Genomic DNA, 229,614 nt, shown 5'->3' with positions numbered 1-229,614 from the left:
CAGTTCAGTGTACTGCCGTGTTCAAGGACCATCAGTCACTGAAAAATGGGGATCTGGTTTGTGAGTAAGCCCACTTAAGACTGAATGTCCCTCCCCTCCCCCTTGAAAATCTTGGAATTTCTGAGGACCTCTGACAAGTGATAAGTGTTGTAATAATCTGTAACATGAAAAGTGGCCCTCTTGGCAATTTCAGTCTTAAAACGTTGAGTACTGATTGGAGATTTTTTTTTTTTTTGTCTCGGGTTGGGGGGGGGGAATCCACAACAGCTCTTTAGGTCTCCCCTTCCTGCTGAGTTTGGGTCTGGGCTAAGATGTGATGGAGGGAAGGAAAGATCCCACAGGCTGTGGGACTCAGTGAGTGTGCAATCAGATGGTTAATAGGTGGTTCTCAAAACTGATGGAGTCGAAAGCACCTTGAGCATGCCCTTGTCTGTGGGGTGTTTTTTTGTGAAGGTACTTTTTGCCTTTACTCCTCATCCCATCCGTGTGAAAGAAAACTCTCCCACTCGTTAGTGACCTACAGTCAGCCTAGAGTAACAAGGCTAAACAGAGTAGACAGTTGAGCCCCACTCACACTGTGATGCAAAACCTGCCTTGAGTTCCATAAGCAATTATGACCACCTGCAGAGGCAAGGAATGAGCAGTATGGATATGGGGTCAACCAAAGGAGGCACCAACCTATGGGAACCTACCGCCTGGCATGGTGCAGTGGCACAGTGCTGCCAGCAGGGGGAGAACTTGATCTGGGGAAGGGGGCGTCTGGCTTCTGCTGAAAGGCTAACGCAGAAGAGTTTCCACCTGTTGGTGCTGGAAACCCAGGTCTGTGCTTAAGTTAAGGCATTTTTTCTGCTAGAGCCCATGGTCTTTTACCAGCTTCCAGGCCTCACTATACCAAGATGGTTTAGCTCATGAAAGAGCCATGTTTCTCAGCAAAGCAGCCAGGGCTTCGTCTCTCCCTAGATGAGTGAATTTGACCTTTTGAAGGTTTTGGTTAGTTCCTCAGGCTTGCTGTCTCAGGCATAGACCTTTCCTGTCACTTCTGGTAAGGGTTCTTCACCTGAGTCTTTGGCTGGGAAAGCAGAGAGTAAGCTACAGCCTTTGAACCTTCTCCTTCCCATACTCTGAGCCTGAACAGTATTTTCCATACACAGGCCTCTTAGGGCCAGGCAAGAGTAAGGCCCTTTATGCTGATGAGTTAATCTTTACAACAAATCTAACAGGATTACTCTCATTTTACCAGTGAGAGTAAGGATGTCATGTAGCTAAGTAACTTGCCAAAAAGCAAGCATAGTGAAGATCCAAAACCAAATCTATTGCCAAAATTAAAGGAAGCTAATCTAGGGATTGCTGGAGCTTAAAACAGAATCCAGTGATAAGGGGAAGAAAAATCCAGGCCCTGCCCCAAAATAGCTGGAAGATCACTGAAGTCAGTTCAAATATGGATAATCACAGGCACCCCCTTTGAGGCCTGTATGAAAAGCAAGTGTGGATGGGGAAATCCAAGTGCTTTGAATACCTCGAAGGCTTTTGGAGTTAGGCTAACATTCACCAAGTGCTCACAGTCATCCCTCATTATCCACAGGGAACTGGTTTAAGAATTCCCCAACTCAGAGTCCACAGATGTTCCAAGTCCTTGATAGAAAATAGCATAATATTTGCATATAACCTACACACATTTTACAATGTGCCTTAAGTAATCTGTAGATACAATGTAACACCAGGTAAATTTGCCCATGAGTGGCCAATAAGTTTTGCTCTTTGTAGCTTTCCCCAAGTGTTTCCAGTTTACTCCTTCTTGATTGAATTCAAGGATGTGAAACCCACAAAGGACCAACTGTATCTTGTGCTAGGTGGGAATTTGCACTGTCTTCAAAGGTCCTTTTAGTGAAATAATGCATATAAAATGCTTAGCAGTGTCTGCAATATCAAAAGTACTCAATGAATGGTAACTACTATCATTAGACCGAGAAACACCTGCCAAAGGACAGGCACTAGGCTTTGGTGGGGTATGAATCAGGGATTATAGCCCTTATTGTGTTGAGCCTGCACCTCCCTCATCGAACCACCAGAGGGCAGCAGCAGGCAACTCTTCTACACAAAGCCCCTTGCAATCCTTCTGTCCTCCACCAGAGGGCGATCCATGAGCGCCATTGGATTCAGGCCAGAACGGTTGCAGGTTCCCTCCCTCCCCCCGCTCCCCCGACCAGGTCCCTTGACTTCACCCTAGGGCCCAGCCTTCCAGGACCCTAAGCAACCCAGATGAGTCAGGCTGGAACCAAGTTAATAAATACAATTCAGAATTTATTAAAAATCAGGGCTCCCCGCTGTGTTCTCCTGGCACTAAGTAAATAAATAACCAGAGGGGACACAGCTGGGGAAAGGATAAGAGAAATCCGATCTCAAGATTCTTTTAACTACCCACTCAGTTTCCCAACTCCCCCTCCCCCCTATGGCTCTTGGGACATAGCACCAGCAGGCACCTCGGTCCCGGGAAGAGTGTAGCCGGCACCAAGGCGTGTCTGCCCTGTCCAGGAGACAGGTCCGGGGCTTGCTGGTTTCCAAGCCCTTGATGACCCTAAGACCTGCTCTTCCCAGAGGTCAGGGCTGAAGCACCAATAGGAGGCACCTGAGGGTGGTGGGGAAGGAGGGAAGGGGGATCGGCGTACCGGGGGGATCGGTGTACCAGAGCCTCGGCAGCAGAAGCAGCTGTAAGGGGGTCCGGCCCCCTCTCCAGGCTCAGCCGTGCCTGATGGAGGTCACTGCCCTCCCCCTTTCTCCTGCCGCTTGGTCCGCTCTCAGCTGAGGATTTTTCGGGGCAATTCAACAGAGGCACGGATGAAGACCGCATCATCCCGCACATAGTTTCGCTTTCGGATATCCTGGTGGGAGATGAACTTGGGGTAACCAAAGCCCAGAGCACTCTCATCCAGGGAGCCCCGCCAAGTGCCTGGTTTTTGGAAATTCTTCCAGTTTGGGTCAGGGTGAAAGGTCTCAGTGACATGCTGTGGCTTCGCCAGCCCAGGGTCACTCTGATCCAGTAGGGAGAAGGTCACACGGCGGGCGAAGGGCCACTCGAGGAGATTGTCAAAGGCACCCGGCAGCACGCGAATGTAGAGTGAGAGGTGGGTGCCCTCGCCACTGCCATTGCCGTTGAGGAATGCAGACACCTGCAGCTTGTAGCCATACTTGTGCGTGTAGAAGGCGGGGCTGAAGCACTCGAGGTTGGGCTTGGCTTTGGCCTCCTGGAGCCGGCGCCCGTAACTGCCAATCTTCCAGATGAGCACGCCGTCACTGCCCACCGACAGCTCCTCCAGCTCTCTTCGCAGCTCCTGCAGCTCCTGCCGCTGCCGGCTCACCAGGGCACACATCATGGCCAGATGCGGCTTCACGCTCTCCTCCACGTGCCGTGCCATCGCCAGCTTAGGGCACTGTCGGCAAAGCCCCAGGCCATGGGGGAAAAATAGGAGAGTGAGTAGGGGTGAGTTCAGGGGAGAGGGGAGGAGGGGTACAGGGTAGTGGGCACCGAGCCCTGAATGGGGAAGACAAGGCACTAATAAGGCTGGAGCCGGCCAGCAGAGGAAGGACTGGGCCTTCCGGGCAGCACAGCAGGGGCCACTCAGGGCCTACGTCTGAGGTCTCAAACACAAGAAGGGAGCTGAGGGGAAGGGAAAAAGGCATCTCACCCTGTGCTTGCAGCCGGAGTCTTTGAACGGGCACAGCACCAGGGCAGTGTTACAGCTGTCCTTCAGATGGCCTGGCAGGTCCTCCCGAGCCACGGTGCCCACGCCACACTGGTTGGGGCACGGCACAGGCAGCCTTGGGCACTGGTACTGGTGACTCTACGGCCGCAGAGGCAGAGCGGAGCAGTCAGCGGCCCGACTCCCTGCTCCTGGCCCCGCGGCCCCCTCCGGGGCTCAGGAAGGGCCTCACCTGGATGGTGTCGAAGACGAACTCCTTGGTGCAGTAGGTGCAAGGCTGGGTGCGCTTGGGGCACTCGGAGGTGGCATGCTGGGCCAGCAGCCGCCGCATCATGCGGGCACCACACTTGTTCTCACAGTACACGCTCTCTTGCGGGCACACACCCTCGTGGCTCTGCGGAAGCGCGGGGGTTGGGTGGGGCGCTGAGCCTTCAGGGCTCCTCGGACCCCCGGGTGCCCCGCCCCCTCCCCGAGGCCCCACCCACCTCGAAGGCCTCCCCGCTGAAGTCGCAGCCGCAGAACTCGCACTTGAGCCGCCGCTTGGGGCAGTCGTGCTGCAGGTGCGCAGGCAGGTCGCGGCGGCTCAGCTTGGCGGGGCAGCGGTTGGGGCAGGGCACCACGTTGAAGCTGCAGGTATTCAGGTGGCCCTGGTGGGAGGGGTTGAGTTAGTGCCTGCCGGGGTAGGGGGTTGGGGGTTGTCCTGCCACCCGGGGCAGAGGCTCACCTGTAGGTGCCGAAGGGGGCCATTCCAGCGGCAGCCCTCCTCGCTATGGATGCAGCGGATGGACAGGCCCAATACCTGCACCTCCAGTTCTGGGTCCGGGTAGATCTGGGGTCACGAGGAGCAGTGATCAGGGACAGCGCCTGCGACAGTCCCCAGTTCCCGCCCCATCCACCCCCCCATAGGCTTGCTGGCTTCCTCAGAGCCAGGAATAACCTCCCTCCTGCTAAACTCTCCTCGAGCCCAGGCATACAGAGCGCAGCTGGTGGCATCTGCTCCAGCCTCAGATTCTGGGTTCCTCAATTCCCTGATGCAGGGCGCTCCCTTTGGGGTGACAGCCAATCAGCCTGCCCAGCCCCTGGCAGCCCCCACACTGTCCACTTCCTTCCCCCTAGTAGAGGGGTCCTGGCCCTCAGCCACAGGTCTGGCCAGCCACCCAAAGGGGAGGGGAACACTTCTGGTGGGCACAGAGAAGCTCTGTGCACCCCCACAGGCTGGGCATTGTGCCTGTCCTCCAGGGCAAACATGGGCCTCATTTGCAAACTGGCCTGGAAGAAGGAACAGGCCACCTTTGTGGGGGCGCACAGCACTGGGTTGACATTGGCCCTGAGCCCACTGGCTGCAGCGGCAGCTCCAGCCTCCACCAAGGGCAGCAAGAGCCTGTACCTGGCACAGTGGACTCACCTTGGCATAGTCCAGAGGAAGCTGGTCCTCCGGGCACTTGAAGACTCCTTCACTGTGAAAGGGGAGGGGACAGGGTCACAGAGCTGGAGGGGAAACCCCGGGCCACCCTCCCCACCCCAGCCAGAACACCCTCTGTGTCACCAGATGGGTTCCCAGGCAGCCTCACCTGAGAAGGCAAGTAGAGGCCTGAGGGTACCCACTTCTCTAGGACCCCGGGAAGAGCCCTGCTCCTGTCCGGGGGCGGAGGGATCTGGGCCTGGCAGAGGCAGAGGCAGCTGCCTCAGGCAGCATTTGGCCAACAGGTGGCAGCTGGCAACCCTCCCCCCAGGACAGCAGCTGGGCTGGGAAAGGAACAGGCTGCCCAGCCACCCAGTCCCCCAGGTTGATGCTCACTGGCTGGGCTGGAAGCTCACAGGGGAGGGTGAGATGGGCTGAGATTAAGTGCCAGGGCTGTCCAGTCCCCATGAGGGTGCCCAGCCAACAACCCAGGGCAAAGGTCAGCTTGGGGCCACCTGACCCCACCTCCGGAGCCTCCTAGGTGGGTGTGTCTTCTAAAGCAAAGAGGAGGAGGAGGATGCCCCAAGGTCCTGTGTTACACTCCCACTCCGTTCTCACCACCTGCCCGAGAAGGGGCTCAGAGTCCCCATTTGGCAGATAAAAGAACTGGGGCTCCCAGGTGAACAGGATACGCCTGCCTGATTCCACAGCTCAGTTTCTACTACCTCTTACACAGAGAGAGGCTAGTCCCAGAAAAACTGGCCAGACAAGCACAGCCAAGACTCTATTCACTCCACAGCGGGCATCCAAAGCCTGCTGACCCTGTCCCCTGCCCTCGGGTCCTTCACCAACCCCACACCAGGTTGCCAGCACTCCAGGAACCTGTGGCATGCCTCCTCCTGCCACATGGCCTTGCTGACCCCAGCCAGGACCAGTCACTGCTGCCTGGCGCAGCCTAGGCAGGGCAAAGGCTCACCCAGCAGGACTGAAGGCCCTCAGGCCTGGCATTTCTGGCAAGTCTGAGTCAGGTAGGTGGGAGGCAGGCCAGGACGAAAGGTGGAAGCAGAGGCCACACATGGCGCCTCTGTCCAGGATGGCACTTTGCAGGCCACAGGCAGTCCCCTGCTCCCTGTGGTCAAGGGATTTCTGGCACCCATCTCCTCCCCCTGATCCCACGACTACTACTGGCCGTGCTGCCAATGCCCAGATGAATACATGCCCAGGCACTGAGGAGGTGTGCCCATGCCCATGGGGCAACCAGCCTTCCTGGACCAACCTGAGTAATAGCCCTGGCAAGAGCAGGGGACAAGGGGTGGGCCTGGCGGGGGGGGGGGGGGGGGTCTGCTTGGCTGCTTCAGGAATGTGCTGACTTCGTGGTTCTGGAGTCAGGGAGGGGGGCTGAGGCAAGTCCCCAGGCTTCAGGCAGATTAGCCTGGGCAGCTTGGGGCCCAGCCAGAACAAAGGTTCCCCCAGGACGGCGGACACCCTAGCTGTTAGGGTGGGCGGGGCAGCGCCCTTCCCACCATCCCTTCCCTCCCCGGGCTTCAGAGTGAGCCGCGGGGTTGGGGGGAGGCCGGGGCCGAGCGCTCCAGGCTGTGCAGTAGAGGCCCAAGCCCAGGGGAGAAGACAGGATGGGGGGAGGGGGCTGGGGGAGAGGAAGAGGGGATTTCCGGGAGGGGGAGGGGCAGAAGCCGCGGAGAGGGGCAGAAGGGAGGGAAACAAGCCTGACAGCCCCTTCCCTCGATCCTCCCCCGAGGCAGGCAGGGTGGGTCAGCTGAGGAGTGGGGGGAGGCTCAGCTGGCCTCATCTGGAAACCAGAGGGCCGGGGAAGGGCACGGGAGAAGACAATGGGGCTGTGTGTCGGTAGGAGAGCGTGTGTACACGGACGGGAGGAGGGAGGAGGGGAGGGAAAAGGAGGAGGGGGGCCGCACCGCGGCTCGAGCAGGAGCATATGTGAGGGCAGGACCGGTCCAGGCAGCGGGGAACAACAAAACAAAGGGGCCTGCGGAGATCGCAGGGCTAGCGGCCGCGGAGGACGGAGGCAGGGAGCCTTTCAGGCACGAGCCCCGGAGGTGCTCTCGCAGCCTGGGCCCCGCGAACCCTCAGCATACAGCCTCCTTACACAAGGCAGCGGCTGGCCCAACTTCCCCGGGGCTCTCGGCGGACGACCCCAAGAGCCGGGGCTCCCTCTTCCGGCCTCCCCACGCCCTGGACAGTGCAGTTCCCAGCGCGGGCTGGAGACTCTGGACAGCTCAGGGCGCCCAGAACTCGATGAGGGCCCAAGAGCCGAGGGACTGATGAGCAGGGGCGGGAGACGGCGGGGTGCGGGGCCCTCCCTAACGATCTAGACCACCCGCGGTACCCAAGACCCCCAGAGGCGGGGACGGGCACCCGACAACGGGCTCCTGCTTCACTGAAGATCGGGGCGTCACAGTCCTCCCCCTATCGTTCGAGCACAAACCGCCCGCGCTGACACCCCCCTCCCAGTTAGGTAGTTGTGCGCCTGTAGGTAGTTGTGCGACCCGTGGACAAGTCGCAGTTTTCCTTTGAATCTGTGAAATGGGAGAACAATAGCTGCCGTTTTGGAAACATCGGAAAGATGAGAAGGGCTTAGATGGGTGAAAACTCCGGAAGCTTAAGGCTCCGCGAGGGACAGAGGGTTTAGTCCTCCTCTTCCCAGACGGACTCAAAGTTCAAGGCCGAGGCCGCTCTGGCTCTCAGGTGAGGGGGAAGGGCCGGCCGCAGGTCAGGAAGGGCGTCCTTTCCCACCTCCACCCCGCGGGAAGGCACGGGATTCGTCCCACCCGGCGCGTGGCACTCGGGACCCGACGGATTCGTGCGTGGGGGGTGGTCCTCCCTCGGGGTGTGACGTCACCGCAACCCGTGACGTCACGGCGGGCACCCCTGAGATCACCGGGCCGCGGCACAGACAAAGAGCCGGCGTGCTCCCGGCCCCGGCCCTCCCGGGGCAGCGTCTCCCGTCCCTGTCGGCCGGCCGTCCCCGCTCCCCGCGCCCCGGGCCGCACCTGAGGAACTCCTGCAGGCAGGTGTCGCAGAAGCGGTGGCCACAGGTAGAAACCTGCACGGGCTCGCGCATGGGCTTCCCGCACAGCGGGCAGAGCAGCCGCCGCTTGGGCTTCTCCAGGAACTTGTAGTCGAAGCCGGGCATGGCGGGCGGGCACGGGCGAGCGGGGCCGGGTGCGCGAAGGCCCCACAGCCCGTGCCTCGCTCCGGCCGCGCTCCCGGCTCCGGGCGGCGCCGACTGGCGGCCGGGGCCCGCTCGCAGCCCCTGAGCCCGCCCGCCGGAAGAGGGGGCGGGGCCGCGCCCGCGCGGTCCTAGCGCCCGCTCTGCCGCTCTCCCCACCCACCCGGCCGGCCGGCGGCTTCGGGGTCGGTGCTCTGCCAGACTCGCCACCGCCGAGGAGCAGGGGTTCCCCCTTCCCCTCGGGAAGAAAAACCGAGGCCCCGCTTCTCTCCAGGGCTGGGGAGGTCGGAAGGAGCTCGGACGCTGGATGGGGCGGAGGGCCTCGGGGAACTGGCCGGGCCGCGCCACAAAGATTCGCTTCTCCGGAGTCAACAGCTCGGTTTCGGGGGCCACGTGTCGTCCAGGGGCCCGGGACTCCAGCCTCCAGGTGCTAGGCAGCTGAAGCATAGCAACCAGATCCGGGGAGTCCAGCTAGGCAGGGAGGCCGGGCTGGGCCCCGGGCCAGAGGAACCTCGGCCCCGAGGAACCTCGGCCCCAGCCTCAGGCTGCGCCCACATTCCTCCCTGGACCGCGGCTCTGCTGCCCAGATCAAGCCTAGCCCAGCCCAGCCCTGGGGTGGCCGCCCCCACCCCTGAAGAGACCACACTCTAGGAAGGCAGCTTTTTTTTTTTTTTTTTTTAATTGGCGCTACCTCCCAGTCATCTGGGAAACTAGTCTGGTCCAGCCAGCTACCCCTTCTCCCAACCTGCTTTGGGGGAATGGCATGGAGTGACAGGCCACCTTCTGAGTGTACTGCAGCCCATGCACTCCCGCAGGGGAAGGGAGGCACTCAAAAATTATGTAACCCCCTGCCTCTGGATATAGGAGTGGGGGCAGGAGGCAGCATTCCTGGGACCTCCCTGCCCAGGGCTATGCAGGGGCTAGGTCGCTGGAATGGCCAGTCCAGGCAGGCCCCAGCTTGCCCTACTCCAAAGCACCGCGCTGCTCTCCCAGCAGACACCAGGGACTTATTTTCTAACTAGGGGGAAGGGGCAGGATCTGGGTGGAGCCACACAGCCACCTCCAGCCTTTTTCTGTAGAGGCTCGGGAGACCACCTTGCTTCCAAAAGTTACTCTGGCCTCCAACTTTAGCCAGGCTGAACCCTGGGGATATTAACTTAAGATAAGAAGGGGTGGAGAGGGGAAACTAGGATGTTGGGGGAATTGGGTGGATTGAGTTTTACGTATCTTGTTGTCCAGTTGCTAAGTCGCGTCCCAATTCTTTGTGACCCCATGGACTGTAGGAGCTTGCCAGGCTCCTCTGTCCAGGGGATTTTCCTGGCAAGAATACTGGAGTGGGTTGCTATTTCCTACTCCAGGAGACCTCCCCGACCCAGGGATCGAATCGAGCCACCAGGGAAGCCCATATCCAGAGCCAAAAGCAGAGCAGGGGTTTTACTGGCCCTTATACCCCATTGATGATACAATCCATTGTGGCTCCTGCACTTTTCAAGACCATTCACAGGAGAAGCAATATCAGGGTAGCACAGCAGTGTATCCAGGTGTGTCAAGGGGGAACTGGCTCATCCGTGACCGCTGGGGAGTACAAAAGAGAAATCCCTGCAGCCTCCCAGAGAGCGGTGCCTCCAGCAAGCCTCAGCTCCCGCCACTCTCTCCCACACAGGGCCCTTGACTCTGGACCCTGCCAGGCCCAGAAACAGAGGTTCAAACGGAAACTGGACTCGAGGGCTGGAGGAGAAAGAATGCGTCTGATCCCCAGGGAGCAAAGGGGGCAGCCCTTCAGTGAGGTCCAAGAAGTGCCTACCCATGCCCACCCTGGGAGCTCACTTTGGCCCTGAAGCTTCTGCTTTCATTTATCTGGGAGCTGAAGATGCTTTTAGCAATTTGGGGTGTGACTGCTGGGGATGCGAGTATGGGCAGGAGCCAGCTGGGTTAACCCTTGTGTGGGTGAAGGTGAAGTTATAACTCACGGCGGATAGCCAGGAGAGTGTTGCCATGGCAACAGGACACAGAGGTCACCGTGTAGGGGTGCGTCTCATCCAGCTGCACCGGCCTAGGGAGTGCAGCGTCCTCATCTCTCCTTCCCAGGCGACCTCGGGCCCCTTTGCCCCAGGAGTACACTTCACCTTCTGCCAAAGAGAATCCCAAGGAAAGCAATGGGACAAAGACAGAGTTTAGCAAGCAGCTAGCCTCCTAGATTGCCCTACCGGCCCCCACATGGGGTTGCTGAGTTCAGCAGCCCTGAGCATAACCCCCCACTGCCCAAGGGTCTGCCCACACCTTCATCTGTCCCCATAATGTCCATTGATCACCTGCCCCAATGGCGACAGTGAAGGCATCCCCACAGGCCACCATCGCTATCTTGATGCCCTGGAGGCCCTGGACTTGACAGGGTGCCCGGCTGACCCGGCGAGCATTGGTACCCAACTGCCCATGCTGATTGCTGCCGAAAGTGTAGCAGTCACCAGAGGCTGTAGGGGAAGAGAGAGGTAAGGAAGAAAAGGGCCCAAGGAAGCCAAGATAGTCCGCCTTTGGCCTCCTGTGTCCAGGTCCTGCTTACCAGTTACAGCAGCTGAATGAGCAGTGCCCAAGTCCACACTCAGCAGGGGCTCCCGGTCCAGGGGTGCAGAACCTAATGGAGTGAAGTTCAGGGCCTCCTCCACTTGCTGGTGTGGGGCAGGCTCCTCCCCTAGGGAGAGGTGGTCCAGGCCCAGCTTGTTGAACCTGAGGACAGAGCCAGGAGCCAGTTCAACTGACACACTTTATTTAATATAGACTGTCCTCCCCCTCACCTATCTGGGCAGGAGCTGGTGCACCAGGGCACAGGCCCCTCTCTGGGTTGAACTCATAGCAGGTTGGGTTGATCAGGTCCCACCCTGGATTGAACTCAAGCCCTCCTCACTTCTAATCCTTGGTGGGAGGTAGGCAGTGACAGATGGAACCCTGGCAGCTAAGGAGGGGTGGGGGACGTGGGGGGAGGCTAGCCATCGTAATGTACCTAATTACCTGCTGCTCCTGCTTACCTGTTGCTCCCACAGGCCAGGGCTCGGCCAGGCACCGTGAGGATCATGGAGGAGTCAATGCCACATATAGCCCTCTGGGCTTCCTGTCCTGGGGGCATGGGTACCTGCTGGGGGCAGCTGTGGGACTCCCTGGTGCCTAGTCCCAGCCGACCTATAGGGAGAAACCAGGACTGGGCTTGTCTGAGCTTTAGGATTGATGATAAAGAGGACCCATGGAGAGGAGGTGACAGCATGAATGAAGGCTGTTCCCCAGACTGAAATGCCTATCCTTGGCCCCTCTGTGGGTCAAAATCCTATTCCTCCTTTAAGGCCCTCTTCAGATGCCAAATCTGTCTTCTCCAAGTGGAGCCTCTTGCCATTCCTTGGGTTCCCACACCTCTGGACTTTTGGGGGAGCCCTGCAGCTGTCTATCCTCTATCATGCTGGAGATATATCCTTTATGATTCCTCCTCCACTTAGACGGAGTCCCCTAGGAGGACAGGGACCTCATCTGTCTCTAGTTTCAATGCCCAGCCTGATGTCTGACCCAGAGAGGACCACAACAAATGTGGCTGGAGAAATGAACTCTTTCTCATGACATCATGAGCACTCAAAGGAATCGACATCTTATTCGTCTTGTCCAGCACTCCAGACAAGGTGGGCGCATAGTGGGTGCACAATGAAGGTTTGTAGAGTGAACAAATGAATCGGAGAGAAAAGAAGGGCAAGAGAACAGGCCATGGATAGAAGATGGCTATGAAGGGGGTTCATGGCTATGAAACCACGGCTGAGGGGTTCCAAAGGCTGGAACAGAGTGAAAGCTTACCACCATCTCCACGGCCCCAAGCAAATAGTTCTCGCTCAGTGGACAAGGCCAGCACATGAGAGGCCCCACAAGCCACCTGCACCATTTCATAGCCCAGCAGGGCCTCCACGATGGTGGGCTAGAGAGAGAGAGAGGAAGCAAAGGCAGACTGGGCAAGGGGCCTGGTTAGCCACCAGGCCTCGGCATTTCCTGTAAGGATGAAGTTGGAAGTTGCAGGTTCTCATGAGGTGGCTGTTTCTTTAACTACCCCCCACATGTACTGCACCCACTGGGGAAGCCTGGTCTTTCTGTACTTCCCCAGACGTTGCCCAGAACAGGTGCAGCCTGGAAGCTACTGGGACCGTGGTTGCTGGGGATTCCCCTGCCCCCAACCTGGGCGTCAGCTCTCAGATGTGGGCTCCTTGCCATCTCCCCACTTCCTCCTCCCCAGGGTGCAGGCAGAACCCACCTGGCTGATGTCATTGAGGCCGCCATGGCCTAGGCACCCGTTGCTACCACTGCCAAAGGTCATGATGATGCCTCGGTCTGGGGAAGGGGGCAGTGAGGAAAGGGAAAGGAGACAGTTTAAGCTGTTCTTCCAGACAGACCAATGCAACCTTGGATTAGAGGAATGAGAAAAAGTTAGTTGGCAGCTAGGGCTGGAAGAACTGGGTGAGGGGAATCAAGGACAGGGTTCTTTCTTCCCCAAGTGTGTGACTCTGGACAAGTGACAGCTTCTGAGCCTTAGTTTCCAGATCTGTCAAATGGGAATCTAACTGCCTTGCCAGGTCCGCTAGGAAGGTTAAGAGAGATCTGTAAGTAAAGCACCTCCTGCAAGATAAAAGCGTGATTAGCAAATGACAGGCAATTGATGGAAATTGCTCTGGGGGGCTTCGTAAAGCCTAGTCCCCACAGGGGAGGGCTCTGACCAGCTCACCAGTCAGGCAGGCGGTGAAGAGGTCCCCGCAGGCCACATGCTTGATAGTCACACCCGACTGACCCTCCAGGAAACGGGAGACGAACTGGGGCTGTTGCTGCTCCACCGCCCCCGGCAGGAGGGCGCCACCTCCTGCGCCGAGGGGCGGGGCCTGCGAGGGGACGGGGGAGGGCGAGGGCGGGGCCTGAGCGCTCAGCTCGGGACCCCGCGCCCCTTCGGTTCTGACCTACCCCTGTCGGCTGCTCACCTCCCAAAGGATGAGGCGCCCGGAGCGAGTGACGCCGGCCTTCTGCGTGCGCCCGGCTGCCACTTGGACCACCTCCGTGTTGAGCATGGGCAGCCGGAGTGGCGCGCTGAGCCCGCCGCCCCACGTGTACACCGACGACAGCGGTGGCGGGATGGCTGGCCGTGCAGGTCCCCGGGGGACGCCTGCGGGGACAGCTCATCAGGCCCGTTACATAGGTGCGAACGCAGCAGGGACGCCGGCGGGCGCCCCGCCCGCCCGACTTACCTCTGCACCGGGCGCTGGTGGTCCTGCTTCCTGTACTGCCCGGGGTCATGGGTGGCCCAGTGGCCAAGGGCTTTTCTGCCCTGTGGGACAGATCCGGTGGGCATTAGGACAAGGACCCTCCCTGACGATCCCAGACTAAGGCAGAGAGGACTGGCCCAGAGCACCCCTCTGCCCCAGACCTCCCCTGGGTGCCCCCCAACCCTTGCTTCCCAGGGCCCCCTCCCGCGCCCCTCGCGGCACCGGCCTCCGCATGCGGACACTGCCCAGGTCCGTGTGCAGGTTGAGGAGCGCCCGGATGCAGAGGGGCTGCGCCATGATGTGGCTGAGCGGCGGCCGCTGGGCGGGCTCCAGGCTGAGCAGACTCAGAACCAGCTGGCGCAGCTCCGGGCTGTACCGGTCAGAGATGGGCGCGAAGGTACCGCTCATGATCTTCAGTACCAGCGCTGGCAGGTTCTGTGAAGGCAAGGGAGCCTCAGCCAGGCTCTTAAATCAGCAGCACCCCCAGCTCCAGCCCCTAGCCTGGTGGGGTGGTCACAGCCCTGCACTCACTTGGAAGCCTTGGGTGTGGTAAGGGGACTCCTAGGAGGATAGGGGAACCAAACCCGGCTTTCAAGAACCTCTGATGGGGAGCTGCAGCCCTGTCCACTGGCTGCCTGTTGGGGAAAACTCAAGTCCTGCCCTTAGGAGATTCCCTAATCTGATGGGAGAGTCCTACCCCCAGGAGTCTCCAGTTTAAGGAAGGACACACGCCCTACCCTCAGGAACCCACAGTGTGAGGGGAGGTACAGCCCAGGCCTGGGGTAGTCTACCAGCCTGGAGAGAGAGACATAATGGTGCTTGGGGCCACGGACTTCAGGAGACAGAGGGAGGGATTTCCCAGCTGTTCCCCTTCAGGGGACTTACTCACCGCAGCCTCGAAGGCCCTCTTGAGGCTGGCCAGCTCATAGAGGACACAGCCCAGGGCCCAGATGTCACTCTTCTGGTTGTAGGGCTTGCCCTCACACAGTTCAGGGGAAATGTAGCAGGGAGTACCCACCACCTGCAGGAGGGGAGCTGCTATTACAGCTGGGGTGGGAGGACCAAGGATCCAGCCCCAAAGACCACTTAGAGACAGCGTCCCTCCAAAGCAGGCCAAAGTGTTTCCTCCTGCGGGACCACCCAGCCAGGGACCCAGGGGCCAAGATCTTGGGGATGCAGGGATGGAGACAGAGATGCCAAGTAGATCTGGCCCCCCAAAACCCCCAGCACCCTTGAGGGTCCCTCTGCACCAGGCACCGTGTAGGCCTTGCTCTTGCTGCTAAGGATCTTGGAGATGCCAAAGTCGCCGATCTTGACGACCATGCGGTGTTTATCGAGAAGGATGTTTTGGGTTTTAAGGTCCCGGTGCAGGATGAGGTGGCTGTGGACGTGATGCAGTGCCAGCAGGATCTGCACAAAAAAGTGCAGGATGGTCTCCTCCTCCAGCAGGGAGTTACAGCGCTTCTGGATGAACTCGGCCAGGGTGCCGCCTGCAGCCACAGGGAACTCATCAAGACCCAGGCTTCTCTGTGCTTGAGTCTTTCCTTTTATGAAACTAAAGGCTCAGACAGGGCAAAGAAGGTCTGCCGGTGTCACACCCCTGGGGTCAGAACTCTATATACCTCGGACCCTCAGCCAAGCCCACTCCAGAGAGGGAAGCGGGGTTGTCCCAGTGGCGAGAGGCCCTCAGGCCAATGCAAGAAGGCTGTCCCACCTGGTGCGTACTCCATGGCGATCATGAGGGCCTTGTCCTCCAGGAAGTTCTCGTAGTACTCAATGACGTTGGGATGGTTGAGCAGCTTGAGCACCTGGCATTCGTTCTGGGCTGCCTGCCGCTCCTCCTTGGTCATCTGCTCCACGGGGATCTGCTTGATGATCACCAGCTTCTGGTCAGCTTTGCGCAAGCACAGATGAACAATCCTGAGGACACGGAGTACAGGAGTAGGGACTGAGTCTCCAGCCACATATCAAGCAGGTCAGGCTGGCGACGGGATGTTTCTTAGGATGGGGGAATCAGCACCTACACTAAGAAGTCATCTAAGTAAGTGCACAGAACACGAGTGAGGAGTAGGGAGAACAGACCACAAACTGTGCGAGACCTTTGGCAAGTCTTTTAACTTATCTGGGACTCGATTTCACCATAGTCTCAATGAGGTAAAGTTAGTCTTGGTCTCAGTAAGTCCCCACAGACTCTGGAGTTAACTGCCTGGGTTCAAATCTTGGCTCCTCCTCTTACAAGTTATCTGGTCTTAAATTATGTGACATCAGGTTCTGGAAAAAATAGGGTCGATCTCACAAGGTAGTTGAGAGGGTCAAGTAAGAAAATGCAAGTTCTGCACTTAGCACACCGCCTGGCACATCAAAAATACTCAGTGAGCAGGAGCCATTCATTATATTATTTTCCCCCAACTCTGTAGTCAGTGTTCATAAAAGCAGGGTTTTGTTCTTTCTCCTTCACCACTATAGCCCCAGTGCATAGCCTACTGCACACCCCAGCACTTAGTAAGAGCTCTACAAGTATCTGCTGAATCAAGGATTGTCTAAGTATCAAATGTCTATCCCCAGCTCAGACATCTCTGAGCCTCAGACTTACATATTCAACTATCTGTTTTGTATCTCTACCTGAATGGCCCACAAGCATTCTAAAATGTAACAAATACAAAACTCTTGATCCCTGACCTCAAAACCTTTCCTTCCTCAGTTCCTCCTGTCTCAATAAATGGTAACACCATCCACTAGTTATTAAAGTCAGACACCCGAAAATCATGCCAGAATTTTTCTTGCATTTCACAGTAACATATCTGTAAATGCTGTTTCTACTACCTCCAAAATATTGTGAACTCATCCATTTTTCTCTGTCTTCTGCTATAATCCTTGACCAAATCATCATTTCTTGCCTAAAATACTACACTAGACTTCAAATGGTCCTTTTCACTGTTGTCACCTCAAATCTAAATTCCACTAGCAGAGTCAGTGACATTGTAAAAATGCAAATCAAATCAAGACCATTCCTTTGCTTAAATCTCTTTTCCTTGACACCCTAAGTAAATAAATTCAACTTCTTTACTTCTGCCTACAAGGCCATAGGGGCTTCCCAGGTGGCTCAGCAGTAAAGAATCTGCCTGCAACTCAGGAGATGCAGGAGTTAGCTTCGGGGGTTGGATCCCTGGGTCTGGAAGATCCCCTGAAGGAGGGCATGGCAACCTACTCCAGTATTCTTGCCTGGAGAATCCATGAACAGAGGAGCCTGGAGGGCCACAGTCAATGGGGTCGCCAGGGTGGAACACAACTAAAGTGACTTAGCATGCACGCGCACACACACAAGGCCATAATCTGGTTCCCGCCCTCTGTGACAATCACATTTTATTCCATTATTTACCTTGCCCATTACATTCCAATGACATTAGTCTTCTCAGTTCCTTGAATACTCTGAATTCTTTCCCACGTGAGGACGTTAGCAAAAGCTGTTTCCTTCGCCTGAGAAGCTTTGCTTTTTTCACTACGTATCGATCCTCATTCCTCAAGTTTTGATTTTCAATTTCACCTCTCAGAGAACTTTTCCTTAACCATCCCAAATGAACACTCCCTCGTGTTGTGCTCTATTCTCACAGTTTGTTAATCACTGCTTTAACAATGTTCTGTTTATAGGATATTTTTCCGGTAGCATGTAAGCTCCAAGAGGGACAAGACCACGCCTGTTTGGGTCTTTACTATATACCCAGCACCAAAAGCCTGCCGAGTATAGCAGCCGCTCAGCATTTGTTGAATGAATGAGTCAGGATAAAAGAACAAACTCTGCGGGGGCCGCGAAGGCCGGCCGGGGGCGTGACCTCCTTGGAGGCGGAGTTTCCCAACCAGGACTAGAACCGGAAGCCGGGAGGGGCTTCCCGGAGTGGGCACTCACGCCTCGGGGCGGGGCTACACGGGCTGCGATTTTGAGGTCAGAATTAGGGGGCTGATTTTCCCTCTCCCCAAGCACTTTCCTCCCCCAGAGCCCTGGCTCACCCGAAGGCACCTCTGCCCACCACTCGGATCCGCTCGTACTTCTCCATCTCATTTCTCAGAGTCACAATTCCGGAACCCCCAAACCCAAAGGCAGCGCGTGCGCGGACCCGCCCTCTCTAGAACCACGCCCACTGCCATTCAAGATAATTACGGGGCGGAGCTAGTGGAGCTAGGTGTCAGTTCAGCCTGTTATTTGTCTCTGCTCATTTGGGCACTTCCTGCAGTCCGGATCCGCAGTTGGCCTTCTAGGGTCCAAAGAATAGGGCGATATGCCATTTCTTGGCACGCCCCGCAAAGGTCAGCACTGTACCAGCCACTGCCTACACACGTGGCCGCATCCTGCCCTTGCAGTTCTTCCTTAGACCGGAGGGTTTCCCCGCGCAGGCCAAGAGAGGGTGGGAAGAAAGGACGGATCTCTTTCTGCCCCAGTCTTTGCCCACTGCTGCTGCTGCTGCTAAGTCGCTTCAGTCTTGTCCGACTCTGTGCGACCCCATAGACGGCAGCCCACCAGGCTCCCCCGTCCCTGGGATTCTCCAGGCAAGAACATTGGAGTGGGTTGCCATTTCCTTCTCCGATGCCTGAAAGTGAAAAGTGAAAGTGAAGTCGCTCAGCCATGTCCAACTCAGCGACCCCATGGACTGCAGCCTACAAGGCTCCTCCGTCCATGTGATTTTCCAGGCAAGAGTACTGGAGTGGGGTACAATTGCCTTCTCCGCTTTGCCCACTAATCACTCTGTTTTCGAAGTACAGGGCAGATTCTCATTAGCACGCAAACGATCAACTACCAAAACTGAACCGAGTCAGCGCTCTCGGTCTGTGGGCAGGGTGCAAGGCTAGTTTCGTGTTTGCCAAGGGAGGGCCCCGGGAAACCCTGAGCTGTATAAGTTGATTCACCTAGGGAGGACGCAAGACGGTTTCCGGACTGTCCCGACTGGTGAGCTCTGCGTTCGTCAACACTCTCAATTTCCCAGAGCACACATACAACACTTGCCGCTGCAGCAGAGTAATCTGACTTCAACACTCAACTAGAGAGGACCTCCTTGGGAGAAGATGGGAGGGAAGTGGACTGCTACCTGAAAGAATCGGGGAGAGGGAGAAAGATAGTCGTTCGGCTGATAGGAGTTCAAGGGTTCTGCCCAGAGGTAGGGGGCTGGTTAGTACAATTGTTTAAGGTCTTGATCAGAAGTGTGTTCAATTTCAGGTCTCTCCATGGCGCCTCCAGCTCTTCACGAGCTCCATAGCTCCATAAACCTCAGTTAAGGAAGCAGGAAGGATGGTGATGAGCTAAGGGACAGCGTCCCTATTTCTGAGTAGGCGAGTAATGTGAGAAAAGGGGTGTTTATCTTCAGCTCCTACTCTGCTCCTTGAAAGGGTGCCCAAACTTATCCACGCGGGATGACCACTAGAAGGGCCCCTCATGACGCAGCCCCCTCCCCCCCACCCCGAAATCCCCGTCTGGCTCAGGCCGGTGTGGCTGGCGGACAAAGCTGCCCTGAGAGCAAAGGGGAGCGCAAGGGGGAAAACCGCTCAGCCGGGACACTCCATGCTCTCACCTAGAAACCGATCAGGCCTGGGTTGACCAAGGAGCCCCAGAGGGCTTAATGTGTAACCTTGGAGTCAGCAGGGGAAACAGAGCAAACAACCAAACCTCTTGGCGCCTCAAGGCTTCTGATATTTCTTCCCACTCACAGCACCTCCGCCCCCTCCGCCCCACCCCCAGCTCTCCACCGCCCTTCTGTTTGCGGAGTCTGGCTAACTCTCCACCCAAAACAATCACCTCTTTTCTTTGGCGGTGGGAGGGGATCCCGCGCCATGGTGAGGATAGGCTGACACCTTGTGGTCACGAGCTGCATCTGCACCAGTCCACTGGGCTGCAGAGTCACTCTAGCGGCCTGGGCAAATCGGCCGTCTTCCCCGCCCCAGCCTCTAGGGAGCGGGGAGAAGGGAGCGGGGAGAAGCGAGCTGGGACTGTCAGGGAGGACTGTGAGTGCCGCGCGGCCCCAGGAGCCCAAGAGCCGGCTGGGAGGAGGGGTCCTGACGGGTCAGTCGACAGTTTCTAGGCACCGACTCGGTGCGGGACGAGGTAGAGGCAGGTAAACGTGTACGTCTTGGGCCCCAAGAACCTAGTGATCCAGTGGAACAAGGTCCGGGCGGAGATCACCGTCCGAAGCTGGGTACCGGCTGGTCCCTGGGACCAGGGATTAGGAACGTGGATTGTGATGGGTCTCGCTCCGCTCCGCTCTGCCCACCAAAGAGTTGAAGGCGGAAAGTTCTCCCAGGAAGTGCCCAGGCTGGAGAGCCGAACGCCTGGGGAAAGGGTGGCTGCGGGTTAAAAAGGCCAAGGGAGCGAAGTGGGACTCCGTCGGCCGTCGGGAGGCGCCAGCGAGGGGTGGCTCGGCGGCGGCGCCCCCAGGACAGCTCCTTTTGACCGAAGTCCGCGGGAGCCTGGCGGGCCCGGGGGGCCGGGGGGAAATGGGGCTATTGCCCTCTGCGCCGCAGAGGCGCCGGAGGGGCGGGGACAGGCGGGTGGGGCGGGGCGGGGCGGGGGCGCGGGCGGCTCGGGGCGGGGGCAGAGGCCGGCGGGGAGGGGACGGGAGGAGCGAAGGGGCCTACAGGGCTCTGCCGAAACCGTCAGTGTGAAGTCGGCGGCTGGCAGGACAGGGATCCAGGGTGGACTGGTTCGCGAGGGAGCCCCGTTCCCAAACAGCCGGAGGAGGCCACCTAGAGGGCGGACAGAGGCAGGGAGGGCCAGCATGCCCCCAGTGCTGGTCCCCGCCCTGCCGCTTCTCCTGGGCGCCACGCTGACCTTCCGGGCGGTCCGGCACGCGCTCTGCCGCCTGCCCCTGCCAGCGCACGTGCGGGCCGACCCCCTGCGGACCTGGCGCTGGCACAACCTGCTCGTCTCCTTCGCGCATTCCATTGTGTCAGGGATCTGGGCGCTGCTGTGGTGAGTGGAGGACTGGGGGAGTGAAGGTGGCTGGGGATTCCTCTTTCCATCACTCACCGGCGGGCTATGGCCCAGGCAGTCTCACCTGATTCTCGGCTTGGAATGCTGTCTAACCAGGAGCGGCGGCAGCCCCAGGCGGCGGGGGGTGGGGGGTGGGGGTGGGGGTGGAATGGGTGTTCTCACCTGGGAAACGGGACACACCTGGGTTTCAGCCAAGCCCCTCCTCGCTCTCCTGTCAGCCAATAGTGCACTGGCTACGGTAATGGATTTGTGGGACCTTTGGGATACTGAAATGATGAGAGCTTGCCTTCTTCCCTCTTTCAGTATATGGCAGACTCCTGAGATGCTGGTGGAAATTGAGAAAGCATGGTCGCTTTCTGGCTACCTGCTTGTTTGCTTCTCCGCAGGTAGATCTTGCCGGAAGGCATTAAATGGGTGGGGAGACAGGGATAAACTTCTAATTCGGTACCCTTTACAACCTCACCCCCATCCCTCCGCTAGGGTATTTCATCCACGACACAGTGGATATCGTGATTAGCCATCAGTCAAGAGCTTCTTGGGAATACCTCGTCCACCATGTCATGGTAAGTGAAAAGCTGGGGATGTGGTATAGGCCTGGTGCCTATACCTGAAAGTACCTGAACCTGGAAGGTAAAGACCATCTTTTCTAAACCCCATCCCCACCGTGCCCCACATGCTACAGTGCTGAGGGCTAGCAGAATGAGCCCTTGGTTCACTAAAGCCAGCAATCATGGCCTTCCAGCCAGAGTGTGGGCAGAGATCAAGATTTACTCCTGTTGAATCCACTGTAAACTTTGTTTCAGAGTGAAGCTATTAAAGGATTTCTTATCCCTTCTTCTGATACCCTGGATATTCCCACTAACTTCCAAGAAAACCGTGCTATCCAGGCCCTAACCCATTCTCTCCCTTGCCTTGTAGGCTATGGGTGCCTTCTTTTCAGGCATCTTTTGGAGCAGATTTGTTGGTGGGGGTGTCCTAACGCTGCTGGTGGAGGTCAGCAACATCTTCCTCACAATACGCATGATGATGAAGATCAATAATGCTCAGCATCTCCTCCTCTATCGGGTCAACAAATACATCAACTTGGTCATGTACTTCCTCTTCCGCCTGGCCCCTCAGGCCTACCTCACCCATCTCTTCCTGGGTTATGCTGGCCAGAGGACCCTGGGAACCTTCCTGCTGGCCATCCTGCTCATGCTGGATGTCATGATCCTCGTCTACTTTTCCCGCCTCCTACGCTCCGACTTCTGTCCCCAGCGCGTCCCCAGCCACCAACACAAAGACAAGTTCTTGACTGAGTGAAAAAGCAGTTAGGGATTTGTGGCAAGGACAGCAAAAACCAAGAACAGCTTCACAGGAATGGAGAAGAGGCTTAGCCCCTTGCCTGAGATGTTCTGTGGGGGCCAGCCTCTCCACCAAGCCTGCTCCTACTATTTAAAACAATAATGAAAGAATGCCTCTGAAGTCCTTGTCCTTTCTTGGGCAAGGGGTGAGGGAAGCAGGCTGGATGCAGTAGATGGGTATGGGGAAAGGTGCTACTGCAAAACCAGCCAAGCCACACAGCCCTGACATGGATGCCAACGGAACCTCCGGATACTGGTCTCATACCAAGCCTCTTCCAGACAAAGGCAGGCATTCTTGTAAAGCTTCCTGCTTGGCCTTTTACCTCCAGGATGGAGGTCAAGTTGTAGTTATCCTAGGACAACCAACTGTAATCTGGGTCATAAACCTCTGCTGCAAGTATGGTGAAGTGATATGGCTGAGTGTTCCAACAGGGTAGGTAGACCAAGAGTCTTACCCAACCCAGCCTGGTTACTTAAGCGTGCACGTACCACAGTATGGCCCCTCACCCAAAAATCAACATAAAGACAAGAAGCATATATATAGTGAAAACTTTTATATTTGAAATTAGCCAGCTGGACTCAGTTTAGATGATCCCAATCTGAAAAACAAAAGGGTACTTTGTTACTGGGAGCGGAAGTGTGAAGATTAAGGAGGAACGTCACAGTATTTTTAAAAGACAGAGGTGCAGTCAGTCAGTTAAGACTAATGACTTAAGTCAGGCTTTGGTCACTAACAGACACATCATTTGCACCCAGGAAGGGAGAGTGTTAAGGAGTTTGTAGCAAAGGAAGCTTACTTTGTTGGCAACATCCAAAGCATCGTAGTCAGGAGCCAGTCGAACATATGCCTTCTTCTCTCCATCAGGCCTAGGGTGGTGAAGGAAGCCTTAATCCTTGCTGCCCTTCACTGCCCCTATACCCTCTCTTCCACCCAGACTTCTGGTGCATCAGTGGTTCCTTTGTTCGTGTCATTTTTTTTCCCCTCACAAATAGTGATTTTTTTTCTCTTATCATTTGCACAGAGGGAGTCAGGGAAGCCACTAAGCCACAAACCACAGGTATTCTGACATTAACTGTACCTTACTCTAGGGCCTGCTTTTGCCTAGAGATAGGGATCAGGAAAATGAGCACTAACCCCTAAGTCCTAGAGACAGGGCAGCTGACGTTCTGGGAAGCCTACTTCAGACCCCAAAAGCAGCATCAAAAAAAAAAAAACAGCTGAACTGTTTTTCCCTGTTACTGAAAACTGGCTGATAAGTCATCAATTCTTGAGAGCAACTTTTTATTTATAGCTTAAAGTTACAATAGCCCCTCAGGACACAGCTTTCCCTCTGAAATCTGGAGAAGCAAAGCTCTGTTTGCCTGGGTATACTGTCCTCTTTTGAAGATAGAGATCAGGTCTCAACCTCTCATTGCACTAAATTCTAGGTCCAAATGGGGGTAAAAGTCCTTTTCTCTGTGGACACAATCCATTCTCCAGCCTTTTTCATGCCATTCAGTGACAGAGGCCCTGGCCCCCTCCCCATCCCACAGGGCCCCACTCACCTACCTGATCAGAGTATTGACCTTGGCCACGTCAATGTCATAGAGCTTCTTCACAGCCTGTTTGATTTGGTGTTTGTTGGCCTTGACATCCACAATGAACACCAGTGTGTTGTTGTCTTCTATTTTCTTCATGGCTGACTCGGTGGTGAGGGGGAATTTGATGATAGCATAGTGGTCAAGTCTGGGAGAAAGGTAAAATGGGGTCACCTGGCGTGGGTCCAGTAAAAGGATGGGCCCTTTTTTGGAGCCCAAGGCTCAAAGGGCCTGGGTGCATCAGACGACAATAGCAATCATTCCTGTCAGACTTTGGTCGCTGCACAGTGTCATCACATGCACCCTGAAACGTGGGGGCCTGGAGCCCTGGCTTAGTGACATTTCAAGGGCTTTCACCCTTTTAAGAGATTAAACAATCTTCATTCTTTACCTGACTTCAACATTCCTGAGGAGCAAATTTCTAAAAGAAACTTGAGACTTAAGACGTTAGAAAAGCAAACCCAAGAGCAAAGTTAAGACTGTGGAATCTTGAAATCCAGGCTAGAGTGCCAAAGAATGTTGGTGCTTCACTACGAGGCTGAACTGACTGTTTTTTCCTGTTTCGGTTACTGAAAACTGGCTGATAAGTCATCAATTCTTGAGAGCAACTTTTTATTTATAGCTTAAAGTTACAATAGCCCCTCAGGACACAGCTTTCCCTCTGAAATCTGGAGAAGCAAAGCTCTGTTTGCCTGGGTATACTGTCTTCTTCTGAAGATAGAGATCAGGTCTCAACCTCTCATTGCACTAAATTCTAGGTCCAAATGGGGGTAAAAGTCCTTTTCTCTGTGGACACAATCCACTCTCCAGCCTTTTTCGTAGGAAGCAATGGTTAAATTACCTTTGGTGGTAACCAGTACCATGGCTCTGCTCTCAACTGTGCTCCCTAAGGTCAGTCATCACCACTGGTGTGGCACCAAAACACTCGCAAACCCTAACCTTTTGCCCACTCCCCCTAACCATTCCTTCAGTGTAAACATTTGGGAAAGTAAATGAAAAGAAGCTGCTATGTACTGCTGCAGGCCTTCACTGTCCAATACAGATCCTAAACCTGGAACTCATACTCCCCAGAAAGTAAACCACATATGAAACAATCTAACAGTTGACTAACTTTGACAATGACTCTGGGTTGTTTTAAATATAGCGTTAATCTCATCCTCCCGTTAAGACAAGCACACGAGGTACCAACATGATTTTGAGAACCCATACTCTAGGTTTGGTAAATTACCCAATTACCAATGGAGGATACCCAAACATCTTTTCACGACAAGGGGCAGTACTGACTTGTTTCTCCTAGGGGCGCTCTTCCGAGGATATTTGGGCTGCCTCCTGAGCCGCAGCGTTTTGGGCCGCCGGAAGGTGGGTGACGTCCGGATCTTCTTTTTCTTGTGGCTGTGGACACCTTTCAACACTGCTTTCTTGGCCTTCAAAGCTTTTGCTTTGGCTTCAGCTTTAGGAGGGGCAGGGGCTGAGAAAAGGAAAGAAAACGAAGGTGAAGGATTTAGAAATCACTTCCGGCCTCAAGACCGGTAGTGGGCGTCCCAGGCCACACGTGCATCAGTGGTTCCTTTGAAGACATCACAAGTCTCAGGAGATTAAAATTTTTTCCATCATATGCACGACTCTAGGACGAACTTGGGATAAGATGAGGAAGAAACTAGCAATGAACGTACAGTTGGCACTTGCTAGAATGGGAACTAGTAATTTTATACATACCATCGCACAGCTACCCATTTAACGTGGGGTCAAACAGTAGAGTATTGATTCCTTACAGGTATAGGAAACATGGAGCTTCCCAGAGCCGAGACCCGGCTGTCTGTGGCAGGCGGTACAGGCCAGGCTTGCCTCCCCAACCCCCTTCACTAGAGCCCAAACCATGCGGCGAGGCGTACGCGCTCCTTAGCATTGCCGAAACGCGAGAAGCTGCTCCGGAGCAGACACCGCAAGGGTTAGCCCAGCTATCGTCCTCCCAGTTCATTCACTCTGCGGGGACCCTCGGCCAGTCAGCTGTTGATCCCCAGCCCCAGCACACACCTTCCTTCTTTGCCTTCGGCGCCATCTTCATGAAAAGGGTTTCCGAGACTTGTTACCACGGGCTTATAGCGCCAACTCTCACCGAAGACTCGCGATACTTTCTACTTAAAGCTGATTGGACAATCTGCAGCGCTGCGCCCGCCGGGAATGGTAGTTAGATTTTTATTTCCTCGCGAGAGAGATTAAGCTACTGACACCCCGCCGCTTGTCAGACCTTAAAGCTTCTTGGGGGTTGTAGTCTTTTGGAGACACGCGTTTGTTTTCAGTGGTATAACCTGCGGCTGCGCGGATCTGAGCGCTTCGCATCTTGAGCAACTTTAGGGAGGAGGATTGTGTGCTTGTGTGCCTGAAGCGATTAAGTCGCTTCAGTCGTGTCCGACTCTTGGCGACCCCATGGACTGTAGCCCGTCAGGCTCCTCTGTTCACGGGATTCTCCAACCCATTTTCTGGAATGGGTTGCCATGCCCTCCTCCAGGAGATCTTCCCGACCCAAGGATCTTACGTTTGCCTGCATTGTCAGGCGGGTTCTTTACCACTAGCACCACCGAGGATGAAGGATTGCAATTCCACTGCAAACTGGAATTAATACTGTAGTTAGATAGACTCAGAGTGAAGCAAAATTCTACAATGTTAGAGCAAGATTTGTCCAGTCCAACTTTGTCAGACAACATCTGTGGAAATTGAGGTCGAGAGAGGGGAGAGGATTTATTTATAACAGGGTGATTTGTTGTTCGAGTCAGGCAGAAGCAAAGTGTCAGAGGAAGTGGTCCCCTCTTTACCTGTGACAGTCTTTATGCGTCTTCCCGGGAATCTTTTCGAAGAGACTCTACCAATATTCCAAACAGCGCTCAGATTTCTCCAGGATACGCTTGTTCTTGGGAATGATTTCATTCACAGTCCCCTCCCCTTAAATAGTTTTCCTTTCCTTGCTTATCTTTGCATCCCCGAATTCAGTTCCTGACACATGGCAAGGTTTAGTAAACGCTCAGGTTTTAGCTTCTTTGAGGGACTGCTTACCCGCCGCATCACATCGCCTTTATGCCCTCCCCCACCTCCCTCGGAATCAGAGATTCCCTTTGAGGGTGAGATTTACCTTGCGCTAACCCCTCTTATGAGTCTGAGTGAACTCCTGGAGTTGGTGATGGACAGGGGGGCCTGGCGTGCTGGGATTCATGGGGTCGCAAAGAGTCGGACACGACTAAGCGACTGTACTGAACCCCTCTTCTAGCCTGCAGAATGCAAAAAGGGAAAGTCCTGGGGGAGTGGGGGTAGATTACATTGGGATCGGAGCGAAGGAGGCCCGTGCCAAAGGAGAGTCCCCCCCTCCCCCCACAAAGGAGGAAATTCTCGGTCCCCTAGACCTCCTTTATCCTCCATCAAGGGAGGCAGCTTGATCTTCGGCCCCTCAGGCCTCCAATCTACACGGCAGCCTTGGAGGAATAGGCACCAGATTCGGACACCTCTCTCCTCAGTGGGTACCTCGTTCCTACCCTGGCATCGACACCTCCCAGGGCAGAAGGGCGAGCGGGAGCAGACCCTATGAGTCATGTCCTGGGCCTGCAGTTGACGAGGGAAGCGCCGCCTCTCCTAGGGCCCCTTCTCTCCCCCTTTCCCCTCCCGCTGGTTCCTGGCGCAGGCAGATGCTGCGCAGCGATCGCCGATTCCCCTTCACCAGTTCGCCGGGGTAAGGGTCGCCTTGGAGGCTCCTCCCCGCACAGGAGATGCTGGGGAGAGACTTGGGGAATCCCGCTCTCGGCAGGTTGCAACCTGGGTGAGGGCGCACCCGGAGCCCTGGCAAGTCAGTCTGGCAGGGAAGCCTGACCTGGGGCAGCACTCGGGGAAGAGAAGAGGGGGAGGCCGGGGCGGGCAGCGAGGCCGGGAGTTGCCGGGAGAGGGGCGGGGGGCGGCCCTTTTCCAGGAATTTCCGGGGATCAAGTTACAGCGTTGGCGGAGGGAGAGCCGAGTGGGACGCCAGGCCCTGCGGCGGACTGGGCCCCTCGCCCCCTTCTGCAGCAGTCCCCCGGCCGCACGGTGGGGTCCCTGCACACACTGACCCCGTGTGGCGGGGCCGCTCAGCGCCCCCCGGCTGCTCTGTTATGGTAGGGCCGCCTCAACCCCGAGTTGTCGTCGGGTCTCCAAGGCCTCGAGTTATCGTAGGAACTATCCGACCCCGAGTTATTGTAGGGTCTGCGCGGACTCGGGTCCCCCCAGACGGGACTCCTCGCCCTCACTTGGAGGCCGAGGGATCTCCCAGGCCCCGAGTCGTCCTAGGGACGCCCCGGGCCCGGGTGATTGTGGGTTCGCCCCGGCCCCCGGTGATTGTCTCATCCCCGTGGCCAGCGGTGGTCGTAGCGTCCCGGAGGCCACGGGCTCCCGTAGGCTCTCCGTGGCCCAGAGTTATAGTCGGGACCCCTCGGTCGCGGGTGATTGTCGGGTCTCCACGGGCCCGGGTCGCCGGGGCGCATCAGGCCTCCGCGCCTTCTCAGGGCGCCCCGCAAGTACGCAGGCAAGATGAACATTCTGGCGCCGGTGCGGAGGGACCGCGTCCTGACGAAGCTGCCCCAGGTAGGCGCCAGGGCCACGTCGGGCTTCGGGCGGCGGTGGGTGTGGGCCGGGAGAAGGCGGCACCGGACCGGGCTTAGGCCCAACCCTGCCGCCCAGCTAGGCCAGCTGCTTCTGGGTGGTCCGTTCCCCACCCCCACCCTCCCGCCCCGCCCGGGGCTGCACATGTATGTGTGGCGGGCTGAGGGCCAGGAATGGGTGAGTCCCATTCTCTTCCACTCCACCCAGTGCCTGAGGAAGGAGGCCGCTTTGCACGTGCACAAAGACTTCCAGCCCCGCGTCACCTGCGCCTGCCAGGAGCACAGGACAGGCACCGTGGGGTGAGTTAGAGACACCCGGAAGGAAGAAACGGAGTCCCAGGAAACCTGCTGTCAAAGCAAGGGTGCAAAGCCAAGAGCTGCAGGCTCCATTTCGGTCCCTGCCAGCCACACTGTTGTTCCCCTTAGCGTGCCCCTGTGCTCCCCTTCCTTCCAGCTGGGTTGTGGGAAGTCCTAAGAGATGGGGTGGGGTAGGAAGGTGGCAGTTTAATTCCTGACACAGGGAAGGGATCCAACTTAAGGCTGTGGTCACCGGCCTAGCTTCCCACACTCCATCTATTTGACCTCCATGACAGTGAGCTGTCCTAGAGGGATAAGTCCCATTGTGGGTTAAAAAAAAAAAAGATAATACTGTTAACAGTTGCCACCATTAATTGAGCATGTACTGTGTGCCAGACAGTGTGTTGCATATAACTATTGTCTGTTATTAAATGGAAAATACCAGTTTTAAGTTGTATCCTGGGGAGGGAGGGAGAGATGTTGGAATGTATGTGTGTGTGTGTTGACTGGGAGGGGGTTCTTGGGTTGTTGTTTAGTCGCTTGGTGGTGTCCAACTCTTTGTGACCCCATGGTTCCTCTGTCCCTGGGATTTCCCAGGCAAGAACACTGGAGTGGGCTGCCATATCCTTCTCCAGAGGATCTTCTCTACCCAGGGATCGAACCTGGGTCTCCTGCTTGGCAGGCAGATTCTTTGCCACTGAGCCACTTGACCAGTCCAGAATATAGGACATTTATTTCATTTTAACTTTCACAACAACCCAATAAAATGTGTGTTAAATCCCCACTTAACAGATGTTGAAACTGAGGCTCAGAGAAGCTAAGAAACTTGTCCTGAGTCACACAGCTAGTAAGTGAGAGCTGGGATGCAAAATCAGTCTCTCTGACACTGAAGCAGAAACACTCCTCCCTAGCACATCTGTTCAGGCCTGGTGTCTATGGTAACCTCAGCCCAGGAGCAGCTCCCTTTGTGGACCTGCCCAGGAGCACTGGGACTCCTCTGAGTGAAGGAGCTAGAGCTCACTCTTTCCACCCACTCTTGTGTCCAGCAGATTTAAGATCTCCAAGGTCATTGTGGTGGGTGACCTGTCAGTGGGGAAGACTTGTCTCATTAATAGGTAAGAGGGTGCTGGAGCTGAAGGGGGTGGGCCCAAGCCTAGCCAGGCGGATTGGGCTCAGGACCAGAGCATCTGGTGCCCCCTCAGGTTCTGCAAAGACACCTTTGATAAGAACTACAAGGCCACCATTGGAGTGGACTTTGAGATGGAACGATTTGAGGTGTTGGGTGTCCCGTTCAGTCTGCAGCTGTGAGTTCTTTCCCCACTCCTTCCCGCCCTTGCTTCTCCCAGCGCCTGTTCCCCACCTCAGCCCCCAGCACCACCCTGCCTGGCACATACCTGTGTTCTTCCCACCTTCCTCCCAGCTGGGACACCGCTGGACAGGAGAGGTTCAAGTGCATTGCATCAACCTACTACCGAGGAGCTCAAGGTAAGCACCAGGGTGAAGTGAGGTAGGTGGGTACACCTGGCCTCTAGCCTAGGGCTGGAGGGATTGTGGAAATGAGCCAGTAGCATCTTCCCCAACAACCTGCAGCCGTTTTCTGCCACTCTTCCAGCCATCATCATTGTCTTCAACCTGAATGATGTGGCCTCCTTGGAGCATACCAAGTAAGTAAGCATGCTGAACTATAATGGGGGCTCTGAGAAGAGAAGGTTCAAAAAGAGGCGGGTCAGGAGTATGGAAGGGAAGGAGAAGAGTGCATCCAGGACCAAAGGGAGCGTCATTGGGCATAGAAGTGGGGGGAACCTATCTGGCTCCCTCATCCCTTGCTGTCCACTGTCTATGGCAGGCAGTGGCTAGCTGATGCGCTCAAGGAGAATGACCCTTCCAGTGTGCTTCTCTTCCTCGTGGGTTCCAAGAAGGACCTGAGTGTGAGTGTGCCAGTGGTGGGGGGAGGACTTCCCACCTTGACGAGGGAAACCCCACGCCCAGTGTCTGACTCTGACTTTCCCTCAGACTCCTGCTCAGTATCTACTGATGGAGAAAGATGCACTCAAGGTGGCCCAAGAGATGAAGGCCGAGTATTGGGCAGTCTCATCTCTCACTGGTGAGTCAGAGGCACCTGGCCTTCTGCTCTGGCCTTCCTGCCTGCCTTGCCTCTCACTCCTACACCTCCAGCTGTGCCCATTGGCCTGGAACCACCCCTGAGCTCCTATCTGCTCCCTGTGTCAGGTGAAAATGTCCGAGAGTTCTTCTTTCGTGTGGCGGCGCTGACCTTTGAGGTCAACGTGCTGGCTGAGCTGGAGAAATCGGGATCCCGGCGCATAGGGGATGTTGTCCGTGAGTGCCCACCTGGACGGGGGTGGCAGAGAGCACAGGGACTCTCCATCCTTGCCTCACTTATTTCTCACCCTTCTTCAGGCATCAACAGTGATGACAGCAACCTCTACCTAACTGCCAGCAAGAAGAAGCCCACGTGTTGCCCATGATGGGTAGGGGACTGTCCAGAGACTGCCTGCCCTGGGGCACTGTGCCACCTTGACTCCCCCAGAACTCAACCCCAGGACATTTGCACTGACTGTTTTTCCAGACCAAAGAGCTGCCTCTCGGTGGCAGTATCCCTGGAGAGGTACTTGGGACCATGCTAGTCAGTTCCTGCCCCCAGGCATTGTGTCAAAACCCGGATGCCCCTCTCTCTCCAAGGTGGCCAGTGCAGGGAGGTAAGAGGGCCCTGCTGCTCTTACTCAGCTGCTGGGCCCTCTAGGTTTCAGGATGCTTAATGGTCCTAGTCTCACACTATGCCTTATGTATTAAAATTTCTGTTATTAGCAGGTTAGGATCTGGAGTCCTTTGTGGGGGATCAGGGATGTGGAATGGGCAAGGCTATATGGTCATCTTAGGACTGGAGCCTTCTGCTGTGATTCTGGCCATTCTTGGCCCCTGGGCAGGGCTGAGGCAGGCTAGGAACTCAGGGACCACACGTAGAGGGATGCACCTGGCCCTCGCTGGATGACATCTGAGTGACCTTTGAGATCTTTAAGAGCCCTTTTCCTTTGGTCCTTTCCCCCCAAATGTCTCCTGCTACTTGGTGCTTCTATGTAAGTGTACCATTGGATAATATTTTTTTTCACCTTCTTCCTGCCTTTTAAAAAATACTTATCTAAGAAGTATTTTTTTAGAGTATGGAACACAGTGAGAAGTGAGTTTTGGGTGCTTTGTTGAGTTGACCAGAAGGCCCAGGAAGGTAGAGGCAGGGCTCTTACTTAGGAGATGTACTGATAACATCTATTTTAGTGATATAAACATAAAATTATGAGCAGCACATTTTTATATTTTAAAACAGTTAAAAACTAAACTGGATTAAAAATAAGACATTTTTCCCACTTAAAAAAAAAAAAGATGTGCTCTAAGCAGGAGGATCTGCGTTTGAAACCTTGCTGTATATCTTGGGACACTCAGACAAGTCACTTCTGCTCTGTGCCTTAGTTTCATCTCTGTTGTTATTATTTTCTTTTGTGGGGAATGTGTGCTGAGCAGTTTATGGGACCTCAGTTCCCTGACCAGAGATTGAACCCAGGCCACGGCAGTGAAAGACTGGAATCCTAACTAGGCAACCAGGAAACTCCCAGTTGCCTGCTCTGTAAAGGAGGAGCACGTTCATCATTCATTTCATGTTTGAAATAAGATAAAGCACTAATACATACATGCATGGGGGCATGCTAAGTCGCTTCAGTCGTGTCTGAGGCTTAGCGACCCCATGGACTGTAGCCTGCCAGCTTCCTCTGTCCATAGGATTCTCCAAGCAAGAAGACTGGAGTGGATTGCCATGCTCTCCTCCAGGGGATCTTCCCAACCCAGGGACGGGTTCTTTACCACTTGAGCCACCTGGGACGCCCCAATACATACATAAGAAGAGCTTAAAAACCTTAACTATTATAATAGTTTGGGTGAAGAGTGACCAAGAACCTGGCTCCCCATTGACATCTGACCCAGAGCCAGAGATTGGCTGGAAGTGTCTCAGATATTTGGGCACGAAAGGAAGGACACCTGTGGCTTGGTGTCATCATCCTAAGAGGCCAAGACAGGAACATCAATCCTAGTTCCCAGTAAGCAACCCCTCTGTCCTTTGCTACGGTTCTTACCTGCTATGCTATTCTGGAAGAGCTGGCATTTCTGCACACTCGCCCTTCCGCTTCCCCGCTCCTCCGACTCCATGTTGACATCTATATTGGGCAGTATTGTCACTGGGACAGGGAGCCGCATAGAAGTAGGAGTGGGTGCTTGGGGTGGCGGCCATCGCGGGGCTGGGATCACGTCTTCTTTCGCTGAGCTCCCGTGGAGGGGGCCTGCTGGGGGAGAGAAAGAGCGAGCCCGGCCTCCCGCCAGGGAAGGAGAGACCTTGAAATCCTGGATGGAGGATTGGAGATTGGTGGGAGTAGCTCCCCGGGCGGCCGCGCACGGACCCGAGTGTAGAGTGGGGGCGGGGCTAAGGGCTGCGGCTGGGTTCGGAAGAATTGGGAGGGGCCGGGAGGTTGAGAGAATGGCTGGGGCGGGGCTAAGAACGGGGTTGGGGCGGGGCTAGGTTCTGGGGGTAGGACTAAGCCGGGAGCAGATCTGGAGAGGAACTAGGGATGGGACTGAGGGCAGGGCCTGAGCGGCCGAGCTAAAGTTTAGGCCTGAGATACGGGGGAGGTGCTAAGGTTAAAGTGGAACAAAGAGGGAGGGGCCCGGAAGGAGCTAGGAGGCCCCGGATGAAGAGCGCCGCAGAAGCTCAGACTTGGGCTAAGACAACGCAGCCTAGAGCAGAGGGAGAGGGGAGACTGGGCAAGCATGAGGCGGAGTTAAGGGCTGGACTGGGGCGAAGCTGAGATTGGGGTTTACAGTGACCTCGGCCAAGCTGAGGTTCAGGGTTGGACTTCTGCGTGGAAGAGTCTTGTAGAGACGAAGAACTAGACTGAGAGATATGTGGGTCAGGACGACACTGAGGATTGAAAGGTGGACTAAGGAAAAAACTGAGGACGATACCAGCTCTTGGGACGAGAGCAGCACCGGTAAAGAGGGGGCGTGGCAGATTAGGGGAGGGCTTCCAGCTGGGGGGCGTGGCACGGGGGACTGGCCTGAGAACCCAAAGAGGGGGTGGAACCTGAGAGCCCGACGAAGGAGGCGGGGCCAAAGGCTGACTGGGGCGGAGTTAGGGCCTGGGGGCGGGCTCACTCTAGCCTTGGATCAATGATTGAGCAATAGGGACAGGAGAGCTGGAGAACCGCTTGTGGGTTGGACTGGGGTCGTCTGGTTGGAGCCAGAACTACGACCTCTGGTTGCAGGGGTGGAAGGCATTGCTGTGCCTCAGCCGCTAAGCAGGAAGTGAGGGGTTTGGCTGGAACCCATGGTCCAGTCACTGGGATTGGGGCCGGCGGTTCCATTGACTTTAGGGCAGGAAAAAATCTGGAAATTCCACTAGTGACATCACAATCGCCTCCAGAGGTGGGCGGGGCCAGGGCGGCATTTCCAAGGAAACCGGAGCTGCCCTGCCTAGCTCCCTCCTCTTCCCTCCTTCCCTTCCTTGGTTTTTCCCTCCCTTCCTTCCTCCTTCCCCTCTCCCTACCTCCCTCCCCCGTTCAGCTGCTCGGGCGCCCGATCTGGAACTCTAATCCCTGTGCCGCAAGGGCAGGGGGAGCTCCTCAGCTCGCAAGACTGGGAGGACTGTACAAATGAGCATCACCTGTGAGTTTTGAGTTAGGTCCCTGTACCTCGGTTAATGTCCTACTGAGAAAGAGACCTCAAGCTTCCCTCTTCCTTTTAAGCTCTCTCTCATTCAATGTCACTCATTCATTATGGGGTCTCCCCTATGGCCACCTCAATCACTTCTGCTGCAGGAGCTCCAGATTGTCTTCCTCAGATCTGAGAAGAGTTATTAAATCCCTCCCCTTGGCATTAGAGTTATGACCGTCAAGGCTTCTTGTGGATATGCTGGGGCGGGGTCGGGGTGGAGCGGGGCGGGGGGGCGGGGCGCGGTTAGTCAGTGGACCCTGCATATAAGCCTCTTCCATAGTAACTGAAGAGAGCGAGCAGAGTTTGGAATCTTGGTCCAGCTCAGGTCACTCTGGCCTGACCTTTAGGGTCCAGGCTGGATGAAGGAGGCTGTGGAGTCAGGATTGAGTAAAACCAGAGGGTGAGGAATTGGCTGTGTTAGAGGTGAAAAGCAGCTGTAGTGGGAAGTGATAGCTGGCAGGACAGGTTTTGGATAGGAACCACAAGTAGACAGGCATACTTGTGGTAGAAAGAGCATAGACTATGGAGCCAAGAAAATTGGATTTGAATCCTACCTCTGTCATCTATTAACTAGTTTCTTTGGACAAGTTACTTATTGTAAGTCTCTGTGTCCCCATCCATAAAATGTGCTTTGGTGAGGATTTAGAATCAATGGCATATTTTAAAAGCCCAGCACAGTGCCTGACCCTGGGAAAATGCTCATCCAAGGTCGATTTTCTTTCCCCAGAAAAGTCCCCAGATTTGAACTCTGGACAGAATCTCCAATGCCACAGCTTCTTGTGGCACCAATAGGGCTTTATTTTCTTCTATTCATGTGTTCATTCAGTCAACCAACTGGGGGACCAGTTATGTCATGATGAAGAGTTTGCACCTCATCCTGAAGGTAGTCGAACGCTATTAAAGAGGAGGAACATGGTGAACCAGTTTGGCTGCATTGTGAGGAGTGGATGTAGGGAGTGAGACAGAAGTTAGGGAGGCCAGGTGGGAGGCTACTCCAGCTGTCTGTGTCAGAGAAAATTGATAGGTTTGAATCAGAATTAGATGTGGGGACAAGTAGGCATGGCAAGACTTGGTCATTGAGTTGGTGAGAAGTGAGGCAAAGGATGATCCCTAGATTTCTAGCTGAGGTGTCTGTTGCTCTCTGAAATGTAAGTTACAAGAGACAGTGTTTTATGAAGGGTAGGGAGAAGATGGTGGGTTCATATGACATGTGCTGGTCTGATGTTTTGAGAATGTCTGAGAGGACATAGGCTATGTGCTCAGGAAAGCAGTATGCATTGGAGATCAAGATTTATGTCATTTTATTAGTGGATGTTGAAACTGTGGAAATGGATAACATTATCCAAGACAAGGCTGTAGAGTCTTCTGAGAAGGAGGCCGGCAAAAGAACCCTGGGCATCACCAATTTAAGGAGTACAGGCCAGCAAAGAAGTTAGGAAAGAATTAAAAGCTAGGAAGGAAGAAAGAAATGAGAGAGGTGTGTCATGAAAGCCAAAGAAGAGTCTGCAGAAGAAAGAGGTTGATTGATCAACAGGGTCAGTGAGATGAGGCAAAAAGAACGTCACTGGGTTTGGCTATGAGATCACTGGTGGCCTTTGCCTGGACTATTCTGATAGAAGGGCAGGGATGGCTGCCATGCTGTAGGTGGCTGGAGAAGACAAAGGTCAAGATTTAGCTCACTGAAGGTAGGGACTGGGCCTTCTTTGCTGGTGCCTAGTGAAGCTGTCCAATACATCTGTTAAATAAGGGAGTGAATAAACTTGGGTTGAAAAGGAAGAAGGGTGGCTATGCAGTGACATAAGGAGAAAGAGGGTTCACAGAATGTTTGGCTTGAAAATGTTCATAGCCTGTAAGAAAAAAAAACAAACATGAAAGAGGCAGAAGGTGAGAATTCTGTCTGGGACCTGGAGTCCAGGCGCTTGGGCAAGGAGGGAGGGACACTTCCCCGGGCTAGAAGTCGATGGGGGTGGGAACAGCCACAGATGAAGCCCACGAAATGATGCGTTGAGAGGAACAGTAGCGGGGTACACATGTCCAGGGAAGCATTCGGAGTTTCATTCATTTGAGTACTTCCTGTGCCATGGGAAACAGTTGGAGCTGACCAGGGAACTATAGAAGGGTGACCAAGTGCCACTGAAGGCCCAGCTGAAGTCCCAGAGCAGCCATCTCCTTTCCTTAAGCAGGACTCAGTCTGGTACCCTCAAAGGACCAAGCTAACTGTAGGAAGGAAAAGGAAGTGCAGACTTTACTCTGCAGTTGCTGATGGAGCTGCTGTCGTGCAGGAGTTTCTTTGGGGACATCCTGGGACAATCCCTTCCCCGAAACTGTCCCTTCTTACCTAGACTCTGGCTCACTCCTGTCCTTCCCTCCAGATCCTACTGTTATGCTTCTTTCAAGAAGCCCCACGCCCCCATTTCAGTGGGTGTCTTTGCTCCCACAGAACTTCCTCCCCACCCTGCCCTATCAGGGCCTGCCTCACACCACTGTCAGGTACTGTTACACAGACTGTGTCTCCTTTCCTCATCCCCTCCCCCAGCCCCTGTTGAGAGCAGGGACTATTGTCTTTTAATCTCTGCATCTCCTGGGGGCTGTCCCTGGAGCTTCTCAGGAGCTGTTTTCTGAGTGAATGGCGTGGGGAGGGGCTGCTGCTACCTCTGTGTACTCTCTCAGATATAAACAGGTTGCCCAGCTGGGGGAGAGGACACCTGCTGGCTAGTGTGGCGTCCAGCACAGATGCTTCTACTTTATCCTCTGAAGGTGGGTCCTCCTTCAAAGGGGGGGGCGCGGGGTGTGTGGAAATCTCTGGCCCCGGGGTCCCCCCACCCCCCACCTGGTGGTAGGCAGGAGGGAGGGAGGTGTTTGGTTCTGAAAGGGTCACCGAGCTGCCCTACACCAGCCCCTTCCCGGGCCCCGCAGAAAGCGTCACCCCTTCCTGGAGGCTGCAGTCACCCCTTTCCTTTGTATAGCCCTTTATGGTGCACAAGAATCTTTGACATATGTGAACTGAGTCCTCTTAACAACCCTGCAAAAGAGGTATTACCTTCATTCCCATTTTGTGAGTAAGGAAATGAAGGCTCAGAGAAGTAAAGTAACTTGCCCCTAGGTCACCCAACTCAACCTGGACTCAGGCCTGACTACAAATTCAGGGCAGTTCCACTCTGCTGCCCTTTGCTGCAGTTCAGCAGTGCTGGAGAAACCCTGAGGCAGTGGTGATGGTGTTCCAAGGTCCTGCCTCCCATGCAGGACTCATTCCCCTGCCGTTGGAGAAGGCGCATGGGAGGAAAGGAAGCACAAAGGGAGGCCACTAAGTGGATCAGGGTGTATGGGGGACCCAGGGCCCCCACAGCCTGGTGGGGGGAAGGGAAGGGACGTGGAAGGTGGGGAAGGCTCAGACCAAGCTTCTGTCACACCCCTCAAGTCCTTTAAGGTCACCTGGAGTAACTTTAAGGCCAGCCTGAGTTAACTGCTGGCTGGAGGCCAGTATGAAGTCTTGCCCCAGTTCCATCCCATGTAGGGACTGGATAAAGGCACAGTCCTTCTGGCCTGTTCTGAGGGAGTCAGCCAGCCACAGCACCCCAAGCCAGGCAGCCCTGGAACTCACGAGTACCAGGAGCCGAGGTTCAGGGGGAACCTGCAGGAAGGTGCCCTGTCCCTTCGTGGGCTTATGTTGTAGATGGTGGCCCAAGGGGAACGCCGCTGGGGCCTTAGGCAGGGTCAGAGGTGAGGCGGTGGGAGTGAAGGCTGGGCAAGACCAGTGTGCATACAGGCTTGATGCATCCTAGCAAAAGAGGTAGGCATCTTTCCCTGGGGGCCTCCGCTAATTCCAGTCATCTCTTGGCAGCTTCTCCCCTGTGCCACCTACAAGGGTGCGTTGTTCAAGTTTGTGGCTCTAAGGACTGGGGAGAGAATGGATGGGGAATGGGAACTTGATAAGGAGGGAACAGGGAAAGAGTCAAGATTGAGTCTGGGAAAGGGGAAACAAGTGAGGGTGAGACAGGCATTGGAGGGAGAAGAGGCTTAGAGAAGAGTGGAGTAGAGACAGAAGCCCAGGGGTATGACGCTGGGGTGGGAGGGGGCGGTGGTGACCCTCAACCCGGCCTGCTCTAGCGGGCCCTGGGGCTGGAGTGGCTTCAAAGGCTGGGAGGGGTGGGACACCGGGCCTGTGTGGAACCAAAGATGCTGCTGGCTCCCCTCGGCCCTCCCCTCCCCGAGTTACTCTGTGCATGGGGTCAGCTGACAACTCTGAGCACTGGGTGAGGGGCAGGTGGGAGTCAGTGGAGGGCCCTGGGAAGGTGGGGCTCCCATAGAAGGCAGGGGAGGGGAAGAGGTGTTACCAGACAGCATGGGGCTGGTGGGGACCTTGGTGAGACACTGTCCTGGAAGTCTGCGAGGCACAGGCAGATTCACAGGCAATGGGCTGGGGAGAGGAGAGGCTGAGACCTAGGTGCTGTTGGGCTGAGCTACTGCTACCAAGCAGTAAGGACAGCTGTGTGTGCGTGTGTGGGTGGATGGCCCTGGCAGTCCAGTAGGGTTAGGACTCAGTGCTTTCAATGCTGGAGCCCTTGGGTTCAATCCCTCGTCAGGGGAACTAAGATCCCACAAGCTGCAAAGTGAGGCCAAAAACAAAACAACTGTGGGGGAGGGAGGGTGGTGGCACTGGGTGAGCCCGATGAAACCTTTAGACTGAGCTGTGAGCGGGGAGATCCAGGTGTGCTGCCATGGGCGCCGTGTGACCCAGGCTCTTATCCCCTCAGGTGAATTTAAGAGCACTGACAGGTGCTGCTGGAAACACAAGAAGTGTGCCGGGCACATCATCCGCCCCTTCTCCTCCGACTGTGTCCACCACGACGTACACCTGCACTCTCTCAGCCACTGTGACTGTGACTCGAGGTAAGGCCTCCTCCTCGGGAGACCCACAGCCCAGGAGAGACTCTTGGGCAGACCCAGGCCCAAAATGTCCACTGTGGCTCCCCACGTCAGCTCTGCCCTCCCGGCCCCAGCTTTGTAAGCCCGGCTCTGCTCCAGGGGCTGTGGGGTGGTCTTCCGGCAGCCTGGGCTGGGCATAGTGGAAGCCGCTGTCCCTTAGGCTTCTCGCTCTGGGCCCCTGGGGAGGCATGGAGGCATGGGAGCCAGGCTGAGTCCCTTGTGTGGCAGGCTGAAGGACTGCTCAGAGAAGACGAATAGCAGCTCTGGAGATGTGGGCCCAACCTGCTCCCGAGACGTGGACTCAACCTGTTTCGACATCATCCAGTCCCCATGCTTTGAGCTCATCCCAGAGGAAGAGTGTGTGGAGCGGTTCTGGTATGGCTGGTGAGTTCTGGCAGGTGGAAAGGGGGCACTGGCCCCCACATTCTGTCAGTCACCTTGCCCTGCCCTCCTCAATCATCTTTGCCTGCCCCCCTCCCTCGCAGGTGCAAGAGCTACAGGCCTGTCTCCGTGGCAGTGATCCACCACCCCATCCACCATGAGTGTGGGGCAGATGACCTAAACCAAGAAGAGGAGGAGGAGGAGGAGGAGGAGGAGGAAAGCAAGGCTCCCATCCCAACCCAGGTGGGACCCACCCCCACTGACACCCCCACTGACACAGGCGTGAGCATGATCACGGGTGCCCCTGACTCAGCAGCTCCCATCACCATCTGGCGTTCTGAAAGCCCCTCTGGGAAGTCCCAGGGCAACAGGGTGATCAAGAAGATAAAGAAAAAAAAAGAGAAAGACAAGGAGGAGGAGACGGACGAAAAGGAAAAAGCAAAGGTGAAGAAAAAAGTCAAGAAGGGCAAGTTGACGAAGAAGAAAAGCCCAGTTAAATCAGAATCACCTCCAGACTTAAGCCGATCATTAAGCCCAAGAGAGTTGGCCAGGATGTCAGAGTCCAGCCCAGACAGCCGGCAGGATCTGGAGAGTGAGGACAGTTACAATGACCCTGGGCGGGAGGAACCCTCCAGCGAGGATATTGTGGAGTCTTCATCACCCAGGAAGAAAGAGAAGAACGGGGTCCAGGTCAAGAAGCCCGGCTTGAAGACCTCACCAGTCAAGAAGATCAACAAGAGGAGATCTCCCCCAGCATCAAACCCCAATCTCAGTTGAGGCGACCAGGGTGAAGAATAAATGCGATCAAGCCTGTAGCTGACCCCCTGCTTCTCTCTCCCTCCAACCTGGCTACTTGTGGGGGCAGGGGGCGGGCTCTGGGCATGGCTGGAGCCAAAGGGCTAAGGGGCTGCGGGAGTTTCTGAAGGGTGGTCCGTCTTTCAAGAGGTCCAGAGAAGGTAGGTGGGTTGGCAGGGAAGGGGCAGAGCCTGTTTTCTCTGTAACATCCTAGGTCCAGGCACAAGTGGGTGGGAAGGCGACTTCCTGTCGACCAGGAGACAGGTCTGTGTGAAATTGACCTGGTGACAGGCAGTACTGTGTGCAGTGATACCCCTAATAAATTGAACCTTTTAACCCACTCTGTGCCACTGTGCCTGGCCTTTCCCTACTCTTAAGTGGCCCTGGGGAAGGTGCTGGTGGCATCGAAGGGAACACAATCTTCCCTTGTGCAGCTGGTTGGCCCTGCTCTCGCTCAGCCCTTCCAAACGGGCCCACCCCCACTTCCGTAAGAGATTTATGTCTTTAGTTTTTGGCTGCACTGGCTCTTCGGTGCTGTGCTCAGGCTTCTCTGGTTGCGGAGCATGGGCTCAGTGGGATCTTCCTGGGCCAGGGATCGAGCCCGTGTCCCCCGCATCAGCAGGCATCAGGCAAGTCCCCCTTCTAGAAACCTTTTATACTGAAGGGAAAGGAACTGAATTCCTGTCAGAAGGCAAGCCCCTCTCCCCAACTTCTACCAAGAAACAAGCCAAAGGGATCTTGAATGAAGATGTCAGGTGGGAAGCCCACCATGTATGGGCAGCAGTCCTCAGAGAAAAGGGAGGGGAAAGCCTTGCTTTCCCAGGGCTGTGAGACAAAAAGTGAAGGAACACAGGAAGATCAATTCAGAACTAAAGAGGCAGTGGGCTAAACGAAGGGACCCTCGCCAGGGCTGTGTGGGCAGGACCAGGTGAGTGTAGGGGCCTGTCCTGGGGTGGCTCATGTAGAGGTCAGATCTCAAGGCCCAGTCAGCTATAAGTGGGGAGAGGCGCAGGGCTCAAGTGGAGAAACCCATATTGACTTTTGGCCTTTCCCTGGCATGGCAGAGAAGACCAGAAGGTAGTAGACGGGGTGCCCCTGTGTGAGCAGCAAGAGCTGTGCAAACATTCAGATGAGGTCCGGACTGACCCATCACACCTTTTATCTCAGTCCTCACAGCTGCCGTGCTGGGGCAGGTATCCTCCTCTCTGTTACAGACAAGAAAGCTTGCTCAAGGTCACAGCGCTGTGACCCTAGGCGGTCTGACGCAGAAGCCACCTGCTCCTCTGTGAGTCGCCGCCTCTCTGAAGGCGTGGGGTCAGGGGAGCCTGCAGAGCTCCTAACATGGCTTTGAAAGCTCCCCATCAAGAGCCGGAGACTTGGGAGAGAAAGGCTTTGTCAGGTGCTCTGTAGAAACACTGTTTATTCAAATGACAGGCAGGAAGCGGCGGCAGCAAGGGGTGAGGGCAGCCAGGTGGGGGCCGGGCAGGTCAGCAATGCTCCCCTACATCCCTCGTCATCCTGCTTTGACGGCCACCCTGCTGTTGGCACCAGGGTGGAAGTACTCGCTCTCCTGTCCCAAACTGAATAAATAGCATCCCTCTCCCCATGAGCGCGGGGGAGACTCGCGTGCTGAACTTGGCCCCTCCGCAGCCCAGAGTCAGGGGAGGGCAGAAGCTCAAAATGGCTTGTAGGGAGCAGAGTACAAAACTCTACTCTCACCTTCTTCTTCTTCCTCCCTGCCACACGCTGCTCCCAGCCTGGTCCCAGGGCAGGCGGTCAGTGAGGGCCTGGAGGGGAGGATTGTTGCCTAGCGCACACTGAGCTCAAGTTCACAAGGCCATCCAGCCTGTCGCCCATCCAGGCTGACCACCAAAGAGAACGTCAATTCACGCCACTTTATGGACAGAAAAGGAGGGGCAGGGAGTGAGGCAGTGGGCATCCAGGTCTCTCCCAGCCTCAGAGGTAACCAGAGTCCTAGGAGCAGGCGCCCTACCGGTCCATCTCGTCCAGGAGTGGGGTGGCATCGCCAGCAATAGACATGGGGGTGCTTTCGATCATAGGGCTGGGGGAGGGCCGGGGGGTCAGCCGCTGCTTCTGTTTCCGCCGCTCCGCCTCCTTCTCCTGCAGCCACTGTTCTGCCATCTTGCCCCAGTCGATGGCTGCATGGCTGTTGGACCTGGAGGGAGAGCCAGGGTGTGTGATACAAGGACTTGACCTGGCCTGTGGCTCGCCAGAAGAAAGGCCACCCCGCAGTCCCTGGGAGCCTCCATTCTCGCAGAGATGGATCTCACACCTATGGGCAGCAGTGTTTTTCTGGCTCCTCCCAGAGCCCAGTCCTCCAGGGGACACCACCTGGCTTACGGCTGTCAGGAGATCCAGAGCACCCACCTCGACTAACGGCCTGTCTACTGTCCGTGTACTCACTTTGGCTGCTGCTGCCGTTGCCGGGAGCTGGAGGAGGGCTGGGGCTGGGCCTGGGCAGACTGTGGGGTGGTGCTGGCCTGCAGCTGGTGGTACTGTGGCGTGGTGATGGGTTGGCTGGGCGTTGTGTAGGAGTAGCTGGGGGTCATTAGTGGTGTGGCCACTGGCTGCTGGGCTGGTGTTGGGAATACCTGGAGAAGGGTGACAGTTGAGTTTAGGCTGGGCTTTGTGCTTATTTGCTCTTCTGGTAAATTCTGGGCAAGCTGAAAATCTGGGCTCTACACAAAGCCTTCCAGCTGACCCTCTCCTGAGCAGGGTGTGATTCTGAGCAGCGGAGGCAGGCCAACAGCAGGGCCCACCACTTGACCACTCAAGTCTAGAGGCTTGAGGGTTCGGGTTCCAAAGATCCCAAAAGACTCCATGGAATGGTCAGAACTTCTCTTACTCCCCTTCCCTTGAGTCGGCCCGAGAACAAGGAACATCTATTGGAGACAGCTCCTAATGCTGTGGCAGGTCCACCTGCTGTGGAGGCCCTCGTGGTGGGCCCTGCTGAGCCCAGTCTACAGACACAGGCTGGTGAAGGATGACCGTCCCCTTTCACCCTTCCCCACCTTCTGCAGGGCTTCTCCTCCCCAGGCCACGTACGTGGTAAGCGCTGCTGCCCCCTCCGCTGCCGCCGTAGCCATACTGGCTGGAGGCCCACTGCGCTGGGGTGGCATTAGGGTTCTGGCCCTGGCCTGTCACAGCAGCAATGGCGTTGAACATCTGCGAGGTCATGTTCTGGGGCAGGGCGTTCACAGCCCGCGTCAGATCTGTAAGCACGAGAAGTGGAGATGGGCACGTTAGGGGACAGCCCTTCCAGCTCCAACCCCCTCACCCCAGGCCTGGCGTGAGCTCCTTACCTGCAAGGTTGATGTTGGCTGGGGTGGCATTGATAGAAGCAGGTGTTCGGGTCCTGCTGCTGCTACTGGGGGTGATGCCTACAGGAAATGGCCCGAGTGAGAAGTCTCTCCAGAAACCTCCTTCCAGTTTTACAACTTAGGGAGCTGGGAGAGGTACTGAGGTGGGTGGAAAGAAGGGCAGCTGGGGGAATTCCTTGGCAGTCCAGTGGTTGGAACTCTGCCTTTTCACTGCTGAGAGCCTGGGTTTAATCTCTGATCAGGGAACTAAGATACCATAGCTGCACAGTGTAGCCAAATAAATACAGAAGTTTAAAAAAAAAGAGAGGGGGAAAGCTGTATAGGCAAAGAGGATGGAGGGCCTTCCTGATGTTAGGAGGAGGGACCTGGACTACAGCGGCAGCCTAGGCCTCACCTTCTGCCACAGTTAGTGTCTGTCTCCACTCAGCGCTCAGCTGTCCCTCAACTACACTCTGGAAGTCACAGAGAGCAGCGCTCACCTGGCACAGGATCCTGATAGTGGTCCTTAAACCATCTGAAAAGGCCGTTCACAGTGGGAAAGACTTGGCCCCGGTACCGGAATCCTTCTGGAGTCACAGTTACGTATTCTATCCTGGGATTTTGGAAGGAAATATGCATCAGACCCCACTTGTGGCCAGCTGCGAGTGGGTGGCCAGAGCAGATCTCCACCATGTGAAGTAGCCACACTGGGTGCTAGGGGGAGGAGAAATAAAAGAGCCAGTCCCTGGCCCTGGAAAAGGAGGCTGCACTCTGGCGAGGTGAGGAGGCACAGAGAAGCCCAGACAAGGCCTGGAGTCAGCAGCCCCAGGTGTGCTCTCTACAGGCTGCCAGAAGGCTCGCTGGGGGCCGGGTCACCACCCGGGGCTGCCATGTGATGGCACCGCACAGCCGGCGAGGAGGGTACAGACATCAGTGTTGGGGTGGGCGGGCCTCCCCGGGCAGCAAAGCACAGTGCTCCATGAGGCAAATCCGAAATGCCTCTTGAAGGTGGCTGGTCTGTCCTCATTTAACACTTTGCCAGAGCAGAGAGTAGGTAAGAGGCTCTGGGTTCAGATCCAGTTCCAGTTCCGGCTCTGCCAACTCACCACCTATATGGTTTTGTAACAAGTTACTTTTGTACCAAGTTACTGAAGTGAATCTCAGCCTCATTTGTGAAGAGAGGATAACACTTAAATCTATAGTGTTTAACCTATGAGCAATAAACAAGACAGAGTGTGTAAGGCACTCATCACAATACTGAAAATGGACTGTGTTCAATAAAGCACAGCTGTCAATAGCCAATGCTAAGTATGTCAATGTCCTCACTCAGATGAAGATGAAACCTGCTTCTTGCACCATAAGGAATCTGTGCCCCCTTTCCATGGGAAGCTATCACATGGCCTCTGGCCCTGGTTAAAGTCCTCTGTTCAACGGCTCTTCATGGAACAGTTTCCAACCCCCATGTGGCCCTGGCTGCCATCTTCCAGAAGCACGCTGGTGAATCAGAAACAAGCACGATATTCCAGAAGTGCCCACGATGCTGCAGGGTCCAGAGCTGCTTGTCCTCTGAGCACCTCCTAATGGAGCCCACTCTGGGCACCATGTGCACGCGCATGGTCCAGGACCCAGAGCAGAGAGGCACAGACTGAGGCCAAGATGGCTGCAGGACGCAGGAGTGCAGAAGGCAAGTCTGGCCATCAGTCTGGGTAACAGATACAACAGAGGAGGTTGAGGGAGACAGGACTCGGTCTGCCAGTGTGAGTGCTGGAGGGACGCAGATACCGGAATACCGAGGGAGGCCAGCTTGGCTGTCACACACAGAAGGGAGTAGAGCAGGCTGGTGACTGGAAGAAGAGATGCTCTCCAGACCTACCCCACCTTCAGCACATGCTCACCACAGTAGCAGGGAGCCACTGCTAAGGCTAAAGGCCCTGGTGAGGGTGAAGTGGAGGACAGAGCAGCGTGCTGGCCCCCATCTCTGCCAGTCAGGTGGAGAGAGTGTCTAGTGGTTTCCATCACTCCCTGGGAGGCAGAAGAGGTGAAGGGACCTCCTTTTTCACCCAATTGATTAAAGTGCCTTTCTTATCAGTCTTTGCCTTTTGCCTCTAAATCATCACCCTCTGTCCCCACCTCCAACCTCCACCTCCACTCGAAACAGGTAAGAGGGGAAAGGCAGTCAAGCGGAACCAGAGAGAGTACTGTTCGGGGCCTGCGAGCCTATCTGTGGACCCCAGCGGCAGCACCTTCTCAGCACCAGTGCTCACCTGGGTTTACCCCGGGGCTGGTATCCCAGTAGGAACTTGCCGGGCAGTTCCTTGCAGGCACAGATGAAATAGGGAATGAAGGTGGGCTTCTCCTTCTTAGTTTTGATGAGCAGCTCCTCTAATTTCTGGGGGTAGAATGAGGGGGAGAGGTTGGGATAGCAACATGCTTGGTACACAATGTCTGGCCTCACACACCATGTACACCTCCTTCACCAGCGCAGCATCCCCTACACTGAAGGGAAACCAGACATCCTTAAGTGACTGGGAGGGGTCATCCCTCGCAGGGCCCTGGGCTCACCTTACGGTCCCCACCGCTGCAGTCCTGATAATACTTGTGGTTTAGAAGGTCCCGGGCAAAGGATGCCATAGGCTGAACATAGCGGGCAACAATCTCATCCAAGTCTTCAAACTCCTGTGGGAAGAAGGTGAAGGCCCATTCTGAACTGTCACATTCTGAACTGAGATCCAGCCTTTCAAGTCCACTTGGAAGAGAACCCACGGAGGGGAGGAATTCCCCCAGCCCTCCTGCTGTAGCCTCATTCTGCTGCAAAGTCCCTTCAACTTACCCATCTGTGTGAGTTGGGTCTAATGTTACTAGTTTACAAGACACAAAATCCCTTACATTTTAAAAATTTATTTGGCTGCATTGGGTCTTTATGATTGAGGCACGAGTGTGCCTGCTCAGTAGCTGCTGTGGGCAGGTTTAGTTGCTCTGAGGCATGCAGGATCTTAATTCTTCAACCAGGGATTGAAATCACACCCCTGCATTGTAAGCCAGATTCTTAACCGCTGGACCACCAGTGAAGTGAAGCGAAAGTCTCTCAGTCGTGTTTGACTCTCTGACCACATGGACTATACAGTCCATGGAGTTCTCCAGGCAGAATACTGGAGTGGGTAGTTGTTCCCTTCTCCAGGGGATCTTCCCAACCCAGGTCTCCAGCATTGCAGGCAGATTTTTTACCTGCTGAGCCACCAGCGAAGTCCACAAAAGCCTTTAAATCATAACTTTAGTTCTCCCCTAGTGCTTGGGAACAGTAAGGGCCTTCATAAAATCTCTCTCCACTGAACCGAGAAATCTGGCCTGTGTCTGCTTGAGGACACAGCACTCACATGTGCATTTTCTCCTCTGCCTCCAGTGGTTCTCTAGTCTATTTTAGAATTCGGAGGACAGAAAAAGAAACACGACATACATAAAACTGCTGCCAAATTACTCATCTCATAAGGGCCCTGCGTTTTGCTGTCCTGAGTGGCTAGGACACATACCATGCACACAGGTGACTACCATGGAAGGGGCTCGCCTCTGGAAGCAGGATGGGGATGCCAGAGTGTGCAGGGGCTGCCTCTCACCTCACTGTTGATCCACAGGGTGGCTCCCAGGCTGAAGGCATTTTCCTTGCCTTCTTCCCGCACATCCACGTGCTGGTAGATGCCGTCGCTGACCTTCCAGGTCACTGTCAGGTGATTCTCGCCCTTGCTGCTCGGTCGGATGATCACGTCACCCTGGTCCATGGTTTCCATCATTTTTTCTGCTTGCTTAAAATTTATATTATGGAAGGATGGGTGTGCAATCACTCGCTTGATATACGCTGAAGAGGGCAGGAAAGAATCATTGGTCAGCTGACGGGATGGGGAGCCAGCCCAATGAGACAAGCCATGGCTAAATTTCTGATCCACTACTAAATTCGGAGACTTTCACCCTCTCTGGGCCTGGACTCTCGGATGTGACGGATGTGTTAACCTGGGCTCCTCGCGTGCTGGGAGAATGAAACTTTAGGAGTCCCAGTGCATTAGCAAAGAAAATGTGACCCAAGAAGACCCCAGCGCCCAGCTCGGCCTATGTCTCCCTTTCCTGCTGCCTCCGGGCCTTAGCCCCTCAGAGCTGAGCACTCAGTCCCACGGGGAGGCCGAGCAGTCAGCACATGCGTCCTGAGCAGGGAGGGCTGCCAGGACTCGGGGCGCAAAGGCATGGTTGGGAGCACTCACTGGTCCGCTGCTGCTTCCGCTTCATGTCCTCCTCCTGCTTGTGGTCTGCTGCTTCGGCATCGAAGTCATAGTAGGTGTCCTTGGGCAGCTTCCACTCGTTGCTCCTGTCCATGAGGTCCGAGGTGCGGCAGGTCAGGTCCGCACTGAACTTCTCGATGTCGATCTTCATGATGCGGCAGTGGACGGTCATCCCCACCTGGACCCACAGGGCGTGTGAGCCGGGAGGGGCGGAGACAGCCTAGCCCAACGCCCGCTCCACACGTGAGGTGGCAGTGGACAGTCATCCCCACCTGGACCCACAGGGCGTGTGAGCCGGGAGGGGCGGAGACGGGCTAGCCCGACGCCCACTCCACATGTGAGGACAGCAGAGTCCAGGCAGAAAGGTGGACACACTGTCCACAGCCAGCCGGCTACTGAGCGTCAGGAGAGCAGCAGTTCCGGGCTGAGTTTGGTCTGCAGACTACTTGTGCCAAGTATTGATGCCTCCTGCTCTAGGCAGAAACACCAACTGGAGTCTCCTGGGATCTGTCACTGGCACTATTCTCTTTCCCCATAAAGTTGCCCAATTACTGTTCCTAGGGTGTGAGCCAAGTCTGGGTGCCCTTTTTGGAGGAAAAGCAAAGTAACAGTTTTTCTGTACCTTCCCCCTGATTTGAGCCCTTCTGTTTAAACAGTGACAAAACCCAGTCAATTTGCACAGCTCTCCTGGAAACTGTCCTAGCTCCATTTACAGGTATACCTCAGAGACATTCCAAGTTCAATTCCAGACCACCACAATAAAGCAAACATCATAATAAAGTGAGTCACTAGAATTTTTTAGTTTCCTAGAACAGATAAGAGTTATGGACACACTATAGTCTATTAAATGTGCAACACTTTTTTTTTTTAACGCTGTTATGTTTTTTAAAAATATCTTAATTAAAATTTCTTTTATTGATTAAAAAAAGGCAAACCATCACCTGAGCCTTTAGTGAGTCCAAATCTTTTTGCAACACTAACATCAAAGATTACTGATCACAGATCAGCCTGACAAATATAATTAAAAAGTGTGAAATATTGTGAAAACTGGCACAAATAAATGTAACACAGAGACGTGAAGTGATCAAATACTGTTGGAAAAAAATGGTACTAACATATTTGCTCAATGCAGGGTTACTACCAACTTTAAATTTGTTTTAAAAAAAAAAAATTACAGTATCTGTGACGGGCAATAAAACGAGGGATGCCTGCGTTAGGAATGTCTTTCCCCAGCCTTCCTAAGTCCATGGTTCTCAGGGGTTCACAACACTTAGAATCAGAGATTTGGCAGATCTGGTACCACTAGCAGATGTCACTAACAGGATGATCCTGGAAAAGGCACTCAAACTTCTCTGAAACCCTTTTCCACTGGACTAGCAGATTTGAGACAACATATATAAATGTCAAGGGCTGGAATCCAGTGTGTGCATAATAAATGGCAGCTCTGACAAGAGAAACTAGAACAGAAAGGGAGCTCAGCCTTTCTGCTTCACAGCATGGAATGCCAGGCCTTGCTTCCTGCCTGCCAGACTAAACCATGGCTTCCCACGGAGGAAGGGCTGGAAACTTGATGAAATCTCACAAAGGCAGTGAACAAAAACTGTTCCTCATTTGGGTAGATGCTTCTCACCCTGACTTCACTCAACTGGTTATAAATCCTCCTGAAATGTTCCCCACCAGGAGCCCCTGGGAACAGAACCTAACTCCTGGTGGGCACAGCCCAAAGCCAGCCTGATTTGGGCCGCTAGAAACTGCGCCAGATGCCTTAGTCCTGTCATTCACCTACCTTCACTCGTTCCTCTGGCCGCTTTACCACTTTGTCACTGAGGAATTTGGTGGGGATGAAGCCAGTGACACCATTGTCTAGCCGTGTTTTGACACCGATGGCCTGGCCTGGGCATGAACCGCTGTCAAAGTGGTTCCAGACCTAAAGATGGCATCAGGAGAAGAGCTTGATCATTAAGATTCTGGAGACCACACGGTCAGGAAAAAGCTGGCAGGAATGCTGTAGTTCATCTTACCACTGGCACTGGCATCACCATGTGAGAACATGAGGACTCAGCCACCCAGCAACACAGAATTTGAATATCCCCTAGGTTCCCTGATGCATAACTCATGTTTGGCACCACTGGCCAGCAGATCAATCTTTTATGTTAAGTTACTGTAAACGTCCCTCCAGCTTCAACTGAAACCCCTCCCTCTCACTCTGTCCTGACCTTGTGAGCTTAAGAAATATCTGTTTGTCACCTCAGATAACGCATTTCAGTGAACCAGCACATCATGGCTCTTTTACATCCTTGACAAATCTCACCAGTTTCTTTTACTGGGTAAAGTTGAGAAACGGTCTGTTTTACTATCTGCCTAAGTAACATGTGGAGATACAGAAAAAGCTTCAGGATGGCTTTTATGAGTTCTAACCATGAAAAAAGCAGATGTCATCGAGAAGACTGTGGGAAAAACTAAGATGTGTGTGGAGGATGAAAACACTGAAGGGAGTCTACAGATACCTTCTAACTAGCACAGGGACACCGTGCCCATCCTGTATGTAAGAAACGCATATATTTCCTCATGTCTGTAACTGGTGGAGCAAGACCCTCAGAGAATGGGAAACAAGGATTAAGGGCTGAGTGAAAGCAGAATAAGAGCACATTGATCATTTCTGACTAGCAGCACATGGAGGGACTTAAGTTAGGCCTGTGTCTGTTCCAGATCTCTTCCCCTTTTTGTGTATTGCCATGGTAAAGTGTCACCTAAACCACTCCCATTCTCGACGCCTTTCTAGAGCACTGAGATCACGCAATCACAAACATCCAGGGACCATAACAACACTGTAGCACATACCTCACTTAGTTCCGGGAAATTGTCTTGCTGACAGAAAGGGCACTGCCATAGCCCCGTCTCATCGTTGCGGATTGCCTGGTCATAACTTTCGCCCTGTGGACGCCTATGGGCGATGCCGGTGACGTTGCAAATAATGAGCTTTCCTGCAGGAAGGGGAAAGGAGGAGAAGGAAGGGAAGAGAACGGGGGCAGGCTGAGAGAACTGGAGAGGTGACTCCTCCCCACCAACTGTTTAGTGACAGAACATCTATCCTAGAGCATCTCCCCTGATTTACTTCACACCCTCGAAAAGGGAGATCTTCCCTTCATTTGATGACAGGAAAATGAAGCCACAAGACTGACTCCATGAACACCTCACAAAAGCAGGTTAAAAAGCACAATTTGACCTTGCAACTCGAATTTGACTTCCAGCTTAGGACTCTATAATCTTCTTAAAAGCTTCCCTGGTTTTTCCCACTCATAGTACAAACTGGCCTTATTCTGTTGGAATTATAGTCTGACTTGAACATACACAGTAAACACTATCCCATCAATCCCTTTTTATCCTCCTCCAACTAAAGAAAACAGACCCAGGATTTACCAATGTAGAAGGTCTCTGGTGTCTCTTTGGTTAACATATTGAAGATTTCCTCTGTGTTGGGAGAGCGGTAGGCTGTCCGGAGGTCCTTATACCGACAGCTCAGTTCCGCTCGGATGTCGTACAGCGTGATGTGTTTGTCACCATAGCCCTGGGGAAGAAGCCCCCATTAAGAGTCTTGCAACTGCTCCCCAACCTGAGCCACCAGGGATTTCAACGAAAGGAGTAGCCAGTTGGCTCCTGTCAGGGTTTCTTTTCTTTCCCCCAACATGTACTAAATCAGCTTTTCAAACTATTTCTTAGCCATGGAACACCGATATACAATAAAAATGCTTCATGGGGACCTCCCTGGTGGTCCAGGGGTTAAGAATGTGCCTGCCAACATTGGGGACACAGGTTCGATTCCTGGTCTGGGAACATCCCACATGCTGCAGGGCAACTAAGCCCTTGTACCACGACTACTGAGCCTGGAGGCCCTAGAGCCTGCGCTCCGCAACAAAAGAAGCCACCACAGTGAGAAGCCTGTGCACCAGCACTAGAGTGGCCCCCACTCGCCACAACTCGTCCCAACTCAAGAAAGCCTGAGCCCAGCAATGAAGACCCAAAGTGCAGCCAAAAAAACCCCTCATGGAATCACAATGTGTGGAACAAATGCAAAACCGCACAGCTGGAAAGGAGGAAAGATGTCCCAGAAAGAAACTACTACCCCTCACTCCCAGCTCCCCCAAAACATGCCCACACCATGACTACTGCAGTCTCTGAGACGCCCTTGGCTCCTTAATAAGCAGACTGAAAACTTCCTTGAGTACACCCAGTACTGCGTGGGGAGGGAGAGGGTCAAGTCTCTTACACTAATGGTACTGGGGCTTCTCTGAGGATGTGCTTCCTGAGTCTCTTCTCATCTAGGCCAGGCCTTCCACTCTGTCACCCACCTGCCTCTCCAGTTCTTCTGCAAAGGCATCAAGGTCTAGGTCCTTGAGTCGCTCTGGGTTTTCCAAGATTTCTTCAAGGGCTCCCGCAGGGTTGGCATCCTCAGCTGATTCATCATATTCCAGAGCATCCACCGCCATCTTCCTGGCCCACTCATAAGTCTCAGGGTGAACTCGGGAACCATCAAGGACTTCAATATATGAGTCAGTGCTAAAGGACAGGCAGAAGAGGAGCAGGATATATAACAAAAAGCTTCTAGTAACAACCCAGATGTCCACCAATGGGGAACTGGTTAAATAAATTAGGGCACCTCCATACAATGGAATACTATACATCCATTACAAAGAATGAGGCAGATCTGTGTGTGCTGACATGAAAGATGGCCACGATATATTGATAACGTGAAAAATGCACTGCAAAACACTATGAACCGTATGATCCCATTTTTGTAGTAAATGGGTAGTTAGTAAATGCATAGCAAAAATAAAATTTAGAAAAGTTGTAGTATACATCAACTTGTTATGGCAGTTATCTCTGGGGGGTGGGATTATGGGGGACTTCCACTTTCTGCTTAATATTTCTGTATGTTATTGAATTTTATATGATGAAATTATATATAAAAGTATTATAAATAAAACAAGAAGGGGGAAGAAGACCTTTGAGAATTTGCTGACAGCTACTTTCCCCCATAAAGCCTTCCCAGGCTGGTCTTGCCCGTGCACTCACATGGACCTATGTTATTCGTGGAGTGTTACAGCAAAGCTGGGTGGAAAATGAAGTTTTAGAACTTGAAGCCTATTTCCCCACTGATTTCCATTACTGAATGAGGAGCTATGTGCCCGTGGAAAAGATCCTCCAAAGACTGAGTTGATAACTTCTGGAGAGGAAGAGGTCAATAGTGAAGTCCAAAGTCCAGGTGAATAGAGAACTTTCTCTCAATAACATTATCTCAGAACATACCAAATCTCTCTCCCCCTTTCTTATCTCCTCAGACCCCCACACTCCTCTTCCAATGCCCCAACTATTCCCACCCTTATTGAGCCACAAAAAATCACAACAACAGAACAAGTTTGTGTTTACCGAACCAAGTCTTATGTTTTCTGTCCTCAATTGATAAGCTAAGTTGGTTCTTTTGATGTTTCCCTCACAGAAAAGCTTCACATAATTGAACTGATCTTTTCCATAGGTCAGAGGCTCTTGACTAAATAAAGACTCTTGGCTTTAAAACGTTTCCTAATTTAAATAGCCTGTGGCCCTTTGACAGCCCTAATCCCCAAACCCCCAAAGCAAAGCCCAAGAGAACTCCTCTTGGCCCACCCAGGCAGAGGGTATCACCTGTCCCCCAGGGAGGCAGTGTCAATCTTAAGGAAGCCAGCGCAATTCATGAAGACTTTGGGACCCATGTGGCACATGGTGACCAGCTGAGTCCGGCTCTCGAGCCTGGTGTTGTTCTGTTTCAGAATCTGGAAGAGAAGCCTGGAGTGAGCAGGAGCAGAAGATAGGTCCCACCTCCTGGCCTGTTTCCAGGTCTCGGGAAACCTTCCACAATGGGAAGCTGTCCCAGCACCCCAATAGCTAACTGAACACTGAGCTCAACATACTGCTACTAAAAAAATCATTTTAAAGAACTACGGTGTGCCGAGCAAAGACAATGCACAGCTAAGGCACAGCTTCAAAGTTGATGTAAAATATGCACTCAAGTACCCATCCCACATTAAGAAAAAAATTACCACAAATACTCTTGAAGGTTGCTACATGCCCCTCTCTGTATTGAAATCCTTTCTTTCCTCTGGGGGAAAAAATCCCCACTACCCTGAGGTCGTGTCTAGCATACTCTCGCCTTCCTCTAAATCATGGCTTAGGCTATCTTTTCCACGAGCCACCAGAATGCGGTAGTGACGACCAGGACTGTGGCCACCTAGGCTGAAGTCTGGCCCTGACTCTCACTAGCTGGATGACTCTAGGTGAGCGCCTTTACCCCTCTGACCTTGCCCTTTTTGTCAAACCATGCTGGGAAAGTAAACATGCAATGAAATAAGAACTTTCCTTTTTTTCCTGATTCAACCCAATCCTACCTTCAGGAGATGGGTCCCTTTTCGAGGTCCTAGGCCACAGACATACTGAATCAAGGCCTGGCTGTAGGGGTGGGCAATGGCACGGTTGACATCAACTCCAACCTCATTGACTCGGTTGATGAATTCACAGTACAGGGCGCTGAGCAGCTCTTCTTTCACCACATGCTCCTGCCAACACACAGTAGGCAGGGATAAGGTTACTGTGCCACTCTGCCCACCTGGGCCTACTTGTCAAACCCTACTCACCTGCAACGGGTGAAACTTGAGGCACAGGATGTCTTCATCCGAGCTGCACACCTGGGCAAACTCAATCAGAGGGTCCTGGATGCGTCGGGCCAGGGAGACGGCCTGTCTCAGCACAGGAGGGTAATCCCGGAACTCTGCCTAAGGTCAGATGAGGGTCAGCAGGGCCACAAAGTCCCCTTGGCTCTAACAGTCAGAGGAAATCCAAATCGCCTGGCTTGATGTCATGTTCTCTTCTCTAGGACCATTTTTCCTGGGACCAATTTAATCTCTGGGGCTCCCAAGCTGAACTATGACTGGCATGATGGGATATTTTCTGCACAGGTAAGAGAAAAGGTACAATCCTGCGCCCCTGACAATCTTTGCCTCCTTATCTCCCTGGGGATAGCTCTTGCCTGTGTGAGGCCTAAGCGTGGGCTCCTGCCTTACCTCTGATTTCTTGCTGTTCATATAGAGGATGGCCAACTCGTTGTCAATCAGCTCCACCCCAATAGAGGACAGCTGCTGACCCTGGTCCAGCTCATGCACGATGCGCTTCACATCCTCAATCAACATCTGGGCATCCCTGGAGGAAGGAGGGGTGGTGTTCAGGGATATTTCTGGATAGTTTCTCAGGGATGAACCATCTCAGGGCTGGGAGAAGGGAGGAGAGAGCTTTGAAGACAAAGGGGTACAATATTCCACGGATACCCTCTCAAAGTAGGGGTATCATGTGTTATCAAGGATCTTCACAGGCACAGAGCAGATTCAACAATAAAGGATGAGTGGCTTTAGCCAGGCCTGGCCCCATCACCTGGTGCCCCACCCTACCTGTTCTCTCCTGCAACTGTCACCACGTGAGGCTTTTTGTTCAAAAGGAATTTCTTCAGAGTTTCAATGTCTTGAGCCTGAGTGAAAGAAAATTGGAGCTAAATGGCTCTGAGGACAGGGGAGATCTCTAACGCTTTTCTCTCCGTATAAGTAGCTTGAGACCTTACAAGACCAGAGAACGATGATGTGTCATGCGTCGTCTAACTGGAACACACAACAACGTGACTAGGAGCTCTAGTCGGAAATTAAACATCTGTTAATCTTTCCTACGATTACTGTGTATCTGGCTTACACGTGAGCTGTGGTTAACGTACTCAGGTCTTTCTTTGAACACGAACCACTGCCTGGCAGTCAAGACTTCTGATCTCCACTTTAAGTTTTTTTTTCTTTTTTAAAAGAGTTGTTTGCTGAAAATTATGTTTTAGAATGGAACTCTTGTCAATAAAATGGAAAGATAGTGTTATGTTAAAGAAAAAATCAGAAGGATACACACGAGATGGATTTAAATTTTTCCTTCCATGGAAGAAACACAAATGCTGAAAGCAGGGAAAAGGTTGGCTTAATGCCTCAGTGGCTTTCAGCTCCTGGAACAAGCTGACCTAGATGCGGTTAAGAACAGAGGCAGTAATGGCAGCTCCCAGAAGCACAAGGCCTAGGAACTGGCTTCAAGTCAAGAAGCAAATTCTGTTCCAGATCTTGAGTGCCATCTACTGCCTATGAAAGTGAGACTTATCCCAGGACGTAAGAGGTTAGTGAACAGGTCAGAGACCTTGCATAGGATATTGCTTAGACCATGACTGCATATGTCCAGTGAATAAGATGTGTTGAAGATGTCCACTTGATAACCAGTCCCAGCCACTTGCCTTCTTCTCTCGCTCTTCCTCTCTCCATGCAGTTCGCCGCTTGGTAAAATGAGGCAGCCGGAGGAAGTCTGTCACTTCTCCTTCACCATTGACCAAGGCGCAGAACACAGGGTGATCTCTGCCAGCCCGACAGAAAAAGAACCATGTGATAATCAGGACTATAAGAATATGAGTAAGAGAAGAACAAGGTTAGGGAGACAGGTAAGGGGTGATGCCAGGCATGCAGGAACAGGAAGTTACCTGGCAGAGGAGAAAGCAATGCCTAGGACCCGGATGCCCTTCCCTTGGTTCTCATCCATAAAGTCGTCGTCTTCTTCTACTTGTTGATCTGGCCGGTAGGGCGCCACCCTCAACCAGTTGTAGAGCTTTCGACTACAGGCCTGGGGAGGAGACACACCAGTCACTATGGCTGTCAGGCTCGCCAAGTGTGTTACAGAAACAGGGGCAGACACATATTTGCAAAGATCTTATTTATATGTGCACGTTTCTAGCCCTTGGCAGGCTTACACCCTGAAGGCACACCTTGTTCTTAACAATAGGAGAGTACAGAGGCCAGTTACGTATAGGAAGAATGTGTATGGGGTGGGGGAGGGAAGGAAGAGGCTCTTCAAAGGGAGGTCTTAGAGTGACCCATGACCTTGTGTGCACTCCCTCTCAGGGAGTTTCCATTAGCTACAGGACAGCTATTAGGGGGTGCCTTCGTTTTCACCTCTAGCCTGGGGAAATTACAGGACTGAAGATTGTGCTACTGGCCTGGCGTGCTGCAGTCCATGGGGTCGCAAAGAGTTGGACACGACTCAGTGACTGAGCTGAACTGAAAGGTCGAGTCCCCGTCCTCACCTTTATGACGTATTCTTTGGCTTCGGCCAGCAGCTTGTTCTTGAGCTCTTTGGCCATCTGCACATACAGGAATTGCTGGAGAGCTCGCTCGATGGCCAGGGTGCGCTGCCGGTTCCACTCCTGCACCTGATGGCTGAACTCATCTCGGTAGTAAAATTGTTTGATTTCTTCAAAATACGTCTGGTCACTGCCATAGCTGAGGGGATATAACACTGCTATCAGGGACAGAGAAGAGGTGGTGCCTGAATGCCCAGACACACTGAGTGAGCCAGAGACAATGGTTTGCTCAGTTCTGAAGGCGTGGTTCACATTCCTGAGGGACCCCTCCCTCCAACAGACTCCTGACTAGGCTTTCCCAAAATAACCCCAGGCCAGAGCTCTGCTTACCCTTCCACTCCCTTCATATCGATGCTGATATCAATGGTGAGCAGCCCTTCATCTTCAGCCAGGCAGATCTTGAGGAACTGGTCATCTCTCAGTTCCTTAACAGGCTTGTTCTTTAAGTACTTGAAGGAGTAGGCATAGTGGGCCTCATCCACATCCTGTGTAACAAGAGGGAACCATCAGTTGACAGAAAGACTGGGCTGGACCCTGGGAAGGGCCTGCCTCTGCACTCAGGCAGACAGCTCAGCTAAGCGTGAAGGCAAGAAACTCAGTTCAAACAGAGCTGGACCGTAAGCTGGATCAAAGCCCTTCAGCTGGCTTACCTTTCTTCCTTTCTTAGTGGGGCTTATATTGAGCTTGGCCCTCTCCTGGAAAGTCTGTCTCAGCACCTGCCGGACGAGGGGCTCTCTGGCAATCTGCAGGGCTACCATGTAGCGGGCACCTTCCAGCACGGCTTCCGGGGTAGGGAACTGGCTGCAGGGAAAATGGAGGCGCTGCAGGATGAGGACACCTTTGCCTGTAGGTTCCTCCTCTCACCAGCCAGCTACTGCAAGCCCACCTGCAAACATAATCCTTCGCCAGCTCCAAGGGCTCTGCTGGAAACTGCTCTGTCTCATGCCGCTGGTAGCTGTCCCGGAGGTTTTCCCCAAATTGCTCAGGAGTAAGCCCAAACTTTTTGGCCAGGCCATCTAAAGCAAATCAGGAGAGATAAAGGTAAGCCAACAGCAGGACTGAATAACTTCTTGGTTTTCAGTCTAAAACTGCAAATTCTGGGCAGTAAATTTAAGAAGGATCACCAATGAGCAGGAACAGGATGCCTCACAATGAACAATGAAAATGCTGGCTTTAAACAGAAGCAGAAGAAATAGTAATTTTCTGTGGAAGTTATAGTTTAGCAAAAGAATTTCCCAAAGTTAGGATGAACTCTGATCATGTGTTTCCCACTCCTTCAGGAATTACAGGGAAACCTGGACCATTCCTGTGGCATGGGTTTGGGTCATGGGAGCAAGTGTTAGAAGCGGACTGGTGATTCACTCAGCTGTCCTTTAAGTCCTCATCCTACCTGCCAGTGACTATCAGGGAACTTATACAATTAGCTTTTACCTAGCCCGGCACTCTGGCAGATGGTGTACATGTCTCGGCGAGAAGCCTGCTTGAGCTCTGGCCCTCTCTGCTCTTCATCTTCTGCCTCCTCACCATCACCTGGGGAGAAAACATGAGTTAATCTTCTGGCTTCCAGTTACTTCCAAGGATCTGACACACGTGGAGAGAAGCTCCGAAGTGTAAGCAGTCAGAGGCATCCTTGGGAAGGCCATGGCCACCAAGCCTCCGGGCTTTCTTCTCCAGCACTCACCTTCCTCATCTCCCTCTTCCCTTACACGCTTTAGCTTCTTGCGGCTGGCCTTGGCGGCATTCTGCATCTTAGGGATGTCACGACCATAATAGAGCAGGAAATGATTGTAGACATCTTTCAGTTCATCCATTGACTGAACATCCTTGAGCCTGGAGGGAAGGGAGATAAGACTTCAATTTTGTCATGGAGGAAGGCTATACCCCGGGTTTGCTACAAGAGGTACAATCCCAACTAGGATGGATGCCTGTGTTCTCCAATTTATCAGGGATACACAATGGCCCTAAACCATGACTTAATTGCAATCAAGGTACTTTCAAGAAGAAATATGTCAAATAATTGGTCGTTGTTACAAACGGCAACAAAAAGAAAGAGACAGATGAGGAAGCATGTCTCCAGTTCAGAGTCCTTGAGACAGTCTTTGTTCTTCCTTCCCAGGTTCACGCCACTAGCCATTAACATCACCTGCTGCTCTCCCACAACCCTCTCTAATTCCAGGCTCACCAAGCCACTTTCTGGCTGTAGTTTGGCTTCCCATGTGGCTTTTCATACAGGTAACATAAATAAGCAAACATGACTATCTGATTCTCTTAAACTTTTATACCAATATGGGTAAGTAACAGGAATTTGCCTGTCAAAAAGAGCACTTCTGGTGTGTTAAGTTGGCTTTCTAAGGGATAGGTGCTCTGCTGCGAATTTTACAAGATTATGCTTCTCTGGAGGGTGGGTGGGTGGGTGGGGCGGGCGAGGGGTGTACCTGCCTTTGGCGTGAGGGCTCCCTCTAAAGGAATAAAACCCGCATACGCTACCTCTCCATGTCCGTGGTGTCCAGAGCCCGGATGCCATCAGCAAGGGGCTTGTCAGGATCAGCAGAGATTTGCTCGTACTGATAAGCCTGCATCTTCTCAAACAGCCGTGTTAGGTTCTCCTTACGAATCCTCAGCTGGGTCCACTAGGACAAGGCAGGGCAGGGGTAAGGGCTGGTATTTAGCTTTGGAGACCCAAGGCCAGGCAGTTCCTTACCAAGAGTCCTTGGGGGAAGCCTGACAGGCTTGGGGGTTTGGGACATCACCTGGTACGTGCAGGAAAACTTGGGCCCCAGTAGCAGTAGTACCTAGTGCAGCCCTCAGCTCTGAGGAACACGGATCCCTATGTTACCTTTTCATCCCACTGCCACACCCTCCACAGGTCGTTGATATGCAACTCAGGCTCCACATACTCCTTCCGGTAGAAAGCAATGAAAGGCACCTGGGGGGGCAAAGAAATGGGCAGTCAGCCAGAGAGGAAAGATCTGCAAGGAACCCCTCTGCTAGAGGGATAAATAGCTCCATGAAATTCAGCACTGGGAACCCTGGCCCATCCAGAGCACATGCCTGTCCCGCCACGGGGGAACATAATGCTGCAGAAGGGGTAGTGGTTTCTTTCGATCACTTGAGTCCTCACATACTTGGTCAAGGGACCACTGCTGAGGACAGGACGTGGTAGGGGCGGTCCCCACCTAACCTAGGTGGCCAACTTTTCCCTCACCCCTAGTTGATGTTCTAACCACTGCACCACTACAGCCTGAAGTGCTACCTCAAAATGCTGATTTCGCATGAAGCCCAGGGCCTCTTTAATCTTCTGAATTGTGCTGGGCCCTTTTCGACTGAAGCTGCTGGTTGGCTGCCCTCGGTCTAGGTAATCACAGCTTTCCTACAGTTGGAAGGAAAAAGAAAGAGCAACAACACCTTTACTTGCTTTGTCTCGCCATACAACACTGCTTCTTGTCACAGGATGACCTTCTCAGAGTAAGCCTAGAAAAATCTCTTCATACACTCGTACACACATGCTGTTCTGTGGGAGGTCCACAGACATTGGGGGCAAGGGAGAAGCAGCTACTCATCCTGATGAGGTGACTTCTGGTTTGTGTCAAAACACAGGCTCTTTTTTTAGGGGGGTACCTGCAGAGAAATGGTTGGTGTGGCAAAGGCATTCCTGTAGATCCAGTCCGCCTCTTCTTCCAGTTCATCATCTTCAGCCCCCTTGACGGGGATGGAACGGAGCTGCAGGGGATAACACAGGAGCATGAGACTGATTTTATCTTGTATCTCATGCAGCAAAAACACTCTTCTTCTGGACAAAAATATATGCTCCAGAGGCACATGTTTTCAGTACCCGGAAAAGTATTGTCTGGCAAGAAGTAGGCATGTCGTATATTTGCTAAAGAGAGAGCCATTTCAAGAACCCTAAGACACATCAGAGTCTATGTTGAGCTAGACTTCCTGTACCCCTGGTCAGATTGGGGTTCAAAGCCAAGTTCCTATATATCATTTTTGGTTTTTTTTTGGCTGCGCCACCCTGACTAGGGATTGAACCCGTGGTCCCTGCAGCAGAAGTGTGGAGTCTTCGCCACTGGACTGCCAGGGAAGTCCGCCTATAAACTACTGTTAGATTGATCTCTGCTATAACCCTTGTACCAAGGTGGCTCAGGGCAGTTGATGTTCAGCAGAAGGACAGAGGCTGGTGCTTCCTTACCTGGAACCTCTCAGGCAAGTCAGTGGCTCGGATTTCATTGTCCTGATCGGTGAGGTGGCTGCTTTCCAGCTCACTGGGCTCATACATCTCGAAGATGCTCCTGCGGCTCACACGTTTCTTGGTGGTCTTCTTGGGGCGCACTCGGATCTCACCCTCAGCCTCATCGTCCTCATACTCATACTCTTCCTCCAGCTCTTCGTCGTACTCATTGTATTTCTCAAATTCATCGTAGTCAAAGTCCACACCAAAAATCTCCTGGGCTTCCTGCAGAGCCCTGCAGGTGAGAGCGAAAGGCAGTTGGCCCAGGTTCCGGTGAGAGGAAACAGATGCGGCCCCTGCAGAGATCTTTTACCTGCCCCGAGGGAACTACAAAGGCTGAGGGAAATCTAAACAAAAAAAAGCACATTCACCGTGGAATAAAGGCTTAGCTGGTGGCTATTTCTGGGGAAACTCATTTACTGAGATGAAAACCCATCTCTGGCACATGTCCGTGACCAGGATCAAAAAGTAACAGGACAGATGGGTTCATATCATGTTCAGTGGATCCACCCTTCGCTAAGATGTATTCTCTCAGAGCAAAGAATTTCTCGACATAATTACACTTAGAAGACTGATACACAAACAAGTGAACACAGAGCTGCAGGTATTAGAGAAAGGCTAGGTCTTTGCTGACATGTGCCTCCCCTTCATCCCACCCCGGCACTAGGACGCAGAGAGAGCTTTTAAGGCTTCGAGGAGCAGTCTGACATCACTGCCTGGCGAAGATTATCAGAGGCAGGAGGCAAAGTGGCTGAGAGCTGACTGTTCTAACTTTGGCCAAGGCCTCTGACTTCTTCCTTCCTGCCTGGGTCCACTCAGATGCCCTTATGACCACCTTGCCCCAGACTCCACTCACGCATCAGTGTATCCAGGAAGCTTTTTCCGCCACTTAGGTTTTTTCAGAGGTTGTCCATCATCGTCCACGATAAAGTCATCAATGTCTAGGTAGGGAAGGGAGGGATTAGTGCCCAGAGGCAGGACTGAATGGCTTTAGTTCCTACTATATGAGTGGCCAGTGAAGAGAAGAGAGCCTTTGGAAAGGAACTCCTTTCTGTCAAATGCTGGAGGCCAGTAGCTGAAAAATGATTTCCCATCCCATTCCTCGGGGCAGGAAATCCCAAACCCCTGCCCCAAACGGGCTTCCCTGCCTGATGCTACGTACCTGACTCTTCATCATCTTCCTCCTCCTCTTCTGGAGGAGCCATGTGGGCCTCCACGGCCTCCTGCCCTTCTTCCCCTTCCCCATCCTGAAAGATCTCCTCTGCGATAGCTTCTTTCTCATGTTCCTCCTTGCCATATTCCTCCTCCTCGTCGTCCTCATCATCTGAGACTTTTTTGACACGTCGGTATTTTTGCTAGGGGTGGAAAGCCTGCCTGGTCAGGGTCTGAGGGAACTGGCGTAACAATGACTGCTCTCCAATCTCACTTCTACTTTCCCACCACAGTTACACTGACGAGGGAGATGGGAAAGAGCACATCAAGTGATGCCCCAAGGCCCACTCCTGAAACTGACAGGCACCCAGAACTGGGCTCCACAGCACGATACTGAGCCACTTTCTCCTCGCTGAAGTTCCCCAGACGGTTCTGGATGTGCCTCCCACCACCCCCCAGAGCCACTGAACTTCGACGGCTTCTTCCTTCATCCTCAAGGACAGAGACAAAAAAGGCACTTACTCCTCTTTTGACTTTGACACCCAAATTCTCCTCAATGAGATCAAAATCATCATCCTCCAGGCGGTCATCAAAAGATGCTAGAGAAGACAGAATGTTGCTGGTTGTGACCGGGAGGCCCCTCCTCCACTGGCTTCCACCCCAGCCTCACCTGACCCGGGGAGGGGCTACTCACTGCGTTTTCTCTTCTTGTGGCTAACTTCATCTTCCGAATCTCCGGAGTCACTACCCTCATCCTCCTCCCCTTCCTCTTCATCGTCATCATCATTGATAAAGCCTTTCAGGTTTCCTTGTTCATCCTGATCATCCAGGTTCTCCTCCTCCTCCTCCTCATCTGGAACACATGCATGTTTGAGGCATGCAGTTTGGGAAACAGGCTGGCGCTGGGGCAGGACCACCTGCTTAAATGTTATTTCTTATCTGCTCTGAACCAAATGACCTGGATGCCATGTTAACTCTTCTGCCTCATCCAATACAAAGACGAAAAACATGACCACTGACTCAGAGCAGTAGCCTTTGAAAAGGAAACTCTTGTCTACATTCACTGTCTGTCTTTCGGTAAGATGAGCTTCCTAATTACTCTGGATGGTCAAAATCTTGACTAGAGGTTTTACAGCCACCAAAAACTTTGGTTTCTTCTCAGTTTATAAGCTCGGTAGCTATATTCCTTCTTTCATCTGAAAGGTTTTTGATAAAGCTTCCATTTTCCTTACTGTCTCTAAAGTTGTTTTCATGGTTCTATTCTGCTAATGATCCTAACGGTTGGGTTTGGACAGAAAAATTGGAAACTGGGTGCATAAACACCAACACTGCTAGGTCTCTAAAAGAGAAACATCCGCTATGTATTTCTTGGTTGACTGGCTGTCCCATCCCACTAATGTGAGCTCCACGATAGCCAGGTCTTTATTTTGTATTCCTAGTTCTAGGCACAATGCCTGGCATATAGCAGACAGATACTTAGTAAATATTTTCTACGAATGACCAGAAATTACTCAAGCTGGTACCTCTCATGTGTGATAACTTCTGTGCTCAGCCTGAGTCTCTCATCAGCAAGAATCCAACTATCCAAAGCTTAGCAATAGTGGGGAGAAGCCTGAGGCTAGGGCTTCCTCACCGTCATCCTCCTCTTCTACAAATTTCTTGTTGACCCGGGGCACCACCTCGCCGTCATCATTGTACTCTTCCTCGGACTCCTCGGCCTCGCTTTCCACAAAATCAGACATTGTTGCAGCTTCTCACGGCCTGCCTGAAGACGACTAGGGAAGACAGGGAGATGGGGATAAAAAACGAGAGAGAGGACTCTTAAACATTTCCACAGCCTTCAGCTGTGTGCCACTGCTCTGTCCAATCATTACCATCTGGGAGGAGAGAGTAAGAATAAGATGGCCCCATCTCTTCTCTTATCCACTCCTCTCACCACTGCCCCTCTCATGTGTACCTTTAAAAAGCAATTATGCTGGACATCTCTGTAAATACCACATGGCTTGTCCAAAGAGGTTTATCTCACTTACCATTTGGGGATAGAAATGGGCAGATAAAGAAAGAAATTAATGCAGGAGTAATTACATAGGTAGGGATACAGCAGTAGTGAGATTATATGACTCACTTGTAAGTCTGGCAAACAATAATTAAATCCCAACTTAATGATAGGAACTATAGCTGAGCTATTGGCAGAGTCAAAAAGAAAATCCTTTTCAACAGATTAAACATCATTTCATGAACCTGACTCCACTTGTGTGAGTACTGGTCGGGAGCATTTGGGTAGAAAAGGGGCCTCTGCAGAAACATTAGGACCACAACTACACTGTGAGCATTTACCTCCCGAGCAAAACAAACAAACCAAAAAACACTTTGAAAGAGACTTCCACGGCCTACAAATTAAATGCAACATGGTTAAATACAAACACTGCTGGGCTTAAGAGTAGAAATCAAATCCTGGTCCCAGCGTCTGCTAGGTCTTAAAGGTAAGCATATTACTGAATGTGCTTGAATATCAATGTCTTCATTTGAAAAAAGGCAACAGCACTACCTACCATGCAGGGTAGTTGCGAATATTACATGATAATAGGGGAAAGAGTCTAGCCTACTATTTTAAAAAATGTTAACTGAATCATAGGCCTAATTTCCAGTATTCTATAATTCAGTACCAACCAATCTCAACTTTGTCTTCTACCTCCCTGATGTTAGATGCATCCAAAACCTAGAAATGGCAGTGGAGAACCACAGAACCATGACATGGAGTTCCCTGGGCTTTAAAGTGCAGCATACATCACACAAATCAGAGCATAAAAATTCCATTCTGGAATCCTGAAGCTGGCTGCTCTTCCACTCAGCACCATTCCTCATGCTGTCCTGAATTATGGTCCACTGTCTATGTCCATTTTTTCCACTTAGACTACAAGCTTCTGGAAGTCAGAGACAATATCAATTAAAGGACTAAAAAAAAAAATCACAAAAACATAAACAGCAATATAAGAGGCATTACACTCCATTTTTTATTCTGTAGCGGATAAGCTGTATCCCACCAGGTGCTCTATACAGAACAGAAACTGCTAAGTTAAACAGATTACTAGTTCTTGTCTTCTCAGTTAAAGACGGGAGTGGGCCTGGAGAGGGCGGAGGGTGGCTAATGGCTATCTCAAGTGGTCTAAGCTCTAGAAGGAGCCTTAAGTGCTGTGACTCTAATTCTCCTAAAAATTACCCTTACTGATATCAACTGATACCATAACCAAGTAAAGATGAACTGAACTCAAGAAAACAAAACTGAAGGTACAAGTTCTGGTGGAAAGGGAGAATCAATGAGAAGGGTCTTACGTTCAATTTTAGACTGAAGTTTCAGATGCCATTCTTTTTAAACTGCCAAATGTCTACCAAGTACAAACACTCTGCTAGGAGCTGGGAATTTGAAGAGAAATAGCATTCAACATTCCCAAGAAGTTGACTTCTAGTAGAGGGCCAAAAAGGACCATAAAGGGACTTCCCTGGTGGTCCAGCGGTTAAGACTCTGCCTGCCAATGCAAGGGACACAAGTTCGAGCCCTGGTCCGGGAAGAGTCCACATGCTGCGGGGCAACTAAGTCTACATGCTGCAACTACTGAGCTTCTGCTCTACAACTACTAAAGCCCCCACGTCCTAGAGCCCCTGCTCTGTAACAAGAGAAGCTGCTGCAATGAGAAGCCCACACACCGCAACAGAGTGGCCCCCACGTGTGGCAATGAGAGAATGCTCATGCACAGTGACAAAGACCCAGCATAGCCAAAAATAAATAAACAAACGTAGGCCTTCCCTAATCTACTGCACACCTAACAAGTTCCAGACACTTAACCTATTTAGCCCAACATTGTCCTATGAGTTACAGCACATTTCTCTGTCCTTTCAACAGAGGAAAAAATATACTCAGAGATGAAGTCACTTGTTCAAGGTGATACAACTTTCAACGGTAAGACCTCAGAGTTGAGCTAAGGTCTGTCCGACTCCAAAGAAACAGTTGTTTCTATCATATCAGTAGCTCTCAAAGTGTGGTCCAGGGATCACCCTCTTTTCTTTCATGTGTAGAGTGAAGTCTTCCAGAGGTTATATGACATGTAGTATCACAATGGGCTGAATGCAGAAGCAGGTGTGAGAATCCACATCATTGTATTAAAGCAAACATTAAAAAGATTTGCCAATGAGACTTCCCTGGTTGTCCAGTGGTTAAGAATCTGCCTTGCAATGCAGGGGATGCAGGTTCAATTCCTGGTCTAGAAACTAAGATCCCACATGCTGCAGAGCAACTAAGCCCATGTGCCACAACTAACCCCTGAGGCATACAAGATGAATAAATAAATTTTTTAAAAAATTTGCCAAAAATGCAAAAACAACAAATAACAACCCAACCACCTCACAAACCCCCAAACAAACAAAAATAATGCTACTCTTCTTACTACATTTTGTTTTTAAGATTATACTTGTTTTCCATAAAGTGTTAGAATGTAGTAGGCTTATTTTCTCAGTTTTACTGGTAAACAACTGGCCCTTGAACATGGGTTTGAACTGCATGGGTTCACTTGTATGTGGATTCCCCCCCCTAGTAAATATAGTATCCATATTTTCATTGTACATATCTTAAAATTAAGTGTGGGAGAAAGTTTGTGTTCTGTTAGAGATCACAATATGTGGAATCAAAAGAATCCAGGTTTGAGTTTTGAGTCCATTCAAAATGTTTCAGCTTCCTGCCCTTGGGTGGAGGCATTCATCAATTCCTTTGTTTTTGAGGCAGAGATAGCAGTATGCACATTGTGTGTGTGGGGGGGTGTGTGCCAGCAACTCAGCTCCCTGTTGTCCCTGGGTCAACTATAGTTGACACATAATGCTGTATAAAGTTAGGTGCATAACGTGTTGATTTGATATACTTGTATATTGCAAACAGGCTTATTATTAGATTAAAATCAACTAACATTTATCTGTTAGTTTTAACTTCTAATCTGGGCAAACACCTATACATATAAATCTCATAAATATCCATAGATGTAACTCACATAAACAAAATATCTTTGTAATCTTATATTACCTTCAAGAGTATAGAGGTCTTGAGATCAAAAAGTATGGGAGCCCCCTATATTAAACCATGTTTAAGTCCCACAGGATGGTGATATTGGAAGCCTTGGTTAGATTGATGCCCCCGCGCCCCCACCAGATCTATTTCCTTAAGGTCATTATCCTGAGTACACCCAAAAGGTGAGAAGAGTATCTAAAACTTCTGCCAATTAAATGTGGTACTCTAATTTTAATATGGCTCCCCTCAGCCCTAAGCTGAGTCATTAAAAATAGATTTGGGTACAGCACCCCCACACACCGCTTGCTTTAATTAGGCTATCAGATCCACAAATTCAGTCTTCTAAGGCCTCAACATCTTCACACTAGATGCTGGCTCCTCCAGACCAGATGCCCTACAGCCTACTTAGCAGAGAGAAATAGTCAGTCTACCTAATGTAAGCAATGGCTTTATTCTGTTCTGGGGCAAGCTGGTGCTCTGTGCTGCGTGCAGCTTTCCTCCCATCCCTTAGGTTAGCAAGAAGTACATGCTGTGCTATATAGCTGGGAAAGGCCCCCAATCTAGCTCACTGCCAAGACTTCCAGTTAAAGAGGCTGTGCCAGAAGCAATCCTGATTTGCTGCAACCTGGGGGAGCAGGATGTGCCGAGGGCGCTGCAGCAGCACTGCAGGCTGAGGGTGGCCAGCAGCAACTACTCCAGGACAAAACCACCACCGATTAGTCTATGATTATCACTAATAAATGACATCTGAGAAGACTCTGAGGTTGTTTGGATTTTGTTTTTTGTACTTAGGCTCTTGAATTTTTCCCATATTCAGACTCTAAACTTAAACTCGCTACTGAAACAGATCCACAAGGGCAGTGGGGTAGTGAAAGGAGGTTTCTCCAGGCGAAAGCACAGCTGCAGTAGAAGATGTGGCTCAAAGGGAGAGGCTGTCGGTTACCATGACATTCTCTGGAAGAGGAATGGAGCTGGGATCAGATTGCCACAGGGGAGGCCCTCTGCAGTCCCTCCCTTTGAACATGATGGTGAGGGAGGCAATTAAAAGGAGACCAGAGCAAAAAGATGTCTGTTAATTCCCTCCACTGGCAGCTTCAATTAACATTTACAGTTTTGTTTTTTCAGGGTACAGCTCTGTGCTGGGACTTGGGTATAAAAACAAAAGTAAAATATGCTTTTGACCCGCGTGTTCACATTCACCTCACAAAAAACTTGTAAATGAAGTTATGACAAAGCATAATAAATGTTTTATGGCAGTTACATACGAGAATTATGAAAGCAATATGAAGACAGAGGTCGTCAGAGAACGCCTCACAAAAGGTGATGCCTGAGTTGAGAGGAGGTAAAAAGTCAGAAAAAAGCAGCATGAGCAAAAGGTTTGAGAGGGCCCAGTGGTCTGAAGAATAGCCCCAGAAGTCTGGTGTGGCGTTTACACTATAAGACACTCTGCATTTGATGAGCAGGAGCCTAGGACTATTCCAATGACGCTCACAAATGACTACCCAATTTGGAATCCAAAAACCTAAGAGCTTAATAGACAAAAGTATTCAGAATCCACTTAGGACAAGTTCTTTTATTAAATTTGGGATTCAGAACTATGTTATGAAAAATCTTAATCATTAGAATTTTATCTATAATCATTTTAACATGCACACCTTTATAAGAAATAACCCTCTTAGAATCTTTTCAATGCCACTATTGTTAATAATGGTTAAAACATAATAACTAATTTATTTTTTTCTTTCCATGTTTCCTTCGGAGATAAGGAAAAAAAGAAGAGAAAAGCAGAAACAACAATATGTAACCAGATTCAGAATCCCTGCAACAGTTACTGAATCCTCTGCAACATGGACAGGGGATTGGGAGCAGATAGTTCCTGTTCTAACACCTAGGAGTAGATCTGTCCTTAAAGTACAAGGGCAGACACAGTATGTAAATGAATGGGAGTGGCCTAATTTGGCCCATTTATTTTGGAGCCTTAGTTTGGTAATCCCTGATCTACAAGTATGGACGGTCTTTAAAGAAATGATGGCAAAGGTACCATGGGAGCCTGTAATAAAGGATTCTAACCTGATTTTGAGCAAGTGGCTTGAAAGACCTTAAGAGTAAGGTGGATTTTTTTTTTTTTTTTTTTAAGGAAAATGGAGTTAACTAAGTAAAGGAGCTGGCTTCTTTGGAGGTGGTTCAAGGAGCGGCATCGTTGGAGAAAAGAGCTCCAGCACAAGGCTCAGAATATGCTGAGGTGGGAACAGTGAGGGCTGGTTTGACTGGAGAGAATCCATGAGTCAGAGGTGAGGTCACAAGGATCTTCTGAAGGATTTTGGATTCTTAACTGAAAGGTGCTGGGACAGTCCTACAGGATTTTAAACCAAGAACTGACTTAGTAGTTTACTTGCTAATTCAGTAAGCACTAATATCTAATGAGTGCCTACTACACGCCAGGCACATACATGGCAAAATCTCTGCCCCTAGGATAACTATATTCTGGTCCAGGAGACAGACCACAAACAAAATAAAGCTGGCTATAAATGATAGGAAGGAAATAAACACTCTCCCCTCTGAGAGACTTAGTTTAGACTGAGACATGAAGCACGGGTAGGCAGCAGTATGCACAGCCAGAAGAAGGGGTTTCTGGCAGAAAAGGTGGGCAAGAACTTGGAATATAGCAGGCTATATCCCAAGGGCATGTGACCAAAGAATGGTGAAGGCAGAAGAATGTGAGAGGGAGAAGGGACCTGCTCGAGCTGGGCTGTGAAGGCTACAGAGAGCCACTGGAAAGGGAAATGACACGATCTGATCTGATCCTGCTATGGACTGGGAGAGGTTCTAGGTGGAAGCAGAGGAGACTGAAGATAGTATTGTGGGAGCTTGGGCAAAAGATGATGGTGGCTTGGAACAGGGAGGAAACGGAGGAGAGAGACTTGAAACACATTTTGAAGATAGAAGTGACAAGACTTAATGAAAGACCTAAGTCGTTAATTAGAAAGAGGTCGGGCTTTGGTACTCTCATCATGTACCACTCAGTAAGGTAGGGAAGACCAGGTTTGGAATGATGGGGGAAAAAAAAAAAGTTTCTTTTTCTTATGCCAGGTTTGAGATGTTTAAGAGACTTTCAGATGGAGCTGTTAAACAGGTATCTTGTGTGATTCTTAAACACAGAGGAGAGAAGGCAGGGCTAGAGATTAAACTTGGGAGAGGCCTGCTTTCAGATGGTACTTAAAGCCACAGGACTGGATCATCTGAAGGAAGCATGCAGAAAACCCAGCATCAAGCTCTGAAGGAAATTCAACTGCAAAATGTGACTGTACCACTTCCTGATGTGATTAGCTCCCAGATGAGATTTAAACCTCTTTAAATCATGGTAGCAATACCATGCTAATCTGATCTAGCAGCCACCCAAACCAACTAAATAAGCTTTCAAATGTTTCAGACTTCTACTGGCTGGAGGGCAAGTACTGTAAAAGAGCTCTAAATTCACAACTGATGGGGGAGCAATCATACTTTTGTAATCAATACACAGAAGACAAAAATCAGCAATTTTCAGATAAACAGTTGAACTTAAAAAAGTCAAACTGAACTTTTTTCCTCCAAAGAGATTAAATTCAAAATTCTTTACACTCTTCATGTTCATTAACAGCAGCAGTGTAACTTAATACTTCCTTGCTACTTCTGATATTACAGTGAATTTCTACAGAAGTATTTCTGGATAGATAACAGAAAAATAAGCATCAGTACTTGCAACAAACACGGGAAGTGAACTGCTTCGGCTGGTTCAAGGGAGTCCTTGAAGAGAAAGGCAGAAACTGGAAGAAAATAAACTTTTAACTTAATAGTCCAATCTGATATGTGTGGTAGGCGTTTGATGGATGGATAGATGTGTGTGCCTGTGTGTGTTAAGTTCCTTAGTCGTGTCTGACTCTGCGACGTCATGGCCTGTAGCCTGTCAGGCTCTTCTGTCCCTGGGATTTTCGGCAAGAATACTGGAGTGAGCTGCCATTTCCTCCTCCAGGGGGGTCTTCCTGACCCAGGGAACGAAACGCATCTCCTGTGCCTCCTGCAATGCTGGCGGATTCTTTACCAATGAGCCACAGGGAATGTAGCCATCTACAAAAAGTTCTAACTATATTATTCAACAACATGAAAAAAGGTGGAATTTGGCATCGCCCTCTAGCCTGATGACCGAGTTGCTCAAAGCTCCGTAGGTTTCACATCCCCGGGACAAACAATTCGATCACCTGATCCTGACTTAGAAGCCCCAGGTCCTTTCCATTCCCAACCCTATTGCGTGGCCCAGTTTTCAGAAGCTGCGAGAGAAGGACCGCATCCCAGGAAGTCTGTTGACACAACAGGCCACCCAACTCATGGGTTCCGGGTGGCACAGGGTTGGGTAGAACCTTGAGACTCTGAGCAACTACCCCACTTTCCTCTCCGTTCTCCCTTACAGAGTCGGGAAGGCCGGAGGCCCCTCTTCTTCCCCCATACGGCTCCCCAGTGCCTCGTCCCTTACGGGACCAGGCCCTAGGAGCCTGGCTCCCTACCTGACTCATTCGAGGGACACGCTTTCCGGTCTAAACTTTACCTGCCTGAGGCCCGCCGCTTCTCTGGTGCTCTAAGCCCCCACCGAGGAAAATGGAGTCGTGGAACCGAGACTGGGAAAGGATAGTACGGACCCACCGCACGACCCCTCCGCCGCCACCGCCGCCGCTGCTGCTGCGTCAACGTGCTACGTCACTTCCGGCGCCCTGTCACTGGGAGTAGGCGGGCCAGTCCGTACTCTCTTCTCCCACTCTGCTTTTTTGGGTTCGTCAAAGGAGGTGGTTATTTGGCCGAAGCGGTTCAGGAAGGCAGTTGTCACAGGGCTCCGGGAAACAACTAAGCGGGGCGGAAGCAACCAAGCCTAGCTTGTCCCTTAGGCCTCTCTAGCAAGGAACCATAAAGACCAGGCTAGGGCTTCTCCCTTTTCTCTTCTCTGTGGTTCCGCCCGCAGCTTCCGCTTCCGGGCAGGGGCGGAGTTTCTTCGGAGATTAGGGGCTCCGCGCTACAGCCAGGATGGCTGTGGTGTCGCTGCTGTTGTTCGGGGGCTTGTGGAGTGCTGTGGGATCGTCCAATCTGGCTGTCGTTACGTGCGGTTCTGTGGTGAAGCTGCTCAATACGCGCCACAACGTGCGACTGCACTCACACGACGTGCGCTACGGGTCAGGTACGGCCACCGGGGTTCGGGTGGGCTTGGAAGGCCTGGTAGGCTCCGGAGGGGGCGGGGCCTGGAGAAACTCTGAGGGGTGTGGTCTCGGAAGGTTAGGGGAACCCAGGGAGGTTCCTGAGGTCTGGAGGCCGAGTCCGAAAATTCAGTGGTCCTTAGGCATCTTAATCGTAATCCTAGTTTCTGTCTGGTGCGCTTCGTGCCAGTCATGTTACATAACTACTTTTAAAGACTACAACGTCACTACGGGGTATAGACTATTATTATCTTCACTGTACAGATGAGGAAACACTCAAATAAATCGCATGCTCAAGGCCTTGGCAGCTAGTGAATGACAGTGACGGGGTTCGATCCAAATCTGTCCAGGTTCAAAGCCTGCTTTCAGCTACTGCAGGCTGGCAGTACTCAGGGCAGGAGGGACAGACATGTAGAAAATTACAGTAAGTGCTGTTACATTGCTGACGTCTTCCAAGACCTCAGTCTTTAGAGACTATAACCCTCTGTTTAGCTCTTTTCCACCTTACACTTGCTCTTCAACTCTTGCTTTGGCCTCTTTTCACTCAAACCTTGCCGTTCCTGTAAAGAAAAACTAAAGGACTCAACTGGAATTGAGGAGGAAACTATTTAGAGGGCTTTTTAATGTATGAAATTAAAATGCTTAGCTTGTGGGTTCATCTGTAATCAGCAGTTTTTGTAGGTTCAGTCATTCAGTGTAGATTTAGTGAGCAACTACTATGTGCCTAAGGTGGTTCTAGATACAGGAAATACAGTAGTGTGACAGCACATTACAGGAAAACAAAAAGAAAGGAGAGAAAAAAGTTGAGCTAGTGAGATGTGAGAGGTGTGTAAGATGACTGCTAGATTTCTGTCTTTAACTGATGATGCTATTAGCTAAGAGAGGAAAGAGTTCTCTTAGATGGATATAGGTCTGTAGTTTGCAGATGGGTCTGTGGTTCATGATACCCAAAACCTGTCTGATCAGTTAGACTAGAAGAGGAACTGAATTGTCATTGTTGGGATGTCTTAATAATCTTTGATTATTAAGTGAATACCTACTATATGTAAGGTTTATTGTATTTTAATTTGATCTGGTTTCCTACTTTGGATCTACTAAATCGAGTCAGAATGTGGGTGGAGAGAGACCTGCCAGTAGGAATCTATAGGTTTAGAAAGCTCTTCACATGCTGCTGATGGGTAGCCAGATTTGAGAACCAGGTTCAAGTCTGGAGCTCAGAAGAGAAATTTGTGCTGAGCCTGAGGTAGAGAGTTAAGTACAACATCATTGTCTCAGTGGTGACTGAAGATGTGGGAAGAGTAAAGAAAATTTCCCAGGATGAACTGTGGTTTGCAATCTGGTGTCAATTTGAATCATTTGAAAAGCTCATTGAAGCACATGTAAACGCTTTTGTCCTGATCCCCAACCATTATTTAAGAATGTCTAAGGCCAGGGATGGAACTCTGGGTAATCCCTAAGTGTAAGAATGGGAGAGGAAGTGCAGGGTTGAACAGAATGTGAAAAAGTAAGAGGCAGAAAGTGAGGACTGCGATTTAGTGAAGCATAGCAGTGAGGACCCAGAGAACTGTTACGGCAGGAACCGGAATTAAGGAGGGAGAGTTGGTTTACCCTTAAAAAAAATGTACAAAATCATTGGGTTGAGTAGAAGAAACAAGAGAGAAAGTGGTAGTTTAGTCATAAACATTCACCCAGATAACTGTGGACTATGGTACAACACTGTGTGTTAAGTGGTAAACAGAAAGTGTCATTGAAAAGTTATTGTCTGACAGGGCTAGGGACTGAAGAGAAAGCTAGGAGGAACAGGCAAGAATGACTGAGGAGAGCATCTGGGAAATATGTAGTACCTTCAGAGAATTGAGTACTAAATGAGGCGTAGGGAAGAGAATGTCCCTGGAGTTTATATGAGTGGGCTATTTGGGAAAGCTTGACAGTAAATAAAGCTTTGTGGGAAGCCAAGTGGTCAAGTGGTTAAGAGCTGTAGAGTCGGGCCACCTAGGTTCAAACCCTGCACTGTCTCTTGGGATTGTGTAATCTTGGACATATTATTCATCTTTTTTAACACTCCAGTATAAAATGGGGGCAATGATAGTAAAACCTATCCCAGAGAATAGACGAGTGTATCAAATAAGAATATTCAAGTAAAAGGCTTGAGTTGGTATCTGACACCTAGTAAGTGCTCAAATATAGGTTAGCTAGTTAGCAATTATTATTTGTATATTTCCTCTTTTTTCAAGTCTATAGGTATATATTTAACCTTTTTAGAGGTAAGATAACCTTTTAACCTGCAAAATCACACCTTCTGTAATCATTATGAACCAAATTTAAATGGCTTAAGAATACTTTTGTAACGTGTTGATGCTTTACTTAAAGGAATTGATAACTGTAGATTGAGGGCAGGAGAGAAGGGAAGACACAGGATGAGATGGCTGGATGGCATCACTGACTCGATGGACGTGTGTCTGAGTGAACTCCGGGAGTTGGTGATGGACAGGGAGGCCTGGCGTGCTGCGATTCATGGGGTCTCAAGGAGTTGGACATGACTGAGCCACTGAACTGAACTGAACTGAACTGAACTGAATGGCTTGTTGGATTAAAGTTGACAGCAAAAACTGGTCTCATTTTCATTGTGAAATAGGATAAAAAAATTTCTTGGATTGTAATAAAAATTTTGGATTTTTTTTTTGACTGCAGGTAGTAGATTGTAATACATAGTGGACATTGAATAATGTTACAAACAATTAAAAATATGATGAGATAACTGACATATACTGGGGGATATCCAGGCTACTGTATACAGGTTAAACACTGCCTGTGCTTCAAGAAAACCACAAATGTTCATTTATTTAGTGCCCTTTGATGCAAATTTTTGGACTATTCTGATATGGTACACTCTTAAATATAGTTCATCATACAGTAACTAATACTATATAAATACATTGTGTTTCTCATACATGTTTTAATGTCATAGAAGAAAAAAATATTATGACACATAGGGTTTCCTTCCCATTCCTCCAAACCTTTTTAATGACACAGGGCACGTTATTAGCCAGAGGAAAGAGAGGAGTCAAGTTGAGCTCACTCTCTTTTCCTTTTTTTTTTTTTTCTTGTATATAAAAACCCTTTATTGATAAAGGTTAGAAGAGAAGAATCTGTAACTTAATTTTTTTAAAATGTAGTTATTTTTAATTGAAGGGTTATTGCTTTACAGTATTGTGCTGGTTTCTGCCGTACATCAACATGAATCAGTAATAAGTATACACATCCCCTCCCTCTTGAACCTGCCTCCTACCACCCACCACATCCCACTCCTTTAGGTTGACACAGAGCCCCAGTTTAAATTCCCCAAGTCACACAGCAAATTCCCACTGGCTATCCATTTTACATTGGTACATTTTCACATGCTACTCTCTCCATTCATCCCACCCTTTCCTTCCCTCCCTCCAGCCACCCCCCGCTGCCCCTGGCTCCGGGCCCATAAGTCTCTTGTCTATGTGTGTGTCTCCATTGCTGCCCTGCAAATAGGTCATCAGCACCATCTCTCTGGATTCCATATGTATGCGTCAGTACATGATGCTTGTTTTTCTGTTTCTGATTTTACTCTGTATAATAGGCTCTAGGTTCATCTCCTTCATTAGCACTGACTCAAATGTGTTCCTTTTTATGGCTGAGTAATATTTCATCGTGTATATGTACCACAGCTTCTTTATCCATTCATCTGTCAATGAACATCTAGGTTGCTTCCATGTCCTATCTATTGTAAATAGTGCTGCAATGAAAATTGTGGTACACGTGTCCATTTCAGTTACAGTTTTCTCAGGCTGTATGCCCAGTAGTGGGATTGTTGGGTCATGTGATAGTTTTATTCCTAGTTTTTTAAGAAATCTCCATACTGTCTTCCATAGTGGCTGTATCAATTTACATTCCCATCAACAGTGCAAGAGGGTTCCCTTTTCTCTGCATCCTCTCTGGCATATATTGTTTGTAGATTTTTTTGATGATGGCCATTCTGACTGGTCCTTTATATATACTTTTTTTTTTGACTATAGGTAGTGGGCAGCAGTCGGTGACAGGTGTAACCTCTGTGGATGACAGCAACAGTTACTGGAGGATACGAGGGAAGACAGCCACAGTGTGTGAGAGGGGAACTCCCATCAGATGCGGTCAGCCTATCCGGCTGACACACGTCAACACTGGCCGAAACCTCCATAGTCACCATTTCACCTCACCTCTTTCTGGAAACCAGGTGAGGTGGCGTTCTATGAGTCACTGCTGCTCAACAGAGCATTTACTCAGTTGAGTGGTTTGATATCTTGGTTCTTAGCCCTTTTTCTTCCAGGTATGAATCTCTTCTGTGCAGACCTGAAGAATTGCCTGTCAAGGAGAAGGAAATTGTTTCTGGTCAAAATAGAGATTACATCTAGATCAAGAGATGAGGCAGAAAGAGAGGCTAGGTATATGTTAGTGTATCATAAGTTGTCCTGGTGAATCTTGCAATAAAGAAACCCAATGTTTTCCAAACTTGCAATAAAAAGTATTATTATTTTCTAATGATGTCAACTAACCGCATTAGGAGAATGAATTAGGAATTGTGCTCCCCCCCCTTTTTTTTACAGCCTTGAACTTTTGAGTATGTGGCTCCCTTAATGAGTGCTTTCCTCTCACCTCCACTCTGGGTAGTTTTCCCTGTTAACATTTTTAACATTAGTATGGCAAATTTGTTACAGTTAATGAAACAGTGCTGATACATTGTTATCAGCTAAAGTCTATAGCTCCTTCTGATTTCCTTAGTTTTTACCTAATGCTCTTTTTCTGATCCAGGAGCCCATCCACAGTACATTTAGTTGTCTCCTTAGGCTACTCTTGGCTGCGACAGTTTCTTAGATCCTCCTTGTTTTTGTTGACCTTGACAGTTTTGAGAAGTGCCAATCAGGTATACGATAGGGTGCTCCTCTGTTGGAATTTGTCTGATCTTTTCTTATGATTAGACCAGATTTATAAAGGTTTTGGGGAGGTAGACCACAGAGGTAAAGTACCATTTTCATCTCCTCTCTCAAGGGTACGTAGTATCTTATGATTGCTGATATTGATGACCTGGCTGAAGTAGCGTTTTTCAGGTTTGTCTGGTAAAGTTATTCTTGTTATCTTTCACCTTTACATACTGTACTCTTCGGACAAAGAACTCTGACTCTTGTGTCACTGTGCAAAGCCCTTACTTGAGTGGGGAGTTACGCTTTTCCTCCTCTAGGGTGGGAGAGCTACATAATTTATTTGGAATTCTTCTGCATGGGAGATTTGTTTTTTCTGTATTTATTCAATCATTATTTACATCGATATGGACTTCTTGATATGGATTCCTGGATTTTTTTTTATATGTACTTTGAATTATTATCCAATACCGCTGTCTTTACTATGTTGCTCACATTCCAACTTTGGCTGTTGGGAGCTCTTTCAGTTGCCTCCTGTATCCATTTGACATGCTCCCATCATTGTGTTTATGTATGGCTGTGTTTGGCTTTGTTTGTGTATGGCTTCCTTACTTTATGGCACTAAATTATTATGGGCTTATCTTGTCTATTTCTTTCCCCAGTCCTAGATTCAGCTATTTCCCTTCGGAGTCCTGCTTCTGTTTATTGGAGAAGAGTATTCTTAGAAAACAAGATCTAGGCCTTGCATGAACTCACTGCTACTGGGGTTTTGTTTCTTTGAGACCCTCTCACCTGCCAAAGCAAAGAAATAACATGCCTGTATGTGTATATATACATGTCTATAAGTGGTCGTATATGTAATTGTCTGTATCTATAAGTTAAACATGAGTTCTTACTGATATCTCCAACTCTAATCCATTGCCACATAGATCATTTTAGCCTCCTCTCTGCTTATTTGTAAATTCCTACTCTTAACAGTGAGATACCTGGCTCCCAACACTGTCATCCATTTACTTACTTGTTCAGTTCCAGTATACAAGTATAGTGAGTGAAGTCGCTCAGTTGTGTCTGACTCTTTGCGACCCCATGGACTGTAGCCTACCAAGCTCCTCTGTCCATGGGATTTTCCAGGCAATAGTACTGGAGTGGATTGCCATTTCCTTCTCCAGGGGATCTTCCCGACGCAGGGATCGAACCCGGGTCTCCCGCATTGTAGACAGACACTTTACCGTCTGAACCACCAGGGAAGTCCACAAGTATGGTAGTAGGATTATTAATTACATGTAGTTTCTTACAAAATTTTATAGCTCTAAGTGTATTTTTGAGTTACATGTGTTTGGTAGTGATCGTTTTGTAATGTATAGAAATATTGAGTTAGTATGTTGTACACCTGGACGTAACATAGTGTTGTAGGTCAATTATACTTCAATTAAAAAAAATTATGTATTTCTGAAATATTAGCAACTTTTAAAATTGTTATAGAAACTCTGAATTTTTGACCTTATGGGGAATGGGATTAGAATACAAGTGGACAATAGAATTTGCTATACTTTGCTCAGCTAATATTTATTATTTAATTCTCCCAATTATTTTGTAAGGTATTATCATCATCACTTTATAGAGGAGAAAACGAAACCGCAAAGGAGTTACACAGAAAGGGACAAAGCTGACATTCAAGGTTTGCCTGTCTCCAGAGCCCATCCCATTTCTAACTTGTGTTTTTCATCAGGTCACTTAATGTCTAGTTAAGGGAATGAGGTAGGCATATTTAAAGTCAAGTGATAAGAGGTAAAGTGTTTTCAGACTATAATAGAAAATATAAGGCAAGTAGAGGATTATTTGCAAAGTAATTTATTTTTAAACAACACTGGAGAGCCTTTTATTTTTCACTCTTGGATAGCCTCATTTTCTTTCCATTGCCTCCTTCCCCTTTTCAAGCCTGTGTGTCAGCTATACTAATATTGCTACCTATCTGTGTCTTCCAGGAAGTGAGTGCGTTTGGTGAGGAAGGTGAAGGCGATTATCTGGATGACTGGACAGTGCTCTGTAATGGGCCCTACTGGGTGAGGGACAGTGAGGTGCGGTTCAAGCATTCTTCCACTGAGGTTCTGCTGTCTGTCACAGGAGAACAATATGGTCGACCCATCAGTGGGCAAAAAGAGGTGCATGGCATGGCCCAGCCAAGCCAAAACAACTACTGGAAGGCCATGGAAGGCATCTTCATGAAGCCCAGTGAGTTGCTGAAGGCAGAAGGCCACCACACAGAGCTCTGAGTCTGCAGGCTGTGAGCCTTTGTCACCTCTCAGTGTTCCGAGACGGCTGCTGCTCCTTCGCCCTTTGGACCGTGCCACGGGTTCCCTGGCCAGTGACCATGTCCCCACTGAGATGAAGATGCATCACAGGAAACTGGGGCTGTGTTTGGAAGCTTCAGCCCTTCACACTTGAGTGGGTGGTGCTCCCAGACTTGGGTCAGTTCTTTCTGAGTATAAGCCTTGTTGGTAAAGGAGCAGAAGCTTTTTATTGATATTAATAGGACAAAAACTGAAGGAGGCATCCCTCCTAGCTAGGAAATTTTTATTCCTCAGAAATTTGGCATCATGGATTATTAATGTGTGTGATTTTTCTTCCACTTTCTTTAAAACGATAAAAGAATTTCATTGTTAGTCACTGTGTTGTCATTTATTAGGTGTGCTATTTCATAATCTGATTAATCCTTGAGTCCTAAAAGTCATTGCTAAGTTTTGAGGTATGGGAACCTTTGATGTAGATCCTCGTTTTTAAAAAAAACTTTATTTTGTATTGGTGTATAGCCAGTTAACAATGTTGTGATAGTTTCAGGTGAACAGCGGAAGGATTCAGCCATGCATATACATGTGTGGTGTGGACCCTTTTGAGAGCCTTACCTGCATCCTACTTTTTCTGTCTTTACTTTCTCTTTTCCCTCAGCACCTCATTTTTATTAGATTTTAGACTATGGCTGCTGCTGCTAAGTCACTTCAGTCGTGTCCAACTCTGTGCGACCCCATAGACAGCAGCCCACCAGGCTCCCCCGTCCCTGGGATTCTCCAGGCAAGAACACTGGAGTGGGTTGCCAGTTCCTTCTCCAATGCAAGAAAGTGAAAAGTGAAAGTAAAGTTGCTAAGTTGTGTCTGACCCTGTGACCCCATGGACTGCAGCCTTCTCGGTTCCTCCATCCATGGGATTTTCCAGGCAAGAGTACTGGAGTGGGGTGCCATTGCCTTTTCTGGACTAACTATGGCTAAAGACCCTTAATAAATAGCCAGTAAAATGTTTTACTTTGGATATGTTACTGCACTTGAGCAAAAGGGGTGGAGGTAGAAAGTGGAACCAACATTTATTTACTCTTTGCTAAATACTAGGCACCATATTCGGAGAAGGCAATGGCACCCCACTCCAGTACTCCTGCTTGGAAAATCCCACGGATGGAGGAGCCTGGAAGGCTGCCGTCTATGGGGTCACGCAGAGTTGGACACAACTGAAGCGACTTAGCAGCATCAGCAGCAGCAGGCACCATATTATAGATCTCACCTCATTTAATCCTCACAAATACATTACCAGGTAGATGCCACAATTTTACCAATGCAGAACAGAATAGTTGAGTTATTGCCTGAATTCTTAAAGCTAGTAAGAAATTTGAATATAGGAATCCAGCTGTGTCTGCCATATGTTCTTTTTACTGCAGTACAACTGTACTTAGCTCTTGGGAGATAGCTATACTTTTTGGACAAATATAAATATCTCTCTTTGAAAAGGGGTTAGAAAGCTTTTGTTCTCTGTTCACCTCACTTATTTTCTCTGCTGGGTAGATCCAGGAGGTTTGCTCCTGTGTCCTTCAAGGATGTGAGTGATAAACAGAAGTGACTGCCATCTGCTGGAATTTCGTAACTTAGCAGGCCCTTTTTATTTTAAGAAACCTGGATTTTCTTCCTTAACTTGCTTTAGGGAGTTAATGTTGAACATTTGGGCATATCAAGTCTGTGCCAGATGTAGCCCATAACATTAAAAGGATTGATCCCTTTTACAAGGACTTGTCTCAGTAAGCTGAGGCCAGGAACTACTTGAGGAACTCCATCTCTGCCTTCTCTCTTTTTCCATTTTAGTTGCATTGCTTGCTTGAAATCTCTCCAAAAAGAAGTAGACAAATGACAAAATCAACATTTTCATGCTATTGAGATGGTTGGGAGTAGAGTGGTTAACAGTCTGGGGAGAAAGGAAATGATAGGAAACAGTTGAGTAAAGAGTAACTCTTCATAATATAAGAGTAGAGAGTTGTGTTGCAAGTACCTCTCAGTGGCTTGGTCAGTGTTTTTACTCAGTTGTTGGGCCCTTCCTAAAAGTCAGGAAAGAAAGACCATACCTTGGGGCTGCAGGTTACAAGGTGGATGGAGGACCTCTAGCACTGGAGATAAGTATGAACTTAGGGGAAAAAAAAAGTGGGGGAGCCTTGGGGAGATGTGAAATGACCGATAAGAGGACTAGATGTGAAAGGAAACCAGTTGGAGGGGTAAAAGCAACTCTGGGTAACCTAGGTGAAAGCTGAAATGGTGCTTTATCTGTAGGAGTGGAAAAAGTCTCCAAGAGAAAGCCTGGAAGATGTTTAGGAGGTTAGGATGTCAGAGCAAAGGGATGTCAAGTACTTACTTTGAAATAAGTATGTCAAAGGTGCTAAAGCTAAATTTCTTTATCTTGTATTGACATCACTGTACTAGAGTTGGACAGAAACTGTCCAGTGCCTTCGTTTTACAGAGAAGGAAACAGGCAAAATAAAGTTGACTCAGAATTATCCATTTCATGTAATTATGCTTGCTCCCCAGGTAAATTGTTGCTGAAGTGCAAGAACAATATTCTCTACTTCAGTAATATGCCCCTCCTAGCCCAGTGCCTAAATGGTACTATTCTCAGTAGTAACTGAAAACTGCAGTGAAGAGTCCAGAATGGTGCAACTCATTCCTTTGTGGATAGAATGAGGTGGGATATTTGAGGCCTTTAAATACATCTTGGTTTCCTCCTTACTGATGTTCAGACAAGAATGAGTTAAGATAACTAGTTCGTGTGATTTAGAAGTATAACTTCTGCGGTAGCCTCAGTCCGAGCCCTAAGTAGCCAAGCAGACTACAACTACTCCGGTATACTGCTTTGAAAGTGTAACTCTCCGCGGCCGAAACTACCCAGCGAAAACCACTGCCAGCCAGCGAAGAGGGCCGCGGGCGGGTGGCAAACCCCTGACTTCGCTTTTCCGGGTTCAGAACGGTGCGCCCGAGGGCGGGACTTGTGTGTCAGTCGTGGGCCGCTACCCGGCGCTTTCCTTCTGGAGCCACGCCTTCACTTCGCGCAAGCAGCCAGTCGGCCCAGCTGAATCGCGGGCGTCGGGCGGGGCAGGGCAAGGAGACTGCTGGCTGGCTGGCGGGCTGCGGGGGGCGGGGCGCAGGCGCGCCAACGCTTCCTCGCCCAGCGTTGTCCCTGCGCGTGCAGCTGGTCGGCCCGCGGCGGCGCAGCTCGGAGCCGGCGGGGCGGGCGCGGGGGGGGTGGCGCCCCGGCAGGGCGGGGGCCGGAGCCAGGCCGGGCCGGGGCCGGGGCCGGAGCCAGGCCGGGCCGGGGCCGGAATGCCCCTGTTCTTCTCCGCGCTGTTGGCCTTGCTTTTGTTAGGGCTCAGCGCCCTCTTCCTAGGCCGGTGAGGGGATCCCGGCCACGGCGGGTGGCGGAGGGGGTGGGAAGGGAAGGAAGAGAGACTGAGGAGGGGGCGCGCTGGAAAGAGGCGCGCGGGAGGGGGTTGGGGGTAGTTGCGCGGGCGGCGGAGGGGGAGGGGCCGGAGAGGAGGCGCGCGACGAGGGGAGAGGTCGCGCGGGGGCGTAAGAGTGGAGCTGGCTGGAGGGAACCGCGAGAACCGGGAGATTGAGCAAGCGGCCGAGGCCTGAGAAGATGCTGAGATTGGGTGGTGGATAGAGGTGTGAATGAGGAGGGGGCCCGGCATAGTGGTTTTTCTTTCCCCATCCGGATGCCCGTGAATATCCCCTTTCCCGAGTGCGAAGGGCACCTGCAGCCTCGCCCTGGAGAGCCGGAACAGGTCTGGCTGCCCAGGGAGAGCGGCATTGGAGCCGGCCGGATGTGACCCCACACTGCCTTCTCGCAGACACCTGTCTGGAGGGCGGAGGAGGAGACCTTTAGGGGGTTGTGTGATGGCACACCTTACACGGATGCCTGGACTTCAACTCCTGTTGGAACCTCTTCTCCCTACCTCGGAGGTTCCTACGGATTTGAGGGATTGCTTTCTTTGTCTCCAACTTAAACGGTGGCGCTTAGTTCGTCTGATTTCATTTGGGTGGAGGGGACACTCTTGGGCTAGGGTCCTGATCAGCGTGGCTGAATGTATATGGCAGAGTGGTGTTTTGGGAGACAGGAGAATTTCCCCAGAAGATCCACCTCCAGTTCATGATCTTTTGCTAGGCTTTTTAAGACCTGCAGGGGGTGAGGGTGGCCACCCTTTGGGAGAGGGTCCTGTGAACTCAAGGATTTTTCTGCAGGTGGCTTGTGGTCCGGTTGGCCACCAAGTGGTGTCAGCAGAAGCTGCAGGCGGAACTAAAGATTGGCTCCTTTTTTTGGATTCAGAATGTCAGTCTTAAGTTTCAGCAGCACCAGCAAACAGTGGTGAGTCCTGGGAAACTCCCGGGGAATATATGTGGGTTGATCTAGCTGAATTTCAACTTTTAACTTCCTTTTTAAAAAATCCTGGTGGCTTTCCTAGTTAACCCAGCCTTGCCACCCCTTTGCCAAGATGATTGTAGAGCATATTTGAGAATACTGGAACTGATGCAAGTTCTTTTAAAAATACTTCTGAGGCACAGGGTGTCCAGGGCATGTAAAAAAAAATAGGGAAGTAAAGTACAGAACAAATATACAGAAGTAACGCAGAGAACCAAGATAACGAAGATTGCCATTCTAATATAAGAGGGGAAATGGCAAAAATCCATGAAAGAGAAATATTAAAGTCTATCCAATGTCACTGAGAGGAACAAGATATAGTGCTGAGGAGAGAGGCTGGGGGAAATGGAATGGAGAGTAGTGGAAGGGCTCTCGCACTTCCTCCTCCTCTTACACCCTTTCTTGTCTTGTCAAACTGCTCTGGGCTTACCTAACAGCCACTGTACAAAGCTTCCTCCCACACTGTTTTAGGAAATCGATAGCCTGTGGATTTCCAGCAAACTCCTTAGCCATGATCTGCCGTGAGTACCCTATCTCTTCACTCTCCTCTTGGGGAATGTTTTGGGATTGTGGTTTGCAGATTGAGATTCGTTTATAGAGGCCCCGCAGCCCAAGGAGGGAATCAGGTTCTTGATGGTGTCTCTGGGTTAGCCTGGAAGCTGTTGTTTTGTGAGACAGATATTGATAAGTACTCTGAGACTGTCTTCCATGATTTGAGCTGTTTTTAGGGAGGATGGGAAAATGGGTATGAGGGAGGGGAAAAGACTGGTATGGAAGGGGTTTGGACCTGATGGCAGTGAGATTTCTCTCCTGGACAGACACTATGTGGCCTTGTGCTTTGGAGAAGTACGTATCAGAACTGACCTACAGAAGGTTTCTAGCCTGTTTGCCCCGTTCTCCCAGAGTACTGGGGCACACCAAAAGGAGCTGGCCTTCAGCCCATCCTTACTGAAAATCTGCCAGGTGAGGCTACTTTCCCACTTCCCTGGACTGAAGTAGGAATGGCTGGCTTTGGAGTCATGGTGGCTTTTTAAGGCATAATGCTAAGAGGTTCCTTATTATTTTTCCATTGGAAAGGCACGGCATTGCCTTGATATTAATCATTCATCTTTGCATCTTCCTTCCAGCTGTTTTCCGTTCATGTAGATTCTATAAACATCATGGTCCTCAAGGTGGCTACTTCTGAGTCCTTGTGGCATATTCAGATCAGAGAAAGCAGTTTTCTTTTGGATAGTGATGGGAAGAGGTAAGCATGGGGTAGAAGAAGGTTCGGTAACCCTGTTGTTGCCTTACAGTTGTTTCAGGCTGGGTGGATATCAGGGCTTTCTTATCAAGGTGTCAAGTTCTCTCATTCTGTGTAATTTGAGGAGAGAGTAAGATTAAGCACTTCTGCTTGCCTTGGGCCTTCCAGCCAACAAAGCTTGACTGAAGGTAAATGATGAGGAAAGGAGCCAGGTGCTCTTTTTATTTTTCCTTTCCCAGGCTGAAATGTGAGGTGAGCCTAAGTCAGATCAACAGCAAAGTTCTAAAGAGCGGCCAGTTGGTGAGTATGTCACAGTCATTCAGATGCCTTGTTTTTCTTCTGGGCATAAAGTACAAAGGCGCTCAGGGCTTGTACTCTAGATTATGTGTACTATGGGGTTCCCTCAGGGATGTGTTCCAGACCACGGCATTTTGACCGCAAACTCCCGGCACAGTCACACCTTAGAGGCTTATCTTCCCTGTAGGAGGACACTTGTCTAGCGGAGCTCTCACTTGCCCTAAAGCTGTGTCTCGAGGTGGGCATCAGCAGTGGGCAGCTGAAGGCGATCACGGTGGATGTGTGGACACTCCATGCCGAACTGCATGAGGGCCTCTTTCACAGTCAGCTGCTGCGCCAGGGCACAGGCCTGGCCCCCAAGCCTCTTCCCTGTTCAGGTAAAGTCCCAGTCAGTGAGCTTCTTAGCTTCCCTGTAGGGCATTCTTTTGTAAGTAGAAAAAAAAAATAGTCATCTCACCACTCATTTAGATGTGATTTGTTATTTGCCATGGCCTTTAATCCTGGCCTTTGAGGATAGCTAGAGGAAAGAAGGCATTTGCTTGTGGTACGTGAAAGAACATTTAGTGAGTAATTATCATAAATAAGGTCTGAACTTTGTGTTTTGTACATGTGCCCCTACTAAATCCTCAGCATTGCACAAATGAGGAAACTAAAGTGCCTAGGAAGATTAGCTAACTTGACTGAGATCCCATGGGTAGTCAGTAGTAAAAATGGGGTTTGAATTATTTGGCCCGAAAGTCCGTATTCTTTTCATTATAATAACCTGCTCTCCGTAGCATTTTTTAGTTATTTATTTTGACGTGTACACACTGTTACATTCATTGTTTTATTTTTATCCACACTGGGTCTTTGTTGCTGCATGCCAGCTATCTAGTTGCAGAGAGCTGGGCCTACTCTCTTGTTATAGCGCACAGGCTTCTCATTGCGGTGGCTTCTCTTGTTCTTGAGCACAGGCTCTAGGCACTTGGGCTTCAGTTGTTGTGTCACACAGGCTCATTAGTTGTGGCTCACAGGCTCTAGAGTACGGGATCAATAGTTGTGGGGCACAGGCCTAGTTGCTCTGTCGCATGTGGGATCTTCTTGGACCAGGGGTTGAACCTGTGTCCCCTGAATTGGCAGGCAGATTCTTACCCATTGCGCCACCAGGGAAGTCCTCCAGAATGTTTTTTAGACCTTGGGGAAGGAAGTACGGTGGGTGCCTGGATACCTGGGATCTTGGCCTTATTGCCTAAGTTTGGACGTTAGCCTAGGCTACTTTACATGGGAACGTTTGGCTGAAGAGGGCATGGCATATTGAGCGACTTGAGTGTTAGGAGTTGATGGCTTTTGTATTATTTATTGGTGTTTTCAGAGGTGACAGAGGACTTGGCTGAGCCAACTCTGCCTGGCCTATACCTCCTTCAGCAGCTGCCGGACCAGGTCAAAGTGAAGATGGAGATCACTAGTGTGGTGTTGTCCATGAATAGTCAAAAGAGGTGAGGTCTCTCCTGACACAGAAGTGTGGAGAGTGATAGTTGGAGCTGTGTGCTGGGATCTCCATAACCAGCCCAGTAGCTACACTGAGCTTGTGTGAAGGGGGAAAGGGAGTAAGACTAGCATCCCACATGTTTCTAAGCCAGACTCTGTCTCTGGTCTAGGCACCTGAATTGGACATTGAAGCTGCTGCATTTCCTATACCACCGTGATGAGGATCAGCTGCCCTTGCGAAGCTTCACGGCGAATTCCGATGTGGCACAGATGAGCACCGAACTCCTTCTGAAAGGTTCATGGGTGGGGTCAGTGGTACTGAGAGAGAACGGAAGGACCAGTCACACTCTTCCCCAATGCCTTACTTGGTCTTCTTAACTCAGTGTCAGTGAAGCAGAGGAGGGGGGAGTTGGAAATGTACTGAAACTAACGAGTGTTGGTGACATTCTTTTCGTCTCCTCGCCCGCCCCTGACCCTCTCTAGTCTTTCCTCTCACCCTCTCCGTGTTCTCCTCTCATCTGCCCTTTGCCCTTACAGATGGGTTGTTGCTGTCCCAGAGCCGCCAGCGCATTGTCTGCCTCAGCTCTCTCAAGGCTAACGTGCAGGTCTGTTGACCAAGAATCATTCCTTTTTCTGCTCTCCCTGTATGTCATTGAGTCGTGAGCATATAAAATAAAACCTGAACCCACAGTTCTTGTGTCCTCGTTTCCAGGTGACCACCATTGACCTCTCAGCCTCCCTGGTTCTGAACACTTGTATTATTCATTACCGGCACCAGGAGTTCTCTCACTGGCTACACATGCTAGCGCTGGAAACCCAAGAGTCTAGTTCATCTATTCTTAAGCAAAGGAAGAACAGGTCAGTGTAATCTTTTTTGGCCACCGTCTTATCAGGTGGATTCTTGGATTTTTTGGTCTAAAGTGGCATCTTGTGTTAAATATGTATTTACTTGTTTGATCTTTTTTAACTCTCAGTTTCAACAGCCCAGTCTAAACAGCAAACATGCTTTATGTTTTCTGTTAGATGAGACGCTGGCAGTAGAATGAGTGACAGAATTCTTTGTTTTTATGTCCTTGGTGCCCAGCACAGTTCCTTATTACATAAAATGAACATTTCTTGAACTGAACTTAAATAATCAATGTCTCATCTGCCTTAGTCATTAGTGCCATGTCTGTGTGTGTAGTACTTGCATTGTGTCCCATAGAGGTCAGTGGTTTGTAAGGGATGCTACTTGGTGGTATTCAGTTGAATCATAAGATACACTGATATTCACCATATTTGACATATACTATTTGATACATGAAAATAGCAATTTCATCTGGTTCAACCTCATAAGTCTCTATGGATTATCACTGGGAGTAGGAGGAAGCTGATGAGTTAGTTCAGTCTTTTTCTAGTTGCATCCTTTCCTAATAATCACAATAAAACTCACCTTATCTTTTGAGAGCTTCTGAAATCTATAACATGATAGGAAGTTGCAGTTCTTTCCTTGTCAAACAATGAGGTCTTGTCCCCGTACAGATCCTTTCCTCAAATCCTGGCACCGATCATCTTTAGCACCTCCATCTCCAACGTCAATGTTTCCATTCAGCTGGGAGATACACCACCCTTTGCCTTGGGATTCAATTGCATCTCTCTGGGTAAGGCTCAGCGATGGAAAAGGAACAATTTGTTCATTAATGGAGCTGGGCCCAGTTGATGGCCACTGTGGCTCCAAAGAAGTCCTCTCTCCCACCTTCTATGTTTAGATTACCAGCACCTGAGACCACAGAGTATCCATCAACGGGGCGTCCTAACTGTGGACCACCTCTGCTGGAGGGTGGGCAGTGACTCCCATATTCAGAGAGCACCCCACCCACCCAATATGCATGTTTGGGGTGAGGCGCTTGTCCTGGACTCCTTCACACTACAGGTAGGTGGGCACTTCGGTGAACAGTAGCCTGTAGAGTTTGCTCATCCTGCCACGTTCTAGAGCACTGAGCACCTTTTTTGGCCGCAGACGGTGCACCAGTGCGTTACCGAACTGTTTGTTGGCATGCTTCTGATGAAGTCCCATTGTTTTCTTTCTAGGGTAGCTATAACCAGCCTCTGGGCCTGTCCAGCACTCAGTCAGATACCCTCTTTCTTGACTGTACCATCCGAGGACTGCAGGTGGAGGTATCAGATACCTGCGCTCAGTGTCTGTCTCGGATCTTCTCCTTAATGGGTCCACAGTCTGGGAAGTCAGCTGTCTCCAGGGAATCCGCATTTGGGGAATCTGTGTCATTACTGTGGAAGGTGGACTTGAAGGTGGAGGACATGAACTTGTTCACCCTTTCTGCCCTGGTTGGTAAGTGGGACAGGAAGTGGGTAGTTATACAGTATAGTATATAGTATACTATACTGAAGTGGGTAGTTTGTAACCTAAGCAGATTACGCTGCTGCTTCTCATGAAATAAAATCAGTTATTTGAAAATTTTCTAAGTCAGAGGCAGGAAATGTTAAAAGGTCTTGTGTAACTGTTGGGCTTCTTGATATTTCTTAAGGGCTTACAGATAGCAAAGTGTATAAGAAAAAAACAGCTTTGATATCTGATCAGGAGAAGGAGATGCAGTTAGTTTTCTGTTTCTTTGTGTATTTAGTTCTAGAGAGAAACTGATGTATCTCTGGGGAATTGGTGGGAGTTTGGGTACTTCTTTGGCCCTGCCAACTGTAGTTGGGTTAAAACAGGAAAGGAAAACTTCCCTAAAACATGAGGAATTAGGTTAGGAAAGTGTGGGGAATAAGGATAGCCAGAGTGAAGGGAATAAGGAAGGGAGAGCGAGGACTGAAGTTGGAGTTTGAGAGCCAAGAACCAACCCTGACATGGTTTCTGGATGTTAGGTGCTTCTGAGATCCGGCTGGACACACTGACTGTCCTGGGAAGTGCTGAGACCTCCACTGTGGGTGTTCAAGGACTTGTGCTTGCGCTGGTGAAGTCGGTCACAGAGAAGATGCAGCCCTGTTGTAAGGCTCCTGACATCCCTACTCCAGTGCTCAGCTTCTCCATGCTCTCCGTCACCTATCACAGCAGCATCCGCTCTCTAGAGGTAATGTTTCTATGGCGAGGTGGGGTCGGGTTGGATTTTCCCTGGCTTAGAGCATGTTATACTGATACTCACCATATTTGAATGGCTGGCTTAGTCATGTTGTGAAACTCACCTGTGAGAAACATAATGCCTAGTGGTCGGTCTTTTTTCCCTGGCTTGTGTTGTACATTTGTATCTTTTAACATGGAACTTAAAATACATATAAAACCAGAGAGTATATGAACTTTCATGCAACCATACCTGGCCTCAAAAATAACCAACTTAGGACCAACCTCATTTAGCTAAGCTCTGAGCAGTTGTGCCTGCCTTCTACTGTGGGATTATTTTGAAGCAGATATCAGACATACAATTTCAACTGTAAAGATTTCAGTGCATAAATCTGATATACAGATACATATATATATATATATATATATATATATATAAGTAAAGGGCTCTTAAAGGTCTGGTGGCATTTTACTGAAGCACTCAGCTCATCAACAGGCTAGAAGAGATCTGAAGATGGAGGCACTGGAAAGTTTTGAGAGGCTTCCCAGTGCCTTTCTTCTCAGGATATCATTTAATTTGGACATGGGGTCCTCTTGGGAGGAGAGTGAGATATTTCCCTGTTCATTGGACTTCATCTTCCTTTGGAAACTGAAGAGTTTGCTTTACAGAGATTGGAACTCAGAGGAATTTTTTGGTCTTGGAATTTAAATTTCCTCTGTCTGCTTAACTATGGAGAATTGACTTTGTTTTTCAGGCTAACAGAGTTCCCCTAATCCCTTCTTTGAGGCGTACTTTGCCATAAGTCTGTTGCTATATGAATTTGTGACCAGTACTTTTTAAGAATTAAGTCAAGGTACAATCAGTGCATGAACATTTTTCAATTGATACTTGCAGTGGTTATTATACAGAAGGTGATCGTTATGGAAAGGTAATTCGTGAGCAGAAACGTAAAAGCCAAATGACTTATTGAGTACATCTATATACTGGATATTCTCTGGTAGATACCAGAGAATTAAATGGCTTCTACTCTTAGACAATTTAGAATCTGGTTGAGGAGAACTTAAAAAAAGAATAAGTGTTGTAAGTATAAGTAGGAAATGTTAGCTCAGCATATTAGTGCAAAGAGGATCCAAGCAAGGGGGTAATTAATGTGGTTGCTCAGGAAAGACTTCTGAGCGGAGATGGTTCTTGTGCATGTATATAATAGTTCCTGCATCTCTCATGTTCTAGGATGTGGTAATCAATCAATCCTCTCCTCTTATTCTATAAAGGTTCAGTGTGGCGCAGGGCTGACCTTACTCTGGAGCCCCCCAGATCACATGTACCTGTACCAGCATGTGCTGGCCACCCTGCAGTGCCGAGACCTACTAAGAACCACTCTTTTCCCTGAGACTGTTCCCCTTGCTGAGCTAGAGACTCCAGCGACCCCGTCTGAGCCAGAAGGCTGTCCCCTGGAGTCCTCCCCACCAAAGCGGCTGCTAAACCTGACACTGGAGGTGAGCACAGCCAAGCTGACGGCTTTTGTAGCGGAGGACAAGTTCATTACCCTGGCTGCCGAGAGTGTGTCCCTGAGCCGGCACGGGGGTTCACTGCAGGCTTACTGCCCAGAGCTGGCCGCGGGCTTCGATGGCAACAGCATCTTCAGCTTCAAGGAGGTGGAGGTGCAGCTGCTCCCTGAGCTGGAGGAGATGATCCTTCACCGGAACCCCTTCCCTGGGCTGCAGACGCTCCGGAACCGCGTGTGGCTCTTCTCTCTGGGTTCAGTCTCCGTGGAGTTTCCTTATCAGTATGATTTCTCGCGGACTCTGGACGAGGCCGTGGGCGTTCAGAAGTGGCTGAAGGGCCTGCATGGAGGGTCTCGCTCTCAGGCTTCTCCCAGCTCTGCCCCACTCCCACCTGATATACTCCTGAAGGTCCAGCACTTCTCATGGGTTTTCCTGGATGACATTTTTGAGGTGAAACTTCGTGATAACTACGAGCTGATGAAGGATGAAAGTAAGGAGAGTGCCAAAAGGCTGCAGTTGCTGGATGCCAAAGTGGCCGCCCTGCGGAAGCAGCATGGGGAGTTACTGCCTGCCCGCAAAATCGAGGAGCTGTATGCCTCTTTGGAACATAAAAACATTGAAATCTACATCCAGCGCTCCCGTCGTCTCTATGGCAACACGCCCATGCGCCGGGCACTGCTCACTTGGAGCCTGGCAGGGCTAGAACTGGTGGCTCTGGCAGATGCCTCCTTCCACGGGCCTGAGCGTGTGCTAGAGCAGGTTCGGGAGCTTGATCCAGGCAGCCCTTTCCCTGCTGAGGGAATAGATCTTGTCATTCAGTGGTGTAGGATGCTCAAGTGCAGTGTCAAGACATTTCTGGGTAAGTAACACTTCTTTATTTGCAGAGCCCAGGGTTTGCCCTTGGAGCTCCAGGGAGCTCTTAGAACAATTAGAGAGGAGCTCAGTTATATTGGGAAAGGCGGCTGTTTTGGGCGTGGGTGGAGTGGGATGGGTGGACTCCTCTTCCTTTTCTCTGTTCCTGAATTTCACCCTGAAACTGCTTGGCTGAACACAGGGGCACAGCTAACATAGTCATCTTCAGGGCTAGTGCGGCTCTTGGATCTCAGCGTTATCCCCCTCACTCTCTGCTCAAGGTCTCTGTGCCCTGTTTTTAGCTTTGCTGCCAACTGCCAGCTCTTATTCTCTCAGTTGACCTTGTGAAATAGATGTAAAAATAGTGGCAGGGGGAAGAAGGGCCTGTGAGTGCTCAGTTTCCTGGGTAGCCACTGTGTGTCCTCCCTGTGTTAACAGTGCGGATAAGAGACTATCCCCGGTACTTGTTTGAGATCCGTGACTGGCGACTGATGGGTCGACTGGTGGGCACTGAGCAGGGTGGCCAGCCCTGCTCTCGGCGGCGCCAGATCCTACCGTTGGGGCTTCCTTGGGGCAACGTGGCCATCGAGAGGAACATGCCCCCACTCAAGTTCTATCACGACTTCCACTGTGAGTAGGGGAGGGCAGATGATTTGACTGAGATGGTGGTGATGGCTGGGGTGGGAGATGAGCTGAGGCCCTTCTGGAGTAAAGGCCGAAGAGAGGGGTGAAGGTGTGTAACAGGCTGCGTCCTGTGCTCCTCTGCCCCAGCGGAAATCTTCCAGTACACCGTGGTATGGGGCCCGTGCTGGGATCCAGCATGGACACTGATTGGCCAGTGTGTGGACCTCTTGACCAAGCCCTCAGCTGATCCCAGTCCACCCCTGCCCTGGTGGGACAAGAGCCGTCTTCTGTTCCATGGGGACTGGCACATGGACATTGAACAGGCCAACCTGCACCAGCTGGCCACTGAGGTGAGGGGTCCAGAGGAGCTGTTTTCTTCTGAGGATGGTGGGGCTGGGGTTTGTACAGCATATGGTGAAGAGAGAAAAGCACTCATTTGTGGGGAGAAGGTGATAATGCTTAGTTATATCTCACCAAGTTTTTGGGGTGGGTATAGGATCCATACAACACAACTGAAAATATGCACTGGGAATGGAACCACCTGTCTTTTCACTGGAAACCCGGTCAGTTTGTGTTCACGGGCGACTTGGATATCAACGTGAGAACAGCCTCTAAGTGAGTGGAGTAATGGATGGAGCCTCAGACAGGGTGTGGGACTCAGGGTCGGGGGAGATGGGGAGAGCCGAGGGGCTGCTGGTGACCAGGGCTGTGTCGTGAGCCAGGTATGATGACTGCTGCTTCCTTCACCTGCCTGACCTCTGCATGACCCTGGACCTGCAGTGGCTGTGCCACGGGAACCCCCATGATCACCATGGTGTCACTCTGCGGGCCCCAGAGTTCCTGCCTGAGGTGCCCTTGGGCCAGTTCCATGACTCCTACCGGGCCTTTCGCTCTGAGAACCTCAATCTCTCCATCAAGATGGATCTGACTCGGCACAGTGGAAGTGAGGCTTGGGTCTGGGGCAATGGGGAGGAAGGGCTTGGGAGGATGAGCTTAGACACCGAGGACTTCAGCTTGACCCTCTGGAGAGGGGATCAGAAAAGAGCAAGGGAGCTTTGGGGTTAGGATCCTTTTTGGAAGAGGGTTGGTAGAAGTACAGTTCTTGGGTCTTTGAAAGGAGAGAGTGTTGGAGAATGTGAGGCTTGAGTGCCATTGGGGTTTTTAAGCCTCTAAAATCTGAAGCTTGGGGGCCTTCCCTGGTGGTGCACTGGTTGTCAGTCTGCCTTCCAATGCAGGGGACATGGGTTTGATCTGTAACTAGGGGACTAAGACCCCACATGCCAGGGCAGTGAAGCCTCTCTGCTGCAATGAAGGCCCAGCACAGCCAAAGTGAAAAAAAGAAAGTACTGGGAGCTAGTGCTTCAGCAGTGTGTGGTGCACTCAGTCATGTCCATCTCTTTGCCACGCCAAGGACTACCGCCTGCCCAGCTCCTGTGTCCTTGGAATTTCCCAGGCAAGAGTCCTGGGGTGGGCTCCCGTTTCCTTCTCCAGGGGCACTCCTCCACCCGGGACTGAACCACACCTCTCAAGTGTGCTGCATTGGCGGTCAGGCTCTTTACTACTAGCGCCACCTGGGAAGCCCTTCAACAAGTGAATGAAAAAAGAAGCAAAACCGTGAAGCTAGGAAGGGATTTGACTTCATCTGTGTTTTTTTATTTTTTTTTAGTTTATTTGGCTGTGCCAGGTCTTAGTGGCACGCCAGAATCTTCATTATGGCCTGTGAAATGTTTTAGTTGAGGCCTGCGGCATGCAAACTCTTAGTTGCAGCATTTGGCATCTAGTTCCCCGACCAGAGATTGAACCCAGGCCCCCTGCATTGGGAGTGCAGAGTCTTAGCCATTGGACCACCAGGGTAGTCCTTTCATCTGTGTTTTAACCACAGCTGGGAAATGTCTACCATTTCTTTTGCAGCGATGTCCCAGCCCCGGATTCTGCTGTATAGTAGCACCCTGCGCTGGATGCAGAACTTCTGGGCAACTTGGACTAGTGTCACAAGGCCTATTTGTAGGGGAAAGCTCTTCAACAACCTGAAACCCAGCAAGAAGAAACTCGGCCAGCACTACAAGCAACTTTCCTATACCGCACTCTTTCCCCAGCTGCAGGTCAGCTCTGATGGCGCTGCCAACAGCTGTCCACTTCTCTAGTTTTCTTGTTTTCCCTCACTGGGTCTCTGAGTCACCGCCCTGGCACCATCCTCAGTTCAGTGTTACGTTCTCTTGTTGCCAGGTGCATTACTGGGCCTCATTCGCCCAGCAACGTGGCATCCAGATTGAGTGCAGTCAGGGCCACGTCTTCACTCGGGGAACTCAGCGACTTATACCTCAAGGTGAGACCAGAGGCTCCCTCGTCTCTCTGCGCTGTCCCCCGTCCTGTTCCTCAGTGCCCCCCTGCCTGTCTCCCTGCCCCACACTGGCCTTCTGTGCTGGCTTGCATGGGCCCTGTGTGCCTCCTCTCCTCAGCGGGCACAGTGATGCGGCGCCTCATCTCTGACTGGAGTGTGACCCAGATGGTTAGTGACCTAAGCCAGGCGACTGTCCACCTGATGGCTTCGCCCACTGAAGAGAATGCTGACCACTGCCTTGACCCCTTGGTAACAAAGACCCACCTACTGAGCCTGTCCTCCCTTACCTACCAACGGCACAGCAGTCGCACAGCTGAGGAGGTACCACCTGACACGTTCCCTCTCCTGCCTTGCTTGTATCAGTAGCTGTCTAAGTCTGCTCAGGCTGCCATAGTGGAATACTGTAAGCAGAGGGGCTTGAACAGCAGAAATTTGTCTCACTGCTGGAGGCTGGGCAGCGTGGTCAAGTTCTGGTGGGGGCTGTCTCCCTGGCCTCCAGATGGCTGCCTTCTCACTGTGACGTCACCCAGCAGGAAAAGACGGAAGCTCTCTGAAGGCTCTTCTTGTGAGGACACTAATCCTGTCATGAGGGCCCCACCCTGATTAGGACCCCATCTAAACCTAATTACCTCCTAAAGGCCCCATCTTTATAATCCCCATTACATTACATTGGGGATTATGGCCTCAACACAAAAATTTGGTGTGAGGACACAATTCAGTCCATAGCGGTAGGCTTTAGGTTCAGTTCAGTTGCTCAGTCGTGTCTGACTCTGCGACCCCATGAATTGCCGCCCGCCAGGCCTCCCTGTCCATCACCATCTCCTGGAGTTCACTCACACTCATGTCCATCGAGTCAGTAATGCCATCCAGCCATCTCATCCTCTGTTGTCCCCTTCTCCTCCTGCCCCCAATCCCTCCCAGCATCAGAGTTTTTTCCAATGAGTCAACTCTTAGCAGGAGGAGGCCAAAGTACTGGAGTTTCAGCTTTAGCATCAGTCCTTCCAAAGAAATCCCAGGACTGATCTCCTTCAGAATGGACTGGTTGGATCTCCTTGCAGTCCAAGGGACTCTCAAGAGTCTTCTCCAACACCACAGTTCAAAAGCATCAATTCTTCGGTGCTCAGCTTTCCTCACAGTCCAACTCTCACATCCATACATGACTACTGGAAAAACCATAGCCGTGACTAGACAGACCTTTGTTGGCAAAGTAATGTCTCTGCTTTTGAATATGCTGTCTAGGTTGGGCATAGCTTTCCTTCCAAGGACTCAGCGTCTTTTAATTTCCTGGCTGCGTCACCCTTCGCAGTCCCGGGTAATGCTAACTGTGTCTAATTATATATGTTGTCAGTTGATGATACAGTCACTAGTATGTGCACCCCTCTTTCTGAAGATACTCTTGCTTTTCAGGAAATGGGGTAAAACTTTTTTTTTCCTAGTGCTTTATTTGGTGGTCCCTACCCTGCCCCCAATTAAGGAAGGATTTTAAGATGAAATTCTTTTGAGTCATTTAAAATACAGTGGATGGAGCTTCCCCAGCGGCTCAGTGGCAGAGAATCCACCTGCAGTGCAGGAGATGGAGGTTCAGTCCCTGGGTCGGGAAGAGCCCCTGGAGAAGGAAATGGCAACCCACTCCAGTATTCTTGCTTGGGCAGTCCCATCGATGAGAGGAGCCTGGCGGGCTATATAGCACGTGGGGGTCGAAAAAGAGTTGGACACAACTTAGTGACCAAAAACAAACCAAAAAAACTGTGTTTAAAATACAGTGGATATAGTCGGAGTGTAATATAGTACACACACTAAGCCCACATAGTTTCTCTTTCACTCAGTCGTCTTGTATCACTCAGAAGAGGTCTGTTATTCAGCAAGCGTGTTTGTTATCTTTGCATTTGTGGTTCGGGAGGAATGGTGGGAATTTCCGTGCGACTCTGAGGTCATTTCCCTGTTTCCTAGGAGCCCTCTACTCGAGTTGGGGATCCTGCCTTTCACACACATCAGCTGCATTTGGTAGATTTACGGGCTTCCTGGACAACGACCAATCGGGACATTGCCTTTGGTTTATATGATGGCTACAAAAAGGCAGCTGTGCTTAAACGTAACCTCTCTACTGAGGCGCTGAAGGGGTTAAAGATTGATCCCCACCTGCCAGCCAAAAAGCCAAAACAGAGTGTTCCTTCCAGTGCCCCAACCCCACCTCCTGTCACTACTCCCAGCTTCAGTGGACAGCCTGATAAGGGGTCTTCAGGAGGTAAGCTGGGGAAGAAGACTCCGAAGGGTTATGTACGTGGGCTTGAACAGGAGTTTGAGAAGGACTAATTCTGGGTGGTTCAATCTGTGTGTAGAGATGAAACTGTAATTTTTCCATATTAGGCCACCTAAGTCTTACATAGTAGTGCCAGGTGGGCATTAAAGGGTCTGGTTTATGGGACTTCCCTGGTGGTCCAGTGGTTAAGACTCCATGCTTCCACTGCAGGGGGCATGGGTTCCATCCCAGGAAACTTAAGATTCTGGCAAAAAAGAAAAAAGGGTCTGGTTCTTTTGCTAGGAGAAGAAGATCAGGAAGGAGTGATGACTTAGTCAGAATGACTAAGGAGAAGAAAAAGAATTAGAGAATTATTTTGTGTTTTGATGAATTTGTTCAGTCAATAAATATTTTTTTAATACCTCACAGGCACAAAGCACTGTACTAGATTTAGTTGAGAGATATATATGACATTCTACTTGGCTCAACAAGTTTGTTATCTTTGAGCTAAGATTAGTTCATTCACTCACTGAATCACTCACTCATTCATTCGTGGATTAACTTTTTAGCTTTATTGAGGGTTTGTAATGTACTAGACATGCGACTCTAGACATTAGAATTGTAAAGATGAGGGGAAGCTCTGAAACTAAGAGTCGTGAGGAATTTCCCTGGGGGTCCAGTGGTTAAGACTCTGTGCTTCCACTGTAGGAGGCGTGGATTTGCCAGGTTAAGGAACCGAAATTCTGTGTGCAGTATAGTGCAGCCAAAAATATAAGTCATGAAAATGCTTTGTAGGAATGTTTAAGAAGAAAGTATTTAAATGAGCATAGGGAAGTCTAGAAAGGCTTCACAGAAAAGATAATAAAAAAGAGAGTAAGACTGATAAGGGGCTTCCCCAGTGATTTAGTGATAAAGAATTCACCTGCAGTGCAGGAGATGCAGGTTCAATTCCTGGGTCAGGAAGATCCCTTGGAGAAGGAAATAACAACCCATTCCAGTATTCTTGCCTGGGAAATCCCATGGACAGGGGAGCCTGTGGGGCTGCAGCCCATGGGTTGCAGAAGAGTTGGACATGACTGAGGGGTATAATAGGCAAAGAAAGAAAAGAGAGCATTTTAGGGAGAGGGAATAACAAGTACAGAGGAATGCAAGTTCATGGTGAGTTTAAAGACAAGGTGAAAAATGCTAAGTGCCACTAGAGAGAAATTAAAGATAGCATATGTGAGTTCTTGACTAGTGAAGGAGGTTCTGTGGTCAGGGAAGTGTTTATTGAGGAAATAGCATTTGAGTTGGACTTTAAAGGCTTAGTATGGTTTAAGCATGTGGAAATGAGGAGAAAAGGCATTGAAAGCAAAGGGAGTATCTTGACCAGGAGTGGAGTTGGTCGAGCTCAGTATGTTCAGAGGAGAGTGAACAGTCTGGGTTGGCACAAGGTGTAGCTAAGGGTGAAGGTGGCTGGAAAGGAAAGCTGCAGGTAGAATATCAAAGGTCTTTCATACAAGGCTAAGGGAGTTTTTGTTCCTTATTCAGTAAACAGCGGTGAACTGCTGAAGGATTTGAATAGGGGTGTGTCATCATTAGAATTTTACTTTTAGAAAGATAAATCTGGTGGTGGTGTTGGGGAGGACTGGAGAGAAAGTAACTGGAGGTGGGGGAGACAAAGGAGGAAACTATTATGGCATTTTAACAAGAGGCCAGGGGTACCTGAACTAGGTAGAGGCAGTGGGAATGGAGATGAGAGGATGAACAGAAATGTCATGTACATATGTAAGATTTGGCAGCTTGTTGGAAGAGGGAGTTAGAACATGGAGAAAGAGATAACAATTGACTGATGCTATGAGCCTGGTGACTTGATAGTAACAATAATATTAGAAATAGGAGAGCCAGAGGCTGAACAGGTTTGTGGAGGGGTAGGATTGTTGAGTTCAAATTTGGACATGCTGAGTTTGTCGTGCAAGTAGTACATCTAGATAATGTCTAAAAAACAGGTGGAAATGAGGATCTAAAAGCTTAGGGCTAGAGTTAGAGATTGGGAGTTTCAGCATAAAGCTAAGCGTTAATGCCCAGGAGATAATGCTTAACTGTGTGGCAGGTATCCTGTGAAATACTTTATATATTATTCCATTTAATTCTCTCAAAAAACCATATTAGATGGTTACTATTATTTTACACACAAGGAAACAGGTTAAAGCCAACTGCCAAAGATTACCATCAAAGTAATTGGCAGAGATAGGATCTTGAACATAGGCACGCTAGTCTAACTCTGGAGGCAGTGCTATTAACCTACCATTGTTGGACAAACTTTAGAAGAAAGAACAGGGAGCAGGCCAAGGAGAGACCTTAAGAGATAGACTTATCTCTAAAACCTGGGAGAAGGTGGAGGATCTAAAGGCATGATCAGAGAAAGCAGTAGAGCTAGAACACAGTGACACTGATGGCAAGGCAATGATTGATGTGGAAAGGAGTGGTCAACAAACAAATAGCATTTAAAACAACTTGAAGTCGAGAGAGCGGGGACATACGTATACCTGTGGCTGATTCATGTTGATGTTTGACAGAAACCAGCACAGTTCTGTAAAGCAATTATCCTTCAATTTAAAACAAATTAAAAATTTAAAAAATATATAAAGTGAAAAATAGAAGGAACACGATGGACGGGAAAAAGATCCTAGAGTAATTCAGAGGTGGATATGCCTAAGAGAAAGAAATGCTAGCGTTTACGTAGTGTTTCTAAGTTTCTCTTGGGAATCTTTTACTTTTATTAAAATTGAAGGAAAATGAAATGACATCTGTTACCCAAAAGGGGTGGAGTGGGCTGAGCTGGAGTTGCAGGTTGGGGAGAATATGTTCTAGAGAAATTGAAAGAAGGGGAGTTTGGCCCTGGCTGTGTTCTCTTTCCTTTGACTCTGTGGCTTTCCCCCCGCTTCTTATTCCTCTGCCAGGTGCCTACATGTTGAAGAAGCTGATTGAAGAGACAGATAGGTTTGTAGTGTTCACAGAAGAGGAGTCAGGTGTGAGTGACCAGTTGTGTGGTATTGCTGCCTGCCAGACTGATGACATATATAACCGAAACTGCCTTATTGAACTGGTCAACTGCCAGGTACCCTCTCTTTACTAGAGTACCCCAAGATAGGGCTAGATGATAATCATGTGTGTTTACCTCCCCCCCTCCACCTCTACATAAGAATAGGTGGGTAGAGCTCCAAAACACTATCCTTTTTATTAATAACAGGTATCGTGGATAATCACTTCCATTAGTAGAAGCCAGAGCAGAGCTCACTCAGTAAGCCAGAATTAGACCCACCTGTAGTCACTGGTACAGTCCTGTCACTAACCTCTGTTTTCTTCCTGGCCCTTGTGCTGTGACTCTGCTTCTGTTTCTGGCATAGATGGTTCTTCGTGGAGCAGAGACGGAAGGCTGTGTCATTGTTTCAGCTGCCAAAGCCCAGCTGCTGCAGTGCCAACACCATCCAGCCTGGTATGGTGACACACTGAAGCAAAAGACCTCCTGGACTTGCATCCTAGATGGCATGCAGTACTTTGCCACCACTGAAAGCAGCCCCACTGAGCAGGATGGCCGACAGCTCTGGTTAGAGGTTAGTCGGCAGGACTCGGAAGGCCTGATATCTCTCCAGTTCTCCATAGTTGGCACCTTTCACCAAAATGGCTTGCAAGGTCCTTGATAGTACCTTTTGCTAGCAGGTTGTAGAATAATGAAGCTCGTAACACTTGAATATAGAAACTCCATCCAGTCTCTGGCCTGTGATCTGGACAACATAGTGCTTTTTCTTTTTTTTAGATCTCATACTATTTATTCTATTTCCTTGCAAGAGAAATTCTCATTTCCCAACCTGAGAGTAAAATGAGTTGCAACTTTTTAACTTGAGATTGCTGACCACTATTAATAAGATCTTATTTATCAGTAGGCAGCCAAAAAAACCAGGCAGTAAGTCTGGGAATTTTCAATAAGCTCTCTAGCTGCTCTTTCTATGATCTCTCATGAAGATGGTTGATTAGTTGTTTCAGAAAATCGGTAAGGTTGAATAGAAAGACTGCTTGTCTGGGAGGCAGGTTATTATGTGAGATATGATTTGTTTTGCCGTTTTAGTAGCCATGAGCCCTTGGGCAATGGGCTACTCATTATCAATGGGCTACTCTCATTATCACTTATTCTATTCACTTTGACTTCAGCTTGGCAGAGTCCAAAGGATTCAGTTCCCTTCCCCCATGGCAACAGTGTCAGAACAGTCTGAAGACAGAAAACAGCAAGAACACAAACACACGAATTCACCTTTATTTGTGAAACTGAATTAAAATTTCACTCACACAAGGTTGTTGAAAGGATCAAACAGAAAGTTCTTTGAAACATACAAAGCTTCATTCAGATGGAAGTAAAGTCTTATTTAAGTCAGTATGTTTGGGGAGGTCTTAGTTGTATATTAAGACAATTTTTTTTGTTAGGCGAGATTGTGAACAGTTGGCAGGGACTAAGCTATAAATTTTCAGCATTTTGGTAAAACTAAGTTTGCACTGTAATTTCTAGGATACTATCATCAAATTTATTGGGAGCTCTAATAAGTATGAGATGTACCTAGCCACTATTCTGCATTGTGATTACTTAACAGGTGTTAAATGTACACATTGTGCTGGGTGTGGTCCATTCAGATGAGTTATTGGATCCAGCTACATCTGATTGGGACCAACGTGATAATTTCATTTTTCATTCTACTCATTGGAGACAAAGCTAACCCCTCTTCCCTCCCCCCTGACTGATACTTATTACTCCAATGATCTTAAGGCTCAACCCCAAGTGTAACTTATATAAGAGGTAATAAGCATTGAATCAGGGTCAGGTTGATGATAATGTGAAAGGTCACGCTGGTATATTACAGCTGTAGTTCAGGCAAGCAGTACTGTTTACTAGTAGTCTCAGGAGATAGGCAGAGAAAATGTTAACTACTCATGCAGAGGTAGGCAGGATGAACTATGCAAGATCTCCCTTTCTGGCATTTTCTAGACCTCTGGTTCTTTCAGGCATGCCTTCTTATGCAAGGGAATTCTTTTTTTCTCAGACTGTGGTATTAGCTTTAGAGGAGAACGTCCTTGGCTGAGGTGGGAAGGACTTTGATATTGCCATTCCTATATGAATTTTTTTGTGACTTGGCAGATTGTCTGTGTTCTCGTTATCACTCATTCTATTCACTTTGACTTCAGCTTGGCAGAGTCCAAAGGATTCAGTTCCCTTCCCCCATGGCAACAGTGTCAGAACAGTCTGAAGACAGAAAACAGCAAGAACACAAACACACGAATACCAAAATGGGTGGGAAGTCATTTGTTTTGATGAATTTTTTTTGCCCATGACGTGATTTTTTTCATTTTTAAAAATTGTGATTAAAATATATATAATATAAAACTTATAAAACACAAAAAAGATTAAAAGGGACTTCCCTGACAGTCCAGTGGTTAAGACTCTGCAAACCACTGCAGGGATGCAGGTTCGAAGAGCTCCATGCAGTGTTCATAGCCAAAAAAAAATTGATAACGTTATATAAAATTTATCATCATAACCATTTTAAATGTATAGTTTAGTTGTATTAAGTACATTCATAATGTTTTACAACCATCATCACCATCCATGTCCCAAACTTTGCATTTTGTAAAACTGAAACTATACCCATTAAATAGTAATTGCCCATTTTGCTTTCCCCCAGGTCCTGGCACCCACCATTCTCTTTTCTCTCTCTCTGATTTTGATTGTTCTTAAATATCTCTTTTATATATATAAATTTTAGGCATGTCATATAAGTGGAATCATATGTGTTTGTCTTTTTGCGACCAACTGACTTATTTCACTTAGTGTATTGTTTTCAAGGTTCATCCATGTTGTAGCATGTATTAGAATTTCCTTCCTTTTAAACCTGATTTCTATTGTATGTATATACCACATTTTATTTCTCCACTCATCCATTGATGAACACTTGGGTGACTTCCATATTTTAGCTATTGTGAATAACACTATTATGAATATGGGAGGACACATTTCTCTTCAAGACCTTGCCTTTAATTCTTTTGGGTGTATATTCAGAAGTAGAATTGCTGGATTATAGAGTAATTCTGTTAATTTTTTTTTGTTTTTAATTTTTGCCCACACTGTGTGGCATGTGGGATCTTAGTTCCCTAACCAGGGATTGAACCCACACCCCTGCATTGGACACAGGGAGTCTTAACCACTGGGCCACCAGAGAAGCCCTTGTGTTTCATTGTTTGCAGAACTGCCATACTGTTTTCCATATTGGCTGTAACATTCTACTTCTCATCAACAGTACACAGAGTTCCAGTTTCTGCACATCCTTGCCTTATATTCTCATATTATGGTAGCCATCCTTATGGGTGTGAGATTGGACATGATTCAGTTTTTACCTAGCTCATATTTTTCTGGCCTGAATCCTGGCAAAACGTGAATATAACTCAAATTGGGTTTGGAGAGCTTGGGTAGTTTGAGCCAGGAGAGAGGGACATTTGTCCTTTACCTTGGGAGACTCATCAGTTCTAGGCAGTGAAAGTCTCAATAGTAGTATACTTGCATTATGGAGATATATGACCCAGTTGGGCAGGACAAGCTACTGGTCCCCCAGGAGTTAAAGATGCCTATATCTCTCTGTCTTCAGGTAAAGAATATTGAGGAGCACCGGCAGCGTAGTCTGGACTCTGTGCAGGAGCTGATGGAGAGCGGACAGGCAGTGGGAGGCATGGTTACCACCACCACAGGTCAGTTCTCACCCCTTCCCTATCATGTGGTGAGGAGCAGACATGCATCCTGAAGGAGGTCTCATTTCTTTACTTATTCTTAAGATTAATATGGGCTTCCCAGGTGACTCAGTGGTAAAGAGTCTGCCTGCTAGTGTAGGAAGTGCAGGAGACAGGGGTTCAATTCCTGGGTCAGAAAGATTCCCCTGTAGAAGGAAATGGCAACCTGCTCCAGTATTCTTGCCTGGAAAATCCCATGGACAGAGGAGTCTGGTGGGCTGCAGTCTGTGGGGTCACAAAAGAGTCAGATGCGACTGAGCATGCACGCACGCAGACACACAAGATTAATATATGGATTAGGACCATTTTTGTGTTAGGCTATATTGAAAGCAAATGTCTGGAGTTACCTAGACATCACATAGCTGGGAGGCTCTTACAATACCTCTTTTGAGAATGTCTTCCTCTTATCTCTTTCCTACCTCTTCCCAGATTGGAACCAGCCAGCTGAGGCGCAGCAAGCCCAGCAAATCCAGAGGATCATTTCACGCTGCAACTGCAGAATGTACTATATTAGTTACAGCCATGACATTGATCCTGAGCTGGCAACGCAGATTAAGCCACCTGAGGTTCCTGAGAACCAGGAAAAGGAAGATCTCCTGAAGAAGCAAGAAGGTATTCAGGGTTTGAAAGGCTTTTGGCGGGGAGTGGGAACCTTGTGAAAGTAGTTATTTCCTTGGTGGTTTTGAGGCAGTAGTGTTATTAAGAGTCCCACTATGCACAGGGCATTAGCATTTCACTTTGCTTTTTATTTTTTAAGTTTTTCTAGGAAAGAACAGAATTGGAATAAATGGGGGACTTGTCTGGTGGACTTGACTTATAATTAAGACTTTGTGCTTCCACTGCAGGGGGCACAGGTTCCATCCCTGGCTGGGGCACTAAGATCCCACGTGCCGGGAGTCTTAGCCGAAAAAAACCAAATAACTGGATTGAATGCATATTGTTTGATTCTGAAATAAGCAGGTGTTTCTACCCATGAGCATATCTCACCAAGCCCTTTTATGGGGTTAATTAACAGACATGGTTCAAGATATGGATTAGGAGATGGGATAGAAATTTAGGGAGAAACTGAGCCTCTTATTCAGCTGTAAACAATTATTTAGGGGCTGTGGATACCTTTACCCTCATCCATCATGAGCTGGAAATCTCCACCAACCCAGCTCAATATGCTATGATCCTGGATATCGTCAATAACCTGCTGCTCCATGTAGAACCCAAGCGGAAGGTGAGTAGGATCTGTTATAGAATGCCAGTTAGCCTCAGAGGAACCCCCAGACCTTGTGGTTTTATTTGGGGTCCAGTAAGAAAAGCCATGCTTCAGACTGAAAAAGGGCCTGGTGGATGATACATCCTCTTTTAGTTAGCAGCAGCAGTTGAAATTTTAGTTGTCTAGGAAAGGTTTGAGTGTCCCTTGTTTTTCTTGGTCAATTTTTTCTTTACTCAGTCACTTACCTCGAAAAACACCAAACTGCTCCCTACTTCCACCTCTGTCCCTCCCCTGTGGAACTGGCTTATTGTGAAATCCATATTGCCAAATCTTCTGCATTGGCCTACTCCTTACTCTTGCTACAGACAGTGACAGATGAAGGTGAACATTCCAGAAGAGGTCATCATTTCTTGTTCCTTTCTATATTTTATTTTACTGCAAGGCTTGTCTCTTGCATTTCCTTTTCTGTTCCTTTAGGAGCACAGTGAGAAGAAGCAGCGGGTCAGGTTCCAGCTTGAGATCTCTAGCAATCCTGAGGAGCAGCGCAGCAGCATATTACATTTGCAGGAGGCAGTGCGGCAGCATGTGGCACAGATACGGCAGCTGGAAAAGCAAATGTATTCTATCATGAAGGTAGTCCCCTGGGGTAGGCAGTCTGAGGGTAGGGAGGTCTCCTGTTGCTGCTGCTGCTGCTAAGTCGCTTCAGTCGTGTCCGACTCTGTGCGACCCCATAGACGGCAGCCCACCGGGCTCCCCCGTCCCTGGGATTCTCCAGGCAAGAACACTGCTCAGTCGTGTCCGACTCTGAGCGACCCCATGGACTGCAGCCTACCAGGCTCTTCCATCCATGGGATTTTCCAGGCAAGAGTACTGGAGTGGGGTGTCATTGCCTTGTCCGAGGGAGGTCTCCTAAGACATGGGAAATCTCTGAGTTTCTCCTGTTTTGGCTCCCAAGTCTTTGCAGGATGATAGCAAAAATGAGAACCTGCTTGACCTGAACGTAAAGCTTCAGTTGCAGCTAAACCAGGAGAAGGCCAACCTACAGCTGGAAAGTGAAGAGCTTAATATCCTCATCAGGTGCCACTACATTCTCCCCATGCCCTTTTCCAGTGCCCAAGATGGAGTCAGTTTCTTTTGCCTGCATTCTGATAGTCTTTAAGTCTAGTGTATGTTATCGAAGGCTGATGTAGTAGATTCAGGCACCTTTTCCTGAATGAGCCTTGTTAGACTTGGCCAACAGGTTGAAAACAAGAGAGCCCTTTTTTAGGATCCTTTCTAGAGTACCTCAGGAAAAAGGAGAAAAACAAGTAGTTTAGAAAGATCATTTTTGTGGCCATGATGCTGTGCAACTGAACTAAAAATGTTTTGAAGTTGATCAGTAGAGAACACGATTGCAGATATAATCGTAGGGGTTATTCTCAGGAACAGCTTACTTCAAGAAGCTGTAGAACTGAAGATGGCATTTGTGCTCACATGGCAACGTGTGAGAAACAATGAATCCAATGAAAATATTTAGGGAATAGTTGTTCTAGAATAGGTCCATCTCTGAGTTTACCTCTTGCATTATTCTAGGGCATTCCACCCCATCTCTAACCCAAATGCTGTTGCCTGTATTGGCTTTGACCTTCCTATCCTTTTATAGGTGTTTTAAGGATTTCCAGTTGCAGCAGGCCAACAAGATGGAGCTGCGAAAGCAGCAAGAGGATGTAAGTGTGGTCCGCCGCACCGAATTCTACTTTGCTCAAGCACGGTGGCGCTTGACCGAGGAAGACGGACAGCTAGGAATTGCTGAACTGGAGCTACAGCGGTTCCTCTACAGCAAGGTATCGGGTATATATAGTCACACAAAGACAGCTGTATTGAGAGGCATTGACCTTTCTCAGGAGTCTAACTCACAAAGAGAGACTATTATTTGATTGTTAATGGTGGTATGAGTGGTTATTAATAATGATAGAAACATTAGCAGAGAGAGTACCCCTCATACACATTTGTTTGTGATAGTAAATAATAGAGATACAGATGAGCTTGATCGAATGCTTCCTTCATTGAAGAAGATAATTATTCTATATGGCCAGAGGAAAGTAGTCTCCCAAGTCCAGCTTAGAATAGAATCATTAATTCTATACTGGCATACATCTTTCCTGCAGTTACCCTTGGCGTGGAGGATAGGACGTTCTTCATTATTCTTCTGTCTACCTTAAAGATGTTTGGATATGTGTTGAGGCCATTTTTTAATGTCATAGGGACTGGAAAGTATTGTTGGCACTTAGTGCCCTAGCCATCAGTGCCCATTAGCAATACTGGATTAGAGGGTGCATTGAGTCTAAGATTGAAAGACATAACAAAAGCATATGTAGAACCTGAAAACAAATGATATAGGTAGCAGTCCTCTGGCAAGCTCCTGAGAAAGGCTTATTACAGTGGATTGGGGGGTTGGGATCTGTCTTTACAGGTGAATAAATCAGATGACACAGCAGAACATCTTCTGGAGTTGGGCTGGTTCACTATGAACAATCTCCTCCCTAATGCTGTCTATAAGGTAAGTCTTAGTTCCCTATTCATAGCCCATTTACAGGCTTCCTAACACTGGGCATTTGCAATGACACTTCCCAACTATGGGAAACAGTGTGGTGATGTGAGATGGAAACTTGCCTAGCTTAGCAAGACCATTGCTGCTTCTCTTGGTCTGCAGAAGATTTGTGGATTGATTTATCACTGTCTATCCTACAGGTAGTCCTGCGGCCCCAGAGTTCTGGCCAGTCTGGGCGACAACTGGCCCTTCGCCTCTTTAGCAAAGTCCGGCCCCCAGTTGGGGGTATTTCTGTTAAGGAGCACTTTGAGGTTAGTAAACACTCCTTTGGGGACCCAGGAACAAAAGGCAGTTAAAAGCTATCTGTGTGTTGTTACATTAGGGGTAGGGGTAGGGGTAGGGGTAGGTAAACTGAGGGATGATGTCTGAGCTTAATTGCTTCTTCAGCCTTTTTCCTCTTTAGGTAAATGTGGTGCCTCTCACCATCCAGCTGACACACCAGTTCTTCCATAGAATAATGGGTTTTTTCTTTCCTGGCCGAAGTGTGGAAGATGATGAGGTTGGTGATGAAGAAGATAAGTCCAAACTGGTGACTACTGGTGAGAACTTTAATGTGGAGCTCCAGAGGACTGGGGTCACAGCCCCAGAGATGGCTGAAGCTTCTGAAGGAGGACAACAGCTAGTGTACTTGCTTTTTCATAGGAATACCAGTGGTGAAGCCTCGGCAGCTGATTGCAACAGATGATACAGCACCACTGGGCCCTGGGAAGGGTGTGGCACAGGGCTTGAATCGGAGTTCTGGGGTCAGAAGGTCATTTCGCAAAGCACCTGAGGTACCGGACATGCCCCTGATAATAGGAAAATGGGAGAGTCCTGGGGTACTCTGGCCTGGCTGGGGATTTCTTCTGTTTCTTTTTGAGTCTATTCCAGGGATGAAAGGAGTTGGAGATGTTTGGGGTCTTGAATTTCTTGTGATGGCTTGAGGGGTACATACTTCTTTCCTTCCTTTCCTAGCACCCTGTTGATGATATTGACAAGATGAAAGAGCGAGCTGCCATGAACAACTCCTTCATCTATATAAAGATCCCACAGGTTCCACTGTGTGTCAGCTACAAGGTCTGCCTTTTCCCAGCGCTTTCTTAGAACAGTATGGGAAGGGTACCAGATAAGATCAGAGATTAAAAACAGTGATAGTGAAGGTGGTCTGTGGGTAATGTGCTGTTCCCTCTGGATTCCCTTAGGAATCAGTACCAGACTGAGATAGGGAGAAATCAGTATCAGTATCTGTAGGTTGCTGCTGCAAAAAGATACCAGATGTGGACTCAAGTACTGGCTTGGACTAAATATGGCAGCCGATATTTTTTCTCTTCTCTTCCCTCCCACTCTTTCTGTTGCAGGGTGAGAAGAACAGCGTGGACTGGGGTGACCTTAACCTGGTGCTGCCCTGTCTGGAGTACCACAACAACACATGGACGTGGCTAGACTTTGCCATGGCTGTCAAGAGGGACAGCCGCAAAGCCCTGGTTGCCCAGGTATCCCGGCAGAGTTCATGGCTGTTTGGTTAGCAGAGGCTGGCAAGCAGATCCTCTGCTCAGGGGCATTTTGTTGTAACATGTATGTGTTAGCAGGCAGCCATGGGAAGGGGGCAGGTGAATGGAGTGATTTTTATTCCTATCCTCTCCATGACTCTGCTCAGATGGTTAAATTGAATGTCTACTGAGTGTTTCATATATGTTAACTACTGTTGATTTTTAGGGAAGTGAGGACTGACATAAGTTCATGTTTCTAATACACTGTAAGCTTCTTGAGAGCAGAGATCGTTTAACAATCTGAATTGCCCCCATTGTGTGTCCATGTAAGTTAAATAAATATTGACTTGGTCCACTAAACTTACTCTGCCTGTCCTATTAATATTTACCTTCCTTTTTACTCCTAACCTATCAGGTAATCAAAGAGAAGCTAAGGCTGAAGCCTGCAACAGGCTCTGAGGTCCGGGGAAAACTAGAAACTAAATCAGACCTCAACATGCAACAGCAGGAAGAGGAGGAGAAGGCCCGGCTCCTCATCGGTTTAAGTGTGGGCAACAAGAATCCTGGGAAGAAGTCCATCTTTGGCAGGCGCAAGTGATCCGGCAATCCGAGAGGCTGCAGTACAGGATCTGACTCTGACTCAGGCCCCAGGGACTTGTGGGAGGGGAGGTGTTTCCCTTCATCCTTTAGGATTTGTGGGGGTCAGAAGCCCATAGGGTGCTGTGGAGAGAGGCCCTGCTCTTTAACAGCTGGCTGGTTCCTTGCAGACCATGATGGATAATGCTGAGTTCTACCTCACACTGATCAGCAGGTCCAGGGCCAGAGAGGCATCAAGAGAGCAAGACCCAGGGAACGGCTCCAAGGCCAGAATCTGGTTCCCTTGGGATCAACTGAAAGGGTGGGGGGTGGGGGGGCAGTTCTGATCAAGTGTGATAAATTTTTATAAATAGGCATATATAAAAAATACATATATATATATATTTGTAAGTGTAACTGCTCTCCCTATGTGCCAGAAAGTGGAGGGGAGGGGCTGATCATCTGTCCCTCATCCCACCACCTTGTATGAAAGAGGTATTAGTGTTCTGGGGGAATCAGCCCCTCCCCAAACTGTGCCAAGCTCACTTTGGAGAATGGCAGTAGGAGACAGGGCTGGCCATGGATCTCTCTCCCTGGGGTATCCCCTGAAGAATGGTTAAAAAAAAAAAGTGATTTAAAGAGAAAAAATATATTTTAAATTTGATGCTGGTTTTTTTTTTTTCTAATTGTATTGAGTGTATGGTTTCAGCCTGTATCCTTTTCTCTCCATCAATCCAAGAAACCACCAATCCTAGCTGCCTCTCTGAGGGTGATTTCTGTCCTCCTGCCTGAAGCTGTATCGCAGATATTTCCCAGCTCTTAGTGACATGGGTCCCATGCTGACAGATCTCTGCATATTTTAGTCCTGGCTCTAAGCTGCTCTTCACCAGGGCGATAGGATTTGGGGATAAGGGTGAGGTTTGACTGCATCATTTGCATCTCTAGTCTTGAACAGCAAGGAAAAGAGGCGGGGCTTGTGTGTAACACAGCACGGGGAGGAATTGCTTATGTAACTGGGGCAGCAGATTTAGCAGGAGAGAGGAGGCAGAAGCTGGGGATGGGAGCAGTGAGCTGCCGGCAGGGGCACCACGCCCAGATGGCTGCTTCTCATAAGGTAGGGTGTGGGGCCTCTGGCAGCTTCTTCAGGGGAGGTGAAAGAGGCATGGGCTTGAGGCCTGGCAATTGATTGGTGGTGTCCACTGTGGGGGTAGGGCAGGGAGGCTTTAGTATCAAAGTAGCTGTCCCAGTCCCATACTGAGAGGTGCAGGCTGAATTTCTGATGCCATATGGGGGAAATGTCCAAATATTGCTTTCCTAGAGGATTTTCATTGTGTCCAGGAAATCCAGACCTTGGCTTGATGCAAGGGCAGTGGCTGTCTTGCCTGGGCCAAATCTATGTCTTTAGGGTTGAGATTTGAGGGAGTGCCTGCTAAAGATGGGCAGAACCTCTAATGCCTCAGGGGCAGAAGGTTTAGTGGTTCCTTTGGTTCTCAGCAGGGTGGCAACATCCGGGGCCCCTGGGTCCAAGGCTGGAAGAGCCTCTGGTCAGGTGTGGGAACCACAAGGTCAGGTGTGAAAGAACTGTGGGGACTACGGGGGCATCAGTTCCTGCACCGGGAGCCCCTGGAGCCAGCCCCACTGCTAGTAGAGAAGCCGCTGCCTGAATGGCCAGTGCCTCAGTTCATCAACCTCTTTCTGCCGGAATTTCCTATTAGGCCCCTTAGCAGGCATCAGCAGCTAAAGGTAGGTCAGTGGAATCCCTGGAAAGGGTCTCAGTCTTGGGGAGAAATCAAGAAACAGTCTCAACTGCCCTGTTCTCCACTTCCACTTCTCTGTACAGATTTTAGGCCTTGTGGCTAAAGGCTCCTTTGGAACAGTCCTCAAGGTGTTAGACTATGGCCAGAAGGCAGTATTTGCAGTGAAGGTAGGGACCAAGATACTCCCACATTCTCTAGTCCCTGTCTCCAGCCTTGATTCCAGAGAGGTTGGGAGGAATAAACAATATAATAACACTGTTCCCCTCTAGCATCACTCCTCTCCTTTTATAGGTGGTACCCAAGGCAAAGGTCCTACAGAGGGACACCCTGAGGCAGTGCAAAGAGGAGGTCAGCATCCAGGTATGCAGTATGCACACAGCTCTGGAAAGGATCTTCGGAAGAACCAAACTACAGGTGGAGAAAGCACCATTTTTGTCCAACTAGCCTGCTTTTCCTGACTCTGACCCCTCCTGCTGCTGTAACCATAAGACCTCAGGAAATGCAGCTATCAGTAGAGTGATTCTAGGTCCTGAGGGGAAACTCTCCAGCACATCCAGTGTGTTCCTTAGTAGCGGGTTACCAGGCAGGCAGCCTGATCTGAGAGGTGGGGCAGTAGCTTCCTTTCTGCACAACTAGGTAAAGCCTGATTTCTGGCTGCCTTGATCCTCAATGTTCCTCACTTCCTGTCTCCTTTGTCCATAGCGACAGATCAACCATCCTTTTGTACACAGTATGGGGGACAGCTGGCAGGGGAAACGACACCTGTTCATTAGTGAGTAACTGGCTTCTCTCCTCATTCCTAAGGGCACTTCTGCTCTACTCCCCACCTGAGATTACCCATCCCTTTGGCTTGTTCTGCCTTTGCTCTGTTCCCCTTCTTGTAGTACTGCTCTCTCCCAAAGGGAGAGGGGACAGCAGGTGGCATCAGTTTGGGCAGGAGGCATACAATGCCTTGCGCCCAGGCATAGTAGGACCCAAATATTGCCCAGACTTCTGCTGCTTTGCAGTGTGCAGGTACTGCAGCACAGATCTGTACTCCCTGTGGTCTGCTGTTGGCCGCTTGACTGAGGCTTCCATCCGCCTCTTTGCTGCTGAGCTGATCCTGGTGCTGTGTAAGTGAAACAGGAGTGGTAATGGAAATGAGGAAGGAATTAAGGAGGGAGGGAGGAGGCAGGAGAAAATCGAAGTCAACAGGGATAGAAATGGGGTGGGAGCTATCAGGGAAATTGGAAAGGACAAAGAGCTTCATTAACCCTCATGCTTGCTGTCATCCACAGGCTATCTTCATGACTTGGGCATCATCCATCGAGATGTGAAGGTAACTAAATGTTTTGTTTTTGTCTGAGGAGGGACTTCAGTAAGACATTCCAATAGGTCCAAGAAGGTGGGAGGAGCTGCTGAGAACAGTTGACCTTGGTACCCTCGTCGGTGTTAAGGATTTGGGCAAGGGCCCTCCGAGTATAGACTTAGCTGCTGAGCAAGGGCGTCTTCTTCAGCTGAGGATACACATGATGAAAAAGGGGTGAAAGGAAGAGAATGAATAATAACTTCTCACCTGTGGTTTTTCAGATGGAGAATATCCTTCTGGATGAACGAGGTAAGTCATATCTTTTTCTAGTCCCAGAATAAGAGGCACCGCAGTTTGGAAATAAGTCATGACTGATGAGGGTTGGAACAGAGTGGTGCTGATGCCTTGTTTTTCACAGGCCATCTGAAACTGACAGACTTTGGTTTGTCCCGCCACCTGCCCCAAGGAGCCCGAGCCTATACTATCTGTGGCACTCTTCAGTACATGGGTGAGGGAGAAGCTAAAGCTGATGGGTAAGCAGTAGGCAGGAGGAATGCCAACAGATGTCAGTGACAAGTATCTTTCAAATCTATAGCGCCCGAGGTCCTGAGTGGAGGGCCTTACAACCATGCTGCTGACTGGTGGTCCCTGGGTGTCTTGCTTTTCTCTCTGTCAACTGGAAAGGTGAGAGAATGGTAGTGACTTTGGGCAAAGAAGAGAGGAGTTGCTTTCTGGTGGGAAGAAAGATGTTAAGAAATCTTCCCTTATTCTTACTAAGCAATGACATCTTCCCACCCCTCAACTCAGTTCCCGGTGCCAGCAGAGAGAGATCATGTGGCCATGTTGGCAAGTGTGACCCACTATGACTCTGAGATCCCATCTTCTCTTAACCAGGGGCTCTCACTTCTGCTCCACGAGGTAAGGGCAAGCACTTCACTACAAAAACCTTTCACTTCTTTCCCTATCACTGAAGTGATATGTCCCCATTCCTCTGATTAGTTATTGGTGGTGGGCAGGTATTGGGGTTGTTCCTACTTGATCAAGTACTACCTCATTACTTGCCTTCTAACTAGCACTTCAGACTTTATACCTGAGTTCCTGATCGTCCAAAGCTCGTCCCCATCCATAGCAGGTCCCTTCTGAGAGAGTGCTGCTCTCTTATCAATACAGCTCCTTTATTCCTACTGCTGCCCCCAAATTAGCCTATTTCTCCCACTTTTACATATCTCTGTTCTTTTGGGTTCTTCTCCCTGCCCTCCACAGATCCATGAACTTCTTTCTCCTTTTCCAGCTTCTCTGTTCTGTCCCTTTCATATCCCAGTCTCTCATCCTTCATGCTTTGTTTTCCTTCAGCTCTTACACCAGAATCCCCTTCACCGTCTACGTTATTTGCATCACTTCCAGATCCACCCTTTCTTCCGGGGTGTGGCCTTTGACCCAGAGCTCCTACAGAAGCATCCAGTGAACTTTGTCTTGGAGACACAAGCTGCCCAGTCTAGTCCATCATCGGAGTCCATGTTCTTCAAGGACTTTGACTGTAATCTGGAGTCCTTCCTGGTCCACCCGAGGCTGGCTTGAGCTCCTCTACTGGAGTTGGGGCCCATCCGGGAACCTGAGGACTTCCTCCACTGCCAGCTCACTGTGACCACCTGATGATCAGTTTGTTTTCACTTTGTAGCTTCTTATCATTCTGTTCCTCTAGGTGTTGAACCAGAGTTCAAACTGGCTGTTCTGCTGTTGGCAGCCACAATGCCCTAGTTCTTACCTCATCATACAAACTCTCTCTCAATCTCAGATCAGAGTGTGGATCTTTACCTTTATGTCAGTTCTCCAGTGCTTACACCCTGCAGTTTTTAGCCAGAAGTTTATTCCACTTTTCCTTCTTGTTTCTGTGCCATGTTTCCTTTCATGAGCAGTAACATTTCATGGGTTCCCAAGGTGCTATTTATGTGTTTAATAGGCTTGTCAGAAGCAGTATGAATGTTTTCCAGAGGTCTCAAAAGCTAGCATTTATTTCAACTCCTAAATATACAGGTAAAACATATGATTTAGGGCCCAAAGTCAGTCTAATTTTTTAAAATTTAAAAAGTTAATCTAATAGCATACTGTGAGGAAGAGAATAAGAAATGAAACATGGTTAGGTTACATGTCTTCTTTAGGGGTAACTGGAATAATTATCCACATTTTTTCCAAAACAAAACCTCTTTGAAAGACATAAGCATTCTTAAACTGATCTCTTCCCTAGATGGCCAAGGGTTTAGTTTGTGATGGGCAAACCAATGGATTAAGAGGCATGACATCAACTTTGAGATTTAAGATAAGAGATGTAACTCAAGAACCTTTTCCTTTAGGAAAATCACCTGAACCTTAAATTTGTATATATTTCTTGCCTTCATGACTTCTTTTCATTTTTCTTTAACTTCCTAAAAGCTTCACTTTCATTATTCTTCAGTCATATCTGAAGAGAGTCTGGGAAGTACTCTGAGTACTGTTTATTAATTTTGTCCCTGGTTTAAGCCAGATTTTCCCTGTACATAGCTGGCATTTTATTGACCTCTGCAGAACTGCTTTTTCTGAATTGTACTTTGACAATCCAGATGAAAATCCCTATGAAATTTACTTGCTGTGGATACTGTAAAGGGTGTTTATAGATCATAATGTTCTATATAAGGATGTATGTGAGAAAATTTTCTCTGAACCCAATTGTGCTTTTCCTCAATTGCCAGTTGGTTTTCACCTTAAAGACAATTTATATTCAACTGAGTCTATTTTTCTTTTCATATGATGCTAGACCACTGAGAGCCCAGTTTGTGGTCCATTTCCAGCAAGTGTTTAGGACCTCATGTTATGTTATGTATGCTAGCCATGTTCTTAGTTCCATCCTCCTTTTCTGCCTTTACTTTTTCTTATTTTCATTTTTCTGTTTTAATCCTTTTTTAAAAATCTTAGTAGATTATCTCCATCTTTGTAAGCCTTTTAGAATTAGGTTGAGATATAAATAAATAATGTATCCTTAAGCCTTTTGACTATCTTGTTTGTTTCTCTTTAGAGACTTTTTAAGCTTTATGACATATTTCTAAAGTTGTCATGACCAGAACTTCACATTGGATAAAAAAACAATACTAGAAATAGAAACTAATGGCTTCTACAATAGTAAAGAGTATTAGACTGGAATTTAGGAGACCTGGTGACTTGATCCACCAACAAATATCTCAGTGTAAGAGGCCTCAGAAGAAGCCAACCCTGCTGACACCTTGATCCAACTTCTAGGCTCCAGTATTGTGAAAAAATAAATTTCTGTTGTTTAAGCCATCCAGTCTGTGGTACTGCATTTTATTTAACCCAATATATCTAAAAATATCTCAACATAGCTCAGTTGGTAAAGAATCTGCCTGCAATCCTCCCGGTTTAATTCCTGGGTTGGGAAGATCCGCTGGAGAAGGGATAGGCTACCTACTCCAGTATTCTTGAGTTTCCCTTGTGGCTCAGCTGGTAAAGAATCCACCTGCAATGCAGAAGACCTGAGTTCAATCCCTGGGTTGGGAAGATCCCCTGGAGAAGGGAAAGGCTACCCACTCCAGTGTTCTGGCCTGGAGAATTCCATGGACTGTATAGTCCGTGAGGGTCACAAAGAATCAGACACAACTCAGGACTTTATGTCAGGACATGTAATCAACATTTTAAAATAAGGGTTTTTTTTTTTTTCATACAAAGTCCTCAAAATCCAGTTTGTGTTTTACTCCTATAGTCTGAGTTTGGACTCACCCCTTTGAAGTGCTCAGTAGCCACATGTGGCTAGCGGCTCTGCTACTGGCTAATACAGAAGAGCCTCCCCTGAGAGCCCTGAAGTTCATAACATTATGGTTTTTCCTCCCTGGGTTATTGCCTTTTCCAAATTCATTATGACTTCAGAGTGTCAATAAGGTGCCTGTGAGTGTCCAACTGAACATACTTTATAATAAACTATAACTCCAAATACTTACCTTTAGGCTGTTTTCCAAAATCAATCCCACCTCCAGTAGCTAGTTTCCCACACAGGTCTCAAGCGACAGTAGAATATAGTTGGTAGTGTGGATGGCAATCTGTACCCTGCCATTTACTACCTGCGGGGCATTGGACAGAAGACATTATGTGTGACTCAGTTCCTATGTCTGTAAAACGGGGATATTTACAGCACCTATTTCATAGTTCTTTTCAGGATTAAAGGAGATAAGATATAAACGGCATCTGATAAAGCTGTGTTTTATACTAAAAGGCATCTGGAGGAGTGCCAGGTGCCTAATAAATGTCGGATACTTGTGAGCTATGACTGTTTCATTAAACTTGTTGCGGGCTCTGAGGTAAGTCCCAAGAAAACACCAGAAATTCTGGAGAGGTTAAATGACAGCGCAGGCTATTTGAGGCCATCACGGACGCAAGACCTGTTCGCGGACCGAGCAACCTAAGTGAAAAAACAAAACCACTCCACTCACCTTCCCTTCTAGACCCCTCGGCCGGCTCCTGCCGGTCACGACTAAAGTAACTGTGGGAAACCTGAGGTAGAGACTTCTAAGGCCAGGCCACGGGGACAACTTTTTTCACTGGATTGAAAGTGGCCTTCTCGAAGCTAGAGAGATGGATTCCTCGACAGTCCAGCTACCCGTTACGCTCTCGGATCTGAGGCCGAAAAACTGGCCTTTGGCGTTGACCCCCCCTCCGCCACTGCCCGCATCGAGGGTTGACGCTGGGGATCAGACCGCAGGGCACTCGCGCGCGCGCGCTCCCCCCATGGGGATGGCCGGGCGGGGCCAACGCAAGCCCCGCCCTCGCCCGCCGGGCCCGAGTCCGGAGCGGACGCGCCTGCCTGACTCACTGAGGCTTCGCAGCCAATCGGGAAGCACGAAGCAGGTTCAAATAAAGACGGCGGGTAGGCATGGCGTCGTTTCTTACGTGTGGGAGGTATTCGCCCCGCGTTCTGTGTTGAAGATGTGGCGGGTGAAAACACTCAACCTTAGCCTGTCGCCTTCGCCCCAACCGGTGAGCCGAAGGGCCTCATGGAGCGAGAGACCTAGACCGGGGTTTCGGGGTTTGCTGGCTGTGCCGAGCGTCTTGGAAAGCAGAGTCGAGCCTGAGGCGGGGGGCGTGTGGAGTTTTCCGGTCCTGCTGTTCGGAGCACTGGGGTTGGAGCCTACTCTTGTTTATTGCTCGTGAGCTTGTGAGGGAGGGAGGAGAGCTTCTTAAGGCCGGTCGCAGAGCCCAGGCTTACTTTCATGCTCTCTTCTTTCTTAGGGAAAAACAGCTATGAGAACGCCTCTTCGAGAACTTGCCTTGCAGCCCGACGCCCCCACCAACTCTGGAAAAGGGCCCCCACACTCGCCGACCCCATCACCATGCAAACTGGGGCTGCAGGTGAGATTCGCCAGGCCAGTCTCTCGACTGGGCTCTTTGCCGAGGCCGAGAGCTCAGAGGAACAGATGGCCAGGGCTGGAACGTAATTAATAACGATAATGAAGTTTTCTGCCTAGGCGACATCCATTTACATCTATTCAGGCCAACAGAGAGGTGCCCTAGGGTCGTTAAAGGAAATCCACTGAGAGCCCACTTCTCTATTTAGGTGTTAGTTTTTATCACCTCCTCCCCCGTTCAGTCTTTACCAAACGTCTCAGAAATACTATCACTTTGATTAGTGGTCTCCTCTTGATAAGGGCTCACTTATGGAGAAGTCAGTCAGCTGCAAGAATGAGCCAATATCCATCCGTTCCCCAGGTAGTCAAACGCTTATTTTTTGCTTATTTGCTTATTTTTCTATTGGGTTGTTATTTCTTTTTCAATGTTTTCTAAGTGTTCTTATTATATTATAGTCATCCTTTGTCATCCTTTTTACCTACTTTATAACTTTCTTTTGATTTTTACCTTTAATCCTGGGGCTATCTAGGAGGGATTCTTGATTTCCAAGTGCTTAAAAACCATTTTGTGTCACCTTTTAAATTTATTTTCTTACATTACGATCAGAGTGTAATCTGTTGTCTTTTTAGCCAAGTATAGGGTGAATTTTTTCTGAGTGTTCTGTGAACATATTAAAAAATGCATATTTACTATTCAAAGAATGTCACATTCTGTTATATCCATAAGCAGATAGTTAATTACCCTGTCCTTGTCCGTTTTTCAGTCTGCCAGATCTGTTGAGTTTTGTGTTATCCTTGTTCAGATTTGGTATCAGTGTAATTTTGGCCTTGTAAAATGGGTTAGGAAGTGTTCTTTTAAATTTTTTGGAGGAGCTTGAGACAAATGGGTATTACGTCTTCTTTGAATGATTGGTAAAATTCACCCTGTGAAATGATCTGGTCCTGGACATTTCTGGAAGTTTTTGAGCATCTCTTCATATGCTTGGAGAAGGAAATAGCAATCCACTCCAGTATGGTTTCCTGGAGAATCCCATGGACAGAGGAGCCTGGCAGGCTGCAATCTATGGGGTCTTAGAGAGTAGGACATGACTGAGTGACTTCACTTTCATTTTTCACTTTCATGCATTGGAGAAGGAAATGGCAACCCACTCCAGTGTTCCTGCCTGGAGAATCCCAGAGACGGGGGAGCCTGGTGGGCTGCTGTCTGTGGGGTTGCACAAAGTCGGACACTACTGAAGCAACTTAGCAGCAGCAGCAGAGTGACACACACTTTCATATGCTTAGTTATCATTCATATATTTTATTTGGAGAAATATCTATTCAAGTCCTTTACCCATTTTTAAATTGGATTATTTTTGTTGTTGTTGAGTTGTAGGAGTCTTTTGTATATTCTGGATATTAACCCCTTTTCAGATATATGATTTGCAAATGTTTACTCCTTAAGGAATAAATAGGAACTTAATAAACATAGCAAAAGCTTTAAGGTGCATCTTTACATTTCTAAAAGTGTTTAGTTTGTATATTTAGCTTTTGGGCTATGTAGTGCAGACTGATTTTTTTTTTTTTCATCATATAGTTTAATTTTGTCTTGTCACAGAAATGCTATAACTTTACATTCTACCTTGTCTGATACTGATATTGCTGCCTCTGCTCGCTTTGTTTTTGTCTGATATCTCTTTGCCATTCCTTTATTTTCTACTTTTTCTTAAGCACTTTGAAATAAAAACTTAAAGATTTGAAATAAAATACTTGAAAGTACATGAAACATGGAGCCTAACAAGTTTGTGTAACGCACACATCATTGTAACCAATACCCAAGGACACTGCTAGAATATCAGAAGCCCTTTTTAGGTCAATCTTACATTTCATCCACTGCTGTAAATTAGAAATTTCATATAAGTCTAACTCTTTCTTTTTTCTTTCTTTTTTTTAAATAAATAAATAGTCTTTATATCTAAAGCTTCTGAAATATCTTATTGTTCTGGTAATTTAGAAATTTTTTCATTTCGTATCAATCCTGCTTAGAGCTTGGTGAGCTATTTTAATATGCAAACTCAAATCTTTCTTTACCTTAGAGAAATGTTCTTCTAATACTTCTTAATCAGTGCCACATCTATGGGTGTTCTCTTTTCTCCTGGAGACTCTTTTATTCACATGTTAGGTTTACTAGATTTATCTTCCAATTCTCTTAGCTTTTCCCTCAGATTTACACTTCTTTGTATCTTTAAAGGTTTTCTTTTACTTGATTGTTCAGGCCAGCAATTCCTGTCTTAACCCTGATCATCCTCTTTCCATTCATATTACTGAAATTTTTTCTTTAAAAGTAATATTTATTATTTCCATGGGAATTCCCTGGCGATCCAGTGGTTAGGATGCTGCACTTCCACTGCAGGGGGTACAAGTTTGATCCTTGGTAAGGAAATGAATATCTCACATGCCATGCAGCCAAAACAAAACAAAAAAATAATTTAAATATAAATAAATACAAGTAATATTTATTATTTCCAGGAAGTCTTTGTGTGTGTGAGTTGTACTCAGATTTTCTTATATATATTCATAAATTTTTTTTTTGGTGCAAATGGTCATCTCTTTCTTCCATCAACTGTGTTTTGGTAGGGTCTACCTTTCTTAACTATCTCAGAGTTTGTCCTTTTTCTGGCTACTAGACCCACGTAAGTATATTCATATTTTCCTATTGTTGTCCATTGAATCTCAAAACCAGCAGTCCTGCAAGTGGTTGAAAGTTCAGTGGTCTCTTATTCCTGTGAACCACCAATTGAGAGGTTGTCAGTCCCTTATCAGTGCACCAGGAAGAAGTGTTTCTGCAGTTCATTCTCCTCTGCTACAAAGGCTAGAGCTCTTCAGATCCCAAGAGTTGAATGGCTTCAACTCATGTGTTCAGGATAACCTCAGCACTTGTACCCAGGGAGACTAGGTCACTAGCATAGGTTAATGTTGCCCTTTCTCCCAAGAACACACGGATCTCTGTGGGCCAAGTGCTCTCTAACTCTAGCCCCCAATTTATCCTCTGTTCCAAAAAGAAGAAAATCTTACACCAACTCTAGAACTTGAGCCAGGGATCCCTCCTACCCTAGAATTACGTTGGAGTTGGGATTGGAGAAGAGGAGGGTCATTTTCAAGCTACCATCTCCACATGACATGGACAGAATATCTTAGCCTTTTTTATACTGTAACTTGGTTCACTTGGAAGGACCCAGAATATCTTCCCAACTTTTCTACTGGGTCTCTTTAGTAAGCAGCAAGGCTTAGCCAAGTTCTTACCTAGGCAAAGGTAATGGGAGCTCTTCCTTTTCTGAGTTCAGACAGTATCCTGAGCCCATAATTATATATTACTAACTAGAATTGACTCTCTTAGTCAACTGCTTTTGTTTTCTTTGGCAGGAAGACAGCAACAACTCATCTCCACCAGATTTTGTCAATGCTAAGAAGACAGACTCCCCTTCAGAACAATTCAGCCATCCCTCAAAGTGGCTAGAAGCTTATCAACACGAATCAGATGAGCAGCCCCTAAATCTGATTCCCCAAACCAACTCTACTCCCAAAACCTGTGAGAAAGGAGTAGACCCACTGGACAACAATGTGGTTAAAACCATGGTCCTTGTACCTTCTCCAGGAAGACAGCAGCAAGACATTATGCTTGCGGACCGTCTAGATATCATGGCAGAGGGAAACAGCTTCTCTCTAGATGAGCCTCTGAGGCCAGGAGACCTGCTGAGAAAGGGGGTGGCCTTCTGTACGGAAGACAGCTTTTCAGAAACTGTTCCTGGTATGCCTGAGATACCTGCATTTCAGGATCCTCCATCCCAGCTCTTGGAGTCCCCACCAAATCCCTGTTCTGAGCAGCAGCTACATTGCTCCAAGGAAAGCCTAAAGGACAGGAGCACTGAGGCTGAGCCTGAGGACTTAGTTCCTTATGAAAGTAACACCTTGTTGCCTTCCTCCGTGCTCTGGCTTTCCCCTTCAACTGCCTTAGCGGCAGATTGCCCTGTCAGTCATGTGGACCCAGAAGGGGATATTTTAGAGCACAGAGCTATAGAGGAGAAGGAAATGAGCTTTCCCACACTCCCTGAGAACGCTGAATTGGGACATCAAGCACTTGTGTCAGATACAGATGATATTCCATCCACGTGCCCAAGCCCAAATCCTGGAGAAATGGAATCACAGGTGCCTCCTGGGCCATCAGGAAAAGATGCCAGTAGCATTCCTGGCTCCGATGTAGGGCCTTGGATGTCACCCCTGGCCTGGCTGGAAAAAGGTGTCAATACCTCAGTCATGCTAGAAAATCTCCGCCAGAGCTTATCCCTTCCCTCTGCATTTCAGAATGCTGCAATCGGCACTACCCCTTTCTCTGCTTGTTCGGTGGGGACTTGGTTTACTCCCCCAGCACAACAGGAAAGGAGTACAAACACATCCCAGACAGGCCTGGTGGGCACCAAGGACAGTGCTTCTGAGACAGAGCACCTCCTGTGGGGGTAAGTGTCCTGTATCTTTGTGCTCCAGGGCTTCATTTGCCTGGATCCATCACTCCCTTCCCTCTCCCTCTCTTCTTCCCACGTTCTTCTCTTCCTACCACAGCCGTTCTCCAGATCTGACTGCCTTGTCTCGGCATGACCTGGAAGATAACCTGCTGAATTCTCTTGTCATCCTGGAGGTTCTCTCCCGCCAGCTGCGGGACTGGAAGAGTCAGCAGAGTGGCCCTCACCCCAAAGTCCAGGACAGCAGCACACAGACCGACACCTTTCCCAACGAGGTAAGATATTCCTCCTGAAGTGTGGAGGATCTCAGTGGGCCCTCTTCCTTAAAGTAAGTATGAAAGCTGAGGGTCTGGAAGATCCCTTAGGGCTGTGAGTACACACTATACCCCTGGGATACATCAAAAGTTTCCAAGGGAATGTAAGCAAGAAAGGTGTTTTTTTTTTTTTAATTTACTTTAATTGAAAAAAAAATTTTAATCATCTATTTTAATTGCTTTACAATATTGCTTTGGCTTCTGCCATACATCAACAACAAGGGACGTTTTAAAGGAATTGTTTTCTAGATCTTCATCTTCTAGATGCACTGTTGCCAGATTTTTTTTTTTTTTTTTGGCCATGCCGTGCAACATGAGGAATCTTATTCCCCTGAGCAGGGTTTGAACCCATACCCCCTGCACTGGTAGCCTGGAGTCTTAACCACTGGAATGCTAGGGAGTTCCCTCACGTAAATCTTGTACCTATAAGAATGGAAAATAGGCATCAGTTCAGTTCAGTCGCTCAGCTGTGTCCTTCTCTTTGCAACCCCATGGACTGCAGCATGCCAGGCCTTCCTGTCCATCAACAACTCCTGGAGTTCACCCAAACTCATGTCCATTGAGTCGGTGATGCCTTCCAACCATCTCATCCTCTGTCGTCCCCTTCTCCTCCTGCTTTCGATCTTTCCCAGCATCGGGTCTTTTCAAATGAGTCAGTTCTTCGCATCAGGTGGCCAAAGTATTGGAGTTTCAGCTTCAACATCAGTCCTTCCAATGAATACCCAGGATTGACCTCCTTTAGGTTGGACTGGTTGGATCTTCTTGCAGTCCAAGGGACTCTCAAGAGTCTTCTCCAACACCACAGTTCATAAGCATCAATTCTTCGGTGCTCAGCTTTATTTATAGTCCAACTCTCGCATCTGTACGTGACTACTGGAAAAACCATAGCCTTGACTAGACGGACCTTTGTTGGCAAAGTAATGTCTCTGCTTTTTAATATGCTGCCTAGGTTGGTCATAACTTTCCTTCCAGGGAGTAACATCTTTTAATTTCATGGCTGCAGTCACCATCTGCAGTGATTTTGGAACCCCCCAAAATAAAGTTTGTCACTGTTTCCATTGTTTCCCCATCTATTTGCCATGAAGTGATGGGACCGGATGCCATGATCTTAGTTTTCTTAATGTTGAGGTTTAAGGCAACTTTTTCACTCTCCTCTTCACTTTCATCAAGCATAGAATTGTTGCTGAACTGTGTCTTACTGTAGGAATTATAGTAATCCACAGACACATGAACTGGTTAGAGGAGGGCTGGTTTATCCATTTCATTAGTATCAGTGAATGATCTCCAGTAAAATTTTACTAGGTATGTTCATGATTTTAATTATAATAGTGATTCATTTAAAACCGATGAAAATATTTGTCCATCCAAGAGTTTTTTCACGTGTAAAGTCTTATGGTGAGAGGAATTAGAAAATGTTTTAAATTTGTCTCAATTTAGGTGAACTTTTGTTGTTGTTGCAGAGATCTTGATTTGAAGTGTAAAAATATATTACATTAGGATAAAATTCTGAGAGGCGTAAAAATTGAGGTTCAAGGAGAAAAAAGGATGATATAAAATTTCTGACAAAGTGCTTGTGTGTGTATTTTTTAAAAATATCAAACATAATCATGGTATTTGTAATATTTATACCATTGGGTATATTTGGGGGTGATGTAACAGTTTTATTTCAAACTGTCAACATTTACAAGGTGGTGGAAATTACAGCCTTTGAACAATTTAAACATCAGAGTACTCAATCTTTCAAAATTATTGTAGGAGATACCAGAGGATGACAGTTACAGACCATTGTCCTAGAGGATTCTTGCTGTGACAGCATAGGTTGAGGATGTCAGGGAATGTGTCAGGGAAGGAACTGAGACCCTCCGTATTATGGCTGTTGAGGTAATAGGGGCTGCTGCTAAGAAGAGATGGTCTCAGAAATTCCCTGGCAGTCCAGTGGTTAGGACTCTATGCTCTCACTGCCGAAGGCCCAGGTTCAATCCCTGGTTGGGGAACTGAGATCCCACAAGCCACTCAGCTCGGCAAAAAACAAACAAACAAAGAAAAGTCTTCTCTGGGTTGAAAATATCCTCAATGACTTTACCTTTTGCCAAAATCCTGGAAACCACAGGCTCATCATTCTTCCAGCTGCTCAGTTTCTCTCCTGTGTTTTCTTATTTTTGTATCCTTTCCTCTGGTCCTTGACCTTGTTCTCCACCACCCTGAGTTGACCATCTGTACCTTGAAGCTTGCCAAATCCTTTGAGAGACCACTGAAGCAGAACCAAAGAGAGGAAATGACAGTACCTTCAGCCATTCCCCATCACAGTTTCATGTCTTGGCTGCCTCATTGATGCTAATCTCATCACTGGCCTGACTGCCCAGCCCTAAGCAGTGTGCGTGCCCTGTTCCAGGGCTCAGTGGGGGACTCCATGTCCTTACTGTAAAACACAGGAGGAGGGAGGTCTGCTGGGGCCGGGGGTGATGGATGCCAGGAGATCTGCCTCCTTACATCCAGACTGCTGCAGCATCATGACTCAGCACTGCTGTTCCAGCACTAGGCTTTTCCCTAGGCGATGTATGTCTTGCAGTGGTAATGAAGGCTTCCCACTTTTCTCTTGGAACTTTGAAGTTTCTCTATGGCTCTACTGCCTTTGAGATCACAGTTATCTATTTCACATAGCACACCATGATTTTCATCTGCTCCAAGATAGTGAACAGACCTTAGAGATTACGAAAATTAAAATGACTGGTAAATAAATATTTGAGAAGGTTACCATTTTTGATAATCAGATAAATGCAAATTGTACATGAAATGCTATTTTCTTCTGACAAAATAGCAAAGAATAAAACTGGTGGTAAATATTGTCCCATCATCAGTAAGGCATAAATTGGTTGAACCTTTTTTTAATGCTTTAAAACAGTTATATTTAACATTATTATTAAACCTTTTTTTTCCCTCTTGTTTGAACATTATGCCTTTAAATGGGATCACTCTTTCTGCTGCTTCTGCTAAGTCACTCAGTCGTGTCTGACTCTGTGTGACCCCATAGACAGCAGCCCACCAGGTTCCCCCGTCCCTGGGATTCTCCAGGCAAGAACACTGGAGTGGGTTGTCATTTCCTTCTCCAATGCATGAAAGTGAAAAGTGAAAGTGAAGTCGCTCAGTTGTGTCTGAATCTTAGCGACCCCATGGACTGCAGCCCACCAGGCTCCTCCGTCCATGGGATTTTCCAGGCAAGAGTACTGGAGTGGGGTGCCATTGCCTTCTCCACCCTTTCTAAGGGCAGTTTAAACTGCTTAAAGCAGTTCAAACTTTTTAACCCAGTAACTCCACTTCTAGGTGTATATCCTAAGGGGGAAAAAATTCCGCATACAGATGATAACTTTAAAAACATGAGAAAGAAAAATAATGGTACATCCATAAGATGTAGATATTCTACAGTTATTTAAAAACATGTTCATGAGGAGTTTTTTTGTTTTTGTTTGTTTGTTTGTTTTTTGCCATGCCTTGCTGCATGTAGGATGTTAGTTCCCCGACCAGGGATCAAAACCGTACTCCCTGCAGTGAAAGCACAGAGTCCTAGCCATTGGATTGCCAGGGAGGTCCCTTGAAGAGTTTTTAATAGCATGGAAAAATAAGTTTAATGTAAGTTCATGGTAAAAGGAAATCATGTTTCACCTCTCAGAGGTTTTGAGGTGAAGTAAAATATCAGCAGAAGTTAAAAATAAGTGATACTCCACTTGGATAGGTCTTCCTAAAGTACATATTCCTAGTCTCAGGCTCTCAGTGAGGAGAGTGAACATAAACTCAGAGCTAAATGACATTAGTATAATAAAATTAAGTAAGAAAAGCAGGACCTTAATTTTATTTATCTTTATTTATCCACAAATAAATTTTATTTATTGAGATATCTCAATCTCAAAACCAATTGTGTTTTTTCTTAAGCATTACTATCTTTCTCAAATCTAAGACACTATCAATTTAAAAAGCATACCAATGTCAGTGGTGTTAAAATGTAAAAAGACAATCATCTTAGAATTTACTGAATATGGTAATTTCCTTCTAAATCTGTAGTCTACAACTTTTTTCATCCTGACACCTGAGGGAGGTAATAGATTCATCAGTTACAGCAAATCCCTATAGCAAGGAAATCTGGTGTGGAAGTATATTGAAATCTCTCGGGGTGAATGCTGTACTGTTGGTTGAGAATCACAGCTCTCAGTGGTGAAACTAATAATGAATCTTTTTCCATTCTGTTCACTTTTCCATTTCTAAAATTTTATAGTAAACACATTATCAGAAAAAAGTTATTTTGAATTTTATTTATTTATTCAGTTTTGGCTGGGCTGAGTCTTCATTGCTCCACGGGCTTTCTCTAGTTGCAGCAAGTGGGGGCTGCTCTCAAGTTGTGGCGCGTGGGCTTTTCACTGCGCTGGCTTCTCTTGTTACAGAGCACAGGCTCTAGGCATGAGGGCTTCAGTAGTTGTGACACATGGGCTCAGAAGTTTCAGCCTGCAGGCTCCAGAGCACAGGTTGTGGCCCAGGAGCGTAGTTGCTCTGTGGCAAGTGGGATCTTCCTGGATCAGCGATCAGACCCATGTCTCCTGCATTGGCATGTGGATTCATTACCACCGAGCCACCAGGGAAGCCCCCCCCAATTTTTTTTTTTTTTTTAAATTTTACTTTACAATACTGTATTGGTTTTGCCATACATTGACATGAATCCGCCACGGGTGTGCATGAGTTCCCAATCCTGAACCCGACATGAATCCGCCACGGGTGTGCATGAGTTCCCAATCCTGAACCCTCCAAAAATACTTTTTAAAGTAATTTTAGATTAGTTTTAATTAAAAAAGTAATTTTGTTTTTAACCTACCTCTGGATTTTTTTCTAGCTTGGCTTCATCAAGCTGTGAGCTTTGCTCCTGCCTTTAATGGGAAGGGCTCCTGTATATTAGTGGGTGGGAGGGGGCACAAGGTGCTGGCAGTGCATATCGTTTCTGCAAAAGGAACAACCCTGTTTCTCTGGCTAGATGAGTAAGAAACCTCAGCATCTTCAGGAGAGCCAGGAGGTTGGACAGGCTCTGCAGCAGGCCAGGAATGTCATGGTAAGTGTTGACTGACCTTAGATCGTTGCTGGGTCCCCTGTAAAAATCAAGAATGAAGTGGTGAGCAGATGATGGTACTCAAACGTGGGAGTGAAAAGAGGTTTCCTTTTGTTAAGGACATCTCTTCCTTATTGGGAGCTTGAAATTGGGGTCAGTGGCTTTCCTCCAGTGTCCCTGCTTGCTTCCTGCTGAATACCTGTATTTGATCTAGCCTAACCTCCTCTCCCTCTACAGCAATCATGGGTGCTCCTCTCTAGAGAGCTGATATCCTTGCTTCACCTGTCTTTGCTGCACTTAGATGAAGATAAGACTGCTCTGAGTCAGGAGGTAAGCAGCATAAAGATGGAGGCAGAGGCCTCTGGTGGGACTGAAATTCAGCCAAAGAAAGAAACCAGACACAGTATCTGATTCTTATCTTACAGACTCGGCGTGCAGAAACCTTGGTGTCCTGCTGTTTTGATGTGTTGAAGAAATTGAAGGCCAGGCTTCAGAGCCTCAAAGCAGAAAGGGAGGAGGCAAAGCACAGAGAGGAACTGGCCCTCAGAGGCAAGGATGCGGTAAGGTGTCAGGCTTTGGTTCCTGGATGAGGGAGGTCTCTTCCTAAGGTTCGTGCAGGAATACAAATTGACTAGAGTCACAGATGGGTTGCCTGAGAACTACCTGCCCTGAGGAGTAATGAACTCAGCTACTGGTGTGACGGGTAGTTAACGGTTTTTTGTGCTGTTTCCTTCTGTACACGATGTCCTCACTGTCTCTTATTTAAACAGGCAGAGACAGTGCTAGAGGTCTTCTGTGCACACGCCAGCCAGCGCATCAGCCAACTGCAACAGGACCTGGCATCCATGGGGGAATTCAGAGGCCTTTTGAAGGAGACCCAGACCCAACTGGTAGTTGAGGGCATCTTCTTTCCTGGGATCCACGTTGACACACTGGGAAGGGGGGTCATGTACCCATGCTTCCCTGTATCCAATGGGAAGGGGCACCTCCATTGGCAATCCTTCTCATGTAGGTAGGGCTTCACACTGAGCAAGAAGAGTTGGCTCAACAGACAGCGAGTCTTACTTCAGCCTTGCAACAGGACTGGATAGCCATGCAACTGGATGTGAGTATCGGCGGGCATTATACTGCTCCTCTGCTCACAGTCAGCCCTGTTAGAAGTCTTTTCTCAAGCGTGCTCTCTTGACCTCTTTGCCTCCCCCTGTAGTATGTAACATGGACAGCTCTGCTGAGCCGGTTTCGACAACTCACGGAGAAATTTACAGCCAAGAGCCGGCAGACCCTGCAGGAACGTGATGCTGCAATTGAGGAAAAGCAGCAGGTACATGGGAGAGGGGACTGCTTAGGCCTGGTTTCCTCCTCCTTCTCCACAGAAGGCCTTTCTGATGAGCCTCTCCCCCTAGACCTGTCTTCTTTCCATCGGTGGCTTTGGAGACCAGCCAGTCCCTTTGCTGTTAGGTGGCCTTCCATACCTTCATCAGCTTTTCTCCTGTTTCTGCTTTTTCCTAAGGGTTAGACTTATTTGCTACAGTGAACAAGGAGAGATTGGCTGTCCTGTCTGGAAAGAGTAACTGGACTAAGTCTTGGGACTTCTGATTCAGGAGGAACTGTGGGAAGAAAACTATCTTTTTCTCCTAGGTTTCCAGGGAGCTGGAACAAGTCTCTTCCCAATTAGAGGACTGCAAAAGCCAATTAGAACGACTGGAGTTGGAAAACAGTCGCCTGGCAGCAGGTGTGCATGGGTGCAAGCAGTTGTACCCTGCTGAGGCTTGGGGTGTGGCAGCGGAGCAAGCAGCTGCTCTAGAGCACTTGTTTTGGAGCAGAGGCGTGGGGCAGTTTGGGCCTGCTGACCACATGTCGTCACTGGGATCCTTTTGGCCTAGATCTCCAGGCTCAGCTGCAGATTCTGGCCAGCACAGAGAGTCAGCTAAAAGTGCTACAGAGTCAGCATGCCCATTGTACCCAGGACCTGGCCATGAAGGACGAGTTGCTCTGCCGGCTTACCCAGAGCAGCGAGGAGCAGGCTGCTCAGTGAGTTCCTGTTGGGCTGTGGTGGCGGTAAGCACCCAGAACAGGGGACCAGTGGAATCTCACACAAGGTCTCTGGCAGATGGCAAAAGGAAGAAATGGCGCTAAAACACGTGCAGGCAAAGCTGCAGCAGCAACAGGCGGTCTTGGCCAAGGAGGTGCAGGACCTGAAGGAGACCCTGGAGGTAAGTAAGGTGGCCTGGGGCAGGGGGGCTGGCAGGAGTGTGACAATTCCCTGATGGTACCAATGTGAGGTTTGAGACTGGACTGGAAGAAGCCTCTGATCCCAGGACTCTGTAAAGTGTCCCACTTGGATGCATTTCCCCACCCTGCCACGCCTCACTCCTTGCCTGCCTTCTTTGTCCTGTCTCCCCAGTTTGCTGAACAGGAGAATCAGGTTGCTCACCTGGAGCTGGGCCAGGTTGAGTGTCAGTTGAAAACCACGCTGGAAGTGCTCCGGGAGCGCAGCATGCAGTGTGAGGGCCTCAAGGACACCGTGGAGAATCTGAAGTAAGATCTCTACCTCTCGGTGCTTCCCCCTGAGGACTTCTTTCCCAGGCCCGCTTCTGGAAGCGGAAGTCTCCAAGAAGGGAATTGTACCAGGGTCCAAGAGCCTCTTGTTTCTCGCTTTGAATGCAGTTCTGTGGGGGCGGTTTGGGGAAGTGTTCGGAGAAGGTCACCTGGTGTTTGGCCATCTTCTCTGTTCCTTTCTTATTGTTGTTTAGTTGCTAAGTTGTGTCTGACTCTTTCTGACCCCATGGATGGTAGTCCGCCAGGCTCCTCTGTCCATGGGATTTCCCAAGCAAGAATACTGGAGTGGGTTGCCACGTCCTTTTCCAGGGGATTTCCCGACCCAGAGATTGAACCTGTATCTCCTGCATTGCAGGAGGATTCTTTACCTCTGAGCTATGTAGGAAGCCCTTCCTTATTTCAAGGCTAAAATTCCTTATATCCTTCCTATTTCAGGGTTAAACTAGCCAGCATCGTAGCAGAAACACAGCAGCAAGACCTGGAGAAGATGTGCCAGTATTCCCAAGAGCTGGGGGTGCTGACGGAGCAACTCCATAGCCTGACCCTCTTCCTACAGACGAAACTAAAGGAGAAGGTGGGATACGGGGTTTCCTTCTCTTCCCTTACAGTCATATCTTCAAATAAAGACAGTATTATTTCTTCCTTCCCTGTCTGTAAACCTTTTATTCCCTTTCTTACTGCATTAGCTAGAACTTCCCCCACAACGCTGAAAAGGATTCAAGTTGAGGAAGTTCCCCTCTAATCTTGGTTTACTGAGGGTTTTTCCAATTGTATCTTTATTGTATAGAATGGTCTTCCTAAAATACTGTTCCATTTCTGTGACCTTCAGTGACTTTCAGTTGCCTACAGGATATCTTCAGCCTGTTGTCTGTCTCCTTCTTTCCTATTATGAGCTCTTTACTCCCACTAGACTGCCTACACACTACACACACATCTCATTTCCATTCTTACCCAGATGCAGGCTGTTACCATGTTCATTCTCCTCTATCTTCAAACTGGAAATGTCTTTTCCTTCCTATTAAAATTCTCTCTGGTTCACTTTCTTTGAAATGTTCCCAGACATCAGTGGACTCAGTGATCTTCTGCTGTATTTCTCATGAGCTTACTCTCCTTTTGCACTTGTATTAATTTTCCTTGGATGTTTCGTCTTTCTGCTAGACTGTGTTTATAGCAAGCAGAAGTTTAGCATTGCTTCTTTGGCTTCCCCACAGTGCACACTGCAGAGTAAATGGTGGATATCTTTCAGACTGCAGAGTTAATTAGCTTATTCAACAGTTAAGGGCAGAGCCAGAATCCTGAAATCAAATTGCTTATGAGCTGACCCCATTCCCCAGCGTGTGATAAGCACAGAAATCTAGTCTTGGGAAGACAGACAGATGTAAATATGTCATTTTGACTTGTGATTGTGATAGAAGGTTGTATGGCCACAGAGAAAGGAGCATCAGCTTTAGTTTTGAGAGTTAGGATGTCGTCTCAGAGCAGGTGATTCTTGGGCAGAGTCTTGAGGTTAGAAGTTTGTAGAGCAGGGGTGGGTATACAGGAAGGCCCACCAGGCAGAGGGAACAGCATATGAAAGTCATAGAGGCATTAGGGGTACTTTTTGTAGTGTCTGCCCTGTGACAAGGCCTGGGTCAGGTGCTGGGCTAACCAGGTGAACAAGGCCAAGGCTCTGCTCATATGGAATGTGGTGAGTTTGGGGCCTGGGAAGTAGCCCTTTATAAGTGGATTATAGAAGCTATGTGGGGCCGGGATGACAAGGGGAAGAGGCTGGAGAAGTAGGCAGGAGGCCAGATTTTTGAAGACTTGAACTAATAGCGATTATAGAAGGGATATGGAGGAGGGGATGGATTGAATGAATTCAATACATATTTAGGAAGTAAAGGTAATAGAGGGCTTCTCTGGTGGCTCAGCAGTAAAGAATCTGCTTACAATGCAGGAGATGTGGGTTAGATCTTGGGTTGGGAAGATCCCCTGGAGAAGGAAATAGGCAACCCACTCCTGTATTCTTACCTGGGAAATCCCATGGACAGTGGAGCCAGGAGGGCTACAGTCTGTGGGGTCATAAAAGAGTCGGACATGACTTAGCGATTACATAACAACAGAAGGTAATAGAATATGGTGACCAGTTTGATATAGGAGTAAGGTGAAAGAGTGACTGATGATCTTTTTTGCTGGAAAGATGGCAACACTCTATAGAACTGAGATTGGCAGACTTTTCCTGTAATGTGCAATGTGATAAATATTTTCAGTTTTGCGAGGTATGTGATCTCTGTCTCAGCTACTCAACTCTGCCTTTGTAGCTCAGAAGCAGCCATAGAGAGTATGTAAATACATGGATGTGGCAATGTTTCAATAAAACTTTATTTACAAAGACAGGTGGCAGGCCAGATTGAAACCACAGGCTGTAATTTGCTGCCTCCCTGCTCTAGGATCTTAAATACAAGTGGGGTGGGGCAGGAAAAATGGTTAGCTCAGCTTTATACATAGTAAATTTCAGGTGAACCGTGGAGCAATCTGGTAGATTTTTCACAGGCAGTTGAGCCTTTGGACCAGGAGATTGGGGAAAAGTCCAGTTGTAGAGAGACAGATTGAAGGGTCATCAGTATAGAAGTGGATGCTTCTGTGGAGCTCCTGAGGTGAAGCCATGTGGGGAATGAATTAGAGTGTAAAGGGGATCAAGTATGAACCAGAAGGAGCCCACAGTTAAAGATAGACCTCCGCACAGAGAGAAGAAATAGCCAGAAAGGTATGAGTCCTACCTGTGAAGCAAAGTTATGTCACAAAACCTAAGAAAATGAAATTTCTAATAGAACATGGTCATTGGTTATTACATAGGTCAGGTGAAATAAGATCTGAAAGGAGTCCACTGCATTTGAAAGTAAGGCTGCCCTTGGAGCACAAAATAATGAGGATGCCTTTGGTGTTCCAACAATGGTGGAATGGTGGGCAGAATCCTGTGTGTAGTGGCCCAGGGATTCCATAGATGGTGAGAATTTAAGGCAAGAAATGTAATCTTTTCTTTCTTTTATTTAAATTGAAGGGAAAGAGAAAAGGCAGTAGCTAAAAGGGTACTTAAGGTAAAAAGAAGGCTTTTTTAAAAAAAATTACTGTTCTAGTGAGAGAGAATTAAGTTCAGGGAGAGGAACTAATGGAAAAGTTGAAGATAGAGAAGAGAGGTGATAGAACAGCATTCCCACGGAGATGGCTAGTGAGTACCTGTAAGTTCAGGGAACTCAACTAACCCTGAAAAGCAGCTGACATTTTTTTTCCTTTGCCCTCAGGCTGAACCAGAGACCCTCCTGATAAGCACAGCCAGTGCTCTTTCCCAGGAACACCCTCCGCCCAGTGACAGCACCTTCTTGGGAAGTGCCCAGACAGCAGAGGCAGATGAAGGTTAAAGGCCCTGGAATTGAAGGGTGGGAAAGCTGGGACCCTGCTCCTGGTATCTTCAGCTCTGAAGATGCTGCCAACAGACCCCGTCTCTCCCGGCTTATGTGGTGGCAGATCCTTGACGGGGCCACCAGAGGGGCCCTCTGCCACAGTTGTTTTTTGTTTCAGACCCAGAATCCACTCCTGTGCCCTTGCTTGGAAGTGACAAGAGTGCTTTCACTAGAGTAGCATCAACAGTTTCCCTTGAGCCTACAGGTTAGGATGGGCTCCAGGGATCCTGCCTCATTTCTAGATCTGGTTGTGATGATAAAGGCTAAAGCAGTGAGAAGTGCTTTGCTCTAAAAACCTCAATTCAATTTGGGCTTATTTCAGTTCTGCCTTTGGGGGATCGGTAATGTTCCGGATATTCAAATCCTATGGGTGGGGAACATGGATAAGAGTGGAAGAAGTGATGGCTATGTACTCCTTCCTTCTGGAGCTAAAGGGCTTTGCCTCTTATCTAGTACTTTCTCTTTCAGAAAGCCCAGACATTGAGAAGAGCCTGGCAGAAATGGGTACTAAGACTCTGGAACTTCAGAGCCTGTGTTCCTTGTTGCAGGAGTCTAAAGAAGAGGCTGTCAGGACTCTGCAGCAAAAGATGTAAGTGGAGTGCAGTCTTAGTGAGAGAGGGCAGGTCATGTGAGCAGCCCCTTAATGTCAAGGGCCCAGCCAGCCCCTGGTGGGGGCAGGAATAATACTGAACTTTTCCCTCCCTTAGATGTGATCTGCAGGCTCAGCTGCAGGCCCAGGAAGAACAGCATCAGGAAGCCCAGAAGGCAAAGGAAGCGGACATAGAGAAGCTGAACCAGACCTTGTGCTTGCGCTACAAGGTGGAGGAGGGGCCTGGAAGTGAAGCCATGAGGAACTGGGGCAGCTGTGCGGGCCCACTGGGAGCTGCTGTCTCTCCAGGAATCTGGGTGGTGGGGATTTTCCAACTATTGCCCTAGTTTTGCCCTTCCTGGGGTTAGACAATTCACATATTTGGGAACCAGCTATAGGCTGACCCATCTTCCAGGCTGACCTAGAAGTCAGGAACTCCAGCAGAGCTCTCTCTACAGGGAAATGTGCCTGGCCTGACCTAGCCCTAGAGGAAGAATTGGAGTGTTGGTAATTGGTATCACCTGGACTGAGCATGAGTCAGGCGTGAAATCTTATCTCTTGGCAAGGGCTGCAAAGAAGCCAGCTCTCCCACTGCCTTCTCACCTCCTTTTCTCTCACAGAATGAAAAGGAACTCCAGGAAGTGATACAGCAGCAGAACGAGAAGATCCTGGAGCAGATAGACAAAAGCGGCGAGCTCATAGTACGTTCGTCATGATGCCTGGCCTCTGCCTTCTGTGTCACTATAGCCAGGGTCCCAGATGTGGGAATTGGGTCCCCTGGTCTACCCTTGCTCACCACATGGGGTAAGGATGGAGAGGACCTTTGAGCGCTACTAGATACCTCTCCGTTCTCATCCCCAGAGGCTTAGAGAGGAGGTGACCCAGCTCACCCGCTCCCTTCGGCGTGCAGAGACAGAGACTAAGGTGCTCCAAGAGACCCTGGCAGGCCAGCAGAACCCTGACTGTCAGCCCATGGACACGAACTGGATCCAGGAGAAAGTGTGGCTCTCCCAGGAGGTGACTCAGAGTTAACCAAAGAGCCGGGCAACTGGTGGGAAACTTAGGCTTTGCCCCTACTCATCTGAACGTATCTACAGGTGGACAAACTGAGGGTGATGTTCCTGGAGATGAAAAATGAGAAGGCAAAACTCACGGTCAAGTTCCAGAGCCACGTAAGGATTTCCATGCCATTCCAGGGCTGTTTCCCATCTCCCCTAGCAAGTTCCCTGCCATGTCTACCTTTCCCCACAAGCTATGTCATTCTTTTAAGGATAGAACTTATGCAGCCTATTTGTTTTTTAGAGAAACATCCTGGAAGAGAATCTGCGGCGCTCTGACGAGGAGTTAAAGAAACTAGATGACACTGTTCAGCATATTTATGAGGTAAAGGAGGCATTGATGCAACTTAGGTACTTGGCATAAGGCCTGGCTGGGGGTACTGATCAGCATAACTCTGATTCCCAGCCTGTGCTGAGAGCTGGGCCCTGATTCACTGTTGTGGGCTTCTCTGTGGCTTCCATTTTCTCCCCTCTAAGGGTGTTTCTTAGGCCTGGCGCTTCCTGGCCTGTGACCCTGAGCTGCCTTTTCTGAATCTCTTTCCAGACTCTGCTGTCCATCCCAGACGTCGTGAAGGGTTGCAAGGAGCTACAAGGATTGCTGCAATTTCTGAGCTAAGAAACTGAAAGCTGGAGTCTGTTGCACCCCTTTTTACCTGCAACACTCCGTTACCCCAACATCAGGACCAATTGGCTTAGAGCCAGCTCTGTTTATAAAATAAAGTATATTTAATGTATTTCTTCAGGCTCACTGAATCTTATTTCTTGGGTGGGAGGTGGGTAGATGAGCTCAGGGGGAGGCAGCTTGGTCCTTTTGCCTGGGCTCCCTACCTCCACACACCCCTCCCAATGCATCCAGAGCCACAGCCAGCTCCTGACTCCTTTTCTTGCTTCCCCAAATACTCTGGGCACTGGACTACTTGTTCCCTGGCTCACTGCCTGGTGGGAAACAGACAAGGCTTCATTCTCTTACCTTCTCCATCCCCCTCTGGGGTAGCCCTGGTGAATAAGGGGGTGAGGACAGAGAACCCTCTGCCCTGGACTCGCGCACTGTTGCTGCCTGTGTTCCACCTACCCTATCTATGGTAATTGTTTACGGTGACTCTCCTTCATCAGACCAGGATACATCCCCAACAGCCAGCACAGTCCTCTGCACAAGGCCACCCTGGCAGGAATCGGAACAATTTCCGATTTCCCATTTCCTGCCAGGGTGGCCTTTCCGCTGGTGTCTGGGCTCCGCGAGGTAGGAGGAGGACAGTCTACAACCACCTCCAAGAGATCCCGGCAGAGTCAGTCACTCCACCTCATCGCAGCGCCTCCGTGGGCCCCCTCACCGCGCACTCCGGTCCTGGGAGGGGGCGTGGCCAGGGCGGGGAGGGGAGAGGCCCCGCCCTCCGGGCGGGAGTCACGTAGCTCTGCGGCAGCCGCAGCCTCATTTACAGAAGCCGGGGCTGGAGCCGCAGCTGTCGCGGATCTGAGCGCGAGCTGTTCCTGTGGCTGCGCAGCTACCTCGCTGCGGACAGGTGAGCCCCTAGAGTTGCTCAGCATCTCCGCTTGCTCTCCCTGACTCTTGCCTCTGCCATCCTTGCCCTGCTCCTGCGGGGCCCTGGATGTGCCTTCTCGACTCTCTCCTTTCTGTCCACTCCACAGCTCAGCTTCTCCCACAGCACCCCTTCCTTTTAGCTCTGATGCAGCTTTTCCGATTCCAAATCTTCCTCTGCCGGCTGGACTTTTCCTTGGTGTTAGCCTCTCCCACCCAAACCGTTTTAACCTCAGCCTGCTTCCTCTCCTAGGCTGAGTTCCCTCTCCAGTTCTCCTGCCTTCACGGTCCGCCTGAGCTAGGTCCTTCTCCTTGGCTAGTTAGCCTGTCTCACCATCATCTCCCCATAGGTCTCCTCCCTCCTTATCCTGAATCTCTTCCTCCCTTTCAATCCTGAGCCTCTGCTCCCATTCCTGTTAAGGAATAGAGAAGAGGTTATGGAAGCTCGTGGTCGTTGTTTTTTTGTTTTTTTTCACCACTGCTACTCCCTACCCCCACCCTTTCCTCCAGAAGCTGAGGGAAGAGGGATGATGGGTACTTTTGCCTCATTCTGAAGCCTCGGAAGTGCACCTTCCCTCAGGGCCCTGCTGAGTGAGGATGAGAAAAAGGAAATTGGAATGGCCAGGGCTTTTGCCTACCTGAAGAAGGGGCCAAATTCAGTGAAAGAAAGACTGGCATCTTTATTGAGGCAGTATTTTCATAAGAAGACCTGTAGCTTTGGGGCTGTTCACCTCCCCACCCCTACCCTGGGGCTGGGAAGGGTGCCCGTCAGGGACAAAAGGAGATGTGGGAACTGGGGCCCCGAGCCTGTTAGCTGCCCGAGAGACTGGTGCCATGTTGACGTCCAGGACTTGCGCCAAGGACTGCAGCTCTGTTCCCAATCGTTGCTTGTTGGGGTGGAAGGAAGAGGCCATTTGGCCCACATGAACAGGAGAGGAAGCAGAGGGGGTAGGGTGGGTGGGGTCCAGCATTTATACCTGTCTCCATTCCACAGAACTGTCACCATGCCCCACTCGTACCCAGCCCTTTCTGCTGAGCAGAAAAAGGAGTTGTCTGACATTGCCCTGCGGATTGTGGCCCCAGGCAAAGGCATTCTGGCTGCAGATGAGTCTGTAGGTAGGTGGGGCCCTGCGGTCAGGTGGGGAAGAGGTGGCCAAGGAGCTTGGGGATGACCTTGCCACCCTGCTTTGTTTGCCCCTCCCCAGGCAGCATGGCCAAACGGCTGAGCCAAATCGGGGTGGAGAACACTGAGGAGAACCGCCGGCTGTACCGCCAGGTTCTGTTCAGTGCCGATGACCGTGTGAAGAAGTGCATCGGCGGTGTCATCTTCTTCCATGAGACACTCTACCAGAAAGACGATAATGGTGTCCCCTTCGTCCGCACCATCCAGGATAAGGGGATTGTCGTGGGCATCAAGGTGCAGCCACTGGCCCTAGATGGGGGCTGAGCATGAAAATAGGTGTGTGTGCGTGTGCAGGGTGGCAGACAGGGTCCTGCCTGGGTTCAGTTCTGTGCCTGTGTTTCCCTTCAGGTTGACAAGGGTGTAGTGCCTCTAGCCGGAACTGATGGAGAAACCACCACTCAAGGTACAGGAGGGGTGGGCTTCAGGACCACAGAGCTGTTGGGTGGCTGCTGCTGGCAAAGAGGAACAGAATAATGAGGTTGGCACTCTGCCTACAGGGCTGGATGGGCTCTCGGAGCGCTGTGCCCAGTACAAGAAGGATGGTGCTGACTTCGCCAAGTGGCGCTGCGTGCTGAAAATCAGTGAGCGCACACCCTCAGCACTTGCCATTCTGGAGAATGCCAATGTGCTGGCCCGCTATGCCAGCATCTGCCAGCAGGTGGGCCTATGTGTGTGTGAGGTGGTCAGATGGGTGTTCTGTGCCTGGTGGCAAGGGGGTTACATGGCTTTCTTCCATCCCACCTCCTGCCCCTCCTAAGCTACTCTGCTCTTACCTGCAGAATGGGATTGTGCCTATTGTGGAACCTGAGATTCTTCCTGATGGAGACCATGACCTCAAACGTTGCCAGTACGTCACAGAGAAGGTGAGTCCGCCCCGGGCACAGACATACACCACAGGGAGAACTTGACAGGGAGCCTGTGCTCCACAATCCCTGGCTCAGATGCAGGCACTTTCCTCAAGCACATTTTTACTTGACCCCAGAACGTACCTGTGAGTCTGACCTGTATCCACTCTCACAGTTATACCCACTTTCCCCTAGGCAGGGAACATAATGGCAGGGGCCCAGAACCTTAGTCAACCTCCTCTGATCCCCAGGTCCTGGCTGCTGTGTACAAGGCCCTGAGTGACCATCACGTGTACCTGGAGGGCACCCTGCTCAAGCCCAACATGGTGACCCCTGGCCATGCCTGCCCCATTAAGTATAGCCCAGAGGAGATCGCCATGGCAACTGTCACTGCCCTGCGTCGCACTGTGCCCCCGGCTGTCCCAGGTACCACTGTGATTCCAAAGCTGTCCCTATCCCTAAGACCCATTCTCAGGTTCTTCTTGTGGCCTCCGGAAGTCCCTTACCCTGGAAAAATAAGGAGCGATCGATTGGTTTGTCTCCTCTTCTCTGTCCTAGGCGTGACCTTCCTGTCTGGGGGTCAGAGTGAAGAAGAGGCATCTCTCAACCTCAATGCTATCAACCGATGCCCCCTTCCCCGGCCATGGGCCCTCACCTTCTCCTATGGGCGTGCCCTGCAGGCCTCTGCACTCAATGCCTGGCGAGGGCAACAGGACAATGCTGGGGCCGCCACTGAGGAGTTCATCAAGCGGGCCGAGGTTGGGAGCTAAAGGTGGTGGGTGGGGAGGTGGGGTGTAGCTAGGCAGGCGGCAGCCCAGAGGCTCTAGCCTGGACAGGGTCAGGAACCTGTGGACTGGGTCAGCCTACTTACTCCCCTCCTTTTGCAGGTGAATGGGCTTGCAGCCCAGGGCAAGTATGAAGGCAGCGGAGAAGATGGTGGAGCGGCAGTGCAGTCCCTCTACATTGCCAACCACGCCTACTGAGTACCCCTCCACTCCACAGCCCTTGGCCCAACCACCTGCGCCCAATTTTGCCTGTAGTTATGGCCAGGGCCAAGTAGCCTTGCAGAGCAGAGATGCCTCCATCCAGCACTGAGTCGTCTTCCTTTGTTCTCCTCCCCCCCCTCTCAGACTGCTGCACCTGGGACCATTGGATGGGAGGATAGGGAGCCCTCATGACTGAGGGCAGGAGAACTTGCTAGAAGTCAGAGCAGGATGCCTGGGTCTCCCCCCAGCTTCTGCCACCCCCTACAATTTTCCCATGATGGGGTTACTTCTCCTGGGGCTGTGCCTGCCCGCCCTCTCTTCTGGGGTCAGAGGGTAGGGCGGCAGCGCTGACTCATGCTTTGTGCGCATACCACATAGCAAATAAATGGTAGCAAACCATGCTACTTTGTCTGCATTTTTTACATATCTAATTTCACCCCCCAGTTTCTGATCTCTGTAGTGCCTCTGAGCCATCTTGGACTGTGGAGGTGGAAAGGGTGGATTTTGTTTTACTGGGCATTAAGTTTAGGGGGAGGGGCACATCCAGTCACCATTCTCAGCTCAGGCTCTTGTTGATGTCTGAGGCTGGAGCGAGGAGGTATGGAGGGCTGTGAGTCTTTCAGGAACTGCCACTTTAGAGGCACTTGACTGCAGGTGCAGAAGAACGGAGTGAGGCTGTGCTGTGCTTAGTCACTCAATCGTGTCCAACTCTTGGCAACTCCCATGGAATGTACCCTGCAAGGCTCCTCTCTTGTCCATGGGGATTCTCCAGGCAAGAATACTGGAGTAGGTTTGCCATGCCTCCTCCAGGGGATCTTCCTAATCTAGGGATTGAACCAAGGTCTCCTGCATTGTGGGTGGATTCTTTATCATCTGAGCCACTAGGGAAGCCCAGAGTGAGGCTAGACCCAAGCAACTTCTGATGGCAGCTTTTGTGCATGGCCCCAAACTGGGCAAAGAGGCAATAGGAGTCTCTCACCTCTCAGCTGTGTTGACACATTCCACCAGGGGAAGCCACTACAGGAGCAGCACCTGGGTTCTTGCCCAACAGGAAAATCCCCAACCTAAGCACTGCCAGACCCAGCACGGTTATCTAAGAGGTTACCAAGGGCTGTTGCTCATTCCTATCTGAGATAGATAGGGGCACAGAGGGAGCCAGTTTAAGGGTCTGGGCAAGAGTGACCTGGTGAGGTCTCATGCTGAACTTTGACCTCTTGGCCTGGGCATTGGGAATAGGTTGAGACTCTGGGTCTATCTGAGCAGATGAAAGGACGAGAGAACCTACTGGGTGTGTTCTGTGTGAACTGCGGAGGCCATGCTCTAAGTAACGTGCACAGCCAATGCTTCTCCCAAATAATTATTGCAGTATGGGAATGTAGGCTCAGTGTGGCCTGATCTTATATAAATAAAAATAGCTAACACTTAATAGCAGTCTCCTGCCAGGCATTTACAGTTATTAACTCACATACTACAACAATTCTATATAAAGTAGATACTATTGCAATTCCTATTTATTTATTTTAAAAAACAATTTTATTCCTTTTGGCTGAGCTATATGCATGCAGGATCTTAGTTCCCTGAGCAGGGATCGAATCCATGCCCCTGCAAAGTCTTAACCACTGGACCACCAGGGAATTCCCTGCTATCCCTATTTTATTTTATTTTTTTTAATCCCTATTTTAATATGAGGAAACAAGATCGCTTCTCAAGATCGCTCAGGTGAAGTAAGGAGGCTGGGATTTGAACCAAATTTGAACAAGAAAGATCCAGAGTCTGTGCTCATGAGTTTGTAAGAATTTTAGTGAAGTGGCTCAGAGGTTAAAGCGTCTGCCTGCAATGCGGGAGACCTGGGTTCTATCCTGGGTCAGGAAGATCCCCTGGAGAAGGAAATGGCAACCCACTCCAGTATTCTTGCCTGGAGAATCCCATGGACGGAGGAGCCTGGTGGGCTACAGTCCACGGGGTCGCAAAGAGTCGGACACGACTGAGCGACTTCACTTCATTCAGACTTTAACAAGTTAGGAATGAATCCAAATGAATTTAAAAACTATTAAATGAGCTAAATATGCTAAAACAGGTACTACTAGCTTGCTCCTCAGGAAGAGGAGCTCTATAATAAGGATGATAAACAATGACCGTGATAGGTGACTTTCCGTGTGCTCTTTATGAATGACCTCATTTAAGTCAGTATCTCCATTTTTCAGATGAGAAAATTGAGACTTAGAGCTTCCCGTATCGCCCAGCTAGTATTTAACGATCGCAGAGTTTGCGCTCTTAACCCTTGGGGCCAGGAGTAGGTTCCACATGGAATCGGAGGGTGTCTTCCAGCAAAACCGAAACCCGCAGTTTCTCAACCACCCGTTGACCCCGGGGCAGCCACCTTTCAAATTCCAGGAGAGGCTCTTTGCGGACCCCTCCTACCCCTCGCTGGAGAAGGAAACGACAACCCACTCCAGTATTCTTGCCTGGAGAATCCTATGGACAGAGAAGCCTGGCGGGCTACAGTCCATGAGGCTGCAAGAGTCGGCCACGACTGAACCTCATCACCACCTAGCCCTCGCAGGCTTCCTCCCGCCGGAGTGCCGCTAGTGATTGGTCGCGACCGCGGCGGTGGGCGCGCCCCCTCCGTGCGGGTTTCCGATTGGGGGAGGCCTGCGCGGCCCCGCCCCTCGGCGGCAGGAGCGGTCGGACGTAAGCATGGCGGCCGCCGGGGCCGCGGCTACGGACCTAGGTTCGGTGGCATTCGGGTCGGGGCTGCGGCTCGCGGAATGCAAGGGAGGAATGCAGGGGTGGGGACTGTGGTGTGCCAGAGGTCTCGCGGACTGGGGGTCGGGGTTCGTCTCAGACAGGATTCTTTCAGACTCGGGCCCGGGCCCCTAGCCCGGGAATCCCTCGGAAGGCGGGCCGAGAGACTCTGAGGACGGGTTGCCGGGGGCTCCTCCGCCTCCGGGGTGGGGCAGGCACCCAAGCCCACTGCTGGTTCCTCAGTGGATCCCTCCGTGCCCCCCAGAGGTGGTCCGAGGCAAGCGCGCCGCCCTCTTCTTCGCCACGGTGGTCATCGTGCTAGGGTTGCCGCTCTGGTGGAAGACCACGGAGACCTACCGGGCCCCGTTGCCTTACTCCCAGATCAGTGGGCTGAATTCCCTGAAGGTAAGACCTCAGGGGTGGAGGACCAAGGGACAGCCCGGGAAGATGGAGACTCAGCTGATGGATCTGATGCTTCTTCCCGCAGCTGCGGCTAATGGTGCCGGTCACTGTAGTGTTTACCCAGGAGTCCGTGCCATTGGATGACCAGGAAAAGCTGCCTTTCACCGTTGTGCATGAGAGAGAGATCCCTCTGAAGTGTGAGTTCCTGGGGGATCAGGGTTGCCTTTCTGAGCTCAGTCCACAGATAGATTGGCTAGGAGGAGCATGTGTGTGTGTCTGACTCTTTGCAACCCAATGGACGGAAGCCCGCCAAGCTCCTCTATCAATGGGATTTCCAGGCAAGAATACTGGAGTGGGTTGCCATTTCCTCCTCCAGGGGATCTTCCCGACCCAGGGATTGAACCCGCGTCCCATGCATCTCCTGCATTGGCAGGCGGATTCTTTACCACTGTGCCACCTGGGAAGCCCAGGAGGAGCATGGGTACCCTGAAAAAGTGGTTAAAAACTTATTTTAAAAGCCCTCTCTAAATGAACACTGTGTTTGCTGAGGGGGGAAAAAAAAAAAGCTTTAAATTCAGTATTCACGATTAACATGGCAGTTTTTTTCATAAAACAATTGTGCAATACCTGATCAGCAGCAAGTGATGCTCATTAGGGAACAGAGGAGGATGTGGGGTGTAATGGAATGAACACAGGATTTGGAATCAATTTGAACTTGTATACAGGCCTTATTCATTTTAACATTAACACTTTACCGAGTGTGAGGCACTTTTGTGTGCTTAGTCACTCAGTCATGTTTGGACTCTTTGCCACCCCATGGACTGTAGCCCTCCAGGCTCCTCTGTCCATGGGGATTCTCCAGGCAAGAATAGTGGAGTGGATTGCCATGCCCTCCTCCAGGGAATCTTCCAACCAAGAGATCAAACCAAGGTCTCCCACATTGCAGGCAAATTCTACACCGTCTGAACCACCAGGGAAGCACTTTTCCTAGGTGTCAGGAATTTGGAGATGAATAAGAAAATGATAATAGTTTCAAGAAATCCATAGGTAGGGGAGAGAGACAGAGAAAGAAATCAATGTAGAAGTATATAAGTATATAAGAAACAGAGACTGAACTTAAGAAAGAGACTATAACTGGGAGGAAAAAAAGGTAGAGAAGGTTTTGAGGGCTGTAATTTTTTTTTTAAGAGACAGCATTTATTGTTTTTTAAACAACCTCTGCATTATTTATTATTTTTGGCTGTGCTGGGTCTTCACTGCAGTGTGCAGGCTTCTCATTGAGGTGGTTTCTCTTGTTGCGGAGCAGACTCGTTAGTTGTGGCACACAGGCTCAGTTCTTCAGTGACATGTGGAATCTTCCTGGACCAGGGATTGAACCTGTGTCCCTTGCTTTGGCAGGTGGACTCTTATGCACTGTGCCACTAAGGAAGTCCCGAGGGTTGTACTTTTTAAGACAGATTTTTAAAGGAAGTGTAGGAATTCAGGTTAAATGAGGAGGTGAGGAAGGGATAGCATTAGGATAACTAATATTAGTTGTTCATTATATGCCAGAAACTAGGTGGAACACTTAATTTACATGTGTTGCCTCATTTAATCCTAACATTATGACCTCCATTTTGTTAAGTTTCTCCTTTTTCTTTTATTATATATCAGCTCTTCCTACCCTGTTCCAATATATTTCTTTTCATTGATTTGTTGGAGAAACCGGTCCTTTGTTTGTTAGAACATCTCACATTCTGGATTTGGCAGATTTTTTTAAACGTACTCCTTTATTATCCTTATTTCCTATAAACTGAGAGTTAGATCTAGTGGTTTGTTTAAAATCAGGCTCAGGTTTTTCTTTTTTTTAACTAAAAATATTTTTTTCTTTTGGTTGCACTGTGTGACATGCAGGATCTTAGTTCCCTGACCAGGGATCAAACCCAGGCCCCCTGTATTGGGAGTGTGGAATCTCAGCCACTGGACCACCAGGGAAGTCCTGATGTGTCCGTTCTCTATGTCTGACTCTCTATTCCAGCATCTTCTTTTTATCAAGAATGTGTACCGAGTTTAATTCTTTCGAGGCATTTATTGAAATAATCATACGGCTTTCCTCCTTATACCTTTTCATTGTGATGAGTACTGTAGTAGATTTCCCTGTGGGGAGGGTACTCCAGGTTTAAGGTACTCAGGGAGAGGGAAGGGCTGGGCAGGTGGATGAGGTGGAGTGCCTGTACTTATATCATCCACGGTTTTTCAGGAGGCGCTAGTGGAAAGAACCTGCCTGCCAATGCAGGAAATGCAAGAGACTTGAGTTTGATCCCTACATCAGGAAGATCCTCTGGAGGAGGGCATGGCAACCCACTCCAGTATTCTTGCCTAGAAAATCCCATGGACAGAGGGGCCTGGTGGGCTACAGTCCATGGGGTCACAAAGTCAGACACCACTGAGCATGCACACACAGTCTGCATAAATTAGAACTGGCTGTAGCTTCTTGGTCTTTCTCTGCACATCATCATCATCTTGCTCTCCAGGATGCTGGACAGTGTTAGGGCTGGAAAGGTGGGCTCTTTTCATTATGCCTCTTTCTTTTCTCTCAGATAAACTGAAAATCAAATGCCGTTTTCAGAAGGCCTATCGGAAGGCTTTGGATCATGAGGAGGCGGCCCTGTCACTGGGCAATATACAAGGTACCGGAAGGGGTGATCATTTTTAACAGGAAGCCCTCTTTTTCCTTCTGATCTCTAAGTGTGTAGTTTTCATACTTTGTCTTTTTTTTTTTTTGGCTGCATCATGCAGCTTGTGGCTATCTCACTTCCCCGACCAGGGATTGAACCCGGGCCATGGCAATGGGAAAGCCCAGAATCCTGACCACTAGGCCACCAGGGAATTCCCGCCATCCCTTGTCTTAACTCTAGAACCTCTCTGGGAATGCTGGGAGTGAGAGACCTTGTGTCTCAGCGCGGGCCACTGAAGGCCAAACCTGGCCACTGTGTCAGCTGGGAGTGAGTGGGAGGTGGAGTGATGGACTAGGCATCCTGGGGGAGCCAGAGGGAGAGGGAATGGTGTTTTCTGCTCCTGGTAAACCCCCTGCTCTCGTCCCCAGAGGCAGAAGCCATGTTAGCTGAGCCATCGGAGCAAGCAGAGGGCTCCCTGACAGTGTACGTGATCTCTGAACGCTGCTCGCTCCTCCCTCAGGTAGGGTGAGCAGACAGGCTGCGGCCTGGCCGTCTCCCTACAGCTCGTCCTCACCTGTCTCCTGGTTACAGGATTGCCCATTCCTTCCATTTGCTGCAGAAAACTCCGCAAGTATTTTTTTAAAAAGAATGCAAATAGGGATTGTTTTCATTGACTCTGGGTCTTTCTAAATCCAGGGCTTGGAGATGGTTAAAGTTCCAATTTAAAGTGGGGGAAAAAAGTCAGTAGGATTAAAGAAGCTGCTTTGAATGGGCTGGGATGGTAATATGAGCCACACATTGATCTTTTCACTTACTGAGCAGAAGGCTCAGTGGGAGCTGTACCACGTACATTTTATTTAATTTATTTATTAAAATATTATTTATTTGACTGTGCCAGGTCTTAGTTGCGGCACATGAGATCTTTGATCTTTGTTGTAGCATACGGGGTCTTTAGTTGCGTGTGGCGTGTGAACTTAGTTGTGGCCTGCGGGATCTGGTTCCTTGACTAGGGATTGAACCCAGGCCCTCTGCATTGGGAGCATAGAGTCTTAGCCACTGGACCATCAGGGAAGTCCCTTATTTTTAAATTTATAATGAAATGTTAATTATGAAAGAAAATTTTAATGAACATGCATTTCCCATTCCCAGTTTGCAAAGTACAGTACAACCCTAGTGTATCTCCATGGTTATACCCCATTTCCCTTTCAGCCCAAGGCAACCATAGTTTTGTGTATCATTCTCTTACTTTTCTTTCAAGTTTTACCACGTGTTATATCTCTCTAAGCACTATGCTTAATTTTACCTGTTTTTGAACTTTATGTAAATGGCATAATAGATTGCATGTTCTTCTCCAGTTTTCACTTCGCTCGACCTTTATGTTTGAGTCATTCTTGATGTCTAGTTGAATCTAACGCGTTCACTTAAAATTCTGCCTTATGTTTCATTGTATAAACATATCACAGTTTATCCATTCTGTTGTGAACAGGCATTTGGATTGTCTCCAGTTTTATCCTATTACAAATAATGCTGCCGTGAAAACTCTTGTATTTGCCTCTTTGCCATGTGCTGTCTGCTTATATCAAACTTGCCAGTGGTTCGTTTCTTCTTGCTCAGTGTGCCGTCTCTTAGTTTCTAGCCCACAAAGATAGAGCTGTTGCCTGGACCTCTGTCGACTGGGAAGGAGAAGAGAACTGAAATGAATGAAAACACTCACATAGCCCCATAGTTCAGAAATGCTGAGATAATTAGTTCACTGTGAATCCAGAGAGAGGTGCAGACCTGCTGGTCGGTGGCAAAAGACCAGATTCTCAAAGAGAGGAGCCAGAGTGCTCCTCTGCTTTCTTCCCTGACCTGTGTGGGCCTCCTGTCCCTTGCTTGCCCCTCATAGGACATGATGAGCTACATTGGGTCCAAGAGGATGGCAGTTGTGCGGGGGATAATGCATCGGGAGGCCTTCAACATCATCGGCCGCCGCATCATCCAGGTAGCCCAGGCCATGTCTTTGACTGAGGACGTTCTTGCTGCAGCGCTGGCTGACCACCTTCCCGAGGACAAGTGGAGCTCTGATAAGAGGCGGCCTCTCAAGTCCAGCTTGGGTAGGATGTCCCGGCTTTTGCCAGGGGAAGGAAGAGGGAAATGAATTATGCGGAGACACTGGGGTGGGAGGGGAATCTACATGCAGATGCTTCACTCCTTTCTTCTGTGATTTCATAAAAGTATTTATTTTTAATCGAAGTATAATTGCTTTACAATATTGTGTTGGTTTCTGCCCTACATCAGCATGAATCAGCCATAGGTTTTAGTTTCATTTTTCTTAAAAAAATTTTTTTAAATTTATTTGGCTGTGCAAAATCTTAGTTGCAGCATGGGGGATCTAGTTCCCTGACCAGGGACTGAACCCAGGCCCCCTGCATTGGGAGTGCAGAGTCTTAGCCACTGGACCACCAGAGAAGTCTCTCATCTTTTTCTTAAAGTACTCGGTGTTCCTCACCCCAGGTTTATCCTCCCTTTGGTTCCATGATGGCAATCAGGCCCCTTCCAGAGAGAAACAAGTGCAGCTTAGCCAGGGGTACAGGCTTGCCTTTGATCCATAGGAACCCCTGGCTTCCCTGACTCCTGTTTCTTTAGGCTATGAAATCACCTTCAGTTTACTCAACCCTGACCCCAAGTCCCATGACGTGCACTGGGACATTGAGGGGGCTGTCCGGCGCTACGTGCAGCCCTTCCTGAGAGCCCTCAGTGCAGCAGGAAACTTCTCTGTGGACTCGCAGGTGAGACTAGGAGCAAGCTGAAGAGCCCTTTTCCTGGGTACACCACCCTTTGCCATCCTGCACCATCGTTTCCTACCATACATATTAAGCCTTTACAAGTGTAGTCTGTTCTTCTGGCTCTTTGAGCTTGCTGGTTGGTTAGGAAATTCTTGTGTATGTATATGGTTCTGGGGTCTACTTTCCCTCCTTGGTGTCCAGCTTGGGGAATTTTGTCAGTGCTTGTTAAAAAACTAACTTCCTTATGGCTCCTTCTGGAACTGTATACAACAGTTTTACTATCCTACAAATTTATTTAAAAACACACAGGCAGTTTGGGATTGACATGTATACACTGCTGTATTTAAAATGGATAACCCAACAGGGACCTAGTGTATAGAACACTCTGTTCAGTGTTATGTGGCAGCCTAGATGGGAGGGGAGTTTGGGAGAGAATAGATACATGTATATGTATGGCTGAGTCCCTTTGCTGTCCACGTGAAACTATCTCAACATTGTTAATTGACTATACTTTGGTATAAAATCGGAGAAGGCAATGGCACCCCACTCCAGTACTCTTGCCTGGAAAATCCCATGGATGGAGGAGCCTGGTAGGCTGTGGTCCGTAGGGTTGCTAAGAGTCAGATACAACTGAGTGACTTCACTTTCACTTTTCACTTTCATGCATTGGAGAAGGAAATGGCAACCCACTCCAATATTCTTGCCTGGAGAATCCCAGGGACGGGGGAGCCTGGTGGGCTGCCGTCTGTGGGGTTGCACAGAGTCGGACACGACTGAAGCAACTTAGCAGCAGCAGCAGCAGCTGCAGTATAAAATAGTTTAAAAAAAACTTCCTGAAATATGTTAACATAGTAACAATAAAGACGTGAAGAATGTAGTTTTCTGAATCACACAGTGTCCTTTTTAGGGAAAATGTGGGAGACATTTTTATCAGGTCTTGGTAGTGGGAGTAATTAACTTCTGAATACCTGACTTGATTTGATCTGTGGACACTGAATTATGCTCTTTTTTGTTTAGGCTTTTGGAGAACCTGGTAAAATAATATGTTCAAAGCATGGATTTAGTGTGTTAACTTTATCCTTAGCTTTGTTATTTTTTTCCCCCAGTCCTGTTTTCTCTCAGCCTTGATTTTTTTTTTAATTAAATTTTTTTTTTTAAAAATTGAAGGACAGTTGCTTTACAGAATTGTGTTGGTTTCTGCCAAACAGCAACATGAATCAACCATAGGTATACGTAAGCCTTGATTTTTGTCTCTCATATTTTCCCTGCCTAATTGTTATCGTTTTGAGAACACACTGGACTATCAATCAACAGACAAAATAACACGTTTTTCCTCTTTGTTCTTCAGATCCTTTACTATGCAGTGTTGGGGGTAAACCCCCGCTTTGACTCAGCTTCCTCCAGCTACTACTTGGCCGCACACAGCCTCCCCCATGTCATCAACCCCGTGGAGTCCCGGCTGGGTGAGCTCCTGAGATTGAGGGTCTCTCTGGCAGGCCAGGGAAGGACCCGGTAGGCTCAGCCTGGGGTGGGAAGTGGGTTGTATATAGTGACGGCTCCCAGGTTGGGTTGGTCCGAGAGTGTTGAGGAGGTGCTGGGCTTTTAGGCTCCTTTCCCATGATAGTCTCCACTTCCACACTGTCATAGCCAAAAGCACTTATTAAGCATTCCATGCACTTTTTATAAACACATGGATCATCCCTGCAAACCATCCAGGGAAGATACAGCCACACTTTCTTGTAAGAAAGATGATAGTAGCAGTACATGAAGGTGGAATTTGAGTTGATAGTTCTTCTGATTGAGGAACCTTGAAGCTGGGATTCCAGTTTTTCATTTTGGGGCTGGATCCTGGGAAGAGGAGGGTTTGACCGAGAACTGTAATAGAGGCAAACCAAGGGGAGTAAATCACTAGCTGTGGAATTTCAGGGTTAGGCCAGCATGTATCAAGGGCTGTGGGAGGGACAACATGAGAGGCCTTGGTGAATCCTTCCTCCCTTCCTCCTTCCCTTCAAAGACTGAGGGACTGCTTAACAGCATGAGTGTCTACAGAGAGAGAGATTTCAGGCTAGGCCACTATGAGCTCAGAGGCAAAAGAGTTAAGAGTGCATAGATATTCTGGAAGCTCAGGAAAGTATACTGTGGATGAATTTTGAGAGAGTGACCGAGTTGAGGCTGCCCAGGCAGGCAGGCAGGCAGGCGCTAGATCACCACTTTAAGATGTTTGAACTTTAACCTGGTAAGAGTGGCTGGCTGCAGAAGGATATGAAGCAGGGACTGACCCGAGGTCAGATTTATCCTTGTGCCTAAGAACGGGTTATAGTAATATGGGTGCAATATGGTAGTGGGCCAGAGAGCAGTCGGTGGCAGGGTATGGTGTGGGGGTCTGTTGGAGGAGGGGCGATTGGGGGGCAGGAGTGCACTTTCAGGGGAGTGGCACATGTTGGGAGAATGTTGAGGTTCTTTACCACAGACACCCAGGCCCGGAGGATATCTTAGTGATTATCAGCTGGGGAAACTGAGGTACAGAGTGCCCAGCAGTCAGCGGGTGACCTGGAACTAAGATCTGGATTCAACCTGCTGTGCTGACTCCCCTTCTCCTTGTGCCCCAGGATCCAGCGCCGCCTCCCTTTACCCCGTGCTCAACTTTCTCCTCTATGTTCCGGAGCTCGCCCACTCCCCCCTGTACATTCAGGACAAGGATGGGGCTCCAGTGGCCACCAACGCCTTCCACAGTCCCCGCTGGGGTGGCATTATGGTAAATGGTCACACCGTGCAGAGCCCAAGCTTCAGGGACAGACTGATGTTCCCTGAGACTGTTCCTTCTGCTATTCCTCTGTGGCCCGGCCTGAGTGGGTCGGGGAGGTGAGGGCGCCTCCTCGGCCGGCCCCACTGCTTCTTGTTTCCATCAGTGTTGCTATAATCAGCCCCTTTTGCACTTGGCAGTTTGCACTGACTTAGGACTATTCTGTGTGTAACTTAGATCCAGGCCCTATCTGTGGGAGTCTTACAAGATTGGTAACTCTGTCTCCCCTGTAAGATTGGGAGTTTCTCATGGGTAGGAACTCTAAAATGGAATACAAATATTTCATTTTCTTTTTTTTTTTTAATAAATATTTCTTTAATAAGATTTGTGAGGGGGTAATGGAGAGATATAGGGCTTCCCAGGTGGTGTTAGTGGTAAAGAAGCCGCCTGCCAGTGCAGGAGATATAAGAGACGTGGGTTTGATCCCTGGGTTGGGAAGATCCTCTGGAGAAGGAAATGGCAACTCACTCTAGTGTTCCTGCCTGGAAAATCCCATGGACAGAGGAGCCTGGCTGTAGTCCATGGGGTTGCACAGAGTCAGAAATGACTAATAATAGTGGAGATCATGTATATAAGACTCCTAATAGCAGGTATTCCAGACATATTTGGTTTGTCATTTTTAAAGAGCACAGAGTATGTTTTCCTTTTCTCTCGTGGGCCCCAGAGGGTCTGGGGCAGAGCTGTGCACGGTTGTGGCATGATGTTGAGGCCACCTTGTTGCCCCCTGCAGGTATACAATGTGGACCCGAAAGCCTACAACGGCTCGCAGCTGCCGGTGAGAGTCGAGGTGGACATGATGCGGGTTATGGAGGTGTTCCTGGCTCAGTTGCGGTGAGGCCCTGGGGGATCCGCTTGGGGGCATGGCTACTGAGTCTGACTCTTGCCTGGAGTGAACTCTCACCTGGCAGGGATACCTTGGCTATACCTGGAGCCCCAAGGAAACCAAGAAAAGTTTCCAAGAATCCCTTCATCTTTCTCCTAAGACAGACTAGTTGCTGACAAAGACTGTTTTAGGAAAAATAGCCTTATGAATCTGTGGTGGCTCGGTGGTAAAGAATCCGCCTGCCAGTACAGGAGACGTGGGTTCAATCCCTGGATCGGGAAGATCCCCTAGAGGAGGAAATGGCAACCCACTCCAGTATTCTTGCTTGGGAAATCCCATGGACAGAGGAGCCTGACGGGCTACAGTCCATGGGGTCACAAAAGAGTCGGACACGACTTAGCAACTAAACTTCAACAACAAGAACAAAAAGTGAGATCACTGGTTAAAGCGGAGCTTGGGGCTTGGAACTGCTTAGGGTTGCGTCTCACCCCCTAAGACCCTGAGGTGCTTCCTACAACCCCTGTGGTTCTGGGTGAGATGGAAAATCTGGATAGTTACTCTAGGAATCTCGACCATCTCGCACCTTGTGGTCTCTGCTCCTTTGATCTTCTGCGCTGTTCCTACAGGCTGCTCTTTGGGATTGCTCAGCCCCAGCTGCCTCCAAAATGCCTGTTTTTGGGGCCTAAGAGTGAAGGGATAATGACCTGGGAGTTAGACCGGTTGCTCTGGGCCCGGTCCGTGGAGAACCTAGCCACAGCCACCACCACTCTCACCTCCCTGGCCCAGCTTCTGGGCAAGATCAGCAATATTGTCATCAAGGACGATGTGGCGTCTGAGGTAAGCAGGCAGGGGATGCATTCTGTGGCTTAGGACTGGAGTGGCCAGCAACAGCCAGGGAGTGGTGAAGGCAGAGAGCCATTTGAGGTTCAGAGAGTGTATGGGCATGCCATCCTCAGTGCCCAGGCTTCCTCTAGAGGGCAGTGCCAGCTCCCCAGGAGGAGTGCAGTGTGGGTGTGAAGTGTTAAACGGGCACTAAGAAGATAACCCCTGGCCCTTTTATACTGGCTGCCATGTATCCTGGGTGAACTTCAAGCAACCTGCCTGGTAGATAGACGACACAGTGGGGCCCTCTCCCATCCCTCCCTACCAACTGATGCCTCAGACTTTTCGGTAACACCCTGCCCCTTCCTAGGTATACAGGGCTGTAGCTGCAGTCCAGAAGGCGGCGGAGGAGTTGTCCTCTGGGCACCTGTCCTCTGCCTTCGCTGCCAGCCAGGAAGCTGTGACATCCTCGGAGCGTGCCTTTTTTGATCCCTCGCTCCTCCATCTTCTCTATTTCCCTGATGATCAGAAGTTTGCCATTTACATCCCGCTCTTCCTGCCCATGGCTGTGCCCATCCTCTTGTCCCTGTTCAAAATCTTCCTGGAGACTCGCAAGTCCTGGAAAAAGCCTGAGAAGACAGACTGAGTGGGATGGCATCACAGTAGGAAGCCTTCCTTTCCAGCCAGGAGGGAGGTGTTAGATTGAGAGGCACATAACGGGGCCTGCCACAAATGATTTGTCTCCAGCCTGCTCTGTTGCCACTCCAGCAATCAAAGTGTAACACTCCAAGAGGGTTTGCTCTTTCCTGTCCTCCCCATTCTTGTGGCTCAGGTCCCTCCCACTCTTCATCTTCTCCCCCCACTCCAACTCCCAAACCTCAAAAGACCCAATCTGGGTCTCCTTACCTGCCTTGAACTTGAAGGTCTTTTACTGTCTCCCACTGCAGCAGGGGCAGCTTATCTTTCTGCCCTGTTCCTCACAGTCCTCTTGCACTGAGTGGGAGCATTAGGGAAAAGCCCTGGGTGGGATCTAGGGCCCTTCCCTCCTGCTTCTCTCTGATCCCTCAGAGAGAGCCCTAGCACTGCTCTTCTAGAAGGGGCCAGGCCCGTGTCATCTCTGGAGCCTTCTCCCTTCCTCCTGGGTGGCTACACTTGGTGGGTGCAGCCTGATGCTGTGTGTGGCAGAGCTTCCCTTCCTCATCCCTTTATAGAGGCAGTGTGGTACAGTGGGGAGAGTTCTGGACTTGGGATCCAACATGTCTGAATTCAACCCTTGCTTCTGCACTTAATATCAGGGGAGCTTTGAATAAGCTACTTAATCCTCTCTGAGCCTCAGTTTTTCTTTTGTTAAAATAGCACTAATGACACCTCCCTTACAGGGTGGTTGTGAGGATTAAATGTGATGAGCTTGTGAAAGTGTCTGGCATATTCTAGGCTCTCAATAAACATTGGTTGAATATGAACTGGAATGATATGAAGTGTGATCATACCTTTCATTCTTCATTCGTGTGTAAGTCATGGTTTCCTCCTGTCTGTCTTCCTCGGCTCACTGGGTCCGTTTTACTTCCACCTAGCCAGGTGCCCTTCCTACCTTTCCTGTCCTGGAGGGCCCTGTGGTGACTAGACATTGTAGGCTGTTGTCCCTCAGAATTTCCTGGGTTATCTAGCAGGGGGTCTGGGAGAGGAGTAGCAGTGTAAGCTCTCAGATACTAACTGATTCATAAATTCTAAAAAAGAATATACAGTTGGCCCTTGAACAACGTAGTGGGTGAGATGCCTACCCTCTGCGCATTCAAAATTCAGACAATAATTTATATTTGGCCTTGTTTATCTGCAGTAGCATACCCACATATTCAGCAAACCTCCCATCGTGTAGTATTGTAGTATTTTCTATTGAAAAAAAATCCAGATAGGTGGACCCACTCACTTCAAACCCATGTTGTTCAAGGGTCAACTGTGTTGAGTGCAAGCTGCAGTGGGCACTGGACTAAGGGCTGGGTATTCTAGAGAACAGAGACGAGATCTCCAGTTTCACCGAACTGGTCTTGTAGGAGGACTGGTCAGTGAGCAAATGAAACGAATTTCAGATGATGCATTAGAAAAAACAGGCTGATCAGATAGTGATGGGGTGTCTGAGAGGGCCTCTGAGCAGATGACATTTGAGCTGAGACCGGAAGAACGAGAGGAGGCCACCTCTGGGGGAAGAGCATCCCAGGCCCTGAGACGGGAACTCATGTGCGAACTCATGTGCGAGGGGCAGAGGGAAGGGCGGAGTGGCTGGAAGCCAGCGAATAAGAAGGAGTAGGTAGCCAGGACCCTGAAAACCCCTACCGGAAAAATGAACGACGTCCCCGGGCGGGCCCCCTCCCTGCCCCGGGTCCGTAGCCCAGGTGGGCGGGCGGTGGGCGGGGTCAGCCCCGGGCCCACCCCGGGGGCGGGGCGGTACCTGGGGCTCCGGTCCGGCCGGGGGCGGGGCTGCGGACGCTCCCCCTTCTCTCGGCTCCAGCCGGCGCAGGCAGCCGCGGCGGCAGCAGGCGAGCCGCGGCCCCGCGAGGCCATGAAGGTGAAGAAGGGCGGCGGCGGGGCCGGGACGGGAGCGGAGCACGCTCCAGGGGCCTCGGGCCCGAACGTGGAGCCCAAGCCGGAGCTGCAGGCGGAATCCGAATCCGGGTCCGAGTCGGAGCCGGAGGCAGGCCCGGGGCCCGGGCCGGGGCCGCTGCAGAGGAAGCAGCCGATCGGGCCGGAGGACGTGTTGGGGCTGCAGCGGATCACGGGCGGTGAGCACCCGCGAGGCAGCATCACCCGCGGGCGGGAGTGAGAGAGCGCGAGAGGGGGCCCTCCGGGCGCGCAGAGCCTGGGCCCCCGCCCCCTTTCCCGCCCTCCCCCGCCTCCCCTCCCCCACCCGGGTGCCCCTCTCTTGTGTCCTCTACCCTTGTGCCTCCAAGCCTGAGATCTCCATGTCCCCCCTTTCCTCGATCTCTCTCTGCGCCCGCCTTGTCCCTTTAGAGATTCGTTTCCACCCCTTTCCTTCCTTCCTTTTTGAGGAGTCCATCCCCCTTTCCCATGGTGGAGGTGGGGCAGCAGCTGCAACTGTGACCCCCTCCCCACAGAGTCTTCAGAGTTCTTTGAAGATCTGCTCTGCAATAATGAGGAGGGGGCTGAATGCAGTCAGTCCCCAGTCTCCTCCACCCTAGAGGCTACGTGTGGTATCAAAACCCTTAGGTCTCCTTCACACTGGACACCCCCAGGAAGTCTGGGGCCATCACTCTCTCCAGGAAAGGACCTGAAGAGGAAGCTTCAGTGCTTTGACTCTGGGCTTCTCAAGGAAGTGGGTTAATACCCCCTTTAGCCTGAACTAGGGCCTGTCCTCTTCTGGGAGGCCAAGCCACCACTGTGGTTGAGTTTCTGAGCTGGATTGCCAAACTGAAGTTCCAGCTTTGCCGTCCTATTGGCTGTGTGACCTTGGGCTAATAACTTCACCTCTCTGAGCATATTCATCTGTAAAATGGGAATAATGACCCCTAACTTTAGAGAGCTGTTGTGAAAATAAATCCTGTGATTTTGCACTGTGCCTGGCAGGCCGTGCATGCTCTGTAAATAGGGCTCTTTTGTCAATACTGAGGGCCCCACAGGACTGCTCATGGCTGCTGCCTGGAGGCAGACAAATGGGCATTCAGGGCGGGGGAGGGGGTCACCGTAGGCAGGGAACAAGGGAGGGAAGTCTCATGGCAGAGGCCGCGGCTGAGCCTGAAAGAACAGAAGGCACTTGGAGAGGCAGTGGCCTTCTATCTTGGCCTCATTGGTTAGTACCCCTGCCCTGGCTCCCTCTGTGAGGGCAACTTTTGGAGTCCCCCTGTGAGGGTAGGGAGCAGTTGCTGGACTGGACCTGAGCTCTGGTGCTGCAGGAGCAGAAGAGTCCAGGGCTTCCAAACAGCTGTGGAGGGGACTGTGATGGCAGGTCTAGGCCTGTGCATCTGGGTCCCCAGGGGACCAGCATCTCCCTCCTCTCTTAGCCAGGCAGCAGTCATTCTTGGCTGGGCCCTTGGAGCACTGAATTGCCTTACCCAAGCAGGCAGTAATAGGGGGAAGGTGCCTGGACCAGTCTGATGGTGGTGCCAGTTGGGCTATAATTGGCAACAGTAGCATTTAGGATTCAGGTTAGCTCTGGGGCAGAACTTCCCTATAGGATGTCTAACTTGTCCCAGTCCTAGGTAACTTTCGAGGTGATTTTGCAGCCAGAGGGACTTCTAGCCCATATACAACTGTGTGTCTGAATTTGGAGGAAATTCATAGCCCTTAGAGATTCAGCATCTGTGGGCGATTAGAGGAAGAGTCTTCACCAGATCCCTCTTCTTTGTGGAAGCTGAGAACAGGGCTCCAGGAATCTTTCCACTGGCACCCCTGCCTGTCTCCTCTGACCCTAATCACACAGGTCTGAGTTTGTTCTTCCTGGATTACCCAGACCTGAATCCAGCTTAGGAAGCTATTTGTGGCTGAGGTGAAGGGAGCAGTTGCATTCTGAGCCCTCAGCCACTCTGCCCCTTATCGGGCCTGACCCCAAGTCCCAGGCATCATCCTTCTCCAGCTGGGGGAGGGAGTGGAGGTGGTGTCTTGAGCCATGGGCATCTTCCATTCCTCACTTCCTCTAAGGACAAAGGGATTGATAGGCTGAGTTTGCAGTAGAAGAGACAGAGGTCACACTGCAAGTTGTTCTCCAGTGAGAGGAGAGGCTCTGGAAGTTAGGGAATGGGGGAAGGAGTGGAACTCTATGGGGAGCCAGGAGCTGGGCGACTAGGGTGCTGTTCTGAGTTCTGCCTCTTCCTCTCCTCTGCCCTGCACTTTCCTCCTACATCTTTGGATTAGTGTTTACTTTCTGTGAAAATAAGTTGTGTCCAGGGTGAGGCAGGACCTGCCTACTTCCATTCCTCCTCTCCCCACCGTGGGCTGTGATGGGCAGGCCAGGGCTCCAGCCCCACCATAAGTCCTGTGTAGTCCCTGCTGGACCCCAAGTGCCAGGTGGCCACCAGGAGGGCTTCCTGGAGGGGGCTGCCCCAGGCTTGGGAAGAGAGAATGACTTTACATTCACTTCCTCTTCCTGCCCCAGAGGAATCAGTGGTGGCCTAGGGGCCTAGCGGGTGATTTCCGGGCCTCTGCAGGGAGGATGTGATGCTGTGCTGGCACCAGAGCCCCCACTGCACCTCTCTGTTTCTTCCTATTTGCTGTTGGGGCCTCCTCCCTGAGTGCTTGCAGTTGCCGCTGCAAGAGTGGTGAGGGTTGGATCAGGCCCTGCTATTTCTGAGCTTCCTCAAGCCGAGCCCACCACTGTTCGTGGTTCCTCTTCTGGGCTCAAGGATTCCCCTTACCCCAGTCACAGCCCTGCTACACCTGCCACACCCTCTTACTGGCCTTGCCTCTTCTCTCTGGGGGTAGCTCAGAGTCAAGGGTGGATGGATGACCTTTAAGGGGGGGTTCCCTCCATAGACCTCCTCTGCTAAGACCTCCTCTTGTTTGAAGATCAGTGGGGGATGAGAGCAAAGGTAGCTCCCTTTCCCTCTCCACACCCCGCTCCCCCCAATATTCCAGGCTCTGGGCTTGAGTCAGCAGAGCTTTGACTAAGCTGCTTAAGGGAGCTGGGTTTGTATAAGCCTCTTATGGGGAGAGGAGGGGCCTGGGGGGTGAGGAAGAACAGGGAAGGGGTTGTTTGTTTGCCCCAGCACTACCTAGGTCAGATAAAGTCCTTGCTTGACACACTTAGATGTGGCACCGGCGTATCCTCTCTGCAAATAGAGCTGTGTCACCCCCATTAGAGTGAGGTCTCTCTCAGGGTGGTGGGGGGCGGGGCTTCCCACCCGATTCTAGACTCATCTGGTTAAAAGTCACTGAGCCACTCCTGACATAGCAGAGGCTGGAATGAAGGGCCCTCCACCCCCAGGTGGGAGCGAAAGTGTGGGGGAGGTGGTCTTGTCCTCCCTCCTGCCCCTCCCTGACCCAGAAGCTACCAGGAGAGAACCATTTGTCCACCGTTAGATCACAAGAGCAGAGCTATGTCTCCCCCGCACTCTGTGGGGGCTCCCTCAGGTTAGAGGCTCAGTTCTCTCTGTCTGCAAAGCAGTCACCCTAGGGATCAGAGAAAGTGGTAGCTAGTCCGGGGTAGCTAGGTCCCTGCCTTGCTCAGCCGCCTATCTCCCCTAGACTACCTGTGCTCCCCCGAGGAGAATATCTACAAGATTGACTTCGTCAGGTTCAAGATTCGGGACATGGACTCAGGCACTGTCCTCTTTGAAATCAAGAAGCCCCCAGCTTCAGGTGAGTGCATTGGGTACGCCAGCATCCACAGAGGAAGTTGGCCGCCCAGGGACTCCGGAGGCCACTGAGGAGTCAGAACAGAGCTGAGATCGGCACTCAAGTCTCCCCAGCAGTCACCAAGCAGCAGGGCCCTCTGCCTGGGGCTGGGCTGCTGTTTTACCTTCCCCTGGGTCCCTGGGGTTGGACGTCTTGAGAGGACAGTCCTGCCTCTTCAGTCCCTGCCAGCCTGCCCCTTGTAGGCCCCCTTGGGAACTGCAGTCCCAGAGGCCCCAGGTCTTTTTATCTCTTGGGGCTCTGGGACTCTCAGTTGAAACTGGTGACCTGCTGACCAATTTAGAAGCAATTGGAAGCATTTGGCCAATGGTCTGAACCCTCAATATGCATCAGGATCTCCTGAGGAGTTTTGAAAGAAATTCAGACAGATGAGGTCCCTGGGGTGAAACTCCGGGTGGGCATGGGCCCCACCTGAAGCCCACTGAGCCCCAGCTGGGGTGCATTACAGAGCGGCTGCCCATCAACCCGCGGGACCTGGACCCCAATGCTGGGCGCTTTGTCCGCTACCAGTTCACGCCTGCCTTCCTCCGCCTGAGGCAGGTGGGAGCCACGTGAGTCACTGGGCTGGGGAGAGGGGTAGGGGTAGGGGTGGGAAGGAGCCCTTCCTGCGTTCTTGCTGAGCCCCTCCTGGGGCCCAGCTTAGCCCCGCCCCCTTGTCTGCTCAGGGTGGAGTTCACAGTGGGAGACAAGCCTGTCAACAACTTCCGCATGATTGAGAGGCACTACTTCCGCAACCAGCTGCTCAAAAGCTTCGACTTCCACTTTGGCTTCTGCATCCCCAGCAGCAAGAACACCTGCGAGCACATCTACGACTTCCCTGCCCTCTCCGAGGAGCTGAGTGCGTTGGGGGCGGGGGACTCAGAGGGACCAGGTTGGAGGGAATGTGGGTCTGAGCCCCTCTCTTCCCTTTCCAGCTCTCTTGTGTCTAGCCACCATTCCTAAGCCACCTATAGGGAAACTGAGACCCATAGAGGCTGGGGGAACTCTTTGTTCAGCTTATCCCTGTCCCCGAGTCCTGAAGCCCCTGCTGTGACCTGGCTCAGGCTCCTGACCTTTGCCCCAACTGGCTGGGCCTCTCTTGCAGTCAACGAGATGATCCGTCACCCGTATGAGACACAGTCCGACAGCTTCTACTTCGTGGATGACCGGCTGGTGATGCACAACAAAGCTGACTATTCCTACAGCGGGACGCCCTGACTCCCCAAGCCACCCCCTACCTCAGGAGGCTCCTGGGCCCACCCCACAGCCGTGACCACCCCAACACTCACCTCTCAACCCCGGGTCTTCTGTCCGAGGAGTATTGCTGAAGCCCGGAGCCCTGAGTCAGTGTTGGGAGGGAGGGTGCCTGAGGTCCCCCAGTCCAAGTCTGTGCAGCCCATGGGGCCTGGCATGTGGGGTGGGGTGGTAGTGGGGCTGTTCACCTGCACATTCCAGGAAGACCCTCTGTTGGAGGAGTAGCCAGGACCTGCAGACAACCTAGTTGGCCCTAGCCTCTTGGGCCCAAGTTGCAGAATAGAGATCCCCTATACAGGCTTTTCCCCTGCCCACTACCGACAGGCCATTTAGTAAATTCACAGATGAAGTTCCATGCGGGGTCTGGTAGTCAAGCTTCCCAAGGGAGTCTGGGTCCTGACCCCAGCCCTGGTCTCTACCATCAGGGACTGAGATCCTGCCTGAGGTGTGGGAAGGACCTGCCCAGATTACAGCCTGTGGTAGGGGCTGGACCAACTGTATATAGTTTTCAATAAACTCTCCATTTCTGTTCTCTGGTTGTGGGCCGGCATGTGTGTGTGTGGTGGGGACTGGCAGGGGACAGTAATGTTGTCCCAGGGTAGTCCTGTCTCCTGCTCCTCTGCACCTGGATACCACTCCTGGCATCTAGAGTTGGTATTTAGTATGTATTGCAGCTGGAAAGGGTTTTTCCTTTGATAAAGATGGTGACCTGAGCGCTCAGAGTGGAAACTTTGGCCCAAAGTCATAGCTAACCTTGCAGAACAGAGGCTGGAACAAGGGCCTGCGACTCGGGTGGGAGGGAAGGTGTTGGGAAGGTGGCCTTGCCCTCTACCCCACCTTCTCTGAACCCAGAGGCTACTTAGGACCGTTAGGTTGTCCTTTTAGCCTTCATCAGAGAGAAGGCTAAGGCCTGGCCCCCTCTTGCCTTCAGCTGCCTTGAGGAGGACCCCAGGCTTGGCTGCCCTGCATATAACACTGCCCCCAGCCCGACCCCAGTCACAGAGGATGTCTTCATTTTCTTAACGGAAGAAGTTCAGAAACAGGTAGATGGAGACTCTATGTCAGGGTTTACAGCCTACTGGTCCAGGCACTAATTTGGATACACTTGGCGCTATTTCTCTCTGTCGCCTGAATAGTTAATCTCTAGTTAATTTAAGCCTGCAAGGCCTGGAAGTGCTGGAATTCACCTGGGTTCTGTGGAGCCCTTGCGGGAGGGCCAAGATCTGGGCTGAACTCTGGGGTTCTAAAATGAGTGAGACATTGGGATTTCCCTGGTGGTCCAGTGCTAAAATTCTGCTCCCAATTCAGGGGCCACAGTTTTGATCTCTGGTCAGGGAAATAGATCCCACATGCCTTAACTAAGACCTGGTGCAGCCAAATAAATGAGTGAGACACAGGGAACAAATACGTGTTTTAGAATAAGATGAACTGGGCACACAGGGGAGCAAGAGTCATCCTGCTTGGAGGGTTCTAGCGAGGATTCGTGGATGAATCCTATCCACCCCAACATTCAGGCCACACACCAGGGACTCAGTCTCAACTCCCATCTCTAGCTCCATCCAATCACTGGAGATTTTGCCTCTTAAAAGTCTCAACTTCATCTGCTTCTCTGCAGTTCTTTACCTCTCTCTCGAATGCCTACAATATCCTCCTCGGCACCCCCTCTGCCTCTAGTATGGAAGAACTGGGGAGCATCCTGACATGACCGCTTAATAGCTGTGCAATGTTGGCAGGGCAAGTTAACCTCTGCGCTTCAGCATTTTCTGAAAAAATGGGCGTTAATCCTCAGAATTGATTGTGGACAGTCTAACGCATGTAAGGCATTCAGGCTTGGGCCTAGCATTCAATATATATTGGCTATTAGCTTCACTCCAATCCACCCTTCGCTCAGCTGCCAGAAATAGTCTGACCAGGTCATTCCTGCCTAAACTCCTCAGTGGCCCACCATCATCTTCAGGAAGAATTGCCAACACCTGAACCGCAAGGCTCCACATGTCTTTCTCATTGTAAATATTCACTTTCCTGAAAGCAACTGGTAAATCGGGCCTCCAAACACCTGCTTTATGCCGTTCCCTTTGCTTCAGTGCGCTCTCCCCATCTCTTCCTGTCTAAGTTGTCCTGAGTTTTCAAGCATTTATGATGCTGGCTGGATTATAAGGTGGTTACCGGGCTCTACTGGTGTTAAGTGACGGAATGCCAAATGGTCTCCAATGAATGGGACACTCAATATGAGCACTCCACCCCTCACAATGGCGAGTCACCAAGTGAGGGTGCAGGGAGCATGCTAAATCAAATTGAGTGGATGTTCTGGATTGGTCCTGCTCTACTTCCACCTTCAGACAGGTAGGGCAGTCCCTGTTTTGAGGTCCTCATCCCTGGAGCATGTATCAAAGAGGCTGTCCTCTGGTGAGGCCTGGCTGGGAGAAGCCTTGGACCCCTGCCTCCTTTCAAGTCTTCATGCCTCTGGCGCTGGTCCTGCTGCTAATGGTGCACCTCGGTACATTTGGTTCCTGGCACTTTTTCTGGGAACCGAGAGAGTCCCTGGGCTGTAGAAGGAGGAAGGAACAGGGTCTGGTGGGGCTTGTTCTGGCCCTGGTGCTGATGAACTCTCCTTGAAGGCTGAGCTGAACCTTGCAAGAGCTGTGCCTCACATTCTTTTTGGAATCAGCCAGATATTTTTTGCTTTGACTCCTTAAGGTTGTTGTGAGGACTCTACCATTGGGTTGTGCAGGAAAGCCCAGATACTGCAGGGGGACCCACCACTCATGGCAATTTGGGCTGGAGCTAGGGGTGCACGTGGGAACTATCAAACCCACTGTAAACTACTGAGATGCTTCCCTTTCAGTCAATGAAGAATTGCTGTCCCCAGCCCCCAGTGCCTTCCTCCCTAGCCTGCCCCCTCCCCTGGGAGCCACCCTCCACTTTCCCACCACCTGGCAACTAAAGCAAGGGTGCTTTACTTTTTTGTGTGTCGTGAACCCATTTGTTGTCTCTGCTGAAGCCTGTGGACCATAAGGTTTTTATGTACATAGAGTAGATTGTAATCCTATATATTTTACGTTTTGAAAACTATACATCGATATCTATATCTATTCTGCGATGCCTATATTATATTATGAAAACATCTGTGATTTCTCTACCTAATGACAAAGTCCCAAATTCTGTGAAAAGTTATTGTGATTTGTTGCTGACATACTTAATCGAGGGAAATGCTAAATTCAAGGTAGAGATAAGTGAAAATGAAGGTGAAATTTATTTATCCAAGTTCATGGACTCATGAATTCTAACTGGTTTTAGAACCCTCAGGTTTACAGCCCCTAAACCTGAGAAGTTAAAAGAGTTAATTTCCTACAAATAGAGAACTTTCAGACCCTGCTGCTGCTGCTGCTGCTAAGTCGCTTCAGTCCTGTCGGCAGCCCACCAGGCTCCCCCTCCCCTGGGGTTCTCCAGACAAGAACACTGGAGTGGGTTGCCATTTCCTTCTCCAATGCATGAAAGTGAAAAGCGAAAGTGAAGTCGCTCAGTCGTGTCCGACTCCTAGCGACCCCATTGACTGCAGCCTACCAGGCTCCTCTGCCCATGGGATTTTCCAGGCAAGAGTACTGGAGTGGGGTGCCATTTCCTTCTCCAGACCCTGGATCCATTCAAACTATTCCTCTCCGAACGGTGGGTGAACACATGATGAGTGGCCAGCAGGGGGCAGCATATGAGCAGAAGTGTGGGGCTCAGGTCAGCGAGCCGCTGCCACTCAGTTGTTTTTTGTTTTGTTTTGTTTTTCCGCCCAGTTTTTAGTTCAAGGGCCAGCCTGGTTACAAACAAAGAAACATGAGACCCCAAGGCTTATCTCCTTGGCACCTCTCTTACTTGCAGAAGCAGGTGCCGAATGAGCCCATAGGATTGAGGTTGGACTGCCGGCCTCCAGCTGCCTGGGCTGGAGGCCTAGAAGAGGTTGTCTGAGCCCCCAGGGTCCGAGGTTCTGAAGCAAGGCAGTAGGTCCCAGTAAAGTTCTCCCATGAAGCACTTACCCTGCTCTTGGGGGCTTGGGTATCAAGACACAGGCCTGGGGTTGCCCAGAGCTGGGGCTTGACAGAGAGCCTTCACCCTTCCTATACCACAGGGCTGGGCTGGGTCAGGGTGGAGGGGGGGTTCTTCCTCTTGGGTGCACTGGCTGGCCATGCCTTCACCCCACCCCACCCCTGCATCCCTCTAGCTCTGGCCCCAGCATTAGAGCCTCTGGGAGGGAGCGTGCTGATGGAGGGTAGGGTTCTATTATGGGATCCTCTGCGATAATGTCCTCTGGGCATGGTAGGTGGCGTTGGCTGGCCCCCAGGCCCTGGCCCCAGGGAAAACTTTCTAAGCAGAAGGCCCACCCATGGCTGCTCTGAGATCGAGGTCCGAGGTCCAAGTTCCATGGATAAGCTTTTGGCTCCCACACTTGCCCCATCCCCATTCAGGCTGAATTTGGGGCTGCCTCCCAGGCTGCTGTTTGGTGAGAGCAGCCTGCCTGGTGGTGGGACTGAGTGGGCCCCTGACCCTCCGGAGACCACTCTCCAGGGCCAGCAGGGCACACAGCGCCAGGCTACGTTTCGTTTATGTCACCTGTGGAAACCAGAGCCCAGCCAGGGAAAGATGGGGGCAGAAAGGCACAGTCTGGATAGGGAAGTGACCCTTAGTGTGAGGAGATGGAGGCTGAGGAAGGGACAGATCTCGGGAGGAAGGGATGTGGGGGAGGATACCTACTCCCTCCCTCCCTCCTTCCCTCCTTCTGGACAGGGCAGCCACTGCTTTCAATCCTTCAGGAAATTCTCCTGGGAAGAGATGCCCCCCGTACCCCACCTCAAACCTTTATCCTTTCCTTGCTGTTCAGAAGTTCTCTGAGATGCCTCATTCTTCAAATTGAAACTTCCTAGTTCTGGGTGAGGGCTGGGGTAAGATCACATGCCCAGGGAAACTACAGTCAGTGTGTCCTGACCTTTTTGCTCCAGGGAGGGGAGGTCCAGAAATGAAGGCTTGGTAGCTGAGACCACAAGGCATTTGCTTTATTGTTCCAGGACAGGGAACAGTGGCAGGCCATCAAGGGTTCTGCTTGTGACTCATCTGAGCCTGGGCCCAACCTTGGGGGGAGGGGTATTCTTGTCACCCTCAGGCCGGGGGTAGGCTGAAGCTCCCACTTCAGCCTACTTGGTGTGGGTTGGGCACTCAGGTAGGACACAGTGGCCAAGCAAGTCACACCCCCTTGCTCCAGTTGCATCCTGGACCTGCCAAGCAGTCAAAGAGAGGGGGCATGGGTGCTCCCCCACCAGCCTGAACCAGAGTTCCCTCCCTAACTGCCCAGGCTGTCTGAAACAGAAGTATTCATAAACTGGGACCTAAGCTACATGAAGCTCTCAGGGGTGACTGTAGTGACCTGGAGGGGCCTTTCCTGCATCCAGGGGTGGGGCAAAAGGGCACTTTCAAGTTTCCAAGGGCAAGGCTTTTTCCAAACACTTTGTGTCGGAATTGGGCTCAGTTTGGTCCTGGGGCTGACATTGCCCCTCCTGTGTGTCATCCCCTGGGGGAAGCCAGATAGAGCTTAAGTTAAGGACAGATTGAGAGCCTGGCAGGGTGGGTGCTGTGAATATCAGCACCCTCTTGGGGGCCCACAGACAACTTGGGGAGAGGTTCCATATCTCCTCCTTCTCGATGGGCTGCTGGGATGAAGATGGGAGAATAAATACAGGGGGCTTCTGGGAAAGATCACTCCTGGAGGGGGGCAGGCCTGCAGAGAACGTGGACGTCAGAAGAGGGTTCCAGGGTGGTCTTGGACCTGGCTGGGAACCCTGAGCTTTTGATAACCAAAGCCTTCAGCTCTCAGCTGCCCCCCAATGAAGTCTGTGATATAGTTCTGATTCCTCTGGATATAAGGTATGTGAGTGGGTGTATGTTTGCCTAACTGTGTGTGTATGTGTGTGTGTGTGTGCGCCTGTGCACATGTGCACAAGAGCCTAAGTGTGGATGAGTGTGAGCCATGGAGAGTGCATTTTCTTCTTGCCCAGACACTTGCTCTCTGGGGTCCCTGGGCCAGGAGCTGGTGTACCAGGCGGTGGAAATATGCGAGGGGCAGAATCCTGCGTGATGACTTCTCCACCCCCAGCTGCCAGCTAACAACCAAGTTGGCTTCATGACATAGGGGACAGGGAGTGTGTTTCCTTCCTTGACCTTTAAGGTGAGCCCAACATGGGCGGCCGGCTGGGACTTCCGGGCCAAGCAAAGGCTGGAGATGCTGTGGGGCATAGCTCAGGCCAGGGCCATGGGCTTGGAGCTGGGGCTGAGGTACACAGAAGGGCCAGCAGGGGCCGCGGCGGGTGCGGGCTCCAGCTCCATGAAGGCCGAGTAGAGGGTGGTGAGATGCAGGTCACCCAGTGCCCCAGAGCCCCCGGTGCCCGGGGGTGCCAAGTTGCCTGTCCCACTGCCGGTCTCAGCCAGACAGGGCCCGGGGGGATAGCAGGGAGGGGGAGCTGGCGGCACCGAAGACGATGTCGGTGATGAGGTCACCAGTACCAAGGGGTCAAGGGCCAAGCTGTCATCCTTCAGCTGTTCCCACAGGTTTCCTATTTGGGGGAGAAAACAGGCGTGACTGGGAGGTACCAACGAGCCCTGTCTGCCTCTCACCCCATGCTCTCACACACGAAAGAGAGCAGGACTGGGGTAACACTGATTGGAGAGCAGACCTCTGGCACTAGCTCTCTGACCGCAGGCAGTTGCTAAACCTCTCTGCATCCTCCTCCCCTGTAGGACATTTTGAAAGCCATAGCCCAGATGATCTCTGTGGCTCTTTTTGGGGGGGTGGGGGAGTGGTCAAGGATTTAAGAGCTGCCTGTTGGAAGGGTTGATGCAGATGCTGTACATTCTGGGGTTACCCTGGGTAGGGAGCCCTAGGAACTCTTCACCCTGGCTCTTGTCCAGGTTCCCAAGGAAGGTGAATGTGCAGCCCAGACCAAGGATCTTCCAGTAATGCACCGCAGCATCCAGTGAGCTGGTTGGGGCTCTCCGTTGCAGGGCCCAAGGAGAAGGAGCAAAGCCCTGTCAGGAAGTGCTCCCCACCGGGAAGCATTGACTCTGGGGTGCAAACTGCGCCGCACCTGATCCTTCTCTGTATGTTGTGTGACCTGCATCATGGCTGGCTAAGGCCTGGGGCTCCTCCCCTGGGGATCAGGGCTGTCGGGTGTGGAGGAAGGGGGCTGAACTAAACCCGAGACTGGCTGCCTGGCTTCCAATCCTAACTCTCCTTCTTTCTAGCTCAGTGACCTTGAATAAGTTACTTAACCATGGTGCACATCTGTGAAATGGGTTGAATAATCCCTCCTACCCTATAGGCCCACCTGAGAGAGTGCATGTAAAGTGCCTCACAAGATGCCAGACAGTAGGGCTTAGGTAAATGTTTATCGTAGCCCACGTATCTATAGATTCTTCTGAGTCTGTGGAGCCTGGCTCCCTACCTCTGGAGGGGGCTGCAGCTCTAGTTGCCTTTCTCTAAGAGTAGCTTCCCAAGACCCAGGCTCTCTCCTCATCAGACTGGGAGATCTCTGAGGGTCAGCTGCCTCCACCTGCTTGTGGATGTCCCCTACCCCAGTGCACACAGACGGCCTGAGGCCTGGGTCAGCACCCTCCTTCAAAGCTCCTGTGGCCAGTACCAGGGCCTGGGGGTGCACTGGAGATTAGATGGGAACGGGTGGGATTGGCCACAGGCAGAGATGAAGCAGGCAAGATGGAATGGAAGAGACAGAATCTCTTCCTGGGCCTCCCCTTCTTGAGGAAGATCTCTCTCCTTCTGCATTAGGTGATGAACTCCAAAAATACAGTCGCTTCTGGAAACGTTCAGAATCTCAGTTGCTCACAGTCAACTATGGAATAGACCATCGGCCCCTTTCCAGCCTGTATCTTCTGAAGCTACTTGGGGGGCACACACCCCTGGTCTATATCTTCTTCTGAGGCTGTTGAGCCCAGCTCCCCACTTCTGAAGGGGGATGTCTCTAACAGTAGCTTCCCAAGACCCAGGCTCTCCCAGGCACTTTCAGCCCAGAGCTGAGAGTGGTTTGGTGATAGGTCGTTTGGAACCCATTCAAGGGGCAAGAATATTCCTCTTTGACCCTTCACCAACCACCACCACCCATTCCCCAGCTCTGGGCTTTCTCTGCTCCAGAAACTGGGCAGTTAGCAGACTGCAACCTGGAGACAGATGGGCCGGGCCACGCCACCAGCTGCCCCTCTGCAGGCCTGTCCCCCCTGCCCACTCCCACCCCCAGCTCACCCTGGAAGTCAAAGTCGGTGAGAGAAGGGTTGATGGCATCCAGGTCAGTGCCAAGGTCTCCGTCTGGCAGCAGGGTGTCGTGCATGGTCCTGGCTGGGGAAGGTTCAGCCAGCAGCTTGGCACTGTGGCTAGGTGGGGTGTGGGCAGGCAGAGGCGAGTCCTGGGGGGTGCCCGGCTGGGCCCGCAGCTCTAGATGCCCATCTGGCTGTGGGAACAACGGCTGCGGAGGTCCTGGAGGGGCCAGGCCCGGCGAGAGGTGCGAGTATGTCTGCCCATAGCAGGAGGGCGCATGCCCCCCAAGTAGGTCCTGCAGGGGATTCTTGCCAGGAATGGGGCCCGGAGCTGGGTGGATTGAGTGCAGTGGCTGGGAGAGCCCAGATGGAGGTGCCAGGGGCTGGATGGGGCCAGAGCCTGCCAGCCCAGGGGGTGGGCAGCCGAGCAGTGGGGAGCCCAGCTTCTCCCTCTTGTCTCCAATGAGGCTGTCCAGCTCCTCTGAAAAGGCCCAAGAGAGGACACTGTGAGACCTCCTTTCCCCCCCAGTCGCTCCCAGCCTTGGAAGCACGTTCAGGCGCTTTCCTTATTCATCAGCTTCCCATCGCCCAGCCTTTCTCACCAGCCCCACTCTTAGTTTTTTGGCTCTGGCATCCCGGGTCCACCGTGCGGCAGGCAGCCTCACCTGGCTTGGCCATGCTCTTGCGCACGGCGATGGGGTCTTTCCTCTTCCACTTTTGCAGCTCCTCCTGCATCTTGTCGATCTTGGCCGGGTTCAGGGCCCACAGGCAGCCCTTGCGAGATGAACTTCCCGATTTGTTCTCTACCTTCTCGAAGCACTTGTTAAGAGACAGGTTGTGGCGGACAGAATTCTTCCAGCCATCAGGCGCCGTCTGCCGGAGCAGAGCAAGACACAAATTCAGGCCGGGCTCAGAAAAAGCCTTGGCCGTCTGGGCACACAACTGCCACCCACTCTGGGGCTTGTTGAGCTCCTCAGCGACCAGCCCACACTCAGTCCCATCAGTAGTGGGGCAGGGATGGACAAGAACCTCAGTCACAGTTATTAGCACCTAAAATCTATCTCCATCCTATCCCATGCCCTTCAGAGGACTGTGGAGGTGATTCGTACAGGAGGGGCTGGTGGGTGCTGAGGAGGAGGTGCTGAGCCTCCCTGACCTGGGGTTGGACCACTCCCTGCTGAGTCTCTGGGCCTGTGCTTGGACCCCTGTGTGGAGAGGGCCTTGCCACGCTGAGCTCTCTGGGGCTGTGTCTCCCTGCTGTGAGCCTGACTCTGGGGTGTGGGTCCATGAACTCCTCTGAGCGTGAGGATACGTGTGTGTTGCTAAGGATGTGTGTGTGTTGCTAAGGATGTGTGTGTGTGAGAAAGTCTCTCTAGGGGTGTGTGTGGGTATCCATGATTGTATGTGTGTGTGGGTGTTCACATGTGTGTGCCTGGGGGGCGTGCCCTGGTGGGGAGGCCAGCCCTCAGGCGGGGGATGCTCGTGCCAACAGAATAAACACCCATTAGGAGGCCTGGTCATGCCACCAGTGCAGTAATTGTGCCCAGGGAGGGTTGTAAAAACCATTAGGCTGACTCAGTCGGGTGAGAGGCGGTGGTGGGGGTGCCACTGGGCACCCTCCCCCCACCCACCCGCCCAGAGCTGTGTTCCAGGCTCTATGACAGTCCTGGGCCCAGCAGGGGTGACTGTGGGCAGAGCATCCGCTCTGCCTGGTGAGGTCCTTCTGTGCCCTCACCTCCTGGCCCCTCTCCCTTCCAGCTCACCGTTTCTGCCTAATGAGGGGGAGCCACTCCCTCCTCCCCAGCTCACTTGCCCCAGGGAGCAGCCAGGCTGAATCACGTCCAGCAGAACCAGGCCCCAATGCCAACATCGCTGCAAGTGGTTGGCAGGAGAGGCTGAAGCCTTTCGTAGGGGCCACTGGCCTGGGTCAGGGCGCTGGTTGAGATGACCCCCAAGGCTCCCAGGGTCATGAGAGAAGACTCTTAAGCCACCAGACCAGCCAGCTAGGGGTTCACCTTCAACACCCACAGCAGTCCCTACGAGGAGTCAAGACTGTGTGGCCTAGTGGGCAGAGTTAATGGGCACCGGGCCCTTTTACAGCCCCATAAATCTGTGACTTTGGGATGCCAGAGCAGCCCCCACCCCAGCCACTTCCTGTTTGGAAGAGGGATGGTCAGCACTAGCAATTATGTCCAGTGGCTGGAACTTGCCCTGTCCCACATCCCTGACTCACAGGGCTTCAGGACGCCCATCTCAGCTGCCTTGGGCATGAGTGCTGCCCACCCCAAGGTCCACTCTGTCCTAGCCCAGAAAAATGACCTTCAACTGGGGAATGAGAGCTAGAGGTGGGGAGAGGATCTTTGAACTCTTTCCTTAAGTGGGTCGGAGGGGATTTGTCAGAGCTGGAAGGAACCTATGTGCCAACTGGTCCAATCTGACCATTTTGCAGACTGGGAAGCTGAGGTCCAGAGAAGAAAGGGTCCAGGCTGAGATCACATAAGGAGGCAGGGTCACAGCCAGACTCCAGCTCTGTTCCCTAACTAAGGGCCCTGCCCAGGTCACCCCACTAGATTGTCTTTACCACCTGGGGCCCGTCCCATCCTCACAGATGGTTTCTCTCTGAAGTCAAATGTAAACTTGGGAGGGAGGGAGTGATGCAACTGGCTAAGAACAACAACTGGAACCAAAAAAAAAAAGCAGTTAGACCTCTTCACTCCTCAGCCCCATAAAACAGGGATTACACGGCTCCCAGGAAAAATAATTAAGCCAGGAAGATGAGATGTAGGGAGGGGCTGGGGGCCGGGCTGGGAGTTGGCAGGGAGGAAAAGCTGGGAGGAATGGGGCAGGGCCCTCCCCCACTTCCCTCTGGGCCCTCCCCCACTTCCCTCTCTCTGGCCTGACTCCTTGAAGCCTTAAGGGACACTCTAAAAGCTTTACAGGTCAATGAGACTTTGGTCCCCTGACATGCTGGGATTTAGAGGGCAAGCCCTGGATACCGGCTTTGATGCTGCTTGAATCCCAGTGCCAACTCTCTCCTTGCTCCTCTCCCATCCAGCAGCTCTGATGGATGACCATGCTTTTTTGTTCTTGGCCAGAACTCTGGCCATCCTGCCCATTTTGTCATTTGGTGGCAGCTCAGCAAGTACAAACTTGCTGGAATTCTTGTTCAGTTGCTAAGTTGTGTCCCACTCTTTGCGACCCCAGGACTGTAGCCTGCTCAGGCTCCTCTGTCCATGGGATTTCTCAGGCAAGAATACTGAAGTGGGTTGCCATACTCTCCTCCAAGGGATCTTCTCGAGCCAGGAATCGAACCTGCATCTCCTGCACTGGCAGGTGGATTCTATACCGCTGAACCATCAGGAAAGCCCCTTGTTTGAATATCAACCTCAAATTATCTCCAGACAGCAAAATTGGGAAGATGGTGGGGTCAGAAATCACCCACTGGTGGGTGGAGCTGAGTTCTGGATTACCTGGGTCTCAGCTCCCGCCCTTTGTCCGGGCAACAGGTGAGACCCATCAGGTTGCAGGCCTTGGAGAAGGCACTCCTTATACACAAGTTCTGACTTCCCCTGCACCCACCCCAGATGGAGGGGTTTTTGTTGGAGGGCCTGGGCAGCCTGTGGACAAGGGAGATGGGAAGCCAGAAAGCCTGAGCCAGCAGCAAGTGATCCCACCTGCTGTTTGGCCCTGAGCAAATGGAGAGAGATGGGTGCTTGTCTTGCCTCTAGGGAAAGAGTCTGATAGAGCCCCAGAAGCCCCTTCTGTGGTTGAAAGAGACTAGATCCTGTCCGTGGGAAGGTCAGGTGAAACAGCCAGCTCCCTAGGACACTCTAAGACTGTGAAGCCCACACCCCGCTTTCTGGCAGAACTGCAGCTGAGCCTGCCGCCCACGGAGGCAGATCCTAATCTCTCCCAGGAAGGCAATGAGTTCTGCAGCCCCAGCATCCTGGGTCACCTTGGCTGGCCAGCTCCCACCCAAATTCTTCAGTCCCTCAGCATCTTGGGGGCAGCGGTGGGAACAGCCTCTCATTTCTTCCCAAGCTCTGTCTCCCCGTTTGGGGTAGGTGGATGCGCCTTGAAGCCTAGTAGGTTGCCATGTCCACCGTCCACCAGCATGAGGTCTGACTCCAGCCTGCTGTGTGACCTCTGGCGAATGGCTTGAGCTCTCTGTTGCCCACACAGAACTGCCTTCTGAAGGGCAGACAAAGGGAAGTGTGTGGTGGGAGGGCATACCCTCTCCTGGCTGTCATTCAAACTCATCTCCCACCTCCCAATGGTATCTTCTGGTTCCAGAGAGGTCTGGCTTGCCCCAGGACTTGGGGGTGGTGGGGTGGAGTGGATTTGGGGCTCACCTTGAAGTAAGGAAAGTGCTCCGTCATAAAATTGTAGATCTCGCTGACAGGAAGGCTCCCAGTTTTACTGTTCTTAAGGGCCATGAAGATGAGGATGCTGAAGGCAGAGAAAGCTCTGAGAGTTGGAACCTCTGATCGGGCCTGGAGTCTTCCCCCACCCTCCTACCCTGGCTGAAAGAAGAGCCTGCTGCAGAATTCATGGGTGAGAGGCGGCCGAGAGGAGAAGGGATGAGAAAGTATCCACTGAAGTTAGGAACTGCTGATATTCGAGGGTCTTGTGGCATCTAAGAGAGCTGGGTTACACTCTTGGCTTTAGTCACTCACTAGCTGTGTGACCTTGGGTGAGTGCCTTAACCTCTCTGAGCCTCAGTTCCCTCAGCTTTGAAAAGAAGAAAGTAATAGCTACCTCAGAGTCGTGAAGATTAAGGATGCTGCCTAGCATATAGAAGGTTCTCATTAAATGGACCCTGTCATTACCAGTCAGCCCTCAGCCAATTGCTTGAATATTGGATAGTAAGGGAGGGAACTCAGGTATGTAGGAACTCAAATATGAGCCCCTACAATGTGCCAAGCATATTCTCTCACTTAATCCATCCAAAGGCCTGGATACTGCAGTGTTTTGTTGTTGTTGTTGTTGTTTTGAGGTGAATAAGCAGAGGCTTAGAAAGATTAAGTCACTTGCCTGAGGTTTCACAGCTAGTAAATTCGGAGCCTGGCTTGAACCCGGTTCTACTGGACTGCAAACATTGCGTGTGCTCTTTTCTGTGCACCATCCTGCCTTCCACAACCCCCTTCTCTGTGCTCCTGAATGATGTGTAAGTACCTTTTCCATTTCCTGAGCTCACCCTGGCTGATGACTTGACCCCACGTGAGGCCTGGCACACAGGAGGTGGAGTATCAGTGTTGGTTGGATGAATGAAAGTTCAGATGGAAGGGATCCCAGATGGGCAGGGTGCTGCTGGCCTGGCACCTACAACCCCAGCCCCAGAGCAGCTGCACTAGGTCTGGTAGATGCTGAGTAACTGAACCACCTCTGCAGACCTCATCCCTCGCTTACTTCTGGTGGCGCTTTAGGGTGAGGCTTCTCTCTGAGTCTGCAGAAGGAGGGGAAAGGGAGAAGCGCCCCCCTCTAAACTGTCAGTCCCAGGGCCCGAGGAGGCTAAAACCTAGCAGGCTTACCCCAGGGCACCAGCATCTGCTGAGCTGAGCCACAGGCATGGCTCCCCAGGGTTGGACGAGAGGTCAGAGGGGAGCTAGTCAAGCCCCGTGCCCCCATGCTGGATTCTTCTCTCTAGCATCCTTTGGAAGTCTACCAGGTATGACTTCCACCGCCCTACCATTACCCTAATTCCTCAAGGATTCCATGTCTCAGTTTCCCCAGGGACTTCTCACCTCTCTTCCTTCTACCCAAGAAGTGCTGAGAAACATACCTGTAGGAGTAAATGGGTTTTGGGAAGAGGGGCTGGTGCCCATCGGTGCTGGCCTGGGGTGCAATCCGCTGGTAGGGATAGTGTGAGGAGCCCAGGTAGGGTACAGGGTAGCTGCTGCCACCTGGTGAGTACTGTAGAGGTCAAAGGGGCAGAGTGGTTGCCATGGTAACCAGTCTTCCCAAGGAAGGAAGTCCCCTCCCCCCACTCATACATCCAGAGAAGGAACTGAAACTAGATTCTTCTCTCAAGCGTTCACCATCCATGGTCATGGGCCCCGAAGGCAGAGCTATCTGAGGCTGGCCAAGGATGTGGCTGTCCTGGGAGGGCCTCTGAGGAGATCCACATTCCAGAATTCAGGATCTCAGACGTCTCAAAGCCTCCTTCAGCATCCTCCTCTCAGGCCTCTAGGTACCCTGGTTGCCATGGTGATAGGACAGGAGCTGAACTAGAGAGTGTGAGGGGTAGCTCGGGCCCCTGTACCCTTTTGGGCAGGTGCTCCCTGGCATTTCCTGGAGTGCTTGGGCCGGAAGTGGGGTGTCCAGCCTGGGCGTTTGCTGGGCACTGGCCCCTTTTACGAGTTTCAGTGGCTCTTTGAAAGGCCCGGTCATGGTGGTGGGCCGGTGAGGGTAGGAGGTGGTTTTCACAGCAGAGGGAGTGGCTGCCAGGGACAGTGTTTTATGGGGCTGAGAGGGGGGTAGGAGCCTCTGACTCCCCCATCTGCTCCAGGCTGAAGTGCTCTTTCCAGGTCACCCGAGAGACACTTGGTGACTGAGTCACCCTCTCTGCAGGCTCCATAAAGCCCTGGGTGCGGCCATCTTGTTCGGGGAGGGGGTGCAGAAAACAGAGGGTATCAGGACAGAGCTGGACCCGGCGAGGCCGTCTGCGGCCCGGTAGCCCCTGAGCCCTGCTGTGGCTCGGTTCCTGTTGGGCCAGGCTGCCTCAGGGACACGCCTACCCTGGGTCAGACCGTGAGCCCCAGCATGACCCGGCCACTCCAGCCAGGCTCCTCACAAAGCGGGGGTGATCCTGTGTTCCCTCTGCTTCCCTCCTTCTCTCTTTCTCCCCACAAAGCAAGCAGTCTGACCACCCTCCCGCCCACATGCCTGTCTCCCTGGCTTGGCCAACATCAGGGCCAATGCCAAAGAGCTGGGAGTAGAACCTGCTCCACAGGCAGGGCCTGTCTCAGGGCCAGGCTGCAGGTGGATGGAGCTGGGCGCTGGGCAGCCACTTGCTCTGTCTTGCCCGGTGACTCCTGGGAGCTGCCTGGCTGCTCTGGGGCACTTTTCTTTCTCTTTTTAAAAACCTCCATCCCCTGACAGTGTGGGGCAATTACTTGGCATCCTGTGAATTGGGGAGGAGCTGAGGCTGAGCAGTGGGGTGGGGAGCAGAAAGAGTGTTAATCTCTCAGTTGTGTCCGACTCTTTGCGACCCCATGAACTGTAGCCCACCAGGCTCCTTTGTCCATGGGATTCTCCAGGCAAGGATACTGGAAGTGGGTTGCCATTCCCTGCTCCAGGAGATCGTGGGGAGGGCGAATAGGGCCAAAGATGATGGGGACTTGGAGCCTCTATGAGGAAGGTCCCCTAGTCTCACTCCTGGTCCCACCCTGACTAGGCTAAAGGGAAGTTTGAGGCCAAGGTCACATATCAAGATGGTGGCTGACCCAGGCAGGAGCCCATTGTTTCCTGCAGTGTTCAGCCTCATGTGTCACCCCACTTAAACTCCTTTTCTCTTTGCTCAGTCCTTGTCTTGTCCTCTTTCTCTCGTTTTTTGGTTCCATCGGGCCCTGCCCCAGTCTCAGCCCCACCCTCTTTGCCGAGACCTCTCAGGCACTGCCTGGGTCTCAGACAAGCCCCGCCCACTCCGAGAGAAGGGCGATTGCTTCCCTTCCTGTGAACCCCTGTTCCCCACCCTGGGTGGCCCAGCCTGAGCTTCAGGGCCCTGCTGCCCCTACCTGCCCATTCAGGTGTGCATGCATACACTCACATACACACCCACACATCACACATGAATACAATATCCTGAGACCCTGGGGGAATTTCCCACCTGCCCCAGACCCACCTGATGGAACGGGGGCTGGGTAGGACAGTACATGTGCTGCAAGGGGGGCTGGTAACAGTACATCCCCGGTCCACTCTCCAAAGCTGGGGGCTTGATCTTGACTTCTGACCCCTGCTGGAAGGAAAGAAACAGATGACCAGTGTGGACCTTGTCTTTCTTCCTTCCTACCATCCATCTTGAACCTTACGCAAAAGCAATTCCACTTTGCCTCTAGCAAAGCTTATTCCTGGAGAACAAATACTTGAGAACAGAGGAGGACAAGAATTTCCCGAGGAAACTCGGCAGCTTAGTGGTGGAGCTGGAGCTGGAACTGACTGTGCTCCCTATCCCCCACTTCCCTGCAAGTGAGAGGCTGAGGCTGGGCTGTCCAGGGAAGTGGGGGAGACTTGTCGTCAGTCACACTGAAACTGGGGTAGGACCCTGGAATGGCACAAGGATGCACGGGCTGACCCCACTCACCAAGCCTGGCTCGGGACCTGCTTCCTGGTTCAGGACCACCAGCCCCTCAGAGCAGATCCGCAAAGGACCGCTGCTCTGGAATTCCCATTGCAGAGCCATGGGGAGGGAGCACAGGAAGTGGCCAGACAGGTTGGTCCAGCTGGGGCCCTCAAGGCCCTACCACTTCCTATTCTGCAAAGCCCATGGTAGATCTAGCAGGATCTCTGGAGGGGGCTAGTGTGTCCCCTCTGCTCTGAGCACCCCCAACTCAGAGCCTCTGCTCTCTGTTCTGAGGAATCTGTGCTGTGTGCTAAGTTGCTTCAGTCGTGTCTGACTCTGCAACCTTGTGGACCGCAGCCCACCAGGCTCCTCCCTCCATGGGATTCTCCAGGCAAGAATACTGGAGTGGGTTGCCATGCCCTCCTCCTGCCATCCCTCCTCGGGATCTTCCCAACCCAGGGATTGAACCAGTGCCTCTTAGGTCTCCTGCATTGGCAGGCGGGTTCTTTACTGCTTGTACCTCCTGGAAAGCCCCTGAGGAGTCTACCCAGTTGCTAGTCTGCCGGAGCCCTGCACCCTTTCCCACTCTGGCAGAGGGAGTCTGCAGCTGCTGCTGGTGGTGGGGGCTGGATCCTGGCTTCCCACAGGTTGTGAGCCCCACATGGAAACCCCAGGGATGCGCCTAGAGCTCTACCCTGAGGAGGCACCCAGACAGAGAGCACAGCTAGGGAATGGAAGGTAAACCAGGCCAAGAGCAGGTGGACCATTCTTCTTGGGGTTACCAGGGGTCTGGGGAGCCAGCATCTGGGCCCAGAGGGTCAAATCAGCTGTGAGCTCTTTCCTGGGTGTGCCCTGGGGTGGCTGATGCAGCGATATCCATAATCATAGAATCTTAGGCCTAGAAGGGCCATGAATACTATGTCCAACCCTATCATTTGGCCAATGATGGGGCTGAGCCCACAGAAGGGAAGGGATGTGCCCAAGATCACTCAATGAGTCGACCATCCTGCTGTGGGTCTCTGGGCCCAAGTTCTTCTCCTTGGTCTCTATGGGACCTCAGTTTCTTCTTCTGCAAAATGGAGATAGTGGGAACTCTTTAGAGGGTTGTCGTAAGGATTAAACAGGGTACTTGAAAGGAAACATCTGGCACAGTGACCAGAGGCTGGCACTGAGTGGACATTTACGGGGCAGTAACTGATGGGATGGGGCTTCCCAGGTGGCTCAGCGGTAAAGAATCTGCCTGCAGTGCAGGAGACTTGCAGGAGATGCATGTTTGGTCCCTGGGTTGGGGAGATCCCCTGGAGCAGGAAATGGCAACCCACTCCAGTATTCTTGTATCTGGAGTAGGCACAGCCCCAACTGGGAGTAGGTTTTCCTCTTCCCAAGGCAATAAGCCTATGGGGTAGGTGCTGGTAAGTATATTTTTCTGATGAGGCTCAGAGAGGTTAAGTCACTTGCCCAAGGTCACAGAGTTTATGGGTATGGCTATGAAAGGACATATTGATCTGCTAAGGTGCTATCAAGGTATTTCTATGAATACACCCAGGCCGCATTCTAGGTAAAGAATGGGGCCCAGAAGTGCCCTTTGAGAAGGCTTAAGTCCTCTCCCAACTCTGCATGCTGCTGCTGGAGTGGAGAAGTGGTGCTCTGTGACTCCTCCCTAAGCCCTTTCTCCAGGCCCCTGGAATGTGTTTTTCTTCTCGAATTTACATATGGGTGTGAAGGTCTGGCTGGGGATTCTTGACTTTCAAATAAACAGAGAGAAGCTGCATGTAGGAATCCTGACTCAGGAGCCTCTGGGGAGTTTCCAGCATCCCAGGGTCTGACCAGACTCCCTGACCCGACCCCTTTGACACCGGGCCAGGTCAGCACCCTCTCCCTCAGCTGACCTGGAGGCTCCGAGTGAAGCTGAAAGACCCCAACTCTCTGAGCTTGCAGGTGCACACTGACCCTGAGTAGAAAGGTCTGGAAAGGGGATGGCAGAAAGTTTGATCTCAGAAGGCTTTCCGGGAACTGGCACAGGGTGATGGGGTGCGCGCTGGCGCTGGTACTCACCAGGACTTGGGGGCTGTGCTCCTGGCTGGGGTAGGGGAGCCCGTTGCACCAGACATCCGCAGGGAAGCCAGGCAGGAAGGCCTCAGCCTCCCCCACATCCGCAGGGATCTCCTCAAAGGCCTCCAGCGCCCCCGGGGTCTTAAAGGAGTGTCCATCGAGGGCCAGGGCAGTCTGGGCCTCGGGGAAGACATCCTCATGGAAATGTCGCTTATATGGGTGGAAAGGCACATGGCTGCCCTTGAGGAAGCGCCCGGGACCGCTTGCAGGCCCCTCCTCAAAGCCGAAGCCGGAGTACTTCTCTGAGGGTGAGAGCCGGAAGGGGCCCGGGCCAGGGCCGGCTGGGCAGTGGACTTGCTCGGGGCCTGGTGACGCGACGCTGGGGCTGTGTGGGGGCAGGGAGGACTCCTGCTCTGGAGGGCCATCAGGCACAAAAGACGAGCAGCTGAAGCCGGCATGCTTCTGGGGCGGACAGAGGGTAGACAGCCTGTGAGCGGAGGCTGGATCCAGCCCCGACTCTGTGCGAGGGTAGAGGGTCTGTGGCTGAGCTCTGGGGAGCCCCCGGTGGAGGAGGGAGACCTAACCTGCCCTTGGAAGCCTCGATCTGATGAGGATGCACCGCTTTGAACCTCAGTAGGACGGACGCACAGCCCTGCCCTGGGAAAGTCCCAGACCAAAGGGACAAGCAGAGGCCCAGGTCTCAACACTTCGGGATCTGGGAGTCCCTGGGTACTTGTTTGCTGGGAGAAAGCATAAGACGGAAGCAGGGAGGTCCCAGGGGGTTGGGGGTGATGGCCCACCTGCTGTCGTGCGGCCCTCTGGTCTTGGCCTCAGCCCAGGCCAAGGCCAGGTACTTACGTTCTGCGGGGCGGGGGAGCCTGGGAGGCCTGGTGCCTGCATGAAGTCCCCTTGGGGCTCGCCCTCCAGCCTGGCAGGGCCCGGCAGCGTGACGTCAGACTGTGGCGGGAGTAGCGACACCATCACCCAGTCCTGGCCTTGAAGAAAGCCGGCTGTGATGAGAGCGAGGACCAGCGTCCAGGGCTGACCAAGCCCGAGTCCACCCCTCCCACCCCCTCCCCGGGCTGGGACCCTGCCTCCAGCCAGACATCTGATGAGAGAGAGAAACAGACAGACAGAGACAGACAGACAAGCTGAGAGAAACATCAGAAACAGAAGGAAGCAGATAAACAGTGTGAGAGACAGACAGTGAAAGACACACAGGGAGAAGCTGGCGAGCCTGCAGGACGTGGGTTCTGGTGGCCCCGTGGGCCTGGCATGACACTGAGGACTGCGTGGCCTCTAGGGTTTTCTCCTGTGTCTGCCACACTCCAAAGTACCTGTGACTGTGCAGGCCTCTGCCCTTTCTGAGCTTTAGACTCGCCATTCGGAAAACTCGGGGCTTGCACTAGGCGACACGTGAGGGCTCTTTCTGCTCAGACATTCTAGAGTTAGAGGAGAACTCTGTGTCCAGCACAGCTGGTCAGGACTCAGCTCAGGGACGTCCCTGGCAGTCCAGTGGTTAAGAATCCTTCTGCCAGTGCAAGGGACACGGGTTTAGTCCCTGGTCCAAGATCCCACATGCCACGGGGCAAGTAAGACCGTGCCCAACTAGAGAGAAACCTGCTTGCTGCAACAAAAGATCCCATGTGCTGCAACTAAGAGCCAGTGCAACCAAAAGTAAAGAAATAAATATTAAATAAGAAAAAAAAAGACTCAGCTCAAAGCTGGCCTTTTTCTTGCCTTGCTAGCTGTGTCAGCAAAGCTCTGAGCTTCAGCATCAGTCATCTGCAAAAACAGGGAGAGAGAGAGAGACGCCCTCATGCAGACGTGGGGTTAAATGAAATTATGCACGTGAATATTGAGCACAGTGCCTAGCTATAGCAAGTGCTCGATAAATGCTAGCTCCCCTTATTAACAGCATGACTGATATGCCTCTTACTGTTACTAACCTCAGCTCTCTGTGTTCCTCTCCACCACCTACAAAGGGCAGTTTCTCCTGAATGTATTCCTCTTTGCCCGAGTAAACTCTGAGAAAGTCTACCCTGAGCAGAGGGCCTGCTCTGGGCTGGCCACTATATAAATGATTAGGAGAACTTCCTCATCATTTGTCAGAATAATCCTGTGAGGAAGGTGCGTTATTAATCCTACTTTCCAGATGAAGAAACTGAGGTTCAGAGGGTTTACGTGACTGGCTCAAGTCACCTAGCCAATCCTTGGAAGAGTCAAGTTTTGAACCCATATCTGGCCAACTCTAGAGTCTATGCTCCCGTTATTTTCTTTGCTTAGTAGTGTCAGAGTGGGGGTGCCTGAGCTAGGGGGCCAAACAAGAAAAGCCTGAGGTTGACACTCACGCAAGACCCCCTCTGGCAGAGGAGGACAACTTCATTTCCCCCAACTTGCTGTCCTGGGAGCTCTGGGAGGGATGGCTGGCCTCGGAGGCCCGCTGTGTGCCCTGCCTGGGGTTGGTACATCTTTGCTAAATAAGCTTACGGCTTTCATTTGACAAGGGGGTGGTGGCGACCAGGAAGGGAAGGCATTTGCCTGAAGTCCCTCAGAGGCTCAGTGGCGGAGGGGGCTGGGAGCTGGGGTCCAGGTGGGGGGCTGGGGGAGGCTCTCCCGCCCCTTCAAGAGTCCCTGCCGCCCCTTCTCTATGTCCTGGTGCCGCTCACTCGGCAAAGCTAAATGTGGCGTGACTGGGGAAGCGCCGAGCTGGCCGTAACTGGATACCGAGGTGGAGCAGGCCCCGGGCCGAGGGGCAGGGCAGCCCATCTCTGGTTCTGCTTGAGCGCCCGGCCTGGCCCCTGCTCCCTGGAAGCCCTGGACAGCTAGGGCCCGCCTGCCCCGCTTGGCCCCGGGCCAGACCTGCTTTCCCCAGGCCTTCTCCATTCCCTCCTGACAGAAGGCCGGGGTCCTTCCTCCGCCCAGTTCTCAGGCTTTGTAACACATGGGGTGGTGGTCGCTCTCCTCTCTGGAGGCAGAATAGCACGTGGTGAAGAGCAAAGGTTTTGGGAATTCCCTGGCGATTCAGTGGTGAGGACTGTGCACTTTCACTGCTGAGGGCGTGGGTTCAATCCCTGGTCAGAGAACTAAGCTCCTGCAAGCGGTGTGGTGCAATGCACACACACAGAGAAGCAAAGGCTCTGAACTGGGGATGACCTGAATTTGAGTCCCAGCTGTGTCACTTTCCTGGTTTGGTGACTTTGAGAAACTGTGTGATTCTGTTTCTCCCTTTGCTCCTGTGATCATGGGGCCTGGGGGCACACCTCATAGGGCCGTCATGAAGATTAAGTGACATGATGTGTACCAGGTGCCCCGCACATAGAAAGTGCTCAAGGAGGTATCATGCACATCTGGATTCATTGGCCAGACGTGGCTGCGGCTCCTGACCCCACACTCTAGTTTCCCTGATGGTCTTACCGCTTCAGGCCTGGGGAGACTGGCTAATGACCCCATTCCCAGATGACAGTTGCCTTTGTAGTCAGGCCCTGTCTGCCTGGCCTTTACTCAGCCTGGCCCCAGGGGCTTCAGACCCCGGCTCTGCTCCTCTGAGACGTGAACGTGTGGAGGCCTCTCTGAGACTCAGAGTGGGCCACCCCTCCTGTGGAAGTTCTGGCCTTCCCAGAAGGGCCCCTACAGCCTCTGTCTCCCCCTCATCCTGGCAGCAGCCCCAATGTCCTGGGGTGTTATCGGTAGCCCAGGCTGAGTTCCTGTAAGTCAGAGGCCTTACCTGAAGGCTTTAGTTCCCAGCTGTGACTTTCATATCCTGGCTTGGCCAAACCACTACCCCACTTCCTCTGAGCTCCCAGGGACAGGATAAGAACCAGGGAGGTTAGGCAGAGTTCAGAGGCCAGTGTCTTGCTTTGCACTGGGGGTATAGACATCCCTAAATGAAACTCAGTGAAGGAAGGAGGCTTTATAACCTCTGAGTAGGTTTTATAAATGATGACTCCTGATTTGATGACAAACCCCACTGATTGCCTCGGCTGAAATCCTGTTCTACAAATCGGGAAATGAGGTCCAGAGAGGTTAGGTGAGTTGCCTAAGGACACACAGCCTCAAGAAAGATGAGATCCTTCACCGACTGCCATTTCTAAGGGTCCTTTTGCCTCAGGGGCTGGGCAGAGGGGCTTTCATTGTTGTATATGGGGTGGGGACTTCTGTCCAGCACAATGAAGGACTCACTGTGGAGAGGAAGGTGAGGCTGCCTTGGCTTCTGACCCCTTTCTCAAATAGCCACAGGGGCTCCTAAAGTTGGATTAGCTAGTTTGGAAACTCTAGAGTCAGGATTGGGTTTGAATCCCAATAACAGTGGGACTTTGGTTAGGCAACTTGCTCAACTTCCTTCCTTGGGCTTCAGTTTCCTCATCTATAAAATAGAGCTAATAATACATACCTCTCTGGTGGGTTAGATGAAATATTGCTTGTAAATAACTTAATGCATAGTATGTACTCAATAAGTGATAGCTATTATTAGTAATTAACAGTGGGGCAGAGTATTTTAAAGCTTGAGCTCTGGGGGCGAGGACCAGGAAAGGAGAAGAAACTCCTCTTTCCTACCTCTCACCTCCATCTCCCTGACATCATCCTCCTGCATTGGCAGAGGCTGAACTTCCCTCCCCCTGACCCTCTGGCCTCAGAGGTCATTTTAGCCATTCCCCTGAGGGAGAATGGCTGCAGAAACTCCCAGGGATTAGAGTAGGAAGAGAGGGGGATGACTCTTGCTTTGGATCTCCCAGGAGTCCTCTCTGATGGGCGCTGGCCTCTGCATTCAGGAGGAATCTTTCAGGGAACACTGACCTTTACCCTGCCTGCCTTAGTTTCAGAGGGCACAGTGGGACGTATGTCTGCAAATCCCATCAGCAAACCATTGCAGGAGGTCCAGCGAGCGCTCTTCCTTCCTCGGATCCTAGGAGCACCCCGATGGCACTCAGGACTTGCCACTCAGGGTGGGCTCCTCCACTCACAACCTGCCCCCTGTGGGGCTGGAGCTAGGCCAGGGCTTTCAGCTGGTAGACTGCGCTCTGGGGTCCCTTTGACTATAAGGACTTTCCTAATCACAACTCTATGTCTATAAAATACTCGGCAGTTTACAAAGCACTTTTGTCTCTATTCTCTCATTTCATTCTCCCTTTGCCTCAGAGAGTAGCAGGCAGTGGTGTGCTGGAGTCAGCTGCTATGGACTTGTTAGGGCCAATTGTACAATTCACTTTTGGTGAAAGTGGCCCAAATCCTCAAATTGGCAGTGGTGGGAATATCTATCCAAGGAAATTAGCAAATGTTACAGATCAGCGCCCCCCGCCACCCGCCTTTTTTTTTTTTTTTTGAGAACTGGTGGGTGAACATTTATCACATACCACTGGTAGGGGAGAAAGGCCATTAATCCCATTTTTCAGGGTAGAAGATTGAGGCTCAGAGAGAATGACATGCCCAGGGCCAAACAGTTAAAACTGAAAATATCTCCTGAGTCTCAGGCCTCAAGAGTCCCAACGACACCCTCAAACACACTTCAGGTATGTAACCTTGGCAAAACATTATCTGAAGACCAGTTTAGCGTCCAGGTATTCTGTCTAACCTCTGCTCTCCAAACTTCTCCTCCTTCTATGATCTTGCAAGAGTGGGAAGGCTGGGGTAGAGATGGAATAAATAGACTTGATCTTCCCTGGAGTCAGAGGGAAGAAAGAAATGGTCCTCTAACCCGAATAGAAGGCATGATGAGGAAGAAATTTCCCCAGAAAGTATGACTGTGGGATCAACAACCATCCTGGTGGCATCTCTGCTCTGTGTTCTTGCAAACAGCTAGGCCTTTTGCCCCTTGTACCCAGCACCCACCCCTCAGAGACTCTTTTTTTAGTACCCCAGGATCAAGGCAGAGGGAGCATTTGTGGGGTAGGGGTCAGGGAAAACCCTGTTTGCTGGTTGTGTGACCTTGGACAAGTCACTTCCCCTTTCTGTCCTCAGTTTCCTTATAAGTAAAATGATACACTGGGACCATTTGCATCTAAAGATGCTGATGCTGGTCCTGTAGATGTGGATGTGGTGCACAGAGCTGTCATCTCTGGGCCCTCATCTCTGCTCTTCCTTCAGGAGGAAGGAAATCCTCAAGGGGACCAGGAACAGCTGGGTGAGTTATTATACCCTAGATGGGAGGTGCTGTATTATCACTCCCATTTTATAGATGAGGAAACTGAGGCTCAGAGAGGTTAACCTGACTTGCTCAAGTTCACTCAGCTAGTAAATGATGCTCCCCACGATTCAGACACTGGCTTCAAAGCTAGGGTGCTTAACCACTATGCTCCACAGCCCCACCTCAGGAACACCTCAGCTTCCTTGCTCACACCTGGAAGCCAGAGCGGCGGGTGGGGGGCAGGTTTCCTTGGGAGGGTCTGTCCCCGTACCCCCTGTGGGCAGCTGAGTCACAGAGGACACTCAGGGCCCTCACTGGGCTCTCTCTACACTCCCTCCCACCCGGGCTGCTCCTACCTGCCCTTTATGAGAGAGGTGGAGATGGTGGAGTTCCGCCTTAATGGTTTCTGTTGCTGGCTGCGGCAGCATGTTTTACAAGGGGTGGGGACCGTGCCCAGTGCTGCCTGTGGCCCCACCCGGGGCTCCACCCGCCTGGCTGCTGGGAGGGGTCCCCTGGAGCAGTTCAGTAGTTACCTCGTAGGGGTGGCAGGGAAGGGCCCGGGGGCCACTCCTGAGGCTGGGCACCCTGGGATCCTGGGAGCCTGGGATTTCTAGCCCCGTTGCTCCCATCTAGGTTGGAGGCTCTGAGGTCGAAATCCTGTCCCCTCTGGCTCCTGACCCTGGCTTGGTATCAGGAAGTGGGTCAGCTGCCCCTGCCTTGAGATCTGATTAAAGTGCTCTGAGAAGCAGCTACAGATGGAAAGGGCAGGGGGTGGAGCAGGGGAGAAGAAAGGATGAAGAGCTATCACGTCTCCCCTGGGGTACTTTCCTCAAATTTGACCCACTGACACCCAAGACTGGGTCATCGCCCCCCAACAAGGACTCTCCTTCAGCCATTTCAGTCACTCCCCTGCCTCTGGAAATAGGCTGGTCCTAGAGTACCACTCAATATGTCTGTCCTGAAAAAGCACTTGAAACATCTCCCATCCCTGGGGCTGAGCTGGAAGTTCTTCCAGGTGTCTAACCTTGATCTCTCTTGTAACCTTAGTCCTCCCGCCCTCTTCTTCGCCAAGAGCTAGTAAGCGGCAATGGACTCAGTCCTGCTCCAGGATGGATCCCAGCCTTGCTGCAGGTGTCGAACTCCAACAGCTTCCTGCTCTATTCTTTACCCAGCAGCCCTTCCTTTCTACCATCCCTGAACACCGTGGGCAGCTTCCCATCTCTCCAGCCCTCTCCCAGGCCCTGCCACCCAGCCCCGGCCCCAAAGGAACTGAACCCAAGCACTCACAGCAGGCTCTCAGCCGTGGCCACCATGGCGGCTTCGGGGAGTCATTCAGCCCAGCAACTCCCCAGGAGCCTCCATCGAGGTATAAATACTCCCACATGCCTGGACCAGCCCCCTGCCTGAGGGCTGGGGCGGGGCTGCCTCCCCAGGCCAGGCAGGCAGGTCACATGCCCCATAAATGCCACAGGACCACAGGCCCTTACCAGCAGCCTTGGGGAGACCTACTGGGGCTTGACTTCTTTGGATGGATGAATGACAGATGGATGGAGGGAGGGATAGGTGTATGAATGGAAGGATAGATGGACGGATGAAATGGACAGATCAATGGATAGACAGATTGATGGGTGAACAAACGACTGGATGGGAAGCTGGACAGATGGACAGAGAGATGAATAAGTGGACAGTGGGATATATTAATGGGTGTCTTTGAACTGCCTTTGGATATACTCATTTAGTAGATGGGGAAGAAAGAGATGCTGGTTTCAAGGAAATAAAAAATGCTATTCTTCTAAGCTCCCAGCCCTCTCTTTCTGAGACATTCCTAACAGATCCCCTTTTCTCCTCTGCTATGGCCATCTAGTCAGAGAGACTGGCTCTACTGGGTTCTCCTTAGGGTCCGTAGGTGACCCTTTCTAAGATACTTCCCACCCAAACACTCCCAACCCCCAGGAATCTTTTGGTCCTGGTTATCATTCATGGTCTTTTCCTCCCTCCGACCTACTCTGGAGTTCAAGCTCTGAGGCTGTTGCTCCCAGAAGCAAAATCAGCTTGCCATCCAAGTTTAGCCGGGGCAGGACGCGGTTGCACAGTGCAAGATTCTCGTTTCCAACAGCATGAGACCCTCACACAGGCAGTTTAGGGAGAAGCTGTGCTCCCATCCCCCACCTTCCCCAGGAATTTTTAAAGGCATGACTGGGTCTGATGGTGAGAACAGGCCTGGCAAGGGACTTGTGTGTGGACCAGGTGACCTAGAACCACTGGGGGCCTGACTGGGGAGCTGGGCTCCTAGGAGGTGGGGACTGTTTGCCTGCTTTATCCTCCCGGGGGGCAGTGTACAGAGAGCAGGGGTCTGATTTCCAAAGAAAGTTCCTTCCAATCCTCAGTCTGCCCAGCTGTTAAAGGGATCCAAGGGTGGACGATGAGATGGGGAAAGACAGAAGGGACAGGAGGATTTTTCGCAGATGATAAAATACGGCCTTCATATTACAATGAGCTTCTTCCAGCCACACTGGCTAAAGAGTGAGTGAGGAACGGGCTGGGGGATGGGGTAGAGTTGCTCACCTCTGAGCACCCATTAGTTCTGTGATCCAGCGTTCCAGAAGTCCTGCCCCCATAATCAAGCTACTCAGGGCTGAGCCTGGTGGTCCCATTTCCTGTGGGTACTTTAGTAACTGGCTCTGCCAGTGACTGGAAGCTGAAGATATGAGCTGTGAGACCAGCAGGGATGACTGGGGCCTTGTTTAACCTCATCCTCTAGCTTGGCACTTATTATCTCAGATGCCCCTCCTGCCACTAAGCCTCCTCTCTCCCCTCACAGGGGTTCCTTCTGATCAAGGACCCCAGAAACTCCTTTCCCAGCTCTGCCATCAGCCTGCGCTAGTCACAGAAATTAACCTCATTTCCTCCTTTCTAAAATGGGATCCTCTTTTTTGCCCTACATACCTCACCCGGCTGTCCTGGGGACTGAGTGAGGACCAGGATGTCAGAATTCTCTGAGGGAGATAAACCAACACCATCTTATGGTAACCCCACCTCTTCTCCTGGGACCCTGGATCCACAGGATTTAAGGAAAGAGGAGGGGGCTGAGATCTTTGCCCCTTCAACCGTCTGCCCCTCCCTGGGTGCTCTCCGTAGGACTGGTCCAGACCCCTTTCCGCCTGCTCACCTTAGTGGGGGCATGAGATGAGTCAGGAACCTACCATCCCTTGAGCCAGGGGCCTCTCATGCTCTGTACATATCATTATCAGAAGGACTGCTCATTATTGCCGATCTATTATTAGGGATATTAATTCTGTCGCCACTACTAATAATACAGATCGAGCACAAGACAAATACACACTGGTGGTGCCCCCTCCCCTAGTGCCGTCCAGAGTACGTGTGCAAAGGATCCTCCTGGCATTGTCATCCCAAAGGACTTTCTCTCCAAAACTGTTCCCACCTTGAGCAGGTTGGGCATGACAATGAGAAGGCCCAGAGAGTCTGAGCCTCTTCTCCAAAACCACATGCACCTTGGGGTTCAGTGTAGGCTCAGGGAACTCCTTCCAGAGGGAGCTGGGGACCCCTCTGATGGCAAAAACTGCCGCAGTCACTCTGCTTATGCCAGGTGGAAAGTCTGAAGGTTGGGTTTTATGATCACGGGGCTCTGTGTGTGTGTGTACATCCTCATGCACACTCTATGCCTTCCAAGACTGATGGGCTGGTGTAGCCTGGGACAAGGCTGTGGAATTTACAGGTGTAGGTGGGATCTGCAACTGTCTCCGGGCAATCTGGTTCCAGGGACACGCCCCACTCTGGGAGTGTGTGTGTGTGTGTGTGTACGTGTGTGTGTTGGTGCCCAGGTTGGCTGTAGTTTGTCAGAAGCAGTACTTTCAGACTTGGGAAGCAGGGCTTGAAGTGGACCAATCATATGCATCCTCCCATGAGCATGGGGTGGAGGCTTAGGGTCAGATCTCTGGGAAACTCAGTTGCATCCTGGTGGGTCCTGAGGGGTGCCCACCCTCTGGAACTTCCAGAGTAGCCATGGGAGCATGGGTTTCCTTTTCTCTGTGACTCACAGCCAGCTCTAGAGTCAAGTTCCCTGAGAGATCACGATTCAGCTAATTCTCTCCCCAGCCCCATTAATCTGAGCTGACTAAGCAAGAACCACAGGCGGAGTAGAGACCCGGGGATGCTCACTACTGCAGTCATTCCTAAACAACCCAGCAGGCTTTCTTGCTTTCGCTTCTGCCCATCTCCTTGCTTTGGGCCTGGCCATGCCTAATAGGACGGGTTATGTTCCAGGCATTCCCCCACAAATGCTGCCGCCGCCTCCCTTGGGGCCCTTTGAGGACATTCTTCATCTCCCAGTTTCACAGGACACACACCTGCAATGTCTAGAGATCCATTTGGACATCACACTTGTCTTGTTGGACTTGAACTCTTTACTTGTGCTTGGCCAGCATCCAGCCTTTAAGATCCAGATAGGGTCAGGAGGCTGAGTGCTTCTCCAGAGATGATCCTAGCCAACCCATTTTGCCCTACTGGCCATGGCCCTGGGCTTTTCCTAAACACCGGGAAAACAGAGCACATACCAGGGCCTGGCAGGGGCATCGATGAAGGCTGTTGAATTCCAACGGGGATCTCTGATGGGGAGACCCATCTAGGGGAGGTGGAAATGGTGTGGGATAGGAAGATGGGGTTGGGGCTGAGGGTGAAGGTGGGGTGAGGGAGAGAGCGAAGAGAGGAATGGGGTGGTGGAGGTGAAGGTGAAATTGGGGTTGGGGGTTGGACAGGAGGAGGGCTGGATCAGGGTTGGAGATGAGAATGGGGGTATAGAGTTGGGTTATGAAAGGAGATGGAGCTGGAGTAGAGGGGTTACAGATGGGGTGGGATGGAGGTTGGAGAGGTAGAGATGGAAGAAGGGGCAAAGGATGGGAGGGAATACACTGGAAAGACCAAAATTATTCAGGGACTTTGATGCTCCTGAGAGACGCACTCTCCCAGAGGTCATCCTGTCATTCCCCTGCTCCTGGGCATGTTGCCAGCCCAACCACACCCATCGCAGATCAATGGTTGCCTCTCCACTCAGGAAACCACCTCCTGTGGTCACATGCATGCGTGCTAAGGCGCTTCGGTCGTGGTTGACTGTGTGTGACCCCATGGACTGCAGCCCGCCAGGCTCCTCTGTCCATGGGGTTCTCCAGGCAAGAACACTGGAGTGGGGTGCCATTCCTTTCTCCAGGGGCTCTTCCCGACCCAGAGATGGGACCTGCATCTCTTAGGACTACCTGCCTTGGCCGGCGGGTCCTTTACCACTAGTGCCACGTAGTGCAGCTGAACTCAATTTCAAAGGCCGAAGCAGCTCTCTAAAGTCTAATGTCCCTCTCTCCTGTTGCAGAAACCAATCTCAGTTTGCTAAAACCTCCCTCACCCCCCGCCCTGCAGCCTCAGCGGGGGTGGTGGGCTGTGACTGAGAAAGAAAGAGCGGAAGGCATATCTATGGGACCTCTGTCCCTAGCCTGCTTCTGTTACCAGGGAGTAAGGGAGGCAGGCAGAAGAACCTCCCAACAGACTTCTCATTAGAGCATGGAGTCAGAGAAACTAACAGAGGGGCAGTGGGCATAGGGCCTCATTTCTGTCCCTTCCTGTACAGCAGCTCTTCAGAGGTTTCTGTGTGACTTAGTCTCTGGATAGGTGCTTAAGCCCTGTGCAGGCAGTGGGGTTTCTGCTAACCCATGAAGACTCAAGCTGGAAGGAAGGAGGTTAGACAGGAAGAAGGACTTCCTGGCAGAGAAGGATGGAGAGCCACGGGAGGTGGTACTTTCCTCGTGGGCAGACAGAACTCTCCAAGGGGAAAAAGGAAGGCTTTTCCTGAGACCAAGGTGGGGCCATAAGACAGCTTCCCAGAGGGCAAGTGTCACCAGGGGGCTTTCGCCTTTGTCTCCAGCTGCCCCAAGCCTTCTACCGCCTCACAATGAATGAAGGCGCAGCTGTTAGTTGGGGGCCACGTGAGGTCAGTGTGTGGCTGAGACAAAGATAGGGAAAAGAGGGGGTGCTCCAACCCCCTAATCTTTCTTTTGCCTTCCCAGGAGCAGAATCGAGAGAGTTCTGGGGCTCCCTGAGCCCCTGGGAAATAGAGTCCTCTGAGAACTCCCTGGCATTCCCGGGAGAACAGGTTCCTGGCCTTGGGAGGTGAGTGAGGCGCCGGGCCTGGCGGGGGGGCAGCGTGCCTCGGCAGGCCCTGGAGCCCGGAGCTGAGCTCGGCAGAGGCAGCAGGGGCGGGGCTGGGCGGGGAGCTGGGACGACATGCGCCTCTCCCCACGGCACCTTCCTTCCGGGGGACCTGAGTCTCCCCCAAGACCCAGCCCCACTGGGGCCCTGCCTGGCCCACCATGAGATGGGGGTGAGGCTGGGAAGGGAGGCGCTGCCCTCATGGGTTGGAGATGCCTGCTCTCTACTGCTTGCATCCCAGGGGTCAGGGAATGCCCAAGGTGGTCAAAGGGCCTGAGCTGGGCCTAATGGGGACAGGATGGAGCGCAATGCCAGCCTCTCCCTCTCCCCGTCTGATCAGCCCCGAGGAACTGGATTTTATCAGGAGGGAAAAGAATCCTAAGGGGACAGGCAGAGCTGGGTGCTGCGGCTGCAGAGACTTCAGACTCCAAGAAGGACTTCAGGACTTTGAGGGAATGACCAAGTTTCCTCTCCCGGAATTCGGAGAGTGGGGAGAAAGCAGACCTGCCTGGCATGGGAAATGCCCAGCCTAGAGGTTGGGGGGACAGACGAGATGAGTTCTCAGAGGAACTCAGACCCCTTCCACTCGGTCCTATTCCATTGAATGGCCACAATGTCTTCCTACGCCTGTTGGTGCAGAGACGAGAGGCAAACACGCCCACTTATTTGAGTCTGTTCTTAATCTAACTTGGACACTGGTGGAGGGCCTGGGGACTCCACGGGGAATGCCAGAACCTTACCTGATCAGATGGGGGTGGGGAAAAGCCATGTGAGCCCCAGGGGGGTCTTCCTTCTACTCTGGCCAGTTTCCTAAGGGCCTTTGCTCCCCAGACCCCCCAGTTCCAGGCATCAAGGGTCTGAGGGCTCCCAGCACATCCCAGGTCCTCTCACCAGGCCTCTCGGTTTCAGGGGTCTTGAGGGAGAGAGACATCCCTGGGCCTCTGGGGGAGTCTGCCCTGAGCTCAGCATCACGTTCTGGCTGCAGCACCTGTTTGCCACCTGTCTGCTTCTCCACCAGCTGCATCCTCCCTGTGGCCCAGGCCTCCCCACAGGCCCAGGCACCTAGACCCCAGCTGGGGCTGCTCAGAGATGTTAAGTGATTCCTTGATCAACACACATCCTTAGTACCACCAGGGCAAGGGCGATCCCCTCCCCTCACCGACCCCAGAGCTGGGTTCTCCCCTCTTCACTTGGACAAGCCACTAAATTGGGAATCTGCCTCTGTCCTTCAGCTCTAGTTTTCCAGTGTGTTAGCCCTTCTGAGCCCTTATTTCCTCCCAGCACATGGTGGCCAAGCATACCCTTTCCAACATGGAGATACACACACATGCACACACAAAGTCCACCGAATGCCGGAATGGAAAACCACGCGACAGCAAGAAGGATTGAAGTCAGACAAATCTGGAACAGGAAGAAGAGGGAGGAGCAAGGAGAAGGGGGGTCCTCTTTGGCCTCCAGGCACTCACCCCACTTCCTGATTCTCCCGTAAGCAGCAGCGAGAAGGAAGGGAGCACCCAGGTGCTCCCACTCACCCACAGGACCCGTTAAAAAGGCACCCCCCTCCTCATTCCCTGGCCCAGCCCTGCTGGCCTCCACGGCTGACTTGGACCGGGTCTCCTCTTACCTGCTCAGTGAAGCAGGTCAGCGTGGGGGCCGGGGTCTGGGGGGCCAGGAGCTCCGTCTGTCTGTCAGTCCGTCAGCTCGGCCGTCCCGGGTCTGTGCTGACATCAGGTGAGGGGAGGTAGCTGCTGGGTGAGCCAATAATTATGATATCAGCTTCCCCTTGCCCCGAGGGGCTGCTGCCAAGACGGGGAGAAGAGCAAGGTGACTAAGAAGCTAGTTTGCTCCTTGGCTCTTGTTTGACAGGTACCGGCTCCTGAGCCCGCCCCAGCCGCGCCCTGGCCCCCCCAAACCCCTCCCTCCTCCTGGACCAGCCTGGGCCCCCTGTCTCTGCCAGCAGGCACAGCCTGTGGCCTGTGAGGGAGGGGGCTGTCCCGTGGCCCCTACCTGCACCCCAGCACGGGGATGTCAGCCCCCATGGGTGGGGCACAGGCCTGTTGAGACATGTACACGGGTGTCAGGAGAGCTGGGGCACCGCATGTATGTTCATGGAGCCAGCAAGGGGGCTCTGGAGAGCAGTTCTGAGTGGTGGCGTGGGGTTCTCAGGCCTGCCGTGGACAGGCGATAGTCATGACACTCCAAGGGCCAGGCCTAAGCGCAGGTTTGCTGGGGACTGTCTGTTCATGAGCTCTGGCCCCTCTGCCTGTCTCTCTACAGTCCCTCTGACACCTTCAGGGTGTCTCCTTGTGTGCGGGGGGGGTGTGCACCCACGTGTACATGTGTCCTTGACTTCTGTGTGTTTGTGGGCATGTGAGTGTCTCCGTGTGTTTGCACATTTGTCTCCCAGGTTGGTCTGCCTCTGCGTCTACGTCTTTCCCCACATCCGTGTGTGGACCTGTGTCCCCGTACCCAAGCCTGTGTCCTCTCGTGTGTCATTGGTGTGATTACACCCTTGTGTCTGCGCACACATCTCTGGTCTGGGTCAGCAATCCTGCCCTGTGTATGTATCTGTGTGTCTGAGCAGGTGGAGATGGGGCCCCCTGTTCTGTGTCATGATCCCATGGCCACTCTTCATGGCCTCAATGATGGAAACAGAGATTTATGTGGTTGTGGCTCTGGTTCTGGCCCCTCAGAGTCCACCCTGGAGGTGGAGAGGCCTGGAAATTTGTCTCCCAGTGCTCCTGCCTGGACTCAGGCCTGGGGCCTCTCCCTGGCTCCCTGCCCAGACCCTGTCCCCACCACCTACCTACTCACTGTCCCTTTTTTATCTTCTTTGCCCCGCCCCTGTCTCCTGTCCCTGGCCATTCTTTCCCACCTTCCCTAACCCCCTTGTTCTGGCCTCTAAGCCCACTTGTGCCTCTTCCTAGAACTCTAGGCTCCAGGTTTGTAGATGTGGAATGCCCAGCAAAGCCTGGGATTTGGCTTCTGACCTGAGAGTGGACAGATCAGCTCTTCCCTCCATACTCTATCTCATTCCACAGAAGGAAGTAATGCCAACCTTGGTTGGGGGGTCCCAGTGTTCAGCTGGTATCAGCGTGGAGTAGACTAAAGCGTTTGGAGACTTCTTGGTCTAGGAAGTCTAGACCTAGACAGGGAATATCCATCTCAAAAAGAGGGTGCTGAGGCCAACAATGATGAACTGTTTTGAGAATGAGGTTAGCTGTGTCATCTTCCATACTTCTTACTCTGAGCCTCAGTTTCCTTATCTATTAGCAAAGGGATGATATGATTCACCCAAAGAGTTGTTGTGGAATAAAGAGATTATGTTTAAAGTTCCCAACACAATCCCTGGTATATAGCAGATGCTCAGTAGACATGCGCCCTCTTTCTATTTATCAAGCCCAGTGGTGCTTGTAGGAAATGAGGATGTGCTGCCTTGCCCACTTGGGTACAGAAATTGTGTTCTGGGGCTAGAACTGGAGCCCTGACTCAATTCACCTTTCTCTGGGACTCCAATTAGCAATAAAAGCTCTGCTCCCTAACCTGATAACCAGTGAAGTTTCACAGTGAAAGGGCAGCTGTCAGGACCTTCTCATGTGTTTGTTTATTGCTCCTATCTGATGTCTACAGGGCTAATTGTTTTCTAGACTCACAGGTATTTCCTTATGGATATGCTGGGCTCAGAGAGCTCAGAGTAAAAGTTGTAAATTAGAGGCTGCTATCATTGCTATCAAATCAACATTATTCTGAAGGCCCTAACCAGTGCAATAAGATAAGAAAAAGAAATAAGGGGGACCTCCCTGGTGGTCCACTGGTTAAGATTCTACACTTCCACTGCAGGTTTGATCTCTGGTTGGGGAACTAGAGTCCAACATGCCATGTGGTGCAGTAAAAAAAAAAAAAAAAAAAGGAGAGGGGGACATAAATATGAGAAGGAAAGGGGCAAAATCTTTAAGAATTACAAATGGTGTGATTGTTTATCTAAAGTCAAGAGAATTACCTAAAAAACTATTAGAATTAATGAGAGAATTTAGCAAGGCAGCAGAATAAATGTTAAGCATATATACAGAAAAATCAAAACCATTTCTATACAACTGAAATAACCATACTATCCTTGTAAAGTATAAGAAGACAAAAGATCCAATTCATAATAGCGACATTACCAAAAACCCAGGAATACACTTAACAAAAGTTTATAAAAATCTACATGAAGAAACAACAGAACTTAACCGGTAGACATAAACTCTGAATAAATATAAAGCCATATCACATTCCTGAATTGGAAAGTTCAATATAATATTGTAAAGATGCCCATTCTGTTCTAAATAATGTATAAACTAAATGTAATTTAAATCAAAAGTCTAATTCCCCACTCCCTCAAACTTGACAAGCTGTTTTTTTGTGGGTCTGTGGGATCTTAGGTCCCCAGCCAGGGATCAAACCTGGGTCCTGGAAGTGATAGTGCTGAATCCTAACCACTGGACTGCCAGGGAATTCCCAATAAGTTGATTTAAAAGTTTGGGAAAGAATAAACACATGGTAATAGCTTAAGGAGATCACTCCTGGCTGTTTATTGGAAGGACTGATGCTAAAGCTGAAACTCCAATACTCTGGCCACCTCATGTGAAGAGCTGACTCATTGGAAAAGACTCTGATGCTGGGAGGGATTGGGGGCAGGAGGAGAAGGGGACGACAGAGGATGAGATGGCTGGATGGCATCACCGACTCGATGGACACGAGTTTGGGTGAACTCTGGGAGTTGGAGAGGGAGGCCTGGCGTGCTGCAATTCATGGGGTCGCAAACAGTTGGACACGACTGACTGAACTGAACTGAATAGCTTAGAAGTTTTTGAAAAAGAAGACTAATAGAGGGAACTTGTCTTGCTAGATTTCAAGATATTCAATAATGCTTCTGCAATTAAAACAGTGTGATCTTGGTACAAATTAACAAAAATTTAATGGAAGATAATAGAGTCCAGAATAAACTTAGGCATTTGTAAGAATTTGGTATATGATAATAAGAGTTTTAAAGCAGTAGTAAAGTATGAAAATCCAATAAGTGAGCTTGGGATATTTGGGAACTTGGGAGTTTTCCATTTGAAAGAAATAAAGTTAAATCTTACTTCATGCTACACATAAAAAAATCCAAATGAATTAATGACTGTGCTTAGTTGCTCAGTCATGTCCAACTCTTTGTGACTCCATTGACTGTAGCCTGCCAGGTTCCTCTGCCCATGGAGATTTTCCAGGCAAGAATACTGGAATGGGTTGCCATTCTCTTCTCCAGGGATCTTCCTAACCCAGGGATCGAACCTGGGTCTCCCACATTGTGGGCAGATTCTTTACTGTCTGAGCCACAGGGAAGTCCCTGATGAATTAATGATCTTATGTAAAATGAAAAGCATACAGATCAATAGAAAAATCTAGGAAACATTTTTATAATTATGGAACGGAGAATGCATTTTTAAAGTGGCGGTAGTCACCCAGTCGTGTCCGACTCTTTGTGACCCCATGGACTGAAGCCTGCTAGGCTCCTCTGTCCATGGGATTCTCCAGGCAAGAATATTAGAGTGGGTTGCCATTCCCTTCTCCAGAAGCATGACATCAAATCCAGAAGACATAAAGCAACGTGGTAGTTGATTACATAAAAAAGTAAATATTTTAATAGAGCAAAATATTCCATAAACAAAGTTGAAAGACAAAAAACAGCCTAGAAAAAAGTGGTGTGATATATATAACAAATGGTTAATATCCATAATACATAAATAAATAAGAAAGACAGTCTCACAGGAAAGTGGACAAAAGATATGAATATGAATAAGCAATTCACAGATAAAATACAAATGGCTAGCAAAGACATGAAAAGTTTTCAACATCATTAATAATCAGTGAAAGGCAAGTGAATTTAGAGGCCAAGGGTCCCAGGGAGCCTCTGGTGGGATGGCAGGAGAGACTGGTTTTCACCTTCCCACAGTGAGACTGTGATGGGTGAGATGAAATTCCTACCTTTCTGAGACAGCATCCACCTGTGCCCCAGGAATGGGCGGGGGCCCTGGCTCCCTCTTTCCTTTGGGAAGCACTACTTCCGCATCCCTTGCAATCTGGGAGTTGAACCAGGAGCCTCTGGAATTCCAGAAAACTTGGACTGAAAGGGGATTTGCGAGGTCATTCTCCTTCTCAGCCTCCGGACAGACTCATCCTCTCCTTTTCTCATCACAGGAGCCCCTCAGAGTTCTCCCCTAGACCCAGAATCTGTCCTGGTGCCTATCCTCAAATATAGCTACTTCAGTGTCAGCTCTGCCCCTCTTGGAAGCTGCTTCCATCTGGAGGTTTGGTCCCACACACTCCAACTTTTCAGGCCCTGTAGATAGAGCTGAGCTGGGCTCTGGCCTGGATGGGCTGTGGTAGCTGGGTGTTTAAACGGACAGGGGCCAGAGGAACTGTGTGTCTCAGGAGACTAGAGGTTAGAACTGGTTCACTCTACTGCTGAGCTCTGCCCGGGGCTGGGCTGCTCTGAGCCTGACTGTCTCAGAGAGGGCAATCTCTCTGGCCACTGCCTGCCATGTGGCGGTCTGGTGCTACAAGGGAGAAGGAGGAGCTATATTTCCACTCTTGGGAGTCCCGGTGTGATAGAAGAGGGGCTCCTTCCTTGCACCCCATCTCAGTATTGGCCATCTTCTGTCTACTTGGGTTTTTAATTTTGAAGAGAATGTGAGCTTTAAAACAATTTTTTAAAATTATTCATTTATTTATTTTTGGTCACACTTTGAGGCATGTGGGATCTCAGTTCTCTGACCAGGCATCGAACCCAGGCCCTTGGCAGTGGACGCACAGAGTCCTAATCTCTGGACTGCCAAGGAATTCCCTGTCTGCTTGCGTTCATATGAGTTAAACTTGTCTTCCCAAAGTGAGTTCCCAAGACTGAACCTGCCAGTTCCCAGGTATTCCAAGTCTCAGTCCACAGGCATAGAAGAACCTGAAAACACTTGCGAGGAACACCCAAGCCTGACTGTCCTGAGACCCTGAGGTCCAAGGACTCCGTGTCCAGGAAGGGCTTCCTGGGAGAGAGCAGGCAGCTTCTAGGCCGTGGAGGATCAGAGGAGCCCTGGCCAGGCCCGTGGAGAGAGTGTGACAGGGCTGGGAGGTCTGAGCCGGTTCTGGTTGGCTGACCCTCTGGGAAATCCAGGGAGTTTCCAGGCTGAGAGCTTGGTGGGGGATGTAGAGAGACCAGTGGTGAGGGATGTAGAGAGTCCTATTGGGTGGGGAGGGCAGGCTTCTCCTGTCATCTTACCTTAATCCCTCCTGTTGTAGCAGGCATGGTCACAGAGGCAGGGAGGGGCGATGCCGGTGTGTGTGCATGTTCACTGGTATCTGTATCTGTGTAAGTACACGTGTGCCTGTGTGTGACTGTGAGCATGCAAGTCTATACGCTTCTGTTCCCAGGCTCACATGTGCCGCTGTGAGTGTGCATTAAGTCTGTGGAGCGACAACGTGAGGCTGGGCCTGTCTGTGTCTGAATCTGTGTCTCCGTGTACGTGAGTGCCTCTATACTTCTGGGAACACTCAGGTCAGACACTGTGCATTTGGGCATCCGTGTTTCTGTGGGTGTCTGAGTGAGTGTGTGTGCAAATGCCTGTGACCGTGTACGCACATGTGTGTGTGTCTGAGAATTACTCTGGGTGTCTGAAGAGCTGTGAGTGCCCGTGAATGTGCGACTATGTACACAGGTGTCTGTTCACATGTCTCTGTGTTGTTCTCTGTGTGACCCAGGAATCTCTGGTTCTGTGGGTCTCTCCACCATTAAGAGCAGCTCTTTGGGGGACTTCCCTGGTCCAGTGGCTAAGACTCCGAGCTCCCAATGCAGGGGGCCTGGGTTCAATCCCTGGTCAGGGAACTAGAACCCACTGAGTTCACATGCTGCAACTAAGACATAGCACAGCCAAATAAAGCAATATTTAAACAAAAGAGCAGTTCTTTTAAAATAAAACTTCCATTCATTTTAAAAATTATATTTATTTATTTTTATTTTTGGCCGTGCTGGGTCTCTGTTGCTACACAGGCGTCTCTCTAGTTGCAGCGCGAGGAGGCTGCTCTCTAGCTGTGGGACGCAGGCTTCTCATCGCGGTGGCTTCCCTTATTGCCAGCTGTGGGCTCTAGGGCTTCAGTGCTTGCAGCCTGTGGGCTCAGTAGTTGCGGCTCCTGGGCTCTGGAGCACAGGCTTAGTAGTTGCAGTGCTCAGGCTTAGTTGCTCTGGGGCATATGGGATCCTCTCGGGATCAGGGATCTTACCTGCATCTCCTGCATTGGCAGGTGGATTCTTTATCACTGAGCCACCAAGGCAGCCCAAGAGCAGCTGTCTTGAATCTCTGTCACAACCCTCCCAATCTGCCCCCAGTTTTGTCCCCCACCCCACTCCTTTCCCTGAGGTGGAAGCTCACCCTTTTCGGCCCGTAGTAAAACCTCTTGGTTCTGCTAATCATGACTAATGGGGTCCAAACTGGGTGGAGGCTGTAGGGGGCACCCTCTCCAGGCTGGCACCCACCAGAACCTCACCCATCCCAGTTCTACCCCACCTCTAAGCCTTCACCCCCGGGTGTACTGTCCACTCTCCTATGCAGCTCCCCCCTCCCATTTCAGGAAGCAGCCTCCCTTCTGAGACTTTGGGGAGATAGGAAAGTCACAGCTTGAGCCCCCAAGGGGCCTAGGCTGGGATTGAGGACTCTAAGCCCTAGAGCTTCCCTTGGCCTAAAGACCAAAGCAAGGTGAAACCAGCCAGGGGATTAATATCCCTTTCTCCCACCTTCTCCAGCCTCCTAACAAGCGCTCACTTTCTGCCCTGCCAGGTTCTTCCTTAAAACACGTGGCTTGGGACTTCCCTGGTGGTCCAGTGTTTAAGAATCTGGCTTCCAAAGCAGGGGGTGAGTTCGATCCCTGGTCAGGGAACTAAGATCTGACATGCTGTGGGGCAACTAAGCAAAGATCTAGCATGCCACAAGGAAGATCCTGCGTGCCATAACTGAGACCCAACATAGCCAAATAAACAAATAAATATTTTAAAAAACCCAAAAAACAAAAAAACACTTGGCTTGGTAGCTCTTTGCTAGGCCTTCTGGCTGCTACAGTTGCCTCTGGGGCTGGGGTTGGCCAGCAAGAAGAGAGGGGAGGTTACCAGGGACATTCCCAGGGCCCTAGGGAACAGGGGCAGGGGAAAACTGGGTCTATCTGATGAGCCTAAAGGGTGACATTGGCTCAAGATCACACAGCACTCCACACACAGCAGTCTGGAAAGGGGATTTGAGGTCAGACTTCTCTCCAGAAGCAAGAAACCCCCCCATTCTTCTAATATGTTTATCATTCATACAACAATCACCATACTGTTGCTAGGAACTGGGGGCACGGCCGTGCCAGGCAGACTGTCTTCAAGTTGTTCGGGCCTCATTGATCTCCCCTAGCAACGGGGACCTCACTACCATAGACGTTCTTGAGTCCCAGCATTGCACTAGTTCAGCTGGCAGGAGACACCCAAAGCCCCTTGCTGCCTTCCTGGAAGCCATGGGGGAGAGGGTGGGGCCTAGGCTGGGAGGGCATAGACCTCCGTCTCTGCAAAGCCACATCTTCCTGAGGCCCAGAGTGTGTGCCCAGGTACGGCTGAGCTGCTAGGCCACCTGCTCAAACCCAACCTGGGTTGACAGGCCCTTCCTTCAAAGGCTGGCTCCGTCCCTCTGTGCTGCTTTATTGCCTAGCTAATGATGGTGATTAGGCCAACAGGTGCCGCCTGCCTCCCATCTCTGCCCTACCGCCTGTTGTGGAAGGTGATTTCTAAGCACCTGGGGAAGCCTGCCCTGTGTTCTGCCAGGGCACCCACCATAGCTGCCCCCTCACCCCTCAGGCCACTTTTTGTCTACCTCCTTCCCTGAGAAGGCAGGCCCAGTCCTCATCCCCCTGGGGCTGCTGTGTGACCTAAGTGCACATCTGGCTCTCTCTGAGCAGGACTGAGGGGGAATCAGACAGGTATGAAGGGGAGCTGAGAACAGTTGGAAGGCATGTGTCCCCTAGGAAGCACGCCCATCTGTTCCCCAGCCAGGGCTGGACCATGGGTACCCAACCAGGGTCTCAAAGAAAGTCCTAGTTTGCAGAGGGTCCTCCCCCTTGGGAACCCACTGCACTGTGGGTAAGCCCCTGGAGGAGTCTCACCATTCTGGGGCCAGCCCACTCCCAGTGGGGGTGGGGGCTGTTGCCTGGGGCCTTGGTGGTGTCCTAGCGTGGGTCTGGGTGGGAGCCGTGATTTATGACTGTGCTTCATGAGTGAGGAATGCCAGCCTGGGGGGCTGGGGTGGGGGCAGGGCCCCTCTCCTGACACTCTTCACTCTGTTGGATGTCTGGCATGTCCTGTCAGCATCCTCTGTCCCCTGGGGACAGCAGTGTTCCCCCCCACCCCACGGAGCAGCCTCCTCCCATCTGTGCCTCCCCTCAACCCTGAACCCCTCAGCTCCAGCCCAGGGGGAAATCCAGAATGAAATCCTTTTTGGGTTTCTCTCTTCACAACTCAGCTCCCAATTTTATTGGGCATGAGGAAAAAAAAAAATCTATTTTTTTTTCCTCTGGCTGCACAAGAAGGGAACTGGACAAGACGCTTGGAAACTTCCATCTAGGTGACCTTCCGGCCAGGAAGGGGTGTTGAGCTCCCAGCATGGAGGAGGGAGGTGGTAACATCTTTCCCCACTCCCACCCTACCTTGCCAGATAATGAAAACTCTGGAATTCATGAAGGCAGAGTTGGGGAAGGGAGGTTGGGAGGCAGAATGATCCAGAGTGCAGCCGGTCCTGGACTCGGAAGGCCATGGCCGACTTTGAACCTGTTCCTGTGAGCCTCACGTGATGCGTCCTGCTGCAGGTTGCCATTTTGGGTGAGGGTCCAGCTTTCTGGGCCCCTCGCATGGGTCAGCCTGCCTCCCCTGGTCTGGAGACACTGGTTTTTCCAGCTGGTGGAGGGGTCGGTGAGGAGTTGGCAGGGGCAGAGGGTTTTATGTAAATGCCCAGGGAGTGCTCTGGGAACCGGGAGGCTGGTTTTCTCTAAGACACGCAGGGACTGGCAGCTCCCAATTAGCCAGGCCGGGTGATGTCAGTGCTGCTTTCCTGGGTGGCTGCGCCCACTCCGATTGGCCTTGGCAGAGGTTTCTGGCCATTACCTTCTCCCTTGAGTGGGAAGGGTGCCAAGGGGGCCGCCATCCAGGATAGATGCCAGGCCCCCTCCCAGCATATTCCCCAACCTGGGGCCTGAACCACGTTTGGGGACCTAGCCCTGGAAAGTGCCATGATAAACCAACCACACACTCAACAGCAAAACTTTAATGGGGCAGATATTTGAACCCTCCCCCCAAACCTGAGAGGCTGGGGAGAACTCAGTATGTTGGGCTGGTCCCAGAGACTGTTGCCATAACAACTGCTGGTAGGCTTTGCTGCCCAGGCGGCTCTAACCCTGAGTTTCAATAAATAGAGGACAAAGGGGTCTAGTCGCCCACCAAGCTGGAGAGGCAAAGACCTGGAGTGCCAGACAGAGCACATTATCATGTGTGTGACCTCACATGGGTACACAGTCAAGTGTACACACCTTGGATCATGTGCACACACACAATCCCCCCTTGCCAAGTATCCTCACATGACACACCGTCTTTACACACACACGCATGTACGCACACACACTTTCCTCAGACACACAGGACTGAGCTCACATACCTCTTCCTTGCAGACACACATGAGGTTAGATACACATGTGCCTTTCAAAGTTTGGCTTGGAGCCTGGTGTCCCCTCTCAGCTCACAGGAGTAGGAACGAGGTGGGTCTTTCTGGCTTGGGCCAGATTATCCCGTGGACTAGGGGCTAGCTGTTGTGACATTTGCCTGGCTGACCCGGCAGAGGCCTGTGGTGTTGGACTGGGCCCAGGAGGGGAAGTTGTTCAGGTCGAACATGGGGATGCTCCAGCTGTTGATGGCCAGCGTGATGACGAGAACCCCGATGACGTTGAGCATGAATCCGGCTCGGGCCTGGGGTGAGGAAAGCCAATCTGAATGTGTGGGTGCTGAGCTGGGCCAGCACCTATCCCTTAGGTATTCACATGTGCTTGGCGCTCTCTCATTAGCAGAACTCTCCCTGGGAAGTCCCCCTTTGAGTCTAACCTGCAGCACAAGGCGATGCCCTACCACTGACTTTACTGCCAGTGCAGATAGGGGGAGGGGCGCTCCCGGGGCCCTGGGTCTCATTCTCTGAGTCCATCTCCCGGGTGTGGGTGCCTGGCCTCTTGGTGCCCCTACATTCCTCACCCCTCCTCTCCCTCTCAGTGGCCTAGGGCTGGCAGGGCCTGGAGACCCTCAAGTGGGGACCATGCCCTCCCCTGCCCCCATCACCCGCCCCAGCGGGGTCCACCGTGAACTCCAAGGATCTCAGACGCTTGAAGCTACTCTGTGGCCTACCAAGGTGGAAAGACAGAGCGGCCCGGGCCAAGGCATTTGAGACCCCTGCCACTCACCATGTCCGTCACTCTGAGGCCTCCGAAAGAGAAGGCGATGGCGTTGGGCGGGGTGGCCACAGGCAGCATGAAGGCCAGGGAACTGGCAAGGGTGCAGGGGAGCATGACGTAGAGAGGGTGGATGCAGATGGCCTGCGACTGGAGGGGGAGGCCGTGGGGCAGAGCTGGTCTCAGCCCCCTCTCCCAGAGGGGAAGGCTTGACCCCCCAATTCTCCTTCCCTCTCTGAGGGCCAACCCCCACCCCAATACACACTCTGGCCATGAGCCCCCCACTTCTGCCAGAGGGCACTGGGTGACCTGGGCAGGGCCCCTTGACCTCTCTGGAGGGGATAAGTGTGCGGCCCTGCCCAGTGGGGCGTGGGAAGGGGAGGGACTCATAAAACGGATCTCAAAGGGGCTCAGGGTGCCGTCATCAAAGGCTGCGGGAACGCGCCTGGGGAAGCAGGGGCTAGGGACGCTCCGGGAAGCAATTTCACGCCGTCACCTCAGGAACGACCAGAACCGGAGCTGGGCCAGGGATGTGGGGTGGGGCCACCAGTGAGCCCCAGCAGGATACTCCAGGGGTGACGCCACCAGGGATGGAGTGAGTCAGGGGCCAGAAGGCCTTGGGGCCCAAGGTTACTGAAGAGCCTAGGGAAGGGTGGAGGCTCGGGGGTCCTTTCTCAGAAGTGAGAGGAGGGAGGGGGCAGATGGTTGCTCTGACCCTGGCTGGGATGGGCAACAGGGCTCCCTGGAGGAGGTGTGTCTGCCAGGCCAAGCTCACCATGGAGGCCAGGATGGGCAGGAAGAGTGTGGTGGTGGCCACGTTGCTGGTGCACTCAGTGAAGATGGCAATCAGGAGGCAGATGATAAAGGCGATGGCAGCAGGCGGCACACTCTCCAGTGGGGTCAGCTTATCCCCCAGCCACTTCGACAGGCCCGATTCCTGCGGGCAGAGGAGGGTGGTGGGTGAGAGGCTGGGCCGCCTGGGGCTCCAGAGTCCTCGGCTGAGGCTCTGGGGCAGGTCCTGCTCTTGCCCACACCTCTCTAAAGTCTTCAGAGTCAAGGGCAGCTTGGGAGGGAACGAAGAGACCCAGCTGAAACCAAAGTCTCCCTCTCCTGCTTTTTTAAAAAATCAATCAATCAATTAATTAGTTAATTTTGGTTGTGCTGGGTCTGTGTTGCTGCTCAGACTTTTCTCTAGTCGCGGCAAGGGGTGCTGCTCTCTAGGTGAGATGCGCCGGCTTCTCGTTGCAGAAGCTTCTCTTGTTGAGGAGCGCGGGCTCTGGGGTGCGTGGGCTTCAGCAGCTGTGGCTCCTGGGCTCTAGAGCACACACTCAGTAGTTGTGGCACACGGGCTTAGTTGCTCCACGCATGTGGGATCTTCCCGGAGCAGGGATTGAACCCATGTCTCCTGCATTGGCAGGTGGGTTCTTTACCACTGAGCCACCAGGGAAGCCCCCTTTCTTCCTCTTGAAGGACAGTTGGATGTGGGGAGAAAGAGATGGGTAGCAAAGAGAAGGGGTCAAAGGGCTTTCTCGGGAAACGCGGGGCTTGGTGGGAGAAAAGACCTCTGACCCCACTGACTCCTGTTTTCCTGACCTCTCTTCTGGGGGTCCCTGGCCAACTTTAGCCCTCTCCCTGCCCCCACCAGCCCGGCAGGTTGGGAAAGAAGGGACTTTGCTCCTGGCAAGGAGGGAGAAGGGGAAGGGCCCTGGTAGAAGCTGGGAACAGGCTGGCAGGGGGACAGGGACAGTCACAGGGTCAGAAGAGCTCCTGTAATACCAGACTGTAAATCCCAGGGAGCTGGGACTTTATTTTATACACCATCACCCACTTAGCACTCAACACCCATTACAGAGCTTGGCACAGTCAATGAGTGCTTGATGGTTGAACTAACCAATCCCCGACCCAGGGAAGCTCCTGTCTATGCAGTGAATGAGCTTAGCCAGAATCCCGAGGCCTAGGGGTGCAGGTTCATGATTCCCCTCTTGGGTGGAGGCTCTGCAGAATAATGGCCCGGTCCCCAGAGCGTGGCTGGGTATGATCATGGCACCCCCTGGTGGCTTCAGCCAACAAACTGCGTCAACCCAACGCCTTCTATCTACTCCCTGGTGTTAAAGCTGAGGTATTCTCTGTCCCGCTGGGGGTGAGGGAAGGGCCTGGGTGGTCCTGAGTACAGTCCCTGCTCACCAGAAACTCCTGCCTTCTCTTTGGCTTTGAGAACTCGACTGGGGAGAGGTCCCTGCGGCCTGTGTTTTCTCTCCCTCCCTTAGGGCTCCTACCTGTCTCTCCAGCTGCTGCAAAGGCTCTGCCCACCAGGGGGCTCCCACGTGGGGGGTCAGGGCTGCCCGGGGTGGGAGAGAAGCAGGGCCCCTCTTTCCCTGTCACAGGGTCTCCCACCAACGGGGCTGGGGAGGGGGTGGGGTCTCTCACCTCACTGCCCTTGGCCAGGGCAAAGCCACCACCCAGAAGGATCACGATATTCCAAGGCATTTTCTTTTTTACTATATCCCAGGTGAGGAGGGCAGGAGGGGCCTTCAGCTTCCCTGGGTTTCCTACTCCCCAAGCAGAAGAAGGTGGGTCACCAGGAGCCAACAGGCTTTCCCTCCCCTCCCCGCCCCGGGGGACTCTCCAAGCGGTCTTGATCAGAGCTTAATGCATGGGAGAGAGGGACCCTCAGTTCTGCCACATCTTGGCTTTGCCCCTGAGAACCTGTGCCCTTGGCAAGTCAGCCCAGCTTCTCTGGGCTTTGTCTACTCCGGCCGAGTATGGTGGGAGGGAGGCAGAGTGCCAGAAGGCAGGGTCTGCCCAGAGGCTCTTCCCTGCCCCAGGCCAGGTGCTTACCTGGTTTCTGAGTCAGCCCTGGGATTTTGGAGGGCACGATGAACATAATTACAGCGATTAAGATGGCTACTGTCCCATCGGATGTCATGCTGTGGGTGGGGCAGGGAGGGCAGGTTTAGAGGCTCAAGGCTACTCAGGGTCATGAGGGGGATGGGGGCTGGAGAGGAACCCCTTCCCTAGACGTGCCATTCTCCCTCCTGTTCTCAGTTGGGGGCGCTGCTCCCTTCCCTCCTCCCAGAAGTATCCCTCCTCCCCGCAATGCTCACCTCTTCCCAGTGTCATCGGAAAAAGCCAGGTTACCCCAGCCCGTGAAAAAGCCTGGCTCCCGAGTGAACCAGAGCACCACCAACAGGACAAAGAGGAAGGTGACAGCCTTTTCCGCGAAGTTTATGGGGCCCAGCAGCTTGTGCTCTCTCCGGATGACTTCGAAAGCGGCTCGCTCCTGATTCCTGCTCTGTTCCCCCAAGCCAAAGTTCTTCCGGAAGCTGCAGGTGGGGGTGGGGACAGCTTGTGAGGGCCCCCACACCAGGCAGGGAAGCAAGGGGCTCCGAGTGCCTGAGGTTTTGTTTCTTTTTGATTGTTGTTGTTTTGGCCTAGCCAAACTGCTTGTGGGATTAGTTCCCCAACCAGGGATTGAACCTGGGCCACAGCAGTTAAAGCTCGAGTCTCAACCACTGGACCACCAGGGAACTCCCAGGAGTGCCTGCCTGTGTCTTAAAGGCTGAGACATGCAAAGGCCTCCTTAGGGTTACTACACTAAGACCTTGATGCCCCCAACGTTCTGGAAGAAAAGCAGAAGACTCTGGTTTATAAACTCTATTCATAAAGAAGGCTGAGCACCGAAGAATTGATGCTTTCTAGTTGTGGTGCTGAAGAAGACTCTTGAGAGTCTCTTGGCCTGCAAGATCAAACCAGTCAGTCCTAAAGGAAATCAGTCCCAAATATTCATTGTGAGGACTGATGCTGAAGCTGAAGCTCCAATACTTTGGCTACCTGATGCCAAGAGCTGACTCATTGGAAAAGACCCTGATGCTGGGAAAGACTGAAGGCAGGAGGAGAAGGGGATGACAGAGAATAAGATGGTTGAATGGCATCACCGACTCAGTAGACATGAGTGCAAGCTCTGGGAGATGGTGACAGAAAGGTAAGCCCAGCGTGCTGCAGTCTGTGGGGTTGCAAAGAGTTGGACATGACTGAGTGACTGAGCAAACAACTGGTTTGTCAGGGCTCCTATTTAGCAGAGGGGCTGGTAGGGGGTGGGGTTTCCCTGTACTTGGCCCTGCTCCATCTGTCTCACTGACCCCTCCATGCTTCCAGGAGTTTTCTTGTGCTGAGCTTTCCCTTGCTCAGAGTGAGAAGGCCCCAGAAGCCTGGACCCTGTGCTTCCTTCGGGCCCTGACTCATCACTCCTCTCCTCCAATAGCATTTCAGGAAATCCTCCCCTCCCTCTCCTACGGCTTCTGGGCACCCTCTGCCAGCCTGAGCCCCACCCACACTGTCGGAAGAAGCACAGGGGTCTGCACCCTGTTCCACCTGCGTTGGTTTAACTCACGTTGATGTTTAACTCTTTGTTTGGGCAAATCTCAGCTCCCCTGCTGGACTGTGAGTTCCTTGAGGGCAAAAATCACGTTTCACACATCTTTAAATCCTTTATGGTGCTTGGCACTGTGCTGATCTCTTTGCCTAACACTGCTTTGTATCAGCCCCAACCTCAACCCAATTTCCCTGCACCTGCCCAAGCAATGTTATAGTAACAACTAACCTCCAATTAAAAGAAATAAATTTTTTTTTTTTTTAAAGAGAGACAAGCAAAAAAACTTTTGGTGACCACCCCCTGCCTGGGTAGGAAGGACAAATAACAATTTATATCACAGTAACACTCATACCACCACTCCTAGGTTGGACTCATAGCAGAAATCAATAATCAATCCCAGACTCAATTCCTACTGAGCCCCAGCAAGGTCTCACGTGATTTTCAACTTGGAGCTCTAGTGACAAAGTCTGGAAGTCAGAATAAAACCTCCTTACTACTCTTGGCCTCAAGAACAAGGTGGCACATTAGATTCCTCTATAATCTCTCCCTGCCTTCTTCTCCAGATTTGTATCCTGATACTCCTTTTTTAAAAATAATTACATTTTTTCTTTTGCAATTAATGTTTTTTCTTTTGTGGTTAAAAAAAAAATATTTTTTGGTTGCATCTGGCCTTAGTTGCAGGGTGTGGGCTTCCCTCTGGTTGTGGTGGGCAGGCTGCCCAGCGGCATGTGGGGCCTCAGTTCCCTGACCAGGGATGGAACCTGTGTCCCCCTACATTGGAAGGCAGATTCTTAAGCACTGGACCACCAGGGAAGCCCCCTGGTTCTCCTTTTTTTTTGCTCTTTATGTTTCACCCACACAGAACTGGAGTTTCCCCAAACCCAGCATGTTCTTTCTTGCCTCTTTGTACAAGATATTCCTGCTGCTGAATGCCTTTACTTCATCTTCTGCCTGGCTGACTTCTAACTCAGCAAGATTCAGTTCAGGTGTCGTCTCTGCCAGGGGCCTTCTGGAGTCTCTGCTCTCCTGGGCTGTATTCCCACAGCACCTAGGCTTCTGTCTGTCACTGCCCCCACCTGCTCACCATTAGATGGTGAGCTCCAAGGACAAGGCCTGTGCCTAGCGCTTGCAGTGTTTTCAGGACCAGGCACATAGTAGGAGCACAAGCGTCAGCACTTTTGTAACTGACCACGCTCATAGAGTACGCTCCTTCAGCACCTGCGAGAGGACTGTGGATCATTATGGAGTGGGACCTGGCCTGGGCACCAGGAGATCTGGTTTTCTATCCCAGCACTGACATGTCTAGCTATGGACTGTGCCTCAAACCTCAGTTTGCTTATCTAATAGATGGGATAATACTCTCCAATCATTCCCTCCAATAGGGGACCAAGGGCACAGAAGGGCCTTGGGAGGGAGAGGTTTTCTCACTGAGATGGTGATTATGTCCTTTCCCAAAAGGCTACCTGGGTACCCAACTAGGCGCTCCCAACGGGTAAGGGCAGACACCTGGGCATCTCTTCCCCTTTCTGCCACTTACTCGAATCCTAAGAAGAGGATCTGCAGCCACACCCAGGAAAGCAGCAGTAAGATGATCATGGCAGGGAAGGCAAAGCCAAACCAGGAGGCGAAGTTCACCACGTTGCCATTTCGGGGGAAGATCCTGAAGGGGAATAAGGGCTGCTGTGTGGCATTGCCTGGTGACAAGCCAGTTCCCTTTGTCCCCCAGTCAGAATGCAGACCCTCTCCCCATCAATCACTCACGAGTTGACCTGGCCTTGCAGCACCAGGTTGGGGGTGGTGCCGGTCAGGGTGGCGATGCCCCCGATGCTGGCCGAATAGCACACACACAGGCTCAGGCCCTGGCTGAAGCGGAGCTGCTCCTTGTTCTTCTGTGTCTTGGACTCCGAAGGAGTCAGTGGAGCAGGGCAATCCTGCTTTTTGTCTGGGAACAAGGGAGAGCTGGGGTTGGGAGTGGGTGCAGTGCCAGATTCAGGGAGCATGGCAGGGGCTCCATGGCCTCTGGGGCGCCTTGTCACTTAGCAGCCTAGACCCAGGCTGCGGGGAGGGCCGAGGCTGCCTCCAGGTCTGGAAGGGCAGGCACTCCCTGGGGTCTCAGGATGGAGTGACCCTTGGATACCACCTGGACCAACCTCTCTTAGGAGAGGGAAACTGAGACACAGAGAAGGGAAGAAGATGATTCAAACTGCACAGGAAGAATAGAGCCCGGACCCCTGACGGCCCACCCAGGCTCCTGCTCTCGGCCTGCCAGGTTATCTAGCATCTCAGTTTGCCCAGGACAGAGGGAATTCCCAGCCTGCGGGACTTTTCATTTCAAAACCAGGAAAAATCTCAGCCCACCAGGACAAGCTGGTCACTGAACTTCTTGCTTCCCTCTTCTGTCCCAAAAGTTGCCAAGATATGGGTTTCCCTGATGGTCCAGTGATTAAGACTCTGTCCTCCAATGTAGGGGGTGCGTAGGATCGATCCCCAGTCAGAGAACTAAGGTCCCACATGCCGTGGCGGTGTGGCCAAACATTAAATAAAAAATCGGTGCTCAGATGACTCCTCCTATCATGAACATCATCTCAGACCCTCCCCAAGAGGGGTTTGGGGCAGGGCCTGGCCTCACCTTTCTCATCAAGCTTGGTCTCTTCCTTCTGCTCCTGGAGCTCAAAGGTGGGGTTGTTCCTGCCCTCCTCAACATCCCTGTCTGTGGGCATCTTGTGCAGCTGCTCCAGAACAGCATGGGCTATGGGCACCATCATGGCGGTGGTGGCCGTGTTGCTGATCCACATGGATAAGAAGGCCGTCACCAACATGAAGCCCAGGATCAGCCTAGCAATGGACAGACCCACACACTGGTGTTCCAGCATTCCTGCAGGGACTGGCGGCCCAGAGCACCCGCACCCTAGGCCCTCCCGTCTTGGTCTGTGGGGACTCACAGGGCGGGCCGCACCCCGACGATGAGGAGCACCCGGAGGGCGATGCGTTTGTGCAGATTCCAGTTCTCCACGGCGAGGGCCACCATCATCCCCCCAATGAATAGGATGTTGGTATCTTTCAGGTACTCGAGGCTGACCTGGAGGCGGGGACAGGGCTTATGGGGTGCCGACACTGCTATGTCTGTCAACAGAGAGAGGTTGGTTCCCTGGGCTCTTGGACCCAAATGGAAATGGTCTTTGGATCCCCCACTGTTTCCTCTCTTTCTGATTAACCCGTTCTTCCGTCAGCAATGACTGAGAGATCGTCTAGCCTGAATTCTTCCATGCTTCAAACTACTGACTGGGAGAATTTGATGCTGTTTCAGAAGCTAAAGTCATGGTTCTCTGTGATCCCTGGGTCAGCATCATTGCACCAGCCTGGAACTTGCTAGAAATGAAATGGTTAGACCCTGCCCCAGATCTATGAAATCAGAAACTCTGGGGTGGTGCCCAGCAAAGTCTTTGTTTAACTGGCCCTGCAGGTGATCATGGTGCATGCTCAAGTTTCAGAACCACCGAACTAGAAGGAGACAGGCTCTTTGGCTGGCTATCAAGCCCCCTTTCCCCCCTAGTCTAGGCCTAATTGCTTTCACTTTGAATTAACTCTTGACACCAACTGTGCCCCTGACATTTCTAGAATGCCTTCTTCCTGGTCTTCTAGCTGACTCCTCCCTCTGTGCTCCCCGACCTGCCAGGCAGAGGCAGGGACCCGTCTTCCATGCGCACTGCCTCTGATGAGGTTTCTTCCGTCATTACCGTCCTAGGGCAGACACCCCCTCCCCCCATCCTTGGGAGCACGTCCTCGCGTGAATGGAGAGGCTTACCGTGGAAGCATTCATTATGCCCATCATGGGGAACATGATGACGGGGAGGAAGGCAGTGATGGCCAGTGGCAGCGCCTCGGTGCACCAGAGCAGTGCCATGAGGATGATGGTGTAGGCGCAACAGGCTTCCTGCAGGCAGAAGGGGAACAGCAAGCTATTGGAGGGGGCAGGCCTGTATCTCGAAACCACATCACCTCCTGTCCCCAGAGGAAACAGACCATTTGTGACAGTGCAGGGAGACCCTGTAAAACCCGCAGCCCTTGACTCCCAAACCCAGGTCTCATTCAAAAACGGAGATAGGGACCTCCCTGGCAGCCCGGTGGTTAAGAATCTGTGCCTCCACTGCAGGGGGTGCAGACTCAGTCCCTGGTTAGGGAGCTAAGATCCTTCATGCCATGCAGTGTGGCCAAAAAAAAAAAAAAGGAAAAATGGAAATAGAAAGCAAAACACTCACCTCCTTGTATTTAGCCCTGGGGAGTCTAGACATTATAATCCAGCTGTTGGATATAATCCTATCCCCTTGGGGACTGCAGGGGGCTTGGATGAGGATTCTTAGATGAGATGGGGGGGCTCATCTCAATGAAACCGGAGCCTAGGAATTGTGGGGCACTGCCTGGAGCTCTGACCTTCCCTCCTTTATCAAGAGTCTATAAGAATACATCTATGTGTATGACGCTTAAATAGTAATTGTTCCTTCTGCTAGCAGGTGAGTTTCATGAGAACAGAGTCAGTTTTGCCGTATCTGGATCCTCAGAGTTCAGGACCCAGGAGGCTTCAGAGCAAATCTTTTCTGAATGATTCACTAACCATTGAAAAATTTTGGGAATGGCATGAGTCTCCTTCCAAGTGATCCCGGCATGACCTCGGCATTGCGTAACTCCATGAGGTGTCATTCACATTTCTAGAATATGTCTTCCCTGGTGGTCCTGTAGCTAAGACTCCAAGTTCCCAATGCAGGGGGCCCAGGTGCTATCCCTGGTTGAGGAACTAGATTTCACATGCCAGAACCCAGAGTTCACATACTGCAACCTAGAGTTCACACGCCGCAACTGAAAGATTGGGACGTGACAATAAAGACCCCGAACACGTCAGTGAAGTTCCGGTGGGCTGCAACTAAGACCCAGAGCAGCCGAATGAGTAAATAAACATTAAAAAAAAAAAAAATCTGAAAAGTTCCACCATCCCTGTGTTGTACGGAGAATTGTGGAGTAAACCCTGAGTCATGGCTTTGTGAGTCTTGGGGTACCAGAGGCCCCCCCTTTCCCTCAGGAAGCTCCCAAAGCTAGGAAGGCCTGACCTCAGGCCTGGTAGGGGACCTAGAGCAGGAAGTTGGCCAACCAAGATGTCAGGGGCCCACCCACCTTTACGGGGCCTCTCCGCAGGCCAGGGGAGGGAGAGCAGGCAGGGGAATCATTAGCCAGAAGGAAGCCTCCAGGAGGGGTACTTGGATCCAAGCCTCCTCAGGGGCACCTTCTCACTCTTTGTTTGCCAAAGGAAGGGCTGCCTGCTTGGACAAAGCAGCTGAGGGGCCTCTCCTCTCTTACCTGTCTCAGCTGCCCTGCCCCTCTTGCCCTCTCCACCTGGTATGGGCTGGGCTCCCTCCTTATACCTCAGGCCCTTAGTACCCTGAGGTTGGAAGGAAGGTCTCAGGGAGAGGAAGCTGCTGTTTACTGAATAACTTTTAGGAGCTGGGCGTTTTCAAGTTTGTAGTTAGAGCCACTTTTGAACTGTGGTGTTGGAAAAGACTCTTGAGAGCCCCTTGGACTGCAGCCAGATCAAACCAGTCCATCCTAAAGGAAATCAGTCCTCAATATTCATTGGAGGGACTGATGCTGAGGCTGAAGCTCTAATACTTTGGCTACTTGACGGGAAGAGCCAACTCATTGGAAAAGACCTTGATGCTAGAAAAGACCTTGATGCTGGAAAAGATAGAAGGCAGGAGGAGAAGGGGGTGACAGAGGGTGAGATGGTTGGATGGCATCACCGACTCAAGAGTCTGAGCAAGCTCCAGGAGACAGTGAAGGACAGGGAAGCCTGGCATGCTGCAGTCCATGGGGTTGCAAAGAGTTAGACACGACTGAGCGACTGAACAACAGCAAGTTATAGCCACGGGTGGGTGTGGTGGTCTCATGTTATAGAGGACCTCCAGGGGGTATGTGGCTTGCTCACGGTCACAGAACCAGGGAGGGGCAGAGCCAGGTGGAAACCTAGGCAAGGTATCCAGGATTGCACAATTCCCAGAGCACTCCCCATGGAGTTGTATTAGTGGCAGGCGCAGGTGGTGTGGCATGTAGCCTGCCTAGCCAAGTGTCTCTGATGCCAGGCTCATTTTCTCTCCATGAAACGTCCACCGCTTTTCTCCCCCGGACATGAAAGTGGCACAGTGGGTGGGGAATGCCTTGATCCTTGATCAGAGACTTACACCTCTTCCTCCCCTAGCCGGAGGTAGATTCTGCTGAAATCGCTGTTTCTTCAACCATTTTCTCAGTTACAGTGATGTCGTGGCCTGTTACCCATCCTCCCCCGCAGGCTACAGGCAGGCCAGCTCCTCTGGACTCTAGTGTGGCCCCCACCCCCTAGAATTCTCTGGCCAGAGACAAGGAGGGGAGCTGGGATGGATGATTCTGCTGATTCAAGAAGATAGCTTTGCAAAAAACAACAGCATAAGTATCGCTGAGGTCTGCTCCATGGACATCGTGCTCTCCACACTTAAGGTGGTTCCTAATCACTTTTAGTTGCTCTGTGATTTAGAAATGACTATTGTTCTCATTTCACAGACGAAGAAATAAAGGTGCCAATAAATTAAATATTTCAAAGTCACACAAATCAGTGAAGAATCCAGACTGTCTGGTTCTTCAGCTCCAGGGTTTTGCCTTCTACCTTGAGCTTGACGCCTTGCAGGTAGGGGGTGTCCTTCAGTCTCAAGCTTGCTGTGGCTAGCAGGGTGAATGGGCGTGAGTTAGAGCTTAGGATCCAAACAGAACTATTTTCGCTGGGGCCTGCCACTTCCCATTGCCTGGCTCTGGGCAAATTCCTTCAATTCCAGGTCCCCATTCGCACCCTCCAAAGGGAGCTGTGAGCACCAGTGTGTCGAATCTGTCGCTCCTGTACTCCTGTACAACTTTCCGGCATCTCTCTCCGTATCTCTCTGTCTCTGGGTCAAAAGCAAAACCAGTTTCAGAGTTCCATTTGGAAGTCCTTCCTGGCTCTGGTGGCTCTGGATCTGTGTTCCCATCCCGCCCTCCCGGGCAGTCAGTCAAGCTGTAGCATAACCCACTGACCTACTCTTCCTGGATCATGGGGCTCTTAACTAGGGCATGGAATGCCAAGGGTCCATGAAGCTGGGTGGGAAAACTATTTCATCTTTTAGCTAACATCTAACTAAGGTTATGAACACAGGCAACAAAACTGGGTGGTTTTTTTGGCCGTACCTCTAGGCTTGAAGGATCTTAGTTCCCCCACCAGGGATTGACCCGGAGCCCATAGTAGTGAAAGCGCACTGAGTCCTAACCGCAGGACAGCCAGGGAATTCCCAAAACCAGGCAACTGCTGATGGTACTAATGACAATTTAGTCAAGGATATTCAACTGTGGTTGTCGGTTGTAGGGACCTGCAGAGATCAGTGGCTACAGTGATCTCAAAAATGCATCTCAAAATATTGTTTACATCCATCTCTGTCTTGAAACTGTGGTAGTAATTATATCAACACCAGATCTTATTTAATGCTTTAATAAGGAAACATTTATATTTCTGAACTGCAATTATTTTTTTATACTTTTATAACCGTGTTCCAAAATGGTTGGTTTCCTTCTCCATCCCATACATTTTATTTTGTGCATTTCAAAGCAATATTCTGAGAACGGCCCAGAGTCTTCACCAGACAGTCAGTGACATTCATGGCTCAGAAATGAGAACAGAACCCAGGGGATCCTTTCTCTTTGGTCCCTCACTGTGTCTGATTCCAAAGTCTGCATTCCCCCGCTTTAGAAGTGAGAAGTTGGGGGACTTCCCTGATGGTCCAATGATTGAGAATTCACCTCCCAAAGCAGGGTACATGGGTTCCATCCCTGGTTTGGGAACTAAGATCTCACATGCTGTGGGGCAACTAAGCCTGTGCACCGTGACTACAGAGCCCATGTGCTCTAGAGCCCATGCTCCAAAACTAGAGAAAGCCTGTGTGCCACAACAAAGACCCAGGGCAATAAGAAGAGAAAAAAAGAGATTGTGGGAATCAGACTCGGCCTCCTAGGCCACCTTATACCCTCTGCCTTGCTGCCATCTCTATACATCTTGGGCTGGCCAAGCTCAGATGGTGGCCTATGGCATGGGACCCAACAGTCTTTCTTCTCAACCTGCTGCACTGCTCAACTCTGCAGGTTTCAGGTATATATTCCTTTGGTTTTTTTTTTAACACCCTAAGTCCCCCTACCTCTTCTGCATAGCACTCATTACAATCTGTACTTAAACATTCGCTTTCACAAATTTCTTATGATGAATATCCATCTTTGCCATCAGATTGTACTCTCTAGGGAGCAGGGTCTGGATCTGTGCTCACACCAGCAGGGTGTCTAGCACCTCTGTGGAGCTGACACTGGATGAGTGAGTGGATGAATATTAGGCACTGGGGCACAGACATTATTCAGGCCTGGCTCCAGCCCTCAGGGAGTCTGAGTGCCCTATGTGGGCTGGTTCATAGTCATGGTGGATTGTCTGCCTGGCAAAACCAACAGCGAGCAGATGAGATAACTGCTCAGATGGCTTCCAAACCCCAAGGCTGGCAGCTTGCTTCTTTTGTGATGGGAAACAAAAGTCAGAGGTCAGAAAACCTGAGTGCCCAGGCCCAGCTTTACGGCTGCATGTCCTTGGGCAAGCTATTTAACATCTCTCAGCTTTGAGTTTGTTTTTTTTTTCCTAAATAAGAAATATTGAACATTTCCAACTGTATACACATTGCTCTCTTTTATGAAGTGTCCTTATCTACAAATAGGAATAAGAGAGACACCCACTTTGCTGGGTTATTATGAGGATGTAGGATTTGACTATGTAGGTTTCAGCTGTAAAGAACTGTGGATGACAATGAGCAGGCAGTCTGGGTTAAACTTGGCAGAGAAACGTGCTCCTGGGCTGCTGGGGAACCAGGGTGGATGCATGAGGTACAAACAAAGATGCTGGTGCCAGGGAATCTAGGGCAGACTCTGGACCCTGGGTGTGGACAGGGTGGAGACCTGAGGGCATCATGGCCTTTACCCATTACTGGCACAGAGCAGCCTAGGGCAAAAATGTCCACAATCTCAAAGATGTTACATCTTATTCCTCCTGGTGATTGAAGGTTAACCCAAGGGCAGGCTACTCCACTGCTCCTCTGCCCCGGCAAGTAGGGATGCTGCGGGCAGGGAGCCCTACTGGGTCTAGGGAGTGAGGTGAGGTCCTGGGTGGCAGCCAGCACCATTGCAATGGGGATACCAAAGAGTGGAGTTCCAGAGAAGGGGCCTCTTCTCTGAGCCTCCTTCCGTCTGGGCTGAGGAAGGCTTCCAGAGAGAGCAAACTGAGTGGGTGCTGAAGGATGAATAGGAGTTTGGTGGGTGGGAGAAAAGTGTCAGCATGAGGGAGTAAGCATAGAGGGACAGAATGAGGCACAAACGATCAAATGCATTCTTGTGGGGGAAGGGATGGAATGCGCAGGAAGAGTCTCATTTGCCCTGAGAGGAATATAGGACTTTTATCTGAAAGACAAAGGTAAAATGGGGAGATCCTTGGAGGACTGTGAACAGAGAGAGTGATGTGGTCAGGTTGGTGTGTCTATTAAAAGATTACATGGAGGCTACATATGTGATTTTTTTAAATGTCTGTATTTGTATACACATAGGAAAATCTCTGATTCGAGAATTCTTACCCTGTTTTTGTACCAGGATCCCCTTGGCAGCCTGATGAAGCCTTCCAGCTCCTTCTTAGAATAATGTTTTTAAATACATTAAATAAAATGCACACAAAGGATCACAAAGGAAACCACTTATACTGAAATACAGTTATTAAAATATGAACAATGGGCAAGATAGTAACATAATGTGACTCTTAACTAGTAAGCTCTTCACTCGCTGGTAGCTACTGTAATTTCAAAGTCATGATGAACGTCAACAGTATGTCAAGGTCCTGGCAATAGCTCTCATACGATTTGAAAATATCTGTGATTCCTGTGGGTGGCAAAGTCAAAAATATTGTTCATCCTATGGTGGCTTGTTGTCTACATTCATCACAGAAGAAAATGCTTCATTCTTTCATGCTGTTGGACTTTGTACAATGCGCACGTATCACCTAATTAAGTAAATCAATTGCCTCAAGATAAAAATAGGGGGCTTACACCTGCAACAGTGTGGCAGATGGGTCGGCAGCCATGGAAGCTGGGAGTTGACAGATGGCCAGGCTGGGCTGTCCAGTGGGGAGATGACAGGCGCGCAGAGAAGGTCATGGCAGTGTAGATGGACAGGGAGGACAGACTCCAGAGATTTTAGGAGGTGGAAGGCAGAGGGTCTGGGTGATGGCTGCTGGGTTAGGTGGGAGGAGAATACTCGAGGTGCCTTTCCTGTGTGTCTAGAGGCACGGTGATCCTGAGGAGAGGAGCCATGTGGCAGGACTTGGGGAAGGAGGTACAGATTGATGTGTGTGTGTGTGTGTGTGTGTGTGTGTGTGTGTGTGTGTGTGTTATATTCCAGGAATAATAGGCCCATCCAAATGCCTAATACCTCTGAGAGACTAAACGTAAGAGGCAACAGTAGCCAGTCCTTAGGCAAAGATAAGTCCTTCAGTCTCTGCAGCCACAGTCCTGTAGCCAAACCACAATCTCCATAGCAACTGGCCCCCACAAGGCAGGATTTGCTCAATGACTTGCCAGTCTCTTTAATTTTGCAGCCTGCCCCCACCCCCGCCACTTGCTACCATCACTTCCAGCTCAGGACCAACCAATGAAAGCCAAACTTGCTCTCCAAACAATCAGAGAGGACACCCTGTTTCCAGTTAGCCTTCCTGCAATGTCCCCCTAACAGCACCCTCCAGTCAGGGCACACCTGAAGCCTTACCTCTCTCCACTCTAAAGCATCCCCGCCCCTTGCCTTTGAGGCTCTGCCAGAAGCAGGCAGTGGAGGCTGACTACCTTCTCTCCTCTGCCTGATCTCATTTGGCTGATCTTTGTTTATTTCCGCACCTTCATGTGAATGCATTTGTTGCATCATCTTCTGCTTTAAGAGGCCAAAGGGAAGAACAATGGGTTCGGGTGTCAGAGACAACAAAAGTGGGGGCCAGAGTCCTGACATCAGAGTTTGGGCCAGGGCCAGAGCCGCTTGTGTCCACTCGAGAGCAAACCAGCAGGTAAGAGATGAAGAGAAGCGAAGCATTCCCACACTCCTCTGTGCATCTGATCCCCACAACAGCCCTGGGCAACTCTGTTGGATTCTGTTCAGGAAACTGTTCTGCTAAAGTCTCTCTGGTTTTCCCATGCCTGACCTTCTTTTAGCAGGTACTGGAAGTGCGGACACGATTTGGTAATCTGGGGGCAAAGTTCGAATTGGGAAGCCTTCTATCTCTTCCCTAGGAATCGCCCTGGCTTTGGAGGCTGACTCCTACCCTCACGACCTTCAGAGCTCACAAACCTGACACTGCACAGTCCAGTGCTGATCAGGGACCACACTTCACTGCCCTAGGGGACACGCCTTGCCTTCCTGTTTCACTGGTGGGAACACCAAGGTCTTCATGAATAGAAGAAGTCAGCTATGGGCATAAGTCAGGTATCCACACAGTGCCCGAAACACTGTTGTGTTTCCTTGTTGTTGCTTAGTCACTAAGTTGTACTCTTTGCGACACCATGGACTGTAAACTCGCCAGGCTCCTCTGTCCACGGGATTCTCCAGGCAAGAATACTGGAGTGGGTTGTCATTTCCTTCTCCAGGGGAATCTTCCTGACCCAGGGATCAAACCCATATTTCCTGCTTGGCAGGTGGATTCTTTATCTCTGAGCCACCTAGGGAGCCCAGTTGTGTTTCCTAGGGGTGTGGAATTCAGACAAGGGGCAGAAGGGACAGGAAATCATTGTTTGCCGAGCCCTGCGTGCCAGGCAGTCTACCCACACAGGTCATCTCGTTTAGTTGAGATAGTGGCCTCTTAGAGGTGAGAGGCTTGATAAAGTCACATGGCTGCTCATGCTACCAAGTGGATTTGAACCCACATCTATCTGGCTCCAAAAACCTCTGATTTGTTCCTGGACTCTGCCATCTCAACCAAGATCCAGGAAGTATCAAAAGATAGAGGCAGTTCCCAGAACCAAGGTCCAGATTCTTTGCAGTGTTCAGGCCCACCATACTGGTCCATCTTTGGGGTTCAGGAATTGCTGGTAGTGAGGGTATTTTGGGCTTCCCCAGTGGCTCAGTGGTAAAGAATCCACCTTGCAATGCAGGAGCCTCAGGAAATGTGAGATACCTACTACTCTTGTATCCTAAGAGTAAGAAATCCTAAAAACAAAAAAACCAAAAGGACTTCACTGGTGGTCCAGGGGTTAAGACTCCTTGCTTTCACTGCAGAGGGTGCAGATTCCATCCCTGGTTCTGGAAGTTCCATATGCTGAGCAGTGTGGCCCAAAACAACAACAACAACACCAATAAGTAAACAAACAAAAATGCAGAGCAAGAAATCCTGCCCTCTATTCTTACTGTAAACACAGTCTGGATTTCAGCTAAGCTCTGTCCTGGCAAACACGGTACCACAGGGAGACGGTTTGCATGAGTGGTTCTGTTGGATCTTGGGAGACATTTGCATTTTCAACTCTAACTTGGTTGGATGGCATCATCGACTCAATGGACATGAGTCAGAGCAAACTTTAGGAGATGGTAAAGGACAGGGAAGCCTGGTGTGCTGCAGTCCATGGGGTTGCAAAGAGTTGGACACAACCGAGGGACTGAGCAACAACCACTCTAGCTTGCTGCCTTTTTGACCTCCGAGCAAGTATTTATCCCTCCTGACCCTCAGCATAAAATCCTCTCTCCTTCCCTGGGCCGTGCAGGGCTGACCTTGGCTGACCTCTCCCCGCTGCTCTAAGGTTATCTGTTCACTCGGGTCTCCATGCCGTGCTGGCCTTATTTCCTTGCCAGGCTTGCCCCTGGCCTTGGGCCTTTCACTGTGGGTTCTGCCTAGACAGCTCTTGGCCCAGAGCTGGGCTTGGCTGGCTCGTACTCGCCAGTCAGGTCCTAAGGTAAATGTCAGCGCCCTAGTAGGCTTTCTCTAATCACTCTGTCTAGAGCAGCTCCTCCCCAAGCCAGAGTCACAGCCTGCTATATGCTTTGCATTGTGTGGACAGTATGCGCCTTTTGTGTGTCTTTCCACCCCAGCCCTACCCCCAGGATCACAGGTTCCAGGAATCTTACTTTCCACCCCACTGCACCTAAACAGTAACTGTCATGTGATACTTTTCCTGATGAGTGAGTGAATAGACGTAACGTTTCTGGCACATCATTCTTAGGTATCTGGTTGCAGGGTTGGGGGAGCACTGAGATATCAGACCCCACTGTCCCCCAACCACTAGGAACTCCTCTGCCAGCGGGTGATGGGAATTTCTAGGATTCTGTTACTAATTCTTCAAACACACTTACTATTTCCAGCTGGCATGCCTTTGCTCCTAGCATTCTTGTCACCTGGCCTGCCCTCCACTAATGCTTCTCACTGTTGAAATCTCACTCCGCCTTCAAGGCCCAACTCAGATCCTCCCTCACCTCAGTTGGAAGGATTTTCTCCCTCCTCTGAGCTCCTGCAGGCTTCTGGCTATAGTTTGGGTGGCAGGAACACATGGTCCTCCAGACTGAAAGTGACTTGAAGACAGAACAGCTATATTTCTTTTCAGTAACCCCTAGCACAGAGCAAGAACTCCACAGACATCCTAGACTGAATGATGGTGGAAGGATCGATTGATGGCTGGGTGAACATGAGATAGACTGCTCAAGAGGTGACACGCCGGGGGACCACTCTGCATCCCTAGACAGCCTCGGCCAAGGCCAGGTTCCAGTCCAGACTTTGCCTTTTTCTAGCTGGGACTTGTGGAAAATTCCTTTACCACTCGGGATTTACATGTCTGTAAAATGGAGATGGAAGTAGTAACCTCATAGTAACTCAGAGATGATTGTGAGAAATATGTGGGTTAGTGCTTTGAAATGCTTGGCATAATGACCAGCACATAAAAAATACTCAAGAAATGTCGACAAGTATTATATGGACACAGGTGTGAGCTGAGTTTTTTCTGGGCCCCCTCCTACCCACTTCAGGGGCCAGGGGTGTGGAGGTAAGCTTGGAATTCACTGCAGAGAGCAGGGACTCAGCTGGAATTGAGGATAGGGCTGTCTCTACCCACATTCACTTGGTCACTCAGTCATTTGACAAGTATTTGTTGAGCACCTACTATGTGCCAGGTGCTGGGGATTCTGCATGGAAAAAGGCAAAGTCCCTGCCTTCATGGAGGTTACATTCTAAAGTAGGGGGATCAGAGAATAAATGGGAAGTAAAGGAACACATCATTTCAGAGAGTGAAAGCCCTTTAAATAACAGGTTTTTATAAAAATGAATGATTGGGACTGCTCAGAGAAGTTTTTTTCTGGGTGGATTTCAGTGGACACCTAGAGAAGGAAGCCTCTGAGAGAAGAATATTCCAGGCAGGAAGATGAGCAATTTGAGGAGCAGAGAGAAAGCTAGGTAGGCTGCAGTGCTAAGTTGCTTTAGTCGTTCCGGACTCTGTGATCCCGCCAGGCTCCCCTGTACATGGGATTTGTCAGGCAAGAATACTGGCATGGGTTGCCATTTCCTACTCCTGGGGATCTTCCCCACCCAGGGATCAAACCTGTCTCTTATGTCTCCTGCATTGGCAGGCAGGTTCTTTACCACTAGCACCATCTGGGAAGCCAGGCTGGAGAAGGGCAAATAAGAACAAGGATACAGGGAAGGAGAGGAAGTGTCTGCAGGGGTGGAGCCCTGGGGACTCGTGGCCTCCCTGACAGCTTGGATTTTAGGTTTGACAGGAACCCTATGTGGGGTTTTAAGCAGGGTAGTGACATGAGCTTATGTTTGGAAAAGACCATCCTGGCATTTGAGTGAAGAATGATCTAGGGGCATAGAAAACAATCTTGTGGTTGCCGAGGGGGTGGTGGGGATAGGGGAGAAATGGATCTAGAGTTTGGGATTAGCAGATGCAAAAAGTATTATATGGAGAATGGATAAACAACAATGTCCCACTGTATAGCACAGGCAACTATATTCAATATCCTGTGATAAGTAATAATGGAAAAGAATATGAAAAAATACATATGTACAATTGAATCACTTTGTTGTACAGCAGAAATTAACACAATATTGTAAATCAACTATTGTTGTTGCTTAGTTACTAAGTCGTGTCCAACTCTTGTGACCCTCCCCACCCCCCCCACCCCCCCCCGGGCTTTAGCCCGCCTGGCTCCTCTATCCATGGAATTTCCCAGGCAAGAATACTGGAGTGGGCTGCCGCTTCCTTCTCCAGGGGATCTTCTCGACCCAGGGTTGAACCTGTGTTTCCTGCTTGGCAGGCAGATTCTTTACCACTGAGCCACCTGAGAAGCCCCAAATCAAATATGCTTCAACTAGATAAAAAAAAAAAAGAATGGTCTGGGGATGGGTAGGGATGGGAGAGAAACGCTGGTGGCCTGGACCAGAGTGGAGGCAGTGGAAAGTGATTCCATTCAGTGTATTTTGGGGAAATTGAGTCAACAGGACCTGCTGGTGCTTGTGGAAGTGAAGGAAAGAGAGGCACCAGGAATGGCTCTGAGGTGGACATTGAGCCTTCTCTTGATATGTAAGATCAAAAAGAGAGTCAGCTGAGAGAGATGAGGGATCAGGATTGTATTTTGAGTATGCCAAAGGCATTCTGTGTAAAAAGGAAGGTTTTGGCGGGGGGAGGTGTCCCGTGTTAGTTGGGTAATGCAAGTTTGGAATTTAGAGCTGGAATTACTGATTGGGGAATCATCAGTGCTTTTAACGGCAGGAGAAAACAGAAGGTCACCTAGGGCAGGAGTGATGATAGAGAGAAGGAGCAGGAAAAGTAGTCAAGGGAAGAGGAAACCCAGGAGAAGCCAAAAGAAAATAGCACAGCAAAGAGGAGGGGACCGGCTGTGACAGATGCTGCTGAGTGGTTGAGGAAGGTGAGTGGGGACCAAGGGTTCCGTGACACGGATGCTGACGGGGAAGCGATGAGAGCCCTCTAGGTAGGAAGAGCCTTCGGGAGCGGAGCTGTCTGAGGTGAGAGGGGCAGTGTAGACAGTCTCGGAGGCTTTCGGTTGTGAGAAAGAGCAGAGAAAGTGAGCATGCATGCAGGGACTGTAGGTTTGAAGGAGACTTTGTATTTTAATGAGACTCGTATTAAGGCTTGCTGATGGGAGAGATCAGGCAAACAGGGAAAAGCTGATGATGCAGGAGAGGAGAGGATAATTACAGGAGCAAAGTCCTTGAGAGGGACTGGTAGCCAGGGCCCCAGTGGAGGGGCTGGCCTCACAGTTAGGACACGGGGCAGTTCATCTGAGTCAGGACAGGGGAGGCAATGTCTGTAGGCAGGAAGCAGGCGGTAGGTGGGGTGCAGGCAACAGGTGGGATACAGCCCAGAGAAGACAGGGCCTCCTGACGCATCCCACCCACACCAGGAAGCCTGGCTTCTTGTATTGACTCGGGCTTTCCTGAGTGACGGTGGGCAGGTTACCAAACCTTTCTGGGCTGTACTTTCCTGGGGAGTAACATGGGAATCATGGTTCCTGTCCATCCTTCCTTCTGGGGTTAACACACTTGGTTAACTCAGCCTGTTTGGAAGCCAATCTAATGGGTCCTTAGCATAGAGATGCCACTGGCTTTGGCCTGAGATTAGGGTCATCTCAAAGGTCAGCGGGGTCTTGTCCCTGACCAGGAGCCGTGCCACTACATCCCTGGTTCCTTATCCTTTTGGAATACCTTGAATAAAAAGCCTGCCTCAGTTTCCCTCTCTGAGCAGTTGGCTCAGTGGGCAGCTGCCGGGTGGCAGGGGAGTGGGTGTGGGATGGGGCCAAGTTCAGGGCCAGGATTGGTCTTAGCCTTCCGGAGGCAGACAGCACAGGCTTTGTAGGCAGGCCACACCCCCAGCCCTGCCACTGTCTATGTGGCTTGCCAGAGACATTTCCTGTGAAGCTTGGACTTCAAGGCTACCTCCTGGACCCTACTCTTCCCAAAGTCCTGTATTAGTTTTAGATTCATAATTTTGTCTTCTTTTACTTACTAGATGATCCCCAAAGTATGTAATGTCTGAGCTCCAGATCACAGGATCTGCCCTGGGATTTTGGGTGACCACTTTCCCCATCTGTAAAATGGGAGTCAGAACCTGCTTCATAAGACCAGGGAGAGGGTTACTGGGTGTGTGGTACAGGGCATGCAGCGGGGGCTCCAATAAATGAAAGCCCAAGTTATGACTCCTGCTGTTTGCGTGGGGTGGGCAGGAAGCGGTAACATTTCCCCCTCCATTCAAGGTGTGCGTCTGCAGCGCCCACTGGCAGGATCGGCGTGTTCAATTAATTCCCACCCCTCCTCCGCAGGAGACTTAGCTCTTGGGATCACAGGTGAGCACCTTCACTTTCTGTTTGTACTCTTAAAAATTCACCACTGCCTGAGGCCAGTTTTCCTCTAATCCCCTTCTTTCACTCTCCAGCTGCTAGACCAGCTCACACTCTCCTGATCAACCCCATCTGCTTCTACCTGCACTTTATGAAGCTGGTTTTCTGCCTCCCAAGGCAGTAGATGTCAAGTGGACCTAAGCAATTCACATTGAGCTCCCACTACTGGATACCCAGCAAAAGCCGCTTTTGACTTCTTAACCCCTAAGACTCAGGAGGACCAGGAGGTGATAGCCTCATCTCCAGGCTAACAGGGATGAGTGGGCTTTCCTGGTCCTAACGATGCCCCAGCCCGGGGCAGATGGTCCCTCCCCTGCTCCCTTGGAGCTTCCCCATGCCCAGAATCCCAAGTCCTTACCTTGGTCGGCACGAGGATGGGCAGAGGCAGCAGGAAAATGGGTAGGAAGAATACGATCAGGTAGAAGCGATAGGCCCACAGGCCCTGCCAGCAGGTGGCCATGGTGTTGACCCACGAGGGCTGCCTGGTCACCCTCTGGATCCAGGGAACTGCAGGACGGACGGTGTAGCAGGTAGGCGGCTGGGCAGGCTTATATAAAGCCGCTGGAGTGTTAACCATTGACCCACCCTGGCAATCAGAGTGTTTTTGGAGTCCGGGAGGTGAGAGTAAGGAGGAGAGACCTGCAGGAAGTATAAAGATCAGGAAGACTTTGCAAAGAAAGGGAGGAGGGCAAGATCAGGGAATAAAAGGCTTCAGGTTCTTTCGAGAAGTTAAGCCTGGAGTTAACCCTTTCTGTGCATGGAGGCTGTGAAGGGTTGCAGCCAGAGGAGCTGGAGAGGGGAGGGTGTCTGGGAAGCCCCGGCATCCACAGGTCAAGACACAGAGCGCCCTCCCCAGCTCCTCTCTCCACCTACTCCTGCAAAACTGAGTTCTCTGAGCTGTTTTTACATGGGACCCGTGGTGGGGCGGCCCCTCCTCCAGAAACACCCTGCCCTCTGGGGGTTTCCAGTCTAGGATTGAGGAAGGGCTGGAGTAAGCCCTTCTCTTTCCAGGTATCCAGGAGACTGTCAGAGCCACTGGACTGACCATCTCTTGTTCACTGTGTGCTGTTGATGCAATGACTTAACTTTGAAACAGCTGCTGACTTGTTAATGTATTGCTGTATGGTAGGTATACAGCGCAGACTTCCCAGGTGGTGCTAGCGGTAAAGAAGTCGCTTGTCAAGGCAGAAGATGCAAGAGACTCAGTTTGATTCCTGGGTTGGGAAGATCCCCTGGAGGAGGATCCCGCTGCAGTATTCTTGCCTGGAGAATCCCATGGACAGAGGAGCCTGGTGGGCTACAGTCCATGGGGTTGCAAAGAGCTGGACACATCTGAAGGGACTTAGCAGGCACTCACGCATGCACAGGTATACAGCAAAGGTTCACTCTTATAGAGTCTTCCCGGGCCCCCATCCCCACCCCAAACTCCCATGGAACACCCTCAAAATTTTTTTCATGTTTTGGAAACACATTTAATCTCTCCATTTATCCATCCATCCACCAAACACATATTTGGCCCTGATTATGTCTTCAGCCTTGTACTAAGCGTTAAGGATGCAGAGAGATTGAAATGCTGCTGGTAGGGACCTTCCTGGAGGTCCAGTGGCTAAGACTCCGTGCTCTGTAGGGGGCTCTGGTTCAATCCCTGGTCAGGGAACTAGATCCCACACGCTGCAACTAAGAGTTTGTGTGCCACAGGTAAAGATCCTGCGTGGGGCTTCCCGGGTGGTCCAGTGGTTAAGAATCCGCCTTGCAGTGCAGGGGATCCCTGTTCCAGGAAGATCCTACATGCTTTGGAGAAACTCAGGCCTGGTGCCGCAACTCCGGAGCCAGCGTTCTAGAACCTGCAAGCCACAACCACTGAGGCCGCATGCCTAGAGCCCATGCTCTGCAGCAAGAGAAGCCACCACAATGAGGAGCCCATGCACCTCAATGAAGACTAACCCCTGCCATCCACAACTAGAGAAAGCCCACGTGCAGCAGTGAAGACCCACCACAGTCCAAAAAATGAAGGAAATAAAATCTTAAGAAAAAAAAATTCTTAAAAACAAAACAGCAGATCCCGAGTGCCACAATAAAGGTTAAAAATCCCCCGTGCCACAGCTAAGATCTCTGGTGCAGTCAAATAAATATTTTTTAAAATGCTTCTGGTAATAGTAATAGTTTACTTTTGTAAATAGTAACATTTCTTCAGCATTTAGTACAAGCTGTTTCCTGTTTCATTTCCTCTGTACACCCTCACCATGAATTCCATTTTACAGGTGGGGCAGCTGAGGCCCCAGGACACAGAGCCAGGCAGAATTCAGAATGCTTTAGAAGTGCCCTGGGGAGATCCAAACCAGTAAGGCAGCTCCAGGTAAAAGGAAACAGTAGGAGTCCTGAGCCAAGGCTCTGGAGAAGGTGATGCCTCAGTGACAGACTTGAAGGTGGAGTCTCCGAGGTGACCGAGGGCTGACCCTGCTCAGCATCAAGAGTGAGCCCAGGCCTGGA

General features: G+C 50.7%; 16 protein-coding genes, 2 long non-coding RNA genes and 4 other non-coding genes across 42 annotated transcripts; 11 read left to right on the top strand and 11 right to left on the bottom strand.

Annotated features, from left to right (window-relative positions):
- Positions 1 to 2,280: 2,280 nt before the first annotated feature.
- Positions 2,281 to 9,708, bottom strand: TRAF4 (TNF receptor associated factor 4). The gene is made up of 7 exons (XM_069542708.1): positions 8,127 to 9,708; positions 5,104 to 5,155; positions 4,423 to 4,527; positions 4,184 to 4,345; positions 3,931 to 4,092; positions 3,684 to 3,839; positions 2,281 to 3,428 (listed from the first exon to the last, which is right to left on the bottom strand). The coding sequence occupies exons 1-7, from the start codon at positions 8,750 to 8,752 to the stop codon at positions 2,796 to 2,798; spliced, it is 1,896 nt and encodes a 631-aa protein (XP_069398809.1). The 5' UTR covers positions 8,753 to 9,708; the 3' UTR covers positions 2,281 to 2,795.
- A 4-nt stretch (positions 9,709 to 9,712) lies between these two features.
- NEK8 (NIMA related kinase 8) lies at positions 9,713 to 18,157 on the bottom strand. Of its 2 annotated transcripts, none has more exons than XM_069542706.1 (15): positions 17,584 to 18,157; positions 15,293 to 15,498; positions 14,836 to 15,068; positions 14,468 to 14,599; positions 13,805 to 14,013; positions 13,561 to 13,640; positions 13,297 to 13,478; positions 13,050 to 13,200; positions 12,582 to 12,658; positions 12,134 to 12,251; positions 11,329 to 11,479; positions 10,866 to 11,029; positions 10,618 to 10,776; positions 10,276 to 10,434; positions 9,713 to 9,880 (listed from the first exon to the last, which is right to left on the bottom strand). In XM_069542706.1, exons 1-15 carry the CDS (start codon positions 17,628 to 17,630, stop codon positions 9,852 to 9,854), a joined length of 2,097 nt encoding a protein of 698 aa, XP_069398807.1. In that variant the 5' UTR covers positions 17,631 to 18,157; the 3' UTR covers positions 9,713 to 9,851. The 2 variants fall into 2 exon arrangements, with proteins under 2 accessions (XP_069398807.1, XP_069398808.1); XM_069542707.1 differs by lacking the exon at positions 17,584 to 18,157 and adding an exon at positions 16,958 to 17,263.
- Positions 18,158 to 20,118: 1,961 nt separating this feature from the next.
- On the top strand, positions 20,119 to 22,015 carry TLCD1 (TLC domain containing 1). Its single transcript, XM_069542736.1, has 4 exons — positions 20,119 to 20,530; positions 20,855 to 20,937; positions 21,032 to 21,114; positions 21,470 to 22,015. The coding sequence occupies exons 1-4, from the start codon at positions 20,337 to 20,339 to the stop codon at positions 21,851 to 21,853; spliced, it is 744 nt and encodes a 247-aa protein (XP_069398837.1). The 5' UTR covers positions 20,119 to 20,336; the 3' UTR covers positions 21,854 to 22,015.
- Positions 22,016 to 22,433: 418 nt separating this feature from the next.
- On the bottom strand, positions 22,434 to 25,531 carry RPL23A (ribosomal protein L23a). Its single transcript, XM_069542570.1, has 5 exons — positions 25,507 to 25,531; positions 24,722 to 24,940; positions 23,444 to 23,693; positions 22,692 to 22,761; positions 22,434 to 22,493 (listed from the first exon to the last, which is right to left on the bottom strand). Exons 1-5 carry the CDS (start codon positions 25,529 to 25,531, stop codon positions 22,479 to 22,481), a joined length of 579 nt encoding a protein of 192 aa, XP_069398671.1. The 3' UTR covers positions 22,434 to 22,478.
- LOC138415543 (small nucleolar RNA Z17) lies at positions 22,577 to 22,647 on the bottom strand. The gene has a single exon (XR_011247298.1). It is a non-coding gene; the product is annotated as a small nucleolar RNA Z17 (small nucleolar RNA).
- LOC138415533 (small nucleolar RNA SNORD42) lies at positions 22,837 to 22,914 on the bottom strand. Its single transcript, XR_011247291.1, has one exon. It is a non-coding gene; the product is annotated as a small nucleolar RNA SNORD42 (small nucleolar RNA).
- On the bottom strand, positions 23,707 to 23,776 carry LOC138415544 (small nucleolar RNA Z17). Its single transcript, XR_011247299.1, has one exon. It is a non-coding gene; the product is annotated as a small nucleolar RNA Z17 (small nucleolar RNA).
- LOC138415532 (small nucleolar RNA SNORD42) lies at positions 25,025 to 25,092 on the bottom strand. Its single transcript, XR_011247290.1, has one exon. It is a non-coding gene; the product is annotated as a small nucleolar RNA SNORD42 (small nucleolar RNA).
- A 1,485-nt stretch (positions 25,532 to 27,016) lies between the features above and the next one.
- RAB34 (RAB34, member RAS oncogene family) lies at positions 27,017 to 31,213 on the top strand. 13 transcript variants are annotated; one of them, XM_069542727.1, is made up of 11 exons: positions 27,017 to 27,190; positions 27,847 to 28,071; positions 28,297 to 28,388; positions 29,435 to 29,500; positions 29,588 to 29,689; positions 29,806 to 29,870; positions 29,998 to 30,049; positions 30,232 to 30,313; positions 30,399 to 30,489; positions 30,615 to 30,722; positions 30,804 to 31,213. In XM_069542727.1, exons 2-11 carry the CDS (start codon positions 28,018 to 28,020, stop codon positions 30,869 to 30,871), a joined length of 780 nt encoding a protein of 259 aa, XP_069398828.1. In that variant the 5' UTR covers positions 27,017 to 27,190; positions 27,847 to 28,017; the 3' UTR covers positions 30,872 to 31,213. The 13 variants fall into 13 exon arrangements, with proteins under 13 accessions (XP_069398828.1, XP_069398824.1, XP_069398833.1 ...); XM_069542723.1 differs by having other exon boundaries at positions 27,021 to 27,190; positions 29,432 to 29,500; XM_069542729.1 differs by having other exon boundaries at positions 27,126 to 27,277.
- Positions 31,214 to 32,941: 1,728 nt separating this feature from the next.
- PROCA1 (protein interacting with cyclin A1) lies at positions 32,942 to 40,596 on the top strand. Of its 3 annotated transcripts, none has more exons than XM_069542718.1 (5): positions 32,942 to 33,433; positions 36,825 to 36,911; positions 38,909 to 39,044; positions 39,309 to 39,464; positions 39,566 to 40,596. In XM_069542718.1, the coding sequence occupies exons 1-5, from the start codon at positions 33,346 to 33,348 to the stop codon at positions 40,236 to 40,238; spliced, it is 1,140 nt and encodes a 379-aa protein (XP_069398819.1). In that variant the 5' UTR covers positions 32,942 to 33,345; the 3' UTR covers positions 40,239 to 40,596. The 3 variants fall into 3 exon arrangements, with proteins under 3 accessions (XP_069398819.1, XP_069398822.1, XP_069398821.1); XM_069542720.1 differs by lacking the exon at positions 32,942 to 33,433 and adding an exon at positions 34,005 to 34,106; XM_069542721.1 differs by lacking the exon at positions 36,825 to 36,911 and having other exon boundaries at positions 32,976 to 33,433.
- Positions 40,597 to 41,659: 1,063 nt separating this feature from the next.
- Positions 41,660 to 72,504, bottom strand: SUPT6H (SPT6 homolog, histone chaperone and transcription elongation factor). The gene is made up of 37 exons (XM_069542705.1): positions 72,092 to 72,504; positions 64,093 to 64,234; positions 63,154 to 63,312; positions 62,982 to 63,058; positions 62,470 to 62,662; positions 62,164 to 62,248; positions 61,269 to 61,542; positions 60,695 to 60,796; positions 60,330 to 60,446; positions 59,913 to 60,002; positions 59,564 to 59,706; positions 58,758 to 58,906; positions 58,508 to 58,606; positions 57,963 to 58,092; positions 57,727 to 57,877; positions 57,407 to 57,561; positions 57,020 to 57,215; positions 56,420 to 56,559; positions 56,180 to 56,297; positions 55,317 to 55,393; positions 54,936 to 55,071; positions 54,510 to 54,647; positions 54,264 to 54,431; positions 53,524 to 53,651; positions 52,191 to 52,398; positions 51,262 to 51,409; positions 50,683 to 50,825; positions 49,628 to 49,768; positions 47,824 to 48,019; positions 47,188 to 47,426; positions 46,139 to 46,252; positions 45,841 to 45,965; positions 44,077 to 44,189; positions 43,580 to 43,657; positions 43,323 to 43,489; positions 42,681 to 42,868; positions 41,660 to 42,432 (listed from the first exon to the last, which is right to left on the bottom strand). The coding sequence occupies exons 2-37, from the start codon at positions 64,199 to 64,201 to the stop codon at positions 42,246 to 42,248; spliced, it is 5,181 nt and encodes a 1,726-aa protein (XP_069398806.1). The 5' UTR covers positions 64,202 to 64,234; positions 72,092 to 72,504; the 3' UTR covers positions 41,660 to 42,245.
- Positions 71,993 to 80,316, top strand: SDF2 (stromal cell derived factor 2). The gene is made up of 3 exons (XM_069542737.1): positions 71,993 to 72,712; positions 76,775 to 76,971; positions 79,639 to 80,316. The coding sequence occupies exons 1-3, from the start codon at positions 72,562 to 72,564 to the stop codon at positions 79,924 to 79,926; spliced, it is 636 nt and encodes a 211-aa protein (XP_069398838.1). The 5' UTR covers positions 71,993 to 72,561; the 3' UTR covers positions 79,927 to 80,316.
- A 2,867-nt stretch (positions 80,317 to 83,183) lies between these two features.
- Positions 83,184 to 111,307, top strand: BLTP2 (bridge-like lipid transfer protein family member 2). 3 transcript variants are annotated; one of them, XR_011247013.1, is made up of 39 exons: positions 83,184 to 83,345; positions 84,196 to 84,319; positions 84,845 to 84,894; positions 85,192 to 85,336; positions 85,501 to 85,619; positions 85,856 to 85,916; positions 86,101 to 86,290; positions 87,265 to 87,388; positions 87,551 to 87,675; positions 87,918 to 87,985; positions 88,093 to 88,238; positions 88,902 to 89,020; positions 89,129 to 89,292; positions 89,451 to 89,709; positions 90,243 to 90,448; positions 91,708 to 92,800; positions 93,232 to 93,423; positions 93,565 to 93,767; positions 93,914 to 94,032; positions 94,140 to 94,360; positions 95,329 to 95,519; positions 95,644 to 95,743; positions 95,877 to 96,079; positions 97,709 to 98,003; positions 100,940 to 101,097; positions 101,387 to 101,593; positions 104,666 to 104,765; positions 105,234 to 105,416; positions 105,905 to 106,026; positions 106,486 to 106,641; positions 106,964 to 107,085; positions 107,651 to 107,831; positions 108,461 to 108,547; positions 108,739 to 108,849; positions 109,082 to 109,137; positions 109,241 to 109,371; positions 109,553 to 109,654; positions 109,936 to 110,070; positions 110,483 to 111,307. XR_011247013.1 is itself a non-coding variant. In XM_069542702.1 (39 exons), exons 1-39 carry the CDS (start codon positions 83,278 to 83,280, stop codon positions 110,663 to 110,665), a joined length of 6,699 nt encoding a protein of 2,232 aa, XP_069398803.1. In that variant the 5' UTR covers positions 83,184 to 83,277; the 3' UTR covers positions 110,666 to 111,307. The 3 variants fall into 3 exon arrangements, 1 of the variants encoding a protein (XP_069398803.1); XR_011247012.1 differs by having other exon boundaries at positions 108,986 to 109,137; XM_069542702.1 differs by having other exon boundaries at positions 109,002 to 109,137.
- Positions 111,308 to 111,612: 305 nt separating this feature from the next.
- On the top strand, positions 111,613 to 116,996 carry RSKR (ribosomal protein S6 kinase related). The gene is made up of 12 exons (XM_069542704.1): positions 111,613 to 111,757; positions 112,138 to 112,386; positions 112,484 to 112,567; positions 112,692 to 112,760; positions 113,103 to 113,172; positions 113,408 to 113,512; positions 113,678 to 113,718; positions 113,970 to 113,997; positions 114,107 to 114,196; positions 114,284 to 114,372; positions 114,496 to 114,606; positions 115,042 to 116,996. Exons 1-12 carry the CDS (start codon positions 111,701 to 111,703, stop codon positions 115,264 to 115,266), a joined length of 1,218 nt encoding a protein of 405 aa, XP_069398805.1. The 5' UTR covers positions 111,613 to 111,700; the 3' UTR covers positions 115,267 to 116,996.
- Positions 116,589 to 118,446, bottom strand: LOC138414891 (uncharacterized). Its single transcript, XR_011247014.1, has 3 exons — positions 118,161 to 118,446; positions 117,672 to 117,791; positions 116,589 to 117,193 (listed from the first exon to the last, which is right to left on the bottom strand). It is a non-coding gene; the product is annotated as an uncharacterized lncRNA (long non-coding RNA).
- A 108-nt stretch (positions 118,447 to 118,554) lies between these two features.
- SPAG5 (sperm associated antigen 5) lies at positions 118,555 to 137,348 on the top strand. Of its 2 annotated transcripts, none has more exons than XM_069542701.1 (24): positions 118,555 to 118,594; positions 118,957 to 119,076; positions 122,475 to 123,565; positions 123,669 to 123,843; positions 128,897 to 128,971; positions 129,206 to 129,298; positions 129,394 to 129,528; positions 129,739 to 129,858; positions 129,981 to 130,073; positions 130,176 to 130,289; positions 130,607 to 130,700; positions 130,852 to 130,999; positions 131,079 to 131,181; positions 131,373 to 131,506; positions 131,963 to 132,101; positions 134,809 to 134,920; positions 135,086 to 135,172; positions 135,436 to 135,556; positions 135,675 to 135,786; positions 136,177 to 136,257; positions 136,418 to 136,573; positions 136,654 to 136,728; positions 136,859 to 136,939; positions 137,159 to 137,348. In XM_069542701.1, exons 2-24 carry the CDS (start codon positions 118,969 to 118,971, stop codon positions 137,228 to 137,230), a joined length of 3,519 nt encoding a protein of 1,172 aa, XP_069398802.1. In that variant the 5' UTR covers positions 118,555 to 118,594; positions 118,957 to 118,968; the 3' UTR covers positions 137,231 to 137,348. The 2 variants fall into 2 exon arrangements, with proteins under 2 accessions (XP_069398802.1, XP_069398801.1); XM_069542700.1 differs by having other exon boundaries at positions 118,568 to 118,704.
- Positions 137,349 to 137,823: 475 nt separating this feature from the next.
- Positions 137,824 to 141,566, top strand: ALDOC (aldolase, fructose-bisphosphate C). The gene is made up of 9 exons (XM_069542699.1): positions 137,824 to 138,134; positions 139,146 to 139,267; positions 139,357 to 139,568; positions 139,683 to 139,737; positions 139,832 to 139,992; positions 140,114 to 140,197; positions 140,431 to 140,605; positions 140,738 to 140,937; positions 141,067 to 141,566. The coding sequence occupies exons 2-9, from the start codon at positions 139,156 to 139,158 to the stop codon at positions 141,160 to 141,162; spliced, it is 1,095 nt and encodes a 364-aa protein (XP_069398800.1). The 5' UTR covers positions 137,824 to 138,134; positions 139,146 to 139,155; the 3' UTR covers positions 141,163 to 141,566.
- Positions 141,567 to 143,787: 2,221 nt separating this feature from the next.
- PIGS (phosphatidylinositol glycan anchor biosynthesis class S) lies at positions 143,788 to 155,654 on the top strand. Its single transcript, XM_069602963.1, has 12 exons — positions 143,788 to 143,896; positions 144,176 to 144,315; positions 144,398 to 144,509; positions 146,892 to 146,981; positions 147,398 to 147,489; positions 148,858 to 149,065; positions 149,598 to 149,740; positions 151,086 to 151,200; positions 152,347 to 152,492; positions 153,271 to 153,371; positions 153,990 to 154,200; positions 154,556 to 155,654. Exons 1-12 carry the CDS (start codon positions 143,863 to 143,865, stop codon positions 154,829 to 154,831), a joined length of 1,668 nt encoding a protein of 555 aa, XP_069459064.1. The 5' UTR covers positions 143,788 to 143,862; the 3' UTR covers positions 154,832 to 155,654.
- Positions 155,655 to 156,335: 681 nt separating this feature from the next.
- Positions 156,336 to 162,310, top strand: UNC119 (unc-119 lipid binding chaperone). The gene is made up of 5 exons (XM_069602965.1): positions 156,336 to 156,962; positions 160,378 to 160,491; positions 160,994 to 161,096; positions 161,211 to 161,383; positions 161,630 to 162,310. Exons 1-5 carry the CDS (start codon positions 156,524 to 156,526, stop codon positions 161,740 to 161,742), a joined length of 942 nt encoding a protein of 313 aa, XP_069459066.1. The 5' UTR covers positions 156,336 to 156,523; the 3' UTR covers positions 161,743 to 162,310.
- A 4,486-nt stretch (positions 162,311 to 166,796) lies between these two features.
- Positions 166,797 to 181,401, bottom strand: FOXN1 (forkhead box N1). 2 transcript variants are annotated; one of them, XM_069542376.1, is made up of 8 exons: positions 181,271 to 181,401; positions 180,416 to 180,874; positions 177,923 to 178,036; positions 175,862 to 175,992; positions 174,432 to 174,528; positions 170,745 to 170,952; positions 170,069 to 170,560; positions 166,797 to 168,368 (listed from the first exon to the last, which is right to left on the bottom strand). In XM_069542376.1, the coding sequence occupies exons 1-8, from the start codon at positions 181,391 to 181,393 to the stop codon at positions 168,055 to 168,057; spliced, it is 1,938 nt and encodes a 645-aa protein (XP_069398477.1). In that variant the 5' UTR covers positions 181,394 to 181,401; the 3' UTR covers positions 166,797 to 168,054. The 2 variants fall into 2 exon arrangements, with proteins under 2 accessions (XP_069398477.1, XP_069398478.1); XM_069542377.1 differs by having other exon boundaries at positions 177,923 to 178,033; positions 181,271 to 181,394.
- A 22,681-nt stretch (positions 181,402 to 204,082) lies between these two features.
- On the bottom strand, positions 204,083 to 227,662 carry SLC13A2 (solute carrier family 13 member 2). Its single transcript, XM_069542698.1, has 12 exons — positions 227,483 to 227,662; positions 213,440 to 213,568; positions 212,577 to 212,713; positions 212,264 to 212,469; positions 211,396 to 211,576; positions 211,172 to 211,294; positions 208,367 to 208,585; positions 208,101 to 208,189; positions 207,690 to 207,811; positions 206,038 to 206,199; positions 205,275 to 205,412; positions 204,083 to 204,792 (listed from the first exon to the last, which is right to left on the bottom strand). The coding sequence occupies exons 1-12, from the start codon at positions 227,582 to 227,584 to the stop codon at positions 204,622 to 204,624; spliced, it is 1,779 nt and encodes a 592-aa protein (XP_069398799.1). The 5' UTR covers positions 227,585 to 227,662; the 3' UTR covers positions 204,083 to 204,621.
- Positions 224,929 to 229,275, top strand: LOC138414885 (uncharacterized). 2 transcript variants are annotated; one of them, XR_011247010.1, is made up of 4 exons: positions 224,929 to 225,636; positions 226,981 to 227,070; positions 228,254 to 228,491; positions 228,823 to 229,275. It is a non-coding gene; the product is annotated as an uncharacterized lncRNA (long non-coding RNA). The 2 variants fall into 2 exon arrangements; XR_011247011.1 differs by lacking the exon at positions 224,929 to 225,636 and adding an exon at positions 225,961 to 226,055.
- The last annotated feature ends 339 nt before the right edge of the window (positions 229,276 to 229,614 follow it).

This window comes from Ovis canadensis, chromosome 11 (assembly GCF_042477335.2).
Source record: "Ovis canadensis isolate MfBH-ARS-UI-01 breed Bighorn chromosome 11, ARS-UI_OviCan_v2, whole genome shotgun sequence".
Classification (NCBI taxonomy): domain Eukaryota; kingdom Metazoa; phylum Chordata; class Mammalia; order Artiodactyla; family Bovidae; genus Ovis; species Ovis canadensis.
The sequence above is the reverse complement of the archived record's forward strand: the minus strand, read 5'-3'. Positions and strand labels throughout refer to the sequence as shown.

Bases quoted from the DNA above. Each gene is read 5' to 3' on its own strand.
- SPAG5 (XM_069542700.1), top strand. From the start codon at position 118,654: ATGTGGCGGGTGAAAACACTCAACCTTAGCCTGTCGCCTTCGCCCCAA. The intron at 129,299-129,393 runs GTAAGCAGCATA...CTTATCTTACAG, and splicing joins AGACTGCTCTGAGTCAGGAG to ACTCGGCGTGCAGAAACCTT. The intron at 132,102-134,808 runs GTGGGATACGGG...CTTTGCCCTCAG, and splicing joins AGACGAAACTAAAGGAGAAG to GCTGAACCAGAGACCCTCCT.
- FOXN1 (XM_069542376.1), bottom strand. From the start codon at position 181,393: ATGGTGTCGCTACTCCCGCCACAGTCTGACGTCACGCTGCCGGGCCCT. The intron at 175,993-177,922 runs GTGGGTCTGGGG...TGACCTCTACAG, and splicing joins CCCAGCCCCCGTTCCATCAG to TACTCACCAGGTGGCAGCAG. The intron at 170,953-174,431 runs GTGAGCCCCAAA...CTGCTCCGGCAG, and splicing joins AGCACTTTCCTTACTTCAAG to ACGGCGCCTGATGGCTGGAA.
- SLC13A2 (XM_069542698.1), bottom strand. From the start codon at position 227,584: ATGGCCACCTGCTGGCAGGGCCTGTGGGCCTATCGCTTCTACCTGATC. The intron at 213,569-227,482 runs GTAAGGACTTGG...TTCTGCCTGCAG, and splicing joins CCATCCTCGTGCCGACCAAG to GAAGCCTGTTGCGCCTACAC. The intron at 211,295-211,395 runs GTGAGTGATTGA...ATTCCCCTTCAG, and splicing joins CTGCAAGGCCAGGTCAACTC to GATCTTCCCCCGAAATGGCA.
- RPL23A (XM_069542570.1), bottom strand. From the start codon at position 25,531: ATGGCGCCGAAGGCAAAGAAGGAAG. The intron at 24,941-25,506 runs GTGTGTGCTGGG...TCCTTTTCTCAG, and splicing joins GCCGAAGGCAAAGAAGGAAG to CCCCTGCCCCTCCTAAAGCT. The intron at 22,762-23,443 runs GTAGGTGAGTGG...TCACCACCCTAG, and splicing joins AAGGTCAATACTCTGATCAG to GCCTGATGGAGAGAAGAAGG.
- PIGS (XM_069602963.1), top strand. From the start codon at position 143,863: ATGGCGGCCGCCGGGGCCGCGGCTACGGACCTAG. The intron at 151,201-152,346 runs GTGAGCTCCTGA...CTTGTGCCCCAG, and splicing joins CCCCGTGGAGTCCCGGCTGG to GATCCAGCGCCGCCTCCCTT. The intron at 153,372-153,989 runs GTGAGGCCCTGG...CTGTTCCTACAG, and splicing joins GTGTTCCTGGCTCAGTTGCG to GCTGCTCTTTGGGATTGCTC.
- TLCD1 (XM_069542736.1), top strand. From the start codon at position 20,337: ATGCCCCCAGTGCTGGTCCCCGCCCTGCCGCTTCTCCTGGGCGCCACG. The intron at 20,938-21,031 runs GTAGATCTTGCC...TCCCTCCGCTAG, and splicing joins GCTTGTTTGCTTCTCCGCAG to GGTATTTCATCCACGACACA. The intron at 21,115-21,469 runs GTAAGTGAAAAG...CTTGCCTTGTAG, and splicing joins ACCTCGTCCACCATGTCATG to GCTATGGGTGCCTTCTTTTC.
- TRAF4 (XM_069542708.1), bottom strand. From the start codon at position 8,752: ATGCTTCAGCTGCCTAGCACCTGGAGGCTGGAGTCCCGGGCCCCTGGA. The intron at 5,156-8,126 runs GTGCGGCCCGGG...CCCCTTTCACAG, and splicing joins TGCCTGCAGGAGTTCCTCAG to TGAAGGAGTCTTCAAGTGCC. The intron at 3,429-3,683 runs GTGAGATGCCTT...CTTTGCCGACAG, and splicing joins ACTCCGGCTGCAAGCACAGG to TGCCCTAAGCTGGCGATGGC.
- UNC119 (XM_069602965.1), top strand. From the start codon at position 156,524: ATGAACGACGTCCCCGGGCGGGCCCCCTCCCTGCCCCGGGTCCGTAGC. The intron at 156,963-160,377 runs GTGAGCACCCGC...TATCTCCCCTAG, and splicing joins GCTGCAGCGGATCACGGGCG to ACTACCTGTGCTCCCCCGAG. The intron at 161,097-161,210 runs GTGAGTCACTGG...TTGTCTGCTCAG, and splicing joins CTGAGGCAGGTGGGAGCCAC to GGTGGAGTTCACAGTGGGAG.
- SUPT6H (XM_069542705.1), bottom strand. From the start codon at position 64,201: ATGTCTGATTTTGTGGAAAGCGAGGCCGAGGAGTCCGAGGAAGAGTAC. The intron at 57,562-57,726 runs GTAAGCCAGCTG...CTTGTTACACAG, and splicing joins CCACTAAGAAAGGAAGAAAG to GATGTGGATGAGGCCCACTA. The intron at 47,427-47,823 runs GTGAGTGCTCCC...TGCCCTCTTCAG, and splicing joins GCGGAAGCAGCAGCGGACCA to CGTATATCAAGCGAGTGATT.
- PROCA1 (XM_069542718.1), top strand. From the start codon at position 33,346: ATGTGGGTCAGGACGACACTGAGGATTGAAAGGTGGACTAAGGAAAAA. The intron at 36,912-38,908 runs GTGGGTCCTCCT...TTATCCCCTCAG, and splicing joins TTCTACTTTATCCTCTGAAG to GTGAATTTAAGAGCACTGAC. The intron at 39,465-39,565 runs GTGAGTTCTGGC...CCTCCCTCGCAG, and splicing joins GAGCGGTTCTGGTATGGCTG to GTGCAAGAGCTACAGGCCTG.
- SDF2 (XM_069542737.1), top strand. From the start codon at position 72,562: ATGGCTGTGGTGTCGCTGCTGTTGTTCGGGGGCTTGTGGAGTGCTGTG. The intron at 72,713-76,774 runs GTACGGCCACCG...TTTTGACTATAG, and splicing joins CGACGTGCGCTACGGGTCAG to GTAGTGGGCAGCAGTCGGTG. The intron at 76,972-79,638 runs GTGAGGTGGCGT...TGTGTCTTCCAG, and splicing joins CACCTCTTTCTGGAAACCAG to GAAGTGAGTGCGTTTGGTGA.
- RSKR (XM_069542704.1), top strand. From the start codon at position 111,701: ATGGGAGCAGTGAGCTGCCGGCAGGGGCACCACGCCCAGATGGCTGCT. The intron at 111,758-112,137 runs GTAGGGTGTGGG...TTTGGTTCTCAG, and splicing joins AGATGGCTGCTTCTCATAAG to CAGGGTGGCAACATCCGGGG. The intron at 113,998-114,106 runs GTAAGTCATATC...TGTTTTTCACAG, and splicing joins TATCCTTCTGGATGAACGAG to GCCATCTGAAACTGACAGAC.
- NEK8 (XM_069542706.1), bottom strand. From the start codon at position 17,630: ATGGAGAAGTACGAGCGGATCCGAGTGGTGGGCAGAGGTGCCTTCGG. The intron at 14,600-14,835 runs GTGCCTGGTGCA...CCCCTCCTGCAG, and splicing joins GCAAGAGCAAGGCCTACACG to GTGGTGGGTACTCCCTGCTA. The intron at 10,435-10,617 runs GTGATCAATGGA...TCTCTTTGGCAG, and splicing joins CACTGTCGCCATTGGGGCAG to AAGGTGAAGTGTACTCCTGG.
- ALDOC (XM_069542699.1), top strand. From the start codon at position 139,156: ATGCCCCACTCGTACCCAGCCCTTTCTGCTGAGCAGAAAAAGGAGTTG. The intron at 139,569-139,682 runs GTGCAGCCACTG...GTTTCCCTTCAG, and splicing joins GGATTGTCGTGGGCATCAAG to GTTGACAAGGGTGTAGTGCC. The intron at 140,606-140,737 runs GTACCACTGTGA...TCTCTGTCCTAG, and splicing joins TGTGCCCCCGGCTGTCCCAG to GCGTGACCTTCCTGTCTGGG.
- BLTP2 (XM_069542702.1), top strand. From the start codon at position 83,278: ATGCCCCTGTTCTTCTCCGCGCTGTTGGCCTTGCTTTTGTTAGGGCTC. The intron at 84,320-84,844 runs GTGAGTCCTGGG...ACACTGTTTTAG, and splicing joins AGCAGCACCAGCAAACAGTG to GAAATCGATAGCCTGTGGAT. The intron at 109,655-109,935 runs GTCTGCCTTTTC...TTTCTGTTGCAG, and splicing joins CACTGTGTGTCAGCTACAAG to GGTGAGAAGAACAGCGTGGA.
- RAB34 (XM_069542723.1), top strand. From the start codon at position 28,018: ATGAACATTCTGGCGCCGGTGCGGAGGGACCGCGTCCTGACGAAGCTG. The intron at 29,871-29,997 runs GTAAGCACCAGG...CCACTCTTCCAG, and splicing joins CTACTACCGAGGAGCTCAAG to CCATCATCATTGTCTTCAAC. The intron at 30,723-30,803 runs GTGAGTGCCCAC...ACCCTTCTTCAG, and splicing joins GCGCATAGGGGATGTTGTCC to GCATCAACAGTGATGACAGC.